At 41.1% G+C, this 244,988-nt stretch overlaps 4 protein-coding genes and 3 long non-coding RNA genes across 17 annotated transcripts; 3 read left to right on the top strand and 4 right to left on the bottom strand.

Moving 5' to 3' along the window:
- Positions 1–2,220: 2,220 nt before the first annotated feature.
- On the bottom strand, positions 2,221–9,388 carry LOC309338291. The gene is made up of 3 exons (XR_014154844.1): positions 9,283–9,388; positions 5,991–6,690; positions 2,221–2,526 (listed from the first exon to the last, which is right to left on the bottom strand). It is a non-coding gene; the product is annotated as an uncharacterized lncRNA (long non-coding RNA).
- On the top strand, positions 9,360–73,545 carry AHI1 (Abelson helper integration site 1). 6 transcript variants are annotated; one of them, XR_014154814.1, is made up of 25 exons: positions 9,360–9,591; positions 17,324–17,380; positions 18,122–18,243; positions 19,209–19,819; positions 21,526–21,713; positions 22,856–23,075; positions 24,105–24,297; positions 25,392–25,487; positions 26,550–26,735; positions 27,383–27,538; positions 28,548–28,680; positions 30,176–30,299; positions 31,405–31,634; positions 32,436–32,539; positions 33,622–33,740; positions 34,911–35,041; positions 36,138–36,278; positions 38,542–38,741; positions 46,675–46,792; positions 58,718–58,776; positions 65,941–66,012; positions 67,462–67,624; positions 68,842–69,015; positions 71,496–71,569; positions 72,583–72,715. XR_014154814.1 is itself a non-coding variant. In XM_081855258.1 (25 exons), exons 2-25 carry the CDS (start codon positions 17,365–17,367, stop codon positions 72,797–72,799), a joined length of 3,768 nt encoding a protein of 1,255 aa, XP_081711384.1. In that variant the 5' UTR covers positions 9,365–9,591; positions 17,324–17,364; the 3' UTR covers positions 72,800–73,545. The 6 variants fall into 6 exon arrangements, 5 of the variants coding, with proteins under 5 accessions (XP_081711384.1, XP_081711380.1, XP_081711383.1 ...); XM_081855258.1 differs by having other exon boundaries at positions 9,365–9,591; positions 24,108–24,297; positions 68,842–68,939; positions 72,583–73,545; XM_081855254.1 differs by having other exon boundaries at positions 9,366–9,591; positions 68,842–68,939; positions 72,583–73,545.
- On the bottom strand, positions 27,560–102,073 carry LOC309338281. Of its 3 annotated transcripts, none has more exons than XR_014154829.1 (3): positions 101,854–102,073; positions 97,984–98,077; positions 27,560–28,047 (listed from the first exon to the last, which is right to left on the bottom strand). It is a non-coding gene; the product is annotated as an uncharacterized lncRNA (long non-coding RNA). The 3 variants fall into 3 exon arrangements; XR_014154830.1 differs by lacking the exon at positions 27,560–28,047 and adding an exon at positions 47,546–48,271; XR_014154831.1 differs by lacking the exon at positions 27,560–28,047 and adding an exon at positions 95,613–96,240.
- Positions 102,074–104,238: 2,165 nt separating this feature from the next.
- MYB (MYB proto-oncogene, transcription factor) lies at positions 104,239–140,460 on the bottom strand. 2 transcript variants are annotated; one of them, XM_081855283.1, is made up of 17 exons: positions 140,418–140,460; positions 140,102–140,252; positions 132,489–132,606; positions 128,751–128,822; positions 127,884–127,976; positions 126,828–127,048; positions 124,817–125,051; positions 122,599–122,679; positions 121,334–121,438; positions 119,305–119,562; positions 117,880–118,239; positions 116,513–116,655; positions 115,612–115,726; positions 115,384–115,513; positions 114,358–114,464; positions 112,176–112,283; positions 104,239–105,735 (listed from the first exon to the last, which is right to left on the bottom strand). In XM_081855283.1, the coding sequence occupies exons 1-17, from the start codon at positions 140,443–140,445 to the stop codon at positions 105,619–105,621; spliced, it is 2,442 nt and encodes an 813-aa protein (XP_081711409.1). In that variant the 5' UTR covers positions 140,446–140,460; the 3' UTR covers positions 104,239–105,618. The 2 variants fall into 2 exon arrangements, with proteins under 2 accessions (XP_081711409.1, XP_081711410.1); XM_081855284.1 differs by lacking the exon at positions 117,880–118,239.
- An 11,782-nt stretch (positions 140,461–152,242) lies between these two features.
- On the bottom strand, positions 152,243–183,893 carry LOC309338301. The gene is made up of 3 exons (XR_014154853.1): positions 183,664–183,893; positions 158,045–158,157; positions 152,243–153,599 (listed from the first exon to the last, which is right to left on the bottom strand). It is a non-coding gene; the product is annotated as an uncharacterized lncRNA (long non-coding RNA).
- A 244-nt stretch (positions 183,894–184,137) lies between these two features.
- HBS1L (HBS1 like translational GTPase) lies at positions 184,138–226,135 on the top strand. Of its 2 annotated transcripts, XM_081855321.1 has the most exons (18): positions 184,164–184,354; positions 186,223–186,288; positions 186,894–187,025; positions 188,694–188,885; positions 207,809–207,917; positions 209,931–210,175; positions 210,289–210,454; positions 211,952–212,069; positions 212,607–212,753; positions 213,124–213,198; positions 214,259–214,376; positions 214,507–214,575; positions 215,792–215,896; positions 217,862–217,952; positions 219,554–219,662; positions 220,901–221,001; positions 222,546–222,690; positions 225,502–226,135. In XM_081855321.1, the coding sequence occupies exons 1-18, from the start codon at positions 184,312–184,314 to the stop codon at positions 225,511–225,513; spliced, it is 2,043 nt and encodes a 680-aa protein (XP_081711447.1). In that variant the 5' UTR covers positions 184,164–184,311; the 3' UTR covers positions 225,514–226,135. The 2 variants fall into 2 exon arrangements, with proteins under 2 accessions (XP_081711448.1, XP_081711447.1); XM_081855322.1 differs by lacking the exons at positions 207,809–207,917; positions 209,931–210,175; positions 210,289–210,454; ... (9 more) ...; positions 222,546–222,690; positions 225,502–226,135 and adding an exon at positions 189,439–192,877 and having other exon boundaries at positions 184,138–184,354.
- A 519-nt stretch (positions 226,136–226,654) lies between these two features.
- Positions 226,655–239,752, top strand: ALDH8A1 (aldehyde dehydrogenase 8 family member A1). 2 transcript variants are annotated; one of them, XM_081855346.1, is made up of 8 exons: positions 226,655–226,676; positions 228,240–228,301; positions 230,808–230,955; positions 231,249–231,404; positions 233,095–233,244; positions 233,684–233,940; positions 236,636–236,797; positions 238,371–239,752. In XM_081855346.1, the coding sequence occupies exons 1-8, from the start codon at positions 226,670–226,672 to the stop codon at positions 238,833–238,835; spliced, it is 1,407 nt and encodes a 468-aa protein (XP_081711472.1). In that variant the 5' UTR covers positions 226,655–226,669; the 3' UTR covers positions 238,836–239,752. The 2 variants fall into 2 exon arrangements, with proteins under 2 accessions (XP_081711472.1, XP_081711471.1); XM_081855345.1 differs by lacking the exon at positions 226,655–226,676 and having other exon boundaries at positions 227,864–228,301.
- Positions 239,753–244,988: the final 5,236 nt, after the last annotated feature.

Here is a 244,988-nt window from a genome sequence, read left to right as displayed (position 1 = left end):
GTAGGCTTCGTTTTCCCCACCCACATAGCAAGGCAACACAGCCTTCAGTACTGGGTCTCTGATAATTTCTCAGCCCTTGGGGAAACAGACTGGGTGCATTATTTTGGATGATAGTAAGCAGTTAAAAGAGGTATACTAAAATAACTCAGAGCAACGAAGAATGTGCTTATATTTAGTAATTACTTTGTTATATTCACAATTATCCCACTTTTGTTTATAGATTAAGCCAATTTTAACTTTATAGCCCTGCACAATAAAAAATAAATCAACAGCTAGCTACTCTTCTGAACTTTTATAATATCCAGAACACTCAAGAATTCATACGGGAAGGTTTTAAAGAGTGGAAAGAAGAGTGAAGGACTGATACAGAAAGATAATTTGGCCATAACACTTCATTCCTATTCAAAATTTACTGGGAGGGATAAGATTCCCCCCAATCCCAATTCCTGTAGGGGGGCAAAGCATAAAAGGCATAGACCACTTAATCAAGCAGGGTAGTGTATCAAATAACCATACCTACCTTTCTGGATGGCAGAATCTAGAATAAATCTAGATTGAAAACAGCATGTTGAGGATGAGCGTGGATGATTCAGCATTGAGAAAAACTACATGTCTGAGCTACACACAGGTTAGTGCATGCATGGCCCTATTTGAAAGCATATAGGAAGGTTCTGGTGGCTGTGCGCATGGAGCCTTTGGGTTCCGTTTACCTACCTGCTCCTCTCTGCTGCTTTCAGTCACTTTTGATCCACCTTAAATGGTTATAGTATTGGGAGTGGGCACTGCAAAGAAGATAACACTGCCTACATGTGGCTGCTCCCAGACTCTGGAACTCCCTCCCTCAAGAAGCTAGACGGGCTTCCTCCTTGTCCTTCTGCTGGCAGGTGAAGACCTTCTTGTTTCAACAGCCTTTTGGGAATTGACTTTTTATGAAAGGGCTGGTGCCATGCTGTTTTTATTGCAATTGTTTGTATGTTTCAAACAGATTTTATATATGCTCATAGTTTTAGTTCTAGCAATGTTTAATAAGTTGGTGTTTTTTTAAAAAAAAAGATTCATGTTTTTATACATAAACTGCCTTGATTCCTGTCAGGGAAAAATGCTGTGTGTGTGTGTCATGTTAAAGGAAAGGCATTCATATTAACATGTCTAGGATATGCAGATCTGCATGTATTCTGTTGATTTGCACAATTAAATCTGAGTAACTGTACTGCATAAAACCTTTGAGAGGAATTGATGATTCTCCTCATTCCTAAATCCCAAGGCCACTTTGTATTTTACCTAGCAATCATGCTTACTCGACTAAACTGAAGTTATATCAGCTGGTGCTTCCTGGAGAAAATATGTAAATTGTGAACGGCAATATACCTTCCCAAATGCAGTGGACATGTTCCAAGGGACCATGGCCAAGTAAGGATTACCATCAGAGCTAAATCCAACCCTCTGGAACAGACTATTTTATTTCCCCCTAATGCCAACAAGATGGGTATTTGGAAGAAGTGGTTCCGCTTTGGGGAGATGTCAGCATCCTAATCTGGGGAGTGATTATCTGAGGCTTGAACTACCCTTTAGCACCCTTCTTAAAAACATGTCTCTATTACTATCTACTTCTTAATCAGAGTTGTAAAGCAAAGTAGCTGACTTAGAAGCAATCTGTGGAAAATGTAAACACTGAAGAGAAAATAACCGCCCCACCCCTTTGGGAGCTTGTGCTGTTCTTTTATGTTTCTCATTTCATCCCATCCACTTTCAATTAGTACTTCCTGTTTAAACAATATCAGATTTTTCCATCAGATCTGTGGTGGAAAACTCATTCATCCATTCGGCATAAGAGAGGTCAAGATCTTAATCTTTTCTTCAAAGATTTGAGAAATAGAATTCCTGTCATTTGTGTGGTGGGAATAAGCAGCTGTAAGGAGCAAACGAAACCATTCTAAAAACCGTGATATATGGCACAGAGACAAGCCTATGTGTGGCTTATGCAAACAAGAAACATATTCAGGTTCTACAAAGATAAGTGTAATTTTATACTTATCAGCTGGGATTCAAAGAGCCCATCTGTGAGCCAAAAGCAGTTGTGTCTTGATTTCGCCCATTACATGAATCGGTTTTCTCCTATTTATTATATTTATATAGCTTTAGTAGAGGCTACATCATGATTCAAATTTAAACCTCTCTCTTCTTGAGAATTCAATTACTTCCTACCTTTAACTTTTTTACAAATTTGAAATTTCTATGGTGTCTATAGTTTGCAAAGTCAAAGCCCTTATTTTGCAAGTTCTGCTCAACCTTCTCCAGTCTGACTCGGTAAGTAAAACGAGCTTTGTACAAAGTGACACTAGGCTTCTTCTTAGGCTGCAAGATGATTCTTGGAAAGTATCTTATAACAATACTGGAAACTTTCTGTCCACAGCTGTCTCTCTTCTTCTGCAATATGTTTTACCATGTCAGCACCAGAGTAGTCACACATGTGCTGTGTTATGCTCCACATGAAGGAACTGATAAACATCTGAGAGTCCGGCTGTCCTAAAAGAGTTCGACGGAAGGAAAATGCCAGTTCCAAAAAAAGCCGAGGGATAATTGATGGAATAATCCTAATACTGTAATGTAATCTATGAAATAGTTTTCTCATCATCTGTAAAGTTCACATACAATAAGATAACCTTAGAGAAAGCGTTAGTGTTTACTTCTTTTTTTAAAAGAACAATGACATGCATGATTTCCATCTGGTGTCCTTACACAACTAATATATCAATGATCAAAGGCTTCTGGTCAGTAGGACCTGGACAAGCAATTCAGATATGTTGCTGCATTATATAATTAGCATTTACATATAATACAAGGGGTGGCATAAAAACAATGGCAGTTTGAGTAGGAACTGTGCAATGGACTGCTAGATGATTTGGAAAGTTGAGGGCTAAACTAGATCTTGTGCAAAAGATCATGTAGATTTCTCATGAGTTTTTCAAATTAAAAGTAGCCTTTCATGGCTGTAATGCAAGGGTGGAAGAATGTCAAGGAGAAGTCCTTAACACTGACTCCTCTTGCCATTTACCTGCTCACTTCAACTACCCACCCAAGCTATTTCTTCCCTAGCTTAGGGAAAAGAGGAAGGGTGTCTTATTTTAAGTAGGAAAAAACAACCAAAAGGGAAAGAGTTAAATGTGTTTCCCCCATGCCATTTTTTCTGTTCTTTGTTGGGGCATCCCAATGCTGCTTTTCACAGTGGTAAATCTACACACATCTGGGTGTAGCATCAGGTTTGGCCCTAAGGCAGGAGATTAATCAGTAGGAGTTAAGATTGCACAGCAAGGGTACACTACTCCAAAATGTGACATTTGCAAATGGAATGGTAGACAAATCTAAGCTTCTTCCTGTGCAAACCTGTATACTCAGAATTAGGGATGGGGAAGAAATTTGATTCCGTTCACATTTAAAGGTGAATCTATCAAATGCACACATTCCAAAACCCTGTGAGAACTGAAACATAGTCATCCTTAGAAATTTGTACATATCTGAATTCTGCAATGCATTTCTCCAACCAATGTCTCCAAAAATATTGGGAGAAAGTGTGCATAAAAATGAACATATTCATGAAAATAACATAAAAATTCATTGTTCAGGAAATGGCTTGCATTATTCAAAACTGCATACAAGCATGTGTTTCTTAGAACAAATTTGAACTGAAATGCTGATTTTTTTGAGGATTTTTTTTTTAATCACAACTTGCTGCAGAAATATGGAGAACTGAATTTAAGATTGGAAAAAGGAGAAACTGAGAGAACTATAAATGGCCATCTCTACTCAGAATCAAGTCTCACCACATTCAGTGATGTCTACTCCCAGGTCAATGTGAAGAGGTCTAAAAGGGTCAAGTGCACAAATGTGCCACATTCAATATATGTACTTAGAGCAACAAAAATGGATTTTTAAAAAGCAAAATAATATTTAGATTGGAGTTGCCAGAGATGCACAAGGGAAACTATGTTTCAATGTACAGGCAAAGTCTTTGCAGATTTTTGTGTTGTAGATGTATGTTTTGTATTATTTTATTAACACTATTGATTGAGACAAGTTTGTCATGGCCTTTGGTTAAACAATAAACTTAGGAACTACAAAAAGGCTGAAGATTGCTCAGTTCTACACATCAGTACAAAGAATAAGATTTGCTTTTTTAAAAAAAATCTTTAAATTGTTGAAGCAACTGAAATGTGCTATGAAGACAACCTGAGATAAGGATAAATTCTTTTTCACAAATAAGCTGATTATTTTCTAAAGGTGTAAATACAGATTTCCTCCTGATCAATATCTAAGAAGATATAATAGGGGTTTTCTTACACTGTAACTACCAGGTGTGTCTGTGAATCCTTTCTCATTTGAAACACAATCCACAGATCCACTATCTATCATTATGTGCTTTGATTTATATTTTCCCTTCCTTGTCTTAAAGGTTAATACAGTTAATGTTTCCTAAAATAAAATATATTTCAGATTTATAAATGGTTGATTTAAAAAAAACTAAAAATGTGTTCCATTTTTTAAAGCTGAAATGTTGACATGTACAAAACTCAGCATTTTCAAACAAGCTTGCATGTGACCTGTGCAAATATGAAGTGACACAGCTGATGTGATAAATCTAACAGGAAGGATGGAGTCAGTTCCCAGAACCAGTGCTTCTTAATCTTGGGCAGTGTCTAATGCACCTTTCCACCTAAGGGAAGGGGTGTGGAAACAATACAATCATTTTCCTTAACGCAGAAGATTAAACAGAGCAGTGTTGAGTTCATTTATCCTAGTTTCCGAAACTGAGGGGGTGAAAACCTGATCAATAGCTCACATGTTTAATAGGATCAAGAAAATGAAGTCTAATTTCCAAGCACCAATTTTTCTAAAAATACTTTAATATTCAGTTACCCTTATGCAGCTCTATGAGCACAAAGAAGTTGTAGCTGCATGTGATAGCCCTGCCAGAATATCAGCAATCTGCTGTTCCATGCAAAGGAAGAAGAAAAAATGACTACATATTCTAGACATACACCTACTACCGCCCCTGACCAGCTGTCAGGTACGATGGCTGAATTTCTATCTGGGGTACACAAAACACAAGCCAAATATAGGCTGGTTAGCTCTTGTGCTTGGGTCCTGTTTGCAGGTTTCCCAAAGGCAGGCTGCAGGTTGGCTACTGAGAGAACAGGATGCTGGACTAGATAGGCCATTTCCTGATCCAGCAGGCTGTTCTTACCTTCTTATGAACAGTTAACATCATAGTTCAAATTCCTGGACACTGGCACAAGAGCCTGCAATAAATCTAGATGCCAACTTTGCTGCCACATATACACGGACAACATCATTATTGGCCTCAATAACATCAAACATACCATCTCAGGCCTATTTAATTGTTCATCTTCCAACATTATATATGCTTTCAAAGGCCAACAGTGCCCTTCAGCTCTCTATATTGGACAAACAGGACAAACCTTACGCCAAAGAATAAATGGACATAAGGACATCAGGAATCATAAAACAGAGAAACCAATAGAAGAACACTTCACTCTCCCAGGACATTCTATAGAAGATCTTAAAGTAGCTGTCTTATTGCAAAAGAATTTTAGAAATACACTTGAAAGAGAAGTTGCTGAATTACAACTCATTACCAAACTAAAAACGATGGAGAGACCTGGTCTGAATAGAGATATTGGATTCATGTCCCATTATACATGCTAAAGCTAATTTTGGACATCTATCCCTTTAAAAATCCCTTGCCCTTCCCTGTGGAACAAACTGCCATCATCAACAGTCATCAACAGTTACAAGGTTGTAGTGACCTCTGCTTCAGAGTATCTGAATAAGTGTGTATACACATGAAAGCTCATACCTAGAAAGCTTATACTTAGCTGGTCTTTAAGGTGCTACTGGAACATCTTTCAATATTTTTTTTAAAAAAATTCATCATTGTTATTTATTATGACAGACCAACACGGCAACATTACCTGAATCTGTATGACCTTGGGTTAGTCTTCTCTGAACCTCTCTTACATTCAACCTTGTGATTGTAAGCTGTAAGGAAGCACAATTTTTGACACTAAACAACCCATTCACTGAATACACATCTATTAAGGCATCAAGTTACTCAGTCCCTGGTGTAATTTTTTGTGCACTAAAAGGACAAACTTTCTTTCACAAATATATGTATATTACCTATTATGTGCAAAATATCATTTTCTTTTGTAGCTTAGACCACTGTCAGTCATGTCCCACATTTATGGTGTTTCTCTGCATGTGTATATTAGAGCACTAGTTTTGCAAAAATTAGCACAAACATAATGGATGAACTGACCCTAAAAATGGTACAGTAAGTAAAAATGTGCCTCCGAAATAATTTTCCAGACAGAGAGATTGGGAAGCTATACATGAGTGTAACTTCATCACCACCTAGAGGACAGTGTAAGACTAAAACTAAGTTTTTATATTTACTTTCTTGCAAGTACGGTAATAGCCATAGCCTGTTACAGTAATATTATGTTTTTATAGTAATAGTCTATTATAGTATACTATTCTTTCACGTTGAAACCAGAAATCCAATTGGCTTGTGAAAACAGCATTCTTCCCTGCCAAGATCCAGGTTTGAGTTGTCTCAATGTTGTTCTCTCCACATCCATGGGAACATCTTCCATTTGTTTAGGCCCAAGTCTGTAGCAAAATAAAATAGTAACAGTCTAGACTGCTGACATTGCTCATCTGCCAGGCCAAACCTGCTTCTTTGCTTCTTATCCCTCTGCAAACAAACACATTTGCACAAAAACATACACAAACATACACACATAATGGTTCTCTCCTGGTTGCTAGGCAGTCACTGAATTATTTCTTAGAGCTTCTCTGTTGTTCTCGAAAAGTAACTAAACTTCAAGGCTGAATATCTTTTTGCCAAAGTTAAATTCCTAACTTACAAACACAACTTTGACGCGTAACAAAAGAGTAGTATAACATTTGAGACGTCTGATAACATTTGACAATTTTATGTACAGGTAAATACATAAAAGCATTTGTGGTGATCACACAGGGTCCCCGGATGTTTAACGGTCTATTGATCCCTGTGCCACCACTGTGCTCGCTTCCCCGTTGCCACCAACCAGTTACTCTCGGGTAAAACACTGAGTCCAGACAGTTGTTAAAAGCGAACCAAATAAACAAGTTTATTTTATAAACATTACCAAGTTTATGGTTTCTCAGATAATATTCCTGTCAGTATCTTTAGTTTCTTTACTGGCCTATACCTTCCTAATACCTTCTGACTGATTATCTCAACTGTTTAACTCCTCTTAACAAATTCTCTCACTTTCTCACACCAGACTAGCCCAACCCAGACTTATCTTCTCTGTCTCTTCTAACTCCAGACTGTCTTCTCAACCACCCTAACTCTAACACCTCCCCTTGAGGAGGTTAGTCATTTTACACTGGTTAGTCATTTTACAATTAGTTAACCCTTTCCTTATGAACCCAGTATGATGTCACACACCTAGGAGGGGAAACGCCACAGCATTATATATGAATAAATGTCTCTAATGAACATTAATTTTCTAGGTTGCTGTCAGGGGTTCAGGGAGAGAGACGCAGATGAGGGAGGAGACAGAGAGTGAGGGGGAAGGATTCCAGACTGACGAGGAAGAGGATGACAATGACCCAAGATTGTCCATGAGTCCGTCCAGTGAATCGGAGGACTCCCAAAAGGGAGCCCCTCTGGTCAAGCCAAGGGAAGCTAGAGGGGGAAGCAGTCAGGAGCAGGGAAACGAAGGGGGAACCCCCAGTGGGAGTTGGAGAGCGAGACCGGCTGCTCCGCTGGAACGGAGTGAGGGGGGAGGAGTGACCAGTGTGTCAGAAGGAGCAGAACAGGAAGCAGAGAGGGGAAGGAGATCAGGGCAAAACGTCCTGCCGGAAGGGGAGGAAAGTAGTATCGAGGGCAGTGTAACTGTCGAAGGGAAGGTCAGGAGCAACGTACGCGCGCCAAGTTCAAAATGGGAGGCGCGCGGAAATGAAGAGAGTCCTGGGGAGGAGCCTGGTCCCAAAGCCCGAAGGAGGGGGGAGGAGGCGGCAGAGGACTCAGCCTCTGGAGAGTCCCGAAGGGAGAGAACACAGGGGGGCAGAAAGACCCTGCGGAAAAGGAAAGAGAGAAAGAGGTGGACCAGTACAAGCCTCTTAAACTGGTGTCGAGGTGGGACGGACTCAGAGGGGACTTCAGCGGTCTAAGGGTAACAGACGTAGAGTCACAGACCTCGGATGTAAAGCTAATAACGTTCTTCAATAAATGCTTTTGTACATAAGCTGGAGTGGACTTGGTCTCTTGTGAGCTGGGACCACGGGTGACTCTGACAGTTGCCAAATGCATAAGTTGGCTTGAGTATTTACTAGGTTTGCCTATTTATTAAAACCATGTTTCAATATACAAAGAGGCTTCTTCTTCTTTGGCAATCACTCATAGCCAAGCAAGATTGTCTTGCATAAACATGGTTTTAACAATGAGTCCGTGACTGTGGAGGCCAATTCTGGATCCACACGTCCTTCCACAGTGGGGACATTGGTTTTCGCACGGGAGTTAATCATGGTGTGGATTTGCCAAGCCAGCCTTCCTCTTAGCACGTTTCTCCCTTAGTCCCGAGTTAGCATTTTAATCCTTACATGGCAACCCTGTACTGTTATGTCTCCTAGATACTGTGGACAGGAAAAGTGGGATAAAATTTCCCCCATATTTACTTTTAAACTTTTTTATTGTGGTTTTCAAAGCGTCCCACCTTTCTGTGTTTTTTGTGTTTTTTACAGATAGGTAGCCATGTTGGTCTGCCATGGTCAAAACAAAATAAAAAAATTCCTTCCAGTAGCACCTTAAAGACCAACTGAGTTAGTTCTAGGTATGAGCTTTCGTGTGCATGCACACTTCTTCAGATACACTGAAACAGAAGTCACCAGACCTTTCTATATAGTGATATAGAAAGGTCTATATATAGAAAGGTCTGGTGACTTCTGTTTCAGTGTATCTGAAGAAGTGTGCATGCACACGAAAGCTCATACCTAGAACTAACTCAGTTGGTCTTTAAGGTGCTACTGGAAGGATTTTTTTTATTTTGTTTTGTTTTTTTAGTAAGGGTATGGGTACTCCCAGGCAACACGTTTGCTGTATTTTCCCCCGGAAAAGGGTAAAAAAAAATATCCCATATGGGGGTGAGTATGGGCTGGCATTTTCATGCCAACAACGCCATGTGAGCAGTACCCCGATACCGAACAACCTACCAAAACAACCATATTAGCAGCAGACAGAACGAGACGCAACTTCGCACGTTTGGCTTGCCTTGCCACGTCGTTTGCGCATGCGCGCAGGCCCGTGGACGCCCTTGTTTCCTTGGCAGCCGTCAGCTTGTTTGAGGCGAAACCATTTGGGGCAAAGGGGGGTGACGGAAGAGGCGAGGAACGGAATGAAAGGGAAGGCCAATTGGCCGACAGGGTGAAGAAGCCGTCGGCGGCATCGGACATAGCCAGCAGAGTCGGAGGCGGCGTAGGCAGCTACCGTTGAATACAGCGCGGAACAATCGAGGGTTGGAAGTGAGTTTCTAACCCCTCCCCCTTTTTACTGGGTTCCCACCAGGACCCGCTACGTGTCTGGTTGGGAGGGGGGAGATGGCGGCGGAAAGCCACCCTCCCCCCACCCGAAAAAAAGAAACGTAGGCGGCCTCTGTGCGGGGGCTTCGTTCCTCCTGAGGGCGGCCAAAGCGCGGCCGACATTCTAAGCGGGAGGGGACTCCTGAGGGCGGTTATTTCCAATCCAGAACTGTGGCGAATAGGCGAGGGGCGGAGGGAGGCGCTTATGCCCAAGAGGCTTCACAGTCGGCGGCGCTTTGTCGGGCGCTGAGCGGGAAGGCCTTCATAGCACGCAGCTTCCACGCATCATCCTCAGCCGCCGGCGGGCAACTTCCACGGAGGCCGGTTGGGCTCCCAACGGCTTTAGCGCGCTGCCTGCCGCCTCACAGCGCCAGCGGTTCCTCCCACAAAGCTACCGGCCGTCTCTGCGTTCTTTTCCGTTAGAGGAACGGCAGCCAGCGCCCAGGCTGTTCCTAACGGAGAAACCTGAGGGCAGGGTGAGGGGGGAGAACAGAGTAAGCAAGGAATTCAAGAAGACTACGAGTCCCAGCAGCCCCGGCCAGCACTACATCTCCCGTGGTTCACCTATGACAGAATGAGGTCTTGTTAGGAGACGGAGCATGTACTTTGAAGAAGAGGAGGGAGGTGGGCGTGCGCGCCTCTTCCGAAAGCAGCACCGATTGGCTGAGGCGGAGTGCGAGGGCGGGACTACAGTAGCTTCGCTTTGGCTCGAGAAAGAAGGGAGCTCAAAATGTGAATCAAACCCGGTTGTGGCCGTTATTAAGGGCTGCGCTCTTAAATATGGAGTGGGCTAGAGAAGCTTAAGAATCGAAAAGCGACGATGCCCCATGAAGCTCCTTTTTTCTTTAGTGTTTGAATCCGTAGTGCTTCCCACTTTACAGAATCACAGAACTGTAGAGTTGGAAGGGACCCTAAGGATCATCTAGTCCAACCCCCTGCAATGCAGGAATATGCAGCTGGTCCATACAGGAATCGAACCGGCAACCTTGGTGTTATCAGCACCATGGTCTAACCAACTGAGCTATCCAGGCTTTAGGATCACCTCTTCTCGTGGGTGGTCCCCAGGCTGCGCATATTTACTCGGAAGTACTGCAAGTCCCTTTGGGATCCAGTAGGGCTTGATCCTACGCAAAAAAAGAGCTTTAACAGATGCCTAGGAATCTCCTTAATAGCAATCCTATGCGGAAGGGTAACTTCCATCGAAGAGTGTGGGAAATAATGAGTGTCATTATCTCTCTATGGCTGTGAACTGACTTCTTCATGTCCATAGTCTACTGGCAATCCCAAACCGCACCAGTGACAATAATGATTCCACGATGTGCTACGTAGTTGACTGTTGGGGTTGGATGTAGCAAGGAAGATCAGCTTTAAATCCTTGCTTAGTTCTGAAACTCATTTGATGGGGGGAGCTGTGGCCTTTGAAATTAGCCAGTTCTAATCTGCTTCATGTCTAGTTAGACTAAAGGGAATAGTGAGATAATTGAGAATAATTACAAATAAGGATACAATATATTTCAAGTATATTTAAGTATAATTACTTAAGAATCACATGAAATATGATGCTTCTCTGTGTCTTGTTAAAGATGCAAATGACAGTGCATGGAATCAGACAAGAAGAACTATAACATATTTCAATGTTATCTAGATATCAGAAAATATATCAAAATGAAAATCTATAAAAGATGGGCATATGTGCATCCATTCCTTCTTTACTATACTGTATACATTATGTGGAATGACAAATTATTCTAAATGCAGCTTTTCCACTATTAGGGGAAATATGTATGTCATTTTTATTTGTGTTTTTATAATACAATCTGGATTAGGCAAATTCCTGCACTGGAAACCTCACTTTCTTCTGCCTATTTGAGTTGAATGATGAAATCATTTCTATTTAGAGATGGGATTACAATTAGTGAACATCCTTATCTTATTCAGGTTGCTTAAAGGACTATATTTACACTCTTTCCCTCTCCATTGACGTTTGTCTTGTTTGTTGCTTAATCCAACTGCATTGCTAATACATATAAAGCACACTGTGTAATCCTATCCTTTATTCAGAAATAAGTCCAGTTCAGTTCAGAGGTAAGTGCAATATAGTATTCCATCCTTAATTGCTTTTGTTGACATTAATTTAAAATGTAGGGAAGAGTAATGCATACTGTAGGTAACCATATAATTGTTAAAATGCCTTAAGGCAAAAGACAACAATAACAGTCTGCACATGGTATTCAGGAAGATGATGGCTTAACGCTGCATGATATCTTTGTGATGGAAAGGACTAATTGTATTAACCATGATACCTTTTTAAGTAAAAAAAAGGTCATGTGTAAATCTAAAATAAAATTTTTAACACCTAGAAGTATTTGAACATTAAATTAAATATTTAATTAGAGGAAAAATTTAAAAAGTATTCTGAATGTGGATTATATTACTGGTATATTATATTATATTATATTATATTATATTGAAAAACAATCAAAACTTTATTTAGAAATTATTTTCATTGGAATACTTATTTATATTTTATACTTTTTTTTACTGTTAAGACAGTATAACTCACAAGCATACATTTTCATTATATTGTTTTAATTTGAAGAACAAAGTGAAGATATTGCAAACTGTTAAGAACATGATTTTATCATGCCCAAAGATGCCTGAAAAAAAGTTAAGATCAACTTTGAAGCTAATTGAGCTTCCATTCTTTGTATACACATTCTTTATGTCACTGATTTGTTAAATAAAAAATTGTTAAATAAAAATGTTTTGTTTCAAATGGAAAATTTTCCATAACAATTTTTACTTGCACATCATTGGTTTTGAATACAAACAATGTAGATATGCAATGTTTAGATCATTGCTTATATATTGTGTTGATCCTGATGACATATATACTAATTAGTTTTTGTTAGGAAACGTTGGCAGTTTTACATCAAGATGCAAGACATAAATTCTAACTCTTGATTTCTAAGGGCAGCTTTATATGGATTCCCCTCCTTCCTTTATGGCAGGGGGTGGAACCTTATACTGAGGGCCACATTCCTCTGAAATAATCTTTTGGATGCCTTATATTGGCAGTGGGCCAAGGCAGAGTTGGCAGTGGTTGGGCTTAAAGTCTTCTAGAAAGGCTACAGTTTCAAACCTAAAAGTTTTCTAGAATAGCTGCAATTTCCAACCTGAAGCAGCCCCAGGTAAAACATCTTGTAATAGTCCAGTGGTGAGGTTAACAGAACATAGATAACTGTGGCCAGGCCATCTCTTTCTAGGAGAGTTATAGTTGGTATATCAGCCTCTGCCCATAGAAGGCTCTTTGTGCTACTAAGGCTTTCTGACCCTTAAGAGGTAAAGGTGAATCTAGTAGCACTCCCAGAATGCACATCTAATCCTTTTAAGGAGTATACATTCCCTTTCATAGTTGCCGAACACCATCACACTTGTTAGACAAGTTTATGGACCATGTTCTTGTCCACTGCTGTTCCCAAACACTAGTTCACACTTTTTCTGACTAGACCTGGGTGTCATCATCAGATCAATGACACCCAACTCCATATATGCAGGTGACCTCTGAACAACTTGCCAAAGAAAAGGATCTTTGCAACTGGCTGGTTGGGTCCAGTGAGGATCCTTTGAATCTGTGGCAAGAATCATAGAATCATAGAGTTGGAAGAGACCACAAGGGCCATCGAGTCCAACCCCCTGCCAAGCAGGAAACACCATCAGAGCACTCCTGACATATGGTTGTGCAGGATATTTCCTTACTTATTTTATTAACAAAATCCAACTTCAATGGTTTTCCTAAATCTGTTCCGCTCCCACCATTTAATATAACTTGGACCCTTTTCACCCTTAACTGTGATATAAAGCCAGACAGATATATGTACTATATTTAGGAAATATATTGTTTGTTTATTACAAGATTATGTAGCGTACAAGCTTATGTGGTTACTTTAACATAGTACTGTCTCTTTAAATTGACATACACTTTCCTTGTTAATTAACTGTAGCTTGTTATATACTCTGTTACTAAAGCAAGACAGCTTGGAGAACCTTATTAAAACTTTTTGCCCAATTGCCTTTGTATTTACTCCACCACAGTTAAGCCTTACCAACACTATAAGTGAGGACTTTTGCTGAAGCCTACCAGATCTCAGAGGGATGCGGGTGGCGCTATGGGTTAAACCACAGAGCCTAGGACTTGCCAAGCAGAAGGTCGGTGGTTCGAATCCCCACGACAGGGTGAGCTCCCATTGCTCGGTCCCTCCTGCTGCCAACCTAGCAGTTCGAAAGCACATCAAAGTGCAAGTAGATAAATAGGTACCGCTCTGGCGGGAAGGTAAACGGCGTTTCTGTGCGCTGCTCTAGTTCGTCAGAAGCAGCTTAGTCATGCTGGCCATATGACCCAGAAGCTGTACGCCGGCTCCCTCAGCCAATAAAGCGAGATGAGCGCCGCAACCCCAGAGTCGGCCATGACTGGACCTAACGGTCAGGGGTCCCTTTACCTTTACCTTACCAGATCTCAGAGCCTGGCAGTGCAACTGCCTCTCACTACTTCTTGCTCCACGCTGTTCTCTCCTCATCTCTTATGCCTGACCCAAGTGATTCAGATACGCCAACAAGTCTTTTGGCACCAAGACACTTTGCCTTTCTTGTAGGTATTCTTTCTCAAGCCTCTTCCTCTGCTCTCTTTGGGCAGTGCACCACAAACACCATGAACTCCTTCACTGACCAGCACAGACTGACTTCTAGCTGACTAGCACCCAGCCATATATACACTTCTTCTGGCCCTCCAGTCCAGCCCCAGCCAATCACATGGTCTAACGGAAAATTCTAGCCCTGCAGCCACCAACCAAAACACTGCTTCTTTTGCATATTGAGAATTCTCTCTCTAACCGCTCCTGAGCTGTCAGTTGAAGTCCCCCAGTGACAGTTGAACCAACTTCCACCTGACCAGACAGGACTCCCCACATTAAACATTACAATGCACATTACCATACAAATGACAGAATCCAATCCACATTAAAACTGAATTCAAATAAGCAAGATTTCTTCACAGAGTTGAAGGAAGCATTCTTCAGGAATGATCCTAACAGCTGTTTCATTTAAGGTGGCCGAGACTACCCCTCCGTGCCAAAGAGGTGTTTAAAACTTTGGACCCAGCTTGTCGGTCCTCCCTGCTGGATTCAATGAGCCGGGAAGGACAACGGTTAACATTGCAAGTGGTGGGCTATTTTATTAAGCTGGGTTTTAATGTAGCCTGAGTTAGTTTGTGGCACTGCACTGGTGTCATAGTCAACTCTGACAGTTGCACTGGCCTGTCTCCACAGAATTAAATGCAGCTTCCATGCGGCAGGTGTAATGTCACAGGCTGGCCTGTGCCAGTCAGCAGTTAAGTCCCATCTGTCCCTCGTGAATGTTGCTAGTGCACTAGAGTTATTCTTTCATTCTTTCACATCTTTTTACACAAAAAGCTATTCATGTGGAGTGGTTCACTGCTCTAAGGCATAGCTGTTTGAAGTGAATGAGCTCAGGAGACATCTGAGTTGGGTTTTCACACCTATGCAGACTCCCCACACCCAAATAGCACACAGGAACAATCATTTTCACTGCTGTGAAAGTAACAACTGTAATCACATGATAGACTGCTTCATCTGAACAACCTACCACTGATAACAGCTACCATGAGGACTTGCACAAAGCAGCTTCTGTGCAGTGGCCATGACATGTATACTGACTTCAAACACTACATAGCACATAAATGCGCAGCGAGAGTAGCCAGGAGGAGTGAAGCAAGCAGAAGTGTAAACGACTGCCCATGTTTCTGAAGCCCTTTTTGGCCAATGCATTAACCAAATTACATGATAAATGGTGCTAAGTCATAATTATTTGGTTGCACAGGCAGGATTTTAGGATGGGCATAGTATAGGATTACATCACAGCAAGCACTTCTGTAGAGCAAATGGTTAAGCTACAGCAAGGGAGCATTCCTGGTGGCTAAGCTACAGGTGTAGTGTTTTCTTTCTGTTGAGAGCTCTCCCACCCTACATGTGAGCATGTAGAATTTGTATGCAGGCTGGGTTTTTTGGTGCTTGAAGATCAGCTGGTTATAGTGAGATGCCATGTTCAACATTTGTCAGATGCAGTGAACTCATTTATATAAACTATAAATTATTGCACCAAATCTTCAGCAGATGGGGCTAGAACCATTGGAAAACCAAACATGAAATCGAATTCAGAGAATTCATGTCTAGCTTTCCTCTCCCTGTCTTCTTGTACTTATTATGCCAGTTAATTAATCTGAGGCAAAGTGTGCATAACCCCAGGCACAATGACCTAGAAATGTATTTGAAGCAAATAAGAATTTTGGGCAATCACCGAAGGCACTGAAACTAGCATAGGCGCTCTACCTGCCACTACAATCTTAAACATTTGCAGTAGTGTGTATATGGCATCACTGAAGTTTTGTAACACTATTCATTATATTATTCTGCACTTTAATTCAGACTTAGTGTGGTGCACTGCACTGATGTATCTGTTAGTGCATCAAAATGTTGCTGGCTGATTAGTTAAGACATTATTTTAGAAGTCATTAAGGGGGCCTGGTTGATTAGGTTTAACCAGTTGCTGCTGCATTAGGTCAGAGAATTTTGCTTACTGGTTTTTTCTTTTGATTTATATCTGTCTTACTGGCTTCCCTCCAGCCCTATATATTTTTTTCTTGATGGTGATTTCTGTGGGCCTTCTTATGGACCAATTCACAGAGAATAAACCTTAAAACACATTTTTGCTTCCATGGGATCTGCTTTTAGATATTTAGTTTACATAGAATAAGTCTACAACTCTATACCCATTTCCTGAGAGTAAAGCACAATGAACTCTGCTTTGGACTATAGGACTGTCTTGTAAATCAAGCTTTAAACAGTGAGTTGTTTAATTAAAAGAAGAAAATTTTACACAATTTAGGATCCAGAGAGCTAACTTAGGTGAGCTAGGGCTATTGTCCATGGAGGGAGATTAGGATTTTCAACAAGATATTCCTGTCAACCCATGCTGTAATACCAAACTTCTTTTATTTTATTTTTAAATTTTATCTCCCACTCTTCCTCCTGATGGAGCTTTTGCAATTCTCATGTTTTAGAAGTCTTTGGCAAGTAGCATGGGGGTCTGTAGTTGAAGAGACTCATGTCCCTTTCAAACTTGAGTCTGTTGAAGAATTCATTAAACAGTTGATAAAATTAAGTACTTCCTTCATCCTTAATGTAAAGTGATAAAATACAATAAAAATATTGGATGGCTGATAGTTCAAACATTATGAACAAGGGGTGATGTTCAAGTATGAGTGTCCACTGATGGAAGAGAATTTGTTAGCTGAACAGGGAGGCAGGCAGTTTTCAGCCGTTCTCCTGTCTCCCCACCCTTCAGCACCCTGTGCTCCCCTTAAATCTCTTCCAGAAATGGCCCTTTGGAGTAGATTTAGAAGGTGTAGTAAAATGATGTCGGGAGGGCGATTAAGTCTCCCCTTTTCCCATAAGATGATAGTCACCATTGCATATTACCCAAAGTTAATAAGCCTGCAACACCTTTTCATGTTGTGTCTGATAGTTTGTGTTAGATTGTTCACTGATAGTTGTCTTTCTCAGTGTTACTGTCCTATAACATATTCTGGTTTTCTTTGCAGAATGAAGAAAAGTGAAATGTGTTGAGTTGCCTTTGAGGGTCATGAAAATGCCAGCAGGTATGTAGTATACGTGCTATAGTATTTTTACCTTTTGCGTTGTATGAACCATTTACTGTTAAATTTTATCTGTGTAAAGAAGGGTTCTTATTACTGATTAGTATTTACAGCATTGCAGACCTGGGTCCTGTTCCAGAGATGATAACTGTACGCCCAAAGACCCTGACAGCAAATAGTAGTGCATGTTGATATGCGTTCATGTCTGCATTGTGATGCAGTAGCTAGTTCGCAAGGAAAGAATCGGCAGTATTATCACCACAGTGTCTGCTTCTTTAACTCTTAGCAGAAATGGAATTGCAGATCCACCCTGCCAATCAGCACTTAGGCTTTTTACAATGAGGTTTGGCAGAGTGGAAACAGGGTATTTGTTCTTGTTTTCTATGGCTAGCAGGAGTCATGGCCTCATATTATCTGGGATCACCAACTTTTTGGGGCCTGTTTCCAACAGGAAACAATATTGTCAGCACCGCACACAGCAACCAAGCACACACTGCAAGCTTTTCTATTGATGACGATAGAATTATTTATTTATTAATAAATAAATGGATTGTGGATTGTGATGAAACCTCTGTGGTTCTAAGAAAGCCTTTTTCAGACCTAATTTCAGCAGGGGAAGGAAGAACATCTGCAGGGACCTTGGGTTCACCTTTAGTATGAATGGAAGATGATAACTGGGCTGTGACAGCCATTTTGAGCTAATAAGCTAATGAAAGTGATGAAACTGCCATTTGACCTTTTCAGTGGAGAGTGAAGCCAAGGCAAAAACCAAGGTTCGTTTTGAAGAAATATTCAAGAGCCATGCTGACCTAGCAGATAAAAAGAAATTGAAGAAGAAAGCATTAGGCACGCCAGAGAACATTGTGGTGAGTTGGCTACTCTATGAAACTTTGTTTGCCTGTCTTGGCAAAAAGGTTTAAAAAGAGCAAAACTTAGTGTCTCTCGCTCAATTCCTTAAGAAGTATGAAGAAAAGTGGACTGTTCTTTGCAGTTAATTTCTTTCGGAAAGCAGAAATTGTTGTAGCCTTGGGGTTACAAATACCAGCACTTCAATCTCATGATTTAGAAAAGCACGGCCTTCAGATTAATGATGGCTGTTTCTTTTACTATTACGCTGTTGGTAGTGGAAGTGGCTCACTATACTAATTTGTCCTTTTCCATACATGAAGGAGGTTCTGTGAATGTGAAAAGAAAAGCACTTTAATTATCATTTTAATATATGTTGTTTTATTGATGCTTATATTGAGAAAAAAAGGGTACTAGTACTTTATGCAGGTATCTAAGTTCTGTGTGTCTCATCCACACTCTGTAAATTTGGTTCAGGAAACAGCAGTGAGTTACTACACATACAATTATACTAATTTAATGGCCAAATTACAATTTGGAAATATCTCTTTAAATGGTTTGTTAGGCAGAATTTTTAAAAGATTTTGGTTACAATTATTTTTATCATGAGGGCATTTTGTTAAATATTATTTCAGTTACACTAGATCTGTACACCCTCCTCCTCTCAGTAACGTTTATTTTAACAACGTATAACGCCATAGTGGTAGGTCAATTTTCCAAATACTCTTGAATACATTTGAGGGATTTTTTCTTAAAATAAGCTTTGAAGAATATATTAAAAGCTTGGTCAAATCTAGAATCTTTTCATGTTTCATATGAATTCCATCTGTTGATTGCAACATAAAACAATTAAGACTCATTTAAAACTTCAGTGCATGCAGTACAACTAATAATGTACCAAAATATTAATATTAATATTATAATACATATGCTTATAATTATATAAGAGGTGACTGACTTTTCAGTGTTTTTGTCTTGATTGTAGCTTGAAACATTTAAAAATCATCTTGGCATTACCCAAGAAAGTGAAAATGCTGAGGTAATTATAAATGATACTTATAACCCAGAGGAAAGGAGTCCACGGATTACAAAAAGCAAGCTCAGACACAAAGCCTCAGTTGCAGAAAAAATAAATAATAATGTTGTTAGTGGAGAGGAAAGCGTGCAAACAACGTCTAATAAGAAGAAGAAAAAGACAGTGTTACACGAACAACTTAATGAGGAAGAAAACCTACGTGAAACTAAGTTGGACAGTTTTGAAAAACAGATTCATGTTTTTTCAAAGAAAAAAACAAAAAGTGTGTTAGAGGCAGATGCATTTCATCAAAAGGGGGACGGCCACATAAAAAGTGCCTTGAATGGAATGAGAGGGAGATCTGAATTAGATGAGGAAGAGCAGCTAATTCAAGCCTATGAGCAGCAAGTGGCTGAGGAAGAAGCAAATGCAATTAAGAAGAAAATAAAAAAGAAACTTAAAGAACAGATGTCTGAATTCACCCCCAGTGTTCAAAGCCAGGAAATGGCACTGAATAATGAAGTGAGCAAAAAGAAGAAAAAGAAAAAAGAAGTATCTGTTGTATCTGAAGCTCAAACAAGGTATAGTGGCGAAAAGCAAATTGGTGTGGATTTAAATCTTTAACAACTGTTTGATTTTCATTGCTGTTGTTGAAATGGAAAGAGTTGTATGGCTCTTCCCCCCTCCCCAACCTGGACATACCATTTTACAGGAGAAAATGTCATGGTGTTAACTGATCTGAAAAAGCATGTACGGTATACCAGTTCTTCTCCCTCCTCGCAAAGTTACTTTCTGAGTTGCTGGGAAGCCGTGAGTTGTTGCTCCTGTGGGAGGTGAAGGCGGGACTCAGGAAGGAGTGCAAGGTAGAGGAAGGTGGGCAAAATCGCATTTGGCTTCATTTCTATTTCCCAGCTCAGCTTCCAGGCACCAGACCAAACTTGGGGAGAATCTTTATTGGCTTCATTGCCTTTCTCTCTTAATGGCTTCCTCCTAGACACACACTATCTGTTTCCTATCTTTAGAGAGGAGAGAATAGAATCCTAAGAAACTGCCTTATACCAAGTCAGGCTGTTGATCCATGGATTTCAGTATTATCTCTGATGACTGGTAATGGCTTTTTTGGCTTTTTGACAAAAGTATCTCCCAACCAAACCTGGAGATGCTGGAGGCTGAATTTGGATCCTTCTGCATGCACAGAAGATGCTCTCCCTCTGAGCTAGGGCCCTCCCCTTTCCCCTTTGTGTTGCTTGGCAAAAGAAATATTATCATCTGGGTTGAGTGGGGCTGTACCCCTGTTGTCTGTTGCCTTGGTGACTGGGTGAATGGTTCCCACCAACCACATCATCTCTTCTCAGCTTGTTGACAGCCTCTATTCTGGAACTACTCTTTGCACGAACCCAGCTTGGTGGGAAGAGATGATTCATTTGTATCACTTTCCTTGCTCATCTCAAGATCTCACTTCAGGGGGGCAGCTAAGTCTAGGGATGGTAGCAATGCATTTGCAATACATTGACCCTGCCTTAAGTTTACATGGCCTCCTTTTCCTCCATCAAAGCCAGGGGAAGGGAGCTGGATCCAGTCAGTGGGCCGTGCTACAAAGGAAAATCCAAGCTGATCCCAGCAAGTTTTAAGTTACTGCTGGTCAGCTGATGGGTCTGCTTTCTGCTGGTTGGCGGTGATGCCAGTGAGCCTGAAGTTGCTGCCCCACCCCCTTCCCCTTGAGCTCATAGGTGCACCAACATCAAGCTGCCTTCTGCTGGAAGTATCAAATTCCCAATGGGGAAAGTGGAGCTTCAGGTCACTGTTTGAGTTCCCTGTGGCAATCACTGTGCCACAGCTAATCCCAGCAGAAAGGTGCTGACTTTCTATGGTGTCAACTGTGCTATAGAGCTCACCATGGGGAAATCAGTAGTGCAGCCAATACCAGCTGGTTTGTTCTCACTATCAGTCAACTGATCATTGGTGAAAGCAAGCCTTCTTTGCCAATGAAAAATCAGGAGCACATTCTGCCTGCTTCACACTTGATCTGACATCTGGTGCGAGGCAGATGGCCATGACTTTGGTGAAATGGCTTTGTGGGACCCATGTCAGGCATAATTAAGGCTCATGAGCCGGTGGACCCCACCCCCCGGCATGGCTGACCTCAACTAGCCACTTTGGCTGATGGTTGGAGTGTTCCTTACTTGCATCCCTCTGGCAGACAGCAATCATTATTTTGGCAGGTTTGGGCAGGGCTGGGTGTATGTATACATTCCCTTGTTTAACAGCGAGACTTACTTCATTGCAGTGCAATGTCCCTCTCTGAACTACAGAATGACCCAGAGGAAGAAAATACCCGCAAAAAGAGATCATTGGGAAAACCGCTCATGTCAGAATCTAAAGAGGATGATGTGCTAACAAAGGAACAGGAACTGGAGGAGGATATTGAAAAACAAAAATCTAAAGGAAAGAAACCGAAAAGAAAACCCAAAAAAGGTTTGTGTGGCTACAATTTGAACCTCCACAAATGTGCATATGACTACAGAGCTCATTTATGTGGCTGCATTGTGTGCTGTTCTGGGACGCAGGTGGCGCTGTGGGTAAAACCTCAGTGCCTAGGGCTTGCCGATCGCATGGTCGGCGGTTCGAATCCCCGCGGCGGGGTGAGCTCCCATCGTTCGGTCCCAGCTCCTGCCCACCTAGCAGTTCGAAAGCACTCTTAAGTGCAAGTAGATAAATAGGTACCGCTTTATAGCGGGAAGGTAAACGGCGTTTCCATGTGCTGTGCTGGTGCCGGCTCGCCACAGCAGCTTCGTCACGCTGGCCACATGACCCGGAAGTGTCTCCGGACAGCGCTGGCCCCCGGCCTCTTAAGTGAGATGGGCGCACAACCCTAGAGTCGGACACGACTGGCCTGTACGGGCAGGGGTACCTTTACCTTTTTATTGTGTGCTGTTAGTGACCTTGACTGCACCATCCTTGTCGCAAAAAAGTTGTCTGAAGTTTGTCACATGTGACCCACTGTGATTTTGCACAAGTGAACTTTCCAAACCTAGGTTGAGTGGTAGCATGTAAAATACTAGTTTGTGCTCATGATGGCTGATTATCTGCTGACTATAAGCCTTGTGCAGTCCAATTAGAGTGAAAATTGTACTGTGAGCATAGAAGATGAATGAGTTGCCCTTACCTCACATTTATTTCAAATAAATATTGAAATAAGGACTCATTTATTTGTTCAAGAACAGTCCTGCTATGTATGAATAACAATTTTTGGAAGTGGTCTATTCGTTTGACCACTTGGAACACGTTGGAACATGTAATTGGAAAGTTTCAGCTGCATCTGCTTTGTGTGTGTGTGTGTGTGTGTGTGTGTGTGTGTGTGAAACTGCTGTTCATGTTAATAGATCACACATAAAGAGTAATGTTGCACATACTAATAGCCAGAATTTCTATTCACCTAACCAGTTTTTGTCCAATGACACATGCCTAGATATAAGCAAACATGCTGTCGAATATACTAACTGGTTTTTCATAATGCATTGTAGAACTAGCGGGGCTTGGTAACTACAGTAGGTGTTTTCAATTTAATTTTGATAATATTTAATTCTCACTTGAGACAATCTTCCTTCTGCTCCTAGTACTAGAAGAAAATACCCCGAATGCTGATGAAAATACATCACATGTGACTGATGGAAGTGTGTCACCGGAATCAAAACCTGTTTATGATGATAGCCTGGTTTTAGGGGTTTACATCCATAGAACAGATCGACTTAAAACTGATCTCATGGTATCGCATCCTATGGTTAAGGTTCATGTGATTGATCAGAAAACTGGTCTATACGCCAAGAAAGAAAATAGGTGATGTCATTCACTTTTAAAGTTTCCTTTCTCTTATCTTATCTCTCCAATTTTCCCACATCAAATGTGATTTACTGTAAAGACTTCTCAGTTGAGTATTGGTGTCCCTGGAATCTCTTTCCTGCTTAACTTGCATGTTCAGGATTTTAGTTTGTTTTCATAGATATGTGCGCTTATTGTCTTGAGTTGCAGTTGAGCACTCTGGAAATATATGCAGTCAGTTGCAGGAGAAATGAAAGACTACCAAAAAAACTGAAATTCAGTTACTTTTCAAAGTTCATCCTCAAGAGACTTTTCTGCTTATGTAATGTTGCCCATCTATAGAGGGCAGGGCAGAGTGTTCATCAGATAATGCCAGAAGGTGTACTGAATGAGAGGCCAACATGGAATAAGGGTTGCATCAAACCCCAGAGTAGCTTCTAATACATGTAAAGGCCAGAAAGATGACAGGAAAGAAAGCATTACTCAACTCCGTACTCAAATAAGATTTAAAGCTGCAGTCCTATGCAGGATTTCCTTGACAGTCCCCTTAAACTAAGTGGAACTTAACTTTCAAAGAAATATGCATAGGATTAAGCTATGCCTCTCATATGCGAAATCTCTTAAGTGTCATAGGGAGCACACTCCAAGCATAGCATGTCAAGTAAACATCAGGTTTTAACCAGCAAAAAGACTGGGTTAAAATGGTTAAGCACAAAGCACAAAAAGTACGTTTTTTGGGTAAGAATATAGACATGAATTTACAACCCTTTGGATTATTTCCTTTAACTGTGCCTTTCATTGATGTTAGACTACATTTGCTTTGAGCCAAAGTTATTGAAGCTGTCCTTGCACTTCACAGGGCTGTGGATATTGTGCCTAGAATAGTCTGCGTTGGAATAAGTTTAAAGCCAGCTGACACGTGGCTGTTGAACATTTCACATACACACCCTGGTAGCATGAATGCTAGACTGTTACATTCCCCATACTTCCCTTTTAAGCAAAAGGCTAGGACAGTTAGACTGAACAGAGTTTATTGTTTTTATACAGCAGCCGATCTGTTTCATCTTTTTATGAACAAGAAAAAGTGGGACATATTCTTCCCATTATGACTCAGCCGTATGATTTTAAGCAGTTTAAGTCAACACTTCCAGAATGGGAGGAGCTAATCATTTTCAATGAACGCTTTAACTATTTCCTTCAAGATACTGAAGACAGTCCAAGAATAATCCTGTTTTTTGAGGTACAGAATGAATTTCCATTTCATCATGTTACCCTTAATTTTGGCAAGTATCTTTTAATATTTTAATTCATAGATTATTTGAAAGGCAGATGGCATAGGAATTATGGATTGTGCCCATTCACGTAAGGACTCCCACTTGCACAACAGAATTTCTCTTTCACCATGCATCCCAAAATCTCTCTTGGGGGTTCCTCCAATACTGTAGAGCCAATTTCTGTTGTTTCGGCCAGGGAGGAGGAGCACAGGATCATGACTCGGTACTAGAGCATCAGCTTTGCATGCAGCAGGTCCCAATTCAATCCCTGGTGTCTCCAGATACGGTTGGGAAAGACTCCCTGCCTCCAACTCTGAAGAGCTGCTGCCAGTCAGTGTAGACAATACTGAACTGCTAAGGCGGTTTCTGTGTTCCTAAGCAGAAGTCATTGCTCCTGTACATAACCCAGCTGACAATAGCAGGTGCAAGGTTCTCTCAAAATTTCTTCTTAGGCCTCCTAACAGCTTTGTAGGGGATGCCTGGGAGCTGGGGAAGGAGACAAAGTATGTAACAAAGAAGCTGCCAAATGCATTATTTGAGATTTTTCATTGATCCTTAATGAATATCCTAAATCATTTTGTTTTTGTTTTTATTATGTATTTTGTGCTTTTTTAGCTTGTATTTTTATGCTGTGAACTACTTTGCTATCTACAGATGAAGGGGGGGTATTTAAATCTAACAAATGCAAAATAATAATAATAATCATCATCATCATCATCATCTTCCTGAACATGCCAGCTCTACATGTTTTCCTGCTAAGAAAACCCGTATCCACCATATTTGAGGGGTTTCTACTTGTTTATTCTAAGTGAGCTGCCACGTTTTGAGAGCTGAGATGTGCCAAATGCAGGAGAACTCTGGAATTCTCCCATTCTGCGCATACACACACACAAAAGCAGAGCTCACTGTGTGGGGGTGGCATGGAGGTTCTTTCATAGGCCCCACTCTGTCCCTGCAAATAGCATTCAGAGCCAAAAGAAAATAACTTAGACTAAAAATATTCCTTATCAAATTGTTGATTGATTTTAACTAAATAAAACTTTTTTCCCAATTTGGTCAGATACTTGATTTTCTGAGCATGAATGATGTAAGGACCAATTTTGATGTACAAGCTAAGGAAAGTGGCTTTCGGAAAATCTCTTGGGCATTTCTAAAGGTATTTTATTTATTTTTTAAAATGGGAACTTTCCCCCTAAAGTATCCAAATAAAATCTAAGCAGAAGTGAACATAACCTTCTGTGTTCAGTGGTGAAACTATATTTCAATCTTGGTTGTGGTAATAGATGAACTGCAAGCACATTTGTCCAATAAATGTACAAAATTTAGATGAGGTACCAAAAAAAATCCCATGAAGGTGTTTTGTATGAAGGTGGAGTTTAGTGCTATTGCGTTTCATAAAGCCCCATGTTTCCCCTGTGTGTATTGTGGTATCCTTTCAGAACTGAATTTAAGAATCTCGGTGTGCATCTCTGCTGCATCTTATGGTAGAGATGGTCATAGCATAGGCTGACTGAAAACAAAGAATCCAGTTACCAAGGTTCACCAGCAAGTGCACAAAGGCCTGTACCCCTGCGCCAAAGATGAGCCCTAATTTTGTTCTGAGTGGCTTCTCAATGTCAATTCATCCATACAGATGAAGTTATAATCAGATGATCTGCTGATACCTAACTGTGTGTACTACATCCTCCCATAGGAAACCTGTGCCCACTATCTGCGGTTGCCAGACTATAATGTTGTGGTTTTAAATTGTCACATCGCAAACAGGGTTTCGGCTTTCTTTATTTAAAATTTGTTTATTCTGTATTTACAGCCTGCATCATAACCAATCCTGGGGCAGTTTATATATTTACAAATAAAACAATAATGCTAATTGTTTATCGATTAAAAGAACCCACAAGAACAGATAAAACACTAAAATAAAACAATAATTGTCAAAATGCAAAGCACTTCCCTCCTTCCATATAAGGTTGACTAGATTAATATTTCACAAAATCCCAAGTAAATAAGTTGGTGTCAACTCTGCTTCAGAGGGAAGATCATTCCATGAACAGGAATGAGAAGGCCCTTTATCATAGCATGATGTACCTCTTGCAGCAACAGAACATCAAAAATTGACTTCTCCACAGTTCTACTAGCATTTAGTTTGTAAAAACTACATCATTGTAACCCACAACTAGTAATCACACATTTTTTCACTTCGAGAATTTTGTCTTTTCAGCTTGTGGGTGCGAATGGAGTTCTGAATGTTGGAGGAAAACTACGTCTCCAACTATATTGCCCTCCTCCAAGGTCCAGATCGCAACTAAATATTGTGGAAGTTTATGATTGGTGGGCAAAATGTCCCAGAAACCATTACCCCTCAACACTGTATGTAACTATAAAGGGCATTAAACTTCCAGAACATGTAAGTTTAAGTTGCTACCAACTAAACTTCAGCAGAGATATATCTGTGGGCGTGAATCTGAGAAAAGTTGTTTTTTTTTTGTTTTTGGCCTTTTATAACAAGCTGTAGAACGGAAACAATTGGCATGTTCCCTTAAATACTTGAACATTTCACATCTGGTTGTTCCTGTCCAGCCATCGCTGGAACTTTGGCTACTTTTCTGCCAGCCAGGTGCTGAAATTTGTATTTAAAGGGAAGGGAGAGAGATCCATGAAGCATTTTCAGCCGCTTCTTTCATTCAGTCTGGTGAAAATCTGCTGAAGTGAATAGACTTGCAATAATAGAGATCTATCAAGGAACCTAAAATATATCTGTGTTACAATTATTTTATTTTTAGATGTACAATTTTTAAGATTTAAGATTTCAGAAATATTGGTCAGACTTCGTTCATTTCCATGTTAAATTATGATCCATTCTGCAGTTCTTTTGAATTGATATGTAGCATTAGTCATATTTAGAGTAGACCCACTGAAAGCAATTGACTTAAGTAACAGAAGTCCCTTTCAATGGGTCTACGTAATTGGGGTATGGCTTTTCTTGGCTATCACCCTAATAGTTTACATCTGCCAAAATAAATTTGTCCTATTACACTTTTAATCTATTTGTAGGTAGATCCTTCTTTACGGTCTATGATGGCTGTTCAGCAGGAATATCATTCTCCCTCATTCTTGGACCTGCAAAGTGAAGTATCTAAAAAAGCAAATAGTTCTGGACCACATGTGAAAAAAGAAGAACTACATAAGTGGTCACGATTTCCTGGACAGGCAAGAGTTTTCATACCTTTGTACATAAAGATTGTGTTTCTAGGGTGCAATCTATAATTGTATAGCAGCACTTTCTTGTTTTCAGGTGTAAGCACAAAACAAATGGTTTAATTCCCCCGCCCTGCCCCAGTGTATGTGAAAAGTCCCAACCACTAATAATTTCCATGTCAACTGTGAAGGTTTTGCAGTGATGCAGTAGAGGCGTGCGTTAGAATTTAGAAGTGAAGTTTAGACAGTCAAATTAAGAAAACAGCTTAGTAAAAAGCATGAAAATTAGTGTGTTAACACTATTACCAGTGTCCCCCAGATTTCTTTGGACCTGTTCAGGCAGTACTTTTGTCCACAGGATTCTTCTTCTTTTAATTGTTTATTTTTAATTGATTGGGTATATATCTTTAAAAAGCAAAACAACCAAGCTAACAATTACATACCAGAATTCTACTTAGCTGGTTGAATGGGAGAAAAAGCTTGTTCCTCAAGCACATGCATTTTTTCCGCTGCTTCCCTCACTGCAGAGAGAAAGTGTGTGCTTTCAGAATTTGCCATGCTGATTGCAAGATCTATCTTACATAGTCATGGAGATCCTACATTTAAGCATAGATTCTCTTATGGCAAAACGGTCTGTTACCTTATTCATGCTTTTAAAAGAAGCATACTTAAATTGACCCCTTTTATTTTGATGGAAAAGCAGTCCTGGGGCTCTAATACAGAATGTTCTCTAAACCAGAACAGGGGTCTTGCAGCAGTTTCTCATTGATTGCTGCTCAACTCCATCTCTATCCCACCAGGGTTAAGCAAGTAACTGGCTCAGGGCCCAGATCAACACCCCATTCTCCCATGCCGGTGAACACACATCTGCCACCGTTCCATTTTTCCTATGTTAACAGCGCGTTTTTTTTATCAAAAGTTTGCTGTAACAGTCTATCACTGATACCTTCCTGGAAATAGTTACAATTAGTTGATGATGAAAATACCACTGTGGAAATAACAGCTTGCTTTGGAAATGCAGGTTTGCCGTATACCAAATAAGCATCTGTTTTCCCTACGAGCGGGAGATATGGGATGTTTCTGTATTCGCTTTTCCGAAGACGGACGAACCTTAGCAGCAGGTTGTGCAGGAAGAGATGCTTATCCTATTATTTGTAAGTCGCAGCCTTACGGCGTGTTTCACTTTTAATACAGAGCCTCAAAATAATCAGTGTTTTTGTCTCCTAGTTTCATGTTTTTGAAAAGATTACCCCAAGACACAAGTGTTACTTTTGCTGCATCCTCTCGCAGTCAGAAGAAATTGGTCAGTGGGACAGTGGAGGGAGGCGGTTTTCAGTTTAAGACTGGCAGAGGGGGCTCACTTGGTAATTCCACAGTCCTGAGGTAGCCTAGGAGAGGGCATTCTTTGTGACAGCCCCTAACTTGTGGAATTCCTTCCCCACACTGATGCATTTGGCACCTTCATTATGTAGCTGTGTCAGATGCTGAAGACACACCTCTTTACCCTGGCCTTTGACACATGAGAAATATATTTTATGATACATCCTGTTCTTGTGGCTGTAATTTATTTAAAACTGTATTTAATTTTTTTAAAAAATTCTTTAATATTGTATTGTTTAAATGTTGTATTTTAAAATGACTAAATAAATAAACATTTTATAAATAAATAAAAATAAATAACCTGCCCTGGACCTTATGGTGAAGGGTGGGGAAAGAAATCAAATTAATGATAATGATAATAAAAAATGAATGCAACAACAATAACAACTGGTGTAACAAGCAGTTAAGTTTGAACCACTTGTCAAGCCTCCTTGATTGAAGAAATGATGGTTATGATTATATCTAGCCCCTACTGCCAAAGGAGCTCTGGGCAACAAACAAAAGGCGGGATATAAATATGGAGGGGGGAGAGAGAAACATATAGATATTAGGTACTCTGAGATGGTTTCAGAAGGGTTTTGGGAAGAAGTAAATGTTGAGGTATTTGAAGGATGAACGCAAGGGAGCACGGGCTCGGAAAAAGCAGCAAAACTGCTACAAGCAAAAGAAGTGACATAGAAGAAAGTTTGCAGATAGAAATATGTGTAGAAAATGAATGTGGCTTACAGCAAATGATAGTGTAGCCAGTAATGACTTTTGCAGTATTTGTGGTTTCTCACCAACCTTCCCTATTGATGAGCAGTTACATAGCAGGAGAAAAGGACACTGAAATAGTATTATTGTTCTTGAATTGGAGTGCTTTATAATGCCATTTTGTTAAAAAGCTTTATTTAAAAGTTTACCACACATACATAATTCTCATTCAACCACTAGATGGAAATAGATACTTGCATGCTTATTTTAAATTTAGACTCTTAACATACATCTGGCAGCCACTTCTGAAAATCTGAAAATCAGATGCTGGTAGAGGCCGGATATAACTATCATGTCCAGTAGCTGCCGGTAGCTTATTCTCTCTGCATTCATTTAATTTCCTTTTAAAGCCATCTAATCTGGTGACTATTACAACATCCTAGGACAGTGTGCTTGTGTTTGTGTGAAGTACTTTTTGAAACCAAATAGTTTCCGTTTGGATGCTTCCTTGATGTTCGTGATTTCTTAATTTTACCTATTCCTAACCCCTTAAAAAGCTTTTTGTGTTTTCATCAGTATATGAGATTCCTTCTGGGCAAAACCTGGTGGAATTTTATGGACACCTGAACATTGTATATGATCTTTGCTGGTCAAAAGATAACCAGCATCTCCTTACCGCATCCTCAGATGGTACAGCAAGGTTAGTATAAGTGAGTTCGTCTTATTTCAATGGTAACATAAAGTGAATTAACATATTATATGTCTGCCTCTTTCCCTTCTTTTTCACAGACAGGGTGTGGGAGAATTCCATGACAGAACCACTGCAGTTCCACTGCAAGGAGAGTGGAAGATTTTTGTTGTTGTTGTTGTTGTTTTTGCAACTGCTCCCTACCTTTAGTATGTGTAAGGGTGTTCTGTTTATTTAATAAATATCATCCTCATAGGATCACTTTTCTGCAAAGGCAATCTCTTGAGGAGAAAATAAAGCAAAGCCCTCCACTCAACCATATTCCACAGACATCTTTTTGACTGTACCCTGTTCTCTTTACCCTCACTTAATATAAATTTTTACTTTTTATTGTTGCCCTTTCACTCTTGCACTAAAGAAGAGATGAGGATTTTATTTTTATTTAATGCAAACCTCCAGTTACAGCGTAGGGACACGTGTGGCGCTGTGGGTAAAACCTCAGTGCCTAGGACTTGCCGATCGTATGGTTGGCGGTTCGAATCCCCGCGGCGGGGTGAGCTCCCGTCTTTTGGTCTCAGCTCCTGCCCACCTAGCAGTTCAAAAGCACCCCTAAGTGCAAGTAGATAAATAGGTACCGCTTTCTAGTGGGAAGGTAAACAGCGTTTCCGTGTGCTGCGCTGGCTCGCCAGAGCAGCTTCGTCACGCTGGCCACGTGACCCGGAAGTGTCTTCGGACAGCGCTGGCTCCCGGCCTCTTAAGTGAGATGAGTGCACAACCCTAGAGTCAGACACGACTGGCCCGTATGGGCCTTTACCAGTTACAGCAGTGACACTCTGCTAGGTTATACTGGATAAACTGGCATTTCAAAATGGCATTTGCATGGGGGGAAATACTTAAGGCGTTTAAAGTTAAAACAAAACAAACCACAAATTACTTCTTAAGATAGAGGACAGCACAAAAAGCAAATGAATGTAATTTGGATTCTTTGTAATAATTCAGTGAAGAAATGATATCCATTCTGGATATCTGGCTAGCATATGACTTGGTAATTAAATCACATACTGCATTTTCTAAAAGACATTAAGTTAAGAGTTTCCTAAATATTGTTTCCTTCTAGAATGTGGAAAATTGAAGCCCAGGCTACATCAGCCGTGAGAGTTTTCCCTCATCCTTCCTTTGTCTACACTGCTAAGTACCATCCAGTAGCTGAATATATTGTAGTGACAGGATGTTACGACTCTGTGATTAGAGTATGGAATGCAAAAGTGAAGGACATTTATGGGCAACTTCTACAAGAGTTTGATGGTCACAAAAGTTTTATCAATACATTGTGCTTTGATGCAGAAGGCAAGTTTTGAATCATTTCACTCTGATAATGCTGTATGCAACAATTTAGCTCATTCATCTTTATAATAACTCTTGCCAGGTGTGGCGTGACTGTTATCATTCTGTAGATGGAGGCTGAGAGATTGTGGCAGCCTTGCTGACAATAGAACGTGGCTAAGCAGAGAGGGGAAAGGGGTGTGGCTCATCAGAAGGGCCTGTGCCACCTGCAGAATCTTCTTCCCATTCATGCCCTTTTTTTAAAAAAAGAGAAGGTTCCTTTAATCAAAGCACAGCACGAGAAAAGCATATTATGTGCATTGTTTGATGCAAATGGGAGCCAAATGCTCATTAAATAGAAATAAATAAATAAATGATTGTGAAAATTCATGTGATTAGACAGAATGTGAGATGACTAGGATGGGAAAAAAATTGATCACATTCAGTGTTGCATATCATATGTGGCATCTGGCCAGTGATCTCCCATGTCACATGTAATTTTAAATTGGCGTAGTTTAAAATTTTGAGCTTCCATTAACATTTTCCATTAACAAACTTGTAAACTTTGTACTTGAGTGCTGCTTGCAGCTCTCCCACAGCTTTTCTCACACCTATGTAAGGTGAGAAAAACTGGGTGCTAAAGACTCAGCTCTGGAGACAACTGGGGGACAGGGTGAAACAAGAGTCACAAAAGAAACAGGAAACAGGCATTTGGAGCAAAAGAAAGAGATGCAAAAGGGAAAAGAGATTTGACTAGAAAATATTTTCTGAATTGCTTTATCTGTATACTTTGTGACATTAAGTAAACAAATTACTATTTTCTAGGATTTCATATGTTTTCTGGAGACAGCACAGGGCTGATCATCATCTGGAATACTTTGGTAAAAGGCAATTCTCAATCGCCAATCCAAAACTGGGGTATTGATAAGGTATATAGATATCTTAAAGTAATAAAATAACTTCTGTGCACGCAATTTTATGGAAAGATGCTGGAAACAAGTAGTTTTGTAGCCATATATAGGAAAGTTTAGAGTTTTGTTCCTGTTAGCAGCAGGTAAGTGGTATGTAGACAGGATTCACCAAACCAGTCCTGCCAGTGGGATTCCCTGCCCTTGCCCCCTCCTTGAACCCCCTTGAGAAAGGGACTGAAATTTTGAAAATAAAAGTGGTGCAGTCACTTAGAATAAAGCAACTTCCCTATGAGAAAATGTTACATCATTTGGAGCCTTTTAGCTTAGAGGAAAGGCAATTAAGGAGAAATATGATGGAGGTGTGTAAGATTATGTACGGTGCAGAGAAAGTGGATGGAGTTTTTCTCCCTCTGGTATAATTCTAGAACCCGGGGCCATCCACTGAAACTGCATTTTGAAAGATTCAGGACAGACAAAAGAGCGTACTCCACTCAGCACATAGTTAAACTATGGAATTTGCTGGCACAGGATACAGTTATGGTAATCAACTTGGATGACTTTAAAGGAGAATTAGACCAATTTATGGGGGATAGGACGATTAGTGACTACTAGTCATGTTGGCTATGTTCCACCTCCACATTCAGAGGTATGCCTCTAAATACCAGTTGCTGGGAATCAAAAGTAGGGACAGTATGTTGCGTGCTTCCTATAGTCATCTGGTTGGGTACTTTAAGAACATAATTTTGGACTATATGAGTCCTAGTCCAACAAGGCTCTTTTGTGTTGAGATTCTTCTCCATAAGAAGTAGTGTTGGCTGCCAATTTAAATGACTTTCATGGGGGATTAGACAAACTCATGGATGATAAGGTTGCTAGCAATGATAGCTCTGTAGTTACTATAGGAGCATAGGCACTATGCCTCTGAATAGCCTTTGCTCAGAATCAACCATGGGAAATGGACTTTGCAGAGGTATCTGATCTCCACAATGGGTTGCTAGACTAGATAGGCCTTTGCTTTGATCTGGGAGGGGGCTTCTGCTTATGAGTATACTGTATTGCATCCATGTTTTTACTAGCTCTGTCGGTGGTGTTTTTTGTAGGAGATAAATGATGATGATTTTAAAGGGACCGCGATCAATCATTTAGAGGTACATCCAAATGGAAGGCGTTTATTGATCCATACTAAAGACAGTACTGTGAGAATTATGGATCTCCGAATGTAAGTATCTAAAAGTGACTTACTTTGTTTTAAAGTGTTAAAATGATATTTGGGTATACTCTGTTCTCTTTTCTTTCCACACACTTAAAAATAACCTAAATTGACCTATTATTTCCAGGGATAGTAGGAGGACCTTAGACCTCCAAAAAGTTATTCCTTCCGGGGGCCACAAAGCAGTATGAATCTAAAAGGGAGAAAAGGGCTCCTGAATTAATTCTGCATTGTTAGTGGGGTAGGTAGGGTTTTCCCTAGATCCTACTCATATGTGGGGCCTGAGCCCAAGTATTTTTAATTTTCAATCATTAGCAGTCTTTCCTTTGTGCATTTTAGTTAGTAGGTGGGAGATTGGAAGTAGGAAAGTATTACTAAAAGAAAATCCTCAGAAAATTGCCTAGAACCTTCTAAAAGTAAGATACCTTCACTGATTCCTCAAGAAGTTCTGCATGCTTGCAGAAGGCCTTATGAATGCCTTGAAAATGTTCTGTTGTACCCTCACAGATAATCCAGCACCTGAGAGTTATTGTAGATACACAGAGAGATTTGGTATTCATGTTAGAGGAAGATAGGTGCAGAATTACAACCAATGTAAGATTCCTGCCTTATCAGACACAATGCCTATCTCATTCATCATTCTGTCCCTATAGCAGTGCAAGGGTAGAGAAACCCTTACCTCAAAATAAAGACCTAAACTCAGCTATGGGGGATGATGGTGGGTAGGAGTGACCCTACCAGTAGAGGTACTACTCTTGGACCTCATGGATGCACAAAAAAGCCCTTGTGCCACTTCCTTTGGAAGCAGAATTCAATTGAGAATGAAGATTCATTTCAGAATGTGGCATTTTTTTCACCTTCGGTTTTGGCTTCAAATGAGACAGTTTGAATTCTGACCTGTTGCTATTTCTACTAACTGAAAGCTATACCTTATTTCTGTTTGACTGTATATCAGTTAAATTTCAAGGGGTTAATTGGAATTATGATGATCAAAAGTCTTGGTACTGAGAGCCTCCTATTCCTTTGGATGATGCATCTAGATTGACTCTGCCTCTATCAAATGACTCTGAGGGAGGGTCATTCTGTGGTCTGAGGATGTTTGCCTACCATATCCTGGAGCGAAAACTCACAGTAAAGTGAAATTCAGCTTTTATAACATCTGTTTGAATTTTTTTCTAGCCTTGCCACAAAGAAATATATTGGTGCAACAAACTATCGAGAAAAAATCCGCAGTACTTTAACACCATGTGGAACATTCCTTTTTTCTGGAAGTGAAGATGGTATAGCCTATGTCTGGAATCCAGAAACAGGTATGGAAGTTCATTATTTTAAGCTGTTAGAAAAGAACTATATTTTTTTCATTTACAGGTTAACATATTTTAAATGAGGCTTTTTAAATAACTTTGGCATAGAATCAAAAATGCAGATCTGTTTGCCTTCTATCCATTGCTTCCTGTATGCTGATTTAAGTGACTGATCTTTTTGCCCCTTTCTACTTAATTTGGAAGAGGTGTTTGTTTGTGTGTGAGAGGGAGTATCTGAGTTAGTTCACATACAAAAGGCTTTAGCAATCGCTGCTCTCTTTCCCTACCCACTGTGCGCCACAGTTTCTTCACTACATTCTGGTTCTTGGTGATCTATAGTTTACTGCTTTGTCTGAACTGGGCAAACTGTGATCAACTCAAACCATACATAGCCCTCAAATCCAGGGTTTGATTGGGTGTGAATAATCACTGTAGCTTGTATCCAACAATTTCATCCTGTTTGGGCAAGGATTTCTGTCTGTGCATGAAACTTCTCCACTCGTGTGCCCCTCAGATCTGTTTGGGAGGTGGGGGTCACTCAACCCTCCAGATGTTCAATAGTGAATGGTCTTGGGTTAGAAATAGTGCTGATTCAGACAGACTCTAAGCCACATCTGGCACAGCATGAAGCACCTCAGAATGAGGTGTGCTATTTTCTGAAAGAATGAATTGGGTTCCAAACTGAATTTTGTAGTTGGTGCACAGCGCTAGTTTCAGGTTTTCTCATCTTTCCCACCTTTGATTATTTTTCTAACTGGCGGTCGTTTATATACTGCTATGGGCTTTCCTCAATACCTTTACTGATATAGTTGACATGCACACCAACAAATAAAGTTCTTCATTAATCTAGACACAGCATAAAAAACACCATAGCAACAAAATAGAGCAGCAGATAAGTATTTTGTACCTGTACAAAAGGAAAAGAGGAGAAGCTAAACATATTATGAGCAGGGTATTTGCCTATAATTCTCAGATGGCAAGTATGAGATCATTCTTTGGTCATTGGACTCATTAAAGTCAAACTAGCTCTACTAATGAAGAAATGCATGGCCATTTGAATAAAGCTCTGTCTAACCTTTTCTTTTTAACTTTCTTTTTGTAGGCGATCAGGTAGCCATGTACTCTGATCTTTCCTTCACATCTCCAGTTCGTGATGTTGCCTTCCATCCACATGAGCATATGGTGTCATTTTGTGCCTTTGGTCAAAACCAGCCTATACTCGTGTACATTTATGATTACAAAGGTAATTTGTGTGTGACTGTATAAGTCTATCTAGCATTTCCTAATCTGCAGTGACTGTGACAGGCCATTCTCCCAACTTTGAAGCCAAAGTGGTGGGCAGCTATCATTCCAGCAGCCTTGCAGGGATCTCTGCTTCCCTCCCCAGTTCCACAGTGGGGATATTTCTTTCTGTAATATCGGGGTGTGGGGAAAGAGATTGTGATCAGGACTGCAATGCATATGGAAATTCCCTCTTGCCAAGCTTCTTAGCTGCATGTGAGGAGTGAGATTTTTCACCCAGAGAGCAGCTGTGTTAGAGCTAGACGTTCTCTGCTGCACCCCTGAGTCCTCATAATCCCCCATAATCCCCATCCCTGTGCTTCTAATTAAATAAAAAACATGGGCATAGCTGCACACTACACATTTAGCACATTTAGCATAATGTAGCTTGGACATAGTTAAAGCCTAATATACTAGCACAAAGCTCTTGCCAAAGAAATTTACTCTTTTTGTGCTTAAATGTTATTTGCCAAGACTATGGTTGCATCTATGCTTTTGGAGTGCATTGCCTTGCCAGTTGTTTCAGAAACAGGTTTTCAAAAATCTTGAGGATAGCCCAAATAAATGTAATGCCAGTAAAATATCAAAGCTAGCTTTTAGCGATGGTGAAAGCCAAAGAAAGGATAAAGGAGGTTATTGTTAGTCCTGCCCCAGCATCCCCTAGTGGTAAAGAAAGATTATTGCAATGAAAACGCCAAAAATGTATTTTGAGGACAGGAGTTTACCAGCCCAGATTGCTAGGCAAGGGCATGTCTGCATCGCCAAGAATGCCGAGCTTCTCTATAGAAACCTGTACAACAAGATAATCTCACTCTTAGGTATATTACAGACATAGGCATTTCAGGGTGCCAGGATGGGGTAGCAGTCTCAGTGTCCCCTGAGCTACATCCCTGCATGAAGAGAAAAGCTTTTTCGTTTGTGTTTTTTATGCTCCTGCTACAGCTCAATTGTTTGCAGTGGAAGGGGGAGGAATTTCTGATGTGGACATGCTCTTATGGAGCATCTTTTGCAATGCAGGAAAGAAGCCCTCTACCTCAGCTATTTTATAAGACCTTTTTCACAATGATTTTCATTTTTTAAAAAGATTGTAAAGGCAGTGAACAGGAGAACAAATGGCTTTGGGCCTTTCGTTATTCAGAGATAAATGGTTTTCTCTGTAGTGCTTCTAAACTCTTTACTCTTTACAGGCAAGATTTTCAGTTGTCTCCCCCTCTCAAATCACATATAGTAGAGCAAGTTTGTTTCAAGTATTTGTATGCTGTCTTTCTGCTTTCAGCCTTGAGGCAGTTCAGTGATATAAAGTATTCAGTCTATGTTGGCCTTCCCAACTTGCTGACGTCCAAGTGTTCTGGACAGAGGTGCCAAGTTGTGCCCAACATTGGGGGGGGGGCATTGAGTGTGTGTGTGCGACCCCACAGCCCAGCCAGGCCACCTCAGCCTGCCATCCTCTGCCCGCCTGCCACCTTACCTTTATTTGCCACCACTGCTGTGAGGCTGAGGTCAACTCTTTCCCCTCAACGAGGCCCGCTTTGGCGTGTTTCTTTGGATTGCCAGGGTGCCTTCCCAAAAGATAAAAAGCTTCTAGGGACCATCCAGTTAGTATCCTCTCAAACCTGATAGTATCTTTCTTGATCTGTGGTATACATACTACCCAGGCACATGGAATTAATGATGACTACAGTGGTACCTCGGGTTAAGAACTTAATTCGTTCTGGAGGTTTGTTCTTAACCTGAAACTGTTCATAGACTGAGGTACCACTTTAGCTAATTGGGCCTCCCTCTGCTGCGCTGCCACAATTTCTGTTCTCATCCTGAAGCAAAGTTCTTAACCAGAGGTACTATTTCTGGGTTAGTGGAGTCTGTAACCTGAAGCATCTGTAACCCGAGGTACCACTGTACAGATTTTTAGACTAGTCAGTTTTTTGTGGCTTCTCTGATCCAATAGTATACAGGTTACAGATGCTTCAGGTTACAGACTCCGCTAACCCAGAAATAGTACCTCGGGTTAAGAACTTTGCTTCAGGATGAGAACAGAAATCGCACAGTGGCGGCGCAGCGGCAGCAGGAGGCCCCATTAGTTAAAGTGGTGCTTCAGGTTAAGTTTCAGGTTAAGAATGGACCTCCAGAACGAATTAAGTTCTTAACCCGAGGTACCACTGTATGAAGTTTAACAATCTTTTATGAAAAGATGAACTTAGTGCCGTTCCAATGTTTTTCATCTGTAGTTGCCCAGCAAGAAGCTGAATTAGTAAAAGATTTTAGAGGATTGAATCTATCCACATCATCTAGAGGTCCACAGATTTTTAGTAATTCTGCTGATATTTCTGGACAAAAGGACTCAATGTCTCCTGCTGACCAGTTTGCCAGTGCTGCAAGAATGTCTCTGAGGATGCAGAAAGTGAAACAAAAACTGGATTCTGTTATGGTATGGTTACATTTCTTTATTATTTCCCACTAACTGTTCATCTGTAGTGGGTAAGGTGGGAGGGAAGGGATTTAGGTTGGCTGCTTCAGTACCTCAATCTCTTTGCACCTTGGGAAAGGCTTCTCCTTGCAAGGAATCTTTCTGCTATTTGAGGATGTCCTACTTCATGTGCTCTGTTGTATTAGATCCATCAGAGCTTGAGTGTATCCGACAAAAATAATGTCTCCTCTCTGTCTTCATTTCTGTTGTGCTTATCCAAAATATACATACAAATATCTGCTAGGCTCAGCTATACTGGTCCACTAGTGCTGGTCCACTAGTTTGCATATGCCAAAGAAGCACAGCCATTCTAATGATACAGGCCCTAGCATCTTGAGTCACTGTCTTCTTATCTCTCTACAGGTACCTTTAAAAATGGAAAGAGTAACCTCAGATATACCCCCAGCACCATGCTCTTCTGCTTTAATGTAACTTTTAAATGGACCGAATTAACCACTATCCAATCCCGTTAGAACATTAAGTATTGGGAAATGAAACTTAACTAAGGTTTGCTGCTTTTCAGCACACATCTCATCATACTATTTATTATTCATTTTATCATATTTAAAATATTTATAGGCTGCCTTTCTGAGTAGAATTCTCTGCAGGCAACTTTGCCAGAAGGAACCACGCCATATCCATAGCCTGGCCACTTGCAACAGAAAGTAGGGGGAAGACAACTGGGCCCGATGCTGTTATATGACAGCAGCGAGACTGGTCAGGATCCAGCAAACTTTGCCCCTCCTACCCCATGAAATGCCTCATTCCATGGCTTTCTGCTGGCCCTTGCCAGCAGGAATAACACCAGTGGGCCACAGCTGACAGAAGGCCAGCTTAGCTGGGGGAGCTGAGTGGACCATTTGGTGCAAAACACTCACCTCACTGTGGAAGAGCGAGTTTGGATTGTTCTACCCCACGATAGAAAATCAAAAATATAACTGCCAAAATACGCTCTCAGCACTTAATGAACCAGCAATAATAAAACACCCACCCAGTCAAAAAGAAAGACAGTTTCCCCAGATTAAAATTATTGTTGTTTAAAAAAGAACAATATTTTATAATAACAACAGCCCACAAATATATGTATAACATCTTGAAAGCATGTTGTTACAAGGTGCACCAGCCAGGGTTCAGTAACACTATCTCTTCTCCAGCTGCATTTCAGACAGGTTTGCAGCAATAACCTTGCTCTGTAGGGATAGGTGTGGTATTTCCTAGATAGCATGCACTTTGCTGTCTCTCAGTATTTTACCTCCAGCACTTCCAATTTCTGTCCCATTTCCAAGTGGTGGGTCACAATAGCCTTATGCATCTCAGTAGGTGCAAGAAAAGTTGCTACAAGGTGGTAAAAAGATTTACTTGCATGACACAACAATTCAGGGAATTATCATCTGAGATCAATATAATTAAATATGAAAAAGCTGTAAATATATTGTTATTACTTAAGGCAAAATAGGCACACACACATTGTACACTTTTATAGCTGCCAGAAGCAAATGCCGTAAATGCTTCAGAACTAAATGAAAGACCTCTCTGAATCTTGATTGAAGCGAACATAATTACAATTTTGGGCATGTCTTATAAGTGACAAATGTTTATATTGTACCTCCCAAAAGTATGTATAATTATGTGTTATGTTTTGAGACTGAGAAAAGGTGTGGCTTATTCAAATGTAGATGTATCCTTGTATTTATAAAATAGTCATAGTATTTTACATTTGCCTTCATTTGACATAGATGCAGGTTTTTTATATTCATCTCAATAATTTTAATAAATGACCTCCACTTTTGCTTTCTCTCCTCTCTTCCATTTGTACCCATTCTTTTTTGGCAATAATAATTTTTACTAATTTCAATATACAAACTACCTTTTAAGAATTTCTCTCTCTCTTTGTCTTTCCCATAGCAGTGATAAAGTTCAGTTTAAAAGCTTTCATTCAATTTATTTGATTCTTCTTAATATTTTCCAGGTTTTCTAGTATGGATTCCATTATTGAAATTCAAGAAAAAGCAAAGCCAGGGCTTTGATGTATAGGCTTTATGTAGTCACTCACTCACAAGGATGAGACAAGCACTTGCACGTCATGGAGGCTTGGAAATGTGACACACACACACACACACACAAAAAAAAAAAAAAAAAAAAAAACACTGTTCAAATACTAGCAGCCCATTTTGGATCGATCAAATACTTGCTAGTTTGATTCCCCAGCATCTCTGCTGAACTGCTACCTAGCTCACTTAATATTGCAGGCGCATGCTGGACCCCCTCAATCTTGGGGGCAACCTGGAGCCTCTGGTTGGAGGTATCAATATTTGGGGGAGGGCACGTTTTGCCAAAATACAACACTTTCAGTGGTGGTGGGGAGCCTAAGTTCAGGCTGGGATCCAAAATCGCCGATGAGAACTGAGCATGCTCAGTATTCTTCTTCTTCTTCTTCTTCTTCTTCTTCTTATTATTATTATTATTATTATTATTATTATTATTTAATACCCCGTCCATCTGGCTGGATTTCCCCGGCCACTCTAGGCAGCTTACAGAATATATAAAACATAATAAAGCATCAAACATTAAAAGCTTCCCAATACAGGGCTGCTTTCAGATGTCTCCTAAAAGTTGTATAGTTCTTTATTGACATCTGAAGGGAGGGTGTTCCACAGGGAGGGTGCCACTACCAAGAAGGCCCTCTGCCTGACTTGGAGGAGAAGCAGAAAATGGGGGGGGGGGGTAGCAATGCAATTGAGTATCCTGGAGAGCGAGACCAAAGAGGAACATGCCACTTCAATGCTTTGTAGCAGTCTCACTTGTGTATAGCCAGAGCAGTCCCAGTTATCTGAAGCAGTTGGGTCCTTGGATAGGCAAAACAGCACTATCCACATGCAAGAGGAAAAGTATCAGCAGACTTAAGGAAGCTTCAGCAACTCTTCAAACCAGCCCAGTAGAGACTTTGCATACTCAGCGTCCACAGAATGCTGACCAAGTAATGGAGGTGGACAGAAAGGAAGCCAGAAGGGAGAGGAAGGGAGAAGAATGGAATGAACCAGGCCCATTGCATGTCTCATTTGCAACTAGTTTTTGGTTGGATTCAGAGTTCATTTAAGTGCTACTAAGTTCATGGTAGTTGAGGGACCCTTCAGAACAGCATGGGAGGTGGTGCCTACAGAGGGAAGGGGAATCAGTGAAAAGACCTTCCCCCTCAATCCAGAAGGAACATCTATGAGATCGCAGCCTCATCTATTAATGGGAGGAACCCTTCTGTTTGCTGAGGGCAAATTGGCTCCAACTCTGATTGCACCAGTATGGTGCTGCAGTGTAGTTGATTCTTTTCTACAGCTTTTGAGAAGTTTCCTCAAAGCCAGTTGTGCAGGATGTTTCAGAGTACAAGCAACTTGCATTGTGCACAGAAGTAAGACTAGATAGGGGTATGGGAGGTGCCGTCTGCCTGAAAACTGCACAGAGAAACGAGACTCTAATTTTAGAGTCCGGTGGGTATCTTCCACATGCAAGTAAAACCTCACTTGCTTTGGCAATAGCTAGACAGCAGCTTTTTCTATGATGGCTTACTTTTCTAGAAATGATGTATGATTTGCCCATAGGAGAACTGTAAATACTCAAAATGCATTAAGAAAATTTCAACATAGGAAAATATATTTTCCAGTAAATTCTTTTATAATACTAATTGGCTTTGCCTTCCTTGTCGTTATTCTGTGAGCAATAAGTGACATATAAATAGCAGCAAGTAATATATTTATATGTAGGATCAAAGTTCAGGTTTGCATAGATTATATTGCAAAACTATATTTTTTGTATTAGAGTGGTTTTGCATGTGGGGCTGCTCCAGTATTGAACAAAAGAGTGCAGTTTTTCTAATAGCAGACTATTGTCAGCTACCTAGTCTGAGGAAATCATGATTTAAGAACTACTGTTTGTTCAAGAACAGCATGTCCCAAAGGCACAAAACTTCAAAAAGGAGTCTTAAAAACAAAAAGAAAAGGCATAGTGCTGACTTTGCCAGCCTAATTTGACTTGCAAGCATATATGAAAATTTTGATTCTATTAGTTGAAAAGGTCACAGCACTGAATTATCAAAGAAATGCCAGAGAAATAGTTATTCACTTGTCCGGTCTTGAACTTGCTTCAATTCTCTTTATTTCTGTGTACAATTAACTTTTTTTACATGAAAATTAGGCCCATGGAAAATGAATATTTGCATAATTTACATAGAACTGCCATAATACAAAGACAAAATGCAAAGCAGCTTTGTTTAAACTTGGCAGAAAGTATGTGGCCTTCTCTTTAAAAGCACACACACACAAACCCATCCCTGACATTTTTGTACTTGCAGTTTTACTCAACTCAGACTTTGTAGTAAACTGTCTGTGATAAAACTGTGGTTTATAGGTGAAGCAAGCCCAGTGCATTGTGAAAAAATGAGTTGATTGGTGTTAACTATCTTAGCCAACCTTTTCTTGTTGTTGAAAAGGTGTTTAGCAATCCCTTCCCACAGCCTACATTTCAGAAATGTGGATTGCTTCACTGTGATTGTCCCATAGATGTTTTTACATGCTGGCCGATTAAAAGGAAGGAGAGGGAGAAAGTAAAAGCCAAGCAGCATCAAGAAGCACGTGTCTACTTAACCTGTTTACCATAAAATATACTGTAAAATATTTCCATTTGGCTCATGTGCCTCACAAACTGATAATAGCTCAGTAACAGCTCTAATAAGTGCTTGGCTCCACAGGTTGTATTGGGTAAGTGTCAGGTACTTCTGCTGTTCACTTTGGGGAGAGAGGTGTTGTGAGCAGATGTATCTCCGCCTCCTTTTTTTACAACCTGCTTGTTCCCATAGAAAAGTAGTTTGAGTGCATTTTCAGGAGAGAAGAGCCTGAGCATTGACTCAGGAGCAGAGAGAATCAGGAACATGCATACCCCATTCATGAGAACAGAAGATTCTTCTCTTTAGGCAGTGGAATATTTGGCTAAGTAAATCCTTAGAATTTATGTTGGGAATATGATTGGCTCTAAAGAATTCTCATGGAACTAATTCATTTCACGTGGGTGTGCACAAGGGAGCTTCCTATTTAATTTTATCTGTAGTCCTCTGTTCTTTATGGAGTCCAAATTGCACCACTGTTATGGCATATTTTACATTACTACTGCTGCTGCTGCTGCTACCAGATAATCATAGGCAGAGACATCTAAGAGGGTAAGGAATTACTGGTATATTTGTTTCTTGTAAACATTAGTTATCTGAATAATAATTAATCATCATTATTCATGTTAATTTATTACCTGTCCTTCACCCCAAGGTGGGTTACAGCATTAAAACACATTATTAAAAACAATTCAGAACAGCTTACAACTATAAAAAATAAAGTAGGCCCTAAAAGCATAGGGGACACAGGTGACACTGTGGGTTAAACCACAGAGCCTAGGACTTGCCGATCAGAAGGTCGGCGGTTCGAATCCCTGTGACAGGGTGAGCTCCCGTTGCTTGGTCCCAGCTCCTGTCAACCTAGCAGTTTAAAAGCACTTCAAAGTGCAAGTAGATAAATAGGTACTGCTCTGGTGGGAAGGTAAACGGTGTTTCCGTGCGCTGCTCTGGTTCGCCAGAAGCGGCTTAGTCATGCTGGCCACATGACCTGGAAGCTGTACTCCGGCTCCCTCGGCCAATAAAGCGAGATGAGCACCACAACCCCAGAGTCGGCCACGACTGGACCTAATGGTCAGGGGTCCCTTTAACTTTACCTTTAAAAGCATACACAGCAAGATTCAAAAGCCAAGGTAAGAACGTGCATAATGAAGGTGCCAGACCCACCTCTGTGGGTAGGGAGTTCCACAGTTTAGAGGCTGCCACAGAGAATGCCCTCTCCCAGGCCGCCACCCCTTCTGAGGGTGGTGGAATTATTAATAGGGCCGTATGCCAATCTCAGCACCTGAGAGTTTCTGTAGGGAAGGAGGCAGTCTTTTGGATACTTGGAACCTGAGTCATTTGGGGCTTTAAATTCTAACCTTGAATTTGGCCCAGAAACCAACTGGCAACAAGTGCAGCTTTTAAAAAACGGGTTATTTGAGATCTAAATGGAACACCAGCCAGAATCTGGCTGCTGCATTTTGGAGCAACAAGTTTCTGAGTCGTCTTTAAGGTCAGCCACACGTAGAGTGTGTTGCAATAATCCAGTCTGGAAGTTATCAGAACATAGAGTACAGTGGCCAAGTCATCTCTATCCAAAATGATTTGTAGCTGGCAAACCATCTGGAACTGAAAAAAAGACACTCCTAGCCACCGAGGCCACCTGAGCCTCCAACAACAGTGTTGAATCCAGGAGCACCTGCAAACTGTGAACTTGCTCCTTCCAGTGAGTGTTGATAGAGCCCTTTTGAAGTCATCACCATGATGACTTTCCAGAAGTATTATTCACAGTGGTAATTTCCCATATGCACAGCCAGGATCATGGTACACCGTGCTATAGTATACCTCTGTATGTGAAGGCATTTGGCAGCATGAACTGGCCCTAAATCTAATCTGAGCTTTGGCAGACAAAGGACTCGGTTGAACCACAGCTTAGTTTTTGAAAAGATTGTTCTAATATGCATAGCTTAGAAAATCAACAAATTTCCATTACTGCATTACATTTATATCCCACCTTTTTTCTGCTGTGGACCCCAAGGCAGTGCAATGTGTTTCGCAGGTGTTCAAGGCATTGACCAGAGCTAGGCCTGCTAATCTTTAGCAAGGTGTTACCTGCATGTGTCTTCTGATTGACTGCAGAACCAAGTAATTAATCTAGTCTCAATAAGTAAATAATCTAGTAGGGGTAAAATTATAAGACAAGGTGACTGCAGAACCTTTTCCCTTCTAGGCAAACTTTTGCTGGCCACATGCCAGTGTTGGCTGGGGCCAGAGGCAAAAAAGGACAGAGTAATGGGTGCAAATATTACCTTGGTACAGTTGGCTAATCATCCCTTTCAAGACTCCATCTAGGCAAGAGTCATTATAAGAGTTTGTTGGTTTATTAATGATATTTTTATATTGCTTAATACGTGGCATTCTTAAGCTGTTGTCATGGAAGTTCATGGACATATCAAAACGTTCAAGGAGTATGTGAAGCAAGGACAGGGATGGGATGTGACCTGGAGAGAGTCAGTTTGGCCCTTGAGCCAAAGTGCCCTCAGTGTGGCACGTTCATCAACCCATAAAGACTGAGACCATGCGTATTAAATGAGAGGTTAAGCAAAGATCTCAAGAGCTTGAACAATTTTGATATCTTGAACTTTTCAGTAACCCCATATTTCAATGTCACAGGTTTTGAGTGTTTATAAAGTGAAAAGAACTAGATTAGCCGTGTTTTCTCTGAAAAAGTGGAGTTCAATTTGCTATTGGGGAAGTAAACAAATATTTAAGTTAGGTCCATTTTTTTCCTGAGTCAGTTATCCAGCCATTCAATCCCATTTGTGTGGTTTATGAATGAAAACCTAAGCCTTTACTAGAAAACTAATAACTCTGAGTGGAATGTTAACTAAACTCTTGTAGGCATATCTTAAATCTAATTGAGAATATGTCAGCAGAATTATATTACAAGCATAATATAGGACTATCGGTCCACAATAGGTGGACATATTTATTACTTTGCAGCATGGAGGCAACAGTGTTGATATAACAATTAAAACAAAATGGGGTGCCCAAAGGAAATATTGTTGTGTGTTTTCTAGAAGACAGGATGAAATCAATAATCTTTTATAATTGTCTTTGCAAAAGTTTATTTTAAAATCTACTGTATCATCTTTTTGAAAAGCAAGCCATTGAAATTTTCTGTTCTTGCACTGATCTAACAATAATTTTGCTGTAAATTTTGTGTCCCAATGAGGAAATTACAACTTTCCTTTCCTTTTGTAGACCAGCTCCAGTCCGTTGCTTCCTAGTCCATCTCTCCTTTCACCACACTCCAAATTAAGTTTGGCAAGTACACTGGGCAAGCCACCAATTCCTCTGTATCCTCTTCCTACTCAAAGCGGTAAGGTGATTTATTCTGTTTTTGTAGCATATTCTTATTTTGGTTTCTGTATATTCAATGAGCATACTCAATTATTGCTTTTTAACATTTTTAACATGTTTAACATGTTTAACATGTACACTTTGAACTAATCCCCAAGTGCTTTTAAGAATGCCACATTTTTATCTACTTTCAAAAAAATGTGTATTGAACTGGTTTTATTGTTGTGGTTTTTGTTTGTTTGTTTGTTTGTTTGTTTGTTTGATTGATTGATTATACTGTATACTGCACTATATCTTTAAAGCAGTATCACACCACTTTAAACAGTCATGGCTTCCCCCAAAGAATCCTGGGAACTGAAGTTTGTTAAGGGTACTGAGGATTGCTAGGAGATCCCTACTCCCTTCACAGAGATACAATTCTCAGAGTGATTTAATAATCGAGCCATCTTCCTGGGAATTCTGGGAGTGGTAGTTATGAGAGGGGAAAGGTCTAACAATACTCAACACGCTTAACAAACTACAGTTCCCAGAATTCTTTGGGAGAAGCTCTGGCTGTTTAAAGCGGCACGATACTGCTTTAAATATATAATGCTGCTGGAGCCTAAATAAAAAATAATATATGTTATGCAGACTCAACAGAAATGAATTAGAAGATCTGGAGTCCGTGTTTAGCAGCAATTGCTCAAAGCAGTCAGAAAAATAAAAGATAGGAAAAGCTGCTGGTTTCAAACTGCTATACAGATCATTAACATCCATATAAAGTGAATGGAGTCCCAATCCAATCACTGACAGGAAAAAAACTGTTGAAGGCTGGGAGCACTCATAATCACCACTGCCTCTGCCTGCTCTGGAATAATCTTCTTTGTCTTAGGACGGGAAGAGAGAGGTGGATGTGGTGGCAGTTCATAGACTCAGGGCAGTAGTAGCAGGCTGCAAGCAAGTATATATTTGCCCACTGCTCCTACTCATGAACATTTGAAGAGAAATGTTTTCCTGTTCTTGAATTCCTAATTACCACTGCTTTCTGATCATTACATTTAAGTTCCCTTAAGACATGCACTTATGTCCTATAAACCTCATAGAATTGTAGTGGTGGGTGGGACACCAAGGGTCATCTAGTCCAATTCCCAGAAATTCAGGAATCACAGCTAAAGAATCCCTGACAGATGGCTATCCAACCTGTTTAAAATCCCAATGAAGCAGTCCACCTTTCAAGATATTTCATTCCACTGTTAAACAGCTCTTGCCATCAGAAAGTTATTCCTGATGTCTAATCATAGTCTCATTTATCATTTGAATTCATTGGTTCGAGTCCTACCCTCTGGAACAGCAGAAAACAAGCTTGCTCCATCTTTCATGTGACAGCCCTTCTCCTCTTGATCTCCTCTTTACCAGGCTAAACATACCCAGCTTCCTCATAAGGCTTGGTTTCCTGACCCTTGATCATCTTCATCTTCCTCCTCTGCACACATTCCAACCTGTCCATAGCCTTCTTAAACTGTGGTGCCCAGAGTGCAGTATATTAATAATGTATAGCTTCCCCTTCTAGGACGAGATATTGCTCTACACCCTTCAGATGCGGCCAAAGATAGCAATCTCGACAGCAGCTCAATTTCAAGCCATAACCCCTTGGCGTGTCACAGCTGTGCATTCATGTGTCTATAATCCATTATTGGCAAGACTATCTAACAGCACTTTTAAAAAGCAAAATGCATTCTTTAAGTCAGAGGAATGACACTCCAGAAATATAAACAATATCTCAAACTTAATTTAATGGATCTTTTCAAATACATGACCTGAAAATCAGGATTGCAGGAAAATCTACTATAAAAAAGAATGCATATGTTCTTAGATTTTCCCATGAGAAAATCTCTTCAGTTTTGGAGACATTGTAACACCAGGCTGCATTGTTACAATGCATTATTTTTCTAGAGATGGGTTGGGGGGAATTATTCATTTTTCATACCTTTCACCGTCAACTATATACTGTGAAGAAAGGAATCTGTGTTAAGCAGACTTGGCTCTGAGACTTTTTAAATTATTGCCTGATTATTTGATTATTTCACCATAGGAATAAGCTCAGCCTCCTTCACTTCTCAAGATTGGGGGGTGGGGGAACTCAGCCCCATCCCAACAGATAGCCCTATAGAGTTGGCGCCTTTGTATCTGTGTAGTTTTAGATTATTCTCCTCCTTTCCCACTGACTGGTTTTGGAAGAGGGAGATGCGGCAGTCTGTGGCTGCAATGAAGAGCATTGCTCGGCTGCATTCATTTTTTGTCTGCTCATTATTGTTGGATTGCTCTGTGCTTTCATCATAGCTCAAACATAAGGGAAGGGCCATGGCTCAGTGGGAGAGCATCTGGCTTTGAAGGCAAATGGGCCAAGCTTCTCCAGGTTGGACTGCCGCTGCCAGTCAGCATAGGCAGTACTGAGCTAGATGGACAAATGATCTTGCTTCACTATAAGGCAGTTTCCGGTGGAAATGAAGCCCTGCATAAGGACTTCCGCTTCCACAGCGGGGCTTCTACCCTGCATGCTGTTGCTGATGGTATGATCAGATGAGTGCAACATTGAATTCCTCACTGTGCTTCCCACTCTACCCTGGGATTGTACAAATAAGGATGGGACAAAAGTATACTTAATCAAACTCATCTTTTTCATAGGAGTCACATGCTGGGTTAACATCTTCATCAAACTTTCCACTTTGATATTAGGAAAGGAAGATAAGAGAAAGGAATGGAGGGATAGGAAAGATAATTCCTGAAATAAATTGCATTTAAAATACTTGGATTCTATGGCAGCATCATTGCCTACTAGGTTTGAATACAGTTAGAGAATTCCCATTTGAAGTTCTAAAGCTATTTATTCTAGCATAGTGCTGTTGATCAATGGAACTGGTCTAATAAGTACATTGAAACCTTAGCAAGTTTATTACTTTTAGACAGGTCCTATGCTATATCTGGACATGATTCAGGAGTTAACCACATGGGATCATTTCCTCAGTCAGAACAACTAACCTCTAGAAATGTTTCCTCTTTCTTAGGACTGGGGAGACTCAGTTCAGCTAAGCATAATTTAGAGCTGCCTAAAGGCAACTCAACTAATGCCCAGGAAAACTACCGAATCTTGCTTTCCAGAAAAGAAGTGTAGCAAAAAGTGAGATCTGAACCAACCGGAAAGTTATAAAAGGGCATGTTTGTCCTTATGAAAAGATTAACAAAACTGATTGGGTTTTTAAACACAAAATTCTAAATGGGATCTTCTAATCACAAAGATGGTTTAGCATGTGCTAAAGATAATGTTAATTTAACATTATATGGCTATTTCTGTAATGACAGCAATTTGGCTATTCCCCCCCCCCCAATTTGGTTGGTTGTTTTTTTTAAAAAATATGACTTTCCAGATTCCTCTAGTTGACTGATAATTTTCTAAAAGTAATAGTGCAAATGTCAAGTAACATGCCTTTTAAATTTTTGGCTTACTTAATCTGTTTACGTTGAAATCAAGACCGCACAGATTCCTCCATTATGTGTTCTTTTTTCATGTTTTTTCATGTTTTTTTCTAGGCATGTTAATTAAAATATTTAACTGGGGAAATGTAGAATACTGAGCACAATAGCTGCAAAACTTTGAAGATTCCAAAGCTTTATCAAGTGAACATAACTCATATTTATGTGAAATTGGTATATGTTAGGATAATTACTGCTGCGCCTTTGGGATAAAGGAAGTATTGTCAGCCAAATTATACAAGGGTGTGGATTAAATCAACCATTACTCTCTACTTGGCATTGATCATTGTGGGTTGCAAAATCAAGATATGACGTAGTATTGTGCAAATTACTTGCCAAAATGTGTTCCTGCCATTTCTTTAATTATATGGTAAAGTGGTTGCGGGGGGGGGGGGAGAGAGCTATAAGCAAAGGATTGAGTAGAATTCAACTTAGCTTTATTATGATGAGTTACCATAAGCAAATAGAAATAAGAAAAATAGAACTACAACTGGGGTGGGTTTAAACCATGAATTAAGAAAAGGGATCTATTTTGAATTACTGATTTTAAATCACGTTCTCTATTTCAAATTCATATTAAAACTGATTGCTATATTAAAACATACAGGTTTGTAATTAACTACATACAGGCTTTGAACTTTAATTTTTTCAAAAAAAGCAAATCTCTAGCCCTCTTAGGAAAATGAAGCACAATGTACAGGTACCCTCTAGGAGGCCTCATATTGCTTTGCCATGGCAATAAGCAGCACTATCACATTCTAAGGACATGCTTAGGACAGGCAAAGGCATTTGAGAAGGGTGTGGAGAGTTCTGAGGGCTGGTTATAAAGGTCTGAATTTCTCTATTTAGCTTGCTTTTATGCATTCTATTTCGCTTGCTTTTATGCATTCATGTTAGGATTCATTCCTTGTGTTGCAGTCATGGGATTGTTTTTATCACATGATGGTGTATGTTTTCATTCCACATTGTGGGAAGTGACGGAGACAGGATGTTTTTGTTACTGTGTTTCTGTGATATAGGATTTTTGTCCTTTGTTCTCTCTCTTTGCTGTCTGATGCTGAAGAGGAAGGAGCTGAGTCAAGATGCTTCGAGTGTGTATATGTAAATAAACATAGTATAGCCAAAAGCTGCGCTACTGAGTCTGTACACTGACTGCCTATACTCTGCCGATCCTGAAGCATGCTGATGCCTCTTGGTATCAGTTGCTGTGATGTTTGGGCTGGAGAAAGCTTTTGAACCTCCCGAACGAACAACCAGGAGGGAGAGAACATGCCAGTCGGACATGTGCCTCTGTCAGACCCCTACTTGTGTGTAGGACCTCCTGACACTTCATAGCTGTGTTTTTGTGTGTGTGATATTTTATTGCTTTCATTTTCTTTTCTTTTTTTAATATGATTTTTATTAACACTAAGAACAACAAACTTCACAGTTCCAAAATAGGAGCTATAAAACACCAAAAGTGGAATACCCATAGTAGTAACATACACAATAACTAATTTGGTGTTAAGCCAATATAACCTACAAAATCATTTTAAAAAATCTGACAAACTAATCAAACTACAAATAACATATACTAAATCATTATATATACATGGATTTTTTCATGTCAGGATATTTTTCTGAATATTTTATAACCATAAAATAAAATGTTACAAGTGTGAAGGGGAAACATATGATGGAAATAAACTGGGATACCACAGTGAACTACAACTTCATGGAATGTGCCACTGAAAATATCACACCAGTGTACTTACTGCATTGCATGAAGCATGAATTGGCTCTAACTAGAGCACATTATCCCATTCCAGTGCTCCATGAATGCTCCAATGTACACATTTAGCCCTTGCAATAACGGAATGCACCATTAAGCTGCACATGGTAGGCAGGACCCCCATGATTACTTGCAGCAGGTTCTTGGTTTAATCCTTAGCATATCCAGCTAAACAGATCTTGAGTAGCCATGCTGTACAGATCTCTACCTGAATCCCTTAGAAACAGGTGTGCTGGGTTCCGCCCAATATTGTGGGGGCCCATCATGTATGTGTAATGTTACATGGTGGTAGGAGATCCGATGGGGCCTGTCATGCCCCCCGAAAGGCCTGATGAGCCCTGCTGCAGTAGCAGGCTTGCCCAATGGAGCCTGCCACAGCCGTGGGAGGACCCAACAGGGCCCACCCAGCTGTGTAATATTGAGGGGGCCTTGCCCCCAAGTGAGAATTGGGGGGGTCAGCCCAAGCAGCCCCATATAAATGGTGCGCCTGCTTAGAGAGCCATTTCTAATTAGGCAGGCAGTCTTTGTCTTGGTGAACCTATGACCTGACTCAGGAAGTTAGCTTCATAGATTAATAGATCTGCTTACACATGGGGGAGAGTGCCCTTTGCATGTTTGAATCACATATCAGAGAACTAGGCGCACCATCCCGTTCAGCTTTATGATAGTTAGGTTATAAAGTTGATTGCATGCCTGTACTCTACACATGATTTGTAACTGTGTGAAAATGAAATTACAGTATTTTAAAAATCTGCTCATGCTGGCCTTGTTTGCTAAAAATATATAATTAAGTGGAATAAATTGCGGCCTAAATATTTAGGCAATCTGCAAGGCCATCTGGGTTTTCAGAATACTTGTCTGGAAATGAATATCCTTTTCTTTCTGAAAGTGCTATATCAGGAGGGAAATGGGGTTAATATGCAAGTGTTGACTGTTGTGGTCAGAGTAATTACCTCAGAAGCAAAGCTGATTTACGTTTTCCAGAATGTTGCCCGAGTAGTTGCTTGGAAGTCTTTTTCTCTGAATAATGTAATATGAACACTTAGACTATTTATCTTGGTTGCACCTGCTTTTTAGTCAACTTGCAATTTACAGAGCAAAGCGAGTAATGCAGAAATGGGTAATTTTTTGCTTTCTATATTGGCTGGCCCTTGTATCTGTGTGGATAGTGTCATTAGATTGTTTCGTCACACTATTGCTCTTGACGTAGGTACTGTATATCTGGGTGGAGTCAGGAGTTTCTTATATTCATGCTTGAGAAAGAGAGAAGATAAAGTTCTCATTTATCTTCCTAACTTGTGTGTCCTCTAAGCCTTCCATGACAGTATCTGAGAATATTTTGTATTACAAATTTTTCATGAAGGGCTTTGATTTTTATCATGAAGTTCAGCCAAGGTACCAAAATTTAGGTGTAACTTATATCCCCTTTAGTAAAATTATAGGGTGGGAAAGGAACAAAGGATAATTTAGGGTAGTTTTACTCAAATTGCAGGGAGATGAGGTATACCCTCTGGGCTGTCTACCCAAATTCTGTGTTGTACCTCCTAGCCCCTGTTGCCATCAGCATCCCAGCCTTATCACCTTGTTTTCAACTGATACTGAGTATGTTAATTGTCATTCCACAAAATGGGAATAGCAGCAGTAGCTAACAAGGGCAGTAAAGAAATTTGTGGAGACCAGGCGTGCCAGCTCTATAGGACCAAGGTGTCTTCGGCCCCCTCAATATCTGTTGGCAGGGGGTCGGGCCCCCTCAATGTTGAGGGGGCAAAGGAGGCTGAGCATGGAGCCAAGCATGGCATGGGCTCCTCTTGCGCGTGAGAGAGAAGCCACCAGCCATTGAAACCACATTGTACTGGGCCCCATGCTTGGTCTCCTCCTGATGATGCGACATTATGTGTGTGTGTGTGTGATGTCACAAATGTGTGCCAGGCACATGATGTCACACACACGCCACACACACCAGACCCCCCTCAGTCTTGGGCACAAGACAGTGCCTCTAGTGTGGAAAAAGACAGTTTTGATAGGTGGATAAGAAAATCTTGGCTGGCCTCATGTGAGCCATAGATTGAGCAACAGAGATCAGATCCAATCACTGCCCTGAGGCAAGATCCTTCTTACAGCAGCCGCCAATTTTTGCATCATATATTCATCCTTACGTCCAGATTAGTGTTGGTAAATATGGTGACTGTTAACAGCCTGAATTCCCTTCACCATTATGTGTTGTAAATTGTCTAGCTTAAATGTGAGGCTGCTAGACCCAAAATTAGAGTATTACCCTCTTTGTTGTTATTTAATAAAACATAAAATAATTGCTATGTTCCTTAGCTCAATTTCATTATCTCACATCCTTTCCTAATGCAAGGCCTGCTCGAAGACAGCATTTCGTCATATGCTTCCAATAAATTTACTTGGAGATTCTTCTGTGAGAGTGCATGGAGAATTCTACTGGACTCTGTAGCAGTCCAACTTATGGCACAGTGCGACCTGCCTGACGTTGTGTAGAAAGGACTGAAAAGTCATTCCCTGGTCTTCTCTGCACCTACAATTCTACAGAGATCTTCATATTTGTAAGGGGAAAATACAAGGACCTTTCCATGAGATTACTAAGGAATCATTTAATGGGTGTGTCAGATGCTAAATATATTTGATTCTAATCTCTAATTAAAATGTTGGCTTTTATTGCTCTTAGATTTGATGTAACAGGTATTTCTTCATTATAGCTGGGAGCTCTGTATTCTGCTTTTTTAAACACCTCTGAATTCAGCAACCAAAAGATCCAGCCTCTGTGATTGAAATTGTAGGTGTGTGTATTTTATATTATGTGTGTGATGTTGGAAAATTGGGGTAGCTAGTTTATTATTTGTTCCAGTATTTCTTCCAGGAGCTTCAGAACCGAGGCCAGATCTCTTATGATACTAGAGGCAAAGGGTTCTTTGGGCTAAGGAAACAGTGTGCTTCAGTTTTTCCTTGGCCAGTTGCTCCTTGCATTGCAGATCAGGGATGGCAAATCCAGTAGTCTAAATAGACTAGCCTCCCAGGCCTCTCTATCTGGCCCTTGGAATTCTCCCCAGGCCACACACCCTCCTCAGAAAGAGGTCTGAGTGAGTTTAGAAACAAGCCTACTATACAAGGTAAAATTTGCATTCATTTCTTTATTCACTTCTGCCTCCGTCCCTGCCCACCACTGACATGTGGCCCTCAAAAGGCTGCCCAAATGGGGAGGTGGCCTTTGGGCTGAAAAAGGTTGCCCACCACAGGTGAATTTTCACAGGCTTGATTCAGAACGGTCTCAGTTAAATTTCTGCCAGGATTTCTGGCAATAGTAGCTATCTTAGGTCCTTGCTATTTTTCACAGGACTCTACTACACAATCTGATGGCGCCAAACTAATTATGAGTGGGTGAGTGTTCATACTCCACTCTGGGGAACTTCTGGTGCCTAAAATCTGAACTTCACTATTTTCACCTGGCCTCACCCCTGTGCAGGTATTTTAATTCAGGGGTGACACCTCCAGATCAGCAACCCCAACCCTCAAGCCAATTTTTCCACCTTCTACAAGATGCCACCAAATAAACAAAACAGCAGCAAATAACTAAATAAAATAGACACAGTGCTGAGTTGTATGGAGCCCAGCAGCCTGATGGGAATACAATTTGTCCCCTACCCCAGTCATCAAGTTAATCAATTGATGAGCAGAGATGGTGCACTAAGCCCCTTACTTAGCTGATCTGCACAGATCAACTGAGGAAGGGTAGGTACCTCTGTATATTTGAGGGTTTGGGGTTTCTTTTACAACCAAGAGGTATATAACTTTTATGAAATAAATGTGTGTGTGTATCTCCCATGTGCCTACATTTGAGAGTGTGCATGACCCCTTGTTATAAAGATTCTGCCCTGTGCCTCCAGCTTTTATCATAGAACTTCAGTGGCAAAGTTAAGAGTCAAGGCAAGACTTTTGCAAATACACCACCTGCAATATTTTGGAAACAGTGACTGCATAACTATTTTGTTGTCACTGTAACCATCACACTGTGCTTTCTTACACAGATGCCTCTTGCTCTGGGGGTAAGCATTATAAGCAGGGTCAGTCAGGGTGAGTCAGAAAGGTTACAGCTTTTTAGTTTAGAAAAAAGGCTAGTAAGGGGGCTTGATGGAGGCATATACGATTATGCATGGTGTGGAGAAAATGAAAAGGGGGAAGTTTTCTGTTCTCGTGATAATAGGACTTGAGACCATCCAAAGCTGAATGTTGGAAGACTGAGGACAGACAAAAGGGAGCACTTCTTTGCATAATGCATAGTTACTCTAATTCATTCCCACAAGATGTAGTGATGGCCACGAGACTGGATGGCTTTAAAAGAAGTTGACCATTTTTTAAAGGATAGAACAAATAGGAGGAGGTTATCAATGACTACTTGCCAAAATGGCTGTGTTCTACCCCCAGTATCAGAGCAGTATGTCTCTGGATATTAGTTCCCGGGTATCACAAAGCAGGAGAGTATTGTTGCATTGCTTGCAGGATTCCTATAGTCATCTGGTTAGCCACTGTGATATTAGGATGCTGGACTAAATGGGCCTCTTCTAAATAGGCCTCATAAGAAGAGCAGGCCTCTTCTTATGTTCCTATATTCTTATGTAGTTTATCTCTTTGACACAAATAATATGAGTATTCAACAGTAGTCTTTAAAATAGAATTGTGCCCTTTCTGAATCATTTATGTTTATTATTTAGGCTTATATAGGGCAAAGATGTGACAGGGGAGAAAACTGGGTAACTGGAGCACACATAAACCTGTTAAGAATGAAGTTTTTTATTCTCTCACAGGAGAAGTGTTTGCAAGATTGTGGGCAAGCTAGCTCTTTGAGGTGGTGCCATCTAATTACATATATAAATATCTTCCAGTGTTCAAATATTTGTGAGGAAATTTATTATGAGTGTGACTAATACCACTGGCTTAAGGGCTGGCAAAGTGCAGGTGGAGGTTGTGCAAGCTTTCCCATGGATATGTGCCAGTGCACCTGAATAATTTCAACCATTAGTTGAGAATCCAGGGAACTGATGAGCAGGTATCACCCAGAGCACTTAACTGAATGGTGTGTGTGTGTGTGTACAAGTTGACAGTTACTGAATTTCTGATTATCACCATAACACACATTTGGGTGAATGAGGAGCAGCATGTCATTCTGGCGTGTGTTGCTGACAGAAGGGTTAGTTTTGGTCACCTCTTCTTGGATCCAATCTGATTTTTTTTTCTTCTGTAATGACAACTTAATGTAAGCCCTATATGTGATAACAGTTCAACCATATGCAAACTTTCCTCCTGCTGAAGTTGGTAATCTTTTCTGATTAAATGACCATCATGAAAAAAGCCATAACATGATGAAAGAAGGGTATGAAGTGATAGGTGCCAACATCCGTGAGTAGTCCTTGAATAAGTTAAAGAGCAGATTTGCCTCATGTGCCAGTTTGTGGACACAGGGATGAGACTGGGGGAAATCCCTTAAATACTTTGGGCTGTAGATATCTGAAGGGCTACATACTCCCATCTCACTGCGAGTCCTGAAACACCTGTTTCTGCTTATCAGAAGACTGATGCCACTATGCCCCAAATCTCTGGATGACACTTCCCAGTGGTTTCATATAGAATTAGTCCAAATGCTTCCCCCAAGCCATGCCCACCTTGTATCAGATGTGGGGCAGGGCTCATTGGTACCTACAAACCCTAAAGCCTTTGCCCACACAGTTTTATTTCAAACCACATGGAAAAAGGAAAGCACTTTACCTGATCTCAAATGATTGACAGGTGAGTGTCAGATGACTGACAGGGAAGTTGGGGACGTCAGGATCCAACCCACCAGCTGGATCCCATTTCCCATCCCTGTTCTAGGCCAGCACTCTTAACTTCTTTACCAAACTGCACTAGAATTTGCAGAAGGGAGGTGGTATAGGGATTATCTTCCTTTTTAAAAAAATAAAAAATTTTTTTAAAGATGTTTCCTTCCTTAGAGCTATGCACATGCCATCTACAAAAAGAAAAGAAAAAAGATGAAGCCATACATATTGAAAAGATTAGTGTGAGCTTGGTAGTCAGTCTAATAATACATGCAAAAAGACCCAAAATGACAAATAAACCCTTTTAAAAATATACTGTAGTGAGCTGGAATAAAATAAACAGCAAGATGTGTGTTGCCAGGAAGTCATATGATCAAAGAGAATACACTGAATAGCTTATATCTATTCTTTCAGATAAAATGAGTAGTTCAATGCAGAGGTGTTGTGATCACTTCTGGTGGGGGGGAAACTTTGTATGCATGACTCAAAGATTCAATGGCTGGGAAAGACAGTGCTGGTTTTAAATAATAGTGTCAGTTCTGCGTGAGAGGTGGTATGTGGTCATTGCTTGCAGTATCTTTCCAAATCATTTGAATGGAAATATTGGATTAGCTAACCTTGTGTCAGGTCTGTTAGTTAGATAAACTCTCCAACTGTTCCTGACTGAAAGATGCATAGCTGGGACTGAAAGCAGCTGCTGCTTTTTTATTCAAGTTTTTGTGAACTGTCTTACCATCATCATGTTTTTTAAAAAATATAAAATAAAATAAAATGATTTATTAGACTGAAAGGGGATAACAAGCAAAAATTTCACAGCTTTGTCTTTTCACAGGGAGCTTCATCCCAGTAGGAAATCCTTTTTGCCGAAGCCCGTCAGCTGGACTACACACGGTAAGCAGCTCAGTATTCCTTTTTCTTTTTGCATATAACATTTTTTAAAAAAACTTTTAAAAATCCTTCTTCAAAAGTTATCATTGTACAGGAGCTTTCTTATCCTTCCGTTCAGTCATAAAAGACCTGCCTTCCACAGAATCATTGTCCATGTAGGCTTTCTGGCTCCCGCAGTTGCTCTCAGAACAAAAGATCCACGATCAGCTTTGTGTACTATGCTTGTAAAACTCATTGCAATTAGGTATGCCTAGATCGCAACTTTCTATCCTTAGGATGTCTTTAGATACATAGTTGTGGAGAATAAGGAAAAGTGGACACAACAGGACCTGAACTTGTATGCTAATTCTTTGTACTTTCAATTGAGACAGAAAGAGATTGACTCTAATTGAACTTTTGCTCATTGATTGTCTTATATTAAGCAGCATGGTTGCCACTTGTGTAAAGTGTAGACTGAAATCTTAGTTTACTTTGGGTTTTATTTACTTTAAAATAATAAAGAACCAGAGTTGTGAACAGGAAGGTTATTGTTAAACAAGATCACCTCATTTTAACCAATTGGTCTCCCAAAGGTTTCCCATACTTACCTCTATACACACACACACACACACACACACACACACACACACACACAATGACCATTTTTTTTGTATGGGATTTGAGTTAAATTGTGTTGGGTTATTAACTCCTTTGTTACCCGTATCCAAAGATCACTAAGATTAAGGTGCTTCATTTCCAGCTGTGAGTCTTGCAAAATAGCCATCATACTTTGTCCCTCACCTTCTTCTGTTCCCTCCTTCACAAAATGCAGTGGCATAAATAGCGCAGCACTTAATCACAGCAATCACATAACCGGAGTGCCCTCCCCACCAATTCATTTCAGACCCGGGGAACAGCTTTGCTCATTCCCATCTTAAAGCACATATTTTCCTCTAACGTGGGCAAACATCTCACCCAGAGTGCACTAGGGACCTCTCATCATGCTCAACAGAGGCTCTGGATTGGAGATGTTGATTTATTTATTTTTTAAGCTTTTGTTTACTGGTTTTCCAAGCTTCTTGTGCCCCTGGATAAAAGCATGATTTATATCTATAAGCTGTTTTTTCCTCAATTAGTGCAGAAACTAATTTTCGGGCAACATTGGCTCACAAATTCCTGAGTGAGAATTACTTTCAGATATACCAGCCCAGAATAGCTGAAACCAAAGAGGGAAAAGTAAAGATGGGAAATTCATTATGGTATTCGTTAACTTTTTTATGGTGCTGGTAGAAAACTTCTAACAGTATGTAAATTGACATCCTTTAAAGTTGAAAGTGAAGTGTTTCTGATTAAAGAGAAATGGATCAAAATAGTTTTGGAGTGTGTTTGAATAATCTTAGCAGTTGAATTATGTCACCTACTTTACAATTCATCCCTTTTTAAAAATCCCTGTAGGCTTTGTCGAAGCAGCTGTGTTTGCGTTTCTTTTTTGTGTTTGTACATTGCAGGACTCAGTAAAGTGCATCCTGGCACAGCTTTTCCTCTAGGCAGATTATAGATTCCCATGCTCATTAAATACTTAAAGGACTATAATCAAATCAGGATCATAGTCTTCTGAAAACCCAGGAAAGCAACAGTAGTAGCACCAGCAGTAATTTAATGATCCATGCCGTAGAAAGACCAACACATGACAGTAGTTTAGCTACTTTTTACAGGAGTTACTTATTCTGTAAGATTTTAACACAGTTGCTCCTTTTTCTTATCAATTGTTTATAATCTGAATTTTTCTTCCCACCCTAAAACCTGATGTTACATGAAAGTTCTGTCACTGTGAGCTTAGTTGCTTTAGACATCTCAGAACTCTCTCTCTGTAATTTATCTGGACAATAGGAATAATACTGTTTGGTTTCACAGAGCTGTTGTGAGGGTAAATGAATAAAATATTGTAAAAAGCACTTTCTATTTCTATATAAATTCTATTTTTTTTTTTTTACTGGTCATATCGTAGGTTTTATAATTATGTCAAGCTACCAGTTTCCAGTTTGAGTATCTTAAGCAGGATATTTGTTAATAGTGAAAGTAGGTGTCCAGTTGTGCCACAGACCTCTGCTTCCTCAAACAGGGCTTATCCTTCCTCCCCATTCCTTGCAGACCCTATGCATCCCTAATACCTTCCACTGAGAATTAGGAGACCTCCCTGGGTTGGATTGGCAGGGTGCAAGAACATAAGGGGCAAAAGTGAATTCTCATTACATATGATGACATGACACTGTATCTCACCCAATAATTGCCTCCTAAGGCTGCAGCCTTCTTTTCCTTGAAGGGTGTTTTAGGGGCCATTGGGTTTTTCAGATCTCCTTCACAAAGCATAGACAGAGAGGTTGGCTCTTGGAGAGGGAGATCTGACCTTGTAAGCTTCCTTAGTGAGGCTGTGAAAATGACCACAGCAGGCGTTCCTCTGATATTTCAGGGGGCTAAAGGGAGGTAGGTTGGGTTAGGCTATGGATCCAAAGCCCTCCTGTTCCCCAAAAAGCCACCAGAGCAGAGTTTGGGCTGCTATAGTTTATTTACCTACCATTGGAATCAACGGGAAGAAAACCAGAGGCATGTCCGCTCTGAAATTTAAATCTGACCCTATCCAAATAGTTCAAAATGTCTGTGGACTCTTCTGTATATTTTAAACTAATATGGGAAACAAACAAGCCCCACGGTAGGTAGGGATTAGAGCAGTAAAAAAATAACTTGTATCCTTAATGAAGTTTATCTTTGAGATTTAAAGTTGCACAACATTCATAATTTGCTGTGAATATTATTTTAATATAAAGTCCTGGAAATTAAATAACCTGTTACACATTTGCAATAAAGTAAAATTCCATGTGCAGCTTCACTATCAACATGTTTGTTTGTTTGTTTACAATCTCTTACCTGCACCTCATGACTAAAAGTAATACTAAGGGGGGCTAGAACAAGCTTCAAAGCAGAGACATTATAAAAGAGTGAAATAAGTAAAATATAGCACAATAGAGAATCTCTTCAACAAAAGAATCTGGAAATATCCCAGAATAAATATACCGTATTTTTCATCCCATAGGGCGCTCCGTCCCATAGGATGCACCTAGTTTTTTGGGGGGGAAATAAAGGGAAATTTTTTCCCCCTTTATTTCCCCCCCAAAACCAGGTCGGGGAAACCGAACCAGGTTGGGGAACAGCGGGATGGCGGCGCTGCGCCTCCTTGCTGTCCCCCGAGCTTGTGGGGCTGGCCGATGTCTGCCCGGCGGGTGGGGTGCTCTGCTTTAGGGCGCCCCTCGCGCCGGGCGACAGGCTGCTATCCGCAGCGTGGGGAGCCCTGCGGGGAACTCCCGCAGAGCTCCAACATGCTGCGGATGTCTGCCCGGCGGACAGGGCGCTCTGCATTAGGGCGCCCCTTGCACCGGGCGGCAGGCTGCTATCCGCAGCGTGGGGAGCCCTGCGGGGAACTCCTGCAGGGCTCCCCACGCTGCGGATGTATGCCCGGCGGGCGGGGTGCTCTGCATTAGGGCGCCCCTCGCGCCGGGCGGCAGGCTGCTATCCGCAGCGTGGGGAGCCCTGCGGGGAACTCCCGCAGAGCTCCAACATGCTGCGGATGTCTGCCCGGCGGACAGGGTGCTCTGCATTAGGGCGCCCCTTGCACCGGGCGGCAGGCTGCTATCCGCAGTGTGGGGAGCCCTGCGGGGAACTCCTGCAGGGCTCCCCACGCTGCGGATGTATGCCCGGCGGGCGGGGTGCTCTGCATTAGGGCGCCCCTTGCACCGGGCGGCAGGCTGCTATCCGCAGCATAGGGAGCCCTGCGGGAACTCCCGCAGGACTGCCTAGGCTGCGGATGTGTTCCCGAAGCGTCGGGCGCTCTGCTTTCAGCACGCCCGGCGCTCCGGGAAGCAGACTGCTATCCGCAGCCTAGACAGCCCTGCGGGAACTCCCGCAGGGCTGCCTAGGCTGCGGATGTGTTCCCGAAGCGCCGGGCACTCTGCTTTCAGCGCGCCCAGCGCTCCGGGAAGCAGGCTACTATCCGCAGCCTAGACAGCCCTGCGGGAACTCCCGCAGGGCTGCCTAAGCTGTGGATGTGTTCCTGAAGCCTGGAGAGCGAGAGGGGCTGGTGCGCACCGACCCCTCTCGCTCTCCAAGCTTCAGCGAAAGCCTGCATTCGCCCCATAGGACGCACCCAGATTTCCCCTTCATTTTTGGAGGGGAAAAAGTGCATCCTATAGGGCAAAAAATACGGTATTTGTTCAATTTTTGAGCTCCTCAAGGCAACTGAGTCTTCCATTCTCCATGTGGAAGCTGGTCTCTGTTCAGTGAAGGACCAGAGTGCCTATCTTTGCCTTTAGGTATTGGCTAAAATTTAAAAAGTGGGATCAGGCCCATTTTAGTACTTTCTGCTTTCAATGAGATGTTGACATGCATGACCTCTCTTTGGGCATTCTGAGCTCATTAGACTTTGAGATTGCATCTTGCCACATGAAATCTCATATTTTAAAGCATGGTTTTTGTGCTAATTTCACTTCTGCCTGTCTGTCCAAATGTGCCCCTTGGTATGCCAAATTACCCATTCAGACTCCTTGTCCTCACTATGTAACCAGCATCACAAATGTCAAATGGTTGCAGTCTATGCACTGTCATAGTCAAAGGGTGTTACCACCAGATTCCTTGTGAAGAAAGAGCTTGCCCATGTGGAAGTAATGTGCCTGAAGATTTACCCCACTACTTACTGATTTGTCTTATCTACGAGGACTTAAGAGCAGCCTTCTTCAAAGATTTAAATCTTCCAGTTGAGAGATTGATTAATTTTTATTACGGAGCAAGTCCCCTTACACTTCTGTCTTGCTTTTAGAGCAACAATTTAAAGGAGAAAAGTTTGTGGGGATAAGTTAAGAGTTTGCTCCCCTAAAGAATTTATCTGACAGAATGTCTGGTTTAAATTATCATTTTAACTATGTAATCTATTCTGTTTTATGTATTTTTTTTTTTTGTAATGGCTTTAGCAACACAAATAATAGTTTTAAATGTTGCTGAACTCCAACTCACATGAGCCACAGCCAATCTGCTCAATGATCAGGGCAGATGGGAGGTGCAGTCTAGCAACATCCAGAGGGCCATCGGTTCCCAGTTCATGGTCTACAGTGATGAAGTGGTTCTCCAGGTTTTCAGACAGCTTTTATATGACATCTGCTCAAACTTCTGTCTAAACTGCCTATGACATGGAGACATCTATATTACCTCGTAAACAGGGGTATATATGCCTATCATAATGGGTGCTGTGTTGCACAATCTTGTTGACATCTCTACATGCTGGCCTGTGTTTTATGGCATAGGAGCCAATGAAAAGGTGGTAACCCTGAATCCATTTCTCTGTGTGGCAAACTGATGCAAGTAAACCTTCCATATGGAGACAGCAGCTATGAAGAAGGGTTTAAAATGGCCCTTTGTGCATTTGAGTATTCCTTAAGTTTGTAAGCCTTAAGTCCACAGACCTTAGGAAAGCCTGAGCTAAATTTAGTGACATGCTTACTATCCAGTCATCATTGTTCCTTATTTGCTGATTTTTCAGTTTACCAAATTGTCTCTAGATGTCTTCCATGGACAGGTTTTGTGAAATTAAGAAGTAGAAATGATACACTAACCACTGTTAAGTCCTTAAATGGAGGCTATGTATCATCCCAATTCCAACAATTGAAAAGTAAAACACATTTCTTTAGGTGGAAGCACTTTGTATCCACATATTAATAAAGCTTTAATACAACATCTGGAAGCATTCAAAATATCCCTGGGCATGCTGAAGTTTTTAATCTATTATTTCCTAAAGCTTACCTCAGCTCAAGGAAGTTTGATGGGGCCTTTGGAGAACTCATAAATATCTTTTTGAAAAGAATTATAATGAGAATAGTAATCATCATCATCACCATGACTCATCACTGAGTAACAAGAGCCACTCCTTCCCTTCGGGTAAAACTCACTGCCTTGACAGTGTTGCTACTCTACAAATGCTCATATCAAGGAATGAAGAGCCAAGAATAGGCTCAAACTTGCCCTTTCTGGATGGCTGCACTGAGAAATGACAATTAGGTAGATCCACTGGTTCTCTGCTATAAGAGCCAAACCAGGCCTGATTTGTGTGTTTAAACCTGGATCAGCTGCAGTTCATTAGAAAGACTGAAAGGCTTGGTTTGAACAGCAAAAAGGGGTGCATGGGTGAGGAGCACAAAACTTCCTCTTCCTTGCAGGATGTAGCTTACCGTCCCTCAGCTTCTTTCAACAAGTGTTTTCCCTCCCTCCCCCCCTTTCCCAAAAAGGCTCGCTTTCTAGTATTAAAGCCCAGCTGAGGGTAATATGCTTTTATGGGTGCAGGGTGGCAAGACATGAACAAGGGGAGGGTTCAGCAGCCCTCGTCTCCCTGATCTTTTGCTGATCAAACCACCTCCACTGCATTTTCTATGGGTGCAGGTCGAAGCACAGATTTGCCACCATCACATCTATTTTACCTAACTGAGATTTAGTATTCCCAAATTATATATTTTTTATTTTATTTATATCCTACCCTTCCTCCCTGAGAACCCCAGAGTGGCAAACACTAAAGCGATAACACAAAGGAATTAAAAATAAATTAAAGCCCCATTTAAAATTAAGGTTTTTAAAAATGTAAAACAGTCACATACCCTCACAGGTAATAAATTCAAGGTTGCTGAAATCTTCCAGTCATCAAATACCTTGGAGACTCCACTATTGCCCTACCCCCTCCATGCTGGCCTGAAGTTGCTAACTAATTCCTCCTCCCTCCATTGGAAACAATCAGAGCAGGCCATAACTGTGGCTAGTCCACACCTCTCACCCTGGGCAGCAGAAGCCAGCAGGGTTTGGAAGGGGTGGACAAGCCACAATTTTACACCACTCCCCACCTGCATTAATGCAATCTATTCCTGTTAAATACAGTGATACCTCGTGTTAAGAACTTAATTCATTCTGGAGGGCTGTTCTTAACCTGAAACTGTTCTTAACCTGAGGTACCACTTTAGCTAATGGGGCCTCCCGCTGCCGCCGTGCGATTTCTGTTCTCATCATGAAGCAAAGTTCTTAACCCGAGGTACTATTTCTGGATTAGCGGAGTCTGTAACCTGAAGCGTCTGTAACCTGAGGTACCACTGTAATTTCTTCCAGAATGCTGAGTTTCCAGCAGCACCCTATGTGAGAGGAGACACTAGTTCCGGTTCAGTCTCTGTCCAAGAAACAGTAAGTGCCAGGCAACTTTTAAAATCTATTTTCTCTATTGTGTGTTGATTTTTCATCTTAGCAATTGTTACATTTCGTCAATTTTTTATTTTTACCTTAGGTGCCCTGTAAGGTTTTCTAGTTATTGCTGAATTTTTATTAATATTTGCAAAAGAGATTAGGTAACATCATATATTTTGCAATTATTTAATGGAATGACATCCTGCCTTTTGGAAAGTTTTTTTTTTGGGGGGGGGGGAATCCCCATAAGTACTATGTCATAAATTCCATCTTCATCTTTTTTTGCTATCTAGTTTCCTCTTACAATACAGATGTTCTCAGTAGTGGCAAAGGGTTATCAGGTAGCAAAAACAATTCTGTCTTCCCACAGCCACTCATGAAGAACCATCACATGATAGCTGCTTTTCATTACACCATTGGTGAGATTGCACACTTCACCCAAAGAAGCCTGTTATTGCAATGCCATCAAGAAGTCACCTAAATAAAAATGGGTTTGCGGTGATGTCCCAACACTGGACCACTACATGGAAAAGGCATTTTTGATAAGATGTAATGCAGTGTAAAAATATCCAACATGCCATGGCAATTCATTTGTGAACTAACTGATCTAAATACGAGCTTGCAGTGACATAGTCAAAGTTTGGGGGGTTTTCTGCTTTGAGTTGCTGCAGGTAAGTGGATTCTTAAACACACATAGTTTCCATGCATTATGATTTAAGGACGCCCACAGCACAAAGTAGCTTGTCATGTGCAGCAGCCTTTAAAAATGCAGATCAAATGGATTGCTCTGCTAAACTCATCAGAATGCACCACGATATAGGAGACTTTGCCAAAATAAGTCTTTTACCTGATTTTTGAAATGACTTTATTTAAACATAACCATCTTTACTGCAAGATCAGTATACTGTGTAAGTAAATAATATGAAGTGTTGTACTGAGCAATATCAAACTTTTATCATTTAATTATGATTTTTTAAAAGTCATCTAAAGTGCAGTAGAAAAATCATCAATGCAGCATTTCCCAAAATGTTCTGAAAGAGTTTCCTTCTAGCAAAACTACCCCATATCTCAAGTGATCATTCCAATATGTTGTTTTGTACCTCCAGGCAGATGATTTCACAAATAAAGTGGGCTCTGAGAGTGGTATAACAATTCTGAGAAAGTAAATGTATCAAACTTTATTTGCTTATAGAACCAGCAGCTGCTGTTGTTTTTTTGAAGCTAATCTTGGTGCCTTTGAATGTTCTTAACTCTTTCTTGAATCCCACAACCCCTTTATCTTCCTTCTCCTGCTGTGTTCCCACCAGCCCCAAAACCTGAGACAGCCTCAGCTCTCACCCAAGTGTAGTTTTGGTTACAGCAATTTTTCTATTAGAGGAAGTGAATGTTGGTGTTTCGTCTCTGTGGTGCATTTGTGATAAAGCTGTGGTGGTCTTATCTCTTTCGTAGGTAGTGGCTCTTTATGACTACACAGCGCATCGATCAGATGAGCTAACCATCCATTGCAGTGACATTATCCAAGTGTTATACAAAGATAATGATAACTGGTGGTTTGGCAGCCTGGCGAATGGACAGCAAGGCTATTTTCCAGCCAATTATGTGGTTGGCGAAAGTACGTATAATACTTCTCCCTAGTATTTTTCTGCTTGTGGGGCCTTAACTGATTATCAAAGATTTGTCATTCTGTGCCGGTGTGCTGATGTGTTCAGCATACATCTGATATATTAAAATAATTAAAGTAGGATTAAATGTGAAATTTGAACAAGCATGCACTAGTCTGACCAACAAACAAGAAAGTGAAGAGCTACCACACACTGAGACTACCATAACTACCTTATATTGTTCACTCTAACCTCATTGTAGAATGTTGTTAGAGTGAACAAGGTTTCAAGGCAGAGAGTTGCCCTGTCTTGCTGACTGCCATCACCTTATAACGGAAGATGTTGAAGCTGCTATCTTAAATGTTTAAAGCATGCACTCTGCTGAACATTTGGTTTTGTCTAAAAATTGAGGTCAGAATATATGCCCTTTTAATTTTTTAAAAAAATCAGGGATAACAAGCACTATTTTGAAAGGCACACACCCCTTTATATTGTGAAGGAAGGTATGCCTTTTCACATGGGAGGAGATGTCTGATGCAATGGGTGAGAGTCACCTATGGAGCCCTGTCAGTGGAAGCCTTCTGCCAGGACTTTCAAAACTAAAATCATATAATTAAGATTTTTTTTAAATTAAGCAAATGTTCTCAAAGAAGATAACCACAAGTGCATTCACAGACTTAACAGTCTCAGCATAATCCGTACATGTCTATAAGTGTCTCTTTCCTTACAAAAGTGTCCATATTATTACTGAGAACTGTACCCACTGATGTTAGAATTAGTCTCCACACCAGAGGGCACCCTATGCAAAAGTCCATCTATTAAATCCCCATTTTTAATTATTTCCAATAACTGCTATCCATATACCTCTAAATGTTTGGTATCTATATGATGAACTCATGAACGGATGGAACCGAGGCATATGGTAAACATATTGGAGTGAGCAAAGGCAGTTGGCTATTCATTTTCTCCGTGTTTTGTAGTCTCCCTTCCAAATGTTGCAGTATTGATTTTGTATAGAGATGGAGAGTATAGATGTATGGAGAGAGACTTTCTGTATCATATGCAACAGCCAGGGAACTACTACAAAAATCAATAGCCTTGAGTTACTGAAATGGGTATATTGAATAACGATGGAGAAGCTGACCCCAAAACGCTATGGATCAAGTTAGATTATCTCTTTAGTGCCATGTTAGTCATAATTAATTAATTACTTATGATTCATTTTCAGCACAATATGAAGAACAACTATCTTCAGGTTTGGCCGAAGATTCTACACCTCTTCTTTTCAGTGAACTGGGAGAATCAGCATCGCCAGCTATGCCTGGGGTAACTGTTTGTGGGAAAGGGCATATGGCACAATTATGCAAGATGGGATTGCATTTACCATTTCTTGTGATAACAGGTTAATTGCCAAGTGCTTCCAGCATATGTTAATTTTAATGCATGGGCTTGCATGAATTCAGCATTTCTCAAAACAGTGGAAGCCTGGAGGTTTTTATGCCTACAAAATACAATCCGTACATGTTGGGAAACATTTCATTTGGCAGAAAGGGAGAGATGAAATTTAACTAAGTTAAATTGTTGCTACAAATTGTTTAGCTTGATTTAGCAGTAAACATATCCAGAAATGCTAATAAAGTGAAGATTCCAAATGGTTTGTATTCCTTTCTAATTGCAGCTTCATGATAGATGGTTGTTATGTCAATCAAGAGTATGTTACATTCGGGATCCAGAGCCCTGTGCAGTGAGTGCCTGTTGCAAGGACTGTGCACCGGAATCTTTTGTGGGCATAAACATTTGCCATTGGGAAAACTGATTTAAGTTAGGCATAACTGGGACAACTTCAAATAAACATCAGCTGCTCAGAAAGATGGAACAATATAATTGTGCTCATCAGTTGCTCATTCATTTACTTTATTTTAGAGTCAACGCACTTAAAAGGAGTTCATATTTTTTTCTAGATAAATTTGTGTGTGCATATGCACTTAAAAATTTTGTATTAATTAGGTATCCTACATCAGCAAAAATAAGAAAAAGTGTACTCAAGAATTCACCTGGCAGGTTGTCTCAAATGTTACCCTAACCTGAATTCTGAGAGTAACTTCAATCATATATTTAGCATTGTATTTTACAGTGATCAGGCAGAATCATTAACATGGCTAAAAGTGAATATATAAGTTTGTGTTCAGCCATAACTCAAAGCCCATAGAATCCCACAGTGAGCTGCACATGCCCACAACCCCACCTCCACACCAGATGGCAGTTTGGGGGTGATTTGAAACCTGGAGGAGTTTTTGAAACCTGGAGGAGTTTGTGAAGCACATGAGAAGCTGCTGATTAAAAATCACACAAATTCAAAAGTCCCATGGCTGCACCTAAAGGAGCTCTCTGGATTGTGGAGTGTTTCATAAGGGTGTTTCATAATGGCAATTTTGATACAGTATGGACAGCGGTTTTGCCGTTATTTTCTGAAATTTCCATATAATAGATACAGATAAAGAAAAATACATATGAATTCTAATGAATGCATGAGGGGTACAATTTTACAGTTGTACCATTTCAGAATATCCATGCCATCACATCTCATAAAATGCAAAGTAAAAGTAAAAAGTATCCACTACATACATATCCCATTAATACTTTTGTTTGAGCCTAAATCTCTTAAGTCCAGCATCAGATTCAGTGAGCCACACTTGTTCATTTTCCACTATATTTCTATGGAATGAGATAGTTAGAAACCATGCAAGTTATCTGATTGTCATAGAGGACAAACGCTGGCTCCCTTGTGCTGCACCCCAAAGTCACCTTTGACTGGACTTAACTGTCCAGGGGTCATTTACTTCCTTACCTATTACCACAGAGCAAAATTATCATAATAATAGCACTGTTAGCATTTCTGTTTCTAACTAACTATTATAGACAATTTACAATCAAGACAAACAAAAATATATAAAAGGACTTAAGCTAAAGAAAGTAGCAGGGTTATTTTTTTAACAGCTTAAAGGTTGTACTCCGCAAAATAATAATAATATATCAATCTGTCTGTTCTACCTATCTGAAATCAAGGTTCACTGGGGGCCAGGGCTTCCCTTGAGACACTCACCAGATATTGGGTGCTACAGCTAGAAAGGCTTTATCTTGCTACTGAACCACCATATTTCTGATGGTTGGGCAGGCTCAAATGGAGGAGACAATCCTTTAAAAAATCTAGTCCTAAACTAGATTCTGATGTTGCTAGATCTAATTTTGGATCTATACAATAGTGATCTGTAATTGATCTCCATCATAGCACTAAGGTAGAATATGTAGGTGCTGCGTTACATTGAACATACCCTGTTGTTTTTTTAAAAAAACAATAATACTGTACAGCAGTAACATTTGGAATTGGTATGTGGCAGTTTGTATGCTTATTAATTTCTGGCTTTAACTACCATATCTTTAAAATATTCTGACATTGCATTTAGCTGATATTTTAAAATAATCAGTGCACACAGGTGTAATTTTGGGGTTTTTACAAATCTCCCCTCAGAGTGAAAACTGATGTTAATAGTCATTACATTGTCAATAACATTTAAAAACAAATGCAGTCCCCGTTGAAGACTCATTCAAGCATAGATTCATAACTTGTGTGTGAGAATGTATGTGTATGTTTTTGCTAAACACACCTGAACATTTCAAGGGGGTTTAAAAGCTGTGGAACTGTTTCCTCCTTTTTAACCACAAAGGGTGAGAATTTCATGCGTGAGGGATCTTCTTTCTGAAGCGAGGTATATTCTACCCTCATTCAGGAAGCCCGTGGGTTTTTTGTCGTACACGTGTTGACCCCATTTTCTTCTCCCCCCCCCTTTCTCCTTTACTGATTAAAGTTTTCCTATTTTGCAGATGTCAGCATACTTCAATAAGTCAGGAGACCAAAGATTTATTTCAGAGAATGACACAGACTACCTGACTACACAGTAAGCAACCATTTGTGGAAAGCAGCCTGCTTTGTTTGTTCCATTGCTTAGAAGTAGTAAAAAACAAACAAAAAAGCGGTGATTTTAATGTAACTCTAGAAACTAAATGGTTCAGAGAAGTTAAAGAAAATGTAAACAGTGGTTTGTATCACAACTGACAGTCATATTCCAAATGTCCTAAGAAATTTATTGTGTCATTAATCCATGATGTTACTTTTCCTTTCTTTGGATGAACTACTCATAAAAGATTTGATCCACACATTCAATTGCTTTGTTAGATGCACTATGTAGAAACCAGAATATGGGATGCTACTGCAGGAATCAGTGCAATATGCATTACAACAAAAGTTCATAAGTTTAGGCTAAAAGAATACTAGGCAGAACAGAGCCAATATTCAGGTCGTAGAAGCCTGAAGAAAACTACACAGGGGGATAAGGAGATGGGAAAAGAGGAAAACTTGAGGGCAAGGACTCATTGAGCACTTAGTCACAATCCAGCATCCACTTACACTGGTAGTTTCTTTCCTAAAATACTCACTGATTTCTTGCCCTCCACATTTTCCCCTAGTCCACTGCTAGTTAGTAATGCTGGGCAAACTAAGATACTGTATGCAGATCTTTGTAGTTATACTAACAAGGTTAAATTACACTGTCTATAACTGACTAGGCTACTATGGGGTTTTACCAATCAGAGTTGCATCTGTGAATTCTTGATCTTTTCCTCTGAAAATATGAAAATTACTCTCTTAGCATCTCCCTACCTGGATTTCTTCTGAAAGATCAATCAACAAATTGTCAAAGGGTTAGTTTAAAGTGTTCACCCACTTTCAGCATACTTGTCTTGAGGATCATGTTTCCTTTAGACACAGTTTTAGTGTGTCCCAGCACCATGAGATCAGCCGCAGTAGCCTCAGAAATGGAATCTAAAGGCTAGTGACTGGGAAGAAGCACAGTCTAAATAGTTTTAGTCTGACAAATTTCTAACACAGTCTTTTATTCTACTTTCCCCATAGGAGTGGAAAGAGGAAGACAAAGAAGAAAGGCATACAAATGGAGCAGGCGGAAGCCACAGAATGCAAGGCTAATGCAACTGACAACTTTCCATCTAATGATGTTGAGGATGAACCTAAGAAAAGCATGGTGAAGAAGAGGAAGAAAAGAGCTGTCAAAACTGCAAGTTCAAGTGGAACTTCGAATGATGCTTTCCAGCTGGACTCTCCCAAAGCATAGTCTCTATTTTGTTTTTGGATGCTGATTTCATGGATAAAAAGCTGTATGGAAAAACATTCCACTGTTTATCGTGGAATGATGATATCATGTTTATCATGGTGTGGTGAGCCCAAGGAGAAGAGCATGTACTGAATGTTCCACTGAAATGCATATGAGTTCAAGCAGCAAGTATGACTTCAGTATTTCATTTTTGCGAATAGAAAACACTTTGAAATATCTCAATATTTCTCAATTGAAATATCTTCAATACTATTGAAATAATCAGTTTTTGTTGGGCCTATTCATGTCAAGATAAAGTGGTCCAAGATAGTTTGTTTAAAATTTAAAAAAGCACTTTCATGGGTAAAGTCAAAAGAACTGTTTACTGAAGAATAGCCTTTGCAACCATCTCACATACTGATGTGCATCTGCAAATGAGAGTGAATAATCATATGAATAAATGCCAGCTACCATCACTACAGAATGCAACAGATAGCTTTTTGTATATTGATATTTAAAATAAAAGTTTTAATGTATATTATTAATGCACATTAATGTTAATAGTATTAAAACAATGCAATAGTAATACAATAAGTTTTGCAGAATTCTGTTTTTGTTACACTCAAAGCATTGCCAAATTCGTTTTCTACTTTGTTGTGAAAACCTGTTTTGCATCAATATGTGGGTGGGATGTATTTTTGTGTCATATTATGTTTATGCTCAGGTGTAACTGTTTTTAAATTAAAAGGCATTAAGTTGTGAAGGAATTATTCATGATGATTTCCGGTGACTTTATTTATGGTCCTCTTGTGTATGTTGACTGCGGATGTCCAGGTTATTTATACCATGTTAGGAAATTCTGCCCCCTTCCTTTCTGAGGCAATAAATAACATAAAATTAGAAAACCCTTTTTTAGTAGTCATGGCATTTGATTCCATTAAAAAGAAAGAAGTGAGAATAACCATGTTGACCACTGATGTGTAAAATAACATCCAGATGCAAAGGATTAAATACTATATACATATAGTATCCCTGCATATGTTTAGCAGACACTGAAACACATAAACATGTTTATCTGCATAAAACTCAGTTTCCTCCTTCAAACAACTCTTGTAAAAATGTAGTTTGTACAGGAGAACATTGCAGTAACCCAGGCTGGATGTAACTAGGTCAGGGGTACCAATGTGGTGCCTTCCAGACAATATTGGAGTACAGTTCCCATCATCTTTGACAATTGGCTGTGGGAGTTTGAGTCCAGCAACATCTGGAGGGTGCCATGTTAGCTATTCCATGTTGGTTATAAATAAGTGAGGCCAGATACAGTATACTCCCTCCAATTAGGATTTTAGTTTAGGAGTCAGCCAAAGGGTCAGATCATTTCTATCCACATCAGCAGATTCATCAGCCAACAGCATCTGCATCTTACCCAGATTACTTTTCAGTTTATTTGTCCTCATCTACACCATAAGTGCCACCAGACACTGATTCAGGGTTTCCACAGCTTCCATAGAATCAGAGTATGGAAACGAGAGCTGTGTGTGATCGGAATACCAGTGACACTTCAGCATAAACTTCTGCATGAATTCTCCCAGCTGTTTCGTTATAGGTATTGAAGTGCATGTGGGACAAGGTGAAACCCTCTGACACCCTGTAAACCAAATGCCATGGGATAGAGGACTAGTCCTCCACCTACAAGGAACAACCCTCCGCCACATTGGGGAACCAATGCCACCATAAAACAATACCTCCCAGCCCCACCTTGGGAAGGTTTTGATGGTACTGAATGCTGTTTAGGGGTCACAAGTAACAATGGGATCACACACTCCACCTGTGTATCTCCCCAGTATAGATCATCTACTAGGGTGAGCAGGGTTTTTTCAGTTTTAGAATCAGGTTGGAATATAGAGTGGAATGGATCTAGTTAACTGGTTCCATCCTGTTAATCTGTAGTTTAATACATGAAATTGAGATGCCACTGAATGCATATAAAATGTATTTCCTAGAATACCAGATGTTTGTAAAGGACTGGGGGCTATCATTTGTTCAAGTCAAGTTTAGAGGACTGAAGTCACAAGAGCTTGTTCCCTTGTGATACCGTAACATTGCATTTCAGACTCCTCTGCATGCTTAATATTCTAGCTCTCTGCTCTTTTAATATTCTAGAGCTGCTGCTGCTGCTGGTGTTCTCATTTTGTTTCTTTCTTTTTTTCCTTTACACAAAATCTCTCGTCATCTTCAGGTTTTGAAAGTAAATAGTCTAGCGTGACATCATGCTATGTATCGGAGAGAGCTGAGCAGTAGCCAAGACCTGGATGCTCGTTTGGAAGGCATTGTTAACTATTAATTTGACATTGTGGACACTGAAGACAGAAATAACACTTCACATAAACACCATACTGATGTGGCTGTAATCAAAGGCACAGCGCCTCCTTTCATGCTAGCAAACTGGGACTCCAATTATGTTCACTGCTCTGAAGCTGAATAGAGCTGCTTTGCCACACTTTCCAAATTGAGAGTGGAGATGCAGCAGCAGTCTCTTCTAAGGCACTGTTCCAAATAACAATTAAGGAGAGAAATCAGATAAAAGGCCCAACATGAAGATTTATGGAGCTGAAAACATTCTCTTTAAAACAGTGTTGTTGCTATTGTCATTACAAACAAAAGCATAGGTTTTATTTGCATTCACCTTCCTTTCCACACATGGGAGTTAAAGTTTTCTACTGCTTTGCATTCTTAGATGCAGAATTAATAGCTATCCGCCTTTCTTTGTTACACAAAGTACACAGATATGTATTCAACAAAATGGTGCACAAGTGATTTTCCAATGCCTAGCATTAATATCTCGTCTCCCTAAATATTAATAAGTATCAGCACATCACAAAACTATTTCGCATCATTCTTCTCTTTGCAGAATTCTAAACAACAAACCATACAAAATCTTCTGTTACCTTTTCAGAGAGGATTTTTCCCAATAAAAATTATATGTAGTAGAGGTGTCTTTTGTCCAGGGATGCGGAGAAATGTTCATTTATGGGTTTTAAAAGTGTTCATTGGTGGAATGGGTTTCTCAAACGATCCGTCTGTCAACAGGGAGTGTGTATGTGGTGAGGGTGGAATCAATTGAGCAGATTGATATTGGAACTGAATCTGAGAATCTTTTTGGTCCCAGCTTTGCTTCTCCCCTCACCTGTTGAAGCTTGAAGTACAAATGCCTGTCTGAATGTGGTCTTGATCTGCATCCTGCAACATGTTGAGCAACCGCACACATGCACACGTACATGCTAAATTCTTAAGAACTGGGTCACTGTATTTTCTCAAACTCGGCATCATCTTAATAGGTACCACTTCAGTTCTGCACAATTTCTTAGCTGCCACTCAAAATCCTCCTCCCTCCACCCTTTAATAGGAACATCCACAAACCGGTATGTGGAAGACACATTTCTGGCTGCCACCTCATATCCCATCTGGATCACATATTAAAAAATTGCTCTATTTCTTGGAAGCTTATTTGGATACTTTTATAAAATGGTTCTGTTTAAAGAAAAATGTGTTCCAAAGCAAATGCCTTTGTGTTGTTGTTTTAGTGAAGTTTCAAAGTTAATTGAAAAAAATAATAATTTGGCATTGCATGATTTATTGGGCAAAACTTTCCTGGCTGGAGAGGGTTTCCTAAAAAGTCTCCATATAACTCAAGTTAATTACAAAAATTAATTCTGAAGCGAAGAAGGATAAGCTATATGGGCACAACATCAGGAAGTTTAAAACATGAATTCTATTGAAACAGTGGAGCTCTGGAAGAACCTGCTACAAGCTTTTGTGCATTTAGGGGGTTTAGAGGCTGGGCATGATCTGTCATTTTCTGTTTTCCTTTACTTTTATTAAGTTATAGCCCATCTTTTTTGGAAAATCAAAATAGCTTTTAAAGTCTGTTTGCTCCTAGTTTAACATATATAAATAGTTTAGCAAAGGCACAGTGAACAGCATGCTGACAAACCATTAAAAGGAAAAGAAGAAGATGACACAAGTTGCCCTTGCCAGCTCCCACAACCATCATGTTGCATTTGGGTTTTGCCTTAAAGTCTTTTAAGAAACAGACATTACGAATCAGAGCAGTGTACTTGTAGCATCACTTAATTCAAAAGGCAAAAGGGGATCACAATCAAACAAGGGCTAATGAGAACACAGAGGAACATGACAATTGAGAGTCTCCGTTGACTAGCGAACTAAGTCTGCCGGCTGGACCCAATTGTCTACCAAAGAATTGAATGTCAGGATCATTTAGGGTTAACAATGGTCCAACACAAGAAAAAGCAGACAGCTATGAAAAATAGCCGGCATGGTAGCCATTCTGCAGAGACCAGGGATACAAACTTGATAATGAGGCAGTGCATTCACTGCATCCTTCTGCTCTAATTACTAAGGTGAATAGGAAATACTTAATCGAAGACAGGAAGAGGATAAAGAAGGGGGACAAAACACTTGTTTTGTAAACACAAATAGGAGAATATTATTTAAAGAAACCTTTTCTACTATATGTGAAATAGTAGCCACAACTCTGCAGTAACTGCAGCATACATTAGCAGGTGCCGTTTATGAAACACTTGCAGTGCAGTAAGTAACCAAATTCTTTTTGTAAAAGGGGAACTGTTCAGTAGGTGATGGTTTTTAAGTAAGCAGATATAATTCTGAAATCCTAATGTGTATTCTATGGAACTGTTTCTTTAAAAGAATAGCTTACCTCTAATAATAAATACACTTTCATCATTTAAAAAAATAAATGAAAGAATCAACATTGTACAGGCAAAAAAGTAGAATTTGTGTGTTAGAACAAAGATTGGCAAAACATGGATGGGTGCTGTGTCTTAAAGTATTTTGGTCAAAAAATATATCATTTGGTAGCTCTGAAGGGAAACAATAGCTGGTGGTTAAAAAACCTTTCATTTCTAGTTCATTTTCATCTACAATGATTTGAAAATGATAATTATAAAAGTTCCACATCAATTCAAAGTTCCTTTGGGTTTCAGCTATTAAAGTAAACATTTAGAAATGAACTATGTAACATGCAGAAAGTATGACTGAGAAACATCTATATAAGAAAGAGGGCTCACTCTGTTTTGAGGGATAAGCAGAAAAGTGACAAGAAACCAGAGCATGGTAGTTTGTGGGATAACTTTCTTTCACAAGGAAGGGAAATTTTAACCTTGTCCTCTACTTGAGGTAACCCATTTACTTTTCAACTCTTTCCCTTATTCTGAGGTAAATATGCTGCATTTCTTAACATACATATTGTGTATCTGGGTTCTTCTTTTGGCACTCTTTTGGCATTGTTATTACAAGATAATGTCAGACGCTAATAGGACTGGGCATTCCTCCGTTTGCTAAAGATTGATCAGGAATACTCAGTTTTGTGACTGCCATTCAGCTGCTACTGTTGTTATTTCAAGGACCTGCAGTTAAGTGGAGAAAACTTACTAAGAACACTTTTCCAGTGTATGAAGAAAACACACTAAGCAGGGACTTGATCAAATGGCCTACATCAAATGACACCTGAGCAAATAATGTTATCACCATTTGTTCAAATTTTTAATAACTCATTTTACTGCATTTGTGGTACATTTCACAGGTCTGATCAGAATGGAGATGGAACACAACTTTAAGACACTACACTGCCTGGAGTCCAATGGAAGAAATTTGATATATGAATAAAATAAATTAATTATCTACTAACAGCCAACATCCCTATTAACTGCTCTCTGGGGGTTGCATTTGAGGCAATACAGACCTCCATATTATTCTGAGATAACTGTCCTGTCCAAGACTACAACTCATCCTGTACTGATTGGGGCTGATGGGAGTTTGAGTCCAGCAACATTTGGAGGGACACAGCAACGTCAGATTTAGAGTGGTGCAGGCAGCCCCCCCCCCCAGGGTATTAAGCTGAGGGGATGCAAAATTGAGAAGACCCATAACCTAAAAGATCCAGTGGGGTAGGGGATTTTGGCCTAACACAGGGCACCATATTACAAGAGTTTACCAAAGTTCACTCCTAACACATGTTCCCTATCCCTTTTGTAGGCCAAGGTTGTGATTAGGAGTTAAAAGCAGAGCCACTGCGGAGGTGAAGAGAGCAATATCTGTGGCTCCAGATACCTTTGGGAAATCTTGGTTGGATATACTGGCCTAGCTGAAAGGCCAGTCTTTTGGAGATTTTCAAGCTCAAACTACAAAAAAAGAACAGATTATTTCTTAAGGTTCTTTTCTAATTTTATACCTGCTAACAACCTGTTTGTGCTATCAGTGCAGGTTTGCTACTTTTTATATTCTTTTTATTCTTTAAATAAAAAGGTGTTGGTTTAGCATGTTGATAGTTGCTCTTTGCATAACACCAGTCAGCTGACCAGGGATGTAAGAGTTAGCTGGTAACAGATGATGCAGGTGGTCTTAAAATAAGGCGGGGGTAGAACTGCCCTCCCTAAATGACTGCTCCTGGCTAAAAGGCTCCAGCCTTAGGGTAAATGGGAATGGAGGCGAACCCATTTAGCCTAGTGCCTGAGCAGGTTTTTAGTGTTCAGAGCCAACTGGCAAGGCTCACCGTTCACTAGAGCCTCCTCTAAAGCAAAATCTGGCCTGGTACTCTGGCCTATCAATGCCAACTAGTCATGAGGCTTCATCCAGGACATGGGGCAGCATGTCACTAAATAGCAATTGCTGAGAAACGAGAGGAGGAAAGGCTACTGGCTTTGTGTCCTGCTTGTTCTGCTTTCCGGTGCGAATGTGCAAAACAAGATGCTAGTCTCAATAGGCCTTTGGTCTGACCCAGAAAGACTCTCATTTTTTTATGGGCGGAGCCTCATTGCGGAGCCTCGCTGTCATTTTAACTTCCCAAATGCACCCGAAAGAAGAAGAGTGTAGGGTACTGTGGGGAATTTAATGGTGGCACCCAGCCACCCAGTACTCCTCAGGGCACTACTGCTTCCCAACATGACTGCCAGGTCAAGCCACCTGTCCCACCAACAGAGGACAGTGAGCACCACTGCTCACTTTGCCCAGGCCTTCATTGTGATAGCCTGTGGCACTCAGTTGGTTGCAGCTTTGTACCTCAAAGGAGTCATTTTCCTTCTTCCCTAGTCTAGCTGTATTTATGTGCTGTGAATACCCCCCTTGAGTGAGGAAAGTTAAAATACCAACAACGGCAGTGTATTCAACTGAAGCAGCATTTTCACTGTCATTGTCTCGGGGGCTGACCAATTCCCTTTTCATTTCCTTGATGCCAATACTTTTCTTTAGCTTGCAAATGCTTCTTTTAATGGAACAATGTATCTTAACAGTAAAGAAATACATGAATGCATGAAAAAAGCAGACCAATTTTTAGTTACACTTCTATAGTTACACAGGTTGGAAGCGCAGAAAGCTAGCTGCAGCAGCTGTAAATTTTCTGAGAATTTATCTAACCACAAATACAATGAAATGGGGAAATGGGGCTATATTAAACTGTGCAAGAGAAGCTGCTGGAACTCAGCCATTTCTGCAACATCCTGTAATTAATTTATTATGACAGGTCTGGCAAACTGAAACACCCAATTCACTTGCGACAGACTTGCGACGATATAGATATTTCAAACTCTGTAATAATCACATAAAGGGCAGGTATGTCTGACCAAATGTGGCAGTCAGTGGCAAGGGCAAGACTGTAAAATTAACTGAACAAGTTGCTTCTCCAAGATGGCTGCTACCAAGACACTTTTCTGCTGCCTGAAGCAGTGCCCAAATGGTACCTGCCCCCCAACTTGGGCCAACACTTTTCCTATCCCTGCCTTCATCTATCCCTCCCTCACGGTGTTGCCTAAAGGAAGTCCCTTGGCCCTGCAGAATCGACAGGGCCTCCTCTGTCCTTCTGACCCTAGAAAAAAAGAAAGCCTATCTGATGAAGAGTGCATTCTTCTATCAAGGTGCATTTCAGTATGGATTGCACAATGCCCCAGTGTTTGTCACCCTCAACTTCAAGTTATGTTATTATACCACATCATGTTATGTAAAGAAGATGAAGAGTTTCCATTATTTATCTGAACATCCAGAAATGCAGACAAATAATATTCCTTCAGCTCAGCAGGATGAGGAAAATGAAACTGCATTTTTTGAGGGTTTGAACACAAAACAAAAGAAGTTAATTCGGCAACATTGTGAAAAACATTAAACAAAATGGCTGTGCTTATGTCACAGCTGACATAGGAAGCCTATTGTGTTCAAAATCCTCTGTCACTCAAAAATGAGCCACGTGGTGTATTCAGATACACACACAGAATTACTCTGCAATGTCAGCAGGGGGGTGGGTTATGTATACAATTTAAGAAATGTTTTCCCTATATTTGTTTGCAGTGTTTTGGATTCGCCAATGGGAAACTAGAGCTGAAATACATCATAGCTTACCTTGTAGTTCTTCACCTCTAGAGGCAGAATATACCATTCTAAAGCCATTCCTAAAAACAGAGCAGCCCATGAAGTAGCATAGTTCAGGCTTTGATAATCAAATCTCTTTAAAATATGCCATAAATATAGAACAGGAGGAGCAAAACAAGGCATGGAGGTAGGGCGAGTAAGTTTTGTAAATGTCCAAACATTTTGTTTTGATTTCTCAATGCTCCCCATTTGTATCTATCTGCTTAGGGATTTGCAGAGGTAGCATGAGTCACAACCAATGAAACGGTAGCAGAAAAGAAAGGTGCAATAATAATAACAATAAACACTTACTACCCATGTTTAAATATTTATCTTCATAGAGGTGGCAAGGTTCATTAGATCCCATAAGTACAAGGGCATTATATTGGTTGTCATGCATTTATTTAACTGGAAGACTTTCAGCCATTCATACAAACTGCTCTGTGTGCCGTCTAGAGAATTTTAATAGCAACAAAGAAAGAAACTTTAATTTTGTATTGGGTCTTATTGTTGTATGTGTGTAAGGAGTTACTCTAACCTGTCTTGTCACAACACACAATTGTGCCTATGATGATTGTGAATGACATCAGCCTCTAAAAATGCTTTCTATGGCTGAGTTATAGCAATGTGCATAAGCCTTTAATAGGCTTATGAAAGACGGGGAAGGGAAACAGGGGGTTAATCCTCATTATGGTTTAGTAATATGACATAATGAGAAAGTGACATTTGAAAAGTACACACAATGAAGAACAAATGGATCAAGAGTGTGCCATGGGCACTAGAAGAGTCACTCCCAATCCTCTCTCGTTAGCAAGTACATGCTGAAGGCATCCCTCGTCATCTGCAGGATTTAACTGGTGGCGGCTCAGTTTCTGGGCCAGTCTATACACAAGCTGCTGGTTCCTCTCTGTTCAGTCCCTCCTGTGCACATGAGTGCATGACGAAACCTCAGCGTGCATCAGGGTTTAGGCTCCTATAGCCCAAAGGCATACCAATCATCACAGTGGTCTTCTGATTTCCTGCAGCTTGTACTTGTGTAGAATCTGACTCAGGGCTTATCCACACTTAACCTTTCCTCCGCTCTTTCCAGGCATGGTATGCAATTTAAAGAGCCATGTTCAAGCAGCTTGCTTATTTATTTATTTATTTATTTATTTATTAGTTTGCTCCAGAGCTTTCCCCATGAAAACCCAGACTTTAAAGCTCAATCGGAGCACACATCAATCTGCGGACAACCTGAGTTAGTGTTTGCACCAATTTAACTTTAAAGTGTGGGTTTCCACTGGGAAATCTTGGGACAAAAAAACACCCTCCCCCCATACTCTTGACACTGAACATAAGAGCATGGCCCTCTCCCTGCAAAGAACAGGCTTTAAAGCTAAGTATGGCTAGCTAAGCCCTTATTCTGAGGTTGCTCTGTGTAGTCCCAATTGTATTACACCTGAGCTGAAATGTGAGAATTGTCTTCTTCAGTCTGTTTCAAAATTGTTGGAGGGGAGGAGGGTGGATAATATCCAGCAGACTTTCCAACCTGCTATTTCACAAAAGGGTAGATAATTTTGCGTGCACATATGGCTCCAATCCAATGTGATATTTTTGAAGAGGTCAAGGGGGTTGGCTCCTCCTCCTCCTTCTCCCTCTCTTTACCCATTGCTTGTTCCATTCACCAGTATGTTCAAACAATCTAGGACCTTTCAGCTGAGATTTTTCAGAAGGTAATTGGGGATTTTTGTTTTCATGCTTCTGCTAACTGTTTGGAAAATATTCATCAGAAACCCCCGCCCCTTCCTTTTTGACACCCACAAAAAGAGTAGATCAAAAGGGCAGCAGGCAAGCCACTGTGGGCCGGGCATTCCATAAAGAGGGTGCCGACACTGAAAAAGCGCTTCCTCTGGTTGCTATTTAAGCTATATTACTTTGTAAAGTGCCATGCTTTGATTCTACTACGTAGTACCATATAAAATTAATAAAATGATGATAAACCAAAACAAAAAACCAAAAAGCCTACCACGGCTATTCTGTGAAGCAATTCCTGCCATAACTGAAAACAAAATCCTAGTTTTACAAAGATGGACAAAGCTATCTCAGTCAGAGCAAACACTGCAGCTGCTGTTGAGCTAGTAGTAGCCACTGGTGGCAATGCTAGTAAATCTAGCCCTTTTTCTCTGACACTCTCTCCAGAGCTATGGGCAGCAACATAGGTGCAGGGCTGTGAATAAGAGCAGAAGAGCATTCTATAATCATGACCTTATGCTGGAAACTTTGGAGGACATGCACTTTCAGGAAAGGAAGTGCTAAAGAAACTGAGGAAGTTCATAAAAGGATGGAATCTGGTCCCTATGTGTAGAAGAGATGCTTGTTTCATCAGCAGCCTAAAATTTAAAAAATAAATAAATACTAGGAAGCATGTTCTGCAGTGCTGGACTTTATCTTCCAACATCAGGCAACCAACCTCGGCTAAGCATCAACTGCCTCTGCGCCAGCATTTCCACACTTCTTTACTTGGCTGTATGTTTTCAAAAGAACAGGCCATGAATTACTAAGCAATGGTATGCTCAGATGCGGCTTGACATGGCAGGCTGGGGACCTTTATCCTCAAGAGCATAAGAGGCCTGCCCACCTAGGCCAGTACTGTACACTGTTCTCACAACTAACCAGAAGTTCATGGGAAGCTCAGAAGCAGGACTTGGGCACAGCTCTCCACTTGTAATTCCCAGCAACTGCTGTTCAGATGGATCTACGCACATGTAAACATTCACATGTAACTTGTGGGAGACTCTGCCCCAGGTACCTAAGTGGGCACAGTGACTCTAGTTTGAAACAAATTCCAGAAAGGAAGAGAAATGTTGCAAGTCAGGATTTTGATGGTAACATTAGGTGACCCTGGAAACACCAGCCTCTAATTACGCTCAGGTTAGCTTAAGTCAAGAAACTTTTGCCTTTTAGGGGTTTTTTTGTTTTGGATCTGTTTCTCTCTCTTTCTCACGGCAACTATTGTCTTTCCCTTTAATAGCTGGGCCCTCTTTGCTCTAACACTGAGGTGGAGCATGGCCAGAACAGCTGAAAGCCTTGGAGTCTTTGTTCTCTTGGAAAGGGGAAAGGCTCTCTTCCCCCCTAGGCTTTATAGTACTCTTAAATGAAGATATAATTATGATCCAGAGATAAGAGGTACATGTTGGAGGTACTGGAATGAAGAAAGAAAGGCAGCCCCACCTCCGTAGTCATCACGAAATGAGAGTGTTTGTCTATGGGATGGGATGGAGTTAAGTCAGGAAAAACACTTGCCTCACAAGTTGTATAACCCACTCCCTTGCATGAATCATTAAAGCAGTAATAAACATTTCCCCGGTTTTGTTTGTTCCTCCGTCCTCCAGTTTCTCTCTAGCAAGGAACTGGGGAAGGGGTCACCAACCTTTGGGACCTGCGGGCAGTGCTTTTTTCTTCTTCTCCTAGAAAAATAGATGCTGGTACTCACCATGAAGTTGTTATAGTAAGTGCAACAGTTTATAACAAAGCAGAGAAACTGTTGTGGACACCCACCCACCCACCACAATCTGTTTTATTGGCTATGCTTCTCTCAAACTTAATTTCAGCTAGGGAAGTGGATCCTATGGGCGTCAGGGAAGGCTTTGGCTGAGCCACGTGCACCTGTGGGCACCATGATGGCAACTTATGAAACAGAGCAAGACATGCTGGTCCAAGACCTTACCAAACGTTGCAGCTCTGGGGTGTGAGTTGGTGTCAGCAAGTTGCAGTCTTTCAGGGTATGGACAAGCACATTGACCAAGTATGAGGCAGCTTCCTCAGACTGCAAACCCGTACACCAGGAGTGGGGAAACTTTGACCCTCCAGATGTTGCTGGCCCATAACTACCAGCATCCCCAGCAAGTGTAGCTGATGGCCAGGGATGCTGGGAGTTGCAAGTCAGCAAAATCTGGAGGGGCAGGGCTCCTGCTTCCTTAAGATCTGTATGGAAGAGTTCATTGCAGCAAATGTAGTTTGTCATGCTTGTCCTTCCACCCCCAACTTTCAAAGGCACAGGAGCCTTGCTCACTTTTGCATCCAACCACTCCAGTGTGTTCATATGTTGCGACACCACCAATCCTTGTGACACGTCACAGAACAAAAGGTGGTCGCTGCCCTGGGAGATTACTTCTGACAGTTTGCATCCTTAACATTTTTTGTTCATTTCTTAACAGTGAAAGTCATATTGAGCAAACAGGTGCTTAAGATCTAATCACAGGCAATAGTTTTGCCAATGCAGGGCAAAACAGAGCTTTCCTGTTGCACAGGTCCTTATTTGTTAACTTCCCCATATATAAAACATTGACTGAATAATGAGACGTAATGCTCAACAGCAAGAGAGAACACGGGAAGGAACGAGAGTTATGTGCAGCCCCAGTTTGTCATTTGTTAAGAACTACCTATGTTGGGCTGACAGCACCTATTGTTCTGATACAATTGAAGGGTGTCCAAGTTCTTTGCATCATTAGATTATCACCATGGTGCTAAAGCTTCAGTTCCTGCACAATCTAGGAGTTTCAAGGCATCGTGAAGCTTTTATCTGTCTCTCTCATCTAATCTCTGTGAATGAAGGAGCAAAGCATTTTTTTAACCTGAATGTAAGCTTGGCCACACCTGTATATGCAAAATGACCCTGACTTATAATCACAAGAGGGAATGGCATGTTAAGTTCCTGTTTTCCTGTATAGTCAATGTCATGTAAGTAATGAAAACAACTTGTTCAGATAGAAAAGATACTGAGGAATTATGATAATGTGAAATGTAAAACCAGATAGTTCAAATAAAAGGGTGCTTTGGATAGTAACAGCAAGACTGTTGTTGTTCTTTATCTGTGCAGTTGCTACTAAGATGTATACTCTGTCCTTCACATACATCATCAGGGTGAATATATTCTTTCCTGACTGTATGAGATTGTCATTATTTTCTGAAATGCCTGCTCAGTTTATGGTTCCTAGAGGGAGTATTAAAAGGCTACAGATTAATTCATGTGCACTACAACTTTCATCACTCCCAGCCTCTTGTAGGCAATAGCCAAGGATGTTGGGAATTGTAGTTGGAATACGTGGAGGACTCCATGTTAGCCAACCCTGGTATACTAAACATTTATAATCTGGTCCTTTCCCTCGCCCCCCCACACATATACAAGCTCCCACAAAAGGCTAAAAATATGTTAGCCTTCATATCACCACACGTCTGAGGACAGCTCCCACACAACGTATCTAATTTGGCAGTTCCACTGACCCACACCAACACCAAATGCTCCAAAAGTGACAAGTCTGTCAGATTGTGCTTTTTAAAAGGCCTTGTCATGCATGTTCTGAGACAACTCATTACATCATGGATTGCTGTGCCATTCTCAGTCATAACGTTTTCTGTACATCTGTGGTGAGATATACTGTATCCTCAAAGTATTTTAACACCTTGTTAAAAGACATGTGATCTCCCTAGTATATATCACAATTCTGTGATGAGTGGGACTGTTTCAGTACCAGATTACACTGCCTGCAATCCTATACATACTGAGCTGGGAGACTAAGCTCCACTGAAAACAGTAAGATATACCTCTGAGTAGACATGTATAGGATTGCACTATAAATTACTTACATACTCTGTGCAGCAAAAATATCAGCATAGGTTACAGGCAAAAAAGTGTGAATCAATCCTGAACAAAACTATTTACTTGCCAATAAACCTTACTGAAATAATAGGGAAACACTGCTAACTAATTCTGTTGAGGACTCTAGTGTCAGAAATTAAAGGGATGTTTTTTAACCCCCTGCAACAGTAAACAAAACAGCCACAACAATCCTGATGTTCATCCATAAATAAGTGGAAATTATGTATCTTTGGACTGAAGAATCTAGGAACTTCACATATGCACAGTCATAACTAGTTAACAGCAGTATGAAGTAACCAAGTAGGGTAGCTTTCTTTTAAGAGCTGCCTTTGAAGATGTCCTAAGGTCCAGTTTAAAGATGAAGACCCATAAGAAGGGAGAGCAGCAGAGGCCTTGAAGTTGCCCATGAAGAGTTGGCACTTGGGCAGGAGCCTGATAGTCGCAGACACACAGTGACAAAATATATATTTAGAACTACTACTGAAGTCATGGATAGCAAATGTGGTACCTTTCAGATGTTGGCCTACAACTCCCATCAGCCAAAGCCAGCATGGCCAGTGGTCAGAATTTATGAGAGTTGTAGTCTAACCATATTTGTTACCCTTACCTTAAATTGCAGAGGCCTGCCTTAAATAATCTCCCAGACACAAGCAGTGCAGCCATCTGAAAAGCAATGCCTTTTAGCGATCAGCTGTGAGTCATGGTAGACCTGTGCAGAGAGCCTGAGTGCCAGGGGAAGTCAACATACAACAGGAAGCAAGTTTGGCCTTTCAGCTCTGCACCTAGGTGCAACACATAGACCCCCTGTACACATTAAAGCTGCATGCATGGTCATCTGTACCTTAAAAATCTTGAGTATTCCAGATTCTTTGGAGGTGACTTACTATATACATTAGGAATGGGCCAGACAGAGCGGTCAGTGGGGAGCTGCATTTGGTTCCCCATCCCAAATATGCAGCTTACACAAAGAAACACAGTTTCTATAGAAGACACCATTCTGTGGATGTTAAGAACATAAAAAGAGCAAATGACCTATCTAGTCCAGCATCCAATTTTCACAGAGGCCAACCACACATACATAATTTTATTTGTAAGCCACCTTTCCACAGTTCAAACCGTGCTCAATGTGGCTTACTGCATGGGAAAAATCATAGTCATAAACAATAGAATGTTGAAAATATGTGAACAAACTGAGCAACTGCCATACAAATCACAAGAGCTAAAATAAAGATGCAGAAAACCAACAGCAACGATAGCAACCTCCCTGCCGCAACAACAACAAAAAAACCCTAACGACATCCCAGCCCTAGAATCTGTTCAGCAGCCTCAGCTTTTGTAGCTGGAGTCAGTCAGGGTCCTGCCCTCCCAGGCCTGTGGAAAACTAGCAAGCACAATCCTAGCACAATAGGCTCAGAGCAGGGCCAGAAGGTGCAATAATGCCTCCACCGCCCCACCATCATACTGCTTATCTGAGGCATTAAGGCCATCAGCATAAAGCTGAATAGCAGCATAACCAGGGAGTGACTAACTGACTATTGCATATGTCTTACCCCACAAGTGTCCTGGAAAAACTGGGTCACCCCACTTTTCTCATCATGCTCACGCAATTTCACAGTGCAATCTTTCCTCCCCCTCTTTTCCCCTCCCTCCCCCAAAAGTACAGGTACTTTGTCCCGAATCCCTGACCTACCTAGTGTCGTCAGTATGTCAAGTCCCCAGTTGAGGATCAATCCACGTGTCCAAAGTCCAAACTGAAGGACAGTGCTGCAGAGATCCTGGAGCACCCAAGGTGAGGTCCATCAACATGGGCAGCTGAGCAGACACAGCACCTCAGCTCTGCTGCCCTTTTATAATGTGAACAATCACATGCAACACGCAGCTAATAATGTTCTAACAAAATATTTGTAACATGTATTATTTCACAATACTTAGAATTGTGAAATAATATATGTTACAAATATTTTGTTAGAACATTGTTAGCCGTGTGTTGCCTGTGATTGGTCAGAGTTGTCTGTTTTGCAACACAGCGGATTTCCTTTGTTGTAGCCCATTTATACTGTAGCATCTGGGCTTGACGAGGCATGTGACCCTCATCTGTTCTGCGCCTACTGCAGCTGAGGAATCACACACCTCCTCCCAGAGCTAATGAGCCCCACCTGGCCAGCTAGTGAGGTGGACTGTGGGCCCTTGCCTGCCTCAGCCTCCCAGACTAGCCATCCCACTGATCCCTACATCTCAGAGCCCACCATGTTTGTGGAGATGGCCTCCTCTGGCTCTGGAGATGGGTCCTGCTGCTCTGTTTCCTGTGCGCTGACCCCCACCCCTTGTGATCCTCCATCATCCCATGAGTACATCCTACACCAACCTCTCCTTCCCCATCCCCAGCTTGCCCTGGTGTGTCCCAGTTCTGGCTAGACCACTCACTGGGATCCTCTTCCTCCTCCCTCATGTCCAACCAGTTCACAACATGCTTTTTCCAGGGCCATGATCTTGCACGGTGCTCCAAAACATGAGCCCGAAAAAGTGCTTTTGGGGGAGGGAAAATGGCTGCCATTCTCTCATGAGAAAAAACAGGACAATGGCACTATGGAAGATTGTGTCTGGATTTTGCTGTCGAAGTGTTGGAGGGTATGATATGTGACCTGGGCCCAAGATCATCAAAGTTTGTGTACTACTATGACTTGCAATCATGTCACAGTTAGTCTGACACACCCTTATGTTTTAAAAACATCCCATAGTCACAATTTCATTCCACTCTTTAAGAAAAGAATTAAAATACCAGTGTGTCTCAGGATAAGCAGGAAGAAAACAACATATGGGGGTGGGTGGGATGTAGAGGACTGGAGCTGGGAATGTAAGGAGCAGAGGCACCATGTGCTGGTACACCCAGCCGATCTTTTGGACTACAACTCCCATCAGCCCCAGTCATGGCACAAGCTGTAGGCCAATACATATGTGGAGTGCAACAGTTTTGGGGGAAGGATGGCACTGTGCATGTCTCATTCCAACTCACAGGCAGAGAGAGTTTGTGCATCCCAGCAGGGATGTTTCCATTGCTGGCATCTACAGGGATTACCACTCAATTAATTCCTTTCAAATAATTCAGCATATAGAATATGGCTCACAGGAGGCAGATCAAGTCTTTTAAGGCTGGAGTCAGGCTCCTGCCTCCCACTGTAACAATGCTGTCCTTCCTTATTTCTGTCAAGCAGAAACACTATCAAGTTGGGCAACTGGCTTTCGGAAGAAGAAGCTGACCAGGCTGCTATGGCTGAATTAGTGATCTTGGAAAACTAGGCCAGGCCATGAGGTAATCATTTGGCAGCAACATACTGGCATGAGCCTTTTCCTGACTGCTGACTTTTCATTTTATTGTATTAATTATCAATATATAGGAATACTTGCTTGCATATTTGAAGTCATAATTTAGTTCAGATAAAAGAAGCATTATATTTAAATAGATTCTGCCCAACTAAGCTGGTAAATCTGATACCAATTAAGAATATTTTTAAATAGGCCAGTAGAGTAACTCCAATTGTTCCTTAAAAGGCCAAGATTTGTTAATTCATTAATATAGTTTTAAGTGTTTACATCTCCAGATTTTCTCTATTCCTACTGCTCTTAAAAAGTAAAAAAAATCAGAAATTAAAATGTGTTTATTTTTATTTCTAATGTATTTTAAATGGTGCAGTAGAATCTCTAATGTCTCCACATGTACTCTTATTCCAGGAATCACTAACACTTTCAACGTCTTGATGGATGTTACCAGTTTTCAAAATGTTAATGTAATAGTGGAATGGACCTCTTTGGAATACAGTGGACTCTCCTTCATTTGAGGTTTTAAAACAGATGGTGGATGGCCATTTGTCAGAGCTCCTCTAGCTGTCGTTTTTGCATTGCAGGGGGTTGCACGAGGTAACCTGTTGGTTTCCTTCCAACTCTACAATTCTATGATTCCTGAAAAAATCACAATTTGCACTTTATCCACTCCACAGCACCAACAATTGGCAGTATCTGATTGACATCTTTTGTTTAATTCTCAGTGTGTGTGCCAAACTACATCTATTAAATTGCTGACTGTCATTTTGGCTGGTGTTTTATTTTTATAAAAGTGACGGGAAGACCAATAATATGGATGTGTGTGTTGTGTGCAAACAAATCTACTGCCCTTTCCTAAGCCCTGCTGGCTTGCTGAGGCCAGGGGAAGAGGTGGCTTTTCCTTACCTCCCCTTCATGCTGTCACCCCTTCCCATAATTAAATATGCCAACTCAGGGGCTGGCATAGTTGAAGCTTCTTTTGGGAGAGTGCCAGGGAATGAGAGGGTTTGAAATCCTCAGCTGCCACTGGCATACCCTCACCATTGGTGGGACACTTCCATCAGCAGGATATTTGTGCCTGTGGAGCTTTCTGTGGGCATATCCAGTAGGTGTGTCACTTCAGCAGTGCGGCTTCTTTTCCACTGCACTTATACACCACTTCCTACGAATTCAGTTGATTCAGGTTGTGAGGCTGCACCCTAGTTGATGTTAACGATGGCCATATAATGAAATGGAGCACAGATGGAATATTACTGTTTCAAATGAGTAATAGCATTTGACACATTTGATGACATGCAAGATTTCTAGGAAGATAATCACTGTCTAGAAAAGATTCCAAGGAAAGCTATGAGAAACAAATAAAAAATTTAGGAAGCCTGCCATGTGAAGACTGGAGGGAGGAGAAGGAAAGGTTTAGAGAAAGGACAACACTCTGAAAATGTTAGAAAGGAGAGGCAGGTTTTTTGAGAGATTGTAAAAAGAATTGCCTTGCTGGATCACCCTGAGGTCCATCCAGTTCATCATCCTGTTTGCAGCTATGGTCAAGCCAAAGTCTCCAGAAGCTCACAAAAAGGCTATGAAGTGAAAGAATCATTGAGTTGGAGGTAGACGTATGGCGTGAACAGCAACAACCAGTACTATTATACCCTCTCCTCCTCTTCCTGTTCCTCCCACCCACTGTTGGACTGTTTATAGCTTCCTCCTCCTCCTCCAGTTCCTTTGTTAGTTCACTTCCCATGAGGCATCCCAAAGCAATTTACAACATAATAAAGACATGTATAATAAAATTGTTGCATATATATAAAACTATTAAAACAATTGCACGTACAAATTCATTTTAAAAAACAACAACTATAGATTTGTTAAAATATCAACAACATGTAAATAACTAGGGTTTTTTTCTGGGGATATTCAAAGGTACGTCGTACTGGCACCTCCCCCCCCCCCATTAAAAGTGTGGCACTTACTGAGTTAAAAAAAAAGAAGTGTGACACTTACTGTAACAGGCAGTGTAAATAACTGACAAACAATCACTAAAAACCAACCAACCAACTGCCAAAGTTTTGCTTAAACAAGCAGAGGGTCTTGAAAATGAATGTTGCTCCTATTAGCTGTACTTTAGCCAAGGAAGACTGGAGCATTATGTTTATTCTTTGTGTGACTATAGAAATGAAAACACATCCTTAGCAACCTCTTTTGGATAAGGAAGGGTTAATGAGACTCAGTAAAACATTGACAACCAGGAGGGGCTCCCTCAAGTGAGATGATAAAAACAAGGCTGCACCTGGATGCCGGCAATTTGCAGACAGACACATTCTGGTCAGCCCTTTTGCTCAGCCGCTTTGTTCTGCCAGCTGCTTTGGATGCAGGTGGAAGCGTGGACTTTGCTATCTATAAAAATGTTTAATAGTGAAGACCAACTTCCGCTTCACCTCTCAAGGGATCAAGGTTAGGCGTGTGTTGCTATGCCAGACAGCACAGCAAAGCAGCACAGGGCAGGTGGGCAAGAGCCACTGTGCCTAGCTCTAAGATGGAAGCCTCTCTGTGGCAGAAAGCACACAGTGAGAATTTTGCATCTTTGGGGGTGAAAGGAAGGCAAGGAGAGGGGAGGCAGCCAGCTTCTCTAGATGGGGCAACAGTGCACAGAGGGGCCAGGCATCCAATTCAAATAAATTAATTTCCACCCAGGAGGAGTGTGGTGCACCCGTTCTACCAGGGAGCTATTGTTTTTGCTCATGTATGCTAATGTGAAGAGATGGATCGCTCCACAGGACCAGGGATGCCCAACATAGTGTGGTTGGCAGAGCAGCTCTCACAAAGAACCCGAGAATTTATGCCTTGCTCTTTGCTTGTTAATGTGGAAATAAAAGGGCCCACCTGCTACTTGAAGTCATGATCACTGGCAGAGTGCAAGCGGGGGAAGGCTCTGGGTAAAGCTTTATAAAAGGGCAAGAGAGCTGCAGTCAGTTTCTGCGGTCCTTGTCTTTTGAATTAGGGGAATCACACCATGTTCCATTGTGATGGAGAAGGGCTAAGGTTCAAAGAGCTGCCCTTGAATACTTTTTTTTTTAAGTACAGTATTGTATTTTAAATACATTTGCTTTTAGCCACCTTATAAGGAATGGCATGTGGACAGGAATACAAGCGTGAGGAAATGATCTCTCCTCCCTAGTGTGGTGTTGGAGTAAGACCTGGGACACCACTTCAGTCACAAAGCTCACTGAGTGACCCTGGGCCAGTCATTGCCTCTCAGCCTAAACTACCTCACAAGGTTGCTGTGAGGTTTAAATGAGGAGGGAGAGACCCCTGCACACCACCTTGAATTCCTTGGATAAAAAGGTGGGATTTAAGTGCAATTAAGGGACACGGGTGGCGCTGTGGGTTAAACCACAGAGCCTAGGACTTGCCGATCAGAAGGTCGGCGGTTCGAATCACCACAACGGGGTGAGCTCCTGTTGCTCAGTTCCTGCTCCTGCCAACCTAGCAGTTCAAAAGCATGTCAAAGTGCAAGTAGATAAATAGGTACCGCTCCAGCGGGAAGGTAAACGGCATTTCTGTGCGCTGCTCTGGTTCGCCAGAAGCGGCTTAGTCATGCTGGCCATATGACCCGGAAGCTGTATGCCGGCTCCCTCGGCCAATAAAGCGAGATGAGCGCCACAACCCCAGAGTCGGCCACGACTGGACCCAATGGTCAGGGGTCCCTTTACCTTTACCTAAGTGCAATTAAGCAAGCAATAAAGGCATCCTTTTTATGAATGTATTTTAGGGTCAGACTAGGCATAGCCTTAATTGTACAGCAATTTTAAATTATTCCTCCGTGTCCGGTAATAGTTTCTTGATTTTCTATATATATTTTTCAAAAAAAATCCTGTAACCTCTCTCTCCCCCCACCAGTAAGTATGTCATATGAGTCATTGATACTTCCCTCCCCAATTTCAAGTACACCTACTATTGTATTGCACTTTGTCTTTCAACTTGGATTTGCAGGTGTGTCCCACAAAGGCATCACATACATTGAATGGACAGTGTATGTAGTGAATGTACAGTATGCACAAACATTGAAAACACAGCCTGGCTAAGTCCTTCCCTGCACTGCAGAGGAATTACCATATTGAACTGGAAAAACACATTTCAAGAATCATTCCTGCTCCCTCCAAAAGCCTTTTTCAATTAGCCATACATTTTTGAATAATCAAAACAAACATTTTTTGAGCGGCTGCCAGCAGATGGCATCTCCCTGTCCATTCTCCAAAGAGAAGCAAAAACTTTTCCGTGTAGGGCAGCCAACTCAGCACTTTGCAAAAAATGACAGGAAAGACAGATTGGGTTGGAACCATCATTAGGAAGCAGGATAAACACAATGTTTCTTAAATAAATACTCTTGCATGATTTACCCACTACTGGTTGGAAACAGAATATTAAAGCACTGGGATTCCTTCTCAGGTTCCACAGAATTTTGCACGTGTGCCTCATATGAGACTTTTGCTGTTTGATCTACTATTTTGGTTTCTTTTGGTGCATATAATGCATTTTATAATTTTCATCGCATTGTTAGATTTCATATTTGAAACTGGAAGCTGCCACTAGAGCTGTATATTTTGGCTAGTTGGTTACAGGAAAAATAAATGATGCAACTGAGGATCAATACAATTAATACAACTTCACCCGAGTATAATCTCTAGCCCTACATTAAGATAATGGACTGAAGAGTGCACACATCTGTGTTGGAGCAGGCCAGACACTGGTGGTCTTCCTCAGAGACCCTTCTCCATGTGTCCCATGCAAGGTGAGATGCGTGGAGGGTGGTTGCATGAGTACAGGCCTTTTCACTGGTGGCCCCCATCTGTGGAATGCTCTTTCCAGGGAGATATGGATAGCACTTTGTTTTCCAGTCTACGTGCTACATCATAATACTTCTATGAGTACAGCTAGCGAAACTTCAAAATTACATCTGAATCTCAATGAGGCTTTAGTTTGTTGCGAGTTTATTCTTCAATAAAGTGCTACGCATGCTTTCAAAGCTGGTTTAAGAAATCAGGTGGTGTCTTAGCACTAAAGAGTAGTATATATTTTTGGCAAGAAACTGCATTCTACTGGGCAAACGTCTGTTGATGAAACAGATTGTAATATAACAGCTTGCACACCTACATGAACAATTTTGGGTAACTTTCAAACTTGCACATTTCAATAACTTGAATTGGTCTATCAAAAAAAATTGCTATTTTACCTGGTTGCTTACATGTATTTCTTCAAAAGAAGAAATATAATTATAGGCTGTATTTCTTTATGCAAAATAGAAGTCATATTATTGCAACAAGGAATGTAACTAAGAGTCTCTAGTGCAGGGAGCTAAGCCTTAAACACTTTCTGGGACTAAGCAAAGATCTGAAAAATATTTTAATTTTTTTGTGATATATGTAAGATTGCTTCTGCCAGACTGTATTCTTTAGGGATTAGTTGGTTTCTTTCTTCATAGCCACAAGTGTAAATTTTACCCAAGTTTTGATGGCTTTCCATTTTCCTATAAGTAAATATTTCTTCCTTTCAACTGCTACCTGCCAAATAACTTATAAGTTATCTCTTTCGAAGTGGAAAGAGGGGAAAGACAATTAAGATGCGCATGACCTAACCTTCTCCCTTTAAGTATTTTTAAAAGTAGCAATTATGTCAGTAGGATATGTGATGTACAGAATATTTGTTTGGAATGTTCCTCTCAGTACCACTTCAGAGCCAAAAGTAAATGCACCTCAAGCAATCTTAATATAGTTGATACTTAATTCATTGAAACATTTTAACAAGCAATTTTATGATTAGTGTGTGTGTTCCCACTCACGCACGCTGTAGTCTTAAAAGTGATGGCAATTAGATAAGAGTAATCAAAGCAGGAAATAGGTGTTCCTGGAGAGCAAAGCTCCCTTGAGCTGTCATACTTTCTCCCGCCCTCTGATTTCCACATTTGGATTCTGAATGGCTGTGAAGATGCTTGCTCTGTGACAGCACAACTCAATTTCGTGTCGGATCAGCATGGACAGCTGTGGCTTTCGACAATGGAAGCCATTGTTGGGTCCTGAAAGTTAATGTGATTATGCAAATGTTGCTCTAACTACCCGGGCTCTCTTATACTCTTCACAAATGAGCACATTGTCACATTTCATTATGTGCATCCAGTCCTGCTGGTTTGGTGGTATCATTATATCTCTCAGAAATGGACCACATCAAGACTGCTCGCTGCTGGTATTAGGCAGAGAAAACCAACTCTGACCCACAAACAAGGATTTGTGTGTGTGTTGCGGGGGGGGGGGGGTTGTAGCTTGACTGAATCTCTATATTAGTTCTGACTGACTTTGGAGGGCCAAGAATTGTAGATAGAACTACAAGACAGAATCTGGTCCTGGAATAGACTTTGAACCATTTCTGGCTACCAAGAATGTACGTATATATGTGAACAGGTTTTCCTTCATTTGCACACCTCACCATTTGTACAATTCTGTTAACAGGAGCCGGATTCCTGAATAGCTCTGATTCAACAGATTGATTGCTGATGTGCAAGTTCTGTGGTTGTCCATCTCTGATAGTGTGCTGCCATGTGTTTGCAGCCCTAGGAATCACTCCCCACAATTATAACATAAAATGTGAAACCCTGCCTTATAATGTGTTGTTTCTTTCTAAGAGCTGAACCTTCCATTAAAAGCATGGATTCAGTGCCACTTCTAGTGGTAAAGACTAGAAAATGGTTTTACATTGAGTTGGGGGAGAGAAGCAGGGCTTTTGTTCTAGTTCTTGTTGGTGTTGTCCATTTGTTTATATATCAATGCACCCAGTGCTTTACAAAGCCCCTGTCCAGAAGACCTTACAATATAAAATTCTAAAATGTGACACAGGGATAGAAAACAAGAAGGGGAAAGAGATGGAAATGGAGATGGGACAAAGGGCGGGGGGAAATACACACTTGTTTCAGGTATACATCCTAAGGCTTAGGGCATAATCCAAAAGCTGTTGGAAACCAGGCTGAGGAGAGGTGGCTTAGGTGTTGCTCCACTGGCAATATGTTTGTTTATTACCCACACTTCACGCTAAGGTCCCAGGGCAGGTTAAAGCATTAAAACACTATATAAACTACTTCCATGTTTCAAAAGCCAGGATAAAGACTGAGGTGCGTCCTAAGCATTCTTTGAAAGCTGTACAATGAAGGTGCCAGACACACCTCTATGGGCAGGGAGTTCTGCATTAGGGGCTGCCACAGATAATGCCCTCCTTCAGGCCAGTACCCCCTGAGCCTCTGAGGGACAAGAACTACCAACAGGCACCCCCTGCTGATCTCTGCACCTGAGAGGTTCTGTAGGGAAGGAGGCAGTCCTTCAGATATTTGGGGCATGGGTCATTTAGGGCTTTAAACACCAACATCAACACCTTGAACTGGGCCTGGATGATGGCAGTCATGCCAACACATACACACTGACTTCAAAGAAGCTGGAAGCATTTTGAAAGCAGTGGTAGCTCCCCCACTATAGGATTGCTGTGCCTGCTACAACGGGACACGGAACTTCATGTGTTATGCCTAGTGATGCTCCTGAAAGTCCAGTTTGGAGGGCTGAAAAGGCCAAGGTGTGTGCCAAGCCATGTTCTCTTCCTAACAAACTTAAATATTCTTGTAATTCCAATGGAAATTGATTACAGGTTAATTTGATGTTTCTGTGCATTTTGCACAACTAAGCATCAATTACTACCATCTTTGTACATGTTAAAATGTTGTAACTGGGAATAGAAGAGAAATTTGATGCATCTTACATTCAAAGGTGAGCTTACTTACCTAATTCACTGTCCAAAATAATACATGAACAAAAACACAGCCACTGTTCAAAATTCACACTTCTCCGAATTTTGCAATGCAGTTCTCCAGCCACCTAATGTATACAAAAAGGCATATACCCCATACATATATTATATTAGTGGAAATGTTTCACAAAAATGTGTACACTGGGAGAAAGTCACACTAAAATGCTAGTGAATTTTCATGAGGACATTAAAAATATTTTCTCAAACTGATGTGGATGTAGAGAATGGACCTGAAGATTGGGAAAAAATAAGAAACCAGAACCGACCGATTTGCCCATCTGTACCTGCTACTCAGGTTTGCCATTTCAGATGTGGTTCTCAAACAGAACAGATCCCTTTCCTCTTTATGAACTGCAAATCTCAAAAGTGGCACTTTAGTAGTAAGAGTCCCAGCATACTGTTGTAAGTATGTATATTTTTAAAAAGTTGAAGTGCCTGAGTCAAAAATGTAGGGCACAGGTGTTTTGGGGTCATTCATTTCTCAGCGCTGTTTATGAGAAGATCCCAGACACATTCAGAGAATGCTGTTTTGGTGCAGTGCCAGCCATCAAAAGCTGACAGGAAAAAACAGGTGTATCTGGTGATGACATGCACAGCGTACAATAAGAATCAGACTGTAGAAACATTTACGTTCATTAAAGGAGCTGCCATTAAATTTTTCTTCAAAAGCCATGATGAAGAATACACTGCACAATTAGGCAATTTTCACAAATGGGATATTTTCAGCACCCAGCTTCAAGACAACTGGTAAGTTGAGGGAAGGCAAGAGGTCAAAAGACACTGTGGCTGTTTGTGTATGCTGAAACACCAAAACCCTGGATGACAGTGGGCTTGTTAATAAAATAAAAGTCCACACAAGTTTATAGCCGGCAGCAAAGAAAAATCCTAGACTGCTGGAAGCTAGCAGAAGAGAGAAGGTGTGTGTGAGAGAGAAACCTTTGCCTTCCTTGAGCGGATTCATGCATTTCAATGTTGGGAGAGATGCAGCACTCCACTTTTCCTCACCTAAATACTATTCCATATTTCTGTATTAGCTCATAGGCTAATACAAAGCTTCAATACAGAGATAGAAGCTAGGAGAGCTGGATAAATCCTGGCTCTGTAGAGCAGGGTGAGTTGCAACAAACACATATCAAGTGTTTTTGTACCCAGAGATATCAAGAAGAGCCTGTAACTAGAAAGCAATAATAAAGGCAACATCTTTGTTCCTTGAAACTTGTAAATATTGATGTCAAATTGAACACATGCACCACAATCTAGAGTTTGATGCGTGTGTATCTAAGTGTGCACCTCTTACTGCTCTATAACATCCCCGTTGATTTGTGTCTGCTGATGTTCCTAGACTGAAATGAATGGGGACGCATGCAGAGTGGTCTCTCGAAAGAACAGCACTCTGGCTGGGGAGCTCTGTGCATGCATCAGAGTGCTTTCCTCCCAAACAGATTGCTAATGTACACACACATATATACTGCAGGCTCATTTGGGGTGTTTTTGTGAATGTCAGATGCATGGGCACATTATAAATGTGAATGTGCAGCTACTTGATTTCCATGCCACATACTTGTTATATATGTATGTATGCATGCATGCATGCATGCAATAACAGTATGTATATGGCAATTAACAAATTCTGTACATGATTGGGCTAGCATTGTAACGGCTTAATTTTGTGAGTTCTCCAGGGCAACTGAAACAATCAGGATTAAAAATTACTGATGTAATGTTGAGAGCATTGCTTCACTGGGAGCTCTGTAAAAGCATGCCTGATGAAGATTAATCACCATACACATATATGGAAAGTAGTGACATCACACTTCGCACACACCATCATTCTCCGTAGGCATAGATCCAGAAAAGCTAACATGAAACCACCTGGGTGATTTATCATGAATTAAGACACCAAGTACCTCCTTTACTATTTATGTTAACTTAACTTAACTTTATTACTTTGTGTAGTTTTGCGGTTGTGAATTTGACAGGAACTGTTGTACAATGGACCTGTATATGATCTGCAGAAGTCCTGCAATGTAACCTGCACACCTATTGGGTTGCTGTTGTAGTTTAAAGTTGTCTTCAACCTTTGCAGACCCAGGACCACCTTTAACCCAAATGTGCATTGGGACACCCACTTCTCTTTTTTACCATGTCTTTAGGGCTGTTGTGGCCCACCTTAAGTCATGTTGCAACTCAGTAGTGAGTCCTGGCTCACCTGTTGAAGACCATTAATCTAGTCGATTGTTGACTGCCAGGGCCACTGCTGGACCAGCCCAGTCATATAATCAGGGACATTCCTATGTATTTAAAAGATGATTATGAAACAAATCTGCATAACAAATGCATCGGCTCTGCAAGTGTGTAGGTCTGTAGATTATTTATATATATGATGGGACATGAGATATGGGGCCCAGTCCAAAAGACCAGGAGCATGGGCACCTCTCTAACAATGCCCTTACGTAGAATTATTGTCAGGGAGAATCTGGAGGAGCAAGTGACAGAAGAGGCGGAGCAGGGGCTCGGGGATGCTGTGGAGCCCTTCAACCACCCAGAGGCTCTGGAAGGGAGGTTGCTTTCACATCAGCACAGACAAGGAGGGAAATGAAACGGATCAAAGACGTCTCGCGTGATTCCGATGCCTACTTTATTGGCGCGGGAATTGAAGGAAGCCACTCCCTGAATCTGACTCAACGGGTTTGGATACATAATTCTGAACTGTAGCTGTTTCTTGTACATATGTAATAAATACTGTAAATACCAAGCTGACTGTGCCAGAGTTACTGCGAAGGGGAGACACCACCTTTACAATTATAGAGTTGAAAAGGACCTCAACGGTCCTGAGACCATCCCTCTCCCAATGCAGGAAGCCCATTACTACTCAGCCCCTACTGAAGTTTGCCATCCAGGAGTTAAATTTTATCCAGAGTAGACTTATAGAAATTAATTGACCTAACTTGGTCATGTTCATTAATTTCAGTGGATCTACTCTGAGTAAAACAGCTGAATGCAACCTTCCCGCCAGCCTCTGCTTCAGTGAAAAGGTGTCCATTTCCTTCTGTTCTACCAACTGATGGCTCAAACTTCATCAAGTTCTTCCTAATATTTTGTCTACATTCTTTTACTTTTATTTATGGAACTGTTTCCCTAATTATAGCTTCTATATATTTGATATGTACAATATATTGCTTGTACTAATTAAATAATACAGGTTTGTTTCTTCGACAATTTGTTTGGCATTAAACCATATTATGACTGGAGTAATTTCTGGAATAGCTTCCTCACAGACTTGACTGGTACTTATGTTATGAATTTTTAGGTGCCAGTGAAGACATCTTTCACTTTCCCAAACCTTTCAACTTATGACAGGTGTGCATTCTTGCTGTTCTGAAAAGACTTGCACCAAATATCTTTTCCATTTGCAAATTCTTATGATAGCTTTATATTGATTTTATGTTGCTGGCTTTGGGGTAGGTGAGATGTGTGCTGATTTGTATTGTATATTTATTTCTCATTTAAAAGTGAACCACCCTAACAAAACAAAAACATGGTCATCTTTGAAAATGTGCAGTTCTCTGGATTTTGCAATGCAGCTCTCAAGCTGAGATGTCTACAAAAAATGCATATTCTGAGGTAAAGTGTGCATTAAAATATATATGTTAGTGGAAGCATAATAAAAAAATGAATTGCATTGGGAAATGGCTCTTAAAAATGTGTCTTAGGAGAAATTTGTACTCAAATGCTGATAAATTTCCATGAAAACTCCCCTCCCCCTTCTGAAAAACAACAACAATGAACTGGTGTGAAAATGTGGAAACTTAGGATTAGAAAAATGAGAAACTTCCATCCCTACCTGCAAGTCAATCAGCGAGCGATGCCTGGCCTCCATGTTCTTTTCAAACAAAAGGTCTCCGTGAGGGCTACTTTCTCTCTTTGGGAGTTGGTAGGAGCCGCCTCAAAGCACCCTGTCAGGCCCAAAGCATATTGGAAGACAAAAACAGCAGCCAGGACTTTTGTTAGTGGCAGCAGGCCTTCTGTTGGGGAGGGCAGAACCTGTTAGCTATGTATTTTTATTGATTCAGGAGTTTGGATTTAGATTTGATATCCCACTTTACCACTCCCTTTAAGGAGTCTCAAAGCGGCTAACATTCTCCCTTCCCTTCCTCCCCCACAACAAACACTCTGTGAGGTGAGTGGGGCTGAGAGACTTCAGAGAAGTGTGAGCAGCCCAAGGTCACCCAGCAGCTGCATGTGGAGGAGCGGGGAAGCGAACCCGGTTCCCCAGATTACGAGGGTGGGCAGCTGTGCCCATGTTTCTGTGGCATTTTGGAACAGGGACTTTTGAGAAGCTGTTAAAAGCACCCTGTTGCAGTGCCTCAAAGTGGGAAAGGTGAAGCATTACCCCCCTGGCGTGCCCCTCAGGCCAAAGGAGGAAGTTGGGCAAAGCTGTGAAAGTGAGGACAGGTTGATGCTGGGTGTGAAATAGAAAAGAAAATCAACAAACTGAAATAGTGAGGAAGCATGGTAAACGTCTAGTCAAGAAAATGAGACTTTGTATCTGTGACAACCCATGGCACCCCCCTACCCACGACTCGCTTACAAACAAAAAACTGACTGACCAAACAAACAAACCTCTTTTAGCATAGCTTATTTTATAACCCTGATTATTGCCATGTTGGGGCATGATGAGGTGATTTTGGAGGTGAGGGGTGGGGAGGCACCCATGGAAGGGTTGGAAAGGTCCATTGAGGGTAAGAAAGGACCACTTCTCACCTTTAAATTGTGTCCCCCCCCCTCACCATTTTTGGGTGGGGGTAGAGCCGGTCCACCTCCAATGCCTTGCTTGTGAAATGATTTCCCTCCCAGGGTTGTTGTGAGGATACATTATATATTAAAGTGTTTTGTCCCATGAAAGGGCTTTTTTTAAAAAAATAGTGAGGACAGCAGCAGTGTATATCCTTAGCTGTTCAGAAGATTATGACATGCCAATATGCTGGTCATGGGGCACCTCAAACTTGACTTCAATTAAAAGTTGAGCCATATGAGAAAAGAAGCAATTTTGAGGTTCAAATTGCAGCTTGTATCGCCATTTGGCTTTTATTTTTTATTTTTTGTATTCTTTGGCTTGTGGCAAACAGAACCTACTCAATACTGGGGGAGGTATACAGGCCCAACTACAAAATACGCCATGAAGCGTACTGTAGTCAATTTTTCCTTGTTACACTCTTGAGATGCTGATTGGATTTTGTCTTGTTTAAAATGTTGTGCAAAATACACACATGGGCCTTCTGCACCTGAGTGTATACTGGTATCCATTTTTGAACTAGGATAAGTACATTCCATTCAACATGCATATTTAATTATTCAGGAAAATGAATCGCTAGCATGCAGGCAGAAGTTTTCCCCAGCAGAACCTGGAAAGATACAAGGACTCAGGTACCAAGCCTTATTTTGTTGTTCTGCACTATATGAGCCCCATCCTGTTCTACACACAGACATACCCACACTGAATGGAAATACCGTATATACTCGTGTATAAGCCAACATTTCCAGCATTTTTTATGCTGAAAAAGCCCCCCTTGACTTATATTTGAGGGTCTCACCCAAACACATTTCCAGCGGCAGAAGCTGTTGTTGGCAGAGGAGGAGGAACGAGCAGCCCGAAAGCAGCCCTTTTGGGCTGCTTGTTCTTCCTCCGCCACTGGCGCCACCAGCCTCTGCCTCTTGGCAGCACCCTAGGTAGGCGGGGGGGGGGCGGAAGGGGCGAGGGGGGAGAGAAGCCCCCTCTGCCGTGTGCGCATGCATGCACCCACACCTGCGCGCGCACACACACACACACTAGCCCACCAGGAGGTTTGTGGTGTGGTGAACTGGCTTATACTCGAGTCAGTAAGTTTTCCTAGCTTTTTTTTGGTACAATTAGGTGCCTCGGCTTATATTAGGGTTGGCTTATACTCGAGTATATACAATAATGTTCTGAATGGTATAGAATAATTTATTTAAACAACAAGATCTAACTCAAATATCCATTGTAGAACTGGACTGTCCCAACTTGATGGGCAATTTCAAGCCTAGATACGGTTCCATGGGTTCCCAATGTTTTGAGTTCTGGGTAGAAGGGCATCTTGTTACTTTGCAAGATCTGCTCAATGAACAGACGGATGTGGCAAGATTACTTTCCCCCCACTTCTCTCCCCCAAATATGCTAAAACTCAAGTGCATTTAAACAAACAGTAGGTTTTTACAAAACGGCACGCTTTATTTATCTACAAGGCAGTAAGTACAGTGTCTTATAAAAAGTTAAGTGCAGGAAAAGCTGCACCCAATTCTATTAAGGCAGCAAATTCAGACTCCATTATAAGAAAAAGAAGCAACCTTCTCTTAGTACTGGGAAAAGTTTGATATGGCAGTCCAAAAGAAATACATTTTTTTTTAAAAAAATGTTTTTGTGTATGGAATCCATGTTAGGGACTATTTAGACTACATGTGAAACAAGAGTAGAAGCAGCAAGCAAGACTAGGATCTCCCAAATAGCTGGAGTTTGCATTCTATGTTGTTGCAAACCCATGAGCACACATATAGGCACATAAAATCTCCCAAGAACAGTGTTTTAAAGTATTGCTTGCAAAAAAAAAAGGGAGGGCCAGGTAGGGGGTTAAAAAGCAGTAATGTTTCCAAAGTCAGAAATGCTAGTGCATAGTTAAGTTCGCTACCCCCCACCCCAGGTTTCTCTTTCGTTTATAAAGCTCTATGGCCTTGCCCATCTACATGGTGTAAATCTGCACCAGAAAAAAATCAACCCCCCGTGCAAAACAAAAAACAACCAAACCAAAATAGAACAAAACCCATTTGACATTTACAAAATTAAATTACTGGATAAAAAATATAATTTGTTCTCATAAAACTATGTTTCATACCGTAATAATTTTTTTAAAGCAAGCTAATTAAAAAACAACAACATACACACGTAAACAGTCTACAGTTCTAATGAGTGGAACAGTTCTTCAAACAGTATAGCTGTGTGACCATTGCCAGTCTGGATTGGCCCCCAGCCTACACCTTTAGATCAGCATTTACAGTAATGCTTTTCTTGCAGTATTTCATACCGAGACATTTGTTCAGTGACTGATGATGCTACTGATGGAGTGCCAGCTCTTCAAAGAAAGAAGGAAACCTCAGCAAGCATCCTCACTGGTATGGGAACTCATGTGGCAACTCCTCACTGAATTAATACTGGTCCATTTGATCTCCCAAAAAGTTTTTTAATATATATATAAAAAATCATTTAAAAATCACTTTTTAAAAAAGAAAGAAATCGGCATTCACATTATTAATAATTAATTGCATAAAATTCAATACCTAAGAGTTTAGGTAAGCATCATCAACAAACAGAATTATTTTCTTCCTTTTCTTTTTTTAAGTTGGGTGAGATCCAACATGAACAATATATACACATATATGCTTTTGTGACTGAATGCACTTTGTGCTGCTCCCAAATGTTGTACCACAACAACAACAACAACGAAAAAGGTTTTTCTCCCATGTAGAGGAACGGTAAGTCCAAATCAAGTGGAAGTGTTTTGAAAAGAAAACATAATGCTTATTGGAAGACTCTTTTTCACATGACCAGAGTTCGAGTCGAGAATGCGTTCATATGCTTGCGTGCAGGATCCGAGAAGCTCAGCTGATCCTCTGTCTTCCCACAAAATGCTGAATCCCATGTGTTGCTAAAATGCTAGAAACAAAAATAAAAAGGAATAATTTTTTTTAGAAACTGTGGCACAATCCAGTCCTTCCTGTAAATCTGCACCTTCCCAGGGTTGGTGTTGCAGAATTGTCCTCTGTGCTTGAGTCATCTGCAAGCGTGGCATTACAGAGGACTTAAGTCATGGGGTCTGCATACACACAATACCTTTAAAGCACATTCAGAGTACATATCCCCCCACAAGAAACCCAGGAACTGCAGTTTATCCTCTTACAGAGCTACAATTCTCAGGACCCTCGGGAAAGCACCATTGCCATGATTCTTTTTTGGAGGGGTGCTTTGAAAATTTTGGTGGCTACAGTGTTACGTCTACAAATGGGTTTGACAGACTTGCCACTGGAAGCAACGTCTAGGAATGTTGTGTTGAAGCCAATCCTAGTGTTTCTGAGAGCCCCTGAGATGTAAATAGGCTTAAGGGAATGAAGGAATGATGCTAAAAATATTTTCAAGCAACCCAACAGCGATAGGCCTCCGGAAGCATGTTAAAAGGGGTTTAGCTGGCAGCAAGTACCATGTCAGGAGAAGCCCACCCCAGTGGAGCAGAGCCACAGCAATAGCCTCCTGGCAGTGGCATGGCTGCTTACCAGGAGGAGAAGAGGGCGACAGTGAGGCTGAGGCTGTTTGGGTTCACTAGCAGATTGGCCCCACCTGCAACCTCACTGGCCTCTCACCCAGTAAGCAGCATGGATATTGCTGTCAAGGGGTTGTTGCCTGGCTCTGCCCCACGAGGCAAGTTGCTCTTGCACGATGTAGAACCGGAGCCGACTTCCATTTGTTGCTTGCCTACAGCTTTCATAGCAATGCTGGCCATTGGGCTATGCTGCTTAGGGCTGGTGGGAGATGAATTCCTAGAACATCTGGAGGGCCACAAGTTCCCTAGTAGACAGTTGCTGAACTTGTGGGCTGAAAGCACGGTGACTGTGCCCAACTTGCATAGCCTAGTCCAAAGTGAGGGTTAACACAGACAGCTCTGGACTCGTTAATAACTAGCTCAGTTTTTTTCAGGTAACTTCAAAAATATGTTAGCACATAGCCGGAGGTAAATGTCCCACTGTGAAAGGTACCGGGGGGTGGGGATGGGAACTAGTTTGCTGAGAGAAACAAGTTTTTTAGCCATAATTTAATATCGTTTGTTTTTGTGGTATTTACAAAGATTGGAACCCCTCCTCAGTGCTGTGTTGCCCGGAGATAAACATATCTGTAACCAGGGTGGCATCTCAGTCATTTGCTTGTTCTTGAGACAGGCAAAATGTCTTGGTGCCCCAAGCCAATAGGAGGGCAAAAATTTCAGCACTCTATGGAATGTGTAAATACAGATATATTTTTCTTCTTCTCCACCTTGCCCCCCCCTTTATGTACTATATTACTACCAGAACTTGCAGTTTTGATGCAGCAATGTATAAACTACCACACAACACTCAATCTCTTTCAAAATTCTAAGCACACTTATGTCAGATCACAATTCTCAGGGTGGTAATTTACACGACAGCAGGGAGGGAACAAAGGACAAGATCTTTGTGGAAGAGGAATCGGGTGGGAAGAACTGTTCAAAATACCGTCTCTTTGAAGAGCTTCTGTGAGCCTAAGATCATAAGATCCTTGCTAGACTAGGTCATCCATTTATTAATCCACCTTTTGCATTTCCACGGGATACTCACTTTGGTATTCAAGCAGTTCATAAAAGTCTGACACAGGGCACCCTGTTTATTTTGCTTTCTCTGCAACATGGGCCTCGGTCTCTTCAAACCACAGCCAAGGGCAGGTGTGACATACTTTTCACATTGCAGATATGCCACCACAGTGCTGCTGTTTCCTCTGCTATGATTTCAGTGAACAATCTCCACCCCTTTGGGGAACTTGGCATGCCTTGGCTAATTTCAGTCTTTGTTGTAAGCTCAACAACTCAGATCCACTCAGAGGAGAAAGCAACCACTGCTGGAATGATGGAGGTATTTTTGTAAAACAGTACATAGGCAAAAATGGATCTTACTGCTGAAGGGTGTCTAGGTTAGGCATGGGGATATCTGAATCGCTTAAGCTCTGTGGAAGGGAATGACAACATTTGCCTTACACTATGGGTTCTTTGCAACTCTTTAATTTTTCTCTTTGTTGTTGTTTAGTCGTTTAGTCGTGTCCAACTCTTCGTGACCCCATGGACCAGAGCACGCCAGGCACTCCGGTCTTCCAGTGCCTCCCACAGTTTGGTCAAACTCATGTTAGTAGCTTCGAGAACACTGTCCAACCATCTCGTCCTCTGTCGTCCCCTTCTCCTTGTGCCCTCCATCTTTCCCAACATCAGGGTCTTTTCCAGGGCGTCTTCTCTTCTCATGAAGTGGCCAAAGTATTGGAGCCTCAGCTTCAGGATCTGTCCTTCCAGTGAGCACTCAGGGCTGATTTCCTTAAGAATGGATTGGTTTGATCTTCTTGCAGTTAATGAGTGTGTTAGGAATACATTATTCTCTGGAATGGTTTGACTGTTTTTCATGTAGTGTATGTGCTTTGCAGCCTGCATTGGGTCCATTCCTCTGGTGGAAGGTGGAAATTGTTCATATAAAATAAATAAATTATATTCTGAAGTAAAACAGAAAGTGATAGGCAGATGCTCTTGTGTGGCTGCTTCTTCTTCTCATGATAAGGGACCATATGAACAGTAACTCACTTCCATTATCTTAAACATGCAGAAGTGGGCAGGGATCAGAATTCATTGAAAGCATACTGTGACCTGATAGTAACCAGAGACAGTCACACCCTATGGCTTACCACAATTCTCTCTCTGTGTGTAAACAAAGGCTGGGCAGTCACCTCTGAAAATACTCTGGATGGTGCTCTCCCTTACATGGTCCCTGTGCGTAGCAGTGGAGGGAGATAATCCCTTTCCAATCTGCCTGAGAGCACCTCTCCTACTTCCAACACCCTTGGTGCATCAGCTAGTATTCGAACAGGGTTACATGCATCAAATCCAACACACATAGGCCCAAATGGCACCTCTAGTGCCATAAAAGAACATTGCTATTGGGGGGGGGGGAATTGCCCAGACCTCTGGTCTGCCAGTTTTAGAAGGTGGTTTCACAGACATACACGAAAGTTTTCAAAAATGAAAAAGCTCCACTTCCATACTTGGTACATACATACAAACACAAAACACAAACAGACGCACATTTCTGGACAGGGGTGTGCTGCTCAGCAGCAGCAGCGGCATCTTCCAATGCATCTCATCCCCTTGGAAGCACTTTTGTGGGATGTGAGTGTTAATAACCCAGTTGCACCTCTGCTTCCCCCCCTCAAGATGCTCCACTCATCAGCAATGGCCACTTCCCACATGCTGTACCTCTCACAAGCTGCCACAGGACAAATTTCTCATTACCATCCATGAGAGAGTGCTGCACGAAACACCAATGTACAACCAACAATGCTTGCCATGTGACTCCTGTTCCATTGGTTTTATGTATGGCTACTTTTTGCTAGCTTGTGCCAGCGGGCTCTGAGTGTATTATTAAAGGCAATTTAGCCCCAAACCAGGAAAAAATCATTAGCTGGCTACATGTTTCGGATCAGGTCTCTGGATTATATGAGTCTGTTATGTTTGGTACTAATCCACTGCAAATATTGCTAAAGCAATCAATTTGTTCTTTCACATCAGATTTTAAAAGTTAACAGTTTCCAAAGCTACTTCAAAAGTTAAAACTGTGGGTAAGAAAGGCAACTTTCATACAGTATGTTTATGCCACGTTGATATATAATTATCAAGCCATGTTGTATTTTCAGCTGTGTCACCCTTGGTTCATTTTGCCACATCAGTAATCCTACAAGAACATCCTTCTTCTAGCAAGGCAATTATCTCACTTATCCTGTAACCTGCCTTCTGTTGCCCCAGGGAAGAGTGAACAGTAAACAGATTGTCAAAGCTTTAACTGGGCTATCCAGTTAAAGCACTTTAAAGGAAAGTGACCCCTCTAGGGAAAAGAGAGAAACAAGGCAAGGCTGTGCCAAGGTGCTTTCCTTCACTCACACACTGTAAAGACTGATTCACACATTATGCTTTCTTGTAAGTAGGAAGCACTCAAGGGAAGAAAAGTGGGAATAAGTAATACAGTGAACTCTCAAGTGACCAGGGCGCACGCGCTATATTCTGGGGGTCATGCCTCAAGCCAAAATCACATATAGTCAAAACATATTTGGTAGGTGGGATTGCCATTTTTTTTTTTAAAGGACACCTTCCCCCTTTATAATAGGCAAAGTGCGTAAAGGTGAAGGTTTGGTTTCTGAATCCCAAACGAAAAGCTCACATATTATACAATTTATACCAATGGTTGTGAATTCCCCATTCAAGATGGTGGTTTCCACTTGGATTGAAATTTAAGAATCACTTTTTAATTGGAGTTGGATTTTACCTCAGGCCAACATAAACATTTGGTTCACTGAAGTCTGCTGTGATTAGTGCATTGTCTTCAGCCACTCTGTACTTGAACAGATGCAAATGAGCAGAACACTGACCTGATTGTTTTACAATGAAGCACTCTTCTGAAAACAAAATGGTTGCCGACTAGGCTTCCTGAAGTCAACAGCAAGGCTACTAACAAACGTTCAGGGTTGTATTCATAGTGAGACTGATAGCTATCCTTTCTCCTCAGTAATTTTAAGGGGCCACAGCCTGCAATCCATTTATTAACTCAGGGCTTGTTCTGCAGCAATATTTCCAAGTTTTAGGTGGGAAAAAAATGATTTGTAGTTTCATGGAAGCTTTACCCAGGGAAGAATCCCAAGACATACCATAATATTATTAGTTTGATGTCAAAATGACCCCTGCACAAAGAGCGTCCTAAAGGAAACAGACACAACCGGGAACTCAAAGCTAGCATCCATTATCGTTCAGCATAGCGATGTTGTAGCAGACCACACAGTCATATGGTCAGAATACCCCCCCTCCCAGTTTGCTGTTACGAGGTTAAATTGAATGGGCCTACTGGAGCAAATGGGAGGATAAACCTACAGAATGAGAATGAGAAAGTGTTCTTATGCTCTTCCTCTGCTTTTGCCTCTTGAATGACAATCTCTGATTGCCTCTTTGAGTAGGAGGGAAGGTGACTTCTCCCAGTGTACACACAATCTTTTACTGAGTTTGCACATCTAAGGATCAGAACAACTTTTGAAAAGTGACAATCCCAAGGTTCATGACTGGAACAGGGAGAAAGCTCATTCACCAGCCATTTATCAATTCTGTGGTAATAAAAGTCGAATGCAAAATTCTAGTTAAGGTAATAAGCCAATTCTACTTCATTTACTCAGAGCAAATGCTATTTGCTTAAGGAGTAATAAAAGATTTTAAATATTTTGTTGGCTCAGCTCTATAGAAGTAGATGCTCTAATGCTCTTGTCCAGAAGGGTATTATTACCATATGAGCAACTGCTGTACTATTTATCTTTGCAGCTTCACAAGACAGTGGAAAGATACCATGCTGTATGTCTGCAAGTCACATATTCACTACTGTGGTGTGTTTTTTCCTGGTGTGTGGAGCTGTCCTCCATTATTTCATACATAATGTCGTAAACCCAAGAAACTGATCTCCCTCAAGTGCACTTTTACTGGGAAACAATAACTGGAGAGGCCTAATGCACTTTTGCTCTCTGCCTGAGGGCTTCCCAAGGGTTTTTGGTTCGCCACGACTGGGAACAGAATGCAGGCCAAGGAGAATCTTCAGCATAATCCAGCAGGGCTCTATTTAGGTTCTCTTTAGGTTCTTAGTAACTAACCTTACCTTCTTCATAGCTAAACACAGGAAACAACCTTATACTGGGCCAGATCATTGAACCTTCTAGCTGTTTTGTCTATTCCGCAATGGCTCTCCAAGGTTTCAGAGAGATGCCTTTCCCAGCCTTAACCCACCTTTGTCATGGGAGATAAAAGGGTCTGAACTTGGGATCTTCTGCATGCAAAGCACATCAATGTCCTACCACTGAAATCAAGGCCCTTCTCTAGGCTTGGCAACTTTTCCTTCCTGCCCTTCTGTCAAAATCTTGACTTTCCATTGAACTGCCTTGTGGAACTTTGCTGAAATTCATACTTACGATAGCAAATTATAATGATCAGTCCAAGGAAACCAATATGTAAAAGAGCATGCTTCACCGCTACAAAAATGAAGTCTGTAATGGCAATAGGAGGGAATAACATCTGTGTCTTCCATTCTGTTTACATGTTGACAAACCATTTTTTTCCAGGTTGCAGAAAAAAGAATGCCACCTTTGAACCAGCGTACCAAAATGTCAGGTCAGCTCTTCTTTCCTTACAGCTTTTTTCATTGAGTTTTATAGTCAGCAAACAATACCGCATCCAATAGTAATCTAAACATATGTACTATTATTGTGCAAGGCATCATCGTATACTGCAAATAATTTTTAAAGGCAAATTTTACCTGAAGTGGGCTAACTGATGACCTATTTCTATGTAATGCAAATAATTTATGAGTATTGTCCTCTTCTTCTGATGCAGGCATCTTTAAACCAGAACTGGTAAGTAGATTCTGATGAAACAGTAAAAAAATAGAGGTAATTGAAAAGGAAGAATGAATGAATATGCTGAATACATTATTTCAATGATTTAATTTCAGTCATTTAAAACAGTAACTGGGGTACAAGATGTTGCTATGCATTTCACAGCCTGATCCTAGAACAATCACTTGGAAGGAAGTTCCAATGTGATTTTGTTCTGTGTGCATTTCTGAATTGGCAATTGTGGTGAGGTCATATAACCAAGTCTGATTGGTTATACTGAGTCATGACATTACATACACAACATGAAAAAGAGACAGTTAAAAGGGAAATGTTGTTTTGGAGCAGCTGCTGAGAGAGGCAACAAGTACTGTATCAGTGAACAGGCAGAAATGATAAATAATGGCCTGGGAGTTTTCAAAGAACATCTCACCCTCCAGAAACACCAAACTGCATGCCCTTGTTGAGCAGTAAGCCCCTTTCAACTCAGCAGAATGTGGGAAATTGTAGCCAAATATAACTGGCAAGCTTAGGGCTAGTTAATGCATGAAGGGATTGAGACCACAGAACTCTATTTGTAGACTCAGGTCATGCTCCCTCACCTCCAGTGAAGAAGGAAGTGACCCTTCCTTTGTTTGGTCTCTTCCACCATGTGACGCTGACCAGGCACATTGGTCCGGACTTGACCAATTCGAGCCCAGACTGTGTGCTCAGAAATATTTTTCTGTATTTTGTAACCCAATAATTTTCTACCTGTGTTCTTCTTGCTGCTGCATGGAATAACTCATGAATCTGACCTTTGGAGTTTGTAAGTAAAGCATTTAAACTTACTACCAGTGTGGTTGGTTCATTGTGAGAGGGTTAGAGAAGGGAAGCACTGTAAGAGGACTAAGCAGGATACTGAAAGGGTCTAACAGCTTATATTCCTCACACTTCACTGAGCTGCATGATTCTGTGATTTTAAGGCTCTCTCTTGCTGGAGAGTGTGTTTAGTTCTGTGCTTTGGATCTAGGGATCCAGCTAATTCTTTATTAACACATCCCACAAAGGTGATTTATCTATATTCTCCAGAATATAACTTATTTAGTTCTGATTAAAGAAGCATAGGATAGGGCTATCAGATTATTAAAAGAGAAATCATAGTGATGTAAGGTTTATTTTCAGCAAACTACTTAAGCTAAGCTTAACGTGAACAGCTAAGCAGCACACTGCATTGAAAGGATCAGAATGACATGCATACTAAAGTGGGAATTTCCTTGTGCTTTAGTTGACAGTATTAACATGCAGTCTGACTCACACAGCCCAGTAAAACTGAAAACACGCAAGGCTAAATCTGGTACCAGTCACTTTAATGGAACAGTGAGAAATAAAATTTAAATAGCAGTAAATCGGCTTAAGTACAAGCATGTAGCAATTGGACTATATTGTGTTCTAATCCCATTTATATTAAAAATGAAATTATGCCATTTACAAAGGGTGTTGGGCAAAGAAAGTAAACATTTCACTGATTCCACTGACTTAAGCAAACACTTCAGTGATCCAATTATGAGCAGAACTTTGGCTCAGCTTTTTACATAACCTAAAGTGCACTCTGTACCAGCACAGTGCTTTTATATATTCAATATAAAGAAAAACTGGTGAACTTAAGGTGAAAAATGTTTTGGCACAATCCAGCCCAAATTAAGTGCATATATATATAATGATTTTCAAACCAAAGTTAAGTGTTTTAGTGTCCTGTTCATTATAACGGGAGTATTAAATATGCCTTTAGTTAAAAACAAGATTTCCACGTGCGTATCATAGGCTGTACATTTTTTTACTACTTGAATTTCAGAAGGGGGTGGGGGGAATAAGGTATTAGCAACAAGTGGCTCTACCTAAGGCATTTTCTCTGGGGAAAGGTTTTCCAACCCTTTCCTGCAGAATTACCCATTTTGCAGACAAATCAGCCCACAACAGCAGCCTGGTGACATGGTCAGAGGAAACATCTTGGTGAGACAGATGTGACTCCTGAGCTGTATCTGCTTGTTTACCACAGCTTCCAAATATGCCATGTCACAAAAAACAAAATAACAAATAACGCAAGATTCATAGCTTAATACATACCGGCACATCTTCCACAGTGGACACATGTGTGAACAGCTGTGTGTTCAGCCCTTCCCCTTCCCAATGGTTTGAGGAAAAGAAGTTTCCTGATTTGCCTGTTGGAGACTCTACCTATAAGCAGAAAGCAGAGCTATGTTTCAAATCTCAACAACTGACTTACTTTATCCCTATTTAGCAGTACCTGTAATTATTATTTCCAAATAAAGTTGGCCTACATCACAATTTAGTTTTGTCAGTGTATATTAGTTCTTGAAAAGTCACTCTCTGTATGACATAACATTAAGTCTGACATTCAGGATTAATTCAAATAAAAAAAACAATTTAAACAATAATTTAAGTTCCTGGAAATCTAGACTGCAACTAAGTTCTTATTGGGGCCATCTATGAAAAATTGTAGTCTTTTTACATTATGTAATCAGCTTCACTGATTAACTTTCTTGTTCCTGAGAATTCCTCTAAAGCCAGAGAGTATGAAATTTTAGAAATTAGTGGTTTACAAGGCTCGACAGAGTTTGTTGTATGTAAGGACCAGGATAATCTATTCTCAACATATAAAAATCAGGCGCCAATTGTATAATTTTTGCTGTGGAAGCAATAGCCTTCTCTGAAAGACAGAAATGACAGGACAGTAGGACCACAACTTACGCAGGTGTTACATTCCAGGGATCGCACCCAAAACCAAAATGGAGTATAGTCAAAACCAAATAAGTTCAATGGCGGATAAATGGCCAAAGTCACCCCCTTTTTATTATTTGCCATGCGCATGAAGCTGAATGCACACAAGTTAAATGCATGCAAGTGGCAGGCTTACTGTACTGTTTCTGTGACATTATGGTTCACCTAATCTGTTTGCTTACAAAAATTTAAGATTGAGGAAATATTTGAACAATCTGATCCAGCTCCTGATGATCTTTAAAATTAAAACATGGCAAAATTGGCTTCTCGCCAGAGTAAGTGAATCAATTTAAGACACTTCTGGGCAATGTGAGCCCAGTTTTAAGTGGTCTTAGATAAATATTGTTTAACTTGCCTCCTGTTTGATTTTCTTCAACAATGGGGATCCATTTTCACATATGCCAGAAGCAATGTCAGTTTCATCAGACTCTTGTTTGATAACATCTTGCAGATCGTCTACAAGGTGAGCTGGTGTCTGAGGCTAAAAACGAAAAATAAGTATGCAATGAAACAACACAAAACTCTTCGTATCATCCTCATATAAATCCAATTTTTATCACGGTTTTCCCCCCTTCTTACCAGCATTTTCAAGGGTCCATATTTGAATTCTTGAGCTGCGAGTGCATTTTTAAATGGAGTTGGTGTTCTTGGAGAGCTCTCCAATATTGATCTTTTGATAGCTGGAGTTCTGAAGCTGAGTCCACAAAAGGGGGGTGGGGGAAAGAGAAATTAGGAAGTAGTTTGAATCTTTTTGCTGAAATCCTAGTTTAGAGTAGTGTCACATTAAAAGGTTGACTTGTGTACTGCAAAGTTCTATGTTCTAAACAGCCATGCGCACTATGGGGATAATAATGAGGGCATGTATTTCAGGGGCGCTGTGGGCACTGCTGAAATAATGTCCACAAACCGCTTCAAGCACTTAGGAATAATGATGGCGGATGCAGAGTGCAATTTGGTTGGCTTTAAAAGAGGACTGGACAAATTCATGGATGATATGGCTAACAGTGGCTACAGCTGGAGGCAGAATTCTTATGAACACGTTGCTGGAAACTATAGGAGAGGTCTTCTGCTCAGGTCCCACTTGTAGGTTTCCCACTGTGGGAACAAGATACTGGGCCACTGGCCTAACCTAGCAGGATTTGCTTTTGTTCTAATTATATGTGTCCAGAAGGAGTTCCACTATAAGATGGTAGGAACAACTGACCTAGTGGCCACCATACTAGTTCAAAAGCTACCCTACACATCTGGCCTCATTCATGTCAATGGAAGGAGCAGCTCCAAATGGACAATGCTGAGCTGCCCTCCACTGAAATGAATGGGATGCTTACTTACAGAGAAGCACTGTCTGCCCAACCAAAACCCAACAAACTCTGGATCAGGGTGAAAGAAATCAAGATGCATGTTCATAGCTGATTTTAGCTGTTATAGTAATATGGCAAAAGTGCATTTTTAAAAAAATAAATAAAGCAAGAGAAATTACATATTATTCTCCTTCTGTATCTTAAATGCTTGGTCTCTGTGAAGAGGTGCTGTAACAGTGAGTTTATGAGCACAGAGGGGAGTGGAAGTTAAAGTTGGATTGTCCAGGTCCAGGCTTTCTTGGCTTGATGAGGTGTTCAAGAACTGCAAATATTAAAAAAGAGAGGGAATCTCAGTTAACCGGAGTGCTTCTTCCATGGACTTACAGTGAAACTGTATCAACAGCAGCGTCATGTTGTGTGGCATTGAGTATTTTGGTTGCGATACTCCCAAAGTAAAGTTTCACATTTCTAGTGTTTGGCCTACACAAATATATTCCTTTGGTTTTGTTACAAGATTATTTATAGAAACAAGTATTTGTTTTACCTCACTGAGTTTATTTGCCTTTGCAAAGAATGTCTAATAATATGAAAGAACCTTGGAGCTTGGTTCACGAGAAGTACTGGGTGACGTCTGCCTAGGTCATGAGCAGAGTACAGCCAATGAAATCTATGGACTTGACTTCAATTATTTCAATGGGTCCACTCCAAATAAGTAAAGATATCACCCACTGAACCTTGTAGCATGAAATATGGCAACTAGATTTTTTTAAAAAATTAAACTTTCCTACTTTATCCATTAAAACTGATTGTTTTATAGAAAGTAAAAGTTGCACAGAGCTTTTCAAAATGACTATTTTGATGTAAATATTTAATTTGCTGAAAAAGGGCTGCTACTGACTGCAGAATTTAGGAAATAAACTTCATTAGCAGTAATGACTGTCATTAACTCAACATGTTGTTGTTTCAAACTCTACATGTTTAAGCAGAAGTCCACAAGCCACTTAAACCAATTCACATACTCTTAATCTGTTTAGCCCATTCAATGAGATGCATATACCTTAAATATATCAAGTACAGTAGTTTGTAACTCACACCTTACTGTTAAAAAATGTTTTCAAATCATTTATTTTAAATCACTTGTTAGTTTGCAACATAATTTGGACACCATTGTCTGTTTAGTGTAAATTTAGGGAGTCAGTGAACTCAAATGTGCAAAGTATGGGGTAAGAAAAAATGGTTACAGGAAACAGAAATGTTAAATTCTGATAGCTGAAGGAATGACAAGCAAGAGCAAAGCAAACAAACCGCTAACCCCTTGAAAACCACCAAGAATAAGACACACAAGAGAAAAGCAAATTTATCAGTTAGATTGTTGGCAGTCTAAACTCCATGATGAAGAGTAAGCTAGGAGTAAATTCAAAATTGGAGAGCAATCAGTGAGTGCAACAGGAATTAGTCATTCGTTCCAATGATTAGTTCTCCTATGTTGTTAACACCTTGCTGACTTTTGAGGATTAGTAAAATCTGTGCAGAAATCTTGCTCTACCTGCGAGGGAGAGAATGGCAGGCTTTTGACAGGGGAGCGCTTAGGAGTTGAGCTCCTGACATCAGCAAGTATGAAGGACTTATGGCCACTGGCTAAGTGGCTGGGATGCCCTCTCTTTGTGCGCAGAAACACCAACGGAGCTGTGCCACATTTTGAGCCAGCCAAGGACTTGGGCAAGGCAAGGGAATCCTGACTCAACATGGCTTTGCTCAGGTTTGAGAGAGGGTGTCCTTCAGGCCTACATGCACTGGCCTCTGTTTGCTGAAGCTGTGGGGCTTTGGCAGAGGGAGCTCGGCTAGGCGAGGTGTCTGCTTCTTCAGAGAATTCAAAACTGCTGAGATCACCCCATGATGAAGGATCCTAAAAACAATGGGGGAAGTCACGAATCTATGAGACAGTGTACGATGCCCTCTCATTGGAAAAAAAAAAGTATAGCACTAACATAACAACTTTAGTAAACGAGAAACAAAGTAAAGGAGCCACTGTTCCTCATTTTTAAGTCATTTTGACCCAGTTTCAGTCTTTCCCAAATGAAAACTATCCTAATGGTGGATTCCTAAAAGAAGCAACTCTCCCCCTCCCTTACCAGTCTGTGACCCATCTACTTTATTAAGGACGCAGGATTCTTAAGTGAAAAGGATACAGTCGAGCAGGTGATGCTGTCATAATGAATTTGTTTTGCCAAATGTTTGGTTTCAGCCCATACTTTTTAAAGAGCCCTATGTCAGTCCTAGAATTTCTACACGAAAGACTTAGAATCTTCAAAAATGACGTGTGATTTCTTGAAGTTTTTGTAGAAGAAAATCATTAATGCAATGTGTGTTTCACAAAAAAGGAGGGATCCAGGAAGGTACACAGAAGTGTACAGTCATTTGAAATGGAACTAAAAATAAACATAGAGTTGTGTGTGTTTTGTAATGTGCAGTATGAATTCACTGTTAAAAGGCACAACATATTTAGGAATAATTTTAAATATGCCAGCTCACTTAGAATAAATTTATCCTTTGCAGGTTAATATACAAGCAACCTGAAAACACTAACAATAATGATTCTATACATGCATGTTACGTGCAAATGTTTACCTGCGCTTGATAAATTTTGGGAGCCCACAAACAACAAGCTAGGGCTAAATGCTCGGATCCTACCACGTTTATTCAGAAATAAGAGCCCGTCTATTTAAATGAGACTTACTTCCAAGTAAGCTTGCATAGGACTGGGTTGTAAGTTGTAAATGTGCAGCAAAAAACAAAACAAAAACCAACTGTACTAAAGGTGGCCATGGTGAAAGTTTACCCTGGATATGGGATTATTCAGCAACAAAGCAAACAAGACAGACAGAATGTAGGAAAACAAACTGATATAGAAATAGCATATGACTCCATTCCTTATACCAGCCACACCTTAGAAGATGACCATTCTACTTACGGAATCTATCAGCTGAAGCGTTTCCGCAAATTCTAAGAGATTCTTAACATTATCCAGGAAGTTACTCTGGTGAACAATCATGCACCTTGCAGGGGATGCACTTTCTTCCGGCAAGCAGCCATGATCCACTGGTGGAGATGGAATACAATGATGATGCTCCCCCAAAGAGGAAATGGGCGCACTGTTACCACTAGTTCTGGTACTGTCTGCAATTGCGGTGCTGTGCCATCCTGGGTAATCTGACGTGTGGTTCTGTGTCTAAAGGAAGGGGGGGCGGTAAAGAGGGTGCGAGAAAAAAGAGGCAGAAGGAACTTAGCAAAGAAATTGCACAAGGTATCGGATGGCTGTTGAAGGAAAAGATAAAAGTAGTTGCATCATCTAAGCACTTAATGCCCATGAAACAGTTGTCAAGATGTTTCCTTTCATCCGTGCAGCAAGAGCTTGTTTGAAAGAGTAATAAATTTATAGCTTTCATTTTGGCATTACCTCATCTTGTGCAACAACTCTGCATCCTGGGCCAGTATCTACAGTATAACAAGCAATACAGCTACATGCATACACTCTTCTTCCAAAGTCTGTGAGTGCACAAATCTGTTTTTCCTTCCCTGTGCAAAGTAAGGAAATTGCAAGATTTCCCTAGTGCAAAACTCGGTCTTATCTGTACCTTATGGATTTAGATTTTGAATTCCACATCACGTTTGAAGTCACTGGCAACTTTTCCATTGGTCTTTGCGGATTTACATTATTACCAGTTACTTATTTTTAATATACCTCCCCTCATCTTTGCCCTATCTCTGACTAGCGCTACAGCTTACACCAATGCAATGAAAAGGCTGTAAAATCAACGCGGTTAGGAAAGCAGAAGAGCAAATTAACAGAAGTCTCTTTGCAGCATAACCATGCAAGAGAAGGCATTGCAAAACTTCAACTAAAAATTAGAAGTGGCCAAACTAACATTTCATGCACACGGTTGTGTCCCCCCCCCCATTAACTAGAAAATGAATTAATTATTAATATGAATTAATTAGACATGGATGTTTCCTGCTGGCTATCACCCAGGTTTTTATTTTTTCTGCAGTTACCGTATTAATTTTATTACATATACAAATTCAGTAATAGCCAGCTCTGGGTTTCATACATGCAGTTATAGAATCTAACTTTCCTCAAAGAAACATTACCAAACATGCATAAAAACAAATAAAATGGACCTTATTTGGGCTGTGATTCCCAAACCATTTGGTCTGGAGCAATAGTCCTGTCTCCCCAACGCCAATTCAAGACTATGTATTCCCAACTTGCAGGGCATGTGGCACAAGTGGCCCCGGGAGGAGGATTCTGTGGCATTCTGCAACGGAGGAGACAGGCCCAGTGGTGTGGCCAGTGCAGAGAGACACACCCTGCCTGACCCCTTCCATGCAGCGTTGCTCACTGACTTTGCAAGCTGGAGGGGAAGCCACTTCAAGCTTTGGGGCAGGGGTGAGGTTCTGAAAACATACAAGTAGCACTCTTTAGAGCAGAGGTATGTGACGTACTCTGGACTTGACGTGTGCCACATTTGCCGAAAAGAGTGAGCAAGACCGCCTGCAATGGCTTGAGGATCACAGGCCAGGAGTGCAACATATAGCTGAAGGTGAGGAATACAGCGCAGAGAGGAAGAGAAGAAAACCAAGAACCAGGCACTACATTTTCATTATGCACAGTGTTCAGAAGTTCTCAGAAACAAAGATGTCCCCTCAGGATAAAACCTGACAGGAACTGATTGTTGCTGTTCTTTTTTAAATAGCAGTCCATTTACACATAAAAGCAAACATGGTGGAATTAGTGCACCACTGTAATTTGGAGATTGGGGGGGGGGGGAAGAGAAGCAAATGCTTATGGGGGGTGGAGAGCAATGTCTCGTCCTCTTCAAATGGAAATATAGAGCCTTGATTAGTGTCAGAAGAAGAGGGGGAGGGAAAAGGGGGGGGGGAAGAGAAGCACTGGGGTAAAGCTGCTATCCCTCCGTCCAAGCACACAGTGACATTCTTACTGGTAATGCCTGTTGCCCTTTCAGTTCATTCTCAGTCGACATTAGTAGCAACTCTAATTCCTTTATTCGTTTTTCTTTCTCAGGGTCTTCATCATTATAGTGTCTCTGCAATTAAGAGTTAAGGGAAAAGAGAAGGTAAAGGCCGGGTTGGATGCTGCAGTTTACGACGATGACAATGGCTTGCGGCCTTGCAGAATTGCAGGCAAATTAGCCTGAGAGGCTCCTCCACTGGACAAAAAACCCCGGAATCTCTGCTTAATTTAATTTTTTTGCACAGGTACAGTGGTGCCTTGCAAGATGAAATTAATCCGTTCCGCGAGTCTCTTCGTCTAGCAGTTTTTTTCGTCTTGCGAAGCAAGCCCATTGACGGTTTAGCGGATTAGCGGCTTATCGGATCAGCTGATAAGCGGCTTAGCGGCTTAGAAAAAGGGGGGGGAGGAAAAAAAACCCCGCAGGAACTCGCAAGACATTTTCGTCTTGCGAAGCAAGCCCATAGGGAAATTCGTTTTGCGAAGCGCCTCCAAAACGGAAAACCCTTTCATCTAGCGGGTTTTCCGTCTTGTGAGGCATTCGTCTTGCGGGGCACCACTGTATTAAAGTGCAGAACACAATACCTATTTTCTGGATGCCTCCTGTGTACCAAACTAGGGAACCTAAGAAACCATTCCAGATCACTTTCCCTGGCCACCTTTTTAAAGAAATGAGTAGACCTCCTCACCCTGATACAACTTCTTTCTGCCAGTGTGCAAACAAAAGCACTGGGTAGCCGCTAACTGTGGTAAGCAAACTGGAAGCCTTTCTCAGGAACGTGTGCCCTTACTTCCTTTCCTGGAGCAATTGATACCCTCTCCTCCTAAACTGCAAGTTCACCTTCAGCAAAGTTGACTCTGGTAAAAGCTAACCAGGGGTTACTCTAAAACCAGGATTTGAAATCCACGCCAATCTGTGGCCTTCAGATTTTTAGAAAAGGAAACCCATGTTTAGCCCTAAGCTGAAAACCATGATGACAATCTGCTCAGTCACCAAGGTGGGGGAGAATTTGTTCCAGGAAGCGAAGGAGCTGTGAGGAGAGTGTGTGTCTTCTCAAGGCTGGCACCCAAATTGCTGGAAACATGGCTGCCCAGGCCCTTCTCTATCATTTACTTTGTTAAAAGAGCTGTGCCTTTGTCTGATTTTATTTTTTGGCAGGTTAAGGTATTTGCATGTAACTTGCATATGAAATGTATGGCAAATGGACCCCTGAAATGGTTTTTAAATTTATCTACCTGAATAGCTGCAGCAGCTGGCTGGGGAACATTAACAATATTTACATGAAGTGCTACTGGATATGGGATATGAGAAGAGACCTAGACCGAAAGACAAAGAGAGCCCGAATTAATCATGCTGTTCACACACTTCTCAATAATGTGATGGGCTTAAGTAACACACACACACACACACACACACACACACACACACACACACACACACACTGTACTTCTTATGCCAATCTTTCTACCTCCTTGAAATAAAAGAGGTATCTCATTTTAAATGCAACAAGTTCAGTAACCCTTTTAGGAATTCTCAAACTATAGGGATCCATTGATCAACCAATAACATCCTCCCAACCATCTATTGCTGTTTTATTAATTACTAATTTTTAATTTGTTTTTGGTTACTGGATTATTTTGCAGGCCTGGATTGTATTGATTTTTATGGGGTTGTGAGATTTTCTGTACTGCATTAATGAATGATTGTGTCTTTTGTATTCCTGGCTCCTCCTTGAGAAATGTGCCTAATTAATTTCATAAACAACAACAAAATGGACAGATGGCATCAAGGTCGCTTGTGTTGGGTTGAAGGCTAAGCATCTCAAAGTAAAAGGGGATAACAGGCCCACAGCATGATTTTTAATTCCCCAGAGAAGGAAAAGGAAAGGAAGCCTTGTTTATGGGCTTCCCAGGAGCATCTGAATGGCCACTGTTATAAACAGGATGCTGGACTAGATGGGACCTTTGGTTCAATCCAGCAGGCATCTAACAAGACATGTTTCCCCATCCTTTACAACTACATGGTGGATTGTAATACAGGCAGACCATCAGATCCATTGCATGTATGGCTTCCGCATGCATCTAAACATGAGGAAGAATATAGAGAAAGCAGTCTGTGCTATAATCCACCAGTCAGTAACAAAGCATGACAAAAATTGGATACCAAGTTATCCTACATGTGCTTTCACTTAATTAATTAATTAATTAATTAATTAATTAATTATCTGCCCTTTATCTGTAGACCTCAGGGCAGCCCACAACCTAAAATTACAATATGTCTCATGAAAGAATGTCCCTGTGAGTTCCTGCTATCAAGAAAAGCTAAATACTGTGAAGCAGACACCTCAGATGCTGTGACAAATAAAAAAATTAAAAAGATAAGGAAGGCATGTTTAAATTGCAACCAAATGGTCCAATGTTTGACATTTTGTATTTACTGGCAAAATTCTGAGTGGGTTCTCTCTGTATTATCGATTTTTGCCATATATCATAATGGCTGTTATATTCTGTAATAAAATAATAACATTACAAACATAATAGAATCATAGAATGGTAGAGTTGGAAGGGATCCTGAGGGCTATCTAGTTCAAACCAGATTCATATAATCTTAGATTCATATAATCTACTTAATAATGACTATGAGTTTATAATTACTTATAACTATATAACTTATCAGCTATAACTACTTACTTTACCTGCAGCCAAATTGTAAACGGGTGGAAGTCTAGAACAGGAGAATGCTACAGGTTTAGACCCCACAGAGGAAGTACAACTACTCAGTTATTACTTTCTACTTGTCAAAATTAAGACATTAAAAATGCTTTCACACAAAAATATGAGAATAGGCGTGTCCACCTATCTTACATTTGCCTATCACTGTTGTCTGAATTCCATCCTCTTCATGGAGTGCATAGTTGTAAAATTAAAAACATTGAATGATATCTAATGTAACTATACTGAAGAGTAGAGTCACTGAAATAAATGGATTTACATTACTCAAGTCCACTGACTTCAGTGGGTTTAATTCCAAGCAGTCACACCTCATCCACTGTTTTAAAAGAGTGAGGCCAACCCTATGGCTGCAATTCTAACCATGCCTACTCAGAGGTAAGTACCAATGAATTCAATGGAGCTTACCGCCAGGTAAGTGGGGTTAGCACCGCAGCCATTATGCCTCTTACAGACAATTGCTAACTTGCATCCTTCCCAGCCCTAGCAGGTGGTCTGGGAACTGCTGATGCTGCAATGTGGCTAAAGCTACCTAAATGTGGACTTGATTAGATCCTCAGGTGAGAGACCACAATGAACCTCATGCAAAAGCAAGATATAGCAATATATCAATCATATTAGCCTCCCTTTCTCCATTCCTGCCATGGTCATGCATGGCAGTTACAATATCTCAATGATGGGGAGACCTAGCTGTCAACCGATTGAATTGTTTCCATCAGCTTACATTCTGTGCCTCAGAAATGTGGTAATAGGAGTAGTCACTGGTGGCTGGGGTCGGGGTGGAGGTTGGCAGCTGCACCGAAGGTGGGGTGTGGGTAAAGCCCATTAAATGGTTGTTCTTTGGAAAACTTGTGGCTACTGAAGGCTGGCTGACTTTGGAAGACTCCTGAAGATAACCTTCCTGTTCAACCTTTCGCCGCATCGTAGAATTCCAGTGGTTCTTGATAGCATTATCAGTTCTGCACAAGAACACAGGCATATAAAGAAGAAAGAACAACATGAAATTGGAATGCTTAGGCATGGTTAAGGTTAACTGGCAGGAGAGAGCAGTTAACATACAACATTACCATGGTCACCTAGGAATCTCCTTTGCACTTTAATAGTGCTTATATTGGAATATGTCATTCGGCTCACATGGGCTGAACTTCTGCTACAAGCTCGCAACAGACGGGTTTTTACTGTTGTCAAAATATGCAACCATCCACACTGCATTTCATTAGTGCCCTGCTTCTGTAACTGGCAGCAAAAATTAAACAGGTAAAGCAGTGACATAAAAAACAAACAAGTCTCCCTGAATTCCTGATTTCAGTTCTGAAGTCAACTCCTCCTGCCCCTTCTCTTACATTATGTTCCACCTGGATAAATTAATCACTCCAGTTGCACCTCATCCCCTAACATGTGACAACGCAACAGGCACAACCTCCTGATTCCTTGACGCACTAGGCCCTTCAAGCTTGTCAAATACAGCCATTCCAAAAGGAACTCTGTAGCATTCCACTGCTGCATGGAGGCAATGCAAAGCGGTCATCCTCCAAGCAAACATACTAGAAAATTGAAACCCGTTCTACAGTCAACGAAGCAAACATTTTTGCTCTTCTTGGGTTTGGGCTTTATTTGTGGTTACCCCAAGATGATTGGAATTCATTCAAGGGAAGTATGCAAAAGTTCTTGATGCTGGGAAGTTCTGTGGGCCTAAAAAGCATGAGAGTGTAATGTTCTATCCTGACCCACCCTGGTTGATCTATTAAGTTTAGGGAGTGAAGGAGTATAGATCTGGGAAAGGGCAAGATGAAGCAAGAGTTAATCACTCTCTCCTAGAGCACCATTTTCCTTATCTTCAAAGGATTTCCAAGGCCTGAAGTGGGAGATCCTGATCACAGATCTCCTGTGTCATATTTAGTTTTCACCTCAGTTAACTTCCAGTCTTGGGACACAGCTTGTTAGGGCTTATGTGACCATGGTGTTCATACTCAGTGAAAAGAAGAAGATGGTGTTACTCAAGGAAAAAAACAGATTTGTGTCTGTGTGTGAAATTCTCCAAAAGCTGTTTAGGTGCTTGAGTAATAATTACAAATATTATCTTACTACATTATTAATTTAGAATTGTTTCATAATTATGCTTTGATATTATCTAAAATAAAATTTCTGTTCATTGCAGTACTGTAAAAAGAAGAAGTGCCAGGTCAGTTATGCTTCCTCTTTCCTCACTTCTACAGGAGTAGTAGGACAGAGAACTCCCATAGAGGGATTGTAGAACTCTCCATATGGGAGATCAGCAAGTCCCACACCCCACACAATTCATACTATGGTAGAAATGAGTCGAACACATATTTCCTTCCGTCTTTGTAACATATGAAGACGTCGTAACATTATCAGGCAAGGTCTTCTGTGTCACTGGAGATCCACACAGCCTTAAAACATCTGAGATGTTATTTTACAGATGACCCCCAATAGCTTCCTGCGACTGCCTGTTCTATTGACCAGATACAATTTAGAAAACTTCCCCTACAATTAAAGCTAATAGCTGGTTGCTGTAGCTTTGTATTAACTTATAAAATAATGCACAACACTTTGATCTCATCAGCTTGGCCATGCACTCACCTACATTCATTAGGAGCAAAATTCATTAGGAGCATTGCATTTGTTCTGCTAAGACGACAAAATACAGAGTTTCATCCACTCCTCTCCCATCTCCACCCCAGTCTTTCCTTTAAAGTGCTACTCTCTGTCATTACCGTCCAGGAAGCAACTTTGCAATTTCTGCCCATCTGTTTCCCAGTCTCTTGTGTGCTTGGTAAATAATTCTATCTTCTTCCTCTGTCCAGGAGGTTTTTTTAACTTCTGGATTCAAATGGTTGTGCCATCGCTCTCTGCATTGTTTCCCGATCCTTCCTTTCAAGTGCTTAGCGATGACAGACCAGCGCTTGGGACCGTATTTCTGCACCAGCTCTATCACCTTCAAACAAGCACAAAAACAAGTAAAGTGCCACCTCTAACTTTCAGGTGTTATGCTATGGGACCAAAACGCAATCATTCTCTTATGTTTCATGGAAGATCAGGGATGTGATGTGCATCAGGAATTTAGATAGGCCAGCATTATTATACAGGAAGAAAAATGGGAATAAAAACAGGTGCAAAACTTATCAGGGACTAAAGAAGGCAGCTGAGTAGGAAAAGGCGGCATCCTATTAATTGTCTTGCTATTATAGCTGCCTCATTACATTTCCAGACTATCACAAATTTTGGGTGAGATTCTTGCACAACAAATCCACTCCCCCACAAAAATCCTCCCAGACTTTTGTGATAAGGAAAGTAAAGGGGGAAAACACACTGGACACAACATACAATGTTCCCACAGATTAGAATTAGTTATCAATCAATATTCCACATAATCTAACCTCCCCACAAACTTTGTGCAAACAAAACAGGATGCCTGGAATCACCTCTTGTATAATTATTCCCAAAGTATTCCCCAAAGATGGGAGGGAGGATTTGGGCTCAAAAACATGAGGCCTGCCTAAGGCCATCTAATGAGATAATAACTGAGACTCGAGTCAGGGACTTCCTGGTTCGCAGCTCAGTCTCTCAACCATTCTGTATTACACCACCTCTCAAGTGGACAGTTAAGCAATTATTTAAAGTGCTGCTGGAAGAAATGTTAGGGGCTGTAAAGATCAATTATTAAATAACTTAAATTACAGGTATTATTTCATCAAAGTGGATGTAGGTTGGCTGCACCCAACATTTAATGCTGATGGAACGATTAGATTAAAATAATATTGTTAACTTACTCGCTGATCTTCTTCTTTAGTCCACGGGCCCTTAATAAGTTCTGGATTTAGTACCTTCTGCCACCGATGCTGGCACTGTACATCTGTCCGATTCTAACAAGCCAAAAAAAACCCAACAAATTATTACATAATTGCTACAGCTGCGTGAAAAAATGCAACTTTGTTAACAAATGCCCCACAGATGCAATTCTGAGTCATGATATTGCAGTATTTACACTATTATTCAGCACGCATGCTGCCTCTGCAAGTAAAATCTTTACATTTTATTGCTTACATCACCATCAAAACAAGCAAGGATCAGGCCACTGATAGAGGTAAAACTGAGATGGGGATCTTCCAAAGGAAGAGTTGGACACTATGACAGCTTCAGCTACAAAAACCTTGCAGCGCCTTCTCATATTAATTTTTGATTGTAGACAGCAGACAGATACCATAGTTGCATACTAACCTACCAGCTATTCGTTAAAAATGAATATATAATAAACTTTACCTGCTGCTTCTCAACAAGTGTGTCAGAAATTACCAGCAGAACCACACACTTAATAAGCAATAGCAACTACGGATCAAAGCCAGTTTCTATTCTGCATTGATGCTTTTTTGTTCCATTGAGAGACGGATAGATAGATGATGTACCAACCATCTGTTTGTATATAAAATCCCCCCCAAGGCTTTTAACATTTCTCCTTCCTCCATTTCATGAGAAGTGAAAGAAAGACATTTAAATGTTGGGTATACATGGTGAAGTTCTGCAAGCCTCCCAAATTGCTATAATTGTATTAAGTCCCCATCTGTAATTATGAAACAACCTCCCCTGCTTTCACCCACTGATAAATGTGTGGTTATAAACAGAAAACGAGGCCTACTTACAGGAAGGAAATTGGCAATAACTTTCCAATCTTCTGTGCCATTCTGCTCCACAAGTTTCTTTAGCTTCTCATCCTAATACGTTTCAAGAAAAGGTATTTAAGTTCATCTGACTTGTGTATGTGCATGTGCGTGTTTTAAAAGTCAATACTATGCATTGCTGATTGTCATAACACTGTCAACAAGGAAAAGGAAATCTCTAGTTTGGTTGTTCTAGGCATCTTGCACACTTTTTATGAGCTATTAGCAAGATTTTGCAACACTGAAATAGTGTGTCATTTGCTATTTTGGAATTGTGAGCCCGCACCAGAAGACTAAAAAGTCAGTATACTGTATGGAAGAAAAGGCAAAGTTGAATTACAAGCGGAACTTTGGTTCTCAAACGGCTTAGTTGGCGAACAAATCGGCTCCTGAACGCCAAAAACCCAGAAGTAAGTGTTCCGGTTTACAAATGTTTTTCGGTAGCCGAATGTCCGATGCGGCTTCCGCTTGAGTGCAGGAAGCTCCTGCAGCCAATCAGAAGCTGCCCCTTGCTTTTCGAATGGTTTCAGGAGTCAAAAACCAAGATTCCACTGTAATTGATCAGCCTTCTTCAAAAGTCCCTTCCTAGTAGCTTAATAAAACGAGGCCACAATCCTACGTACATTTATTCAGCATCACAGGCTAATACAGCCAATTCCACCAGATTTTTGAATCTAATGTATGACCTACTATACTCTTCACTTAGAACTACTGACGTGCCATTAGTGGCCATGCCGTGAATGAACATAAAGCATTATCTTGGATGACATGATCGTTATATAGGAACCTTACACAACGAATAGGAAAATTCTGCACAGCAACATTCTGTTCCATCCTTCCTTCAACTAGCACATATTGATGTACATTTTGTATTCACAACAACACAGCAAACTAAGCTAGGCTGAGAACGACACATTGCAATGACACTGAAAAGAGCAGCCCTGTGTTGTGCTTGTCCTTTTCTTTGCATGTAATAAAATGTACCTCGTTTTCCGATGTTACTATTCCCTACCCGGTATGATGGGCTAAAGGTGGCAGGGAAACACACAGTGAGATAATGCAACTTTCACTAAATGTCCTGTTAAGGGGGGAATTCAATGTATGGGTGGTCTTGGCAGCAGCCCCATCATTATCGTAACATGCAGTTTCACCCACAGCAATTTGCCAAAAGCCACTCAATGAACTCCATGGCCGAACAGGAATTCAAATGCAGCTTTCACCATTGAAGTTCAACACTCTTTGTAATTGGGCCAATGGGGTTTCCAACATTATGCCAACCAACCGCATGGAGCACTACCATGAAGGAACACTTTGCACTTGCAGTTGGGGTGTAATGTTTTAATTGACACCCACCCGCCACTGCCATTATATTCAAGTACTGGCTTAATTAATTTGTTGATTGGGCAGCAAGACAGCAATCTCCATACTATTTCTGAGTATTCTCACTGACAACAAATGCATTAATCTAGCAAAATTATTTGGGAACTGCTGTCTTGTCTCAATAACCTTTACTGAAAGTTTAGGAAGCATAACACTAAGCCCCAAAGGCTATTTAGGAGGAATGAGAGTTCTGCAACAAACAGCCTAAGCTTTTACAAAAGCATTTGGGAAATGACCTGCTAATGTTTACATAGCAACATCAGTGCATGATGTTAATCAAGCCAAAACAGCTTTATGAAAATTGAACTGCACAGAAATAATGGAAGCTTAAATAATGATTCTCGATACTGCCAAGTGATTCTTTTCCCCAGTACAGAAGCTTATGCTGAAAATAAATATATGAGTGACAGTGTGTGAAAAAATAACTGAGGCTTATATCCACTTACCTGGGAGAAAGCCCACCCAGTGGGAGTTAGTTCTGAGTATTCAATTCTCACATTTAGACTGCCATTCTATTCACATTTACCTATTAGTAATCTCTATTGAAAGTAATGAGACCAGGTTGCAGTGTGCTTGATTGCTTTCCAAAAAGGAGATAACATATTGAAAACTAGACTGCGTAGTAGATAGTCACAGTTCTTCAGTATCTTAAGAGCTACTGTTCTAAAAATGCAGTTCGGTTGTTCAGAAACTCCAGTGGGTCCTACTGGTTTGGGGTATATTAAACAAATGGTTCTGAGGTCTTTCGTAAGGGATCAGCCTTTCAACACCATTTGCTTTTGTTTAGCAGCTCCTGACTAAATTAGTAGTTCCCAACCCTTTAACAGTCTCATTATATATTCCTTTCTCATTAGTGACTACAGAAAGAGTAAGAGAATGGAAGCAACCCCACTATCACTTCTCTTGCAAAGCCTGGAGGTTGGTGGCCCATCTAGAAAGGATCCATAGTTTCTGCTCATCTATCTGCTGTAAGGCATTGCTATCTTGGTTCCTCATGCAGCAACCATTAGAAACATGAAGCGATGACACTGATATCAACCAAAGAGAGCCAAAGGGCAACACTTCATTACTTTATGACCTGACCTTATGAAACAGTGCAACCCACCCATGTATAAATTTATAGAGCAAATAATGTTCAGTGATGTTTTCAATGGCCCTGGATAACATCAGCTCAGGTACATGCCTGTTTGCAAACTTGTATGGCATAGTTGACCAGTTGGCCACATATAGGTCTTGTGCTATGGCTACAAATACGGCCTTAAAACACAAAAGGAGATTGTGGGTGTGCCCCATCCCAGTGTCCCTCATCTGTTCCAATTCCGTGCCATAATAGCTACATCAAAAATATCCGATGACCATATAAGAGCAACTACTGAGTAGCAATGAATGAAGTAGACCAGAAGTGGCTTTCTCAGGAGTGGGGGTGGAGAGGCTCAGTGCTAGCTTCTCAACAGGTGCATCACTGCTGCTTACCAGGAGGTGGAGGGATGAGGCACCTAGTGTGGATGCTCCAGCAGGAGTGCCCAATTGGCACCATTGGTGCACCTGCATTGCAATGAAACACCTGCCGGGAAGCTAGCATTGAGACTCCGCCCCACCAGGCAAGCTGCTTCAGAAGTAAACTAATTATACATGTCATAAGGATTTCCCTTCAAAATATGTTGTTTGTTTGTGCAAGCTTCCTTGGATATAACCCAAACAATCTTTCCACCCCTCCCCCCAAGAAGTCACCTATAAAGCCCCCTCCCCAAAAAGAAATCTTCAGATGATTTAATTGGCTATTTTCCTTTGCTTTCAAATTTACTTTTTCAGAACAAAAAAAAAACAAAGCTACCTTTCTAGGTACAGGCCTACTCAAGGCATTTTAACAGGCCTAGGCTCACATTTCTTAAGAGGAAGCAGCTTCTATTCTTGTACTTAGGAGAAGCCGAAGACAACTGAGACTAGGAATTTTATCCACACCTTTCATAAGAAACATAAGAGGAGTCTTCCTGGATCAGACTGAAGGCCCTTCTAGGCCAGCATTCTGTTCTCAGTGGCCAACCAGATGCCCATGGGAAACCCCTACGTAGAACCTGAGCACAATGGCACCCTCCCACTCATGTTCTCCAACAACTGCTATTCAGAAGTATAGCGCCTTCTGGAGATAATATAGCCATCCCAACTAGCAGCCATTGATAACACTATCCTCACTTAAGTTTGGTGTAATTCACCTTTTAAAGAGTCATCCAGCTTAAGTGGTCATTGCTACATCCTGAAGTACTGAATTATATCATTCTATCTATGCATTGTGTGAAAGACTACTTCTATTTGTCTGCCCTGAACTTTTCAGATGTTTACCTCTTCCCGGGTCCACCGTGTTTTCCCTAAATGGCGTTTTCCACCCTTGGGCAGCAGACCATCATAGTCATGATCATATACCTCCAGGTCTTCATCCTCATCATCGCTGCTGTATATGCTGGAGAAACAGAGCACAAAGACAAAACAGGGTAAAATGCAAAGCTGTTTAGAATGACAGGATTTGCAAAAAACTAAAAGGTTATGAGGGTAACTGTTTGGAAACTTGCACTGCAAGATTTTGTTCTACATTCTGTTCCTAGTATTCTGAACTGGTTCTGCTGTTTTTGGTATCCACAGATACAAGCAAAAGGTTGGCAACTTTCTTATTACTGTGCATGTTTAGACCTGCTCATACTGTTAGATCAGTGGCAAATTACACACTTGGCAGCTGTTCAACCAATGATGGTTCCAAATTAAAACGCAATGTTTAGGACAATAAAGAGAACGGAGGCTGTGTCCTTTGCCCAAGTACATACTCAAAATCCTTAACTTATGCCAGATCACTTGAAGAATGCTCTATGCTTTCACACAGTTGATAAAGAAGCTTGCATATTCAACTCCCAGGTGATAAATGCTGAAGGGCTGGGTATTTTTAAAAGGAAATACATTCAATACTATACTTTGTCAAATAATGAAAAGACTAATAGCCTGATCCTATGTACACTGATTCAGAAGCCGTGCTGAGTTCAACTTGACTGATGCCAAGGAAAGCTGCATTTCCCCTGCACAGTTACTTAGGTGTAAGGCTGCAACTCCAAACACCCTTACAAGGAAGTAAGTCCCAATGAATTCAGTGGCACTTGCTTCCAAATAAACATGCACAGGCTCAGGCTGCACAAATGCACAGAACAGCAACCCAATGAACATCAGAGGGCAAAGGCTTCTGAAAACAAATGAAATGTACAGACATCAAGTGATCAGGCTGTTTTGTAAATGAAGAGCAGTACCAACAAGCCCACAATTCATGGCCAACTACAACTTGAGGACAAATGCACAATCTGAAAACTTCACAGCACTGAAGTGAACAGTCACATTACTTAATTATAAATAGTTGTCTTGTTTCTAGTCCACCTGAGGTCTTTTCAGCTGCTGATTGAACCCAGATTTCTCCCAAGGCAGCAGTGAGTGGAAACAATCACAAACATCCAGTTTAACCCATCGAGTTCAGTAAAGTTAAAACAAAGTGTGTTGCAACACAAATGGCCTTACTTCATTTATATTGTGCAATGTTTTATTTCTAACTTTATAACATAAACATAACTTTTGAAAGCTCCGCATACTAACTGAAAAGAACACACGGATGATTTATGGCTAATTATGCTGATACGTGAACGGGATAAACCTCAGATGCAGTTTAAGCATGTGTTTTGAGGGGGGGGGGAGCTTATTAAAGCAATCCTGACAAACATCGGAACAGGAACTAATGGCTAGGAGCCTCAGCTAGTTACACAGGTGGAGAGTAAATAGGATTACTCAGAAGCAGTGCCTTGAGGGTTGCAAGTTAGTTGCTGTAGTATCAAGCTTTTCTTTTCTGCTACCACACAGTTTCGAAATAAAGGTGAAAGGAATTTTCACCTTTAAGGATGTACCGTACGCCAGATGTTCTACAGATAAAAAATGTATCATTGTTTTTATCAGTAGAACACATGGCATGTGGTAAATGCAAAAGACATTACACTACTATATGAAAAATCAGAAATCGATTTTGATAACTACAGAGATACATCTGCTTAAATTGAGAGTTGCTCATGAAAACCTAAGTCACCTATTCAAATCATATTTCAGGACAAGGGTCACCAACCTTTTTAGACCAGTGAGCACATTTCAAATGTCCTGGGGATGCCTAGCACAAAATAACTGCTTATGGGTATGTGTGGCACAACACAAAATTGGAGCGATGGACATCCCCAATACCCTTATGCTTAAGCAGAGGAAGTCAGCTATGTCCTACAGGTCCTGATTGTGGAAGTCACACAATACTGATTTTACATACAGGCAAACAAACAAACATACACCAATGTTGTTGCTGTATGTTGTTGCAGTGTTGCTGCAACAGGGAATATGACTCAGTACCAGGAAAAAGATACAAGGTGGCCACACCACACTCACTTTCATTTCACAGAAATTGCTCAGAAACCACCTGCACATTTTGCCCCACAACTTTCATTCTAGGGCGGCTAGAGACTTTAAATAAATAAATAAATAAATAAATAAATGTTCAGAGTTTGGCACACCTTCCCAGGGGCACCATTAAAAGCATTTATGGACACTATGGTTCCCACAGGTGCTAGGCTGGTGACCCCTGTCTTAGGATCTCCCATCACTAAACTATTGCATGCCATTCATCAAGTAAGCCTTGCTAAGACTATGTTGTTTATGGAGAATTCAACTTAGGTGACCTTATATTTGGATTCAAACTCGGGCACATTATTGGAGATAAAAAAAACACCATCAGCAGACTACCTGCTACCAGACTGCTCAATTTCAAAATGTAGGTACATCGAACATCATGTTTTCATGGGAGGGGAATCTGTGGCCCTCCAGATGTTGTTGGATTCCAACTCCTATCAATCCCAGGAAGGATGGCCAATGGTCAAGGAGGATGGGAGCTGCACTCCAGCAACATCTGAAGGGTCGCAGGTTCCCCATATCTAGCCCTGGTGAGTGTGTTTTATTAATCACTACCATACCCTAGAACAGTTGTGGGGAATCTTTGGCCCTCCAGATGCTGCTGAACTACAACTCCCATCACCCTGACCACCTGCATCGCTCCCCATGCTTACCCTAGAAGAACCTTTCACCATGGCACATTAGCTTTGTACATGCAGGGAGAAAGTTATCTGGGTGAGCCCTGGTATTAAATCTCTAACCATAAATCTAAAGTTTCTGCAACAGATACAACATGTAGGACTGCTGGTCATGCAGCCTGGCCATCACTCATAGCCGTGGGTAAGATGCCTGGTTCTCAGCCTCAATTTCCCATGCATAAAAATGAAATGATGGCGAGTCACTTTACGGGTCTTTGAAAAAATCTTAAAGTGCCAAGCAAGTAACTAAAAACTGAGGGTAGAGTCCTACAGCTTTAAAGGTATCTCCATGATACAAGCCCCAGCGATTGCATCACCAATTACCAGAGGCCAGAACAGTCTGTCCTCCACAACACCAACACATCTCTACATTATGTGCCTGTTATGGGCTTAATTGTAAGCTGCCTTGGGAGGCGATCCTGGCTGGGAAGCAGAGTTCAGATGCAATAAATAAGTAATGCACAGTAGTGGGCCAGGCCATGAGGTGCAGCTGCCCTCTTGAGACCAGTGAGATGGAACTTACTTGGACAGGGTTGTGCAGGGTGACAGTGAGATTGGAGCTGTGCAGGCAAACTGGCAGGAATGCCAGATTGGTTCCACTGGTTGTGCCTGCACAGCCTTCATCTTGCTGCCACCCAGGGAAGCTGCAGAGATGTCAGGACAGGTCCATGGCTATGCCTCACGACACAGGCTGCTACTGATAACAGATATTCTGCTGTGTTCCTTTTCTCAAAAAGTAGCTTGAGAACTCCCATCACCAGTCATATGCTATAGCCCTCCTCTGACTGTGATCAGGAAACATGCAAAGGGATGAGCATGTTCAATCCCTGCACCTTTTAGAACCCTGTTTTCTAGGGCTACAAAATACTCAAGGAACATATCTGAGTATAGAAGGCTCCATGTTGCAGTCAGCCACCCTCCACAAGTTGGTCAACAAGAACAGTGCTGGGGAAGGGGCAGAGCTAGCATGATAACAGGACACATAATACAAAGCCATGGCTAATGGTAGGGCTGCCATTTCAAAGGCGGAATTGACGTCTGGGGGGAATTTCCGAAAGGCAGCGGTTTGTCTTGGATCTTAGGCAAGTAAAAAAAAAAACCAACAACAAAAAACTCAACAAGATTTGTCTTTAAAAAAAAAAAAGCTGAGGTAGCTGGTAGACAGTTGTTGAAACATATACACTCTTCTGCCATTAAAGAAAACACAAGCCAGGAAGAGCAGCTCTTCACTTTAGATTTTAGGCAGTGGCAGCTCCTTAACTGTAGAGTGTACCTTGGGTTACACACGCTTCAGGTTACACACTCCGCTAACCCAGAAATAGTGCTTCAGGTTAAGAACTTTGCTTCAGGATAGGAACAGAAATCGGGCTCCGGTGGCGCGGCAGCAGCAGGAGGCCCCATTAGCTAAAGTGGTGCTTCAGGTTAAGAACAGTTTCAGGTTAAGAACGGACCTCTGGAATGAATTAAGTACTTAACCTGAGGTACCACTGTAGTTAATGTGGAGGTCTGAGTTCACACATAATGCTATGGTTAACGTTAACTACAGTTTATAAATCAGCTACAAACCTAGGTCGTAGTTTAATAAACCCCAGTTAAGCAGCTGGACTGGATTCCAACGGAATACTGAGACATGAACCTGGAATCTTATCAACATAGAGGGCATTGCTTCTGGATATGCAAACATAGGCTGGTGCTGTTTGTCCCATTGAAACTCAGAGTACAGTTTAATTCAGCTTTGAGTACAGTTTTGCTGATTTCAATATAACTGTCATAACTACCTTTATCTGGATCTGGGCCTTTATGATTAGGTCACTATTTGAGTGACTAATAGCCCCATCCCATGTATATTAAGTAGCAGTAACTCCCACTGCTTTCAGCTGGGAGTAAGCAATGTAACTTAATGTGCTTAATGAATAAACGGGGGCTTATTAATATTGTAAGCCAACTTGAGCATGGTTTTAACCATGGAAAGGCACCATACTACATTATGTATGTTTGTATGTATGAATGAGTCATAGAACTGTAGAGCCGTAGACCACGAGGGTCATCTAGTCCAACCCTGGGGAATTGCAGGATTGGTTCTCCACATGCATGCAAGTTTTTTTAGTTTTTTTGCAATGTTGTCAATGCAAGTCTATAACCCCCGTTCACCCTTTTGAAAGGAGACTCGAGTTATTCATTTATTTATGCCGTGTAATACTTGACAGTCCCTAAAAAACTTACAAAATAAAAAATACAATATGTGTTTACAATAAAACTCAGAAACTGTACTGTATTTCAATGCAGTATTAGAAAAACCTATTGCTAACGACCCATTTGCAATATCTCAATGGCCAGTTTACTGCAGCCTCGAATTTCAAACCAACACTGCATCCTATTTAGCAGCATTGCAGCTCCTCTTTTACATTTCAGACAGTGTGGATCCAGCACCAGATCTGCCTCTCTCGTTTCCTTCCAGCTCAGCGTACCTTCGCTTGAGATGACGTGTCAGGCCGAAGGAACCTAAAGAGTTAAGAGCACCCCACCTGCTCAGTTTTGCTGAAAGGCTCCACGCGCGAGCGCTACCCTTTTGCCAAGGAAACCAAATTGTGCAACCAATTCAAACGAGAGGAAGGGAGGAGGGAGGGGCGGGGAGGAAGTGATTTGTTGCTGGCGCTTTACTACTACTACTATTACTACTATCGCTGACACTATGACTGAAAGAAGGAAAAAAAAACGAGCACCGCGCTAGCCAACCGAAGGGCAGCCCCTGCCGTTGCTCTGACGCGATTTCACCACGCTAAGCCCTCCGGCCAGGTGCTGCAAGGGGAAGCAAGCCCCGGGCTTTTTTTTCCCCTTTCTCTTTCGCCCTCCTTCGCCAACAGGGGATCCATCATCGCCTGTTCTCCCCGCCCGGAGTGCAGGAGATCGTAACTCCCCGCCTTGCAGTCCCATTCATGCTTCACACACTAATACAACTCCTTCCTGTACAGGATGTATTATTACCATCATTTAAAAAAATAATCCGGCGCTGAGTTTGTTTGTTTTTTGTTGTTGTTTTGTAAGGCACGGTTCGAACTCTTTCCAAACCAAAACTTTGCGCTTTGCCAAGGCAAAGCTGGGAAGAAACCCCACGCGTTCCCCCCGCCCCGCGCGGCCGCTCTGCAGGAAGGAAGCGAACTGGTTGGGCGGCGCGGCGCGCGCGGCAGCAATGCCCGGGCTCGGCAGAAGCGGGGCACCCCGGGTGCGTCACCCAGGGCCGCCGAAGTCGCTTTTGTGACCCAGACTCGCAACTGCGGCTGCACACGATCGCGAGGCACGCATGCCCCGCGCCGACCCGTTTTCTCGCCGCCTGCCTATTCTCTTTTCGTATTAGATTAGCAATAACCGAAAGAGAAAAGGGAAACTTCAGCGTGAGCCCCAGCAGCTAGGACTTTGCTTTCCGTGCCAAGGGGAAAGGAAGGGAGGAGGGGAGAGAGCGCGGGCAGAAAGGGAGGAGGGGAATAATCGCTGGCGCTGGCGCTACACGGCGAAAGAGAAAGGCAAGTTCTGGCTCCACGTGGAGCGACTGTCCCGAGATAATTGGAAAACAATCCTGCACTGTGTGAGCGTTTCTGCAGACCACGAGGCGCAGCTTGGCCCTTCCAGTTTGCTGCTGCACGCCACGAACCGCGGAGGGGGAAAGGAGCAGCGCCGGGTAGCCAGAGTCACCTCCACCACCCCACAGCCACAACGTTTCCCCAGCACAGGACGACTGAGGCTTCCTCCATAAGACACACAGGCGACCTTGTCTTTCTTGCCATGCAAGATCAGGGTCAACATTAGCAAAACGAGTGACAGTTCTTGACAAGCACCCCTAGCCCGTTCTCCCCTTCCCTCCCATTGCATCCTCCTCTCCAGCCAAAGTTGCTCCACACGTTGCTGCAAAGAACGCTCGGGCTTGCGGAGAACAGCGTGTGCATTAATGAATGCCACACTGCACAGCACTGCTTTTGGGATGCATATATAGCATACATACATATACATATGCTTTTTCTAAAAGAGGGGTTATCGGGAGGAAGCTGAGTTTGGAGTCCCGAAACACCAGGCCGGGCAAATTCAAAAAAAGAGAGCTGGGTCTCTCTTCCACGCAGCCTGTCATCCACCTGACACAACCACAGAGAATGAATGAGACGAATGGACACAGGGATCAAATACCTGCAAGCTAAGCCGCTCCGACATTTTTACACCCTTTTCTTACCTCCAGTGGGCTGCTTGCTCGCCTGCTCCGGCCCCAAAGGATCGCGGAACGGGGACGACCGTCGCGATCGCCGGAGGCAGCGGGTCCCCTTGGCAAGCCAGGAACGGGCCTGAACCTTTTTATTTAATTATTTGGGCCCACGCGTGCAACGCGTAGCCTGGGAGCAATACCCTCCCGCGCACGACACACAAAACACGCCTTTCACTGCACAAACCTGCACGACTCATTGCAAATAATCGATTCTTCGTTAACTCCTAAGTTACTCGCAATCGGGGAGCGGAGCGATGTGGCTTGCAAAGGGGAAAGTAGGCTGCTAAACTTTTGCTGATGCAGCCTTGCGCTTTCTTGCAAGGCACCCGTTTTAATGCACGCTCTGACAGGTGTGCAAAAGAACTGCTGCAACTCTCGCCCTCCTGGAAGTTTAGGGAGTTTCTTTTCTTCTCTGACACTGCGATAGTTTCCCCCTCCCCAAAAATGCAGCCCGACCAGACAAGACGCACACACAGAAAGAGGAGAGAGACAGACAGGCAGAAATGCATTGGCGTTGCGAAGGGGTTTGCTTTTCTGCCCCTTCTTGTTCTTATTACCTGTGCCTAGGTCTCCTGGCCATCCTTGCATTAGTCACTGAGGGCAAGGCGAAAAGTAGGTGGGCGGGTGGGGGAGGAGAGGGCTTTATGCTGCTGGAAGAGGTGCTTGGCGTTTCTTGCCGCTTAAGAGGAGCTCCTCCGCCGCAAAGTTCTCAGGAGCGGGAGAGGGGAGGAGGAAACAGGTTGAGATGAAAGAGTAAACTCTGTAAACAGAGATGCCATCAAACAAAGGGCTTTTTGGACACTCCCCCTCCCGCCAAATCTGGCGCCCCTGCAGTGCGCAGGCGCTTCTCCAGCCGCTGGCCCTGGGTCTTACTGGCACGGAGGAAGTCCTTCCAGCCCATTCGGCTCTGTGTGTGGCTCGAAGCGCGCGCGGCTGAGGCGGCGCCGGCGGCAGCAGCCCGGAGCTGAACTCGAGGGGGAGAGCGGGCAGGCGCGAGAGGCGCCTTTTGCTGCACAGTCCCGCGCAGCCGAGACGTGTCCTGCTGACACACACACAGGCACACAAACACCCCCCCCCGCGCGCCCGAGCACACCCCGCCGGACCGCCTGAGCACGGGCTTGCTCGTGGAGCCGGGGTGGCTGGGAGGCGCCATGCCAGGCTTCACGAGAGGAGCCCGCTTCGCTCTCTCCTCACCCACTTCGTGGCCTCCATAAGGAGACGGCTGGGCTCAAACTTCCTCTGGCGCTCTGCCCGTTTTGCTTGCCAAGGAGGAAGCTCTAAGCTGCAACTTATTCTCCGCCAGGTCCACCTGTCTTTTTTGCGGGGTGGAGGTGGACGGTAATGTCGCTAGTTTTTTATATTTTTTTACAGGGCTTCTATGACTTTTAACGGCAGGCAGGCAGGCGTCCAACAGGTGCAGTGCCACCTTTCTGTTGAGAGAAACGACCTGTTGAATTTTTGCCTGACACTGGAAATGCTGCAGGTTATAAATTCTGCCGGGGGGGGGGAGGGGGAGATGGTGGTGGCAACCCCATCTGAGGCTTACTGAGAACAGGATTGCAAATATACTCCTCCTGGGAGATTGCAGCAGGCTGCGCTTTCTTTGTATTTAGAGGCTGACAGACTGCTGCTTCCAGTGTTTTGAAATCATACCTTCCATCCGGATTGTTGCAGCCCAGGAGTTGCCTTTGCTAAAGGCACCCGTTGCACATGTGTTAGGAGTAGCTGTGGAGTGCACAGTGGGAGACCGTTTCTGCATATATCTGTAATGCAAGAGGGGAAATGCAATGCAAGACACCAACACATCCAAGTTTCTGCACTTTCTGCATACAAGTGGGACCTACAACAAAAGATTGCAGGGTGGAGTGTTGCTTTTCATTATTCCAGTCAGCCATACGCAGTTGGAAAGAGCGTGGTGCTGATAACGTCAAGGCTGCAGGTTCGATCCCAGTATGGGGCACCTGCCTACTCCTTTATTGCAGGGAGATGGACTAGTAGATTAACCTCAGGGTCTCTTCCAACTCTACAATTCTATGATTCTTTGCCCTCTTCCAGGATATTCTATTCCATTACCTCATTTTCTGTTCCCCAACATTTCCAACCATCAGCCACTGTTTGATGGCCGTTGAGAATGCTCAGTTCTGACTGGGCTGGTTTGGGGTTTTTTTGTCCCCTTAGGTTACCCCCCTTAAGATCTTTAATACTTCTGCAAACTCTGGGGTTTTCCCAAGTTTGCTGATACATTCCTCTGCTCTGTGGCCCCGTTTAGGCTGCAGTGTTGGCACTCATCAACTGAGTTCACGATTAGAGGGGGTGATGTGCAATGCATGCACACCCATTATGTATCCCCATGAGACTGTCCTGGCCCACACCAATAGAACCAAGAACAGACTAGCATACTGATAAGGGGTGTGGGTGTGGGTGGGTGTTTGTGTGTATAATACATGTCTGCCACTTGTTTACTTCATTACCTTTACAATATTGTCTGTGCCCAGTCTCTCAGAAGTCTCTCAGGCTATGTACACATTAGTGATGTCATTCCCCCTCACTGTGTTTCAAGCTGCCTTTTTACCTCCTGATTTGTTTTCCTGCCCCAAACTCCTATTCCATGAAGCTTTCATCTGTGCATGCAGAATGGCTGTATCAATTGTGTTGTTGTTGTTTAGTCATTTAGTCGTGTCCGACTCTTCGTAACCCCATGGACCAGAGCACGCCAGGCACTTCTGTCTTCCACTGCCTCCCAGTTTGGTCAAACTCATGCTGGTATCAATTGTACACACAGCTTAAAAACAGCTCATGGAAGCTGGTTTGAGGGAAAATGCATCAAACAGCAATATTTCTCAAGAAACTACAGGATGTATATGGACAGTGGCTGGCACCATGTGCACTCAGGTTCAAACACCAGCAGTGGGGATGCACGAGTAAGCAGGGATGTATACACAGCCTCAGATGTGTCTTCTGTTTTGCAGCCAATGACCTGCCAAGCTGTTTCCGCTTATCTACACAGGAGTTTAATGTGGATTTGAAGCTGCATGTGAAGCTGCTTGATTTTTTTGGTGTTGTCCGCGCTGCATTCTCCCCATCCAACTGGCAGCCTACAATTTTTCATACTGGAAAAAATTCATGATGGAAAGCAAATACAACATAAAATTACTTGTTACCTGACTGGACACACTAGAACACACTGTGTGGGCAGGTTCTGGTGATGTTTCTGCAGTGTCAGTTATAACCCCATACTTCCATTTTGCTTCCATCAGCTGATAGGAAAGGATTTGGGTTCCTGGTATATTTTTTAATGAAAGCTGTTCTTTTGTGCAGAAGAGATCTTGTGCAAAACAACTGTTAAAAATTAAAATGGAATTTCTCCCTGCAGATCAGAAGGTGGTGAAAGAAAAGGGAAGGGAAGGAAGTAATGAGTGACTCCAAATTCTTGTCTGGCTTGAAGCAACACACATTTGTTCGATGAATGCAGCAGTTTTCTGCAAATCTGATATATTGGGAAACTCATCTTTCAAAAGCAATTAAAAGGTGCCTGCACACAAATATAAAAAACTTGTCCACATGCCTACAATGGACCTCTGGGTTCTGGAATTTACACTGGATGAGGAAGTACCAACTGAGGGGAGGGGACAACACACAGTGTGAATACATCACATCAAGCACTGCCCAATAGCGTTGGTGGGAAACACTAACTTAGCAGTGACTTTAAGAGAAGTCAAAAGATATAAAAAAACTTGGGAAAACTCCAGAAAGATAAAACAAGCCTTGTAAGGAGTTCTTCGAAAGGTGCCATAACTTAAAAGGCCCTCCTTCTGGTTGCCATCCTTTGTATCTTAGAGTGATTGGGCAGAATAAGGAGAAGGAGGAAGGTACACAGGGCTTTAAAGATGAGTACCAGTCCCTTGACTTGAGCCCAAGGGCCAGTATAGCTGTTTTAATGTTAGAAAGATAATGATCTTGCCCTCTGGACCCGATCAATGGCCTAACTGGACTAACTGCAGTTTCTGAATGGTCTCTGAAGGCAGCCCTGCATACAGTCTATGGCAGCAGTCTAGCTTCAATAATACAAATGGAGTATGAAAGACCATGACATAATCCAGCACAGATTGCAGCTGATGCGCCAGTTTACACTGATGAAAAGCAGTGCAAACTACTCACACCACTTGGGTCTCAGTGTCAATTTAATGCTCTTTACTGCCTTTATCGTTTACTAAGACAATTGAGGTTATCAAAAATGTCGTAACTTGATATCACCCTTATAGCATATACAGAGGTTTTGGGTTGAGGATCAGGATCAGTGTTTCTCAAATTCAGGTCCCCCAACTGAAGGACTACAGTTCCCATCATTCCTGACTACTAGTCCTGCTAGCTAGGGATGATGGGAGCTGTAGTCCAACAACAGCTGGGGACCCAAGTTTGAGAAAGTTAGGGCATTGGTGGGGGCAGAGGGGAGGAAGGAAGCCAAGGAGGTTTTAATATGACTGCAGCTACTGTTTTTCTAGGAAATGTTCCAGCACAGGTGATATAGCCTGTACCTGATCCCAGGTGGTATCCAGGTGGTCTGAGCTCCATGTGGGGATGGTGTGGGAAAGTCAGTGCCTCATTTAAAAAGAAAGTAAATATTATCTTTCCAGCAGTATTCCAGGCAGCCTGAGGACCATTCTCCACCTCATACTGACGGCTTGTTGAAATTAGTATCCATACCTTCCGGCCCACCAGCCCCACTTGGCACCAGCCTCCACCATTTACAAGCTTACAATGTAGGTGAATATTCTGTTGTTTTGTCACCAGGTTGGGTCACAAGTGTTTAAAAATATAATATTTAAATGAGTTTTCAGACAAATAAAATCAAAAGAATAGAGTGACTCCTAAAATATCTAAATCTCAGGTGTCAAAGGTGAGGGTAAAGAAGTATATCTCCAGCATGCAATGGTAACTACATAATGAAGGTGCCTGGCTTTCTCTGTGAGGAGAAATTCCACAACTTAGGAGCTGCCACAGATCATTCCCTCTCCCAGGCCACCTCCCTCCTGAGCTTTTGAGGGTGGTGGCGCTATCAAGAGGTGCCCTGCTCCTGAGCTTAACACCCATGAATATGTGCAGGGTCAGAGGCAGTCTTTCAGATATTTGAGCCCTGTGTTGTTTATGTGTCTGAGAGATGTTTATTATTAGCAGAAACTAGATATTATTATCGTTTTTCTCCACCACATTGCCATCTGGCCAAATTCAAAGTGCTGGGATTAATATTTAAAGCTATGCAGCTTGAGGCCAAATTACCTAAGGGATTGTCTCCCTTTCTGGGTGGGGCACCTCTGAAGTTGCTTGAGGGTGTTGACATAAGAAGGGGGCTTCTCAGTAGTGGCTCCCAGCTTAGGAAACGTTCTCTCCGGGGAGACACACCTGGCACCATCACTATCTATTTTTAAGCATCAGGCAACAATGTTTCTATTCCACCAGGCAATTGGGCTTTATAATTATCTATGTCTTCAGTGCGTAGAATGTTAATCTTGTCTTTATAAATTTGAATGTGTTTTTTTAGCTTTTTGCTGTTTTAGTTTTATGTCGGTTATAATATATGCGCCATTTTTGGGTTCCTGTTTGGGGGGAAAGGTGACCAACAATTATAATAAAGCCCTTTCTTTAGTAGTATCTTGGTTGTGAAATGCCCAAAGAGTTTTATTTGTGCAGGCTTTTCATTTTGTTCTTTAAAATTCTGATTGCTTTTTAGACCCTGAGCACTAATCATTTTATTCTCATTCTGGATGATTCAACGTTGTGTTTGGTTTTAAGTCCATTTGGTTTTTATATTTTATGGTTTAAAAAGTCTTTTGGTAAACTGTTCAGAGAACATACAGTAAATGAGTGGTATAAAATGCTGCATATAAATAAAACTAACAAAAAGGCCTAATTTCAAAAAGTGCTTAGTACACTTTTGTATGCATTGCTGTGGACGTCTCTTCACATATGTTCACTCTAGAGTGGCTATACTCCCCTGCTTGCCAACCCGCCCCCCCCCACTCCCCCTTATTGGGCCAGCCCTGGTGTTGTTGACTTGTGCATCTGGTCACCCTTTTGCAACAGGAGGGCTGTCTTTTGACAGTACAATGGTGCCTCGCAAGATGAAATTAATCCGTTCCGTGAGGCTCTTCGTATAGGGGTTTTTTCGTCTTGCGAAGCAAGCCCATTGACAGCTTAGCGGATTAGCGCTATTAGCGGTTTAGCGGCTTTTAGCGATCAGCTGATAAGCGGCTTAGCGGCTTAGGAAAGGGGGGGGAAGGGGGGAAAACCCGCAGGAACTCGCAAGACATTTTCGTCTTGCGAAGCAAGCCCATAGGGAAATTCGTTTAGCGAAATGCCTCCAAAACGGAAAACCTTTTCGTCTAGCGGGTTTTCCGTCTTGCGAGGCGTTCGTCTTGCGGGGCACCACTGTACAATCCTATTCAGATTGAGTTCAGTGGGACATACTCCCAGGTAAGTAGGTATAGGATTGTAGTCCAGGTCTACAGTGTTTGAGTTGTGTTAACAGGGAGGAGCCCCATGCTAATCCACACAAATACAGCAGGCGTTTGGCTTTAGTTTTTGAACAATTGTACTTTTGCATGTTTCTATTTCGTGTGTTTTTTTAAACAATAATTAAATCAGAGGCTAGCAGTTTAAAAGCCCAAGTAATTAGGAAGGGGTTGCTGACTTTTGCTTGACTTTGTATAATAGTCCTGCTGGGTTTTTACTCTTATTTTTCTCTGCTTATGACAGAAGAGCTTCTGCTACTTCTGTCGTAGGAGGGTGTCTACTAAGCTCAAAATGGCTCAGTAAATACTTTTCTTAAATACAGAAATGACTCACATTTTGAAAGAAAATGGTGAAATATGCAAAGTTCTCAGTTTAAGCAGTATAGGTCAGAATCTTGCACCTTTTAAGTGGTTTTAGGCTCTGTTCCTAAGCATACTTATGTGAAAGTAAGTAGATCCCCTGATTTTCTGCTTTTGCAATCTGGAGAAGCTGTGGGGCAAGCAAAGAGCGAGGAGTGGTGGGTATAGTCCCATTGTGCAAGCTAAAATCATTGCGCTGATGGGATATGTTTATTGAATATTGCCTGTAATATTTTGACTCCAAGCTTGATCTCAGCAACCACCGTGTTGGCACTGAGAGTAAATAAGTAGGCCATTTTGATAAGAAAAGGTCTGCCCTGATATCCTCCTGTTGAATTTTTTAAATTCAATGGGTCTGCTTTGAGTGTTAGCTGAATACAAAGAATCTCATTGTTATCCATGAATAGATAAGTCATATTAGCTGCATTCTTCCAGCATGAACACTGTATGCCCATGCAGCAAAACCACCACGTGTAGGATTGTCATGTTACAATGCCTTAAATCACTTACAAGCTTCATGATAAGTCCTTCGCAATGCCTAGCATGAGGAACACAGAGTGCAAGATTCAAACCTATTATTAAGCAGGGAGACATCCTGCGTGCTCCACTCCTAAGTATACTACTTGGAACTAAGTTCCACTGAAAGCAGAGTGAACTATCAGTATGTTTAGAGACAGTGTGCAGGAGTGTGTGCCTTCCAGGCTTTCAGTTCTAGGTACATTCACTCAAAACCCTAGCCTTGTAACCATTACAACTTTTTGTTTGCAATGCCAGATTGTAGTGCCTTATCCCCTACTTTTTAACTAACTCTAAATACCCAACTGGAAACAAGGATTGGAGGCCACAGGTTTAATCACAGAGCAGGAAATGGAGCAAGAGTGTAACTTTGCACAACTTTGGTAGCCAGTGCTGTGGTCACAAAACCATTGCGGAGGCAGCATTTCACGTGAACCTCTGATCCCGTCCTCATTCCACCATTTCCCTCCCTGTGTTTTTGGGAAAGGGGGAAACCTTATACCTTCTTTGGTAGGAACTGTTATTACTATTTATCAGGAGCCATTCTTACAACCTACTTGGGTACCAGGTCAGTATCTAAAACTGCTTGGGCCCTTGAGGTCAGTTTTTCTTGTCAGCTGCTTTGGAAATCTCTGCTAGAACTTCTCCAAAGAACACACACGCTAATAGTTCTCTTGACAACATACAATTCTTCCTTTGTTTTCCTCTTCAGAAACATCCCCCCCCCAGATTCCCCCCCCCTTCCCGCCATGCCTGCAGTTTCTAAAATAATTCATGGTCTCCATATCATGTGCATAGTGTAGAGTCAATGTGGTGCAGTAGTGGTTTGAGTTTTGGACTAGGGACTGGGAGACCAGGGTTCAAATCCCCACACAGCCCACACAAAACTCACCGGGGCAGTCACTGTCTCTCATCCTAACCCATCTCACAGATTTGTTCTGAAGATGAAATGGGGTCAGGGAGCAGTGTAGGCCACCTCGAGCTCCTTGGAAGACAGTGGGAGAGGAATAAACAAATAACATCTGACTCCAAAGGGGATCCTATTGCTGACAAAGAATCCCAACACTAGTTCTACATGCACAACATAGCTTTGCGTTTTTTATATTTCACTCAGCCACACATATGAGTAGTATTCAGTCATGTGGGCTAGACACAGATCTAGACTTTCAGAAACTGCAGAACACTTTCACTCTTGCTTTAGTAGCATGAGAAGTCATGTTTGAAGCTATTTTATAAAGGCTTTGTCACTTTTGGATATGAATGTTCAAAGGAATAAGGAATGTTCACAAGTACTAATAAAAGTGGTTGGTAGATATGTGCCTGTCTATCTCATGTTTGTTGGTTGCCTTTCTCTTTCAATTTCTACATGGTCTTTAGGGTGCAGTGTTTCATTGATTAATATCACTTCATAAACTTTTGATCAAGTAAAAGGTGTCCCAAATTGATTCGACTGATTTTTTTTTAAAGTTAATTATTTTTAATGTAGGTACTTAAATAAAGGTATTTAAAAACTTCAGATGACAGACACCATAATTGAAGATGCCTATTCCATTTTTAACACACTGGAAGGGACCTCTCTTACAGATGTGCCTGCTATGCTACACATAAAAAGAACATGTTCGTCAAAATGATGGTTAATTGGTTAAAACTTTTATCAATTAAGTTATAACTGGGCGGCATCCTCATTGCCCATGTTTTATCATAATCTGAGTTGAAGAACATAGTTGAGAAAAAATATTAGGAGTCACAAAATTTGGTTTAGGTCATAGGTAGGCAAACTAAGGCCCAGGGGCTGGATCCGGCCCAATCGCCTTCTAAATCTGGCCCGCGGATGATCCAGGAATCAGCGTTTTTACATGAGTAGAATGTGTCCTTTTATTTAAAATGCATCCCCCCCCCCCCCAAGATCTGAGCGACAGAGGACAGGCCCCCTGCTGAAAAAGTTTGTTGACTCCTGATTTAGGTCATGCATTTCCTGCAGAACCATGGAAGGAAATATATTGCAGTTGGATTCCAGATTATGTTTGTACTTGAGAGATTGTGCCTACAGGTCTGTTGCTAACAAAGCTGCAATCCTAACCACACTTAACTGGGAGTAAGTCCCATTGAATTAGATTTGTCTTACTTCTAGGATTAGAAATTAGGATTGAATTACAAGTGGCTTTCAGCAGTTGCAGCTCTTAGTTGTCTGTTCCATAACTTCGTGTATTTATTTTCTCATATGTTATTTGTACCTGGCATCAGTGTTACTAGTGGTTTCTCTGCATTCAAAAATGCAAGCGCTAAAATGTAAGGCATGATTAGCATCCTAAAAGATAATTTTAACTATGAGTTATTGGCTGTCAAAAGAGCTTGAAGAGCTTATGGTCCAACTCTGTGAACAAGGGTATGATACCTGAAACCCTTACATTCTGAAATATCTTCTTCTTGTTATCCCACCCTTCCTCTCAAGGAGCACAGGATGGTGCACAACATTACAATACAATACAATACAATACAATACAATACAATACAATACAATACAATACAATACAATACAATACAATAATGTTTAAGAAAATGTCAGTTATAATGACTAGAATAATAGCAGTCACAATATAACTATCAATAGTACAAACGCACCATAACATAGCTTTAAATAATAGCACAATATCGGCAAGCAGTCTGGTCTATATTATGTGCCCCAAACCCAGGTGAATAAGCATATGTTTACTTGACAATGTGGGGGCTAGCTGTATTTTCCCAAGGTGAGAATTCCATAAATGTGGTGCCACCACCAAAAGAGCCCTGTTTCTCATCATCATATCCCAGGTATGTGATCACAAGTAGGGCTTCCTCACAAGAACTTAGAGCATAGGTTGGCTGGTACTGCGGGAGGTGCTCTTTCAAGTACTTGGGTCCTAAGCTTTTAGTAATATGCCTATCTTATCAGTGTTTCTAAAAAGCAAAAAAAAAAAAAAAAAAAAAAAAAAAAAAAAAAAAAAAAAAGAAGGAAAGGGTTCTGACCTCCCTTTGTCTCTTCAGCCTGGTCCTCGGACCCTTGTCGGCACAAAAGAGTCCACGAAAATATCCTTGCAGAGTTTTATTCTCAAAAGTCTTTGTGCAAAACACGACTGAACAACTATACACACCAGCACCAATCAACCAACCAACCCAAACACCAGCCTCAGCACAAAGTAACATTTCTCACTTTATATATACAACCTGCTGCAGGCCGCTGGGTCATGCTGACCCAGCTTTATTCGCATTAAAGAAACAGCGGCCATTTTAGCCGTGACATATCTAAACTACAAACATAAACCAGTTTCACACTTATTTAACTCTTTGGGCTTTTAGTTGAGAAATCCAGGAAACAATAATTTAACAAAGTGCTAAGGATTCTAATACTTTTTATCACATTTTTTTATTATATTAGATTTTTTTATCTAATATAATTCTCAAGGGTATGGAGTGGGGGCAGCCAAAACAGTTGAACTGTCTTTTAGGTTGGTTAAATTAGCAGTGTAGATGCTCCCTAAAAGCTTTAGTTTAAATGAAAGGACTATGCCTTATTTTTAATGACAATACCCTGTGCCACAGAGGGGAGGTGTGCATTGCCAGTACAGTGGTACCTTGGGTTAAGAACTTAATTTGTTCTGGAGCTCCGTTCTTAACCTGAAACTGCTCTTAACCTGAGGTACCACTTTAGCTAATGGGGCCTCCCGCTCACCGTTGCATGACTTCTGTTCTCATCCTGAAGCAAAGTTCTTAACCCGAGGTACTATTTCTGGGTTAGCCGAGTCTGTAACCTAAAGCGTCTGTAACCTGAAGCGTCTGTAACCCAAGGTACCACTGTACTGCCTAGAGAGTTAGATGTCACAATGCTACTTGCATGTTTGCACTCCATAACTGTGAAAGCATGCGATAATTTGTAAGCAATCAAGTGATAACTCTTCAAGTGATAACACACTGAGTGGTGTTTGTGAATTGGCTGTACACGTGTGGATGAGTATAGTGTTGAGATGGCAACCTCCATCTCTGACCTACGCTTGCCCATGGTAAGATCTGAAAAGATTCCTGCACATACATGGAATATGCACAGCTCTGTTGATGGGGCTCTTTTCAGACCATACAGCAAATGATCATAGGTTGCAGAGAGGGGGAGCCTTAAAATCTCAGGGCTGCACTACAAGCCATCAGGGTAGCAGTGAAGAAGGACTGAAATTGCCAGTGTGACAGAGCAGCTGTGCAGCAACAGCTTGAGGTTGTTGTGTTGCTCATCTTGGAACAGCATGCAGATGCCTTCATGGATTTAAAGAATACAGAGTGGGTAGGTGTAGCACACCAATAGTGAAACTAGGGGAAATACACTCAGAAGTTAATATAAAACTTGCGTGAGAATTATTTTTCTCTGAAATAAATGTGATGCTGTATTTTACAGTAAATGGACCCATATTCGCACTTTCCTTCTAGATCCTCATTGATTCTTGAATGTTCTTTTCACTGTACTAGCTGTTCATTTCTTAAAAATATGTTGCTGGCGCCCTTTCTGTTTTTCTGTATTGCAGACAAATGTCACCTGCACTCCAGCTATCTGGACTGATAATGAACTTTCACTAATTGTAAGAAACGTATGTCAGAAAAGATCCAAAACAACAGTGCAGAGTTGCTTTGTGCTTGTTGGTGCAGCACTTTGGTTTTTTGGATGTTGAGCGATGGGCCAAGCTTTTCGTAAGCTTCTGCGAAGATATTTAGGATAGTTTGGAGGTACACAACCCTGTTTAACACCTGATCCCACTGTGAATGGTTAACTTTGAAAACCATTCTTATCTGCAATTGTTGCTGTCATATTATCATGGAGGAGCCGAAGGATGTTCACAAATTTATCTGGACAGCCAATTTTCAGAAGGACAGTCCACAGAGCATTACGATTTACAGTGTTGAAGGCATTGGTCAGGTCAATAAATGCCATATACAGGGGTTGGTTTTGCTTCATTAATGGCTGCGTAGGGGGTCTCCACCCCCATCATTCTGCCCGGACACTGAGGTCCAGTGCTGAGGGCCTTCTGGCAGCTCCCTCGCTGTGAGAAGCCAAGTTACAGGGAACCAGGCAGAGGGTCTTCTTGGTAGTGGCACCCGCCCTGTGGAAAGCCCTCCCACTAGGTGTCAAAGAGAAAAACAAGTACCAGACTTTTAGAAGATGTCTGAAGGCAGCCCTGTTTAGGGAAGCTTTTAATGTTTAACAGACTATTGTATTATAATATTTTGTTGGAAGCCGCCCAGAGTGGCTGGGGAAACCCAGCCAGATGGGCGGGGTATAAATAATAAATTGTTGTTGTTGTTGTTACCAAAGTGCTTTTGCACTCAGCATCTCCCTGCCTCCCAAATTCCATGCCAGAGCGAGAGCCAGGTACCAAGATGATCTGCGAATGAAGCTCACTCCCCCCGGGCCCTGGGGGGAGCTTGCAAGGACAATTACCCTCAAATCATCCTTGTTTATCTTTGCTAACGGGGAGCGGCATATATTAAGGCAGACAGGGAGCAGCATCCATTAAGGCAGTCTGCTCTCTGCATTTTTCTTGAAGCTGTCGAGCAGTGAAAATCATGTCCACTGTCCCCCTATAAGGTCGAAAACCATTTGGGGATTCAGGAAAAGTAGCCTTGGATATTGTTAGGAGATGGTTTGCTAAGATCATTGCAATAATTTAGCTGGCCGCAGCTAATAAAGAGATATCTCAATAGTTTCCTCAATCCATTCTATCACCTTTTAAAAAGAGATTGATAATTTTGCCATCCCTAAAGTCTGCTGGGATCTCCTCTCTCTCCCAGATTTTTTCGATGAGCTTGTGAAATTATTGTGTAAGTTCAATTCCGCCCACTTTGAAGAAGTCGGCAGGTATCTCACCAGGTCCGCTGGCTTTGTTATTTTTCATTTGGTTAAGAGCTGTACACAACTCTCCCAGATTTGGAGATACTGCAAACTCATCTCTATTTTTTGAGTGGAATTTGTAAGAGGACCTCAGGGCAGCTACAGGGGAGTTGCGGTTAAGGAGATGCTGGTAATGTTCTTTCCAGCGCAGTGCAATAGCTTATTTATCTTTAAAAAGTGTGGTACCGCCTGTTGAGCGTAGGAGGCATATGCCATGATTTATTGGCCCATAGATGGTCTTTGTGGCTTTAAAGAAACCCTGTGCATCATGAGTGTCAGCTAAGTGCTAGATCTCTTGAGCTTTTTTTTTTATCCACCAGGTGCTCTTTAGTTCTCTGGTTCTTCTTTGAACCTCAGCCTTAGCGTTGGCACAGGTTTTTGTCTTAGTGGCACAGTTTCTATTTCTTTGCCAGATCTGAAAGGCCTTCCTTTTCTTGTCAATAATACATTCAATCTCACTGTCATTCTCATCAAACTATTTCTTGGTGTTTGATATACAATTGCTTGTTCATAGGCTGCAATCATGGATGTTTTTAGCATGGTCCCGTGTTCCTTGATGTTGTCAGGGAACTCCAAAAGCAGATGGTCCTTAAGAGTTGTTTGGAAGCAATCCCACTTAATAAGACCTTGAAGGGCTTGAGTGTTCATTTTGTGCCTTGGTTTCCTTCCTTGAAGCCTGCGTTGAGATATAATCTTGATAGCCATTGTGGAATGTATTAATCGGTGATCTGTCCAGCAGTCGTCAGCACTCTTCATACGGGCCTATTATACCCGCAGGTCTCAGGGCAGTTCACAGAATAAAATCAGAATATAAAACCACAAAATACATAATCAAAATAAAAACAACAACAACCCAATAACCACCCCCAACACATTTTAAAAGGGCATAGGGTGTCCATCAAATTTTCTCTTAAAAATCTTCTGAAGATATTCCCTAGTTAGCTAACTATTTCCTTTAGGTTAAAAAGAAAAGAGAAGGTGGGTTGTTTATTTAATTAATGCTAAGTATTCATATCTTATGAATTTTATGCTAACTCTCCTTATCTCTTTTTGTTACTCCTATAATGATTTTACATTCTGGGTTATGTTGGTTTCTGTATCCGTCTTACTTTAATGTTTTATGACTACTTGTTTCCCATATGATTTGGGGGAGAAATTACCTCTTTCTTTTCCTAATCATGTTTTCACTTGTTCTCGCAAATGACTGCCAGGTTTATAATGAAGGCTGTGTGTGGCTGTGTGTGCGTGCATCTGTTCCTTTTCCTCATGGCCTAGTGTTGGGTTCTCCAGGTCTTTCTTTCTATGAAAAGTGGGCCATCTACTGTTGGTTTCGAGTATGGGCTTTAAATTGATATTAGTACGGCAAGCATAGGGAAAGAATCAGATTGCGTATACAGACACTAAACATGCAGCATACATTATTGAAAGGAATGTGCTGAGCATATTTACTTTTTTGATATACGAAGAGCCTCACGGAACGGATTAATTTCGTCTTGCAAGGCACCACTGTATATTCCCGCCCCCAGCTCGGTATTTTGTTTTGAAGGAGAATTTAACACTTGCAAATTCAATAGACCCTATGACCTGCCTTTACTAACCTAAAAATATCCAGCTTAAAATAAAGATATTCTGGAAGGCTGTGTCCTGAATCTTCCAGAATGATGTAAAAACTCCTGTGAGAGCTGGCTTTCATTAAGCAAAATTCAGATGGGGCAAATTAGTTGTAATTAACTGTATTTTATATGTTAGTAGATATTGTATCCTATACTTACACTTGAGCACAGATCTATCTCTTATGTGCACTATGTATGTATGTATGTATGTATGTATGTATCACCCTATGAACAAACTTTGAGAATGTAAGAATGGACTTCCCCATTGAAATCAATGAGGAAAGTATTCTAGTCATCTACTGGCTAGAAAAGATAGCTGGATTGGGATATATATTTGGTTTTGCTAATTTTCTCTGGGGAAGTGGCAGGATACAAATCAATCTATCTTCATTTGTTGTTTTTTTAAAAAAACCTCTCATGGCATAGGGCACAAGAAGGTTTGCTTACAGCTTGATAAAAGTAGTTAATTTTCAATTTATAGCCATTTATCTAGCAGGTACATCTGTTTCAACATGATTATCAAGTGATTACTTTAAAAACTGCATCCTAGAATTCTGCAATTTTGACTCGTCTACATCTTCTGAGTCATATCTAGACCTATCTAGTGAACTGAGAAAAACATGCCTAATAATGCCAGTGCTAACCAGCCAATGTCAATGTAGACATTCTGCCCTTTGCTCGTTATTATGAATCACCTACTTCTGATTTTTGAATTATTAACTGTAAAGGTGATGCCCAGGAAGGAACAGTCCAGCTAGTTTTTCTAATTTCTGTACTAGAGTGTCATAGCTTGTCTTCCAAGTACTTGTTTTGACTTGTATTGGATGTGGTCATGATCAGTGGAAAAAATGACAGTATTCCCCCACTCCCCGCTTGAAAATAATTCAAAGCCTCAGGGGTTTTGTATGTGCCTGCATGCGTGTCTTAAATATAAAGCAAATGCATCTGTAACCAACAACAACAAAAAGGCTTTGTTTCAAGTGGAAAATATAAAATATTGAAGTAGTGCATTCAGCTGAAAATTAAAAGGTAAAAAGGTAAAGGTACAGGACCCCTGGATGGTTAAGTCCAGTCAAAGGTGACTATGGGGTGCAGTATTCATCAAGCTTCAGGCAGAGGGAGCTGGCATTTGTCCACAAACAGCTTTCCAGGTCATGTGGTCAGCATGACTAAACTACTTCTGGTGCAACAGGACACCGTGACGAGTGCCAGAGTGCATGGAAATGCACTTTACCTTCCTGCCATAGTGGTACCTATTTATTTACTTGCACTGACATGCTTTTGAACTGCAAGGTTGGCAGAAACTGGGACAGAGCATTGGGAGCTCACCCCATTGCACGGATTTGAACTGCTGACCTTCCAATTGGCCGCAAGACCAAGAGGCTCAGTGATTTAGACCACAGCACCACCCACGCACCATTAGCTGAACAGTAAATTTATAGTTACAGATAGGTAGCCGTGTTGGTCTGCCATGGTCAAAACAAAATAAAAAAATTCCTTCCAGTAGCACCTTAAAGACCAACTGAGTTAGTTCTAGGTATGAGCTTTCGTGTGCATGCACACTTCAGATACAGTGTATCTGAAGAAGTGTGCATGCACACGAAAGCTCATACCTAGAACTAACTCAGTTGGTCTTTAAGGTGCTACTGGAAGGAATTTTTTTAGTAAATTTATATTCATTCATGTTTTCTCTAAGTGATTTATTGACTTCAAGATTACATAGTACGATTATTCTGGCCTTGACTGTCATTCAAAAAAATAATTATCACCTTTTGGGCTTGTAGCCTAACTAAAACCATGATCCAAAGAAAGGAAATAGCATGGAAGAGAATGCAATTTCTAGGTGGGATACTATTTTGCCTGGGCTACTCAATATTTCTCACTGCCAAAGAAACAGATGGCTATTCCGTTTCAAAAGAAGCTAGACTTCAGTAGGAGAAACTGCTGCAGCTACAACCATATATACAATTCCAGCTGTGTGTATGTTCATGTATATTTGTCTCTGACTTGGGTTATGGCCATTGTGCTTTGACTTTATGAAATTAATTAGTTGACATTCAGGGGTGTTGCTTCCAGGTGGATAAATGCAGCTAGTTGCTTATTTTGTGCTGTAACTGTATTTTTATATCTCTTGCTCTTATCTGTATTATGGTGGGTTTTATGCTTTCAGCTGTATTTCATGACTTTTGTAAAGCTATGAGAGTAGTCATTTCACCCAAAACACAGCCTAGAAATCTAACAAACAAATAATGCCAGGACCAGGCACCCTCAATGATATGGGGCATAAAGGAGACAAACTTATTACACTCTGAAGTTAATGGAAGTACTTCACGGAAAAGTGCCTCTGGGTTGCGTATGGGAGCCATTCATGCTGTGATTCATCATGGTTGTGTCATCTTTTTTAATAATGATTTTTAAAACTGCAGTTAAAGGGAAGAGATGGTGTTTTACTCCTTGCGCATAAGTGATCAGCCTAGCTGGTTGCACCTTTAAAAGTTTGCTCTCATTTTAAGAGCTCTTCCCTGTAAGAGAATGTGACTAGCACAGTAATCTCCTTAGATCGAGAATGAACTTTTGTAAGTGTGCCAACTTTATACAAGCAAATGTGGCAAATGAAAAATCCCCTTTAACATTGTCACATCCTGGTGGGGGCTGCCAGCTGCTTCCAAGTTCCCATGCGTCTCACTGCTGGACTATTCACACCCTTATCAATGAATCAACGTTCTGTTCATTGAGCCTAAATGAGCAGAATTATGATGTGCATATTCGGCCAAAGCACCTGACCCTTGGGTGACACGTCCGTCACACACTACGTTTATTCAGGCATCTTATCTAAGAATGCAGGAGTCTGCCTTATATCAGATCAGACTATTTGTCCATTTATAGTCTAATAGTATACCCTGACTGGCAATGACACTGCAGGGTCTCCAGATAGGCCTTCTGCCTCTCCGGATACCTGATACTTTTAAACAGTGTCCTGCCACCTAACAGGGATTGAATCTGGAGCTTCTGCATGCAAAACACATGCTCTATCACTAAGTGAGAGGGCCCTTGGTATGTTTCACACTCAAAAATAGTTTTGTTAAGGCACTTCCATACCTGGATGTTTATTTTGTTTTGCATAGTAAGGGGAAGTAGACCCAACAAGCTTTGGGCTACTTGCCAAGCATTGGACACCACTAGCTTGGGTGGACTGACTCTGTTCTATGGTTTTATAATACTGAGTTGTAGGGTGCCTGCCATCTCATGTAAGTAGGGCCATAATGATTATGCAGTGCATGTGTAAAGAGACACACACAAATCTAGAGAGCAAGGAAATGGTGATTCGGACAATTGTTTTGGATGACAGGGTGTATTTGTGGGCATTTTGTGTGGCTACTCAAATGCAGAGGCCATGGTGCATACTTTAATTGTTACACATTGGTTGACATCCTCAGATAAGAACTGCCCTATTTATATCAATATAGCTGAAGATATACTAAATATTGGCTATTGGGAGGCAGTCACTGCAACCTATTTTATAGTGACAAGTAACATAGAAATGATTGTAGTCAGCTTACACCAGAATAAATAATGTGGAGATTTGGAAATTACTTGGAAAACCACAGATCTTTTCTCACTTTCCCTTTTTGGTACAGCCACTTGCATTTCAGAGTTGGGAGACACTCCAGGAAAGCATTCAATGCTATGCAGAGGTCCGGGTGCAGCTGTGGAGGAGAATGAGCTGAAATGAAAGTCACTCCTCCATGCACAAGCAGAAGTACTTTCACTTGTACTGCTAAAGCACCATTCGATCCAAGCAGACCTGGCCCGCTGATAAGGCAAGGTGAGGTGCCCGCCTTGAGCAGTGGAAGCCCAAGAGAGGCTCCTGCCTTGCCTCCACTGCCCACCCCATCACCTCTGCTGGCAGCAGCAACGGTTTCTGGCAAGATCTTGCGAGGTCTTGCTGGAAGCCAATGCTGCTTCCAGCACTACACAGGCACCATCAACAACACAGCTAAGAGAGGTGTGATGGTGGCTGCATTGGGGGGGGGGGGCAGGGAGGTAGCAAATTCTGCCCCTGGATCTGAACCCCAGGAAGTATAAGGCACCAGGATATTCAAACTGGCCACCAAGGCAATGGAGCCTGGGCTCTTCACTCCCTGTGCCCCAGGGACAACTTTTAGGCTGAGGCCTTAGTGGCAGTGCTACTCATATGGTGGGCAGAACCAGAACTGCATCTCTTCAGTCTAGCCATGACCATGTGCTCTGAGGGACTAACAGGGGCTGGCTGCTTATATATTACTCCTTGCTCAGTTTGAGCAACTGCCAAACCTCTGAGGCTTCATTCCTGTCGCTGGTCATTTGGTTCTCGTCTGTTCAACCAAGCACCCAACCACTAGCACATCTTCAGAGTATGTCTCTCTCTGCCCTGGCCTTTGTCTGCCTGATCCAGTGGCTGATCTCCAGCCTGTCTATGATCACACCTCTGTCCCATCTGATTCATCCCTGTCTTGCCAAAATCAGACCCCCTGACACAAAGGTAGGTCTCATTTGAAACAGTGGAGCATTCGCATTTAACTATGTGTACATATTTTCAATAGAACCCATCCTAAGCACACCTACTCTTCTCTGGGTTTTATAATTCACATGGCATCCTCAGTGAATGTTGCCCTTTAGAGCATTTCATATGTGGATGAGCTCCAGTGTTAACAGAGAGCTTCACAAACTTTTGATCACCCAAGGCTAGGTTAAAGTTGGAGGCAATTGTTACTCTACACTTCCTGTGTTCCCTGGCAATCTTTTTCACCCTTGAGAATAGTGGGGGTTGGGTATAAAGTTGGAAGGTGGTGGAAAAAATTGCCACCCTCTTGTGTGAATGAAAGACTATATTGGGACCAGAGGTATATAGTGGTGGATGCAATTTTAATTTTCCAAGGTACACTTCAGCCCCATTTGTGGCACATTTGTGTGCCCTGGCACAAAGCTAAGAAATTATCTGCTTGATAGTAACTACTACCTGCCTCTGGTGTTAAATCACCGAGATGGATGGTGAATAATTTGGACTCTGTAAATGTCAAGAAAACATGCACCCACAAGCTCTGAAAGGAAGGTTGGAGGAGCGTAATGTGATGCCTTCCTTCAGTTACCGCTTTCTTCTTAAATTCTCCTACACTGCTTCGTTGTTGATTTGGGATGAGTTGGTAGTCTCCTTGACCCCTCCTGCTAATTCTTTGCTTTCCTCCTCCCCACAGAGTTAAGTGACTTCTCAAATAGTCTCCCTTTTATCATGATGTTTGCAAATGCCTCATCTCCCCCTTTCACTCTCCTCCATCTGCTTAAATGTTGGTCCTTACATCAAAAGCATAATAGCTTTCACTTGTCTACCAGGCCTCTCCTATTTTGGGAGCTGATCTGGAAGTCAGATAGAACCACCAAGCAGGCACAATCTTGCTTTCAATAGCTGTCTGCTCATCTCTTTAAGCCTCTGCAGTCGCTTGAGGAAACTGAAGGCTGCTTTTCATATGTTAAGAAGAAATCATATCTTGCCATGCTGTCTTTGAAATCCCAGTCTACAAAGAACTGTCCATTTTGCGCTGACATTGGCCTGGAATTCCCCTATCAAACACATGCGCTTAACTTTCTCCCTGACACACACATCTGGCAAGTGCAACCTAGAAAAGCAGGCTATTTCATTCCGAACATGGCTGTTCTCCATCTTGCTCACAGAATAACACCCACCCGGTTCCTATTGAAGCAAAGAACAGAAATGGTCTTGCCCTACCCCACCCCTCGCTTTTTGGCATATTAAGCTGGCAGAGCTCTTAAATTCCCAGGAGCCTTTATTCTATACCATCAGATTTTCTGTCTTCGCTGCACTTTCTAATACCCTGGAGGCCATCCTGTGTTTTATTTACAATTTCCTTTCAGTGTTTAAAGGATTATATGATCTTTTGCTAGTCTGAGACAGCAGCAGGCTGTTGAGAAGCAGTAAATGGTTTCATTTTCTTGGGAGGAACTTCGTATTGGGACATGTAATATATTGGCCACTATGAAATAGGTTGTACTGTATTATATTACTACTAATTCTCAGTTGAACATTATCTCAGAAAGCAGCTCACAGCAATTAAAATGCTGCTGGAAGCAGGAGAATCAAGGAAGGAGCTGGGGGGGCCAGGGCTCCCCAAAGTTTCCAATGAAAGGGCCAGTCCCCCTAAAGTTGGTGGACATTGCCATTCAAATGGTGTCTATCTGTGCATGCTATGTCACGTGATTATGTGGGGCAGGGCTTACCTGGGCCCCCAATATTTTATTCAAGTTGGCACCCCTTTTTGGAAGAAAGGGGTTTTCAGCTGGAGCTGAGTCCCGACAGTGAGGACTGGCTTGCTGTAGCCTTCCTTTTCCCTAATGGCCTCAACTGATATAGCTGCTGCAGGAAGGCAAACAGAGAGGGCAGAAATAGCTGACGAGACTGAAAAAGATTCACTGTCAGGATCCTATGACAATGAACACCAGCAGAAACTCCTGAAGAGGGGAAGACAAACTCCAGGGCATCCGCCAGAGGGGGAATGTGCCACATGGTCTGTTTCAAGGAATCGATTCTCATAACACATTTATTTAAAAGAGTCTATGTCCCATTTGTTGACTTCTCTCAGATCAAGTTCTGAGGCCTGAGGAACTGGCTGTCCACAAAAACAGATGCACGATCCAAATCAGGCAGGAGGTCAAGTTCCAGGGCAGCAAATGAGGTTCTCAAAGCAGCCCAAGGCAGGTGCGTGTTCAAGGTCAGGAAAAAGGTCAAGCTCCAAGGCAGCAACAGGGAGTCACTCAGGCCAGAAGCAGGTTCAAAGACAGGTAGTGGTCACCATGATCAAAAGGAGCAAACAGGAGAACACAGCAGGAACTGGGCAGAGTCCCCACATTGCGTTGCTAAGGCTGAGGAACAAGACCAGACTCTTCTAGGACCTGTTGCCCCTTGAACCAGCCCACTGGAGGCTCAAGCAGGCTGGTACCGCAGCCTAGATGGTATCATTCAAGCTCAGTCTACCAGGTTTGTCATAGAAACAATGCAGGTAGCATAGGTGGTAGAGCACCAGTGTCTTTCTGCTGTGAACACCCCCACCCCAGTACCTTTCACAGGAGCTACAGACTGAAAGAAAGAGGTAAGCTCAGATGTTCATTTCGTATGCTTCTTCTTCATAGAGAAGACTTACTTTGAAACTTTACACTAGAGATGGGGAACCTGTGGCCCTCCAGATGTTGTTGGATTAAAATTCCCATCATCCCGGGCCAATGGCCATGTTAGCTGGGGCTGATGGGAGATGAGGTGCAACAACATCTGGAGGGCCACAAGTCCATCACCTGTGCTTTATGCCCTAGAAATCATTCCCCATTTTTCCAACCAAGAGCATGTGTTAGGATGATAAAGAACTTGGACTGTGCAGAGATTCCCCCCACCTTTGTCTCTGCCAAAAAGTTCATGTAAAGTACTAAAGAACTTTTCAATCTGTATGAACATTGCTCAACACCTTTTCCCTACAACAGATGTCATGCTGGTATGTGGCTGCATAATGTTAGAGGTTCTTTTTGTTAAATATCACACAGTCAACACACTGATTTATGTCAAGGAACATCAACAGGGGGAAGTGATACCTCGTTCTCCTCATACTGAAAAAGTGAAACCTGTAAGACAGACTTGAATCCAGGCAAGGCAGTGGGAGGGATTACAATTGCGGACGATATCAGTGCTTAGGAAGTCACACTTTCCCCTTCTAGTTGAATAATATATAATAAAAGCATTTTTAAAAAGTTACAGCTGCCTATGGATTAAAGGTTTACTAAAAGTCTGGTAGAAGAAGGCAAGAGACAATGATAAGGATATACGTTGTTCTATAATCACCACTATTTTGTGTACATTCTAAAAATTAATAAAAAATGCTTTGTTCTATTTGGAATTTATTTTAATAAACTTATCGCTTGTGCAATAGATGCCCCAGACAGATCACATCTTTTGTCTTCGCGTGGTACAAGAAAGATATCTGTTTAAGGTATAAAGATGGTGCTGTCTCTGCACTGGGATTTGGAATAAAATGCTCCAATTTTTTTTTGTTTCGACAGTCAAAATACTAAGTTGCATCTTTGTTCTGCTTCCAAGTGTGGTTGGTTTTATATTCCTGATTTTGTACTCTGATCTTAGGGTGCTTCCAGACTATTGCTCTTATTTCTCAGGTCTTAGATTAATGCCTTTTGTTCTCCATCCTACTGAATGCCCAAATTGCCCAGAATCACTAAAGGCCTGAAGTTTTTCTTTTCTGAACAAGAAGCCCCAAGCGCTTTAGCCTTTTGCTGTACAAAAGAGACTCTAACCTCTGTAATATTTTAGTAGCTCAGGTCCTTTCTGAATCTACTTTGAGCAACCTTGACCCAAACATTATTTCATAAACGAAAAAGAATGAGTTTATCAGCTTTGTACATTCTAGCTTACTATCTGAATCGTGGCACACCAACAAGCAAGCTGAACAAAAGTGGAGAGAAAGCCTGTGTTGAGAGTATAGTTTGGTGGGTGTGGTAATTGTTAAGAATATCAACAAAAATGTCACATTTGAGAGGCAGACAATAAATCACAGACTGAGGCCAGCAGAAAAGAATCGGAAAGAGGTGGAAGCAATTTTCAGTGTTTGTCTAAACGCAAAACAGTCTAATCATGTTAAGACCTGAACTAGTGGGAAACTACAGTTTTGTGGTGTTAGGACTTTTTTTTAATTGTTACACAGTAACAAAAAGGAGGGCTTTTGCGGTTTTGGGGCTTTTTTTGCATTTTGTTTTTAAAAGGGAAAGTGTTCCAAAGTGTTCCAGCAAGTTTTGGTACAGGAAGCAAATTCTATGCCAAATTAGCACTAATATCTAGATTTTACAGGTGTGCTTTCTCCCTTTCCTTGCCTCTTGAGCTGGGAAATCCCCTTTATATTGTTTTTATAAAAAATAAAATAAAATATAGTATTGTCTTTCCCCTTGCTTATTGCCCAAGAAGTGAAGATGAGTCTCCACAGAATTTAGACAATGTTAACTGGGTCAAACTAATTTGGGTTTTGCAGTCTAGCATGCTACTAGTAGAGAAACTATGTCCAAACATTCAGAGCTAACCACAAGTAGCCACAGCCCTGGCCAGCTTGAACCAAGTTGCAATGGGCATCCTTTTCACAATCATTGCCCTGCCCCCCAGTTCAAAGTGCCAATGACATACATGCTTTGTATATTGATGTTCATTAATTTCCTTTATGATCATAGAATCATGGAATTGTAGAATTGGAAGGGACCCCAAGGATCATCTAGTCCAATCCCCTGCAATGCAGCTGTCCCATATGGGGATCGAACCTGCAACCTTGGTGTTATCAGCACTACACTCTAACCAACTGAGCTATTCAGGCACAGATATTTTGCTTCTACATCTGCAGTTCTTTAACGGTCATTTCTTTTGTGACCTTGATTGTTCATTTCACATGAACTTTAAATTCCTGATTCTGACATTTGAAGGCATTCTCTCTCCTTCATAGTTAGAAACATTGCACAAATCCAAATGGTGCAGCTCAAACGCTGAAATCCTCTAAACGTATGCTTGTGGCTATACCCAGGAGTACTCGTACATGACTATAAAGTCCATGCCTCCATAACCTACAGTAAAAGCCATGACCATCTAAGGACAAGTCAGCAATGCTGCCCCTCTATCAACCCTTCATCCTTTGACATCTGTCTACAGATAGAGAATTTCACTGTCCAACACAAAGCTGATATCATCTGTCTTGAGGAAACACATGGTGGTTGTTTTCCTTTCAGGCAAGCTGAAGATAAGTAGCTACGATACAGAAGTTGCTACATGAAACACTGCGGCAAAACTATGTATTGATGTCTTGAAGGATCTTTTTCTTATTGGCCTTCATTGTTGTTTAGTCGTTTAGTCGTGTCCAACTCTTCGTGACCCCATGGACCAGAGCACGCCAGGCACTCCTGTCTTCCATTGCCTCCCGCAGTTTGGTCAAACTCATGCTGGTAGCTTCGAGAACACTGTCCAACCATCTCATCCTCTGTCGTCCCCTTCTCCTTGTGCCCTCAATCTTTCTCAACATCAGGGTCTTTTCCAGGGAGTTTTCTCTTCTCATGAGTTGGCCAAAGTACTGGAGCCTCAGCTTCACAATCTGTCCTTCCAGTGAGCACTCAGGGCTGATTTCCTTCAGAATGGATAGGTTTGATCTTCTTGCAGTCCATGGGACTCTCAAGAGTCTCCTCCAGCACCATAATTCAAAAGCATCAATTCTTTGGAGATCAACCTTCTTTATGGTCCAGCTCTCACTTCCATGGTTTTCATGGGGAAAACCATAGCTTTAACTATGCGGACCTTGGTCGGAAAGGTGATGTCTCTGCCTTTTATAAATGTTGCATAAATTGGCTTTGCCGATGTTTTTTCACCCTTCTAAGCAGTGGTTGAATTTTGAAGTAGTCCATTTCCCCCCCACCTTCCCATAGATCTATGGTGTGGACAACATAGATTGAGTGCCATATTTCTCCACATTTCATGGGCACAGGGTGAGGGAGACTGCTTGGTTCTCAGCAACAAATGTCCAATAACAAGTAATCTCTTTCTTATGATTTCAACTAACTTTCCTTAGTTGGAAAATATACAGATTACTTTAGGCACACCCTAGAAACTTTAATTTCCTTTGCTATTGCATCATTAAGCTTAGCTCTTTAACAACAGGGTTTTTTTTGCCCTCAACTGTTCAAGGGCTCCTCCAAATGACCTGTTTATTGAGCATTCATTCCATAGGAGCCAACTCCTAGGGGCCAGGGGTCTTTGTCCCCCCCATAAAATATTTGATGGGTTGCCCCCCCCCCAATTGCCATTCAAATGATGTCCGTGCACCATGTCATGTGATTGATTATCCAGGACAGGGCTTACTCCCCCCCCCCAATATTTTATTCAAGTTGGCACCCCTGATTCATTCTGATTTGTTTTCAGGGCTGTTATAAGACAACGAGCATTGTTTCTGATTTGCTTGCAGGGTATTAACAAATATTCCTGTTAATCATTCATTCATCCCACGCTTTTCTATGCATTTCCCCATCACTTCCCAATCAAGAAAAAATCCACTTTTTGAGAAAATGAATTTGTTGCATTAGGGTGGCAGATCACATTAATCTACTTTTATCACACAAACCTACTGAATCCCTCCTACAAAATACTGACAAACTGAAGGCACCCCAAATCAAAGGTAACTCTAATCCAAAGAAGGAATGTGTATACCTCCCCCCCCCCCCGGGAATTAAGCTCACAGAAGGTGAAGCTACAGAACCTCCAAATTATTCTTTATCTTCCCAAATTTAAAAAGCAGTTTATGAACATCTTTTAAAAGCAGGATGCTACTTGTATTTGCAAATTATGACCCCAACATCTCTCTGCCTGCTTTTTATACAGTGGAAGAAAAGAGGGTGGTTGTTTATCTTCTGCTGAACATTTTAAAGTTTTAATAAATCTGATAATTCCATGCCTTCTTTTAAGCCATCCCCTATGAAAGAACTTAATGTATTTCTTTAAACTGGGGTTTAATTATTATTTTTACTCATAACCATCAGGTAAATGATTAAACATGAAATGGCAAAATGAACAACTAGAACACGCCTAAGGCAACGAACAGAATTTTAACATGTTGCATTTTAATTTCCATCTGTCAGTGACTGTCAGTGATGAATGAAGCAACAGGTATCATATTAATATTATAATGTGATTAGTTAATGATGGCCAATTGATTCAGTGAGGATTTGCAAAGGGTGGATTCATACATACAGTCCACCAACCCATGGAACCGATATTGCTCTATGAAGTACATCCTAACATATGTACAGGTACACTTCTGAATGGTCAGTATGCACCTTTTTTCTATAACATGCATATAGAAGCACAAAATGGGCCATGCTAGATCAGGTCCAGTCAATTACCACCCATGCTGCTGCTCCACAACTGCCCCTTATTCTAGACATCCCCAAAGCCTTCCTGGTTAGTTATCATTGATGGACTAATGCTCTGTGAATTATTCTAATCCCCTTTTAAAGCCATCTAAGCCAGCAAACATGACCACATTTGTGGCAGCATTTTCCTAAAGTAATTGTGCATTAATGTGAAGAAGTCCTATGTTTTGTCTGCCCTGATTCTCCAGCTAATAAACTTCACTGGATGATCCAGGTTCTGGTCTTATATGAGAGGAGAAGGAAAATATGAGATATGGCAGAAAGAGAAGAGGTTTCAATTTTGAAGATGAGCCCAGATTTTTACTTAACTTTTCCTCATAGCCAGAATTCAGTGATCATTTTGTTACTGATGTAGATATAGTGGCCTGGTGACAATCCAGTGTCTAATTTTGAAAGTGACAGATGCCACGGCTTAATGCTGTCTATGCCCGGAAAGCCTTAGCACTGATCTCAGGTGTGCTCACTGTCATCCCAATGAGAGAACGGTGAGCATCAGCACATGCTCAGAGGCATTTTCTACTTACTACTTCACATGTTCCATACTGCACCTTGAGAAGCTTAGCTGGCAGAGAAAGGAATCACAGTCAACGTCCATAATTTTTCAGTGGCCAATTTCTTCCTTATGTGGTTCAAACTCTATCTTTTCATCGAGCATGAAGACTGCGTGAGAGATGACCTGATTCTCTTCATAATCGGACTATACAATGAATGCTGAAAGAAAAATAATCATGTCATCTCACAGGAGCCTACTAAAATCATAGAATCGTAGAGCTGGAAGGAACCCCAAGGGTCATCTAGTCCAACCCCCTGCAATGCAGGAATCCCTGACAGATGGCTATCCAACCACTATTTAGAAACCTCCAATGAAGGAGACTCTACTACCTTCTGAGGCAGAACTCTCTTCCTAATGCTTGGAATCTCTTTTATTGCAAATTGAATCTATTAAATGGCTTTTAACACATACACCTGCCTCTTAGTGAAACCACACTCCACATTACTTGGTAATATACAATCTTAGTTTATAATTTATTTCTCAATGGCAAGTTGAAAGGTCAGTCAAAGTTGATCTAGGTCACAATCTAGCCAAAGCTCAGCACTTTTATGTCCTATTGGAAATAAATTTGCTTCACTTCTGTGAAAAGCAGTAGGACTTTGAGGCTACAATTCTGTATACACTCTTACAGGGAGTAAGGCACATTGCTTTCAGTGGGGCTTACTTTAAACACATCTAAGATTCTGCTCTGAAGCACTTTGACTGGATTGTGCCCTTTGTGTTTATAGATAGCACATTAGAGATATCTTCAGAAAAATTTACTTTCCTTTTTCCCTTATATCTGATGAAAACTGCACTTGCTTCGGATGGAACAATGATCTTAATGTCATCACCATTCACTTCAACTCCCACATCTTTTGAAACTGTATCTCTGGAAGTTTCTTTTACAATAAATTAACTGCATTTAAACTTTCATGCTTCCTGTCCTCTAGTTTAGGCCTTAGTTATCTGAACCAACATTCTTGATTACCACACTATTATCTGAATGCTATTTTCATAGCTTGGGGGTAGATGATTTGCTGTGCATGCAGAAGGTCCCTGGCTTAGTCCTTGGAATCCCCAATTCAAGGGATTGCCAGTTGGTCACAGGCATAGGCACCAAACCCTAGGGGCCAGGTCCCTTCACTCCCCACCCCCCCCACCCCATAAAATATTTGAGAGAGACAACCCCTCCCCCCCAAGTTGATGAGCACTGCTGCCTTCTTTCTTCGCCATGTTTGGACTTCGTTTTCCAGCAAGCCCTGTAACGAACTTGTAAAAGGGTTGTTGGATGAAAAGAGAGCTGGAATTGGGCAAACTCCTCCAAAAATGTTCCTTGCGACTGAAGCTAGAAGGGGCATCTGCACAGGGGGGCTGAGGAATGACCGGAGAAAATCCAGGCACCTAAGCATTCCAAACAAGAGGAGGAAACTGAGATTTGTGTTCTCTGGCTACTTCTGCAAAGTTTGTATGTGTGTGTGTCTGGCGCACAGTCTGTCTTGCTACATGTACTTCCAACAGCAAGAGACATTGTTCAGAGCTTCACTATTTAGTTTCAAGTTTCTTTTCTGCTGTCCCTTCTTCCTCCCTGCCTCCCACCCATATAACCATCTTTGTCTGCCCACCCCCGATTTTCTTCAAGGTGGTGACCCTGGTCCCAGGGCTGCTGGATCAATAAGGTGACTCAGTACAAGGCAGGTTCATATGTAAAACTTAAACCAGGGGTGAGGAATCAATGCCTTTCCGATGCTGCTGGACTACAGCTCGCATAATACCTGACCATTGGCCATGCTGAGGCTGATAGGAACTGAAGTCCAACAACATCTATAGGATCCGAGGATCCCCATTCTTGACTTAAGCAGTTCTTCCTTTATTCCTGTCCGGAAATATATATGTGGTATTTTTGTCGTTTCTTTTAGCAAGTTGTAAAAGGAAAGAAGCATTGCTTTTCTGGTTTACATAATAGGATCTTTTTTGTTTTCTGAAAAACCCCACTCCTACTAATTAGACAGCACTTTAAATGTTATTGACATTATATTCCACAGTAAATTGTACTGACATATATTTGGCCTACAGTCAGAGGATGTTATCAAACGCCCATGGAAAGAAAGACGTGCTCATTGATTTATGTTCTTTCCATCATGGCCTAAACTGTCATCTCTACAAACCTGATTTGTGTGGTTTCTTTCTTTTCTTTTTCTTTTGTGAATTGTGTTATCAGTGACTGTATCAAAAGCAAAGCACGGGTCAATCATCTGAAAGTTAGAGGATAGTCACCAGCATCTTTCCATTCCTATGTGGAGAGGCCTGCACGGGATCCTCTCCAGGGTGGGCTGCCTGATTGGCTATCCTCATACATCACATGCATTCCCTGATGTTCAGCATTCACTTATGCTGCCCCCGCTACCTGCCCATAGAGATGGAAACAACAGCAATGCTGCCACGGAGTCCCTGTGTGAGAGGTAGGCACTGCTTCCCACTACTGGAGGAGAAAAGTGTTAGGGCAAGACAGCCGAGGCATGACAAGGGGTGGGAGCAGGGGAGACCTGGGAAACAGTCACAAGTCAGTGACACCTTACAGTATGCCTTCCTTGTGCCCTCATTGACTTATCTGCATAGGGAGTTCTGTCTTGCCCTCTCTCCACATTTGTGGGGGTGAAATGTGGCTTATGAGCATGTGAGCATGACTGCCTCACCAGTGTGTGAAATTCACTTTTTCCAACTGTTCGGAGGAAGAGTATTAGAACCATAAAGTTTGGACAAGATCCAGGCCACATTCACACCATAAAGTGCTATGATATCACTTCAAACATTCATGGCTTCCCAACCAAAATTCTGGGAGTTGTTTCCCTCCCAGAGCTACGATTTTCAAAGGTTCCTATGGAGAGAGATTGACTGTTCTGCCCTCCTGCAGTTTCCAGCAACTGGTCTTCCGAAACACTACTGCAACCAACAGTGGATATTCTTTTGCTGTGGCCCAAATGCTTTCTGAAACGATCTACCAGAAAAGTGCCTTCTTTTATTCCCTTGTTCAAAAAGTGTTTCACTGAGTTATTTTTATACAGCAATGCTGACAGCGAAGACGGGATGGGGAAGAAGAGGTCAGCCAGAAGAGTTGGCTTTTCAGGTTTGCAGGTGTGGGATGAGAGTGGGTGAAACCAGGAGGTAGGGGATTTGATGAACGCCCAAACTCATTCATAGCTTGGGGGTAATAAGGAGCAGAAGGGCTTGTGTCTGAATGAAAAAAACAAACCAAAGGCCTGGAGGTTTTTTAAAAAACCAAAAACAAAACAAAAGGATGTTTCATGTAATTGCAGGTATCATATGTTTCAATGAATTATAGCTTCATTAGGAAATCTTCCTCTTTGGTCAATAATATCTTTTGTGATGCTGCTTGACAGAGGAAAATACATGCTTCTCTGCCCAAAGGTGTTGTGTGCATAGGAGTATTAGGACGATGGAGATAGTGCCATTAACTTTGCCAAAATGAATGGAGGAGGAAGGGAACGTGGCTGAAGGAAGGAGAGTGATGGTGGCTTACGGTAAAATGTTCAAACTGTCAAATTCCTCCTGAAACAAATTAGCTGATTATAATCTTGTTGACATTTGGAGACCATCCAGGATTTCTTTTATCCCCCCATAAAGAATGACTTTTTTATTGTAGGAAACACAACTTTCCTTCCTAGCATCAGTTTTATATGCCTGACCCTTCAGGGCCAGATTATTAGGTATGGGAGCCTTATGCAGAACCCTGATCTGAATCATCCTCTGCTCTCCCAGTACATGAGCAGAAGTTACATCCTTCTCTTTGCTAGCATTCACAAGCAGTTGCAGCCGCGCAAACATAATCCCATGAGTCTGTTCCTCCTGCTGGCTAGTCAGCAATTTCTCAAGTTTTTCAGTCTCAGGAAGCATACCCACTACAATCTCAGAACATGTTGACTTAAAAAACCATTTTCAAAACATTTGGTGACATAAGGAAGTCCAGTTCAGGAAGTGGAAGGAATGCACTCTTCATACCAGGATTTCAAAAATGCTAACGTTGGCATATTTAAACTGTGTCATAAAGTGCGGAAACCAGGAGGTAATGAATGTTCATTCATGATTTATATGCCGCTTTTCCACAAAAAAATCATGCTCTAAGGAGCTCACAACAAAGAAACAGGGCCGTATTTCAAAAACAATCTAATAATAACATAGCAAAAATTTCATAACAACATAGCAAAACAAAAATATAACAACATACCAAAAAAAAATTCAAATACTATAAATATAGCAAGACTACTTAAACAACATGTGGGATTCAATAGCAAAAATAACAAAGGAGACTCAGTTTCACCTTAGTCTTAGAAACACTCCTCCCATGATATTGATCACATATGTTCATACCACATATGGTCTACTGGAAACTCAATGTGATATAGCGGTTCATGTCTATAAGGGGGGCCTGCCAAGCCCACAGGCTTAATCAGCCTCTAGGATTGTCAACTTTTGAATTAAAAATGCTAGTAACTGGACAGAGTCGGAGCTCAGCAGGTTCTGGAAGGGGTCAAACGTAATTTGGGGGGGGGGGCATAGTACAAACATGTAGCATGGGCTACATAAATATCATGAGTCATGAAATCTAAGTTCCTATTACAATTCTGAAATTATATTTTCTACATTTCTGATGTTACTCCATGGCCCATACTGGGGCCATTCTACCATATCTCAACCCATCCTTTTTCTATTTTTAATAATTCTAGAAGAGCCTGCTGGATCAGGCCAATGGCCCATCTAGTCCAGCATGCTGTTCTCGTAATGGCCAAACCACAGTAAAGTAATACATTTATTAGGACCAACTAAAATGCCACAAAAAGACGGGGGGGGGGGTTAGGGGAGAGAGGGGTGCTGATGCAAAAAATGCTGAAGACACAATGCTTTATCTCAGCTTTTGACACTTGGGGTATGTGTTTTAGGATTGTAAGATGACACTTGGGGTGTCTGTTTTTAGGATTGTATTTTTTATGCTTGTAAGTTATAAACTGTTTTTTAATGTTGTATTTTGATGTTGTAACTTACTCTGGGACCTTAGGGCAGAGGTCAGGCAATAAATAAATGAATAACAATAATAGCCTGGAGACTGACATGGGGATCATAACAGAAACTGCCTGGAGTGATGTAAGGAGCCTATTCCCCACCCCACCCTACCCCTGAAAAATATGAAAATCTTGGAAAATAAAATCTTAAAGGTTACAATAAACCCTTATTAATTTCCAGGGCACTTCGATGAGAAATTCTATGTCACTATGGGAACTTGCTCTTGGCAAATATGGTAAAATGTTTAATTAAACTTAGCAAAGATATTTTTAGAGCAAGACCAAGACAGACAGAGAAGGAAGAAAAAGAGTGACAGAATCTTGGCAGATCAACAAAAGGAAAGAACACAAAAAGAAAAGGATTAGTGAAAATAAAGATCAAGTGAAGATCAAAAACTTTTATTGGCTAAATTCCAGAAAGCATTTCCTACATTTTATAAGCAACTCTATTCTTAACTGTTTAGAACAGAGGAACTAGTTGATCTTCACCTAAAGGAATACTGACCACCCTCTGTGTTGGTGAACAGAGGCCCTTATAGACACCAAACGAATACAGAACGTAGTACAGTTGTCAACTGACTAAAGTGTCATGTCCTGATATATTATATACTGAAGAAAAGTCTCATACAGAATGTGCTGGTCTGTTTGACTAACATGGTGGATGTCATTTATTTTGTTTGCTTTATAGCACTGGCTTTCAAGCTTTGTGCCCTCAATTAATTCTTCTTCACTTTGCCTGCTGAGGAAGGCTTGAGAGTTGCAGAGAATGCTGGGGCATGCTCTACGTCACATTATCACTTTGTGCCGGCAAGTCCCATTAGACTTTGCCATTGCCTCACACAAGCTTGGTAAACCACAGAACAAACCAAACACTGCCCTGCGGTAAATACTGTATAGGAAAAGCAACAGTGTTGGATGTTGATGATCTTCGTATGTACAGGACCTTGTATAAACAGTGAAGACAAAAATGAGCTCTTCATTTGAGTGATAAGACATTTTATATTATATGGAATAAGTGCATAGCCAGATTAACCAGTGACAGCATTACTGTATTGTAGCATTCTGTTGTTGTTGTTGTTTAGTCATTTAGTTGTGTCTGACTCTTCGTGATCCCGTGGACCAGAGCACGCCAGGCGCTCCTGTTTTCCACTGCCTCCCAGTTTGGTCAAACTCATGCTGGTAGCTTCAAGAACACTGTCTAACCATCTCGTCCTCTGTCGTCCCCTTCTCCTTGTGCCCTCAATCTTTCCCAACATCAGGGTCTTTTCCAGGGAGTCTTCTCTTATGAGGTGGCCAAAGTATTGGAGCCTCAGCTTCAGTATCTGTCTTTCCAATGTAGTTGAGTAATATTATGAACAGCTTAAATTTTGCAAATTTCTTCAGTGAAGCGTCTCAAAAGTATGTTAAAAGTATGGTGCTGGAGGAGACTCTAGAGAGTCCCATGGACTGCAAGAAGATCAAACCTATCCATTCTGAAAGAAACAGCCCTGAGTGCTCACTGGAAGGACAGATCCTGAAGCTGAGGCTCCAATACTTTGGCCACCTCATGAGAAGAGAAGACTCCCTGGAAAAGACCCTGATGTTGGGAAAGATGGAGGGCACAAGGAGAAGGGGACGACAGAGGACGAGATGGTTGGACAGTGTTCTCGAAGCTACTAACATGAGTTTGACCAAACTGCGGGAGGCAGTGGAAGACAGGAGTGCCTGGCGTGTTCTGGTCCATCGGGTCACGAAGAGTCAGACACAACTAAACGACTAAACAACAATGAACAGCCGGGCACTCAGAATCTTCTTGTGCATTCCCAGCCCCTAATATGAGTGTTCCCCTTCACTTTACCTCCAATCAGTCTGCAACAGGAACCTTGTAGAAATAGGGTGTGTTGAATTTTTCAACTTTCAAATTCCAAAGATGAAGGGTGCTGAAAAGCTGTAACATGACATGGGAATTCAAAAGATATTCTGCTTAAATTAATAATTTAGTTCTGCTGGTAAGTAAAATCTGTGTAAAACTGCATAGAAATCATTAAAAATGATTGCCAAGTACTTACAGTTATATTATACATGAATATAATTATTTAGTGGTAGTAGCATTTAGCATTACCTGACATTTTCAGAAGGTAAAATTAAAATTCTTTGGTTATCCAAAAGCAGTGGTGCTTCTTCATCAAAAAAGACTTACCAAGCTAAATGTTGTCCAATAACAAAATAATAATAAAAAAAATAGCAGATTTGAATTCCTCACACCCAGAAACATACTTTTAAGATGCTTTACTGAAGAAATTTGCAAAATTTAAGTTTCACCCCCAAGGACATGCCATGGTGTGGAGCTTGGATGTGTGCTATATAGTGCAAAAAGGTTCTGGCTTAGAGCTGGCTCCTAGCACCAAACTGAGCCCTTTTTTGCTTCTATCTCTGAGAGAGGATGGTTTGTCTGAATAAAGGGGAAGAATAGTCCTCATTGCTCCCACCTATTCAAGTGCTTAACTTGTCTGTGGTTGGCCACATTTGACTTCCCCGATAGTAGGAATGATGGGACTACTAAGTTCAGTATTAGAAGGAACAAGATGGGGCCTGTTAAGAATTGCAGGAAGGGAAAAACAACTGGGAAATCCATCTCTTAGCACAATGCTACCAGAAAGCTGAGCACTGGCATTAGATGAGTACCTCCCTGCGACATAGCCCTGCCTGAACTTCAATGGTATAATGGCTCTGAAGTCTGGGGCTAGATGAGAAAGAAGCTGTTTACTGAGACCTGAATCCAAGCAGCACAATGTGGCTTCTCCCACTGTGTTCAGTCGAAATACTGTTTCAAACAGTTTCATCAGTTGCTTCTTCTAAGCCAACTAACACTCAAGTTGCCACCCTCACTATTTCTAATTCTTTCCTTTGCAGCTATCGCAACTTTCATCATTATTCAGATGATTCTGATGTTAAGCCAAATCATCTGTAATGGGGCCAAATCATCTGCTGACTTGGGCCAAATCATTTGTTGCTACTAAAGCGGAGGACTATAGTAGTCATATTCTTGTAGCTTCTACAGTTTTGATTAGACACCTGGAAGTTATGCACCAGTAGTCTTCTGGTTATGATTGGAGTGCCTTTGGGATCTGCCCCACTAGTGCAGCTGTTAGTCATTGTTTCCGTTTAGGAGGGACTATCCCTACCACCTCCAATGGCCAGACAAATGCCGCCGTGACCACTCTAGAATATACAGTAGGTCTTTGTTAGATAAGAGCTGAGCCTGGAAAATAGGCTTTCACATCCATCACCTGCATTTGTACAATAAAGGTGGCCTAGAAATGTGTTTTCGTTTTTTAAAAAACAACAGACTTTTGGTTTTCAGCTGACTCATAAGAAAAGTGTTGGCAGGAATAGTGAGATGGTGCTGGGGAGTTTATGCAAAAGGCATGATAGCAATAAAAACAAAGCAAAAATGCCTTGGGCTGAGGGTCTGTTGCAGCCCTTCTCTCAGAAGATACTTTCTTCATTATCAGAAGATACTGTAGAACACATTTTTCTTTTAATTCAAATCTTGGGTTTGCATCCTAAGACTACTGTTCAGGGTTGGGGGGAAAGTAAGCGTCCTTCAAATAGCTAACTTCTTGACCTTTTCTGTCAGGATGGGTGTTTCTGACATATTTTTAAACTATGTCCAAAAGTATCTCATGCATATGTGTAGGTAGATTTCCATAACAGCTTTCAGTAAAGTTCATTCTGTGGGGCTGACATGGAGAAGGTTCTATGTTGTATCCAACAAAGTCATTCCAAGAGCGGTACCACCTCTGCTCATTCAGTGGAACTTCCCCCTATCTTCTCCCTGCACCTGTTTCCCAAAAACCAGAGGCCCCCAGAGCAGATTTGCGGGGTGCATGGGGGAGAAGAGTGTGGAAGTTACCTTATGTGTGTGAAAGTAGTTGCAGTCACACAATGTATTCTTTGGATACATCCCTTTATCTCTTGCTCAGTCTAACCTCAGTCTAACCTAATCAATCTTGCAGCAGGCAAACGAGCAGGGCCTCTGAAGATCTCAGCAAATGGATAAGATAGTACGGGTGAAGGAGGTCCTTATATTAATCTGGTCCCAAACTGCTTAGTGCTTTAAAGGTTAACACAGGCACTTTGAAATGGGCCCAGAAACAGCAACTGGTGCATGACTGTTGTTGCGTGCTCAAATTTTCTTGCATCTGACAACAACCAGGTGCTGGTTTTGCACCAATTGAAGCTTCTGAATTGTCTTCAAAGGCAACTCCACGAGGGCAATTGTACTAGTTAAGCCTGCATAGAAGTGGTGCATGAGTAACTAAGGCTAAGGTTCAAGTGCTCTAAGTATGCAATTCCTACACTCCTAAAAAGACTTCCCTGGTTACCACTATCACCTGAACCTCCATAGATAGTGACTAATCTAGAACCACAAGGCTGCAAGTCTGCCTTTCCGTGGGGACTGCAAACCTGCCCAGAACTGGTTGTACACCTACATCTAGACTGGCCAATTTCCCAACCCACAGGACTTCCACCATGGGTTAAGTTTCAGTTCAACCTCATCCAGCCCACCTGCAGGAATGAGTTCCAGAATCTTGAGGGTTTAATAGGCGGAAAATAGAGAGAGCTGTGTCTTGCTATATATATACACAGTATAAATATTCTTTTGGCACATGGAGTTGCTGTATCTCCTACATTTTGTGTTAAGTTGTAAGATAACACCTGGTGCATTTCTAAAGTCCCCCCTTCCCCAACTAAGATTCCAACCACAAAAGGCGGCTGTGGCTTTATAAAAATTGCTTCTTGTTGAGAGGTACATTCAATGTTACTGTGAAAACATCTCAGACCTTCAGGCAGCTTATATCGGTAATGGCTTTGGAGAAAGCTAATTGTTGGGCCTTTTTTTATTAAAAAAAAAATCCAAAACAAAACATGAAAGAAGAGATGCCACATAATTTTGCCATACTGTTCCTATAAAGGTCTATAAAACATAATTTCCAGTTCCAATGCCCTTCTTCCTTGCATTTTGAAGATATGGAAATAAAGGATAACAAAAGAGGCAGGCAATTCCTCCTGACCTCTATTATTTATTATTAAGTATCATGAATTTTCATACCACTTAAGGGATCTATTTGAAATGCAAAATATTTATAATCTTAACAGCAGAACTGTTATATAGCTTGTACTGTATCTGTTCTTCACGGCAGGAGTAAGAGGAGGAAAGCAGCAGACAATATAAATAAATAAATAAATGGTGCCATTAGTGTGCCAGTAATGTCATCAAAAGATGTTCCCTACCTCAAGGAGTCTACAAACTAAATTAAGGCGAGGAGGAAGAAATGTATCAGAATAGAGAAGCTCATCCAATATTGGCAACAAGAATTTTCAGAGCAGATCTGGTGATTTATAAGAACTCTGTTTTAAATAGGAAACCTCATGTATTGATTCCCAATATCAGAGAGCATATCAACAGAATATTGTTTTTCATTCAGATTAAGTGTGTGTTCATTCCATCCCATGATCTGGAAACAAAATCCACATTTTGCCTCCTTGGCAAAACACAAGTCCTTGGCATCTCACCTATTGATGTTCAGATTAATTCATTCAGCAATGTACTGAAGCATGAGCTATTGACTGTTTTGCACAGTATGCTATAAAATATTTAAATCTCCTGTCATGAAAGAATCAAGGGTTTGTTGTGAAGCGAAAAACAACATAGCCAGCCCATAACTATAGCTCTTCATTCCTAGGAGGGAACAAGCTGTTGTTCCTTATTCCTCTCAGCAGGTACAACTTGCCATGTGACAATGCTTACAAACACACACTTTTCTAACCCAGGAAAACTATTTGTTCACAGAATGAAGTGTGCGAGAGGCGCATTCCGCAAGAGACTATAAATAATCACATATGCATATCCCTTGAACAGACTGTCAATTTAAGCATTCTCATGTGCAGAAAATGTGTTACTCTGAAGTAACACTTCCATCCATTCACTATCCCAGTGTAAGTTTTCTCCCAGTGCTGCTGATCTAAAGAGATCATGTGTAAATAGTTTTTACAAGTGCTTAACCTTGTCACCTTTTGTTAATCTGCTTAATACTGCATGAGCAAAAAAGTTCAGATCAGAGGAGCACAGAAGTTAACTGGCTAACAGCCCAATTCTAAACATGCCCATGCAGAAGTAAGTCCTATTGAGTTCAAGGGGAACATGCAGTTAGTATGCTTTGGGATTTAAAACAGTTTTTAAAAGTTCACTGAGAGAAAAGACTTTGCTCTCATTAGAGGTGGACATATTCATTGCCTCCTCTAAGAAATGTTATCAGTTTTGTTCAATAGTTTATTGTGTACAGTAGAAGTTCATGTTATATGTGGGTTTCCCTACTGTACTCAGGAATTCTGCAGACTTAAGAAAGTGGAATAGAGTGGTACCTTGGATTACGCTTCAGGTTACATACGATTCAGGTTACAGACTCCGCTAACCCAGAAATATTACCTCGGGTTAAGAACTTTGCTTCAGGATGAGAACAGAAATCGTGCTCCGGTGGCGCAGCAGCAGCAGGAGGCCCCATTAGCTAAAGTGGTGCTTCAGGTTAAGAACAGTTTCAGGTTAAGAACGGACCTCTGGAACGAATTAAGTCCTTAACCTGAGGTACCACTGTAGATGTTACTGGGATGTTATTGCGATCCCCTATTGGAAGGGAGATTTATTTTCACATAGGGCAGCATTCAAAAATCTGTTTCTTTGTGTGCTTAGTTCTTTTACTTGAAATGATTTGTTAAAAGGCACCCTCATCAACCATCTGGAGTGATACAGTCCCAATCTACCACTTTATTACTCAGACATGGAGTTACAATTCCCAGCACCCTTAACAAACTACTGATCTTGCAATATATTTGGCACTTATGTAACGGAAGCAGCAGTAAAGACCAAGGAATCTGATACTAAGGTCTAGAAACATAATCAAGTAGAGAAATATAATCAAATGTATTCTTAACCTGGGAGTTAAGTTTCACTGAACTCTCTAGGACTTGTACTCAATCGTAGCTAGGCATGTATATTCAGAAGTCAATCAATCAACCGATATTTCAACTTTCCTTTTCTTTTACTTAGTAGTTTGTAGTGATTATCTCCTTTTCACTTCAAAAACACTTATAGGAGGAAAAGCCTGCCTATCTGTAGTAATAATTTTCTAACTTTGAATAGCACTGGAGACAAGATAAAAGTCAAAGATATATCAATTACAGTGGTTACCTCCAGTTACAGACACTTTGGATTACAGACACTTCAGGTTACAGACTTCGCTAACCTGGAAGTAGTACCTAGAGTTGGGAACTTTACCTCGGGATGAGAATGGAAATCTCGCGGTGGTGGCATGGGGGCAGTGGGAGGCCCCATTAGCTGAAGTGGTACCTCAGGTTAAGAACAGTTTCAGGTTAAGAACAGACCTCCGGAACAAATTAAGTTCTTAACCAGAGGTACCACTGTAGACCACAGTGGCATTATATTGCTGTTAAACACCAGTCTCATCAATGAGGCTAGTCTCATTGATTTATTTATGTGTGTTACTTTGTTAGATCTCAGTTTAACAACAGTTGCCAAATTAAGTAGCATTGTGCCCAGTACATGCATTCTTGGCGAAAAAAAGTCACTGGAATTGCTCCCAATAGTAATTGTTATCTTATGACAATTATCTATAATTGACAACTTAATATTTCCTTATTTACATTATGGTCAAGGTGCATCAATTAAATATTTAAACAAAGGCTGTTCTATGGTCTCTTTACTTTCCATTGCCTGCTTAAGACATGGTGTGTTATGTGTGACTGATTAGATACAATACTTCAAACTTTGACTTGTATAGCAAAAAGAATGAAAAGAGATTACAGATACTTAGCCAAACAACTATTATAGAATACAGGTTAATTTAATATCTGTAATATCTGAAGATTTTGCTGAAGTTATAAAAAACTGGTTAAAAAGCATTTTCAATGCAAAATAATGCTTTAATATTATTTGGGGTGAAGCCATTTTATTTTGCAAACTCCTCAGAAAACATAATTCGAATCTTCGTGGCTTTTAAATTAAAACATGTTGCTTTTGAGTGATGTGACAATTAATGTTCATTGCTGTTTATCACTGATTAGCTTTTAAAGTACATTTTAGCATGCTTTATTATCTTAATCATATTAGTACTGTAGTCTGATCCTATCCTCGGTTATAGAACATTGAAATTGAGCTGACAGTTTAAGGCCATTCAGATTTCCAAATTTGTTTGCTTAATTATGGAGCAAGCAGTGGTACATGACTGTGTAGACTGGTTCAGGAAGAGATTTGCATAGAATCCTCTGCTAAAATGGAGGGGGGGACTTTTGTTTTAACTCTGTCTTGCGAGGTGCTTTGAAGTCCCAACTTCAGGACTTCAAAGCACCTTCAGTCTGATGCCATTGTGATGTCAGGTGATTAACAGGTGGACAGAACCACCCACGTGTCAAATTTGGCCTATGAGGCTAATTTTGATAAGGATTTGGCCCATGCAGCGAAAAAGGTTCCCCACCTCTGATGTAGGAAAAGGTTGATTTAAACCAGAATGTCCACAGGTGGGTTGGAGGCCCTCATCCATCTCTGTGAAACAGTGCAGCACCACTGAAGGAAGTGACTGATGGCCTTATGCGTACATCAAAGTTCAACAAGCCTTTTATAACATAGTTGTGTACCCATTGAGTCAATCACCCATCTCCTACTACCCTCCTGAGAAAACCCCCACCCCACCCTCCCACTATATAGAAGGGTCTGGTGACTTCTGTTTCAGTGTATCTGAAGAAGTGTGCATGCACACGAAAGCTTATACCAAGAACAAATTTAGTTGGTCTCTAAGGTGCTACTGGACAATTTTTTTATTTTTTTGTATATTTCGATAGTTGTGTACCTGTGAGCACAATTAGATAGACGTATTTGCAGCATGATTAAACAGCCGTTTATTGGCCTCCTGTTGGCAATCTATTCACATAAGTTTGCCAGACTAACTTGGACTGGTGCACCTAGAAAGCCTGCACTTGTAAGTGGTTCAAGAAATGCAGGTGGCACAGTAAAACCATGCAAGGCCTTCCACTGGCTACAAATGGGCAAGTGTGACATCTGGCATTGGAGGAATGTGGGAGTGGTTATATTCGGTGGCATCACATCCTCAGTGCTAGGACCCTCGCAAACCCATTCAAAACCACAGTTCAGAACACAGTAATGTCAATAGAGATCCCACTAGAACAAGCACCACATGCAGGAGCTTGTGTATGTGGCAGGAAGTGTAACATCAGACACAAAAGACCCTCCACAAGCTGTTCCTCAAAACAAAGCCTCCTGACTTAGGACATGGCTTCCCACAAAGAATCCCAGTAACTGAAGTTTGTTATGGTTGCAGAGACTTGTAGCTCAGGGAAGAGGGTAAATTAGTATCCAGGTTTCTATCTGGGAAGCCACGTACTTTAAAAGTACAGTGGTGCCTCGCAAGACGAAAATAATCCATTCCATGAGTCTCTTCGTCTAGCGGTTTTTTCGTCTTGCGAAGCAAGCCCATTAGCAGCTTAGCGGATTAGCGCTATTAGCGGCTTAGAAAAAGGGGGGGGAAGGGGGGGAAAGTCGGAAAAACTCGCAAGACATTTTCGTCTTGCGAAGCAAGCCCATAGGGAAATTCGTCTTGCGAAGCACCTCCAAAACGGAAAACCGTTTCGTCTAGCGGGTTTTTCGTCTTGCGAGGCGTTCGTCTTGCGGGGCACCACTGTATTGCATGTATGTAGCCCAATGGGACAGCAAGAGCCCTCATTAGGAAAGTACAGTGGGCAGATGAACAAAGAGAATATCTGTCCATCATTGCACAGGAACTGTTCACCATGTAAAGATGTGATAATGATAACTAAATAGAATTGAAGACAAAATAGACTAGCTTGCAGGGGTGAAGTATTTATCCTCATCTCTGTAACTGTGAGAGTTATGAAGACTTTCAGAAAGGTTTACTTTACATGTGGCATTTTTCCCATATGGAAACAAGCACCATGTGACACCCACCCGCTTCTCTTTTGGTCACAAACACACACACTGAAATATTTAGGCATATTGTGTTTAACACTACAAGAAAATTGCCTGAAGGGTTTTTTCTTAGCATGTTTTTCTTAAAAGTTGTGGGCAGTGTGTCTCATTATCAAGACCTTGCATATTTTCAATATCCACCCAACTTTGTGGTATTACTATAATTTTTTTCAAGGGCAGAGTGACAAGCACATTGATATAAACAAAATCATTATACTGCAGGGATGATCTTTTATCAGATAGGTTTTCAAGTAGATTTATAAAATGGAGAATACATCTGTCATAGATTAGTTATTCAAAGATAGGACAGTTGTTCTAGCAATGAGTAATAATAGATTCTTTATGTTTAAGACTTTTGAAATTTAAGCGTGCTAACAAACTGATGATTTAGTTCTTTCCCCCTGGTTATCACATTCATTGAATGAAGCTGGTGTTTACTGTTCAAGTTTTATGTTCCTTAGGATCTTTCTCCCTTCTCTTTGGAGACTTGTTCCAACCCTCTTCCCCCATGTGAGGTAAGGTGGGTTGCACCCATTTGGTGGATTCCCTTCCCCAGAGCTTGCCTCGTTCCATAACATAGGGTAATTTTTTAAAAAGGGATTTGAAATGAGGGCTCTGTGAGCAAAGTACTATTCTTTACCACCAGTACAACTGTCATTTATAAAACTGAAAAAATTATAGTAACCACTTTGGACTTTGTTACTGGGAGAACCAGTGTAGCTAAAACTTAAGCGTTAAGGCTAGAATGAGGGCACTTGCTTTCAAATCTCCCTCCATGACTTGACCATATACTGTACAGTGGTGCCTCTGGTTAAATACTTAATTCGTTCCGGAGGTCTGTTCTTAACCTGAAACACCACTTTAGCTAATGGGGCCTCCAGCTGCTGCCGCACGATTTCTGTTCTCATCCTGAAGCAAAGTTCTTAACCCAAGGTACTACAGTGGTACCTCGGGTTAAGAACTTAATTCGTTCTGGAGGTCCGTTCTTAACCTGAAACTGTGCTTAACCTGAAGACCACTTTAGCTAATGGGGCCTCCTGCTGCTGCCGTGCCGCGGGAGCACAATTTCTGTTCTCATCCTGAAGCAAAGTTCTTAACCTGAAGCACTATTTCTGGGTTAGCGGAGTCTGTAACCTCAAGCGTATGTAACCTGAAGCCTATTTAACCAGAGGTACCACTGTATTTCTGGGTTAGCGGAGTCTGTAACCTGAAGTGTATGTAACCCAAGGTACCACAGTACATGTCTACTGAGAAGTAAGCACCACGGAGTCCAGTAAGACTCCCAGGGAAGTGTGCTCTGCTACCTCAGTCACCAAGCTCGCTGGGTGGCCTTGAGACAGTCATTCTTTTTCAGCCTAACCCACCTCATCCGGACGGTAAACCATTTCCGTTGTCCTCAGCTGGTTAGAGAAAGGCAATGATTTTCGAAATGTCATAAACTGTAATAAAACACCTCTTATTTGGATAGTCAAGGGCAACTTGACTGGATCGTCTGCCACCTACGTAGCCACATATAAAATGCAAAAAGAAACAAAATAAAAACCTTGCGAGGGCCACATTAACTCTGAAGGACACACGTCTGGCCGTGGGAACTCCTAATTCTTGACGTGGAGAGCAGGAATGAGCATTAGGAACTAATACTGATGCAGGAGGTGCTTTCCCTCGTGTGAGCCCGCCTAATTCAGAGGGTAGCGTCGAAAGACCATCGCTAGCTAGCTAACAGCCCGCCACTCAACTCGCAACGCACGCGGCACTGACGTCCGAGAGCGGCTTTAAGTAGAGGGCGGGCCTGGTCATCGCGGGCCTGGTTCTGATTGGCCGCTTGACGCTTCAGCGATCGGACAGTTTAGCTGACGTAGCCCAGCTAAAGCGCGAACAAACAACAACACGCCAAGGCCGGACGGGGACAGTACGTCACGCGCCCCTCCCACCTGCCGCTTCACTCCAGCCTGACACACGCGTGCGCGTACCGGGTCTGGGTGAGGGAGGGGAGGAGAGAGAGAGAGAAAAAATATACAGCGTAGCGCATGCGCGAAAAGCTGCCTACGAGGAGGGCGGGGGCAGCGGCAGCACTGGTAGGCCCAAACCAACAACATGGTGACCCGGGGGCGCTACAGACGCCTCGTCTGAGGGGGTGTCAAGGGGGCCTAGCCTCTCTCAACTACCTCAGGTCGCCATCGGCGCGCTCGCCATGGCCCGGCACAGGAACGTGCGTGGCTATAACTACGACGAAGGTAGAGAGTTGTTGTGTTAAGGGGGAGCTGCTCCTCCGCCTCCAGCTTCGCGGGAAGGCCCTCCCCGCCCCTCGCACGACAGACTAGCGCGGCTCGGCATGGGGGGGGGGCGGAGGGAGGGGAGAGTCTCTCTCGGAGAGAGTGGCGGTGACGTCACTAGCACGCCCACGACCTGCCCGGCGACTGGGGGTCTCGAGCGAGGCGCTGAGGGGGGTCGCGGCGGCGGAGGGAGCCGAGAGGCACGGCGGGAGGGGGGCACGAAAGAGAAGGCATGGCTAAGCGTGGGGAGGCCGCTTGCTGCGAGGCGAGTCGGGTTTCGTTGGAGAGGAGCTCTGGTCCTTTCCTCCTGTTTTGCCCCACGGCTCACCACACCTGTTGGCCTACCTGGTGGGGGCCTGAAACCTCTGGCCCTCACTGTGGACAGAGGCGCAGCCGTTTTGAAAGGGACGCTGCTGCAGTGTGTGTGGTAGTGGGGATGGGTGATGAGGGTGAAAGGGGTTGAAGAACTGGCAAGAAGTAAGGACCCTTCGTGGTTCGATATGGTGGACCTCTGGAGTACTGCAAGCCAAGGATAGGGAACCTGCAGCCCCTCCAGTTGCTGCTGGGCACCAGCTCCCAGCATCCCCAGGCAGCATAGGCTTTGGTAACAGATGGTAGGAGCTGCTGCCTTATAACATCTGGAAGGCCAAGGTTCCACTTCCTCAGTATAAGGAACACACATGATGCACAAGCTGCCTGCTGGCAGGGGCGGTTGATTGGTCGCTGTTGGAAAATCCTGTCAGTTTCAGTGTAGAAAACACATAATCACAATGTATATAAACAATCTGATTTTACAACTGCTGCTGCAGATGCATCCATGTATTGCACTGGTCCAAGTTTAGGCTCCTCAAAAAACTTCTGTTTAAATGTTCCCCAAAAACCTTTTATAACGCTCAATCAATTTTATGTGATTACATAATTCATGTAGAGCTTATAAGTACTGTACTTAAAACAAAGGTGAGAATATACGTATTAGTGTTAAGTACTGTAGAGCTGCACACCTATAATGAAAAAAACACTGTATAAAAACTGCAATAATAACAAGATAAAATCTGGCACATCCTATGTGCCATACATCTGTGACATACTATCTTTTCATATGAGGTCAGAATAGGCATTTCAGGATATATATAACTGAATTATAAGGGTTTTTATTTGTAATCTATGTATTGCAGAACCTTTTGACTACTACCCTTCTTGAATAGATATGGTTAGGGTTGTGCTGTAAATGATTAAATTTTATTTAGAAATATCTATCTTTAATAATTTAAGATCAGATGGGCAAATCCAACATGATTCCCCTATAGTATAATAATATTCTATATCCTACCTGCACACTCTATTTTTAACATTAGTCTGGATTAATTACTGCCCTTTTGTTGTTATATTCCTTCATGTTACATATCTTTCACATGTTTCCTTTTCAATTATTCTAGAGAAGAATATTTTTAAAGCTTTGACTTTAAAAATTTAGGAATTTGATTTCCCTGTATTTCATCTTTGAGGCCTAAAATCATAATTTAATTACTTTATTAGGAAATAAAACACTCCTAATCTCAAAAGTCTGACATTTCTGCACACCTCTATCATTATCACTGTTCAAGGACACACTCTAGCCAGGCAAAAGTGCACAAGAAGGACACAGAGCATGACCAATGAGGATATGGCTTCAGGAGAGAACATGGTCTGCAGAAAGTTCTGAGGGCCGGGTAGAATGACCTGGAAGGTGATGCACCTGAGCTATAATGTAGCTTAATGTTTGTTATAAGAATGTGTATAAGAAAACTTTTTAAATTAAGTTGTAGGAAATTGTCTTTCTTGCTTCTTAGACTTTGAAGAAGATGATCTTTATGGACAGTCTGTAGAGGATGATTTTTGCATTTCACCTTCAACAGGTTAGTTTAATATTTGGCCATTTATGTATGGTGTGCCATCTGATCTAGAGGGAATGTATTGCGTATAGTTTGGCAAGGAAATGAAAGAAAGAAAGGGAGAGTGGAGGCATAAGTTGCTAAAGTCACTTGTGCAAGATCATTTTTAGAGGCAAGCTTAGAATTCATCTCCAGTACAGTACAGTACTTCTACTTGAACAACACTTTGATTCCCTATGGGACAACTGCATACTCCTGCATTGCAGGAGGGTGTACTAGATGATACGGTCCCTTACAACTCTACAATTCTATGATTAACTGAACTAATTTTATATTGCTGTGGCCATATAGCTACGCTAAAAACAAATTGCCGTGAAAGATGGAAGTCCTCTAAAGCCAAACTAGTTGCTCACAACTTGTGTTGATCATAATAGGAAACTGAATTGGCAAGAGTAGGATATACCATAGAAATCTGAAGCATTTACAGAAAAGCATATTATGAATTGTTAGAATAACAAATATTTGCTTTGCTGTAAGTGTTAAAAAATAGCCTGATTTATTAAATGGCACAAAAAGTCTTAGGATTTGGGAATTGAACAAAACTGTTGAACTCTTTGTTTATGTTATAGCTGCTCAATTCATTTACTCAAGACGCGATAATCCTACTGCATATGCCGAGACATTAGAAGAAAAATATGATTATGAAGCAGAACATAGCAATGATTGTATTCCAAGTCACCAGCTAACAGGTGCTGAAAAAGGTAATTGTAAATATATATTACATTGACTTAATAAACTGAAGTGATTGTGTTGCCACCAGAACATGTGCATGTGACAGTAATGTCATATTCTGAAGTTTGCATAATAGTTATTAGATTTAATGAGTGGAGGCTATTGGGTGGAGAGATGGACTGATGGAGACTTCAAATCACTCCCTTTACCTTCACTTACCCTCTCATCATCTGTTCTCCCTCCACCCGCAGTAAATAGATGGATGTACAGAGATGGCTGTTATGAGGGCCTGAGGGCTACTGTTAGATCAGCCTCACTTGGGCTGGGAAGCATACTGGGGGATTTGGTGTTGCAAGCTCCTTCTGTAGTCAACACCATGAATACAGTTCCTCAGTTGCTCAGCTATTGACACTCAAGCTACTAATGCCCTTTTCAGAGTTTTCTTGGATAACCTTACATTTCTTTCAGTTTTTTTTGGATGTTCCTCTTCAGATCTGCTTACTCTTCACTGTACTTCTGTAATGTAGATTGGAGTAGGTGGACAGGCTTTTAGAAGGGTATTGAATTAAAATAAGCGATTCACAGTTCTTAGAGCTAAAGGCTTGTAATTAGCAGATTTTTATTAGCACTCCACTTCCAGTGCTTGCAGTTGTGGTTAACCATCTGCTAAATCCTGAGGCCTGAGAAGATGTGATTTACCTTAGAAGTTAATTACAGTATCTGTAAATGCTTAAAATGTACTGTTAAGTGATGTATCAAATTATGTTGAATTATTTAATGCTGAATATATGCATTTTCCCCTTGGGAGTAAATGCTGTTTGTCTTCTTGATGATACCTATGCTGATAAATATTCAGCCTGTTATGAAGTCCTAAAAGCTGACAACTTCATTATTCTGCTTAGGAAAATAGAATGTCCTATGTCAGTGCTTCCCAACTTGTGTGTTGGACCTGCAAATGGGTTACAAAGCCTGTTCAAACCCAGAATAATTATAGTTGTGAGATTTTTCAGCAGTGACTGCTGTGAGGATGAAATATAGTAATTATTTATCAATAATGATCTGAGGCTATGTTTGGCAACCATCAAACCCAACATTATGCTCTTTGGTAAAATGCAAACTCAGCCCTCCCACTGATATCTTCAGAAGTAATGTTATTCATGATAAAGTTAATTTAAAATAGTCATACTTCATTGTATCTGACACTCTGTAGCAATACTTTTTAAAGAATTTTTTAATAACTTATTAAGAAATAGCCTACAGTCAGATGTTTGGTGTTCTCATAAACAAATCTGTGAATAACTTTGTAAGTACTATAAACATTTCATCAAATTCCACATAAATAGGGGCATTAAGTTACTTTTTGCTTAGATCTCTTAAATAACTGTTAAAAAATAGGCAGACACAGTTTAAATGTATGAAACTGACAACGGCAGACACAGTTTAAATGTATGAAACTGACAACTGCCGAAGTCATAAGGTCCAAAATTGATGTGACAATAAATTTGGACTTGTGGGTCACCATACCAAAAAGGTTGGGGACCACTCCTCTAAAAGGGTGGAGAATGGATATTTGTTCCTGGATAAAGATGGTTGTGATTTGGTTAAGAAAACTTAGAGCACACTGCTTCAAAATTTGGTGCAACTATGCATATTTATTTAAAGCCATTATATGAGAGTCCCTTGTCCTTTTTTTTTAGCTAAGCTTGATTTGTGCCTTGATCGCATGAGAGAAGTGCTTGGAAAGTCTGTGCCTGAGAAAGTGATGGTGGAAGCAGTATTGAGCAGTAAATTTGATGTACAACAAGCTTTGGATTGTGTACTTGCCCAAGACAATAAGCAAAATAAGATCAAGAATGAGGATGCTGTAATTGCAGGGAAGGCAACAAAAGGTATGTTTACGTTTAATTTTTGTGTGATTTACTATGTGGCTCTTTTGCATAAGGGGCAGCTGTATAGGAAGTTTTTTGCTTCTTTTTACTATTTCTGTTTGTTAATAACTTAAATGACTAAGCTACATATATAGAGGCATCCTGTGATGAATGCTTAACGTATTGTTAATCTGTAGTCTTCCAAGGATCTGTAAATATCATTAGCACTAAATGTTGCACTAAATAATTTGAACTAAAATTATATCATGTAATGGTTAATTTATAAATTTGATGCAGATTGTGTAATTAGAGAGATAATATTGAAAAACGTGGCATATTCTAGCTTAGTAGTGCTAAATTTCAACTGCAGAGTTGTCTATTTAGCATACTTAGTAAACTGAATTCACGAGGCTGTGATTTACACATCTAATACAGTTTTGATAATGTTTGTTAATTAAATGCCTTTCTGTGTTTTTTCTGTTTTGCTGTTGGCTTTCCTGCTTTGCCACAAATTGGAACTGTTTTTGCTTTGACCCTGTATCTCTCTTGGAATTGTTGGCTCTTGTAAGGTAAGGCTTATTTTGCTCAGAAATATTTTCTAGCACTAACAACTTGACTAACTCCATTGAAAATACTTTAGATACCACTAAGTCCTGCTGTAGTCTTAGCAACCCTGTGGTCAATTTTGAATCTTGTAACGCTTCAGCTCCAGGTGACAAAACAATCTTCAGACCCAAATATGTCAAAACACCTTCAGTAAAAAAGAAAAAATCTGTTTGTAATTCCTCGGGAGCTCTTTCTATACCATTCAGTGACAATGATAAGTCACTTTATAAGCCACTGAACAAGCAGGTAACACTCCCACCAACTGACAGCACCAGCACAAGTTGGAAATCTTGCAATGAAAGTGATGCATGCTTTAGTTCAGAGGCTGAATTGCTGAAGGAAAATTCTTCAGAAAATGTGTCTTGGAACCCATCTGAATTTAAAGGAGTTGGCTTGAAGGGCCTGGTCAGGCTTAACGAAACAGGTGATTCAGCAGATGCCCAAGATAGTGCATTAATTTTTCTCCAGAAAAACTACAGTCATGATAGCAAAAGCTGTTTGGATAACCCTCCTGGTTTTATAAATGCTTTTGGAAATTTGATGCTGGACAGCAAGAGAAGTTACCAGCTCAGTAAAAAGGCCGATCTATCTGGAAATGCCCCTTCATTTTCACATGGTAAGGGCTGCTTCCAAGGGCATATCAGCACCTCTTCAAAAGTGAATAGCTTAACATTTTCAGTGTCTCAAAGCCCATCACTGGCTGATCTCCTACAGGAACACCAAGGAAGTAATTCAAACAAGCCTCAACCCTTATCTGATCTTTGCAACCCATCAGCAGGTTTCACAGACTGGGAATTAGGACTTTCACCATTGTCCCAACTAGCCAACCAACCTCAAATTTCATCTGGAATGACAGAACTGTCAGGATCTTTATCTTCCTTAACATTCTCCAAGTCTTCTCCAGTAAAAGAGCTTGAGAGTTTATCACTTTCAGATTTAATTGCAAAATCAACTGCATTGGATAAGCCTCGAACAACAAGCAGCTGTTCTGAGCTTTGTATACCTAAAACAGTGCAACCTACAGTTGTGAATTCAGATATTGATCTAAGTGTTCTTATTAGAAAATCAACATTATCTCCTCAACATGTTCATGTACAGTCAGGCACGTCACTTCCAGAAAAAGATGCTTTATTTTCAAAGCAAGGACGACAAATGTTTGTAGCTAAAGGAAGGAAGAAGAACCAAAAGAAAATGAGGTCACATATTTTGGAAGGCACTGTTTCCTGGGCAAAGGCCCTCTCTGCAACACCATCAGCCTTTGCTATAACTCTGTGTCTTCATTATCCCCCAAAGAGATGTAAGCGCCAAACAGTTAATCTTCATAAGGCTTTCTTATACAGTAGGCAAATGCAAGAAGTAAAAATTAATGAAACTGGACCCTTATTAGCAATAACACCTTTTGACTTCAAATCGCCATCTCCAGATGACATTGTAAAATTAGGCCAAAAGAAAGCCTTCACTAGATAACAGCACAATGAACTAATGCAGTTTTGATTATTTTTACATTAAAAAAGATATTTTGAACAGGTTGACTTGGACGGCAAAGTGGAATGGATGTCTTAAATGCAAAGACAATTGTCAGTTAATTTTGGTTAACAAACTTTTGTAGTAAAGTTTTTGAATAGATGCACTGAATTCCAGTCCTTTTTATCTTTTTATTCTGTAATTGATAGAGGTAGATCTTAATCTTTAGCGCCTCAACTTTGGAATAATGTGTTAAGGTGCTGAATCTTTTCTAAATAATTAATATTGAAAAAATATTTTTAAGAAAGAGTGTGCTAGCTCCTGCTAGAAACAACATATTAATTTATGGTTTCAGGATTACCTTTAACAAAAATTACACTGGGGACCAAATTATTAAATATTTGCTGTGAATGAATTTCCATAATGTTTTAAATCTCTAATGTGTTTAACATGGCACTGTTACTGTTTGTAGCTGCCTTGTGGCACATTAGAGCTTTGTTTGCTTTGTTTTTAATCTGTCCCTTTCTTTGAAAAATTGATTTGTCAGTGCATGTTTTTGAAATCCCCATGGCAAAAATATTTAATTTACAAATGGCTTACCATCATGTTCAAACTTGGTGAGACCAGAAGTATACATTCAAGAGCACAGCTTGTGAAATTTTTTTTAATGGGTAGTTGTCAAATGCATTTTTTTTCTTTCACACAAATTATTTAGCATTACTGTACTTTCCTGCACTCTCTGGCTTTCTCGTCCCTTCATATTAAATCAGGAGGTCATGTGTGTTAGCTGTCATATAGGTGCATAGCAGGGAACCACAGCCCAGTCTGTCTTCCTGGTTCAAACATATATTGTACAAATAAGCAGACATATGCCAGCCATGTGCTCACTTTATAAAACTTACTAAGGTACAAGCAAAATATTTTACATGTACCTGTAAAAAGTGTAATGTGTGCAGCGGTCCTTTAAATTTCCCCATGTTTTTAATATAGAATGATCCGTATGTTCTCTGTCCAACTGAGGAATAACTTAATTATTAACCAAAACACCTACTTCTTCAATTTTTTAAACTATATGTTGTAGAATACTATTCTTTTGAGCACCAGTATCTTAAATCTCATTCAAATGGTGATAAGATTATATTTTTTGTCTATTAGCTTTCTGTTTCTGCTTCTTTCCATACTTGTCTTTATTATTATTATCTTCATCAAGGATTATAGGCATTTGTCAAGTTAAGACTTTGTATGTTTTTGATAGTATCAAGTGTTTTGAACAGAACATAATGCATTGCTGTATTTTCAGTGAGAACCCTATCCTAACTTTTGTATTTAATTTAACAGGCAGCTATTATTTAGTTCACTGGGTAAAATATATATATTTTTTGAGAGATGTTTTTACATGCTTTAAGAAACAAACAGCCATGTCAGTATGTAAAATAATTTTGATTTTTAACTTGAAAATATATTTTTATTGTAAGGTACATTCCATTGCATTTTGGTGCAATTTTATTTTTTTATTTTATTGTTGTGATTTGACACTTATTGTCACAATTCAGCAGTCTCATTAAATATCACTATGTCCAAATGCTTACTGCATCAGATGACAAAAATAGTGTTTTTCCAGTATCTCTTGCTCAGTGGAATTCTTCCTCTGTCACTTTTGCTTAAAGTTTTCTCCTAGTCATCCCATGTACCGTAATTGTATGGGATTCCATAGAAAATGAAGGGAAGAGGCTGTTGTGATGTAGGTGGACTAGTGTGGTAGATTGTGGCAGGTGTGGTTTAGGCAGCTTGACTGGAATAATTGTAGTGTAGTCCATCACTCATTTGACCACAGCTTGAAGCCATGGACTACCTATTTAGACAGGTTCCGAAATGGTCATTAAGTAAATGAGTAAACACTGTATATTTAGATATAATAGTGCTATGATGCTGCAGGTTTTTTTGTAGATGTATATAACACAAGGGTTGACCAAAGATGAATGTTACCTTGTTTTGTAACTATATTTTTGCTTCCTAGATTTTTTGAAAAGATTTTTAGCTTTGAGAATATTTCTGAATGGCACATACTCTTCAGGTAACTTAGGACATGACCCATTCTCTTTTGGATATGGTTGCACCCCTTGGAGGGGCTTGACATGGAGCTGAATAAATTTATCCTCTCCCTCCTGGCAGGCTGAAAGGCATTTGCAAACTTATTGTTGCGCTGTGTTTGTTAGATAACAGTGCAAGGCTGCTGCATGCCTCTCTCCTTTATAGTGATCCACCTGCCCCTTTTCCCATATCTTGAATCTACAAGTTCATTTGAGTTCAGAGAGGTGGTAACTTACAAGCCCGAAGTACTGTGGAAATGAAGAACATGTGGGTTGCTATATTGGTGGTGTGCATTGACCTCCTTTTTATGATAACAGCCAGCATGCTGTACAATGTGTGCAAACCCGAGCTGGAGGTGAGGCAGCAAATTTTAATCCTGATCTCTGCAAACGTGCATCATTCCTTTACATTTTACTGATATTTTACTGCTCTGAAGCCAGCCTCTGTTTTTGCTTGTGTATATATGGTACATTTTTTTATAAATGGTGTATATTTTGAAACTGTAAAAAACTATTTGGATGTGTATTTTGGACATCTAAAATGTGCTAGTCAAAATATTCAGAGCATTGTGAAAGCAGTATCTTAGGTTTTTTATGTATTCAAAATCAAATTTTAAAGTAAAATTGACCTGTAGCTTGTTTCATGAAAAATATAGATATATAAAATAAATTTAAATTGAGGATTAATAATCAGTGCACACTGTCTTCCGTGTCTTGCTGTGAGGGTTCAAAGTACCTTGTGCTGGTGGCTTCTCCATTAATACTGTTTTTTTAAAAAAACAACAACACCAGAATTGTATATTTTCATTCCTAAAAACTCTAAAAATAGTTTAATTTTGCACTCACATTTTGTGGAATTAATAAATAAAAAATATTCTTTTCCTTAGTGTGCCTGAATTTAGTAATTGGAACTGAAGTGAAAATAATGGTTGCTCATTCTGTGTTTTGTTGGAAAGCTGTTTAAATATCATTGAATAGTTTGGTTACTTGTGTTTCATGGCCATTCTAAAGGCTATATAGAAACACTACAACAGTCCAAAAGTTGAAAATCTATCTTTGTCATTATTGTATTTTTTATATTTTGTTTAGAACTGCTGACTTCATTTGTGACAGCTTTCTGTCTGTAGTTCTTTGAGGTTTTGAGCTATAGGTAAAATAGGTTCTGTGGGAGCAGGAGTGAAATGGGTATTCCTGTATAAACTGTGTTGCAGTTTTGGTCTCCTGTTTCCCTGCCTACCTTTAAAAAATGTGGATAAAACCCTTGGTCCCACGACAATTAAATCTGTGGCAACATCTATTAAAGAGATTTGCCTTAAAACTTAGAAAGAGTTCCATAGTTCTGTGAATTAGTGTCTATTTCTTAAAACAATTTAAGTGCATTAAAACTCAGGAATTTGCTGCTTGTCTGCTTGCCTATATCAAATGGTGCATGTGTGTATTGATTAGTTGATACTACAAGAAGTGTGCTTTAACTGAAGATATGCACATGGATTCAACAGCTAAAACTCAAGAAAAAAGCGAAAGAGATGGGGAGGATATTCATGTGACTCAACCCTTGAGTGTTTTCCTTTCTGTCTAAAGGTCATATACACTAGATCCATTGTATTTTTCCACTTTGTGGTCACTTGCTTAACATTCTGTTACTGCTAAAATCTTCTTGTTGGTTATATGGGTATTGCTGACAAATTGCAGTAGTTGAAAAAGAGCAATGAGATTTGATTTAGCCTACTTTTTGTTTTGGAAAACAGTTGTCATACAGATAAGATAACATTGTTGCATGCAAGTTTAATGAAGATTCCAGGCTGATATGTGATATATGACCTCCTAAACCCAATCCATTGTGCCCCATGGCATCTACTACAGCGTCATAAAGTTTCTGTCTTGGTTTGTGTTGTTGGTGTGCCAGCTAAGAAGCATTTCATCCTAAGTACTTGTTCCATAGGCCCAAGGAAACAGTTGCATCTCGATACAACTAATGTAGTGGACAATTGTATCTCCATGGAGAGGGGATTGTACGTCTGGGATAGCACAACAGAAAAGGCTCTGTTCCATACGGTCTTACCATATACTGTAGCTGTAGATGGAACTATGACCAGAGCCACAGATTTTATAGCATGAGTTATTCTGTAACACGGAAAATGATATTTCAAGTACTTAGAGCCCAAAGTCAGCAACCTAAGGAGGCAGCTGGGGCTGATATTTAAGGATAGATGTCATATGATCCCGTTTCATGGCAAAATTTGATTAAAATCAGTACAGGTTTAAAAGGTTCATTCTGCCATCTTGATTCAATGTGTTAAGAGGTATCCAAATGCATAGAGAACAGTTAATCAACTTTACAAAATATTTAGTAGCTAAGAGTGAATTCACTGGGTAAAGAATTCATGTTTGATTCAGACTACTACTAAGCGTACTTTGGACAGTGTATGCCTAATGTCAAAGTTCCTTATAATTTAAATGTAGCTATGGTAAAAAAAAAGCTTGTCATTTATTTCACATTAGTAAAATACATGTGAATAAGAGTCACATTCTGTTTGATACAGCTGTGTGTGGGCTTTAGAAAGGAAGTGGCTTATGTCAAAAGCAGTGAGAAACATTTTAAAATGTTTTTGAGCTTCACTTTGTATACACACCTACACTGGAAAAAATGACACTCCCAAGACTTTTTCCCTGAGATGTTTTATCTTGCAGTTTTAAAGGTAGCATACTATATTTTGAAAGAACACCACTTTAAAAGCTAGGGCAGGTTTATTTTGCATATCAACAGGAAATCAGTGGAAATGTGCTGCTTATGTATGGCTGAATAATGAAATAATGTTTAGTGTTCGCTTCTGTTATTACATAGTTCTGTTTTAAACAAACCCTGTTAATACTTGAAAATCTGGGATTTGTTATGTTAAAGATAAGAGCAATTATACATATTCTACTGGAATTATTTGTTTGGATTTTTTGCCACAAGGCTTAGAGTAGGTCCCGATATTTTAGAGCCTAGAAGCAGAAGAATAATCTATATTTTATAAATAAAGGTTTGTCCTTTGGTCCTTGTAGAAAACCACTTCCTAGTTATTGTTGTCTGGCTATCATGTTTCACCATCCCAACCCCATCTCTGAAACCACTTTTCTATTCTGCAGCCCCATTTTTACCTTCACCACCATGCCCATGCCTCTCCTTTCTTCCTTTTGTGCAACCCTCCCCCTTGCGCACAAACAACCCCCATGGTAACATGCATTTTCCTTCTCCCACACATTGCAACTGCTTAGCACCTTTTCCACCTTCTGCCTTCTCCTTTCCTTCAAAGCCTTTCATTCCCCTGCTCTCATCTTCACCCCTATTCCCATGCCTCCTACTCCTTCCTTTCTTTGCAAGCCCATTTGTACCACCTCTTTCCCCTCCCCCTGTCCCCAACTCTCTCTTGTATGCAGATCATCCTCATTTCCTTGCTTTGCTATTCTCCAGCTGGCGTTGTGGACACACCCAGTGTTGATATATGCTATATCTTTAAGATGAATAGAGTCTTTCGAACAAGCTTGTCAGGTAGCATGTTCGGTTAGAGATAGTTATGTTCAGTTGATGGTTGCTGTGCATATATGGGTGTTTGCTTGTGAATAATAAACAACAGCAGAGTTTGACTAAAACAGGGATGGAGAAACATGGAGTGTTGGTGTTTCTTTTAAGCAACCAACCAGTTTTAACAAGGAAAAATAGCTTTCTGATGTTCCTTTCTTCTCCCTCTCATCTATGATCCCTGCTCTTGTGCAACTTTTTGCTCCCCTACTCCACCCTGACCGTGCACAATCCAGAATTGTGATCCTGCATTACAAATCTTCCATTACATTCTTACATTACAGGGGTACCTTGGTTTACAACCATAATCCGTTCCAGAGGTCCGGTTGTAAACCAAAACAGGTTGTAACCCAAGGTGCGCTTTCGCCAATGGGGCCTCCCCCCACAAAAAATGGGTTGTAATCCAAAAAAAAGGGGGGGTTATAAGTGACGCGGGTTTGACATGGTTGTAATCCAAAGCAGTTGCAAACCAAGGTACCACTGTATTATTATTATTATTATTATTATTATTATTATTATTATTATTTCTTTGTTGCAGTCTTGTGAGCTGTAACTTGCACCTTCTAATATCATTTGAATAAAAATCCTGAATTATCACTCTACTAATCCCATACTTTTTATATTTATGTTTATGGATATGAAACGTTTGGAAACAAAACTTGCCTGTACAACTGTCACATGTAACAGTTTTCTCTGTAAGATTTTCAAGAATATTCAGAATAAATGTTTGACACCATCAGAACTTCAAACACTAAATCTATCTAAGAAAGTAGTCAAAATTCTTTCATTTGTCTGTAAAGAGTTTTCTAGAGAAAAATGCAGTACTTCATGTATTGCCAGATGTATCATTTGATTAATTTGTTTAATCTCTTAGGAGCTCTCTTACCTTTCCAGTGCATTTAGTTTTACCGCTTTGCCACCATTCTAGCTGCCAAGAGCCATTGCTCTGTGTATATTCAAAATTTTAGCTTTGTGAATTTCCATTATATTGGGAAACAAATCAGAAATGATCTTGCACCAGTTATCACAACCCCTCACCCTCAATATTTTCACAGCATTGGTACAGATGTACAGCATATCTACTATATCCCTACCCATTATTCTAGACCTCAAGTGCTTTGAATTAGACTCTTGAAAAGTCACTTAATTTCTTAAGTGCACATTAAATTTAACATAAGTGTCAGATTTTTAAGACTGCAGCCAACCTAAGGTTGGTAATACAGTATATCCTAATGTTTTATGACACTGTCTAAAACTTCGCATTGTCTGCATATGCTGTTGGGAACCTCAATCTGCTGGTCTTTCTTCGTTTAGTTTTTTAAAAAGTTGAGAGAAAATTGTTCTAATTATTTTAGTATACAAAAATATTTCCAGTTTTGTGATTCTTCTAATACTACACTATGATTTTAAAAAGAAGAGAAAGCTTTCAAAGTTTACCCTGACACATATTTTAATCTTTGTCGGTGGTGAATTGTAGTGTATGCAGTTTTATGTATTAGAAATTGAGTGGGTTTTTTTATTTGAAGAGCTATGAGTTAAGGTATGCCCAGCACAGCTGCAGACTGCTATAGCTCAGTGAACACAGGCTTTGCATGCAAAAGGTCCTTTTTTGTTTTAAAGTTTCTCATTACAGGGTCATTGAAAGCAAGAAGAAATCTCTGCCGAGCCATTGGCAAGCTGGTGTCATACGAAGAGGAGTACCATTTGTCTGACTCCCTACAAAGCTTCTATACTCTGAATTTCGGGACGCAGAGTTGTATCAGCTTAAAGGGTTGTCTTGAATCTGACATAGTAGGAAGGACTCTATGAAGCTGGTCAATTCTTTGTCCTTTGCTTGCTTCTTGGCCTACTTCTTTTCTTGTATCACATAGGAAATATTTTAAATTAAAATTCCTGAGAGTGGTACTGCAGCTTCTTAGCACAGGATGGTTGTTACTGCCTCTGTGTGGAATGGAGCCTCAGTTCCAAATCTTCCTAACTGAGCTGTCAACTTTATTCAGTGGCTGCAACTAGTTATGGGGATTCACCCACAAGGACATACATTTTCCTCTCTCAGCAGGTGTTAAAGCCTTATATGTGTGCGTTTAATCAGTTGTAAGTTCTGTTAACTTCTGTGGGACTGGCACCCAAATAAATGTGCATTAAAGTGCAACCATAATTCAGTATTTCCTTTATTTAAAATCAGGTAGCTGATAGCATGACCCTGATTTTTTTTTTTAAAAAAACAGCAACCTTCTGGGCACATTTGTTAGTTTACTTTTATTTATATATAACAATATTGATATATTGTGTCAAAAATAGATCAAGGTGGTTTATAGAATAAAACAAAAAAAACCATACAATAAAAACCATTAAAAAGTTAAGAATATACTTTCAATTGTTCAGTATACATTCATGATGCAAGGCCTAGCTATAGTGTTCACTGTACTGATGATACCTTTTTAATCAAGTGCTGTAATAGCTCTTTCTATATATAAGGTACAATAAGTGTCACCATACATATGATGTGTGCTAATTTTTTCATTGTTGATTGAATTGGTAACATTCGATATCATAGAAGCTATGAGGGCTGATTAGTTCAGGTGCTTAATCAGCCTACTACATTGATACAGCTTTGTATTACCTTTTGCAAATGAGATTCAAAGCAGCTTTAGCAGTTTCACACTCTGATTTCAAATACTTCTTTCTGTCAATGTGTTACTGCTAACACATTTAGATAGCAAAGAATGTGAAAGCATCTATTCAGTATTTTTAATGTCCTTCAGCTTGGTGCTGTTGTTATTGACATTCTTGTATATAAATCTAGCCTACCAACAATATAGAATGGCGAACTGTGTTGGCTCCTTATCTAATTTTGCATAGAAAGAAAATTAATGGGTTTTTGTGGGGTTTTTAAAATAAAGAGTAGGAGGAGGAGTATTTATTAGATTCATCAATATATTTCAGGGCGGTTCACAAGAAAAAAATACAAGATGAAAGCACAAAAAGTAAAGATGTGTAAGGTAATAAAGGGGAGAAATTGGAAACCAGGCATGGGGGGGGGGAGTCTAGAAGGGATGAATAAATAAGTAATTTGGATGTTAAATTGTTAAATTATTGAAAATTGAAAATAAAATATGGAAACAGATAAACCATTTTTAAAAATAAATCACGACCCATCTTATAATCTGAAATTTAGCAGAAAAACAAAAGTGTTGGTTTGGCTATTTTTCTCTCCTGAAACTGTATCTTGGATAGCATTCTGTATATTCCTTCATTCACTCTCTTATCGTAATTGTGCTTGTATTATTCAAGAGTCTTATCTTTCCATGTGGTTTGGCTGCTCCATAGAACACTGATCTTCAGCGGTACCTATTTATCTACCTGCACTGCTGTGCTTTCGAACTGCTAGGATTACAGAAGCTGGGACAGAGCAATGGGAGCTCACTCCATGACACTCCATGACACGGATCCGAACCGCCATCCTTCCATTTGGCAAGCCCAAGAGGCTCAGTGGTTTAGACCACAGTGCCTGGATGTGCAGAGTTGGCTCCGATGCTACAGTTGTAATCTCCCCAATGCACAAAAAAAGATGTTGAATGGACAGGTGCATGTATCACATAGTTATTAGCAGACTTTCATTTATCATGCAAGACGCTTGAAACGTAAACTAATCTGAGTATATAGGTAAGAGGTCTCAGTACTACAAAACAATTGTGCTGCTAACATGCATATTAATGGTGAAAGTAAAACACAAGTGAACTTGTGTTGGACTTTACAGTGTATTCAGTAATCTGTTCTGGTGTGACAAAAATTACTATTGAAAAATACATGAATTAACAAATCCAATATACGTGGTTATATGTGTAAGAGACGTAGAACAGGAATGGGGGCCCTTGTGAGATGTTGGATTTTAGCTTCCATCAGCCCTCACCATTGGCCAGACTGGGGGTTGATGAGAGTTTCAGTCCAAGAACAGGTATGCGACCACAGGTTGCCCCTCCTGGTGTAAACTACATTGTAACTGTTGCCGCTAAAAATTTCTAGGTGGTACCGTCCTTGGGAACTGGTGGATTTTCACACTTAACAATAATGAGAAGAGCAGATAATAAGTAGGGAGGGGAATGCTCAATATTTAGCAAGGCAGAGATATTAGAAAGACAATATAGACTGAAAATTTCAAACTACTAGCTCATTTTTCCATTTCTAAGCCAAAGCAAGCTCACCGGATGGGGATTTATAAAATGAATTAACTTGCTATTTTAAGTTTCAATAACTACAGGTCATCTGCCTTCTATTTTTGTGCACTTAAAAGGTATGAAATCTATCTCATTTACATGTGCAAAGGAGAACAGTGTGTGTTTATTTTATTTCCTGTGCTTTCCTATATCAAAGTGTGCACCGATAATGTAACAATGTAGAGGTGCATTAGAGTTTATGGGAACAGCAAACCCTGGATAACTGCTGAAGTAAGGTTACTCTTGAAAGCTCGGGATAATTCCTTTAAGGCAGGGAACGTAGATACATACAGAGGGGCAAGAACAAAGCTCAGGAAAGGCATTAAGGCGGCAAAAAAACAATATAAGCTTAAAGTGGAGAATTGCCTAGCCGATAACAACACGAAACAAGTGTGGCAGGGACTGCAGCACCTAACCAACTACAAGGGCAATACGAGGAACAGGTTAAGGCTGATGTGTTAGCGGAGGAGCTGAACATCTTTGCCCGCTATGAGGTAGAAAGATCAAGTGTCACGGCTCCTGCCTGCCAACCTATAAACTCTCAGCTACTTATTCTATATGACCCATCAAGTGAAAGCTGCCTTGTGGGCGGTGAGTCCCAGCAAAGTGGCTGGTCCGGATGGCTGCTTGGGAAAGTGGTAAAAAACTGTGCTGATCAACTAGCAGGGGTCCTGACAAGGATTTTTAACATTTCCCTGCAGCCTGCTTGTGTACCATCATGTTTGAAAGCAGCCACCATTGTCCCAGTACCAAAGAAAACAGCAATTAACTGCCTAAATGACTACAGACCCATTGCATTAACATCTGTAGTGATGAAATGCTTTGAGAGATTGGTTCTTCAACACCTTAGGACATGTTTTCCACCGGATTTTGATGAACACCAGTTCGCTTACAGGAGAAATAAGTCAACAGACGATGCCGTAGCCACAGCTTTTCACCTTGAAGCGAGTCATCTGGAGAGACCGGGCAATTATGTCAGAATCCTGTTTATTGATTATAGCTCGGCTTTTAATACCATCCTTCCGGATATTATTACTAAATAGCTGGTGGACCTGGACCTTTCCCCTACCATCTGTGATTGGATTAAAGACTTTCTGAGGGATCGCACACAAATAGTGAGGATTGGGCCTGTTACATCTACCTCTCTGAAGCTCAGCATTGGCACCCCACAGGGATGCATGCTGAGTCCCTACCTGTACTCGTTGTATACATATGACTGCATTTCATCTGATCCATCCACTGCAATTATTAAGTTTGCAGATGATATCACCATAATGCATTAATTACAGGTGGAGATGAATCAGCATATAGGGAGGAGGTTCAAAAATTTTGCACACAGTGCCTAGAGAACAACTTGCCCCTGAATATCAGCAAGACAAAGGAGATTGTTTTGGACTTTTGGAGGAAGAGAGAGGAACTAGCCCCATTGTATATCAGGGGTGTGTGTGTGGAGAGAGTCTCTTCCTTTAAATTCCTGGGAGTTTACGTTAGTGAAGACTTCACTTGGAAAATCAATACAACCCAGGTGGTTAGGAAGGCCCAACAGAGACTCCATTTCTTCAGGGTCTTGCGAAAGAACAATAGAAAGTGTCCTTTCATAGTGTATAACAGTGTGGTACACTGGTCTAACAGCCACGGACAGGAAGTCCCTACAGAGGGTGGCGAATTCAGCATATGACATCATGGGCTGCCCTTGGAGTTCACTAGATGACATCGTGGGAGACCGCTGCCTCAGGAGAGCGAGGAAAATTCTTAGGGATGACTCACACCCTGGCCAGCACTTCTTCAATCTCCTACCTTCGGGCAGGAGATAAAGAAGTATAGTCAGCTGCACAAACAGGTTGAAGAACAGTTTTTATCCGTGGGCTGTTGGGCTGCTGAATGGAAAAAAAATAGTGGTGTAATTGACTTCCGACAAGCACACAGAGCGCGAACAAGACTGAGTGTACCGGGGGGGGGGGGGCTCATTTAATTTCACTGCACACAGGTGGTGTAGTGACAATAAAGGTTTATTATTATTATTATTTAATTTCCAGTTAGCTTTGCCTTTTTTAGATAGTATCCAATGTAATGGCATCACAGAAAGTTATATTTGGTTTGCTTGTTAAATTTAAACTTGCTGTCAGTTGCACAAAAATTGAAATATTTTTAAAGCTGCTGAATTATTCAAGTTGCCAATTCTTATTGACCCTAGAATGGTTAACTTACTATTACAAAGTATAAAGTTATAATGGGCTGGAAAAATGCAGTTCTTTTCCATACTTAATTTGTGGATAATGTAGCAAGAATATTGGACAGTAGTGTATGAAATGTACATTTATTAGGTGGTGGGACGAACGGTGTCATTCCCCATAATATTTAGGACTGGGTGCTTTGATCTCTGTCCACAGAGCTTCTTATGGAACATACTTGATGATGAATCATGCCTGAAACTATAGCTCATCTAGAACGGCAAAGTGAAATATATTTTAACAGCACACATGCTGAGTGTATGCAGTAACATTGTGTTGGACAAGAGACTCTGTGGAAGATGCACAAGGCTTCCACCAAAAGCAGCAGCCTGGGTTGTGCACTTTTTTGGGGTAGCAGTAACATTTTGACACCCATCACTCCATGTTATTGGAGGTGGGGGATGTTAATCATTATGACATCTGGGCACAGTAAGTTGGACGTACAGATGTGAAGGCACAGAACTCAGTTGGGACTGCTGTTTTCAGTGGCAACCTTGTTTTTCATATATGTAGTTTCACCCCCAGAGTCCCAACCCTATGTGCATTTTGGGCATCTGGTTTCTGTATGAACTTTGATTTTATCATTTAACATTTTTTGGAAGGAAGAAATGCTTTCCTCATAATAGAAAGGTCACACACTGGTGTAATTTTTATTCCTGTGTAGATGAGCCTGTCTGGAGATTTGCAGACACATTTGCTTAAACTTGAGACTTCCACTAATGTGGATGCTATCATGAGTTTAAGACTTAGGATTGCCTCTGACTAAATTATATTCAGAGTGGACACAATGAAATCAGCAAACATAAGTTAGGCCTAAAGGTTTTGTTATGTTTGATTTGTAAAGCACACTGGTAAACTGATCTGTTAACAGCACCATCCTCTGGTGTTGTAACGTCAGATTTGCTGCCTGATACTACTTCGTTTCTGGAAACATGACTGAATTGCAGTAAAAGTATTGACTCGTTACATGTTGTACTTTCAGTTTTACATACTCATAACGAACCAGAACCTCAACAGAAATTCTATTAATTGTGTTGAACGTTACCTTGGACTACATAAACTTTCAGTTTAGATTAACTGGTTTGTAGAGAAATGTTGGTAGGGCTATCCCCCATTTAGTGCTGACACTGCTTTTTGCATGCCTATTTATGGTCAGACAACTGCGCATAACATCACACAATGTTTTCCCTGATTGTCAATGAAACACACATTGGAGTCATTTAGTAAGATACGTTGACTAAGGAAACACCACAAACACATTTGTGGTTATAGCAGAATGTGAGAATCAGATAATCAGAGACCGCCTTTGGGAAGCATGTTTACTGCGCAAATGATTCCTGCAATATTGTTCTCACAGCTTGAAGGCAACAGTTTGCCTGAGATGGAACCGAACATATTGGACTATTTGGGCACCGTGGACATCTTCATTTATATCTTATATAAATGAACTCTCATTTATCTTAAGCTGCTAGTCATGTTTCATTTGTTTGCTGTGCTCCCATGCATTTTCTTTTCCCTAAATCTTCTGTCAGTTTGGGCAGGTAGCTTGTTTCACCCTGTTGAACAATACTTATTTGGTGGTTCACATGTAACTAGAGCAATGCAGTTGTAAAACGAAGCAAAATCCCATGAACAAGTTTAAGCTGCACACAGCAATATCTGATTTTGTGTGTTTTTCTTGCAAGCAGAGTGACATTATTTTCATACTGAACTCTATTGATTCTATTGTGTGGTGTATCAAATGTGCACTAATCAGTTAAAAATCAGTTTGAGCGTGTAGTCAGTTTGGGTGATAACCAGTTGTGGCACCCTGCTCTCACAAGCCATTCTGCTAACGGAATCTTGTTCTTAGTTTAGAGCTGAATCCAGGGCTTGTCTTGTACTTGTGAAAGTTGGTGCACAACCACTTTTATCATACTCTGCGACAGTTCCTCTTTATACACCACTTCTTGCACAACAACGACGATTCCATACATAACAATAGCACAATAAGTTTGAATCTTGCTCTCTGTTTTCAGTAGGTGGTAGGCAATGTTTTATCATTATGTGACACATTTATGGACAAAACATTGATGGGAATTACTTCAGGATAGCCCACTGGATTATATCAGGAAGAGGATGCATGTAATCTATGCACGTTTCACAGAACTGGATTGGGCTATCCTCTCTAGGTTACCTCAGGCCCTGGTTGTGAGCTTCCCATAGATAGCTGGCCACAGTAAGAACAGAATGCTGGACTTTATGGACATTTGGCCTGCTCCAGATGACTCCTATATTCTTAAGAACTCGCTTGGGTGCAGGGGAAGTCATTTAGATATATGTATGTAGTATTTTCAAAGGACCCCCCCCCCAAACTCAGAGCATTTTGTGTGTCTTTGCAGGCTATATGAGGCTCTGCTTGTATGACAAATGCACTGTGAGATCCAGGTGGCTCTTAGTTATTGTGGTTGCTGCAGTTATGGAAACTGCTACCAGTCTGAAAGTGTGCCTGCCTGGTTCTTGGCCACACACACCGTACATGAGTGTGTCTACTTGGGGCCCCTGAACATCTTACTTGAACAAGAAATTACTGTGTGCGTACAGGCTCACAAGCTTTATAAAGAAGTCGCAGCTGAAAGCAACAGGGCTTTTACTTGGAAACCCCCTGGTGTAATTTCTATTTAGGAAATAACCTTTTTCTAAATAACTCATTCTTCTTTCTTGGGGAATTATTCAAAAACAGCTTGCAAGTTGCTGAACGTCTCGAAGTAGAGCGAGGCCATACCTAGTCACACACTTAGGTGATGACCCCAGTTCATCAGTAGGCAAGGGAATCTAGGGCAGCGTTAGACGGGCAGGATGAAAGACTTCCTCTGCTCAGTACATTCTGTTAACATGTTAAACTCACTAGTTTTGAAATGTACCATTAGTGCAGCCCACAGCTTTAACAAAGTAGAACCAAGTACAGCACACTGGAGTGTGGGTGAGAGGGAGAGATTACTAAATACTGTGAAGGCTATTTGTACCCTGGGACAATTAAATAAATTCTGAACCAAGGAAATCTACATTCCGTAAGTTGAATAAATTATGCAAATTAGTCAAACATAGTAAAGGTAAAGAGGCCCCTGACCATTAGGCCCAGTTGTGGCCGACTCTGGGGTTGCGCGCTCATCTCGCTCTATAGGCCAAGGAAGCTGGCGTACAGCTTCCGGGTCATGTGGCCAGCATGACTAAGCCGCTTCTGGCGAACCAGAGCAGCGCACGGAAACGCCATTTACCGGTACCTTCCCGGCGGAGCAATACCTATTTATCTACAATGGTACCTCTGGTTACGTACTTAATTCGTTCCGGAGGTCCGTTCTTAACCTGAAACTGTTCTTAACCTGAAGCACCACTTTACCTAATGGGGCTTCCAGCTGCTGCTGCGCCGGCGCCACATGATTTCTGTTCTTATCCTGAAGCAAAGTTCTTAACCCGAGGTACTATCTCTGGGTTATTGGAGTCTGTAACCTGAAGCGTATGTAACCTGAAGAGTATGTAATCTGAGGTACCACAGTACTTGCACTGTGATATTCTTTTGAACTGCTAGGTTGGCAGGAGCAGGGACAGAGCAGCAGGAGCTCACCCCGTTGTGGGGATTCGAACCACGACCTAATGATCGGCAAGTCCTAGGCTCTGTGGTTTAACCCACAGCGCCACCCGTGTCCCTAGTCAAACATACTTAATAAATAAATAAATAAATGTTTCAGTACTGAGGATTTGAAAGATTTTGTTTGTGCATGTGTGTATTTCTTTTAAGGACTGGATAATTGCAAAAGTTGAAATGGCATAAAAGTAGGCAATCACTTGGTTGTGGCGCCAAGCTGCGAACTGCTGTCTCACCCTATCCTTTAGGAAAATGTCATTCCCCTTCCCTGTCAATATCTGGCTTGAATTAAATTATATACCACCCTTCATCTGAAGATTACAGGGTGGTTTACAATATAAAACCATAAAATGCATATAAAACCACAGTATAACATAATAAGAAAAAGCAGGACACATTTAAAAGCCCACATCAGCCACAGTGGAATAAAAACACCTAGAATACTGCAGCAGAAACACACAGACTCAGAAGTTTGCAAAAAGAAACAAATGTCTGGAAAGATGGACCTCATTATTTGGGAACACATACAGGGAGAAACTATTATAAGTGCATTCAGACAAATATAACTATATGTGCTTTACATTTAACTTTTGATAAAAGGAGAAACATGGGCAGTACAACTAAGTCAGAGTGGGGAGGAAAATGTTAAAAAGGATATTATCTCAAATACAGCAGAAGGTTATTTAACAGAAGGTTAAAAAACGAGAACCTTTCCTATTTGAAGTTAGGGGAGTTTCAAAAACATCCAGCCATTAAATAAGAAAACTTCCATTATTAGGATGCCAAATACGATGGGCATTGGCTACAAGTTTTTGGCACACCTATTGAGATAGAAGGCATTGATACAGAATAAATATTTTATTTGTTAATTTTAGGTTTCCTTTTCTTCCACTTTCAAAAGCTCAGGATGGCTAAAATTTTTAATAAGCTGCTCTGAATGTTCACATGTATAGTGTACATTGCTACAAAAGCAGCTTTTTACTTGGATACAACTATACAAATTTTTATTTTTAGCAAACCTGATTTTTAGAAAGCTAAAAGTTATCAGTTGCTAAATCTGCCAAGATAACACATTGGACTACACTGAAGTTTAAGCCTGTTTGCACTATACTTATGCTATATATGCATTATTTTCTCTCCTACTAGGAAAAGTCAGAGATTCCCAGACAAACAGAATTGAATCTGATGTCGTGCCAAAAGTTACCAAAATGACTGTGTCTGGAAAGAGACAAACTACCGGCTTTGAAGTTCCATGGTAAGCCTTCACCCCTTGCAAGGTATACTGGCATCATCTTCCTTCAGACTGGTGCACCTGTATCAAGATTTTTTGGGGTCTATTTTTACAGAAATTTAGTCAATATGTCACAAAACTGAGCAGCATGGCTTCTTGTTTGACTCATAATTACTTTCAGAAAAAGGCATCTTGCATTCGTGAGTTTTTTTGAAAAAAAAATCTTTCACTCTGAGTAGCACAGAGAAAACAGCTAGCCACATTAAAATAATCTGTTTCACAGGCTGCAAAATTTTCTGGAGGTTAGTTTAAAATACAACTTTGCAAATTGAATTATTGCAAGCTCAGTTATTTGAAGTATAATGATTGAAAGAGGGGGAAAGGAGAGGTTTTATGGTGTCCATCTGTAGACCTGTCACGGCCATTCTGACAATCGACTGTTTCACTGATAGAAGCCTCTGCTAGATTAAAGAGCCGCCTACAAGCAGATATAACTCTTCATGTATAAATAGCATGGCAGGTAATAGAATGCATGGGGCTGCTTCTGCAAATATCCAGTGGCGTTGCTGCAAACATGGAGCTCTTTACACAGGCCCTTGGATCAGGGCCATGGTCTGCTAAGAGTAATTCTGAAATGTGTTCTTTACTCAGTTATTCTCAACCAGACATTTCAATTGACCTATACCTGAAGGTTTGAAGAGGGGGAATTCTGAAATAAAATCAGTAAAGTGGAAGTAACAGATAGTCTGAATGCAACATACATATACTTGTATTTAGGGCAATGGATATGACCACATATTGTGATCGAACATCTACATTAAAACAAATGGAGCAACTTCAATCTTGCATGGTCAGTATCTTGCTGGAGTCTTCATAGTTTACATTCTAAATTTATAAAGCAAGTGTGCATGTTCAGCATCTCTTCATAGCTATGGCTCAAACCTGTGTTAAGAACCAAATGTAAATGATGTGTTCTTGAGCAACAGTTCAACAGGTGGTCCACCTTAAACTACTTTCACTATTATTAATTTTCTTTATATTCTGCTATACCTCCGCATACTTGTGCATATATACCTGACACTTTTGCTGGAGATTCTCTGTGTGTATGTATACACAGACTTACTCAGAATCACAAACACAGTTCCAAATCCCCTCTTGGTAGGCCTTCAAGCATATGTAGCAGCAGTGTCTTCTTGAGAGTAATTGAGTAAAGTATGCATTTCAGAATTACTCTTGGCAGACCATGGTCCTGATCCAAAGATCTGTGTGGAGAGCTCCTTGTGTGCCGCAGGACCACTAAATTGCTTACATGGAGGTTTATGTCATGTGGTGCCTCTCGACTTATAGTTCTATTTCAGCAGAGGCTTCTATCTGTGAAGTGGAGAGGGAGATGACTTTTGCCAATTTCCTTTTCTTTCTGCACACCATCTCCCATGTTCTTCTGAAGGATTCCCCGCAATTCTGGAACAGTTTTTTTTTTGGGGGGGGGGTGTTGCAGACAGAAGGAGAATTGGCAGAAATTGCCCCCTTCCCTGTTCTGCTAGCAGAAGTCTCAGCTGGATCAAAGAGCCTTCTGTGAGTGGAGGTACCCTACCAAACAACAGTTGGAATGCCATTTATCGTTTGTAAAGCCAGCATTTCAAGCAAGCTATTCAGCAGATAAGTTCAGATGACCCTTTGCTATGTAAGAACTTAGCACAGAGTGAGTAGGACAATTTGGCAGGCTATGGTCTGACCAAGTGGTGAAGGGCACCTTGCCACAATTTTGTGCCTACTCATAACTCCAGGGAAGAAGAGTGCTATGAGTCCCTTCTGTACTGATTCTGCTCTGCCCTGCCAACTGCTTGACATTCACACTGTAGTAAGTCACTGTTTAGTAAATGATTGTTTGTATTTACCCACTGTCTGTGGCTGTTTGGTAGTTTGCCTCTGCTCCTTTATTTTGCAGTTTTGATGAACGTGTAAGAATGAATCTCATTTGTTCTGTATAGTTGTGAAACTCTTCTTCTCTTAAAGTTCATTCTTTGCTTTTTCCAGTGTGAATACTGAAGAGAATGGGCATGTGCCACAAAAGGGACTCTCAGCTGGAGATGCCAACGTGGGGGTTACTGAGATTCTACCTAAACCAGCTTTTCCACCCCAGACTGTTCAAGTATCAGAAGAACCAACCTTGACACCAACTTCAGTGAAAAAGTCCGGAAAAGCAAAACAGCAAATAGATGTGAAAGCTGAGCTGGAGAAGAGACAAGGAGGAAAACATCTACTTAACCTTGTGGTAATAGGTAATATTTTTTCGGAGTGAAAATGATCTGAATACACATAAACAATTCTTCCCTCAAGTGCCTTTTAACATGTGTCCATCAGAGATAATCCCACATGTATTTCCTATTCTTAGGACATGTTGATGCAGGAAAAAGTACCCTCATGGGTCATTTGCTGTATCTTCTGGGCAATGTGAACAAACGAACTATGCACAAATATGAGCAAGAATCAAAGAAAGCTGGAAAGGCATCATTTGCTTATGCATGGGTCTTGGATGAGACAGGGGAAGAGAGAGAGAGGTGAGCAATATACAATATATATGTGTGTGTGTGTGTGTGTGTGTGTGTGTGTATGAAGTATTATTTGTAATGCACTTTTAATAGTGCACATTGATGTTTACCGTTAGCATGAATAAGATACGATTAAATTAGTGGAATAAATGCTATGCTGATAGAATTGTTCTCCTTTCTTGTGAATTGAGGAAAGAAGCTGTGGTATTCAAACTTTCTGCATGAAAAGGAATCTCTTCTGCAAAGACTTGCCTGTAGAGGAATCTCTTATGACCTCACTTAGAACACTGTGTTTAGTCCTGGATGGTTCACCTGGTAAATAATATAGCATCAGAAGAGGTTCAGAAAAAGGCAACTGAAATGATTTAGGAATTGGAGCCACACTTCTTGAGAAAACTGTTGCAATATTTGTGGCTTTTTAGCTGAGAAAAAAGCTGTATAAGATTATGCCTGGCATGGAGAAAGCATAAATATCCCCCCCCCCCCCCGCTCACAATGCTAGAACTGAGGACCATCTATTGAAGCTGAATGTTGGAAGAGGGCTAGGACCATTAATGGCTACTATACATACCGTACTACCTCTGCGATTTAAGATAGTATGCCTCAGTTGTAGTTGTTGGGAACCACAAGTGGGGGAGAGTGCTGTTACATTCAGGTCCTTCTCATCAAACCTTCAGGCATAGGCTGGCCACAGTGCGAACAGGATGCTGGAGTAGATGGACCTTTGGTCTGATCCAACAGGACCACTTATATGTTCTGAGCCTCTGCCATGGAACCCTTGTTCACTCTGCACTCCTTATATGTGTTTTTCAAGATTCTGGATCATTTTATGGAGTGAACACTTGGTTTTTTGGGCCACAGTGTTATTCCATATGAAGCAGTATAATTGTACTCCACATGGATGGGGAGTTCTCAAGAACATACCCCAAATTCTCCTGTGAAGGTGCATAGTTGGATGCGATTGTGATGTAATAACTGCATGGGGGTGGTGGTTAGTTCACTCTTACTAAGGAACCCGTGATCAGCTTCCAGGGAACCTCGGATGCTCCATACAGTTTGCAAATATCCTTCTCTAAAGCTATTGATACTGGGTTTTGTTTGTTGCCATTGCTTATGTAGCAGAATTAGTGCTGAATTGCATGACTAGTTTCCATGATGAAGTAGCCATGAGACTGCTCTTCTTTGGTGTGGTGGCCATTCTTGGATGTGCTCAGGCATGTAAGCACATTCTCATTTCATAGCTTCCTCTGATATTGCAAGCTCGTACATTGACACATTTCTCAGGATTGCTAGCTGTATCAACTTGGTGATAGCTTTTTCTTGTAACCATGATTAAAAAAATTATTTTGTGGGTGCCTTTATCATAGAATGGCACTATAATCACATTAGACTCTTTTGTGCTTATCCCAAAGAAGGTGGTTTATTTTTAGCACTCATTTATTAATACAAGGTAAACTTTGGAAAGGATTGTAAGTGACACACTTCATGCCTGTGCTTTATTTTTAGGGGAGTGACAATGGATGTAGGTATGACCAAATTTGAGACAAAGACAAAAGTTATTACATTGATGGATGCTCCTGGCCATAAAGACTTCATTCCAAATATGATCACAGGAGCTGCAATGGTAAAGACTTTTTATTGGCGTCACCTGTCTATAAAAAGAAGTGATAACACATTGAATTGAGTTTTGTAACAGTTCATTCACTGGCAGTACTTAGTGGTTAAAATCAGTGGTTAAGATCTGTGCAGTTTGAAATGTGCAGTATGCCATCTTGATTCAAAATGGCACCCAGCTGTCTTCAAGCATAGACACAAACCTGCTTCTTGATCTCAGGAACCATTGTGTAAATTTTTTTTGTATCAGAAGCATTGTTCAAATGCAAAGCAAACAAACACTAGCTTTCCCAAATATATAATAGATCCATACATTTTCCACTGTTTGTGCAAGAGCATAGCGAATCTTAGCTTTGTAGTTCTTACTGTATCAATACAATGGGCGCCATTGGGGCTTTACATTTTTGGAGTGACTCAGATATGCATGCATTTTATCATAAAGGGGGAAAGGAAGCGTATTTGTGAAGAAATTACAGATGTGGTTAGGCTCGGCTGTGTATGGTTAATAAATGCCAAGAAATACTGTGTAACAATTATTCTTCCTTAGGCTGATGTGGCTATATTAGTGGTGGATGCCAGCAGAGGGGAGTTTGAAGCAGGATTTGAGACTGGTGGGCAAACACGAGAACATGGACTATTGGTTCGATCTCTTGGAGTCACACAGTTGGCAGTTGCTGTCAATAAAATGGACCAGGTATTTTCCCTTGACTTTCTTAAAATTTATTTTCTGCAAGAAGAGAACACACAAGTTGTTACAAATGGAGCTTGGTTATTTTCCAAGGAAACTAATATTTTGTTGAATTCTAGATTGATGAAATTCTGTGAAAAAAATGGTACACGTACAAAGTGTTTTATTGGCTTAGCTGACACTTAAATGAAGATTTTCTTGATTCTTTCAGCACTCAGTGTTCTTTCTACTGGGTTACCTTATTATTTTATAATTATTTTTCGGTGGGGTGTCTTACTGTTAATGTTACTTCTTGGCAAGAGATAATTTTCACTTGTGTTAAGAATGGTGTTTGTACTTTATCTTTCCTTGGTGATATATTATGTGTTTATTTTAGGTCAATTGGCAACAGGAAAGATTTCGGGAGATTGTCAGTAAGCTCGGGCAGTTCCTGAAGCAAGCTGGCTTTAAGGTAAAGAAAATGATATAGAATTCAAGTGACTGATTAAAAGTCTGAGTTTTCAATGACTATATCCACTGCTATGGGTACAGGAAAGGTCACAAAATGCTATTGCCCCATTCTAAATGTGTGGATATGATATGTGATAGGGCTGTGACAAAATTTCTGGTGACTGGCTAATTATTACTTGAAAATTATGCTGGCTCTTCAAAGGGCTGATACTTTAATTTGCTACCGACTGCCAAGAATTCCTTTTTAATGAACTAGAATTCTAGTCCTCTGCTTTTCCACTGACAGATGTTTTATATCCACTTCTACTGCTTGGGAGAGCAATACTTCAACTTCAATGCTGTCTTCAAAAGAAAAAATTACAGAACAAGAGCGTCCTTTCCTCTTGTCCATGTTGTCTGTGGAGGAAATGAGTAGTATTTTTTTTTTCTCCAGAGAGTTGAACTTTTAGAGAAGCGCCGCTGGCATTTTGCTGCTGCTTTCTGAAAAAAACTAAATTGAAGGGAAAGAGACTACCCATCCTGGGTGTGGTTTCTTTCCCTTCCCTCTCAGTTTTTGCAGTAGTAGCAGTGAGGCAGTGCTGATGCTTTTTGTGGAAGCCCAGCTTATGAAAGAGAGCACCTTTCCTTTCCTCCGTGGTGAGCAGGGGATGGAGAGAGAGTTTAAGCCAAGCCAAGCTTTACAGCAAGGCTTGCAAGGTGAGGGAGAGGCCCTTTGTCACTGGTGAGAAGACCAATAGATTTATTGAGCCCTGCCTTTTGTGAGGTGTGAAGGGAATTGTTATTGGTCAGTTCAAGGTGTGTGGGGATGTGTATGCGAGAGATGTTCTATACAGTGATGTCATGAAAGGATCAAATTGCTATAGGTGTTACTTTCTCCTTCGATATTCTGTGAAGTGCAGGACTTATTAATTAGCTTCAGTAACTGATTAAGTAGCATTAGCTTTCTATCTTCCACAAGAAGAATCTTAGTTTGAGTTTCAAAAGCTTAGAAATACTACTTATAATGCTGGAAAAGTTGCTTTCCAATTTCACGCTGCAAATTAAACACTTCTCTCAACCAGGAGTCGGACGTAGCTTATATACCTACAAGTGGGCTTGGTGGTGAAAATCTTGTCACAAGAAGTCAAGCGAGTGAGCTGACCAAGTGGTATGAAGGAAAATGCTTGTTAGAACAAATAGGTATGTGTTTACTTCTGTAAGATTTTTAGAACAGATTCAGTACACAGCTGGGGAAATGCAGTAAAGAAAAATTAATATCGCTTGCTGTAAAGGACATAGCTATTCACAGAGCACATTGGTTTATTTACAGATTCTTTCAAGCCACCTCAAAGATCAGTGGAGAAACCATTCAGATTATGTGTATCGGATGTTTTTAAAGGTTAGTAAGTTTTCTTTAAGTATTAAAAAAAATAAAATTTCTGTCATGCAATTTCCCTTCACTGGTGAGCAAATTTCCTAAAAATATTTATTTAAAAAAACTAATCTAGAAATGTTACTTAGAATAGGTAATATCCTGCTTTTCATTACTGACTGAAGTGCATGTACTGGTGTAGCAGGGTCATTGCATAGCTTGTTGCAGTAGTGCAACACACAGTATCCACAATTATAAATGTCTTTTCTATCACTGCAGTTCTTAAATTTGGAGAATTGGCCAGACTTCTTGTAACTTTTATTAAGTTCATTTGTTCTTATCTGTATTTTCAATGTACTTGTTTTTAAATTTTGTTGATTTTTTTCTGCGTTTTTCAAATAAGTACTTTAAACTTTTAATGTAAATGGCTTAGATTTTTCTTTGCTACAGCAGTCTATACATTCTGTTAAGTGAAAATAAATAAACACCTGCTGAGTTCAGCAGCTGTGTCGGCACATGGGAACGTTGGCACCTATAATGGTTTTTGAATCTAGGATGTGTCTCCCACTCCCCATCCCTAATACTTTCATCGTAGAGAGGGCAGAACAAAAGTGTCCTGAAAGAATTTCCACCCTGGTTCTCCAATAATGGTTAGGCACACATTGAATAAAGATTCTGTGTATGCAGTGGCAGCTGTTGCCCATTGGGACTGGTAGGATGGAAAGCAAAGTGGGCAGTAGTAGGAGGAGCTGGAGCCAATGGCAGGCAGAGCCAACTAATTCAAGTTTTCGTCCCACCCTCCTCCCTACTCATTCTGCATCCACTATGAATCCCCAACTGAACTGAGAACTGTGCTTGCAGAAGAGTACAGTTCTTGGTGCTGGAGTGGCAACCTAGTGCCAGCATAATCCCTCTGTTTTAACATCTCCAGCCAGTCACATATTTGTAGGTTTGGTGAGAAAATAGTTTTAAAACCACTGAAGCACAATAGGTAGCCCAACGGAACATAATATATTTGAGTACATTTTTCAAATCGAAAACTTACTGGTTGGATGGTTATTGTTTTCTTATTGCAGTGTTTGAGATTTGTTTTACTGATAAAATCAAAGACTCGCTTTGCATTACAATGTAAAATCAATTGTGCAACTATTTTTATCTTATCAAAAATTGCATCTCTGGTGGTGCAACCTTCAGAGAAGTTGCATGATACTTTTGCTGTCTCCAACCAACGTTTTTGTTGCAGATCAAGGATCAGGATTTTGTGTGACTGGTAAAATTGAAGCAGGATATGTTCAAGTTGGAGATCGACTGCTAGCGATGCCTCCTAATGAAACTTGCACTGTAAAAGGTATAGTATAGAGGCTGATGGATGATCTCCCTTTGGGTTACCCTGCAGGCAGCTTTAGAATGTGTTAATCTACACTGTTGCATGTGAAAACCTCCAAGAAAATTGGGTGATTCCTTCTGCTGAACTGTGAGTGTTGCTTGAGAGCAGCTCTGCTCCTGGAGGCCCAGAAAGCAGCTGTGGCCAAGAGCACTTTTGCAGCAGCTGCATGCATTCCTGGATAAAGCAGAAACCATTAACTGCCATGGTGACATCAGTATTGGATTACTGCACCACTCTTACATTTATTGAAGCATATTTCACCCCCCTACACCCCCATCTTCATTGGCTTCCACTTTGGGTGGGTGGGTGGTTAGAGCCAAGATATTGAATGGCATGCTTCTACAAAAACCTGTTCACTATTGTCATCATTTTAGAGGTATTGCCCCACATCCTGCTGCCTTCTGATTGAATGTGGCTGGTGGCAATGGAAGGCACCCAGTTGCAACACCCAGTTGTGCAATTCCCTATCTAGATATGTTTGATTTGCTTTCCCTCTATTGAATGTAAGGTGGTAATTCCCCTCCCCACCCCTTCATCAAGCTTTTCATTTTGCTGGCATCTTTATGCTCCTCTTGGTTGTTTTATATGACCCAGTTTTATGCTCACTCCTTGCAGCTGTTTTAATTGCTGCTATTTGATTTCATTAGTAAGATATTGTTACTGGATATTTTGTAATTTTTATTGCAGGTTGTGTGTTTATATACACATTTTTAAAGTTTAAAATTTCCTTAGGTTGAAAGGTCGTATGGAAGTACTTAAATAATTTGCATTATATCAGTTATTAGAATGAAACAATAATATAGCTGCTGTCATGTTACTGTTGAACTTTCCACTAATAGCTGGCATAGTAAGAATGCTATAGACAGGGAGGGAGAGAAAGTGATATAGAGATTTCTCTAAGCAGCCTTTTTCAGACTGTAATACTTCAACATTTGTGAGAAAATAATCCTAGTAGTCAGGATTCAGTTTATTTCATTTAACATTATTTCTTGTATAGGATTGCTACTTAAAATATTCTTTACAGAAGTCACATTGCAAAGCAATATTAATTTCCATTATAATTAGCTGAGTCAGTGTGTATGTGTGTATAGCTGGACTGCATTCCAAGCTTATACTTTATTGGTTTTCACAACTTGCAGAATATTTTTATTGTAGATTAAACTGAACAATTATATGGTTTTAATGGACAAGGCATTATTATTGGTTTGGGTTTGCTTTATGTATATCCCAAATATGAGGCAATAACTTTGTAAAATCAAGCATTAAATTAATATGACAGTATAGTGCTTTTTCTGAAAGTTTAGTACTTTCAAATTAAGTACAGCATTTCCAGAACACTTTTTCCAAATTTGCCTCCTTTTCCCAGTTACGGTTTCCAACAACCATATGAATGCTTCAAAGCTCTAGATGTTCATGCATTTAGCCATCAGCATATAAGCTCAGGAATTCTTCAGTAACTCATACATATGATTTAGTACAGAGTTTAGTATGCTTCATAGCATACCCATTTGTTTCACCATTACGTCGAAAGCAAACAAAAACTCATTTGGTGAAAAATGAAAGCAGGTACGACCGAGATTTTTAAAAGTTTGCAGACAGTGTGCTTGTACCATAAATAATAAATTCCTTCTTAAATTCTTGTGCAGTCATACTTTCAAAATTGTGACACCTGTGCAGTGTGACAGGCATATAGCTGAACATTGACTTGCAGAAAACTCACTCCGTAAGGCAAGGTGACTTTAGATGATGGTAGTTCCCGAGAAGAAAAGCTGTCTGAGGTTTTAGTCAACAGCTTTTACTATCACCTCATTCATACTGAAAACTGATGAGTCGTGGTTGATGCAGCAGAACTGGCAAAAACAGAGCTGTTTGTAGCAGTTAAACCAAGGTAGTTCACTGTTTAGTTCTGGTTTTACTCATTTCTAGGAATTGCCCTACATGATGAACCAGTGGATTGGGCTGCAGCAGGAGATCACGTTATTCTCACTTTGACTGGCATGGATATCATCAAAATCAAGTGAGTACAGAAAAGACTTTGCCTAAGCAACGGTTTATATTTAACATGAAGCTTTCTAACCGTTGCAGTTGATAATCAGTGGTTTACCGGTTGGGGAGGGAGGGTGTGGGAGGCTTGCTACCTGGATAGCAAGAGAACTGCAAATCACCTAGCCTGCATGCAATAGACGATGTGAAACTGGCAGTGGTCTTGATCACAGTCAGGCAATTGTTGGGTTAAAAAAATGAATAAGGGCCAGGCATAACGATTTGTTGGTATATTCATCTGGAGTTTTGGGAGGCAAAAGAGTGCTCAGATAGATTGCGTATAACATTGGGTTTTATTTTTTAAAAAAATCTTTGCTGCTACTGAACAACAGTTATTTTAACACTACTAGTACACTTGGTACTGTAAGGAACAGAAACAGTACAATGTGACTGCTGTTTGACTGAGATAGACCAGTCAAAAGAAGATGGGGCTCAAAAAAGAAGCAGAAAGGGGTTAAATTTGGCAGAAAGTATTGAAGAGACTGTGATGACCAAGGAAGAGTTAGCGCTTGTCTTCTTCCAAATAAATATGTGTGTGTGTGTGTGTGTGTCGGGGGGACGGGACGGACAAGAGCTAAAAGTGGCACTCTACATTAAGGTACTAATCTCCATAAAAACAAGCACCATTGGAGTTTACTATGTAGAGCAGTACTGGAGTTGACATACTAAGGGAATCTTAACTGGTTAATTCAGTTTGGTGGTGCTGGGTATGTGTGAAGGAGAGAAGCAGGAGAATGGGTCACTTGATATTAAATAGCATGATCATAACCATATTTGCTCAGGAGGAAACCCTTTTGATTTCAGTGGGTCTTACTCCCAGATAAATGGGGTTAGGATTGCACCCTCAGAGATTCTCTGTACTTGTTACCAATTAGTGGAATGAATGACTGAATCTATATTATTTGACTTATGGAGATGAGAAAATAAAGAGATTTAGTGATCTTGACATGGTGATCACTGTTCGTATTAGTCATGATGGACTAAGTAGCTAGAGAGAGGGGAAAGGAGTTAAGAAGACTGCTGCTGAAAGCTCAGTAAGCCATAATTCTGCCTGACTTATAATGTTGTGAACAAATAGCATCACCTTCCTCCACACATCACACTAAAAATTACTTGGAGAACCCATAGCAAACTCCTACTCTCTGCTTTGTTTTATGTATGTGAAATTTTGTAGAGCATTTGGGACAATATGGTAGAAAGCAATGTGCTACCCAAACATACATAAAATAACCACTTCCATATCTCCTCCTGCCTAACAGAATGTGTGTGCACTTTAGAAGAGCTAGCAATCCCCAAACAGTAATAAATATTACTTCTAGGGTACCTGTTGGTAGCACTGCTGCTGCCAATCCTATCCAGCCCAACTCAGGGCAAACCTCACCCTGGCACAGTCTGGACACACAAATAGGATTGATCACTGTGGGAAAGCATCAGCCTGGTATAGGCCAAAGGATGACAGTGGGAATTGATGCAGTCTCCATGTTAGTTTGTCATCTAAGCATGCCTCTTGGTGTTACCACATTTAAAACCCAGATGCACTTAGCCTGATTTGTTTCTTCACAATCTCTCTTGCAGTGTTGCGTGCATATTTTGTTGCCCCAAGGAACCTATTAAAGCTTGCATGCGTTTCAGAGCTCGGATCCTCATCTTCAATATTGAAGTTCCTATCACCAAAGGATTCCCTGTAAGTGTGGCACTGTCTTTGTTTTCTGAAGACCTTACGTTCTGTGTTTTAGCATTTTATCACTCATGCACATGCCTGCTTTTTAATTAGATTCATTCTATATGTACTGCACAGTGATGTGTACCTGCTTTGCTGCACACATCCTAAAGCAGAGAATACATCTTGAAATGCTGCTCTTGAAGAAGATTGGCTGTATTCATTACAGTGGTATTTTGAAGGTTCAAAATCATGGGTTAAGATAGTAGGCAAAAGCACTACTTGAGACTGAGAGACAGAAAGATGGCCACATGTGGACTGCACAATTAAATCAAGAGACAGTTTTGGTTAACATTGTAAGGAGTTCATAAGAAAAGCCTCTTGGATCAAGTCAAATATCCATCTAGTCCAGAACTCTGGGTGGTAGCCAAAAAAGTATTTACATTAGTGCAAGGATTTCTGACTGCGCAACAGAACTCCCCTCCACTCACCCCATGCACCCCCTAAATGTATTCTGGGGGATCTTTCAGGGTAGATTTGGGGAGGGCAGCGACCCATGGAAAAAGAGAAGAAAGGCAAGTTGTGTTTACACACGGAGGTCATTTAGCAAATGCAACTGCTTTGTTTCATACTGTTCTCTGGTCTAACAGTGCAGAATCAGGTGGCCATAGGAAGCCCACATGTCGAACCTGAACACTCTCCCATACCTATAATTCCCAACAATAATTATTCAGAGGCATACTACCTCCAGCAATGGGGATAGAACCTAGCTGTCATAGTTAGTAGCAATTGATTGCCTTTTAAAGCCATCCAACTTGGTGGCAATCACTATCTCTTGTGGGAGCAAATTCCATAGTTTAACTGCGTGCTGTGTGACAAGGTACTTCCCTTTGTCCTGAATTATCCAACATTCATCTGCCTTGGATAACTTGATGAGGGAGGAAAATTTTTCCCTATCCACCTTCTTCGCACCATGCATACATAGTTTTATATGTCTCTGTCCTGTCCCTCTCCCTTACTTGCCTTTTCTCTAAACTAAAAAACCTCAAATGTTGTAACCCTTCCTCTTAGAGGTTAGTTGCTCCAACCCCTTGAGTATTCTGGTTATCCTTTTCTGAACCTTTCCCAGCTATACGTGCAAAATCTTTCTTCTTGTAGCTTGCAAAATGCATTTATAGAAGCGTTTCGGTCCTGTTCACGTTCTGTCATCTGCTGAAAATAGTTTTAAGGCGGTTGTCAATTAAAACAAACTCTTGTTTCAGGTGCTTTTACATTTTCAAACTGTAAGCGAGCCTGCCACTATTAGGAGGTTATTGAGTGTGCTTCACAAGAGTACAGGTGAAGTCACAAAGAAAAAGCCTAAGTAAGTATTTTAAGTGGAAATTTTGGTAAAAAATGTGTTGCATAGCAAGTCCAACTCAAATTTCTATCATGTTAAGCATAGTGGAAATGGGAAGAGAGATAATCAGATAGGCAGATAAAATGCAAATAGTTGATCTTACATTTAGATCTCAAAGCATTCTGAAACAAACTAACAAATATGTTGCTAAGGATGTTCTGAGCATGTCATTTGGCTGCCTTTTCTTAGTTCTAGAGAGATAGGTGCTTGAAGTACCATTCTTGGTTTTATATTCTCTCTGCTTGTATCATATTCCTGCCTTTTTTTAAAATTCTGTGTATGAGATTCCATCTTGTAGAAGTGCCAACAAGAGATTTTGAGAATACCAACACTGGAACTTTTTTAGGTTGCTTGAACTCCATGGGATTTATAATTAATTTAAAAATGATCCCTTGCAAAGGCAATGGATGCCAGCCAGCATATCTTGCTCTGGTGTAACTATGTGTCTGTACTTTAGCCTTGTGGGATTACACTTGGTTGATACGACTGAAGTAGACCTAGGAAAATTCTGTTAGCCTGAGCTTTTATTGTGAAATGATGCTATGTCCAACCTCTCAGATATGGACTCTGGCCTTAGGTTTGGTGCACCTCAAGGTTATAGTGGAAATCCAGTTCTTTGCCCCCCCCCCCCCAAGGCAGGTAAAAGTCTTAACTGTATGACTTCTTTCCAACTTCCTTATTTTTGCTGTCTCTTGGCTCTTGTGAGATCAGGAAAGCCAGTATTTTACATATGAATCTTTCTTCTTTGTTCTCCCCAGTCTCCTTCTAGGTAGGCTGGATCCTGAAGGCTTAGGTTCCTCTTACTGTATAAATCAACTCTTCCTCTCCAACATTCTCATTCCCCCTATTCCACAATAAAGTCCAGGGCATGTGGAGAAGATGGTCTGTTTAATGTGCTATTAGCCCCTTTTGTGCTTAAGTTTCTGTACTTGTGCTTCAAGCCAGGAAACCATTATTTTTAAAATCAAATTATTTTATGAATAAAAAACACAGCTGTGATCACAGTGTGACCACTCCTGTCTTTTTGAAGCAAGCCCTGTCAATAAATGGTTTTCATGGGTACTGCTAAATTCTCCAAAGTAAGCTCAGTAATTCTAACCAATGCAATCCTAATAAATAAATTAAAAAAAACACATGAAATTGTCCAGTAGCACCTTAGAGACCAACTAAGTTTGTTCTGGGTATAAGCTTTTGTGTGCATGCACACTTCTACAGATACTACTGTGCAAACAAAAGCTTATACCCAGAACCAACTTAGTTGGAGTCTAAGGTGCTACTGGACAATTTTTTAATTTTATTTATTTATTTCGACTGTGTCAGACCCACACGGCTACCTACCTGAATCTCCAATGCAATCCTGTCTGCAGTGAGCATTTGTCTCCAGTAAATATTCCAAAGTTGGTATTACTAATTCCCCAAAATGTGTGTTTTCCATGAACACATGTGGAGAGGCACAATAATAGATCCAATAACAATGTATATGAACTGTTGCTCTTTTCCCCTTACAGGTGTTTGACTAAAGGACAGAATGCTTTAGTAGAACTGCAAACACAAAGGCCTGTTGCTCTGGAACTTTATAAAGACTTCAAAGAACTTGGAAGGTTCATGTTGCGCTACAGTGGCTCCACCATAGCTGCAGGAGTTGTGACGGAGGTATAGCATATGTTTGTATGCATGCTTTATAATGACAGATCATGAAGTGGTATATTCTTTACGTTGAGGTTCCAGCCACTTGTTTCAAAAAATCACCCACAATGAACTACAGACTACTTGAATAGCTAATCAGGCTTGGAAATGAGACTCTTTTATTAAACATTTTAAAGGAAATAAACAACCACCACTTAGAAATATTAGCACTTTTTTCGTCTCCCAGGCCAAAATCTTTGTAAACACGTTTCTGTCCAGGTCTCAATTCTCATAGAATCATAGAATTGTAGAGTTGGAAGGGACCCCCAAAGTCATCTAGTCCAACCCTCTGCAATGCAGGAATCTCAGCTAAAGCATCCATAGCAGATAACCATCCAACCTTTGCTTAAAGCTTCCAATGAAAGAGAGACCACAACCTCCCTAAGGAGACTGTTCCACAAGCTAACAGCTCTTTCTGTCACAAAGTTGTTCCTGATAGTCAAAATCTCCTTGAATCCATTGGTATGGGTCCTACCCTCCAGAGCAGTAGAAAATAAGCTTTCTCTATCTTCCACGTGACAGCCCTTTGGGTATTTGAAGATGGCAGTCATATCTTTCCTTCCTTATTTTTCCTTGGTGATTTGCACTTTTCTTATGCTATCCTTTAATTTGCTGACTGGGTTTTTTTTTCCCCTTGATGGAAGTAGTTTAGCCCAGCATCACTCCTACTTTGATTGGGGTTTGGGAATCTATTAGAAGAGGCTTGGTCATCCCAGTCCTCAATAGGTTGGGCATCAGGTTCTCACAAGATGGTCTGTCTCGGAAAATTAGATGGTGGATCAGCTGCTTGTTGTAATGCAGAAAGTGGCAGCATTTCAGTTCCCTTAATCCACAGCATGTCACTTGAGAGGTACATGTTTGAATAGCTTGATTCGGCCTTATCTGCCCATCCAAACTTCTTAGAAGGTACAATGTGAAGAAAGGCAAAGTTGTGTTTTTACTTCAGAGGAGACTGCTGTGTTAAAATGCATACTGCTTAAAAGCCATTATTTGGCTGTGGTATATGTAAGCACTTTTTTGTTTTTAGTATTTCAGAGATGCCAAGTAGGTCATGTGATGAATTGTCTATGCAGTTGAGTGGCACAACTTTTCTTGAGGCAGGGTGGCATAAGAGTCATCTTCCTGAACGAAAATTGTGAAGGTTTTGCGTGTGCACTTTTTAAACCTTACAATTGGGCAGCATTTTAGCTAACTGCAGAAACGGCTTCATGGAATGATGTGTCAGTGCACTTTCAAAGAGCTCTGCTTGCAGCTCTTCACTCATTTATGTGCTTAGTCACATCCCAAGCTCAACATGGCTAGAAGAAGGTAGCCCTTGTGCGCCATACCCCATTGCTCTTACACAAGTCCCAATTAATAGCATCTAGATCAAGGGAAGTAATAGTGCCACTGTATTCTGCTCTGGTCAGACCTCACCTGGAGTACTGTGTCCAGTTCTGGGCACCACAGTTCAAGAAGGACACTGACAAACTGGAACGTGTCCAGAGGAGGGCAACCAAAATGGTCAAAGGCCTGGAAACGATGCCTTATGAGGAACGGCTAAGGGAGCTGGGCATGTTTAGCCTGGAGAAGAGGAGGTTAAGGGGTGATATGATAGCCATATTCAAATATATAAAAGGATGTCACATAGAGGAGGGAGAAAGGTTGTTTTCTGCTGCTCCAGAGAAGCGGACACAGAGCAATGGTTCCAGACTACAAGAAAGAAGATTCCACCTAAACATTAGGAAGAACTTCCTGACAGTAAGAGCTGTTCGACAGTGGAATTTGCTGCCAAGGAGTGTGGTGGAGTCTCCGTCTTTGTAGGTCTTTAAGCAGAGGCTTGACAACCATATGTCAGGAGTGCTCTGATGGTGTTTCCTGCTTGGCAGGGGGTTGGACTCGATGGCCCTTGTGGTCTCTTCCAACTCTATGATTCTATGATTAATAGAAGAGCCATGCTGGATCCGACCAATGGTCCACCCAGTCCAACATCTTGTTCCTAGGCCATAGAGGTAACATGCACAAACCACCTACTATTCACTAATGTGTGCACAAACACAGACTCAGTTACTGTTCAGTGGAATACTGCCTCTGAACCCAGAGGTTTTTTTGGCCTACGGTGGCTTATATCTATTGATAAAAACCTGTTCTTCATAAATGTGTCAGATCTTAATTTAAAGCCATCTGAGCCCATTACAACTTCTGACAACAGCGTCTGTAAACTATGTAATATGTGAAAAACACTTTTGTTTGTTCTGGGTCTCTTGTTTCTCCACACCATGTATAATCTCATCAACCTCTATCATATCTCCCGCTCAGTTGCCATTCTTTTCCAAAGTTCCAAACACACCGGCATTTTGTTTAGGGAACCTCGCAGTGATCTTAGGCAGAGAAGTCTTGCTGAGTTCTTTCACAAAAGGTTAAGCGCCAAACTAGATGGGATGATGGGGGATCTGCGCTTGGATCACCAAATGTCTCTTTGCTTGCTTGTTTAAAAGCAGGTTGTGAGGGCAAGAGATTTTGTATCGGAGCTAGGGGAGGGTTTGTTTGTTTGTTTGTTTGTTTTAAAAAAACCTTTATGCCATTTCCCCATTATAAAATTCTCCCCTCTCTCTTACTATTCTTACCACTCCCCACCCTTGCTGTTAGCTGTGAAAGTTAAAAAATAAATAAAATATGGTCAGCTTGTGTGCTGGCCTTGCTCAGTAACACCTTCAAACCTGGTTCCAGGTCTTTGCATTTGTACACTTTGGATAAATGCCAATGTCTTTTCTGAAAATTTTCAATTCTTCTTTTTAGATAAAAGAATGATGACTGTGCCAGAACTTCTGCAATCCAACCAAATGAAATCATATGTCCAAATATGCTTATTTGATGAATCCAGTCATATCAGTGGAAGGAGGAAAGGCAATTACCTTTTTAAGAGGAGAAGATGAAATACCAGGTGTTCTTCAAACATTTTGAAGCTGTCCTTGCTTCAAAATAGTATGCCAATAGGGAAATACACGTTGCACTTTCTTACTGCACAAGTTCCACTCTATTTCCCATTTAAACCATCATTGGTAACTCTTGAGGACCTTTATGAAAAGTTTATCAGAATGATGTGTTAAAGGACAATGATTCATCATGGGGGGAAAGCATGTTACTTCCAGCCTTAAACATTGTTTACAATTTATTTTGGGGTGGGGGGCACTGCTTACCTGCTGCACATTATTTCATAAATTAATTCAATTGGGCTATAGCGTTCCAGATTTTATACAAATACATTTTCAAAGAACCCTGTTTCCTTCTGTTTCAGAAACCATTATTAACCGTTAATTTCTTTCTATTCCAAATTAATTTAAAACTTATTTGTGTAGCCCTAGTTAGTCCAATAATGGCTATTTTTATTTTTTAGATTGTAGAAAAATAAAGTAGCTTGGCCTGAGCATAATATTTGTTTCTGTTCATGTTGTCTTGTATAAATAAAATCTTGGCACAAGGGGTACAGTTGGTTATGAGGGGCAGTAAATAAGACCCCTTGTCAAATGATGTGAAGACATAGGTGCAGACCAGCAGATAACACCTAAGTCTGAAGGTGTATAAGCACTCTGTACATCTCAGAACACCCAAGAAGTCTACAGAAACTCCTGGAATCTTACCTTTACATGTGCCATCTTTTAAAGACAGGTCAAGTGTATTGATTTTCTCTTCACCTATCAATTACATGGTCTAAATGAGCTACAATGCCAGTGCTTCTAAAATGAAGATGATCAGTCTATCTTTTGTTGTTGTAGATAGTGGTCATCACTGTATTTGGGGATGGGAATTCTGCCCCTGTACTTTGCCTCATCCGATCGGCAGTGGCTCTGGAACTGATTGCACAACAGAACTTCTCCTCCCCATATCTCCCTTGTGCACACCCACATCTGCTCTGGAGGTTTGAGGGAACCGCAGAACAGATTGAGGAGCGGGGGAATGCAGCAGAATGAAAGGTGGAGAATGTTTTGTTCTGAAGCTGGAAGTCCTTGTGCAAATGGGATAAGTTGGTGGGATGCAGCCCTGAGGATCACCATTACATTAAATCAATCTCACTCTTCATGTTGGAGTAACATCTGAAGAGCTGCTCAGTGTGTACATTTTTACATGCATTTCCTCCTGGCTCCCTTTTTTCGCTCCCCATGTCATGCACCAGCAAATCTAGTTAAATAAAAATAATCTTCATAGGATTTTTTAAAAGGCCAAAGCACTGGTAGGGAGCCTTCCAAACTGTGTGTTGTGACACATTAGTGTGTCAGCTGCAGTGTGTAGGTGCTCCTTCCAGGGCTGGAAAGGGGTTAATTTCACCTCTAGTTTGCTAGTAAAGCTGAATTACTGTGTCACAAAATTATGCATGTCTAGAAAGTGTGTCACCAACATGAAAAGTTTGGAAAACTCTGGTGTAATGTATCATACTTCAAGTTTCATGAAGCTATATAAAGTCCAGTTCTGATGCGCTATGTAAGTGTGCTACATAAACTATTCCATCTTCCGCCCAGATGATTTCTCGAAGAGGGAGTGGTATGGAGACAATGGAATCACTTCATCCTTTGACATTTTACTGAACTTTTAGAGGAAAACTTGCAGTTTCCTAAAGAAGAACCTGATAGCTTATCATGCAAGTCAAGGGGGAGGGAGATGGTTTCAGGGCCACTGAAAGATCGATTGGATAATTTCTATGTGCATTCAATGCACATAATTCCTAGTCTTTCTTATTTGGAGGTCATAGCATGCTGGATTGCATTACAGGTGTTGTTTTTTAGTCTATTTTGGATTCTTACTGTGCAGATAACTTAAAATGCAATACATCTGCACAATTTTAACTGAGCAACGGCTAATATATCTGCTTCTAGAGGTAAGTGAAAAACCACTTACAGTAATCTAAATATTTTTGGAACTAGCCTTAAGCCCATGAAGCTGAAGATGAATTAATAAATTTAAAGGGAAAGTTGTGCGTGCTTAATATATACCCAGCCGAAGGCCTGCTACAGTAAATTGTTACATATAATAATTATCAGCCTATACATTCCATGCCTGTTTCCTCCTCTCGCATCAAGTAATGTTCACATTTCAAGTCTTTGCACTGAATCAATCATGCATTTTGTGTAGAGAGGCATTTGGATTTTTTTCATATCTTGGCTATTTTATGCAAAGTTGTACCAATACCAGTTTCGCACACTCACCACCACATGTACATGGTAAAATCATCCTGTGTGGGCATTATAATCTGGAAAACAAACAAGTGAATTGGGCATTTTCATCAGCATATATCCATGGTATCTAGCATTCTCTGAAGAGAGATGGAAATTTCCCATTTGGAGAGCCAGTTAACAAAGTTAAAGGGAGGGAGGGAGGAGCTCTGGCTTGCAAGCATAAATCGATAGAAGTGCACTATGAACTGAAAGCTCACTGAAAGTACTCAGATCATGCCAACGGAGTCACAATGGCCGGCTCAAAGACTCACTTGGTTTTGGAGAACTATATAGGAGGCCAATTTATTCCTTGCTCCTCATATTTAGATTCCTATGACCCGTCTACAGGAGAAGTTTATTGCAAGGTGCCAGACAGTGGCAGAGAGGAGGTGAGTTCCTGCATAGATTCAACTCCTTGTCATGATATCAGGGTAATTGCCTGGACAATTAACAAAAATGTTTTGCAGCTGATTTTATTTGTTTCACTTTTCCCCAGTATAAAACTAATAGTGAAATTGCCTTATGTTTTGTATTATACTGCTAAATATTTGCAGAGAATGTCTTTGTGGCATTGGTTAATGGTATTGGTTTGAAGCTTTAAAATCTTTGAATCAAAACTCCTTTCCATTAGTTGAAGCCCCTCAATGTTCCTACCCAAGTTTAATGTACTTTCCCTTGAAGTTTCTTTTTCTTTCTCTCGATGAGCTGTTTCTCAAACTGGTAAGATGGAAGTGTATCCAATGACAAGGTGAACTGAGAAGGCAATGAATTGCTTGTTACATGACTGTGTTCAAGGCCTCTTACACCTAATGCATTATTCCTTAAGGCTTTGAAAAGAACTGAGTTAAATCATAATACCTATTTGTAATGACTAAAGTTGCAAAAAACAAACCCACATATAAGTTTTTGCAGTTTCACCTCAACCTTCAGCATGGCCAGTCTATCAAATATTTGCTACGCACTGATAAGTAATGGTTGAAGTGTAACTAGCTGGGTTTGCTAAAGTTTAAACTGGCTCCCTGAAGCTTTGTGCTTTCCTAGTTTGCTTCTGTATGTAAACAGAAGGGGTGATCTTCTATTTGATCAAGTATGTTTAGAGAAGAACTTCAAGTAGCCACTTGCATTGACCTGTGGTCCAGCCTTCCCCAAGGCTGTGTCCTCCATTTGTATGTGCACTTACATAGATGGAGATAGAGATGGAGGTGTTTGTGTACTCCTTAGGTGGGGGGGGGGGACTTGCAGTGGGCTCCATTTTTATTTCAAGGCTTGGTAACTGCTGTGGAACACTCTCGTAATCCTTGCTGTAACATCTAAGAACATTCCTCATGCGGATCGGGGCCCTCACTTTCTGCATTTCCCTGCCAGCGACTGATGAGACTGGGAAAATGCACAACCTGCTGGCTTCTGTCTGTGTGATGACTGGTCCTAAACCAAGGGTGGGGGTCCTGTGGTTCCCCAGATGATGATAGACTCCAACTCCTATGAACGCGTAACCATTGGCCAGACTGGACTGAGACTTCATGGTAACTGGTGTTCAACAACATCTGGAAGATAACATTTCCTCACCCAAACATCATGACAGGGTTGGTGAGAATTTGACAACAGCTTTTGGCAAATGTGTAAACTTGACTTTTAGATGACTCTTCAGACCAGCCGGCTGCTTTTTCAGTGCTTGTGTTTTCCATCCACTCCACTGGGTCCTCATATCCATTGAGTGCTCAGTGGATGCTCAGTGCTCCTCATATCCATTGAGACCAGATGGGTCTCTGTTGTTCCTGGCTGCTGCTTAGCAAAGGAGTTGCTAATCTTTTGGGGCCCATAGGCACATTTGCGAACTGGAGAAACGGCTGGTTTCTTGCTATTACCCTTAAAACGAAAGCTCAACAGTGCCACCTAATGTAATAAATTGGAAGATGACATACAGACGGAAGAGTATTGTTCCTAGACAGGGCTAACACAGCCTTCTCCAACTTTGGGTCCCCAGTTTACAAGTCCCATCATTCCCAGCCAGCATGGCCACTGTCTGAGGATGGTGTAAGTTATAGACCCAACAACATTTGTAGATCTAACGTTGGGCAAGTCAAGCGATAGTCTTGGCAGTAGCTTAACTTCTGCTTCTAAAGAAGAGGTGCCTGTCTCACAGCTGCCCAGAAGATAAGTCTAATAGTAGTAGTAGTGGTGCCCATCTGACTGGGTTGCCCCAGCCACTCTGTGTGGCTCTCATCAAACATAGAGCACAATACAGCATCACACACTAAAAGCTTCACTGAACAGTTGTGATAACTGCTGATTCTGAACACTACTCTCATACATGGCTGGTGGCTGTGGTTGATCTAGGTAGCTAAGAAGCAATTTATATATGCTCCAGAGTAGGGGTGCAATATCTGCGGTCCTCCTGATGTTGTTGGACTCCAACTCTCATCGTCCATGGACATTGGCCATGCTAGTTGGGACTGATAGAAGTCGAAACCCAACAACATCTGAAGGGCCACTCAATCCACACCCCTGCTCTAGAGCCTATTTTTAATACTTATTCATTCCCCCCATGTATTTCTGCTATGGTTTTCTACTTTGAATGGTGCCCTGGCTTGAACTGAGTCATGGAAAGGGTGATACAATAAATACATAGGAAGCTGCTTTATACAGAGTCAAATTATTGATCTTCCTAGCTCAATATTGTCTATACTGACTGTCTGGGTTCCAGATTGGAGTCCCTCCCAGCCCTACCTGGAGATGCCAAGGAGTGAACTTGGGACCTTCTACATGCAAAACAGGAGCTTTGCCACGAAGCGATGGCCGTTCCCCCCCTTTCCCCATAATTTCTGTTAACATACACTGTGCGTTTTGGTTTTGCTGAACACCACCCAAACTGCATCCATTCATTGTCTTTTTAAGGTGGAGGCGGCTGTCATTGCTGCCCAAAATGCTTTCCCAGGCTGGTCGGCCAAAAGCCCCCAGGAAAGGTCAAAAATAATGAGCAAGTTGGCAGACCTTATTGAAGAAGATCTGGAGTCATTTGCTCAAGCAGAATCAAAGGATCAAGGTAAAGACAGACGCCTGTTTGGGCTGTTCTTCCAAGTGGTAATAGGGTGAAGGAAATGGTGTTCTCTTTGAGTTTTCACCTTCCTACTTGCTCTTCATTTTGCATAATCAACACGTAATACTTGCATGCCTCATCAAGTACAAGTGCATGTTTCCCTGCACATTTCTGTAAACTGCATGCAAGTTGTAGTGGTTGCAGTGGGGTAGGGGCACTAGCTATGAAAGCTGGGCAATTAATTCCTTGCTTAAATAACCAAAGAGTCGTGGTATTTGTCAACTGGTTCTCTGTTTCAGGGAAAACCATTACATTTGCTAGAATGGTGGACATCCCCCGATCTGTATACAATTTCCGTTTCTTTTCGTCGGCCATCCTTCACCAGACAGCAGAATGTACAGAAATGGACCATGTTGGCTGTATGCATTATACTGAGAGAACACCTGTGGGAATTGGTAAGGCCTATTATGGAGTGTGCTGTTTGCACACGACCCAGCAGTGCTCAGCTGTGACCCTGACACCTTTGTTAGGATCTATTGCAGCCTGAGCCCCCTCCAGAATTTACCACCTCAAAGGTTAATGAGGACAACACGAGGAAGGGCCATAGCTCAATGGTCTGAATAAAGTATTTCAGATAACTTAACGATATAAATCACATTCCAATCCACATCAAGCCATGCCCCAGAATATGTCTACAATTTCCACCCCTTGTTTCTTTGTTTTTACAGTTTTGCACACCATAGATTTTACAACAAAACACAACATCCCATAACCTTCAATGGAGTAAGGGTATGAAGGTTTTGTAAATGAAAAGAGCAGATAAATTTCACAATTTAAATACAAGCTTTTAATCCCACATTCTGATAAAACGTAATCTACTTTAATTCTACTGTTTTGTAAAATGTGCTTTCTGTTTATGGAATTCCACAGATATGCCACTAGGTGTCACAATTTTACTTCAGAATTTTAAAATGTTATTATTGCTACTCCTACTACTACTATGCCTCAACAAGGTGTTCTCAGCATTATACCTCAACATCCTGGTGTATTGGACAGCTCCTTCCTATGCAAGCCTTGTGGACTCCAGTATACTCAAAATATTAACTTTTGCTGGATCAATCTCAATTTCAAATCTAAGGAAACATTCTGTGTAATTAAGCATTTGCAAGCAACAATGAAAGGTTTTAGCTTTCTGTAAGGACCCAGTGATTCCCTCCAACAGTTTAGGAGGTGCCGAAGCACACAAAGCCAGTATGCCATAAATAGACACCGGCAAATGTTTCAATCACAGCTATTGCTACTCTGCACTAGTCAGTAATTGATACTTAAGTTGTAAAACAGGAAATAACAAAAATTCTTCATCTGAGCCTCTTAGCCAGTCATTCATATATATATATCCCACATTCTATATATATATATATCCCACATATATATATCCTTAGCCAGTCATTCATATATATATATATATATATATCCCACATTCAATCAATTCCTTCCACAGAAAAAGTCTGCCTCTCTATCTTCAAATCTGGACTGCCCTATAAAGCTTGTTTAGTGTGAGTGTATGGGTCAAATTTTAACTGGCAGCATATACCGCCTCTCTCTTGTTGCTAAAATGGTCTGGTCTTGGAATTCATAATGCTTCTTGCTTATCTTGGATGGAGGACAGAGAGGGGTGTAGCCTACTGCATGAAGGCAAGAGTCACACTGCTTTGCCAAGGTAGGATGGCTCAGTCGGTCGAGCATGGGACTCTTAATTTCAGGGTCATGGGTTTTAGCCCCACCTTGGGCAAAATATTCCTGCATTGCAGGGGACTGAACTAGATGACCCTCGTGGTCCATTTCATCTCTACAATTCTATGATTCTAAACACACTTTTCCTTCTGGCCCCACCCACAACAGGCTTGTGTCCTCTGGATAGTTGCACAGAAGGAAATATGGCCCTCGGGTGATGAATATTTCCTCTGTAGGTTAGCAGGCAGAATGGGTCATTGAGGGTAGAGTAGAAGGAAAAACAGTTGAAGCATATGCAGTGTTGCCATGCTGGGTATTGGGGAAATCTCAACTTTTGTCGAAATGTCAAGACTCCCATTTTAAACCAATTTATTTCATTTCTCTCCTTAAAAAATAACAATAAAAATAAAGCTGGCTTAATTAGTCCTTGGAATTTGCCACTTTACTTGCTGACCTGGAAAATTGCGCCGGCTATTGTGTGTGGAAACACTGTCATTGCCAAACCCAGTGAGATGACATCTGCCACTGCTTGGATGATGTGCAAGCTTCTCAATAAAGCAGGTATTTCCCCAAATGATGTATTAGTATAGGGGTGTCACATTTTCTGTAAATCAATCTGTAAAGTGTCAATACAGTGGTACCTCGCATTACAGATGCTTCAGTTTACAGACACTTCAGGTTACAGACTCTGCTAACCCAGAAATAAGAACTTTGCTTCAGGATGAAAACAGAAATTGTGCTCTGGTGGCACGGCGGCAGCGGGAGGCCCCATTTGTTAAAGTGGTACGTCAGGTTAAGAACAGTTTCAGGTTAAAAACAGACCCCCAGAACGAATTAAGTTCTTAACCCGAGGTACCACTGTATAGTAATAAAACAGTTGACACATTTGCATCCCAAAGTGTATATATTGCTATAGGATGCAGGGTAGTCTTTAAAGCAGCATGCTACCAAGTTTACAAAGAGAAGGAGTGTTGATGTTTTCTTTATTTCTACCTGCAAGGTATTCCTCCAGGTGTGGTGAACATCATATTTGGGACTGGTCCAAAAGCTGGAGATGCTCTAGTTTCCCATCCCAAGGTGTCATTGATTTCCTTCACGGGAAGCACTCTCACTGGCCAGCGCATCATTGAAAGGAGTGCTCCGTATTGTAAGAAGCTCTCTCTGGAGCTTGGAGGAAAAAATCCAGCTATCATCTTTGAGGATGCCAACTTAGATGAATGTGTTCCTACTACTGTAAGATCCAGCTTTGCAAATCAGGTATGGAAAATGGGCAACTCCCTGTCTCTTTTTATACTAAGTTCATTGCTTTGCTTTTGAAACTCCAAAAATGTGCATGCCCTCCCTAACAGAATTTTATCCTGAGGGGGTCATTTTGAATGCGGGAACTGATTTCTACAAGGCTATCCCACAAGGGACAAATTGAGTGGACATCGAGACATAAGTATCAAGTGATAGGAATGAATAAGCAAATGTTAATCCTCTTGATTTATTATTGGCTGGTGCTTTTTCAGCTTCCTCAGAGCATGTTCAGAGAAAATTTGAGTTCTGTTTGAGAATCCCCTCCTAGTCCGTAGATGTGTTGATGCAAGTGCACAGATGGTGATTCTGACACCCCGTGAGTGTTGGTATTATCTGGTGCCATGCGTATAATTCCACTTGCACATTGGGAACTGTTGTCTAGTTGCCAGACCAAGCAAATGCATCTGAGATACTTGAGAATCTGAGGAACATATCGACCACAGCAAGAAGACGCCCACACCCTGATAGTCCAGTGGCAGGAGGCCACTTGGAGAAATCCCCCTACGGTAGAAGAATGCTTGGGTATGATAGATGGCAATGAAATGTGCATTAATTGCCACCTACACCCCCCCCCAAATAACCCCTCATGTGTAGTGCTATAGTACCACTTGGTATCATATTTACATGTAAGAGAGTACTTGGTAGAATTAGCAGTGGGTGGCAATGAAAAATTCATTCAGCTACAATAAAAAGGCTTGAGATGCCTCAGTAGAGAATATATGGTCACCAAGGAAGAATTGCTTGGTTGATTTGATTATTTGGTTGGGTAGTCAATTTGCTGTTGAATGGGATGCTTGGAGGAGGTGCAACTAAGGTCCCTTGGCTGCACACACAGTTCTGTAGAGCCTATATGCCATTGCAGTGCAAGTGGAACCCAGTTCTTAAATTCCACATTTAGAAACTTGCCAAGGTAAATATTATTGCAATTGTTGCTAGAGGTTTTGATTAATTGTTGTTATGCCGTAGATCTGCATACACACACACACACACACATTTAAAAAGCCGGGTTGTAGAATATGATAGATAAATGCCCCCCCCCACATGCAGCACAAATTATGTGTTGATTTCACACAGCCCACCAGAGTTTTAACAAAATCTTCAGTAAATGGTAAGGAATTTGCAGTGATCTCCTCACATGCACTGCTTGCTTTAGCTCCCTTGTCTGCTGAATGTTGGCTGTCCAGGTGCAGAAGCTTGTTAGTCATTAAGATCCAGAGGGATGGCATTTGTTAATTGAGCATCACAAATTGATCAGATCTGTTTTCCAAGTTGACTAATTGCAAACTTCAGTGGCGTCGCTGTTCAGTAATTATGCAGGAAGCACAGTGTGACATCAATCAGATGACAGGCTGGTGTGGGTAATTTGCTCCAAATTTCCACGCAGAAACGGTTAACACTTTTAAACATCCAGTTACTGTTTGGGAAGCTGCAACCCTCATCATCTCATTCGCCCCATCCAGTGCTGTGACCATATAGGCTGCATTCCCACTGTGGAAGGACGTGGGGATCCAGAATTGGCCTCCACAGTTACTTACAGACTCATTGTTAAGACTGTGTTCATGGAAGACTATCTTAGCTGGCCACGAGTGATCACCAAAGATCTATTTCAAAAGGCTGTCCTCAGCTGATTCAAACATGAAACATCTGTTAGTTGATATTGCTTCACTCAGTGCTGTCAGTCAAATGTCTGACGGCCTTTTTACACATAAGCTGGACATCACTGCTGTTGGGAACAGGCATGTGTGGTGGTGATGGGATGAATAATATTTGCAATGGGAAATAGAGAGGGTGAGGACCAGGACACCCCAGGGAGGGATTTTCCAGCAGAGAATCTGAGTGGGAGAGAGCACCCATCAATTCATCCCTGCAAATTCCTCCAAAAGATTACTGCCCCTGCCCCCAATCTGGGTCTGAAATTAGAAGTGAATTTGATTGTAGGGAAAAAAATGTGTGTGTGTTTGTTTGTTTGTTTGTTTGTGTGTGTGTGTGTAGATTGACAGGAGATAATCAGTAGCTACAAGAGGAGTTAAATATCCCTTCTCATACCTAATTATTGTCCCTGTAAGTGACCTTCCTCCCTGTTATCTGGGCAAACATGGAGTTAGGAGCTCACATCTGTTAAGATAGCTAATGTCTATGTGGTACTAGGGGCAAGCAATATAACCACATGCTGATATTTGCACTTGATGGAGTACTGTATTTTTCGCTCTATAAGACGCAGCAGACCACAAGATGCACCTAGTTTTTGGAGGAGGAAAACCAGAAAAAAAAAATCTGAATTTCAGAAGCCAGAACAGCAAGAGGGATCGCTGTGCAGTGAAAGCAGCAATCCCTCTTGCTGTTCTGGCTTCTGAGATAGCTGTGCAGCCTGCATTTGCTCCATAAGACGCACACACATTTCCCCTTACTTTTTAGGAGGGAAAAAGTGAGTCTTATAGAGCAAAACATACGGTAATTCCAGGGCCTCAGGTAGCATGTGCTGGGGAATGGGGCACTAAGTAACCACACCTACTTTTGTGAACAGCTAGTATCTAGAATCAATCTATATTGAAAGCAGAAGACAAGTATAAATGAATCTGGATTAAGACAAATCACATTTTTCATCCCTGACCGATGTTTTTTCTTCCCTCCTGCCTCTCCATCCTATTACTAGGGTGAAATATGTCTCTGCACCAGCAGAATCTTTGTTCAGAGAAACATTTACAATGAATTCTTGAGAAGGTTTGTGGAAGCTGTCAAAAAGTGGAAAGTTGGAAACCCCTCAGATCCCACAATTGACCAGGGAGCACTGATAAGTAAAGAACATTTAGCAAAGGTAAAGAAAAAGAAAAACCAAGGTTGGTTATTTGTGATCAAATAAAGTGCTGTTTTTCTTTCTGGCTTGAAAGTCTGGCTTGAAAGTCACAGTCATTTTGGGATAGGGAACAGGGCAGAACTTTTAGCTGATTTTGAGGCCCAGTATACCTTTCAAAATTTAAGCACTGTAGTTGTTAGAATTGCATGTAAATTCACTCCGGGTAACAAGGAATTAAAAATGTTGCTTCCTCTTGTAAGCTTGTTTTCCAAACATGTTGACAGCAGGATTGAAAATAATATTTCCGATTTCCAAGAGTCAATATCAACTTTTAATGATCCAAGGGTTTCCCCAGCATTGATTACTATCAACATTATTAGTTAAGTACCTGAAATCCCTAACTGCTACAGCTCTCTTCAGGTGTTACCAAACAACATTCGCAAACAAATGCAGTGCAAATGAGTGCACTAGCTCCATGCCCTTCTAACACATGGAAGGTGACACTCTGAAGCAGGGAGCCTTTTGTGTCTGTGGGGTGGGGGCCGCTTGCATAACTGGGATTCTGACACAAGAGCTTCAGGTTTTGGACTGTCACCTTCCACAATTTTAGTAGGCGGTAGAAGGAGGTGGAGCTAAGAAGCTTCTCCAAAAGCTGTACTGCCCCTGCCTCATGTGCTTGCTGTTGACATTTAGCAATGCCTGTGAAGTACAAATCACTTGGAAAAAGTCCCATACAGTGGTACCTTGGGTTAAGAACTTAATTCGTTCCGGAGGTCCGTTTTTAACCTGAAACTGTTCTTAACCTGAAGCACCGCTTTAGCTAATGGGGCCTCCCGCTGCCGCCGCAAAATTTCTGTTCTCAACTTGAATCAAAGTTCTTAACCCGAGGTACTATTTCTGGGTTAGTGGAGTCTGTAAACTGAAGCATATGTAACCCAAGGTACCACTGTATTTGGATTAGACTGGATTACTGCAGTGCACTCTATGCGGGGCTTCCCTTGGGCCTGGTCCAGAAGCTCTACCTAGTGCAGAACACAGTGACTAGGGTGCTGGTGGGGGCAGCTGACCATCGGCTAAAGCACCTGCTCTGGTTTCCCATATCCTGCTGGGCCAGGTTGAAGGGCCTTGTGTTTCCCTGGACACCTTGAGTCCAGGCTGTCTTAAGCACAGCTTGAGCCCTTATACCCCAGCCCAATCACTGGAGTCTGGAGGTGCACTGTTAGTTGTCCCCCTGACTGGCCTCAACCAGATTTCAGGGGCATTTAGTGTCAGTGGTCCCATGCTGTGGAACCATCTTCCAGCAGAGATTTGGCAGGTATCCTCACTTTTGACTTTCAGGAGCCTCCTGGACACCCCCCCTTTTTTTTACACCGAAAGGCCTTCAGAGCTGTTGAAACCTTTCACAACTACTACATTATGTTTTTAAGGTTTTCTAAAAGCATTTCTTTTGTGTGCACTGCCCTGATATTTTATGAGGGTGCTTTAGAAATACTTTTATACCTGTAAATAAATAAAATATTTCTGTAGCCAATCTGTGGATAATTGGAAATTGCAACCCTTTCAAAAATTGATTTGTTGCTGTTGCTCCTCATAGGTAAAGAACTACATAAAAAAAGCAGAGTCTGAAGGGGGTAAAATTCTCTGTGGAGAGGGGATCGACACTTTGACTCTTCCAACAAGAAACAGGAATGGGTATTTCATGCTTCCGACGGTCATTACTGAAATTGCCGATGACTCAACTTGCATGCAGGATGAGATCTTTGGCCCTGTAACCTGCGTCACAGTGTTTGACACGGAAGAGGAAGTGATCAGGAGAGCGAATGGGGTCAAATACGGACTGGCAGCCACCGTCTGGTCAAGGGATGTGGGGCGGGTTCATCGCGTTGCTAAGAAACTCCAGTGTGGATTGGTGTGGACCAACTGTTGGCTTATCAGGGACTTGAATTTGCCCTTTGGCGGCATGAAAGCCTCAGGAGTAGGCAGAGAAGGAGCAAAGGATTCCTATGAGTTTTTCACTGAGGTGAAAACGATTACTATAAAACACACTGAGATGCACTGATGAAAAATATTCCACATCAGAATAAACAAACACTGTGGTTTTTTCCTGTGCCTGTCTTTGAAATAGATAAGACAGATTTGCTTACAATGTGACCTGAAAGCCATAATTTATACTGTAATTGCATTGATGGTATAAGTTCACTGGCTAGTTGTCTGCCTGCCTGCTTCCCATGGAGAAAAGCAGGGGTGCAAGTTAAAAGCTTGTAGCTGGAATGTGGGCACCTTTTAGGACCGAGTGCTCATTTTGGGGTGATGGAGTCTGCAAAATGCCTGTGCTTGCAGCTGCATACTCATCATACATTTAAAGCATGTTACTTCCCCCAAGAATCCTGGGAACAAAGCAACTTGTTAAGGGTGCTGCGTACAGTATTGGAGCTCTGTGAGGGATAAACTTCAGTTAGCTGTATACTTTGTGTTAAACAATGTGCTTTAAATGTATGGTGTGGATGAAGCCTGAGTCCCTTTGTCCCAGTTTTGCAAAAGTCTCCGCTCATATTAAACCTGCCTTCACCTGGTCTGCTCCCTGAGTCATTTGGTTGGAGAATAGGAAGATCAGAAGCTTCACATGGGCAGCTGGAGAACACCTCCAGGGTGCTGGTGCTGCACCCACGGGTGCCAGGTTAGCAACTTCTAGCTTACTGAACAGGACCAAAATGACAAATTCAAATGGAAATTCGAGAAATTATAACCTTATAACCTTTTCAAATGGAAATTCCTTCTGTGAGCTTTAGGAATAGGGAAAACAACGATTGTTTCAGATATAGCTTCCATTTACATCCATATGAGGGCAGCAGAGTGTGTTGTTTGTTCCCCCTTGTGAATTGCTTAGGTTTAATATATTTTTATGTACTTCAGAAATACATTTCTTCTGTGATGCTTTTTTTTTACCATTAATAAAATCACTCAAAATGGAACAAACCCATAAAGAAAAAAATATCAATTTAAAAAAAAAAATGGAAAAAGGATTCGGTTGGAAGAAACCGTCCATGTTTTTGAGCTTCGAAGGGTAGAAAACTACCATAGTTTGTATTTCACTGCCCATGGTGAAATCTTAGTGTTAAATTAAGACAAAACAAATTCCTTCCAGTAGCACCTTAATGACCAACTAAGTCAGTTCTTGGTATGAGCTTTCGTGTGCATGCACACTGAAGTGTGCATGCACACGAAAGCTCATACCAAGAACTGACTTAGTTGGTCTTTAAGGTGCTACTGGAAGGAATTTGTTTTGTTTTGACTATGGCAGACCAACACGGCTACCTATCTGTAACTGTTAAATTAAGGAGAGTGAAAGGGATTCATTATACTAGACCTATGAGATGCAGTCTGATAACTGTAAAGATCTTGTAGTTTTCCATTCCTAGGGCAATGGAATTTTTCAAAAACCTTCTTTTCTGCCAGCTGTCCTGTCTGGTGAAAGACATCATGTAGTCATCATGAGGATTTTGTTTAATCGTTTTTATGTAAGTCTGAAGAGTCAGCCCATCTGTTAAATCTTACAGATGGAAATCAACTCAGATCTGATTATTCCACTCCTGCTGGTTGACTTTCTCCTGCCCCCAGTTGAGACGTGTACGTCATCTTGCAATGATTTTAATTGGCTCTGGCCAGGCTGGGATGTTGCAGAATTTTCACAGAATGATGCCAGCATTTTCTAATACTTACAATCAAGCTAAAAAAAAACCCCAAACGAACAAGCACTTTCTCCCTAGGACATCATCATCATCATTTAAAGACTTAGATTATCAACAATTGAAGCATGCTTTTTTGGGAAGATGATCATGGGTCTGTATTTGTGGCATGTTTGAGAACATTTGATTTTCCAAATTTCAACCAATTGATGTTCAAGTCTTTCAGCAAAGCTACACAGAGAACTGTGATAAATACAAAGTGCTCAGCTAGTATCAGTTGTAGCAACCAATCCTATTGCTTGTACCCCAAATATGTGGTCTGAATTCATTGCATTGCATGTTAGTGCAGGTGCCCTCCAGATGTTGCGAATTCCATTTTGCATTATCTCTGACCATTGCCCATACTGACTGGAGCTCACTGGAATTGTAGTCCAAAGCATTTGGAGCACACCAGGTAGGGGGATGCTGTATTGAAATCAACAATCCATGTGTGAATGTCCAGTGCAAAGATCGGAGATATGTTTTGTAGTGGTGTGCAACTCTTCTTCACCCCTCCTCTTGTGCTTGTTGGGGATTTCACTCAGAAGTCACTCCACCCTGCCTCTTGGAGTTTTGAGGTGAAGACTGCCTCCTCTACATTTTTTTTGGGGGGGAGGGGGAGGTGGGGGATGCTTATCTCAGCTGCAACCAGCCTTACAGCTAACTGGATCCATATGACAAGCTCTGAATTTCCAGCTAGGCAGACTTTCTAGAACTCCGAATACACCAGTTGTTATCGCACAGCCTTCTGCTGAATTCACAGTTCTGTGGCTTATGCAGTGCCTTTTGTCTTTTAAAAAATGTTTAGGGGGACTCTCATTTGGACTCAAGAAAACCACCATTTTATAGTTCAAACTGGGGAAAATAAATACAGTAAATGGACAAAAGTACGAAGAACATGCATTACCTCATATTACACAGCTGACAGCTCACAGTAACTTCCACATTGGCATAAGGTTATGTACACTAACATCTTTCAGATTCCTCTGCAAAACACAACACATCCACATTCCACACTGCTTCACACATTAAACGCTCTCTTCTGTCTGAGGCTCAAGAAACACCGTGACAGGAAAAGAGGCCGCCATCAGGAGTAGCAATGGAACTGACGATTCACCATGCTAGAGAAGAATTTTAATTTTTTTCTTCTTCTCCCATTAGATTCACAAAATGTTTCAGGGTATGCATACCCCTGCACCCCCCCCCCCTGAAAAAAGCCCTGGATTTATGCATCCCATCTATATGGCCCAGTCCAACAGGAATAGGCATTGCTTTCCCCCCCAGCTGGAGCATGTTGGAGTGCAGTTCCAGCACTTATCAGGTGGGCGCCATTGCGGGCCAGCGCTCCGCCCACCCACTTCTTGCCTTTACGTATTTCTGAGAAGCCCCAAACGTACATTTCAAGTCAAAATGGAAGTTGGCCAGCATGTGTGAGTCTATACTTTTAAAAAAAGATTTATGACTCCGCCTAGCTCTTAGCCACTTCTAGCAGCGTTTGGTCAAGCTATGGGGTGGGGCCACTTTGTATTTCCTTTTCTTCAATCCATCTCCTATGTAGCGTTGGTTGGCTTTAAGCTTTCCAGCTGGGCCTCTACCATTACATGCACATGCAATTGTGTGAGGGCCATTCTGAGCTGCCCTAGCCATCTGCCTGAATCTAAGAGAACGATGGAGGCAGGAGCACATTTATTTTCCTGCACTAGAACCAGAGGCAACCCCGAAACCAGCTAGAGAGATAGTTTGCTGTAGTTTTCAGCACCTCTGCAGGTGGTTAATGCGGCTGTTATCAAAACTGGCATCTGCTCAGGGCTGCCCCAAGTCTCCCAGTTGACTTACTGTAGCAACTTCATGTTGAGTTTTGCCACCTATTTTTCATGGGGGGGGGAAGCACTGGGAGGAGGGAATGCAAACACAAGCTGCTGCTGAATGAGCATGCAGAGCTGCAGGCTTCCCCCCCCCAAATATAACCTTGCACCCCTCATTTGTGGGTTCATTTCTGCATCAAGACAACAAGTGCTGTGCTTCAGTTTCTATCCAGGTTTCACTGAACTCTCATGATAGAGAGCGAAGACAAAAGTCATTACCTAGTCGTAAGTTAGAAATTAATTTAGGGTGTGAATAAAACTGAAAATTGGGTGTCAATTGAAATTAAATATTATGCAACAGCGAGGATAATGTTGAATCTTCTTTGGCTTAACACCAGTTTCTTAGAAGCCAAACCCTCCAGGATAACAACATTCCTGTGTCTGGCTTTCCAGCCTCCTGCTGCTATAAAATTCTTGTTCTGAATAGCAAAGTTCATTGCCTAACACTTAGTTGAAAATATGATGCACTTATTTGGCAAGCTTCCTAATGGTGATTATATTAACATAGCACGCAGCCTTCATTTTGCTCTAATGTTTATTTTTCTCTCCCAGCCAAATTAACCAACTGCGGCTTTCATCCCAACCTTGAGTTTGTCTGCAAAATTTTGAATTTCTGTTCTAATTTGATCCCCTGCCCATTTCACTTATTTATATTTATTAGTTGTCTCATAAAAACTCTCTAAGCAGCACTCATGCTAAAGAACTCTAAACAGTCAATCAAAAAAATGAAAAAGAGACAGACAGGGGCATCATTTCACACACAAAGAGCAAAAAAAAAAAAAAAAAAAAATCTCTTCAAGATTTCTGAAAACCATCAGAAAAAGTTTGAGCTTTTCTCTCTGTCTCTCAGCACGTCCAGACTGTCTGTCTTTGGGTGGGATTCAACCCCACAGCCGCAGATTCAGGTTACATAATTAAAGTCAAGCAAAACCAGGCATTTCCCTCTGTTGTCCTCTTTTCCACACATGAAGCAGCAACCATCAGTGGCTTCAATTGCCTTGTATCAGGCTTTCCCTGACTGAAAAGAGTGGATCCTCTTATCTGTTTTTATGACATCTTCTGTGGTTTCTATGTTGCATTTTTGCATCCTCCCCTTTAAATGTTAAGCAGCTTAGGAATGCAAATAAACAAATGCATTCTGGAGGCTCACTAATAGAGGAGGGGAAACTAGGCTAGGACAGAAGAGCCATTCTAATACTGCTGCTGCTTCTCGTGGTTCTCACAGAATAAAATTAGATTGCTTCAGAAGAGAGGGAACTGTTTTGCAATCCATAGTTCCTGTTATCCGGCTAATAATTTTCGATGCTCTTTTTCTCTCCCACGAGCAGCATGGGAAGAGCCTGCCTTTCTTGGCTGAAGTGGATCCCATAAATTCTCAAGCATTATAATGATAAGTCACCACCAACCACTGGGAGACATCTTAGCTCTGCTGTTTACACTTGCACACAAAAACGTTTCAAGTTTCAGTGGGAAATTGCTGCATCATTAATGGTGAATGGCACACACATCTTTAATGATGAGGTTTCCCTGCTTTGAGCACAGAAGCAATGACCTGATGGCCCTATTTCCATGTGTTAATGTTGGGAACTGATTTTTTTTTTAGGGGGTTTGAATATGTCTATCAAAACTGAATTGTTAATCAGATTTTAAACCTTAATGAGTTTGCATCACTGGAAGCAGCAAATTGTCGTGCTCATTCCAGTGATGAATTATGTGTTTAGAAACAGGTTTTTGGAGCATAGCCTGTACTGGATGTACAAATGTCTTGAAAGGTTTCTGGTGAAACCACATATTGTGACCTAGGTTTTTAAGGGCTTATACACTATTCTTCTTGTCCCATTGCTGCCCCCCAGGGAAAACCACTCTTCTGCACTCAATTGGAGCAAACAGCAATTTGGGTTTTCTCTGGATTGATGTTTGCTCCAATTTAGCACTAAAGAATGGGATTTCCCTGGGACAGCAGTGGGGTTAGGGGAAAACTGCTCAGACTACTGCCTAGAAAGCACAGGTAAAGCAAAAGATAAATTTAAAAAAATCACTTGGACCTATGTATACTAGGCACGGAACAAACATAAGTGTGGGCAAGCCTTAAGCCCCTTCTGGTGCAGCCAGGGCCGGATTTAGGTTTGATGAGGCCCTAAGCTACTGAAGGTAATGGGACCCTTTATATGTCCAGCTGTCCTTTGTCAACAACAAATTGTCGCTGTTTTTTGTGTTGAATATATGCTATATGGTAATGTATCTAAAGCCATTTGCACATGCAGAATGTAGGCATCCTATATATAGAAATGAGCAAACCAGTGATATTTTAGGGAGCAGGCTAGCTGGCGGGGCCCAATACTTTCATCATAGGAGCCTACACAACACAAAACACTTTGCTGTATGTAGGTTTTTGTTTTTTTAATCTTATATTTTGGAAATGTACATCCAGTTTTTTCCCCTTTATTATTTTGGGAGGCCCCCAAGAGAGTGGGGCCTTAAGCTATGACTTGTTTAGCTTATACGTACTGAATGACTGACAGCAGCTTTGCACCATTTCCATGTCCTCTGATTTTAGGTACATATTTCTGGTGAAAAGATGTCTGTATTTTCTCTTGATAGAGCTATAATTCTGCAGTCCCA

This window comes from Podarcis erhardii (assembly GCF_964252035.2).
Source record: "Podarcis erhardii genome assembly, chromosome: 3".
NCBI lineage: Eukaryota > Metazoa > Chordata > Lepidosauria > Squamata > Lacertidae > Podarcis > Podarcis erhardii.
This window is presented reverse-complemented; position numbering and strand designations above follow the sequence as displayed.

Excerpts from the sequence above, each read along its gene's own strand:
- AHI1 (XM_081855254.1), top strand. Across the intron at positions 18,244-19,208 it reads GCACGCCAGAGAACATTGTG|CTTGAAACATTTAAAAATCA; the intron begins GTGAGTTGGCTA and ends TCTTGATTGTAG. Across the intron at positions 68,940-71,495 it reads CATCGCCAGCTATGCCTGGG|ATGTCAGCATACTTCAATAA; the intron begins GTAACTGTTTGT and ends CCTATTTTGCAG.
- MYB (XM_081855283.1), bottom strand. The coding sequence starts at position 140,445 with ATGGGCTGGAAGGACTTCCTCCGTGCCA. Across the intron at positions 132,607-140,101 it reads GCCAGGAGACCTAGGCACAG|CATATACAGCAGCGATGATG; the intron begins GTAATAAGAACA and ends CTGTTTCTCCAG. Across the intron at positions 116,656-117,879 it reads TGCCATTCTCTCCCTCGCAG|TTCTTGAACACCTCATCAAG; the intron begins GTAGAGCAAGAT and ends TAATATTTGCAG.
- ALDH8A1 (XM_081855345.1), top strand. The coding sequence starts at position 228,164 with ATGGCCGGCTCAAAGACTCACTTGGTTTTGGAGAACTATATAGGAGGC. Across the intron at positions 228,302-230,807 it reads CAGACAGTGGCAGAGAGGAG|GTGGAGGCGGCTGTCATTGC; the intron begins GTGAGTTCCTGC and ends TGTCTTTTTAAG. Across the intron at positions 233,245-233,683 it reads CAAGCTTCTCAATAAAGCAG|GTATTCCTCCAGGTGTGGTG; the intron begins GTATTTCCCCAA and ends TCTACCTGCAAG.
- HBS1L (XM_081855321.1), top strand. The coding sequence starts at position 184,312 with ATGGCCCGGCACAGGAACGTGCGTGGCTATAACTACGACGAAG. Across the intron at positions 207,918-209,930 it reads ACCGGCTTTGAAGTTCCATG|TGTGAATACTGAAGAGAATG; the intron begins GTAAGCCTTCAC and ends TGCTTTTTCCAG. Across the intron at positions 212,070-212,606 it reads TGATCACAGGAGCTGCAATG|GCTGATGTGGCTATATTAGT; the intron begins GTAAAGACTTTT and ends ATTCTTCCTTAG.